Raw genomic sequence first — 243,793 nt, forward strand, 5'->3', positions numbered from 1 at the left:
AGGAGTCAAGTGTCAATATATCCTTGAAGCTCCCCGTATAAAAGCACTGGTTGAGAGCCACTCTTTAGCATAACCCCTAATTTTTACAGATGGGGAAATCAAGTCTCAGAGACATTAGGTACCTGACAAAGGTTCACACAGCCAGACCCAGAGTTGGATCTAGCACCCAGGTCTCCTGCTCCTTGTGTAATAAATTTTCCAACAATGCATTTTAAACCTCCCATGCGTAGAGTGTAGACCAAGCATGCTGCAGATGCTAAAGGAGCACCACCTCTGCTAAAGGACCTCTTCTCTTAATGTTTAAAACCAAAACAAAACCTAATATAACACCTGGCACATAACAGCACTTAATAAATACCTGCTGAATGAAGGAGAATAGCACGTGTTTAATTTTCTCCCCTACCTCACCAGAAACATTAAAATAACATGTTCTAAGGTGCTAACGTGAAATGGGATGACTGTCATATTCGGTCCCTTTCTTAGTGTTTGTTATCTTTGTGTGACTCAACCTATGAGCCTATTATTGAGTAGATTACAGAATTCAAGGGGATTTCTATTAAAGTAATGAAGTAGCAGTTGGCTTTTCAGCTTCAAATTCTTTCCCTTGTTAAAGAAAGTGAAACATTATCTTGAGTAGGGTTGGCTATTTAAGCCCTGCTGAATGGTTTTTCAATAGAAGCGATTGAAAAAACCCATTTTTAAATTTTTTTGGAGGAATTTGTTCCATTCTGTCTTGTGTTTCATTATAAACAGTTTTTTTAAAGAAAAATTATCCTTTGTGCCATAAATGTGTGGTAAATGCCTCCCAACCATATTTCCACACAGACCAGAGGTCTTTGCCAATTTTTTGAATGTAGAGCCCCCACTGATGATGGTTCAGAACTGAAACCTGATCTAATGCTACTAAACTCCTGGATTGAGAAGGCTCTTAAAATCATCTTTGGCCATTTAGACAGAAATTAACCCAGTGCCTCTGGTTTCTCTCCTATACTAAGGATTGTTGGTGATGCAAGACAAAGCTGGCCAACTTCGTATTAGACTATAGGCTTCTGAGGGCAGTGAGCAGGTATTTTTTCCTTTATTTTGATGTCTCTCATACTTAAGTGCTTGAAACCAAGCATTCTCAACAGAAGTCACAATGCTCCAAAGGTGCACAAATGATTCTTGGGGGAGGGGCATGAGACAGAATCTAGAAATGATTTATGGCCCTTCAAAGGACCACACTATATAAATACATATACTGTGTATCTTTGGCATTAAATATTCATGGGGAGATAGAGTGAAAAATCTCTTAAAATTCTCCTAAGGGGAGTCATAATGAAAAAAGTTTGAGAAACACCACTCTAAACATGTTTATTGACTGAAGCAATGGAATATTCCTGGATAATTGATGAGAGATGGTGTTTCTTAAAATTCTTTGGGAACAAGAAAAATACCATGTAGTTCTTTATTCTCACTAGTTGTGCAAGTTTGAGCAACTTATGCAAATTCTTTAAGTCTCCATTTATATGTGTATGAAATTGAGACAATAATAACCACTTTGTCTATTTTTAGAAAAATCAGATATAAGATAGGAGAAGTGGCTAGCTCAGTCCCTGGCATATAGCAGGTCCTCAATAAATACTAACTGTCATGACTATCATTGTTGTCTGTGTTATTGTTATTCTCCACAGTACCTGGTATACTGTGTTGGGCATGTTGACCAACAGTTCAATCCTTAACAATGAGGTTGTTCAATATCCTGTAGTGTCCTTCGTTAGTCTGACTGATTCTGGATGCTTAGTTCAAGGTACAAGAAATCTGTTAAGAGAGAAACAAGAAGACCCAGTAGAAATGCCATATCCAAGCACCGTGGCTGGAGCCAGGTAGAGATGAAAACTTCCCCACTGAATTTCCTGAACTGGCCTGAGGTGTAGCCCTGTACCTTAGCTCAGACTACGTGAGGAGTGTGATAAAACCAGGACTCAGAATAGTGGCTTTCATAAAGCTGCTCAGATAAAAATCTTACCATTCAATTTCTTATTTACAACTTAGAAATTCTAGATCGGTTGACATTGGCTCAATACTTTAAACCAACCGATGAGGAGAAAAGTCTGTCATTGATTTACTGGACTTCTTTTTTTGCCCCCCTCTTTCCTCTGAGCACTGACTAAAACTTTTCCACAAGTGTTGGGGGCCTCAGGGAACTGATGGGAATAAGGGAGGTAAGATACTAGGCGTTTACATCTCATTGCTGGCTTCTAGGGTAGTGTCTCTTCTTCAAACATCCACTTTTTGGCAAACTACTATTCTTTTCCATCCCCAGGGAAGCCCTCATCCAGCAGAGGTTCCTATAAACAAGACTCAGCAAACTTGGATTTTGTTCTGGCTGGGATCCCTCTACAGCCCCTCCCATCAATTATGCACATCTCCTACCTTTGCGATCCCATCTCTAGAAGGGAGAGTCTAGAGGTGGAACGTTCCAAGTAGATAAAGTCACAGGAAAAACGGCTTTAATCCAGCCATATAACCCAGCCCCATAACCTGTCAGGGCTAAATCTGATAGAGGGAACAGAAAAGAAATGATAATTGAATGAGTCATAACTGAGTGCCAGATACAGTGCTAGGTACTCGATGTGTATTATTTTATTTATTTTGCATAACAATCGTGGGTAGTGGAACATATTATCCTGAATAAGTTAGGCTCTGAAAGCCTAAGCAACTTGTCTGATATCATATGGTTGGTGAGTAGTGGATCAGAGCAACTCATTTCCCTGTGCTTCATCATTTCTCTTGTGAAGGTGTTTCTTGGGCTCCCTGGTCTCGTTGGGGACTTCCAGTTCACAACAGAGAATTGTGCTCACAGAAGCTACTGGCCAGAACTGGCGTCTTGAGTGCTGTGCTCTCCTGTGGCACTGCTTGTCCTTTAAAAGGCTGGTCACTCCCACCATATCTTATTTGATAAGTCCTTGCAGAACCAACAAGATTCAAGGGGAGGGGATATGAACTCCCCCTCTCAGTGGGGAATGTGACAATGAATGTGTGGTCATGTTTAATCTGCCACATCAGGTCTCCAGAACAACATATTCCCTGAGAGGTCTGGTGGGCTGACTTTTTTTTTATACTGTATTTCATTTTCATGTTGTACTTTGCGCTTTTCAAAACACTTCAGGAAATATCATTTCATTTGATTTTCTTTTCTAAACACAACAGCTGGAGATTCTTTTGAAACTCAAGTTGGATTATGTCACTCTTCTGCTGGAACCCTCTAGAGGCTCCCACTGTACTGAAAGTCCAAGTCAAAGGCCTTACAAGGCCCTGCCCTGCTTCTCTATACTCCAGCCAACCACCCCGCTGGCCTTGGAGGTCTGTGAAGGTGCTGGCTCACCCTTGTTCGGAGCCTTCGCACATGCCATCCCCATCAGCCGGAATGCTCTTCCACCAAATGTCTTCTGGGCTCCAATCCTTACCCGCTCTGGGTCTAAGTCCAAACAGTACCCTCTTAGAGATGCCCTGCCTGATCACTCCCCAGCTCTCCTTATTCCCCTTTCCTGCTTTACTTTCTACCAACATACTTATCACTATTAAATATTCTGTGTTTTGTTCATTTATTTACCTGTTTCACCCAGTGCAGTTCCAGGGAGAGAGACTTTTGCCTCTTTTGTTTATGAGTGCCTCTGCACACGCCCCCCAACCCCGACCCCGCAAGAATACCTGACATTTAGTGATGATCCATAAATATTTAGAATGAAATTTTTGAATACAGGCATGAGTTCTCATAGCAGTGATATTTATGAGTCAAAATAAGTATTGTTTTCTCAGCTTTACAGATGAAGAAACAGATGCCCAGGAGATTCTGTGACTCGTCTGAGATCATGCTGCCAGTGACAGCTTTAGGACACAGGGGTCATGACCTGCAGGCTTGTCTTTGAGCAACAACTTGCCCAGTTCCCATGCGGCTATTTTCGGGCAGAGACATGAATGGCTCTGATATGGGTTCAGGACAAGCCCAATACATAGACATGCAGGCTTCGCCGCGGTGAGAGGAGGGTTCCACGCTACTGTCATTTCCTGGGCAGAGAAATATGCATCTCTGCCTGCTGGGTTCAGAGCAGTAGTAATTACAAGAGTCTGGAGGGAAGTGAGAAAAAGCATCAGGGACATTTAACAACCTTCACTGACCTGTAAATTAGTATTTACAGTAACACAGAGCATTTCCTCTGGGGAGGCAAAGACATAGAACATAATATACTTCTTTTTTTTTTTTAAATATGCCTGAATCCTCATAGTGCTCTCCGGAAGCAGACAGGGAACAGAAAGAGTGATTGGGCAGGTCAGACGGATTTACCTTTAAGAGATGAAAGGGATGAACTGGCACTGTTCTTTATTAAATTCCTCCCAGAAACTCTATGAAGATGATATTAGACAGTCTGAGAATCACATCATAAACTCCTGAGAGGCGGGGTCGGGTCTTAGTCATCATGCACCTCCTGCTGGTGTAGTGCCCCACTTTTCAATGGCAGGTCTGGAGGGGTGTGTTGGAATCGACTGCCAGGCCTGGGAGGGACTTTGATTCCCATCTCTCCCAAACTTGTCTCCAGGGCATAGCCCTCCTGGCCTGCGAATGCCCAAGCTGTAACACCTGCACTAACAGGGAGCTCATTACCTACCAGAGCAGTCCTTTTTTTTTCTCATCGTCCTGCTTGGGCTGAACTACTATCTGCCTCCTGCAAGTTGCACCCTTCAGTTCTCCTTCTGTGCTCGGGAGTGATAGGGAATAAAGCTACTATGTTAGTATCAGATAAGAACTCTTATACACAGCAAACAAGTTCTCATTGTTTCACTGGCTCTAAAAGGAAGAAATTGGCAGCTAGAAGTTTGTGTGTGTTGTCTGTGTGTCTCTGTTACAGGGTAGGGACTGTGTTTCCTGTGTGGTGGTATAGAACATGACATTAAAGTCAAGCTTCATGGGCTCCTGGTTCTGTCACACAGCTGTGTAACTTGGCTCTTTGTCTCTCTGTGCCTCAGTTGCTCCTTCTGTAAAATGGAAATAGTAATAGTGACATCCCCATAGGGTTTCTGTGAGAATTAAATGAGCCGATATGGATAAAAAACATTAGCACAGCACCTCCCTAGCATAGAGCTGGTACTTGAGCCTGTCAGCTCTTCTGTGCAATTTACTCGGTGTCCTTCGGGAGGAAGTGTTGCGTCTCCCTGGTTATAACAGGCAGAAGAAATCCCGAGGGCTTGTGGAATTGTCCTTAGTGCCTTGTCCTTCGATATGTCTCTGCTTCTTTCTCTCTTTCTTCTCTATCTGTTCCCAGGCGCCTCCTAAGTGGCCTCAGTCCCAAGAGATTATACTCTCAACTGGTCAGTGAGAAAGGGATATTTGCGGGGATAGGGTAAAAATGTTCTTGGGAGCCCCTCCCATCACAGGCTCACATACTCACCTACTTGGAGCACTGGTTGGATGAATCAGTGGAATCACATCTTTCTGCCAAATGTTTTAAACTTGACATTTTCTACCTCCCTAAGTCATGACAAGCCCTTTGATATAGATAGCCAAGGCTGCACATTAGAACCAATTGCCAGATTCGTTTAGTTAGAATCAGCGATAAATCACATAAAATGATAAGAAGAAAACATGACTGACAAATGGTATTATTGTTCCAAATGTTGGATGGGTTAAAAAAGAAATATAAAGCAAGGAAGCTGACGTTTCTTGCGGCAGGCTGTGGTGGGCGATTAGCATGTACTTTCCCCACAGCCCATGGGCGATGGTCGGCCTCCCTATGTTTAGAAGTGAAGAGTCAGCTGCTCGAAGTCCACTGCAATGAATCAGGGATTCCAACCCCAGCTCATCTGTCTGTGAAAGGAGAAGGCTTGGGGAAGTGGGGGAATTTGGAGACAGTGGTCAGAAGACCTGATTTCTACTCACAGGTCTGTGACTGAGGGCTGACTTCCATATCTTCACATATAAAATGGGAATGAGAATATCTACCTTATATTTCTCCCTGGGTTTGTGATGTTGCTTTTTAATTTATTTATTTATAATATTAATTTATGTATTTCTTTATGTGCAGATAAGCAAAAACATTCCCCTCTCCTGAGAAGTATCAAGCGCTATTAGAGAGCAAGTCTCTCCCACATGCTAATAGTTCCCTATATACCTGTTTCTAGAATTTGCCCAAGTTAAACTTCATCCCTTCTCCTTTTGCTACGACAGGGATTTTAGTACCTTTATACTGTTTCTCCTCTTCTGTGGAATTTTGTACATAATATTATTATCTTCAATAATCTTGTGGCTACTTTTATAGTGTTACATAATAGACTTAGACACTCATTTTGTGATTCACCAGCTTTTAGGGGGTATCTGTTTACTTGAGACTAGAACAGAAGCACCACAGAGGTGAGACTGCCTGTCCCTCTGACTCCTGAAGCCTCTGGGGCCCGGGACAGTCCTGTGCAGGGCAAGCTCTTCCTTCTGCCTTGTTACAGGGCAACTAGAAAAGTATTGTCTTTATCTACTACAAACTTAAAAAAAAAGATGACAACTAACCCAAGCAAGGGCATACCTGCACTTCCCCTCCTCCCTTCTCTGAGCCGTAGGATTCACTTGACCTTTTCAAGGTTTAGGAGGTGTGTATTTTAGATCTTCCAAGTTTTGTTTGTAGGTTGTTTTGAAAAACTGAAAAATACGATGCAGGAGGTGCAATATTGTGATTATGAAAATCTTATATGCTGCAGAACCAGGTAGTATCAAAATGACATCACTTAACGGGGGACCTGAGAGAATATTCCAGAAAGCAAGACCCAAAGGGGTTTCATCTTTTCACACAGGCAATGGCACTGTAGCCAACTGCTGTCTGCGGCGGAGAGTTGGTGCCTGTAAAATTCAGAAGGCCTTTAATTAATGACCCTGCAGCCTGCCCTGTTCTTTGGTGCTGAGGCTCTGATCTGGGATTCTCTCCAGGGCTCTCTGCTGGTGGGGGGGGGGTGCCCCCACCTCCGGGCTGCCTCTCTTAGTGTATGTGTTTTTGGGGTAGAGATTTTTTCGCTCAGCTTTGTTTGTCAATACGATCCCATCTTAGTGGTCTAGGCCTTTGTGAAATGTCCTGGGTTGCTGCTGGGACCTTTCTGTGTTTGTTACTGGGGTTTCCTCTTTTGCATTTATATACTGTTAATTTCATGGGCTTTGGGAGGGAAGAGAGGTAAAGTAGGCCCAATCTACCATTTTGAACTTAAGGATTTATTTTGAAAAGTTCAAAATGAACAAATATTCTTTCAATGAACAAATATGAGACTTTATGCTTCACATAAGGGTGATCGTTATTGGTGCAGTTTTGATGGGGTCAGACAACCTGCACTTGCATCCTAAAAAACAACACCATTTCTGTCCTTACAGATAAATGAATACTCTCACTTGGATTAACTCGACAAGTTCATGGTCAATAAGATGAGCATTGAGAAGAAAGTGGAGGAATGAGGTACTGAGCTAAGGGGAAGAATGAAAGAGGTGTTTCATAATTTATTTTTAAGTACCAATAATTGTTATCTGGGGACTCATTCTGTAGGCAAAAAATCAAGACTCTTTGAGGTAAAAAAAGTTGGTTTGGTAATAAACAGGAGGAAGTTTGAAATCTAGGGCCATCTCTTATATGTTCTGTGAAGGAGTTACAATAATATCTACCTGGTATGTGGTAGTGAGGATTAAGCAAAGTAGTACAGGAAAAGCACCCAGCACAGCGTGGGTGTGTGGGGACTCCTGACCCCCATCCCTAGAGACCAGAAGGTGGGATCTGCACAGAAGAAAGATCAAAGGTCTGCTGAATTTACTGCAGTCAGTTTCACATCCTTTATTCTGCCCTTGTGTCTGTTTTTGTCTATTTATCTCCCTGTCTCTTTTTTTCTCCTACCCCAAACCCCAATGCTAGTAAAATCTTTAAGCACACTGTGAAAGAAAATTGCACGGTGTCAGCCACAGGAATGTGCTACCCTTTCACGGTGGCCATCCGCAGCTCTCTCCCAGGACCCCAGATGGAGAATCCCAGCTGCGCCCGAAAGCCTTGCGGGGGTGTTTCCTGGATGCGCTTTCTGCCCCCTCAGCCGTTTCCCTTTACACAAAATGATCTCTTGGTCCAAGATCAGCCTCATCCCTTCGTGGCCAGGGGCTGTGGCAGCATCTACCGAGCTCCTCATCACTGGACTTCTGTAAGTGTGGGCTGGGAAATTACTGTGTCAGGCTCCTATGGAACAATCAGGAATTGGCAGAGGAGGATTTTAAAAGCACTTTGTTTTTCCTACAGCACCACCTTGAGACACACTTAGTCAAATTGTTCTTCACTGACTTGGAACCAGTGACACTTCTCAGATTCCCAGGTCCACACGACCTCCAGGAAAGCTGGTGCATTCCTAGCCCACCATAGTCCCAGGGTGGCCCGGTTTTGTGCCCACCAACCTCTTGTCTTCAGACATTTTTTTCCAGGGGTGAGGCAGATGCCACTGGGAGCTTTCCAAAATCTCCAAGGCCAAGCCCTCTCTCCCACCGAGGGACTGGAAACTCCACCCTCACTGGCTATGTGACTTTGAGTAGGTCACCTAACCTCTCTGTACCCCAGCACCAAAGTAGAGGTGCCAACCCCAGAGTGTTAGAATGGGAATTCAGTGAGTTTATTTATGCCTGAAAAGCCCTTAGGATGGTGGTTGTCAACTTCGGCGCACTCAGCATTACCCCGAGGGCTTGCTTCAGTATCCAGGAAGCCCGCTGATGCTGAATTTATGGAGAAAAAAATGAGACAGGAGCCAGATAAGGCCTGCCTTGCCTCACTCCCCAAGTTTTTGGGCTCCATATAGCAACAGGTGCTATGGGAAGTAATGACACAAATAATTGGACCTCATCTTAAATGATCTCAGTTAAGGAGCAAAGTGTAACACGCACCAAACAAAAAGAAAATATCATAGGCACTTAGGGTTGGACATGGAGCCACTACATACTGTATAGGAGGTGACCTGTGGGTCACAGTGCCGCAGAGGGTGCATCCCACTGCCCAGCGTCCAGAGCTTGCTCCTGGCCTTGGAGAAGATGCTCTGGCTGGCTGAGCTTCGGCTAAGTCGTTGAGAAGAGACAGTACAGACTCCTCCGAGGGGCCCTGTGACGTTATGAAGCACCGTACAGGGCAGGGGAGATGGGCCTGTGAGAGGAGACCAATGGACGATATGGAGAGTCCTCCAGACCTGGAGGGATGGAAGGGATGAGGGAGAGGAGGAAGGAGGGTATTTTGGATGTGGCTGAGGGCATAGGGCAAGGCGGAGAAGTGAGAAAGGAGTGTGATCTGGGGAGGTGAGGAGGCAGGAAGGCTGAGGGATATGACTGCTGGCAGGAGATGGGGAGCTCTGGGGTCTGTGCTTCCGGCAAAAGGCATCCACCTCCCCACCATCCTTCTCACATCCTCTGACACTCACGTCCACATAAGAAAACAAGAGGCAAAGAGCCGGGGCCATAGTTTCTTCCCGTTTCCCTTTGAAGAGACAAATCATTTTGAGAAAGAGAATCAATCTAGGCATGAAGGAATATTCCTTAATGGTCTCAGATCATTTCTTAGTGTCTCAGATCATTTTATGCATAAAAACATAATGTGGGTCCTGGGTGCTCATATCTAACTCACTCTGACATCTCAGATATTAGAAAGATGGCCTCAAAACAAACTGTTCTGTTATTTTATTTAATTCAAATGCTCCTTTATTCTCTAAAGCATAGATGTTTTAAGAGTGGCTTTGTTCTGGACACCCATCTGGTGTTGTATGTATCCTTAGGATGAAGAATCAGAGAACCCAGAAGCTCCTTGCAGGAGCCACACTATGAAAAGCTATTAATGTGCCCAAACCATGGAAAAGAAAGGAGGTTAGACAATGTGCAGAGAAAAGAGGAGGTACGTGTGTCAATGGGACGGCTCTCGGTATCTGAGCAGAGGTACTTTTGACATTCTCTGGTTACTGCCTGCAACCCATCCCCCACCCACACCATCTACCTTCCATACAGCCATAGGAAACCTTTAATAAAATGCATACCTGATTATTCTATCTGCTTTTTACTGCTGGCTTATAAACCTCCCATGTGCCCCTTAGACTATGAGATTGAATAGAGTTTGGTATAGGAGGCTTTTCACAGTGTGGCTCCAATTTAACTTTCCAAGAAGTATTCCCTCTCACTTCTTCCCTCTTCACATACAGAACTATGTTGGTTTCCCAAATTGGAAACTAACTAGAAAACTCCTATTCACCCTTCAGGACCCAGTCAGTGACTTCACTCTCCTCTGAATACGAGGAGGGTCGTTCTGCTGTAGCTCACAGTTCCCCAGCTTCCAGCTTGTGGGGGAGAAACAGAATGCAGCAAAGCTCTCTAGCTTCGGCCCCACCTGAGAGAGTGGACACTCCTCTCCACTCATCAGCCTTCCTTCAAATGCCCCCTCCTCCAGTTTTCCTGCGAGGCCCCAGAAGGTGTCATCTGTGTGTTCCTGCGTGCAGCTCTCATGTCCCTCATGACCTTCGCGGTGCCTTGTCTACTGTGCAGGAGCCCCCACAGTTGCTGTCAGTGTGCTCTGACGTAACCGAGGCACAGTGCGGTCTCCTACTGCTGCCCGCGGGAGGCTGTGCTTTCTGTCCTGCGGTCATGTGTGCGCTGGTCTGGCTCACGGCTCTGTGCTGCAGCTCAACTCCCAAGTGGAGACAAGGAGAGAATAATAACAGGAACAGGCTATGAATAGCTCACACTCACCACACTTTTCCAGTGCACCAGGAATGGGGCTCAATCCTCTGTGGAGTCTACATTTTAATCCTCAGATTTATCCTGGAGGCAACTATTGGTAGTATTCCCATTTTACAAGTGGGGAGCACAACAGTCAGGGAGATTAAGGAGCATGCATAAATTCTCACAGCTGGTAAAAGGTGGCTCTGGGTTTAAACCCTGGTCATTTTGACTCCAGAGTCCAGAACCTTGACCTTTAGGGGTGCTGTCTCCTAGCCCTGCCATGTAAATCAACTCCCATGAGAGGGAGTTATTACTTTCTCAGTGATTGCCAGTTCCCTTGGCAGTCGATCAGCTAGAACTCTCTGTTTTATTCCATAGCAATGACTGGCACATAGTAGAAGCTCAATAAATATTTCATCAGTCCAGGAATACATAAATAAGGAGATCCTCATTCTAATCTGATCCTCTCACCTCTAAATGGGTCTGGGGAGGGTCTCAACATCCTTCCTCTATTGTCAAAATCAGACCAATAATGTTGCTTAGATGAGGATTTTATAAGCCAGGTTGAGATGCTAATGTCCGTGAAAGGGAACTCAAATCTCCCCGGGACTTAATGGCAACAACGCAGTCCTCACTGGGTTTTTTTGCCCCCACCTGCTCACACAGCCTCAGCCCTCTGCACAACCCCATCCAGCCATTTTGGGAGCCCCAGGATGACGTGTCAGGTATGTCAGTGGTGGTCACCACGAGGTATCTCCCCTGCCCCTTCCCCTCCCCCTGCCCCTGCAGGAATGCTGTCGTCCACGTTCAGGTCCATTTCCTCTGAGAGCGGTCAGCCGTTGAGGTGGCAAGCCATGCTGTGTTCTGTTCAGATGTGAAAGGGCCATTGTCCCACTCTGTGTCATACACTTCAGTCACCTGGGTCTTGACATGAGTTATGAGAGCCCTGTGATTTACCAAGTCCTTTAGGAACCCTCTCCTCCAGCTTCACACCACAGCACCTGCCTCCACAGTGCCCAGACACACGTTCGGAACTGGCTGGTGCTGTGTGTGTGTGTGTGTGTGTGTGTGTGTGTGTGTGTGTGTGTGTGTGACTCTGTGCCATCTCCCCTACCCCTTCTTGCTTCCCACACTACACACCAGACTGCTCCTTACTCTCCTTTTCCACAATGCTAATCAACCCATAAACATAAATGTTTGCTAGTCTCAGTTCCTCACACTCCTCTCCACTCATCAGACAAACCCAGCCACATATGGATTAATTTTAAGGATGATCTGGGACATCCCTTTTGTTCCCTGGCCACAGACCTCAGAAGATCAGCTCCTCAGCCTGACACCAGGAGAGCCAGCCTACTGGGGGGAGTGAGCTTTATCAACAGATCTGGCCTTTCCAGATTTAAGGCCTGGATTTACTATGAAGCCTATGAGGCTTAAGTTGCAGGATCGCCCTTCCCCATCTCTCCCACTTGCATGGGAGAGGCTGTAGTGCTCATACTTCTTTGAAAAATTTGCAAAAGTAAGATATTTTAATATAGTCAGTCAGGACACATGTTTTTTCTCCCCCACCTTGCTTCCAATACCTCCCTTCCTATCAGGTGACATTGGATGGGCCATGGGCCTTTGGGGGAGCTGGATAAAACGCAATTATATTCAGCTTTCTTGGGATGTATTCGTGTGGTTTTTCCTCATTTCAATGTGTAGTTAGGTTACTGCAAACCCACCTCGTATAGGAATGGAAGGGATATTCCAGCCACCCACTGGGTAGACCCATCCCACATCATGGAGTAAAGGTGCAGCATCAGCATAATCTCTCATTTGGACTGTGTCCTAAGGCACCGATAATATGAGAGTAGTGGAGAAGATGCAAGATATAAATCTGTGGAGCCAGAAGCTATGCGGTGAAAAGTTCTCCCTGTCATCAGATATCTAAAATTATAAGCAGAAATGAGGGCATCTGAACAATGCCTAATCAGAACTATTACCCAACAATACCAAAAAACATACTAGAAGAGAGACTGAATTGTCTGTCCTCCTTCTATATAGAAAATAATACTTAAAAATCATTACCTAAAGAAGTGATGCATCAAAAAGAATATGCAGACAAAAAAAAATCCCAATAGTATAAAAGTGATTTAGAAAGTTAATTGATAAAAATATAAGTATTTTTTAATTTTGTGATGTTTGTGGTATTTGATGACTTCCTTTTTTAACTTTTGTAATATCTTTTCTCATTCTAAGTAAAAATTCACACTAGTTACATAATTTGCAGCAAAATTTATTTTTTTGTAACATACATTTGTATTTTTGTTTCTTAAAAGCTAATTCTTCTAGGCCTGGCCAGGTGGCTCAGTTGGCTGGAGCATCGTCCCATACACCAAAATGGTGAGGATTTAATCCCCAGTCAGGGTGCATATTGGAGGCAACCAACTGATGTTTCTCTCTCACATCCATGTCTCTCTCTCTCTCCATTTCTCTCTCTCTAAAGTCAATAAATATACTCTCAAGTGAGGATTCAAAAAAAGTCTTATTTCAGCTTCAAGCCCCTATAACCTAGATCTGCCCTTGTCATGGAGTTGGAGTGTTTGGATGATTGCCTCCTTTTCTGCAATGTCTAAAGTGCTGAGTGAGGCTGGGAGAAAAGCCATTGCCCCAATTGCCCTCCCTTCCTCCACCTCCTGTCATATTCAGCCAGGGCATCCATTAAAAGTCTCCAACTTTCTGCACCCCATTGTCTCTGGGTGTCTTTCTAGGCCTTTTTCTTCTCCGATATGCTCGCTCTTTACTAATTCTCTTAGATGTGATGCCTCAGACCTTGCAGCCCAACCCAGTCTCAGATAAGACTCTGAAACCAGTTTCCAGTCCTTACACTATGCAGTCTCCCCTCCTGTACCCAGCCTGACTCATGCAGCCCCATCCACAATGAGCTGTTGGGTCTTTCCCTCCTTTACTCTCCATTCTCTCTGCAGAGGGTTTTGAGATTTGCTTGGGCCAGACAGGAATCCATGACTAAACAAACATCTTGTTCAACATTCTCATTTAACTCAGTTTTGAGCACAGAAATCCAGAAATATTACCCATTGTTTGAGTCTACAAGGAGAAAGTTTACAGGGGTGAGGAAAAAGTGTCTCTGACATGTTTGAATTGGTGATATTTGCACTCAAGATCTTGACACAGATACAAAAAAGCATGAAAACATGACAGCTTTCTAGGTCATTTGTCACCTTCACTCCCACCAGGTGAAAAGATCATTCCATTTGGAGTTAGGAGATATGGTTTACATATTGGCTCTGCTACTCTTGGATTGAAGATGCTTAAGCAGGTCACTTTTCTCTTGGCCTTCATTTCTCACTTATAAAATGAGGTGGTTGGATTATATGATGACCACAGTCCACCAAGCTATAAATTATGCTCTATAAATCACTGTGATTGCAAAATTCTAATTAAACAGAACTTAACTACTCATAATCTTTACAGAAAAAGGATTTATCTTGCCTTAGAAATCATAAGAAAACAGGTACACATTAGGGAAACTGGGAAGGGGAAAAATATCCCAAGTTTTGTTACAGACTTTTGTACCAACTATAGCTATAACTATAATTTTCTATGGTCATCATACATTCAATAATCTTAAAAAGGCTCAGTTATGTTTATTAGACTTCAATGACCAAGGTAGGAAATCAATTATAAAATTTTAGAAAGATTAGCACCTACAAAGTGGATTTATTTGTTATTTTTGTTGTTTTTTTGATTGAAAAAATAAAGTTGACTCTCAGGATGCTCTGCCCTCTCCACCATTCACCATTGCTGTCAGTCAACACATTGTTAGCCCTGGATGTGCACAGACTCTCCTCCCTCCTTGCTTCTCTCTCCCTTCTCTACTGTGGTTAACAATAGCCCTACCCTTCACTTTCTCAAGCTGAATGAACAAAGGAAAGGAGGAAATCCAGAATATCAAAAGATACCAAGGATATCTGGAAGGGGTTGAGGACACGGGCTTTGGAGAGAAGCATATGTGATTTCAAATACTGGCTCCACCATTCATAATCTCCAGCAGATTCAGGAAAAAATGAAAACACAAGGGAAGCTAGCAGCTTGGACCTGTAGAAAGACACAAATTTGCAAGGATCATCCAGGCTTATTCAAGAAAGGACATTTTGGCTGGTTGAAAGGTCCTTTAAGATTATCTTCCTGCCTTTGTTGAGTCAGTGCTCTCTGGAGAGTTGCCTTCAGGTTCTTAAGATGATTTCCCATGTGTCTTGGGAAAAGCATTCCAGGCAGGGACCAAAAGGGATTATCCAGCTTCAGAGATGAGGCCAGCTTCAAAAGAGGGCCAGCCCCATTGTTAGTCACCTAGACTACCTTCTGGTTTATACATCAGCCCCCTACATGTTTGGTTATCAAACACCAATCTGTAAGAAGATGATCTTTTATCTCTGGGTAACATGTGGGCTAAATCTAACTGTTGGACCTCTGGGCTGCGGACCAGTGCATGGACCGTGGAGACTTCCTCATCCCTGGGAGCTGGCCAGCCTGCCCTGATGATACCCTCCCTCTCACCAAGCTTCCTTTCACCTGCAACAAGTCACAGGACATTTTGCAAATGAGTTAAGTGCCATCATTGCAATTAGCCAGTACAAGCAAGTTTTTTTCTTTTTACCAAATTTGGTAGTCTGATTTATCACTCCCTCCTGCCTCTGGCAGTTGCAACATATGCTAGTGGTTTGTTGTGGAGTATTGGTTCTTTGGGGTTGATGATTTGTCGCTGGGGTCTATGTGGCAGAAGAGGTGGATTCCAAAAAACACATGTTTAAGAAATTCAGGAAGGAGCAAGGAAGTGGATATGATCATTGGCTAATTGGTTTGTTAGGCCAAAAATGCCTTTTGGTGCTCACCACAACACCGTTGCCAATTCTTAAGTAGCAGTGACCTCCCTTGAGGTCGTTGTGTGAATAACTATGACAAATGGCTGGTTTTGGAAGGTTAGAGACTTTTCTCTCTTTGCTTGTTTTTTTTTTTTCCTCTTTCTTTGGTTGTTTGGGATCTTATTGAAAATCACAAACCAGAAAGAAAACAGTTGCCAAGATCAGTGGTGAACATTTCAGGAATCAGGTTACTGTGGCCTGTGGCTCTCAGCTCAACTTGAAGAAAATTCAGGTTGCTTTGGTGATCTTTCTCAGTATATTTTCCTTAAAACACCCACTTACCCTTGGTTTACCAGTGAGCGGGAGGTGGAAATGGGCAGAAGGGTCAGGCTAAGTAATGTGGCAGGATATATATATATATTCCTGCTTTTCCTCCCCCACCCAATAAATGTGTCTAAATGAGGCTAACCCTGAGTCAGATGGCTTGGAATAAGAGCAAATCCTAGAGGCTAAGTACATGGTTTTGAGGGAAATTGAACAATTTTGTAGGCCGGCTCCAGTGTACCTTAAACAAGTGGTTGTGTGGCTTCTTGAGGTCACTGTGCTGGGTCAGCCTAAGAGCATTTATGGAAGAACGAGGCTGGCTCCTTTCATGAAGTAAAGACCAGGGGAGTGAGATAGCCTGAACTGAGAGTCAAGAGCTGTGCTTTCTAAGCCTTTTCCACTTCTTGCTACACGAAGGAACCTTGGGCAAATTTGGGCCTTACTAGCCTCATAATCAGATGATTGGATCAATTCTTTGATGACAGGCTTTCCGTCTTTGTTTACCCAAACTCTCCTCAAATATTCTTGCCACCACAAATGCTTTCATCATTGCCCTGGGGTGAGTCATATAAAGCAAATTCACAGTGTAATCAAACACATCACATTTTCCAACATAGTATATTATATAGTAGCAATATTACTAATTTCTATTAAGTTGTGGCACCAGCATACCCAAAGGGAAAAAAGCTACAATTGTAAAATATTTAAAAAATAATGTCCATTGTAAATAGTGTCATAAATAATGGCTAAAAAAGTATTGTGCAAATGCCAGCCTTAGAGATTAACTTCGGATCCTTAGTATTTAGCAATTTTAAAAAATGCAGATCTTTTTCAAATGCACTTAAAAAGTGTCTTTTTAGGCATAGGTAGATACGCTTCACTTCCTTGCACAAGCAAAAGAAAGACAACACCAATTTAAAAACAAAAAACAACCAGAACTGCCAGAAAATCAAATTGTATGAAAATCCAACAACCAAGGAATTAAAGAAGAAACATTCATCCAGACTGGCAGGATGAGCAGCGACGGGCAGTGGGGCAGAGAGGACACACAGCAAGGTGGCGGCTGGCAGATCAGGCAGGCGAGGTGGAAGAAATAAACATTCAACTGGAAAAGAATGAAGAAACAAGAATTCAGAAAAATGAGGAGGAGATTAGGAACCTCTGGGACAACTTTAAAGATTCAAGGAGAAGGAGAAGGGAAAGAGCAAGAAATTGAAAACTTATTGGAAAAAACAATGAATGAAAACTTCCCTGATCTGGTGAAGGAACTAGACGTGTAGGTCTAGGAAGCTCAGAGAGTCCCACAGAAGCTGGACCCAAAGAGGACCACACCAAGACACATCATAATTAAACTACCCAAGATTATAGATAAGGAGATAATCTTAAAAGCAGCAAGAGAAAAAGAGACAGTTACCTACAAAGGAGTTCCCATAAGATTATCAGCTGATTTCTCAAAACAAACCTTGCAGGCAAGAAGGGGCTAAAAAGAAGTATTCAAAATCATGAAAGGCAAGGACCTGAATCTAAGGTTACTCTATCCAGTAAAGCTATCACTTAGAATGGAAGGGCAGATAAAGTGCTTCCCAGATAATGTCAAGTTAAAGGAGTTCATCATCATCAAGCCCTTATTACATGAAATATTAAAGGGACTTATTTAAGAAAAGAAGATGATCAAAACTATGAACAGTAAAATGACAACTCACAACTATCAACAACTGAACCTAAAAAACAAAAACAAAAACAAACTAAGCAAACAACTAGAACAGGAACAGAATCACAGAAATGGAGATCGCATGGAGGGTTATCAGTGGGGAGAGAGAGAGTGAGGATGGGGGAAAAGATACAGAGAATAAGAAGCATATTTGGTAGTTACAAAATAGACAGAGGGTAGGTTAAGAATAGTATAGGAAATGGAGAGGCCAAAGAATTTATATGTATGACCCATGGGCATGAACTGAAGGGGAGGTGAATGCTAGAGGGAAGGGGTTGCAGAGAATAGAAGGTTAAAGGGGAGAAAAAAATGGGACAACTGTAATAGAATAATCAATAATATACACTTAAAAAATTCCTTAAATGTCCTTTATACTACATATTTGCTTAGATTTACCTATGTAAGCCCAAGGTGAATAAATTCTAAGTTAATGAGATGTTATCCTATTTACTCTTGGAAGGTGTTGAACCATTTAATACCTCTTGAATCACCCTAAACTAGAGAAGTTACTCTGATGTGATCTCTGAGATGATGCTGAAGTGGGGATTACTTATCTAACAAATGCTAGAATACACAGAGTTAAATTTAAACCAAAAGAGATTTCCTGAGATCCTGAATGCTAATATGTACCACATTAGCCTTGAGATGGGTCGGGTCCTTCATAATAAATAGAATACTTGCCAAATCTGGTATCTTAAAATATAATGTAGACTTCAGTCTTCTGATTAAATTCTTTAGATATTAAAATTTTGTTTGACCTAGATTCAAAGTGACTAGATATTTTTTCCTTGTAAATTTCAGAGAACTCCACACTGAAGCAGAGGGACTGCATCTAAATCTCTCTTTTTAAAGACATTCATAAAAATGCAGTGAGTGCTAAAAGTTTCCACCCGAGGAAATGAACAAAACAAGTTGGATTCAAATGGCAACAACAGCGCAGAGAGAGAGAGAGAATTCTGTAATTACACCTCAACACGGAAATATGTTCTAAATAATTAAAGCAATTGTGGTCAAATGAACAGAAATGGCAAAGCTTTTTCATTTTTACAGGAGCTAGTTTTTGGTTTCTTTCCCTGTGTTCATCAGCAGTATAAAATGTTAGTTATTGTTAGAAGGGTCATTCTGTTCCAGTGCCCTTTTATGGAAACTGAGGCAATGGAATTGGCCAGTGTCAGGGAGCCAATTAGTACTGGAATGGGGTCTAGAACTCAGCTCTTTCTGAGCTACTGCAGTGTTCTAACAGGCACTTACTAGTTGTTTGTGAGATAGAATGAACTTATCCTTTGAGTTTTGATGGAGAACTAAATCAATCAAAAGTCATCCATTCTTTCTTATATGTGTCCTTTTTCTAGACCCCCTTTTCTAGTCTGATTTCCTGGATTCAAGAAGAGATTTAAGGAGAAAGGACCTGAGTTGGGGCTAAGGAGAGTCCTCCACATTGAAGTTTGGGCTGGGGGAAGAGGAGGAACGATAAACAGAAAAATCACTTAAATGAAGTGATTATTAAATACTCATTTCTCAAACAAGGTCTTTCGTGTTTTAATAGGATTGGCAGCTAAGTCTACAGTCTCATATTTTTAAGGGAGTAAAAAGCTGTCCTTGTTTAGAACAGGTATTGTTGAATGAATGAATAAATATATGAAGGAAAGAGTGCTATGTGTTTCATGGACAGTAGCTCATCAAAATCTTCCCAGCTCCCGGGAGTTATCTATTACTCCTATTCTTTAAAGGAAGAAACTCAGGCTCAGGGAACATAATGGCTGGCCCACAATGTTAAGCAACTTCTTTGCATACTTTATACTTCACTCACCCTGATTCCTAATGAATGAGTTCTAGTCTTCCCATCAACTTCTTGGCTCTTTTATAATTTTTTTTTTTTAATGTTGGGGAAGAAAGGAAAAAGATGGGCTTCTGATGCAGGCCTGAAATTGCATTTGAATAGGAAAAGTCAAAATGGCTTTGGGTTGGCAGATGCCAAATATCACAGAACAAGGAAAGTTGCTGCTCAGTTTGAAGTAGAGGAGGGAGAAAATGAATGACAGCTCAAATGCTTTGTGATCTGAAACTGCCTTGTTTAATCCTGTTTCCAATTTAATAGCTCCCTCTAGGTCAACAGAGTCCTACATTCGAAGAAACCCTAGTGTCTCAAGAATGAGGCTGATTTTGAGTTCCTGGGTTCTCTTTCCTGAAGAACCCAATGTAACTCCATTGGCATGGTCTCTTCCAATTAAAGGAGAATGACAACTTTGTTTATCCCCATTCGCCTAGCCTCTGTCTCAGAGAATGACGTCACCTCTCATCGAGTACTTCAGCTAATGGAGGAGGTCAGGAAGAATGACCAGCCTCATTCTTTTCTGAATTCCACCCCAGCTCCAAAATGAGCTTTTTATGAGGTAAATGATTTGCTTATTAGGTAAAGTAAACAGAGAAATAAAGTCAAGTTAAAATGGAACAAGTTTCGATTCAGAGTGACATGCAGCAAATAGCCAGGCTGGACCTATCAGTCCCTCATGGGACATGGGTGTGCATAGATAAGAATAATTCGAATTAGCTTCAATGGGGAAGGGTTTGCAATGCAATAAATTTGCTCCACTGAAGCCTAAACCTGAAGAGCAGAAAGGCTGAGATGGGGAGCTGGGAAGGCATCTGATTGCAACATGACTCACTTTCTGAAACACTGGAAAGCGTAGACTGTGGTGAACAGCTGAGACTCTCCAGGTGAATTCTGCTTTTCTAACCACAAGGAAACCAAAGCTCAGGGAGGTTTAGAGGCTTGGCCAAGGTCCCAGAATAATTAGCATCTGAGTCCAGTCTTATACCCAGGTTTCCTTATTATCATGAGTGGTGGGTGAATGTCTCTTCCTCCAGGCATTCCAAGCAAAAATCCCTCATGATTGCAAGAAGCATGTCTGTCTTGTTCACCAAAGTGCTGGGTGCATAGCAGATGCTCAAGAAATATTCAAAGAATGAAAAAAAGAAATCCAGTTCTGAATATTGATCCAGGTCCAAGATAGAACCAAACCAGAATGCCAGTTTATAACTGGTGTGAGCCCTGAGCTGGTTCCCAGGATGTAGGTTGGAAATTCTAATCTGAGTCTGAAATATTCATATACCACAGAGAATCTAGAATTTGAATGTTGTGTTGATCAAGTATAAAGGTCAGCCACTTATTTCCAGCTTATGCATGCAGTATTATAGGGATTAAACAAATTCATAACAAGTGCCTAATAGAAAGTGAGTGCTCAATAGTTGTTAGTGGTGATGACGATGATGATAATAATGATGATGAATTTTGTGCCAGCCATACCAGATCCAGGACCTCAACTTGAAGTTCCTTCTAATTTTTAGGAGCTTTTTTGACTCAACCACAGCCTTTGTTTTTCTCCCTGTAACTACAACTAGCACAGATATACTGTTCTTAAAAGTAAATGAAGAAAACAATAAGAAAAACAAGATGTTCAGACTCCATCCCAGCCTTCCTTATTATAATTTATGATGAGTGTGGGTGAATAAGAAGTGAGAAGATTCATGAGATATTTTCCAATTCTGATGAAATTAGAGTATGTGACATGAGCAGTTTCTCCATTGCACATAGCATGACCAATCAGATGAACCCTTCCTAAATATTGTGTTCATCGTATCACTTCCCTGCTCAAAAAACTTCAAAGGCTCCCATCACCTATCCAGAAGAATACAAGGAGTACACGTTCATTAACCTGGTGATCATTGATCTGTTAATTCTGACCTTGACTGGTTTCCATGGTTTGCATGGAATGTGTGCTGTCACCTAGATCCTCTTGCTATTGTCTGAAATCCTTGCAACTTCTCCCTTCACATGTTTGTCTTTACTCCTAAAATTCTTCCCGTTCTTCGATTTCCTGTTTGTCACTAAAACCCTTTCTTCTGAACTTTGAGGGTGTTTTTGTGTGCTGGATAGGGCCATTACATGTACTGCCTTGTTTTGTGATTGTTGAGGTTTTCACACCAAATTGTAAACTCGAGCTTAGGGACTATTTCTTATCCATGTTTTTATTCTCTTTAGTGATTTTTCATGGTAGATGGTTAAAATTTCCTTATCCAAAGAATGATGAATGAATGGTAGATTGACAAGAAGCTCTAGCTTCTCACAGATAGGGGAGAATCCCTGCATGTTGTGTTATCAGCAAGGGTTCCGGAAGCAGTTCCCCCACTTAATTCTGGCAGGAGAAGACTGCTCCTTTGCCAGGGGCTATGTGAATGTGATGTCTTCTCCTGTGCCTCATGCACTAAGGAAGGTGGAATGATCCATGTCCCCGGCTGTTGCACCACTGAGAGAAAGAAGGCAATGCAACATATCTGAAGTTCTGTTTCAGCTCAGTCTGGTATTCCTAGGTGGTGTGCTCCAGCCTTCTAAGTATTTTCCTCAGCTGGCTTTAAAGACTGCAAAGTCTACTCCAGCAAGGTGTTCTTTCTATTCACTGTCAAAAGACTGACCAACCATTGTAATAGCTCTGTGTGTGTCTCTATGTTTGTGTGAGAAGGATTTGGGGAAACTGTGATATTTTAACTGGAAATAGCTACATGATAAGAACTGAGTAATGGCATGAACATGGAGACAAGACTGTATAGACATGTTTAGGCTCAGGGAATAACCCAGTTTGAATGGAGTTTTAAATGGAAGAAGAGTAGAAATCTAAAGTAAAAAAGTGGAGTCACATTAGAGATGACTTAGGTCCAAGGCTTTGAATTCCAGGGAAGAGAAGGCAGGGCACAACAGCAGGAGGGTCTGACAAGGTATAGTAAACATGTTGTAACTCTTGTTCCAGAATTTAACCTCAATTTGTGATGGTTTATTTATAAAGTGAGGATATAGTACTTTATACAATTATCATGAAAATTAAATTATATTATGTGCTTAAAATTACTCTTTGTAAAATAATGGTAAATAAATTTGGCAAATTATTGGTTAATTTTTTTATTTTTTAAAATAATTTTTATTGTATTTTTCATTACCATTTAGTCCCCTCATATCCCCTCCTCCCTGCATTCACCACATTGCTTTCCATGTCTATAAGTCCTTTTTCCTTTTTGCTCAATCCATCCAGCCCCTACCCTCCCGTACCCCACTCCACTGCTTAGCTGTCAATGAGTGTGCCTCTGTTTTCCTTGTTAGTTCAGTTTGTTCCCTGGATTCCATATATGAGTGAAATCATATGGTATTTGTCTTTCTCTGACTGGCTTATTTCACTTAGCATAATGTTCTCTGGGTCCATCATCCACTCTGTTGCAAAGGGGAAAACTTTCTTCTGTTTTACAGCTGAGTAGTATTCCATTGTGTAAATACCCCATAGTTGTTTTATCCACTCATCTACTGATGGACACTTGAGCTGCTTCCATATCTTGGCAGTTTTAAATGAAGTTGCAATGAATGTAAAGGTGCTTCTGTTCTTTTGAATTAGTGTTTTGGGTTCCTTTGGATATATTCCCAAAAGTGGGATCACTGGGTCAAAAGGCAGATAGATCCATTTTTAATTTTCTGAGGTATCTCCATGCTGCTTTCCACAGTGGTGGCACCAATCTGCATTTCTGCCGACAGTGCAAAAGGGCTCCCCTTTCTCCATATCCTCGTGAGCATTTATTTGTTGATTTATTGATGATAGCCATTCTGATAGGTGTGAGATGGTATCTTATTGTGGTTTTAATTTGCATTTCTCTGATGATTAGTGATGTTGAATATCTTTACATATATCTATTGGCAATCTGTATATTCTCTTTGGAGAAGTGCCTATTCAGGTCCTCCATCCATTCTTTAATTGATTGTTTATTTTTTTGGTGTTGAGTTTTGTAAGTTCTTTATAAATTTTGGACATTAACCCCTTATCAGATATATTGGTGAATATGTTCTCCCATTCTGTGGGTTGGCTTTTTATTTTGTTGATGTTTTCCTTTGCTGTGCAAAAACTTTTTAGTTTGGTGCAGTCCCATTTGTTTATTTATTCTTTTGTTCCCCTTTCCTGAGGAAATATATCTGATAAAATATTGCTATGAGCTATGCCTGAGATATTGCTGCCTATGTTTTCTTATGGTTTTCAGTCTAACATTTAAGTTTTTCATCCATTTTGAGTTTATTCTTGGGTGTAGTATAAGAAGGTGGTCTAGTTCTATTTTTCAGAACATATCTGTCCAATTTTCCCAATACCATTTATTGAATAAGCTATTTTTAGTCCATTGTATGTGCTTACTTCCTCTGTTGAATATTAATTGACTATATATAACAGGGTGGGCTTATTTCTGGGCTCTCTATTCTGTTTAATTAACCTATGTGTCTGTTTTTATGCCAATACTGTGCTGTTTTGATTACTATGGCCTTATAGTATAGTTTGATATTAAGTAGCTTGATTCCTCCAACTTTGTTCTTCTTTTCAGGATCTCTGTTGCTATGCGAGGCCTTTTGTGGTTCCACATATATTTTTTTAAATATTTGTTCTGGTTCTATGAAATACATTATTGGAATCTTGATAGGAATTGCGTTGAATGTATAGGTTGCTTTGGATAGAATGGACAATTTAATGATGTTAATTTTCCTATCCATGAACATGGTATGCGCTTCCAATTTGTATCTTATTCAATTTCTGCCTTCAGTGTCTCATAATTTTCTGAGTAAAGGTCATTCACATCCTTAGTTAGATTTCTTCCTAAGCATTTTATACTCTTTGAAGCAATTGTGAATGCAATTGTTTTTTAAATTTCCCTTTCTGGTAGTTCATTATTGGTATATAAAAGTGCAACAGATTTCTGGATATTAATTTTGTGTCCTGCTACTTTGCTGAATGTATTTATCAGTCTTAGTAGTTTCTTGGTTGAATCTTTGGGATTCTGTATGAAGAGTATCATGTCATCTGCAAATAAGGCAGTTTTACTTCTTCCTTTCCAACTTGGATGCCTTTTATTTCTTCTTCCTGTCTGATTGCTGTGGCTAAGACTTCCAGTACTATGTTGAATAAGCGAGGTGAAAGTGGATATCCCTATCTTGTTGCCAGTCTTAAGGGGAATGCTTGTAGTTTTTGCCTGCTGAGTATGATGTTGGCAGTGGGTTTGTCATATACGACCTTTAAAATGTTTAGGTATGTTCCCTCTATTCCCACTTTGCTGAGAGTTTTTATCATAAATGGATGCTGGATCTTATCAAATGCTTTTTCTGCATCGATTGATATGATCATGTGGTTTTTATCCTTCATTTTATATTCTGAATCACATTTATTGATTTGCAAATGTGGTACCAACCTTGCATTCCCAGAATAGATCCCACATGATCATGGTGTGCGATCTTTTTGATGTACTGCTGTATTCAGTTTGTTAATATGTCGTTGAGGATTTTAACATCTATGTTCATTAGAGATAATGGCCTATAATTTTCTTTTTTGTAGTGTCTTTATCTGGTTTTGGAATTAGGATAATGCTGGCATCATAAAATAAGCTTGGGAGCCTTCCCTCCTCTTAAATGTTTTGAAATAGTTTTGAAATAGTTTGAGAAGGGGAGGTGTTAATTTTTCTTGGAATGTTTAGTAAAATTCACCTGTGATGCCATCTAGTCCAGGCCTTTTGTTTGTTGGGAGTTTTTTGATTACTGCTTCAATTTCACTGGGTGTAATCTGTCTATTCAGATTCCCTGATTCTTCCTAATTTGGAAGATTGTACATTTCTAGAAATTTATCCATTTTGTCCAGGTTGTCCAGTTTGTTGGCATATATTTGTTCATAATATTTTCTTACAATCCTTTGTATTTCTTTGGTTTCCATTGTTATTTCTCTCCTTTCATTTCTAATTTTATTTATTTGGGCCTCTCTCTTTTTTTCTTGATAAGTCTGGTTAAAGTTTGTCTACCTTGTTTATTTTTTCAAAGAACCAACTCTTGGATTCATTGATCTTTTGTATTTTTTTATATTCTATTTCATTTATTTCTGCTCTGACTTTATTATTTCCTTCCTTCTACTAACTTCAGTCTTTATTTTTCCCCCCCAAGTTCCTTTAAGTGTAAAGTTAGATTGTTTATTTGAGCTCTTTCTTCCTTTCTCTCTTTCTCTCTTCCTTTCTCTCTTTCTCTCTTTCTTTCTTTCTCTCTCTCTTTCTTTCTTTCTTTCTTTCTTCCTTTCTTTCTCTCTTTCTCTCTTTCTCTCTTTCTCTCTTTCTTTTTCTGAGAAAGGCCTCTAATGCTATCAATTTCCTTCTTAATATGCTTTCCCTGTGTCCCAGAGATTTTTGGGTTTTTGTGTCCTCATTTTCATTTGCTTCAAGGTATCTTTTGATTTCTTCCTTGATCTTCTTGTTGACTCATTCATTGTTTAATAACATATTATTTAGCATCCATGTCTTTGCATGTTTTTCAGTGTTCTTCTCATGATTGATTTCTAATTTCATAGTATTGTGGTCAGAGAAGATGCTTGATATGATTTCAGTCTTCTTAAATTTATTGAGACTTATTTTATGTCCTAGCATGTGATCTAGAAAACAAGTTGAAACGTTCCTAGAAAATATTGTATGTGCACTTGAAAAGTATTTATATTCTGCTGCTTTGGTGTGAAATGCTCTGAAGATATCAATTAAATTAATTTGTATTAATGTGTCATTTAAGGCCACTGTTTCCTTGATGATTTTTTGTCTGGAAGATCTATCCATTGAACTCAATGGGGCATTAAAATCCCTGATTATGACTGTACTTCTGTCAATCTCTCCCTTTATGTCCATTAAGATTTGTTTCACATATTTAGGTGCTCCAGTATTGGTTGTGTAAATGTTTACTAGGGTTATATCCTCTTGTTAGATTGTTCCCTTTATCATTATGTAGTGTCCTCCTTTGTCTCTTACTATAGCCTTGGTTTAAAAGTCTATTTTGTTGAACACAAGTATTGCTACCCGAGCATTTTTTCCCCTTTCAATTTACATGAAATATTTTTTCCATCCCTTTACTTTTAGTCTGTATGTATCTTTCAATCTGAGGTATGTCTTTTAGAGGCAGCATATATATGGGTCTTATTTTCTTAGCTATCCTGTGTCTTTTAGTTGGAGCACTCAAGCCATTTACATTTATGGTGATTATTGATAGATATGTATTTAGTGTCATTTTATTGTTAGACTATTTTCCTGGGTTTTTGTTTGTTTGTTTGTTTTTTGTCTTTGTTCTTTCTCTTAAAGCAAGCCCTTTAGCATTTGTTGCAATACTGGCTTGGTGTTAACAAACTCCTTTAGTTTTTTCTTGTCTGGGAAACTCCTTATTTCTTCTTCAATTTTAAATAATAGCCTTGCTGGATAAAGTAACTTTGGTTGTAGGGCCTTGCTTTTCATCACCTTGAATATTTCATGCTACTCCCTTCTGGACTGAAATATTTCTGTTGAGAAATCAGATGACAGTCTAATTGGTGCTCCTCTGTTCGTAACTACTTGATTTTCTCTTGTGACTCTTAGGATTCTCTCCTTGTCTTTAAGACTTGACATTTTAATTATCATGTGCCAGAGTGTAGGCCTCTTTGGGTCCAACTTGTTTGGGACTCTCTGAGCTTCCTGGGCTTGTGTGTCTTTTCCCCCTCCAGATTATGGAAGTTTTCAGTCATTATTTCTTCAAATAGGTTCTTGATCTTTTGCTTGCTCTCTTCTCCTGGTATTTTCATGATGTGGATGTTATGATTCATGTTGTCCAGAATGTTTCTTAAGCTCTCCTCATTTTCTAAAATTCTTTTTTTCTTTTTGCTGCTCTGCTGCTCTATTATATGTTTTTTTCCTACCTTGTCTTCCAAATTGCTGATTCAATCTTCCTCTTCATCTAACCTCCTGTTTATTCCTTCCAGTGTATTATTTACTTCAGATACTGCCTTCTTTATTTCTGACTTGTCCTTTTTATGGTTTCTTGTCTTTTTACATGCTTTGAGTATCCTTATAATTATTACTCTAAACTCTCTATATGATAAATTTCTTGCTTCCATTTCATCTAGTTCTTCTGGAGAATTCTCTTGTTTTTTCATGTGAGATCTGTTTCTTTGTCTTCCCATTTTGGTTGCTTCTTTGTATTTGTTTCTAGGTATTAGGTAGATCTGCAAGACTCTGGTACACGCCTAAATCAAAGCCTGCCTGTGACTTGCCATGGGCAACATGTTTGGAGCTGTGTGTGCAGAAAGAACCAGGCTGTGCACCAAAGCCAGCTTTTATCAACACCAGGCCCAGGGAGGGGTCAGCTGAAGCCTCAGAATGCCCAGTGATCCGCCTCTGCCTGCAGGCTTTTCTGTAAGGTTAAAGAATGAAAGTCTTTCAGCTGTGTTCCTTAGCAGCAGGGCTTAAGCACCACAGGGTGGGGCAGAGTAATTCCTGTAGGCAAGGCTATTGTTTACCCTTAGGCTGATACCACTTGAAGAAGAGTGCTCTGCCTGAGAATGATGGCTTCTGCAGTGTGGGGAATGACTCAGCACAAGGATCCCAGTGGCTGTTCCTTCATCTCCCCAGAGCCACTGACCTCAGGCTCTCCTCAAACATTTCTAGTTCATTCTGTCCTCCCCATGCTGGAGCCAAGGGTAAATGGCTGTAAACAAAATAGTGTGTGTAGGCCCTTTAAGAGGCTCTCTGAGTCTCCAGTAGTATCTCCCTGTCAGACAGAAATCCTGCTGTTTTCACAGCTGTATGTTATTTGTGTTCCTTTCTTGGTTCTGCTGCTGTAGGCTGGGGAGCCCAGTTTGGGGTTTAGACAACATACTTCTCAGGGGGAACCCCCAGCTGCTGAAATATCCCTCCAGAACTTCAACTGCTACCCGTGAGAACCCAGCCAGCCCCCTTTATCTCCTCTGCACTCCCTACCAGTCACATTGTGGTGATGTGCCTTCTTCTACCTGTGGTTATAAGCGTTAGGGTTAAGGTTTCTTTCTAGCTAGTGTTCAGTTGGTTTTTCAGCATGATTTTTTTTATAATTTAGCTATTGGTCCTGGGAGAAGGTTAGTGTACCTTCTACTTACTCCTCAGCCATCTTGGGCCTCCACTCACCAAAAAAATCGGTTCTGTTTTTAAAAAGGGTAAGAATATGGGTTCTACTAACTACAGAACAATCAATATGATGGGTTCTTGGGTGAGATTCCAGATCAAGCTATTGGGAATTTAGTTTGTGAGCATGACATGAAGAAGTTGTTATCTCTGGGAGTCAGCATGGGTTCCCTAGGAACTCTTCCTATGAGCACAATATTCAGTGATTCACTTTGTTGCAAGGGTTGCCTGACTCTTCCAGAAAAAGCAACAGAAGTAGCATGCCTGGATTTCAGTGAGGCAACTTGCAAGATTCTTATTCCTAACAGGCCAATAAACAAAATAGAAGTGTGTAAGCAGGACAATGCATTTGGCTTCTTTAAAACATGACCCCGATTTGGTAGTGTAAGTTGAAGTTGTTGTCAATCTGCTGATGGTTTCTATGTGGCACATTACCTGCATAGTTCAACACTTTAGGAAAAGAACTTAGAGGAGTATACAGAAGGTCTGCTTATTGAATACTGAAATGGCAAAAGGCCTGGAAGGAAAAAAAATGTTAAGAAATAGGACAAGGATTTTTAAAACTCTATTATTTAGAGATTGCTACAATATTTAGTATTGACAATAAATACTGTTTATTTCATGATGAGTTTTCAGAACATTATTATCCATGCATCCAAATCACAAACACTCTCTCGGCTTCCTAAATGACTATGAATATTCTGTTCCCCTGGCACTGAACCAGCGCCATAGGAATGGAACGAGGACCAAGCCCTCCTTCTAAAAGACCAAGCTATAAAATTAGCAAAGGAATAAAAAACAGCTGGCGAAATATGATAGCTGTTATTCTGAGCCCATGAACCTGAAAAGATAGTTTATTTTAGAAGACAAACAAAATCTGCCTTCCGTTTGATCTGGGACAGCATCCACCGTCAGAAGCCGTCCGTTCGCATTTTGTTACTCTGGAGGTTTGGGACAAGCAGTACAGGCTCTGTAAACAAAGAACAGAAAGGATCAGTTTCCATCTTAATTTGACAGTAAACAGTACTAATTTGACTCTGCAGCTGTTTATCGATACCCAGGGAAAAAAAACAGTTGCAATTCAATAGAGGGAACAGTAGCCAGTGTGCTGGGGCAGAATTGTTCCTAAGATGGCAGGAGCCAGGCTGTCTTGAATATCTCGATGTTAAAAGAACACAATGTAAATTGCCACATGATGTGGTTTTCATTTGGCAGCAGGGCCAGCAATGAGAGCCTATAGTTTTCAGTCTTCAGAGAGAGCTGTCTGTAGTGGCTTCATCCTGACTCGTCTCAGTAACTACCAATGGATTCTCTGCCAATCACTTAATATTTTACAGAAAACAGTTCTAGCTCAAGGCAAAATTCTTTATTCATTCACTCACTCACTCATTTTACAAATGTGTGTTAGGTGCTTATTATATGGTAAATGCTGAGTTGTATATTGTATGTTATTCATACCTCCTTGACCTTCACTTTCTAGCTATAGAGAAATTTGCAAATAAATAATGATAATGCATTAAGGTAAGTATAATCATAGAAGCATACCCTGGGTCATTAAAGAACCTGGTTAGTTGAATTCCTGTGTGTATTGTCCATAAATTGATCACACAGAGCAAGGCTATAATATTGGATTTGAAAGCTATTTCCTATGTAACTTCCTTCCTTCTTTTCTTTCTTCCTTCCTTCCTTCCTTCTTTCTTTCCTTCCTATATTTGGTGATTCTGATAGGACTAATATATCAGACACTTTGGCAAGTTATGTTTCGCACATGGTCTCAGTCAGTCCTCACAACGACATTATAAGGTAGGCACAACTGTCATCCATTTAGCCAATAAAGAAGCTATGGTATAGAAGTTGAACTTCCGGCCTGTGAACATACAACTACTAAATGGAGAAGCCAGGGACAGAATCCCAGTTGGGTGGACTTCCAGCTCCATGCTCTTTATAATAATGCTTCTGTTTAGGGTACTTAGAGGTTGTGAATTTCAGTGCAGTGGCTTATCATGAACATCAATTATCATTGTCAAATATTTTTGAAAAATGTGTAGGCTTTCCAGTGAATACACAGTTATTCTAGTAATTTATTACAATTTACATCTCACACCTGTTCATATAATATTAAACTGCCACCTTTAGGTAATGCTCATGGTCTTTTGCTTAGAATGAACACAGTCCTGTGCTTCAGTGCTTTAAAGTGTATTTGTTGAACACTCATTCTATGCCCAAATGAATGTGAGTTTTGTCACTTCTCAGTCATAAGTCCGATCAAGTCATTGGCCCTGTGACATTATCTTGATTCTTTACCAGGAACAGTTGCCTGCCTTCTCAAAATGAAATTTAAAACAAACACAATCCCCCAATATTTTAAATAATTTTGAAGGCATTTACCATTTGCAGTCAAACTGGTAAGAATAATAAGAGTGAACGGCTATTAGAAGAAAAACAAAATTCTGTCATATATTCAGTTTAGTAAGAACATGCAGTTTTACTCCTTATATTTTAATTTACTTTCCTCTCAAGTGCAATTGAATCTCTTTCATTAGGTCATATCTGGCTTGGCCAAATAAAGCATTCTATTTAGAAAATGTAATACTTGGTACAGCCAGCATCTCTCCATTTCACTTACAAAAAATAACAATGGACTTGTGACTTTCAGGTTGTTTCACACAGTTGGTGTGTCTGTGTTCCTGTTATACAATGATGTGAGCCTTGGAAACATGGATGGCAAAGGAGAGTACAAGTGGATTTAGTAAAGTGGAGGAATTTGCTCCTCTATTATATGCTATTCCTTTAGGACACTCAGCATTTGTTGAATATATGAAAAATAGGAGAGCCCTGGCTGGTGTGGCTCAGTGGATTGAGCACTGGCCTGTGAACTAAGAGTTACCAGTTTGATTCCCAGTCAGGGCACATGCCTGGGCTGCAGGCCAGGTCCCCAGCTGGGGATGTGCAAGAGACAACTGATCGATGTTTCTCTCCCTCTCTTCCTACTTTCCTTTCCCTCTGTCTAAAAGTAAATAAAAATAAACTATTTTTAAAAAATAAAAATAGGAGAGGCATGGTTCTGAATATCATTAAAGGAAAATTAACTGCAAAGCCCAGTTTTGTACCAAATTTCTTTTGGTTCTCACTGATGTATGCCTGTCACCCAAGTGCTACACCCACTTGGGCTTTTCTGGGTAGTTTGTTATTAGTCTCCCATTTATGGAGAGAGTTTGGAGCATTCAATACAAATAATGGTTCCATAGATATGTAAGACAGACTTTACAGTAATACATCACCTGGGATAGATCAGGGTGCTCTCAGTGGCAAGTAGCACAGTGAGTGAATAATATATTTATTATTTCACATGACAATTTCAGAGGTAGGGAATCTTAGGACTGGTTAATTAAGGGGCTCAATGACATAATCAAAGATCCAGATGCTTTCCATCCCTCTGCTCTGCCATCCTCAGAGAGCTCCTGTCCCCTTGTGACAGTAAGACACCTGCAGCAGTAGGACCAGTATCATAATATCATACTCAGATAGGGTCATTGGCAGGGGAAGAAGATACCATTTCTTTATTATGCCTCTTCTTAAGATCAAGAAAACCTTCTCCCCACTCCCCCAATCCCTGCTCCAGGGGACCCAGCCTTGCATCTTAGTGTTCAGAATTGTGTCATATGCCTTCACTTCCATCAGTCACTGGCAGAGAAATGGAAGCTCCCTCCAAACCAATCAGAACACATTCCTTAAAGTACATGACTGTGTAGAAGAGGTAGATATCTGAACAAAGTTGGGGTACATTACCAAGAAGTTAGGTAAGGAACGAGAGTGGTTATGTCTGGCCTGTCTAACCTTCAGACAACTTTGCATAGACATCAAGTCAGATATTACACCCCTCAAACAAGCAAAAGAGAAAACTGATCATTTTTGTCCTTTACTCAAGGCCACCTGGAATTAATGGCAAAGTGAAGATTCCAACTGAAGTCCTCAGTCCCATGTCCATTATTCTTTGCATCACTTGTCTCCTGAGTCTTGGATAGTCAGTGACTGTTCATCCCTCTAGTGCTTACTGTTATCTTCTGTGGTTTCTGAACTCAGTTAAGATTGTCTTCTCTCAATGATGGATACGCAGCCAACACTCAGAGAGCACTTACTAGGTCAGGCACCCTGCTAAAAACTTTACACAATTAGCCCCACAAAACCTCACACAACTGGTGCGAGGAGTTAAGGGTAACCATCACACCACTAGAAAGGGAGTATTTTGTCTGAGCTGGAGAGGGCTAGGGTGAGGTTAATTCCAGGTTATATATATCAACAAGGGCTCTTGGATGAAAACTGATTTAGGAGAGTAAGTTATGTGCCCTTGGAGACCACTGTCACCTGGGGTGGCAGAAGAGCCCTGACATCTAATCTAGTTACCCCCACCTACAGGTTATTAGACTGTGAGGAAAAGATTCCCAACTGACTCTCAGTTTTCTTATCTACAAAATGGGAATAAAAGTAATACCTACTTCACAGCTTTTTTGTTGCCAAGATTAAGAAAGTACCTATGCAGAAATACTCTGTAAATTGTGAAATATTCTACTGATTATCAGATATTAGTATTATTACTATTGACATCACCTGCTTTCAGAGATCAGTGCATTCTTGTTGCTCTCTGTTGGAGCTGCACTCTCTACCTCCCATCCCCCACCCCAAGGACGTGGTCCTTGCCTTTCCTGCTGTTCCCCACATGCCTCACTGCTTGCCTTAAAGGTTGTTTAATATCCCACTTTATCTTCTGGTTTTTCTGTAGGTGGCAGAGAAGGGAAGATTGTACATGACATTAATAAAACCAGGGCTTGCACATAAATCATATTGTAGACTCTGGGTAGAGGGCCTAGGCCCTGTCTGAGCTGAGTGTTTGCTCATTCAAGCTGATTTTATGTTTGCTGCAGCCCATATGAGCCCAAGTGGAGAAAGCCAGCCTCCCTGGAGCAGGATGTGCAGAATATTAGAGTTGGAAGAGGTCCTGGTGATCACCTAAACCTTCAAGTTCCAGATGTTATTGAACTTGACTAAGATAGGGATTCATGCTCAAATGTGTTTCCCAAGCAGAATTAAACACAGTTTAAAAATGTCAGAATGGCTGTCATCAATAAATCAATAAACAAGTGCTGGTGAAGATGTGAAGAAAAGGGAACCCTTCTGCATTGTTGGTGTGAATGCATATTGGAAAGCGGTACGAAGATACCTCAAAAAATTAAAAATGGAATTGCCTTATTACCCAGTGATTCCATTTCTTGGCATACTCTTCTATCAGAAGAAACCTGAAACACTAATTCAAAAGAATATATGCACCCCTATGTTCATTGCAGCGTTATTTACAATAGCCAAGATTTGGGAGCAGCCCAAGTGTCCATCAGTAAATGAGTGGATAAAAAAGCTGTGGTGCCTTTACACAATGAAATACTGCTGGGCCATAAAAAACAAAAAACAAAAAATGAAAAACTTACCTTTGGGATAGCATGGATGACTTTATTTTGCTGTGTATAATGCACACTTTTTTTGACCCAAATTTTTGAGGGAAAAATAAGGATGCACATCATACGTGGGCATAATTATTATATTCTATGGGTATAATAATCCCATGTATAATGTGGACAAAATGTGGTACACATTATACACGGGAGCACATTACACACGGCAAAATATGGTATTGTGCTAAGTGAAATAAGCCAGTCAGAGAAAGACAAGTACCATATCATCTCACTTATATGTGGAATCTAATGAACAATATAAACTGATAAACAAAATAGAAACAGAGGCATGGATATGTGGAACAGACCGACAGCTGTTAGAGGGGAGGGAGGTTGGGGAACTGGACGAAAGAAGGTAAACGGATTAAGCAAAAATAAACACCAAAATCCAAAACATATGTATAACACATAGACACAAACAACAGTATGAGGATAGCCAGAGGAAAAGGGGATGGGGAGGGGTAGATGGAGGAGTGCAAAGAGGGGAAAAATGGGGACAGAAAGAGGCTTTGCTTGGGGTGATGGGTACGCGATGCAGTGCGCAGATGCTGTTTTGTTGAGTTGTATACTTGAAACTTGTATGATTTTGTGAACCAATGTCACCCCAATACATTCAATTTTTAAAACATCTTTTTCACTCATGGTTGGATTGTTGAAGTTTTTAGGATTTCTAAGAAGGGATTCCCCAGAATGATTTGGTTATAAAATGATTTTTTTCCACAGAAGATCTGATGAAACCAGTTTTCCATAAGACACTGATGAAATCACATTATATTATTTTATATTGGGAGAAACTGGAGTTCACAGAAGTGAACTGAGTTGCTTAAGGTTTCAAGCTAGCCAGAGGAGGAAAGAGGTTCCCAGGCCACCATATTCATAGAGCTGGCTCTCTATCGAGGTATCTCAGCGTTCCCTGGAGGGCTTGTTGACACAGAGATTTCTGGGTCCCTCCCCTGGGTATCTGATTCAGCAGGTCTAGGGAGAATTTGCACATGATGCCTGTGCTGCTGGTGTGGTGGGGCCCGCACTTTGAGAACAGCTGTGTTACATCACCCAAGTCCCCTGTTGGGTGCTATGTATCAAGTTTCTAGGCCAAGGAGAGGTGTGACCACCTGGATGCTGAGCAGCTCTAGCCCTCGATAGAGTAAACAGTTGCCCTCACGGTGTCACTGAAGGAATGCTGGGAGACCGGCTTGTCCTTCCATGAAGGCCCCCTCCCTTCCTGCTATTTTCCCTCCCTTTTTCCACACTGTCTAGAACCCTACCAATGCAAATTCATTGTAAATTTTTGTTTATTTTTACTGTGAGTTGCTCTTTTACAACGTAAATTCTCCTGGAAGGGTTGAGAAAGATTGTCAGTCACTCACACATAAAATTTAGTTAAATCAAATTCCCCTCTGTACTTAGCTGAGAATATTCTCACAAGCAAAGGGGATTTTGGATCAGGTTGGAGAAATTACAGGAGGAAGACTGATTTTGAGAGGATGAAGGTGAACTTTGTGATGGGTTGCTGGGTGCCTGGTGAGGGCAGTGCCCAGGAGGTGGGAGGTGGCATGCCACTTTGGGTTGAGCTGCTCCTTCTTGCCCTGAGGAGTGTTGTCCTAAATATCCCTAGTTGCTGAGTAGGGTGGGGCGAGGGAAAAGGGGGAATGCAGATCTTCCTTTTGGATCACCAAGGCTCTTCCTCATTCAAACATGGGAATCTAAGGGGGTAGGGCAGACATGACTGTCTCCCAGGGCCCTTGTTAACTGAGAAAGCTCCTTTGGGTAACAATACACCAGGATCTGGTGCAGAAGTCAGAGTGCTGGGTGGCCTGTGCCCTGTGTTTGTGGGAAGATCTGCTGGCTTCGCTGAATTATGTGCACTAGAGAGCCTCAGGTTTATTCCCTGGGACTGTAACAAAGGCCACGCAGCCTCTGTCTCCAGCTTGTTTGCTCTGTCTCCAACTGGATCCCTTTCTCTCTTTTTCTTCTTGTCAGCCTCTCCATTACTCTCTAGTCTCAGATCTTTCTCTTGATGAGATACAAAGAAACTTTTCTGGAGATTTAAATGGTCAGCAACTGATTGCAGCTTTGCCCGTTTCGGAAGGCACCATTTGCATAGAATGGCACCAACAGGGCACCTTCTCAAAGTCATCATACTTTGGTGGCTGTGGCCAGCATCTTCCATAGTCCCTCATCCTAACTAGTTAGGAAGAGTGGAGATGGGGTAAGAGTAGAGGGGGAACACTGAAGAGTAAAGAACCCCTTCAACAGGGCTAAGACCAGGGAAATTGCACTTGCTTTCACCTTGTCCTTGGCTGCTTTGGGACAATAGGCCGCCGCCCTGAAGCGGATGGGCGGTGGGATGTCAGGCCCCTGGCACACTAGTTGGGGAAACCGCTCGGTCAGAGATTTGGGGCTGCCCAGAGCTTTCAGAGTCCCTGTCTCACACTGTACCTAGGACAGTGGTCTCTGGGGAGCAATTAATATCTACTACCCTAGTAGTGAGTCTTCTGGATCCTTTAAAGGATACTCTTAAAGCCATCTTCTCCCTGCATTCCTGTCTTTGTTCCTGAGACTCGAGGCCATGCATGGCAAGCACCAACAGCCGAGAAGTGTGGAAATCATTTGCTGTAAGTCTCCCGGAGGAATATGGAATTTTGGATCAAAGTTAGAATGGACCCGTCAGGCAGTATTTACCCTCCCCTTTCTGAGTTCTGATGACTGACATTGTTCTGTTTTTATTACTGGCCCTTGGAAGCAATTGTTTTAGAAAAATATTGTCTAGACCTGAAATTGAGTGAATATGACATTAATTACAAGAGCTTTCCTCTGAGTGTCTTTGCCAGCTGTGTTCTGTGCGCGGGAGCCGCTGGGGGCTCCCACAGAGATGCGAATGTGAAATCGTGGAGCCGCCAGCACAAAGGCCTGCTGGGGCCAGGTTCTGGACTATGCCTTTAACACAGTGCTCTTCATTTCACCCTCACGACAACCCTGTGAGGCTGGCGCCCTTTCCCCTGTTTAATGGATAAAGAAGCTAAAGCTTGGAGAAAGTTCAATATCAGGCTCAGGAACACACAGGGCCAAAAAGGTGAGTCTAGCCTCCAGGTGCAGGTCAACTGAGCTCTGAGATTTATGTTCTTTCCATCTCATCCAGGTGATGGTAGCAAGGTAGCTCAGGATGAGACGTGCTCCATTTAGTAATGGATTCACTTAAAATAATAATTGGTTTATATACAACAGAATTTTAGGGAAGCGTTTTGCAAATGTGGGCCCTACTTCATTACTAGGCAAGACATTAACAGTGGGTTATGATGGCCAACATTAAAAAAGAAAATTTGTGTTTCAATAACATATGAGTGTGTACATGTGTATAAGTAGATCAGGTTTTGTGGGCCTAAAGCTTAGGTGATTTGGAGGACCTTATTTATAAAAAAAAGATAGGTAAATTTTTTAGAATTTAGAAAAACATGAGAAATTACTAATTTTAAAAAGCTGATCACAAACATCACAAAAATGCAGAACACAACATATTTTTATTAATGGTTTGACACATTTGTTTGCGGCATACTCTTTGATGACATTTTTTTTCAGTCCCCACCTGAGGCTATGTTTTTATTGATTTGAGAGAGAGGGAGAAAGAGAGAGACAGTAGTGTGAGAGTGAAACATCGATCTGCTGCCTCTCGCATGCGTCCTGACTGGGGACCAACCGCGCAACATTTTGGTGCACAGGAGGACGCTCCAACAAACTGAGCCACCTGGCCGGGGCTGATCACCTTTTTATATCATTGAAAATGTTGTAATATCACTTTCTATAAAAAGAAATAGCAAGATATTTGATCCCTTTTTTAGGGCAGTTGATAGAAAAAAAATTTATTATTGATAAAGTTTTCTTTTTACAGCATCATAACTTAACACTGTCACTGAATACTTTAAGACTATTGTTAGAAAATTATTAAGTTTCTTTCATATGTAAACTATAAGGTTGGATAGAATTTCCCATAGGCTAGCTCCTGGCTTCACACAGTTCAAAACTTTTTCTCCCCCACAACCACACAGTGCAGTGATGTGTCCCATAGGACACGTCCATATAGTGCTAGGACAGCTCTGTCTGCACTTTCATGTCACAGTGTTCATTGCAGTAGGTGGTAGAAGTGTTCCTGCAAGTCATTCCTATCTTGGGAAGACTGGCAATAACTTAGTCATAAAGCAAAGTGGCTGTAAAATAGCTTCTCTCTACGTCTCACTGAACCCAAATTAGATGTATCTCCAACTCAGCTTCTGTTTAATTGGATCCACAAAATTCCCACATTCCTCTACACCACCCAACCCATGGAGAAGACTGGTGGAGGGAAAGCTGCAACAGAAAGAGACAATGGTCTCCACATCTTATTTTTTCAAATGTCACAAAAAAATATAACAATATGAACATATCAAGAGGGCCCCTCCTAATTCCTTGCACAAGTGAGTGATCCTGAAGCTTAAATTTCACTGGCTTCATGGAAAATCCTTTTCTCACATATATGTGTACAGGAATATCTCCACTACAGGAGTTAAGATGGTATTGCTGATGGGACTATGTTTTTTTCTTTTTTTTCTGCTCAGGTGTGCTGGGGTTACAGAAGGGTTAGAGACCACAGCTTTGGAGTTTATAAAATGCCAGTCTCAGTGCTCCATAGTGGGCGCCTTTTTAGTATAAGTGTTCGTAAACTTTTTCTGTAAAGAACCAGATAGTAATTATTCTTATTCTTTGTGAGTCAACTACTCAATTCTGCCATTTCGGAGAAAAAAAGCAACTCTGGACAATATGTAAACAAATAGCATAGCTACAAAAAAAAAAAAAAATAGCATAGCTACGTTCCAATAGAACTTCATTTAGAAAACAGGGGCAGTTTGCTGACCTCTGTGGTTTTATTTTTAATGTGTTTTTTTAAAAGATTTTATTTATTTATTTTTAGACAGAGGTGAAAGGAGGGAGCAAGAGAAGGAGAGAAACATCAATGTGTGATTGCCTCTCACATGCCCCCTACTGGGGAGCTGGCCCACAACCCAGGCATGTGCTCTGACTAGGAATTGAACCAGTGACCCTTTGGTTCACAGGCCAGCACTCAGTCCACTGAGCCACACCAGCTAGGGTGTAACCTGTGTTCTTGTAGCTCTCCTAGAGCTGAAAGTTTCCTCTATTGACCAAGAGTGGCTTCCATGGCTGCTCTGTGAGGCAGAGTCATTACAGGCTTCCACCGTCTTTTAGTGACTTGGGGAAGGAGGGATTTAAAGGAAGAAAGAGGGATAGAAATTTTTTTGATGGGCAAGATCAATGTCTTCTTAGGTACACAGGTATTATTTTCTACTTCCTCCTCCTATTTTAAAGTCAAACATTTTGACATATAGAGGCAGCCATGTAGCTCTTTTAGTCTAACTTGGGTCACTTCACTGGATGTAACTGAAATGCTTGGTCAGTTGCATTTGTTTTATCCATCAGCTTTTGAGAACTCCAGTAAACCTTCAGGCTCTGACCCTTGTCATTCAGATCTACCGCCACTCACTCATCATGTATATTTCTACAGCATATATATTAACATTACCAACATCTTAATTTTCCTGGGTTGAAATATTAGAATGATTAAGGTAAAGTTTCTGTATTATCTTCTTAAAAGAGGACTCACAGAGAAAACACAGAACATTTTTTTTTTAAACTTTGGAAACTTCAAACTGTTTCGCCAAATCACTATGATTATTATATACTTCAGAGTTAAAATTAGGAATAAATTTTAGTATTACTTTCCCTCTCTTCTCTTCCCTCTCATTTTAACTGAGTTAGAAGAAAGGACTTGATTAAATAAAGTGGAAGGCATCATGTTGTAATTTAAAGCATTTTGGAGTTCAGTTTTCCTCATATATACATTCTCTTTATTATATTATATTTCCACTCCCCCAATTAGATGTTTAACATCAGTAACAGATGCATATGTTACATCTAATGTACACTGATGGGATAATGCCCAATATTAGTCCAGGGAGCCAGCTAATGTTGAACATAAATAGTATGAAAATATTTTATTTAACCCTTCAGGTAGGAGCAATTCCATTTACCAGCCCTACCAAGACAAGTAAATGACATTGCATTTGTAGTTTGGTTATAGCAAAAAGAGCAAGACTTGCCTAATGATGGGTTAGTTCATTATAGAGAGTTAGTGGTTACAATTCTTACAATTGCAAAGTATTTAATTTTTGTTTTTTGTAATTGCTTCCCTGGAAATTATTTGAGAAGACTTTATATTGCTCCTATGAATTATACAGGATCTATCAGAAGGGGTGGGTCCAAAGTTGCACTTTTGATAAGTAGTAAGTTTGGGACATTCTGACCCTTTGTATACTGCCTGAAGGGTTTCCCTCATGGTAAGTGAGTTAAGGTTCAGTGTAGGGATTGCAGTGTAGGGGTAGTGCAGGGTAAAGAGCAGAGCTTCTGAGTCACCATGAACTAGTTAGCATCCTGTCTCGCCAATCTGATGGTGTGAATTTGAGCAGTAGATTAATCCCTAGAACCCTTGTTTCCCATACATGATTGGGAACCATAACACTCAATTTTTTAAAAGTTAAACAAAAAAATAAATTAAAATAAAATTTAAAAAAAAGTTAAACGAGCTTATTACGTAAGAGGGTTTGGTAAGCTGTAACTTACTCACTTAGGTTAGATATCTTTTCTCTACCTCATTTCTGTAAATTAGTGGTTATTGACTTTGGATACACATTTGAATCACCTGGATAACTATTGATGCCCTGACAGGAGCAAGATTAATAAAATCAAATAAATAATTGAAAATCTGACTGTTTGTCTCTGAGATCATTTAACTGACTCCACACTGAAAGTGAGCACACTGCACTGGAAGTCTCAGCTCTCAACCTAACACCATTTCATTTGTACGTGGAAATATGATGGGAGGAGGGGGGTCTTGTAACGATAGATTATATTTTCACAGCTCTTTTATATTACATTTTCCAGAGCTCTTTATATATGTTACTGATTTTATTCTCTTGGCAACTTTAAAATTTTTTTCAGCTTCCAAAAGATTACACCACTTAGAAAAGTTCACAGAGTTTTTAAAGGCAGAACCAAGACTTACTCCCAGGTCTTTAAACTCCAACTCATTACCAGTCCCCAAACTTCTTATTAAACTACTGCAGAAGGTGTTCTATCACCTGTTTTGTTAAGTGTTGCTTCCTCTAGGCAGACTAGTGATGGGATGAGGAGAGAAGCTCTCTCGTGTCCTACATGAAGTTACCTGCTCCACCACTGCAAGCCCTGGTGTCAAGAGCTGGTTTTCCAGATAGCCAGTAGTCTCCTTTACTCATGGACATTTTATCTGTAGTCTGAGAGCCCAGGGTAAGTGGTTCTCAGGCGAGTGGCTTTCCAGAGAACAATTTCCCCCAAAATTAGAGAACTAAGATGGGATTGCCAATGTTTTGTTATACTAAATGAAGATAGAAAAAACATAAACAAAAACAAAACAAAAAACTGGTCATGTACTATCAATGTCATCCCAGCAAAGACATTTAACACCACCTCCAAAAAGGCAGAACATACTTTCTGGAAAAAGGGAGAGTCCTTTCATGAAATAAATTTAGCTCTATGAACTATTCCACCCTCCCTGTCTTCCTTCCTCCCTCCCTCCTTATCTCTCTCTTTTTTTCTTCTCAACTCAGTGAAGTTGAGTCCATGAGCAAGACTTTGAGAACCAGATACAAGCTCTCCATTCACTCTGGAAACACACACCCCCTCATTTGGGTAGAGACCCCTGAGTAGGCATAAACTGAACTTTTGTGTGTTTCTTGGAGTCTCTGAAATCTGTGTTTCCAAGAAATGTGAAGGTTAAAAAATGCTAGTGCACCATGATGTGAGACAGCATGCAGCAGAGCAGAGTCAGGCCACCAAAGTGTTGAAATGTGCCCACTGAAAACAAAAAGGACCCACCTCTCCTCATCCCAAAGGAGGTGCAAACAGTCCAACTATAATGGAAAACACTTAGTTTGAGAGCTGTTCACGCACTTGACAGCCTTGGAGGGCTCCTTGGGGAGGAGTCTGGGTGGATCCCATCAGGAGAGGGTGGAGCTGTGTTGCTTGGAGAGGAGTGCTTGGTGCTGGCTGTTTCCCTTTGCAATGGGGAGATTGGGTTTCCCTCTGATTGTATTTAATGCTTGTGCAATCTGAGTTCGGCATGGATCACTTCATTTGCTTCATGTTGCCCCACCCTCCTACCCACACCCCTTCTACTTCCACTTAAACCTCCCCCAATAGTTCTCAGGAACTCCCCACCAAGCCCAGTGATCTTTAAGTCAGGACTGCCTCTTGGGTTGGTTCTACTGTGTCTATATGGGAGCAAAGGATAAGGAGGGGACCCAGATTCATTTAGTCTTTTTGTGAAGACTGTTGGCATTCTGCAGACTCACTGAGTGCTGTCCATGGACTAGCAGAGTCGGCATTCCCTTCCTGGAGGACTGAGGAAGTGCTCCACTCCGAAACTACCGAATCTGAGTCTGCATTTTAACAAAATCCTCAGATATTTTGACTACAGTCTGGATGTTAAAATGCCTCTGATGTTGGCCTCTGCCCATAGCTGACATGTAGCTGATAGTTTTCAAGAAATTAAAATCATAATTCCCATACAACTAGAGAGTGAGCATGATCAAAGATTTATTGAACTCATCAATCAAGAATTCTGCAAGATGCTAACTAAAGCTAGCTTAAAAGAGAATAATAGACTAAGCATATATAGTCAATGAAAGAAATATTGTTGAAGTAAGATAGAAACTTTAAAAATAAAATTAATTATTGTCCTGCAGGACAATGTGACCATAACCTTTGAAGTTATGTTTTATATTATATAGACATTACTTGCATCTCTGTCATATAAAAATTATATGGAGTTTATCTATTTCCCACAAATTAACATCTAACTTTACAAAAGTCTGGGCTCTTAATATTAAGTAATAAGTCAAAAGGCTATATCATATTACTCTTAGGAAGGCTTATGAGATGATGTCTTAGTATACTCTGAAAGGGTACTCAGTAATTTTTTGTGTTATTTCCAAATTTTAGATAATCTTTCTTAACATAGAGTGTGACCAGAAGGGTACTACCAGTTTCTCCCGCCACAAAGCCCCTTCTCCTCCCACCTTCCCAGGACACACATCCCATTCCACTGGGCCTCAGTTTCCCTCATTGGAGTTCCTTCACGATTTAGAAAATAAGACTGAAGCACTACCTCTAGAAAGCAACCATGAAGACGCCTGGGGCTTACCTGGGACAGAAACCAGAAGAATGGCAGTCTTGTCTATTTCCCTTCCTTTAATGTGTTGACAGGGATTTCTTTAACCAGTTGGCTACTGTGTTAGATATTAGAGTCCAACCCTCAGGAGAAAGATGCAAGATGAGCATCCACAATGAGAAGGTGAATTAAAAAAAAAAAATCCAGCCCTGGCTGCTGTGACTCAGTGGGTTGGGTGTCATCCTCCAAACCAAAAGGTTGCCAGTTCAGTTCCTGGTCAGGGCAAGTGCTTGGGTTGTGGGCCAGGTCCTCCAACTGATGTTTCTCTCTCTCATTGATGTTTATCTCCCTCTCTTTCTCCCTCTATCTAAAAATAAATAAATAAAATACTTAAAAAAATCCAATGCTCTACATATTAAATGAATTTTGTAATGGCTAGAGTTACCCCAGATTTAATCGTGTGGTATCTTTAAAAGTTTTTACTAAATTTATTGGGGAGACATTGGTTAATAAAATTATGTAAGCTTCAAGTGTGCAATTCTGCAGTATATTATCTGTATATTCTATTGTGTGTTCACCACCCAAAGTCAGGTCTCCAGTCGCCATATATTGACCCCCTTTACTATTCCCCAACCTCCATTCCCTCCTATAACCACCATAATGTTGTCTGTGTCTGTAAGTTCTTGTTTATTTGTCTTGTTTGTTCATTTTTTGTTTTCCATTTTATATTCTATATGTAAGTGAAATCAATGGATTTTGATTTTTTTCTGTCTGGCTTATTTCCCTTAGCATGATATTCTCAAGATCTATCCAGGTTGTCACAAATGGCAGTATTTCATTTTTTTCATGGCAGAGTAGTATTCCATGGCATCGTCTTTGTCCAATCATCTGTCAAAAGACACTGTAGTTGTTTCCATGTCTTTGCCACTGTGAATAATGCTGCTGTGAAAGTAGGGGTGGATATTTAGAGAAACCACTGAGTTATGGGTTTTACGTTCCATAATATTGCTTTCTGTTTTAACAAGCAAGCAATTTGCAAATGTCGTATGTGAATACAAAAGAACTTTCAAGTGAAAAGAACGTGTTAATTTAAAAGGAAAAAATGAAAAGGACAAGTACCAGGATAGGAGCAGAAACCACAGTGAGCAGGTCTGTTGAGAATCTTCCACATAAGCACCAGGATGAGCAGGTAACTTGAGTCTGTGGCCCAAGGAGGCAGATTAAGGGAAGTCTGGGGGAGGCAACAAATGAGGGAGACACAGAATTGATTTGTATTAATTCAGCCTTTATTGACCAACCACTATGTTCTGGGCATCGAACTAGCAAGATAAGTAAATATCAACCTCTGTCTTAGGAGTGGTTTAGTTAAGCATTTTTTAACCTGGGCTTTAAGAGGGGCACCTGAAATTACACACATAATTTTGTGTTTATTTTCATTTTTCTGGGGAGAGGGTCCATGACCTTAGTCAGAATCCCAAAGTGTTCGTGTCCCCAAACAAAATCCAAAGGCTAAGTAGAAATAAAATTTTAAGAAGAGGGCTCAAACTCCCAAAACTTGCATCATTAGCACTAGAGACCAACAAGTGGCAAATTAGTCAAAATAGAATATAAGTAATGCCTATTTAGAAAGTTTTCTGATGCAAAGCCCGACAAGCCTCCCAGTGCTGAACCAGGGGACAACGGTGACTTGCCTGAGCTGCCCTCACAGTTTACTGCCTCTACCGTCTGGAAAGCCCTCCTCACTCCTCTCCACTCTTCTGGGGCCCCATCTATGGAGCCTTCCTAGAATTCTCCAGCCCTCGGGGGGCCCTTATTCCTCTGAACTCCTGTGTCCCCTGACCTGTCTGGCCTTAGTAATGGCTCATGTCTTCCTTTTCTGGGCATTTAAAGCATTTTTAGAGCAGGGAGTGGAATGTAGATGGGTATTACTCCTCCGAGTCCCAACAGCATTTGGCTCAGTGCCATAAAATATAGCTGTTGAATAGTACGATAATTTCATTTTTTGGCTCTTACGCTCACTGTGTAGGAAAGAGGATTCTTTCTGGGATCCTACTGACAGAAACAGAAAAGAGAGGAGGACACTGATAGAAACCAAAGGTAATGAAGTGGTAACAACTAGAAATCCTGCGTTGTGATTACAGCCGCCATTGCACTCCAGTTCTGACTTGAACCCCTGCTCTTGCAAATTGTTTGGCATGACAACATTTTAATACTGCTTGAGGGAGGTGGAATAGAAGGTAAGTTAAAATAAAATGGAGTTTGAAGAAACAGAAACTGTAAAAAAGAGTACAAACGACAGATTCCAGAGAAAGGCAAAAAGCTGTGCAAATAAACAAAGACAAGGAGAAAGTTCTCCAGACAACATGGGCTCATCATTGTGCATGCATTGCCCACAGCTATGTTTGCACAAATATATCAGGGGTATCAGGAATGTTATAATGATACTCCATCACCCATGGTTCTCATTTTAACCACTGTAATAAGCAAACATACAGAGCACATTGCTGGCTTTAAAGACTATAATTTTCTCTGAGGAGAAATATTGCAAAAAGGGAAAAAAGAGAGAGAGAGAGAAGAAAACATGATATTTTGTTCTGTTCCTAAAAAAAGCATTTTCCCCTTTTCTTTGCTTCTCTTTCCTTTCATTAAACTGTCCTTAAGTGCTTTTAGAGAAAACTAAGTAGGCCACAATTCTGGGCTGCTGACTGAATAATTATAAGTCTGGGAGGCTGCTGGGATGGCCAGAGAGAGGCCTGGGTCTCTTTCCTAAAATCCAGAGACCCATGGGGATTGTGCCAGTTGTGGCTGGACGCCTCACGTTGAAATGATTTCTCATTTTGAAGGAAAATCAGGGACATTCTTATCCTTATTAGTCCTCTGAGAACTTGGGCCACTGCCAGATTTTATTGGAAAATTGCAACAAAAGAAATTAGAGATAGTGAGTTCTGCAAGGGTCTTATATTCAAAGGGTTACACTAGCAGCATATCGAAACCAGATTATTTCCAGATCAGCTCTGTGCTATGAACTAAAACATATTCTTTGCTTTTTAAATATTCACATCTCCTTCAACTGAGATTCTCATTGTTAACTTTGTAAGTTTCTCTGTAAGAAGTTCGTGTAAGATCACCACAGGGAAAGTTACAAAAGAGAGATGGATGAGTACTCTGCCACCAAGGGGTTCAATTCAATGGGACAAACATCTTCATGTCTACTGGGACCCAGGCGATGGCTGGGCATAAAGCCAAGAGGGACACCAGAGAAGAGACCCAACAGGAGTCAAGACATATCCCACTGGAGAACAGGATAGAGATTTACATATTTGAGTAGGAAGTGGACATTGCAAGAGGCCTGAGAAGGACCGCGCTTGATGCTTGAATCTCTCTGTGGTGTGAATGTCGGAGCTTCTCAGGGATGGCCCAGCACAGAGAAAGAATATGGGCTCAAAAGCCAGACATACCTGGTTGGCACTGTATGGTAGGTGTTGCTCCTTGTCTGCGGTGGCCTTGTTTGGTGTTACCAACCCTCTCTTGGTTTCTGAAATGAATGGATTTCCAAGTCCCTTCTTATTTTAAAATTCAGAGATCCCTTATTTTCCAGTAACTTTTCTGCAAATCTCCTGGATTTGCTCCAGGTCCTAACTATAGCTCCAAGTCAGAGTGGGGGAGAGACTTGAAGTAGGTGTGTACCCGCTCTCCATTCCTCTCCCTCCCATGCCACGCTGATGGCTCTCAATGTGGGGCCCTCCTGTTCTAGAAGACGAGCTACTGGGGATGGGGAAATTAATGTTAGAAATGTGAAAGAAAACAAATTATAGTATTATTTAAACTCAACAGAGTACTTTGTGACATGTGTTTTATATGTCTGTTTTCTGACAGTATAATGATCACAAATATTAAAATCAGGAAACTAAAAAAAAAAAAAAAAAAAAAAGGAAAATCATGAATACCATCTCAAGAAAAGACCCACAGCCAAGTTAGACTGTGACTCTCCCTCACCCCAGCACCACCCACCCGCCATTTTTGTTACTCAGCATCTCTGCAAGATGGTAGCATTCCTCTCAAGAGACACCTTGTTCTGCCACTAATAGAGAAACACCTTCTCACCTGATTAGGCCCTGGATTTGCACTGTAATTAGAACTTCAAGGTTTCTCAGTTCTATTGAACTTTCAAATTCTTTCCTCTGAGCCCTTGGGGCTAGATGTCCATTCTAAACCCAATTCTCATGAAGCTCTGAATGCCAGAGGTCCAGCTGTGCATCTTTTAGCATTTCCACCAGCTGCCCCCACAGCATGAAGTGAATGTCAGAGTCCTTGTCCACCAAAGAGAATGGACTAGAGCTTGGGGGGCTGATCTGGGTTAGAGACCAGTTTGGGCACTCTTCATTTGCATAAGGAATTGACATAAGCTGTCATAAATGTGAACAACCAGTATAGGCAAAGTTGAAAAATGAGTGGATGTGGATATTTTGTAGTGTTAAAAAAAATGGTGCTTAAAATAGAACAAGAAATAAGTAGCTCAGTGCAGAGGTTCTCTCCTCTCTTCCTCTACCTGTGATCTTTGGAAAGCACAAAGCAGTTGACTGTGCACAGGACCCTCACCTAAAGACCAGATTCTTTCACCTTCCTGGCCCTGAGTGAGCCTGAAGTCCTGTCCCTGGCCTGGCACTGGGGGACAGGCATCATGCCTCCTGTCAAATAGATGGTTTGTTCATCTATACATCTCAGTTTCTCCCATACCAATGCAAGGCCAGGGAACATGTTAAAATCTCCCAAGGAGCAGTTCCTTCAGCGTTATCGAATGCTGCCTCCAACATTGTCAGCCCCTCTCTTCCTGCTCCCTTTCCAAGAAGCACTTTTCACCTGAGGCTCCCACTTCATAAATGTCAGGCTGGCTTCTCTCATTGTTCTCTCACAAAGAGCTCTGTGAAAGGAGGATTGGGGTTATATTTTATTCTGCTTGGCAGGGTTCCCATGCGAGCTGTAGAATGATCCTCTCCATGTATTACAAGGGGGGCATGGAGTTATCTTGCTGTAGTCCTACAAGTTGCACAGAAGCAAAGGCAGAACCCACATGCTTTGTACAGAGAAGGCATTTAATGAATGCTTGTTGGATGCATAAAATCAAATAATGACCTTCCTTTTATACTTCCTCTTGCATTAATAATGTTTGGAGGTGGGAGGTAGTAGCTAAAGGAGTCCATATTTTACCAAGCACCTTTCTGTGCTTTTTGTTGGCTGACACTTGAGTCCAACCCAGGCAGAATTGTTGGTGAAGAATGTCCCTTTGGTACCCCTGCCTATGCCTTTTAGCACTTTCTGCCCCAGCCCTTCCCAGCCCAGGAGAGTGTCAGTCTGCCACCATGTCTGAGTTTGTGTTTCTACTTACACCTGTTCTGTGAGTGTCAGTCCAAACTTGCTGAAATATAATGTATCACTTGAGTTCTTCCTCCTGGAATAATATATTTGCATTTAATTGGAGATTTTAGAAGATCCTGTGCTCTCAGTCCCAGAGGTGGCTGCAGGATAAGGAATTTGGCAATGGGAATTTAACTGCAGGTATTATAATAATTTACCTCTCCTCATGGACTAAAATCCTCTTGAGGGCCATCCCTTGCTTTATACATCTAGTATAATATAATATACCTCTAGCTGGTCATCAATAATATTTGATAGATAAATAAAGGGCAACTAGCTAATATGATAAAGTTATCTGAGAGATGATGTACATGGATTAATATAATCCTGCCCATGTAATATATTTGTATCTTCAATGATGCTCTTCAATGGTTTCAACCACTTTGGTTGAAGCAGAAAATTCTTAATATGGAGCTTCCCAAATCCCCAAATCCCCAAGTCCTCGTACTCACAGCCTTTGTAATCCCCTTCCCTTGAGTAATTTGCTTCTGGCCAATAAAATACTGCAATGTTGCTTAGGTTATGTGATCATGTCACACTTCCGTGATTAGGTTACAAGAGACTGTCAATTCCTTCTGGTTTTGATGAAGTGAGTGGTCATGTTGGAGCAGCCCATATGGCCAGGAACTAAGAGCAGCCCTTGGCTAATAGCCAACAAGGAACCCAGGTCCTCGATTCAACAACTCTGAAAGAACTTGGCAGCTGCCAACAACCATGTGCACTTGGAAGCAGATTCTCCCCCTGTCGAAACCTGAGATTAGACCTCAGCCCCAGATGACACCATAATTAAAGCCTTGTGAGACATCCTGAGGCAGAGGATCCAGCTGGACTGCGCCCGGGCTCCTGCCCCACAGGAGCTGTGAGATAATAAATGTGTGTTGTTTTAAGCTGCTAAATTGTGGTCATCTGTTTTGCAGCAATAGAAAACGAATACAGGGGTCTTTTATCTCATTTGTCCTCCAAGTTGTCAGCCTTCCCCAATGACATTTTAAATGGAATTAACCCCGGGAAAAATGCCCAAGATTAAGAGCTGAGTGATAGGCCAGGTCTTGGGGAGTTGCTCCTCCCCATCTTGTCTTCCTCCTCAACATGAAACTTCATAGCACTTGCCAAACTTCTCAGTCTCTAAAATCCTGTGGTCCTGACTGAATAACTGAACTAAAGCCAAGAAATCCTTATTCCGTGCCTCCCTGACTGAGTCTACATGTCCCCACAGAGGTACACTTTGGTCTTTAGAGATGTCCTTCTCCCGACACATGGGAGCCTACATCTGAAGGAAATGCCAGTCCCCCCAGCAGTGGGTATCAATGTTTGGTTCATAAATCATCTCAGAAGTTTGTTCAAATAATATATCTGAGGCTTACCCATAGAGAGCCTGATTCAGGGCATCTGAAATGGGGTCCAGGAATCATAGTTTTAATATGTTCCCGGGGTTCTGAAGGTTATGGTGAAGTCCCAAGCTTGAGAAACCCGGACCCAGAGGCCCAAAAACATTTCAAAAAGTTTCCCAAAGAGCACCTTTGACATCAAAATGTCTATATTTCAATGACCTACCAATAGTGTGTAATTGTCCTTGTGACCTTGAAAACACTAGCTTTAAACTCTCTGGACCTCAATTTTCACAAATGCCATATGACCTGCTTGATCTAGACATTCTCAATAACAAAATGAGAGTAAATAAATGGCATTTACTATCTGTCGGACACTCCACTTTAACCCCTTTATCTCTTACAACAATCTTTTGAGGTAAGTGCCATTATTAATCTCATTTTACAGATGGCAGAACTGAAGCCCAGAAACACCAAGACTTGCCCATGGCCACACAGCTGGTAGATAGTATAGTCAGGAATCAAATTCTTTCAGGGTAACATTAGAGTCCCTGCTTTTAACCACCATGCTAGACCACCTCTCTTTCCAATTGTAAGTGTTCTTAGTTTATAAAAAGGAAATATTGGTGTAGACTGAAGTTATTGGGGGTGAATATGAGTTATTATTATTATCTTTTATTGTGGAATAGAATTGTCATGGACAAAATGTATGTGAGAAAGACGTTATAAGGAAAGAGACCAAGAGAAGACATACCAAGGCCTGAGTGAGGTAGTGGGTCAGGTAATGAGGAGACCGGCTGGCCAGACCAAGCAGGGTCTAACAGAGAGCAGTGAGAGGTAGGGGTACAGAAGGCAGGGGGCTATGAGATGGTAGCAGAATAGGGGCTTGAATACTATGTAAAGGAACTGTTGACTACCCTATTGACTTTCCCTCTTCCCTCTTGCTAAGCAGAACTCCAATTTTCTTCTTGCAGTTCCAGGGGATAAATATGATTGTTCTAATTCAGCTATATCTACTCTCTTCCCCATTGTCAATTAAGCCAGTAAGATTAAGTAAAACTCTGCCAGGGGCCTCTGTAATAGATTATTCTCAATAATAATAACGATAGTGATGATGATGATGATGATTATGATTATGATGATGGGGTGTATGAGAAAAAAAGCCTTTCTGCCTTTTTGACCCCTCTGCACCTTCCTCATTGAGATGCTGTGGTATGAAGACCTGATGTTTGGGCCTTGGCAACTATCTTGCAGCAATGAGGAGGACACCAGAGAATCATGGAAATGTCAACACAGCTCCTTGGTGTTCTCATTTCACAGAGCTACTAAATCTACAATTATCTCTTTTTTGTGTTTATGTGAGATAAATTAATGCCTTTATTACTAGGACCATTGATAGGTGAGCATTCTGCTGCATGCAGCCAAATGAATCCTAATTGATAGAGATCATACTAAGAAGCCAGGGTCTTTACTAACATGAGTTACCAACAGAGTTGCACTTCCCTGCACAGTATTTCACTCAATTAAAAGTGAAAGAGCACCAGTGTTGGAGTTAGTGCCTGGGTGTGCCTCCTGGTCCTGACTAGAGGAACTGGGAGAAATCATTCTCCTGAGACTCAGGTTCCTCTCCTATAAAAATGTGAGGATTAAATGAAATATTTTATGGCCTCCAGCTTGGCATCGAGTGCTAACTACACCTAGAAGGTAGATGGATCGACAATGATAATAAAAACAAATAATTACTGAGCTCTTACTCCCTGCCCATTCCTATGTCAAGAACTTTAGTGTATTACTTGAATCCCTCATAACCATCTTAGAAATAGGTATTGTTAAAAGCTCCATTTCCACCTATTCTCCTGAGTCACTAGAGTCCTTTGAGGAGTAGGCAGGGAAGATGTAATCATCATTGATCCCATTCTGAACTGAGAAGGTGCAGTGAGTGGAAGTAGCTTGCTGGGGTTACGTGATGGCAGAACAGAGTATAGCTCAGGTTTTCTCATTCTAAATCCCCAGTCTGAGCCATGGAGTGTCAGCGACCCATCCCACTCTCTCTGTGTCTCATGCCCAAGGATGATGACTTGACTTGCTTTTGCTGGCCTTGCCTGCTAACAAATGTGGCAGCATCTGCGAGTGTTATTAACAATATCCACTACCACACACTCTGACAGAGGAGGAACTGAAGTGCCTTGCATGTCTCAGGAGAGGCCTGTGGCTTCCACCTGATGTGTCCAGAGCATCCATCGAAAGCCCTGGACTGAACAGATTTAATGAGGTTGTTAGCCAGCTCCTGTGGTGGTAACAAGAGGCCTTGTTAGGAGAAGTTTCCCATCCCTGATGAGTTCTGTGCAGGGTGATGGACCAAATTGTTGACAGTGGGAGGTCTGGAGAAAGATCTGGGGCTCTTCTTATGTGGAAAAAATCCTCAGAGCAGGTACACAATCTTTTCCACTTCCCTGCGGGGACCACACACGTGCTGTGTGCAGTAGAGTGGGGAGGGGAAGTGGCCATGTGTTTTTACTTAGGTGTGGGTCGCTCAATTGTGTAAGTGTCACTGCCTACATTGTTTCAGCCTCATGAGGTCCCTGGATTCTGAACAGTGGCTCTAAGTCCTTTGCTCTGTTTTTGATCATGCAAGTTGAAAAAGAATCACAGAAGTTAGAGGAGGACTGAGTCATGAGTGCACCTTCCTTACTGGCCAGAGGGTCGAGTGTGTTTTCCAAGTTCACACAGCTGGTTCATGGCATGGCCAGGCCCAGCAACCTGGAGCTGCTGCAAATCAGAGCAGAAAGAGCTAGGAGTGCCGGTGAGTACCCAGGCCTGGCTTTGGCTTTCTTAGAAAACAGATTATCAGAGGTTCAGGAATATACTCAGCATTATTATTTGCATTATTTCCCCTGATCCTCATGTTGCTCTGCAAGGCACATGCTACTGTTATATCCATTGCACAGATGGGCACAACCTGAGGTCACAGAGCCAGGAGGGGCACAGTTATCTCCACACTGCTCATGATTAGCCACATATTTGAACAGATCCAAGATGTCCTGGGCTGTCCTGGAGTTTGCCCCTTCCCTCCCAGTAGTGGGGCTGGCCATGGTGAGAGTTCTCCTTGTTATTTTTAATTTCAGAGACCTGCAGGATCCAGAAACTACATTGCAGGTGTCCCTGTTATCACCCATTTTCACCCACGCCCTCTTTCTACACACATTTCATATCCACTATTTGGAGGCAGTTCCGTGTAGACATGAAGAGTGGACTATGTTCAGTGCTGTGGTTTGAGGACTGCTACAGACCCCCAGCCCCAACTCCCCTCCCTGATGTCCTGTTGCCGACAGCTAAAACTGGAAGCCCAGCTCTTGGTTCTAGTCCCTTTTGAATGCAGGCCTTCCTGGCAGAGACAGTGCACCCCATAATTCTTGACAGTTTGATTCTCCAATTTGTATCCGGAGTTTTTCTAGCTCCCAGCCTGGAAGACGAACAATATAACATTCGACTCTCGGGGGTAAGGGAGATATTAGACTGTGGGGGGAAAGAGGGGTACATGGTGAGCTGAAGGGTCCCATTGGGCCACATCCGCTCTGTTTGAATCTTCTGAACTCAGAGCTTCCCGGCATCCAGACTGACTGGGCCAAGGCAGGACTCTCAGCCATCAACACTCAGGCAGAAGTGACACAACAGAGCCAAGGGACCTGCTGCACGGCGGGTGTTTGCAGAGGACGCTGGGGAGGGTGCCGGTGGGTGGCACTGGAGTCCAGCTCTGGTATTTCCATCCCTGTCTGATGAGGCCTAGCAAGCCCAGTCTTCCCAGGGCAATTCTAACACAGCTCATTTGTGCATGTTTTACAATGGTGTTGATAAAATCCCCATGGAGCCCTGGAGCATGTGTGAGGAGTTCCCACCAGAAATCTAAACAACGCCCTGGCGTTGCTGACAGCTTAATAATGTGACAAAGTTCAGCTCGTTCAATGACAGGGACAGGAATGCAGCTGGGCTGGTCTGACCTAGAGCTCTAAAAATACCCCCCCAACTCCAACCCAGCTTTTGACAAATAACCTTTTCTTAGCCTTCTTGAAGGCACCAGACAGAATCAAGTGCCACGCAGGGGCCACATGCCACCGTTAAAATGTTAAATGGAGTGGCAAGGGCCACCAGAGTCACTTGGGGCTGACATTTATCTTTATTATTATTATTATTAATAATGCATATATTGCGTTTTGGTGCATTCCAGGGTTTTTTGCACTCCTAAATCATGCGTCCATACATCAGCAGGCCCGATAAATCACCCAATGAACCCAAATTCAATGCAGCTGTCAGGCCAGGTCCGAGAGAGGCTGAGTTTGCTTAATTGAGCTGCGCAGGGAACCGACGGGCGTTGCCCAGAAAATCAGAATAATAGCAATGTTGCTGGTGACATTTCAAGAGCTAGACGTGAACTGCTAGCTTCAGCTTTAATTTTACAAGAGGGGGACGGGTGCAGTGAGAAATTCAGACTTCAACAAATATTTAAACTCTTAGAGTTTTTTTTTCCTGCCTCAAACCCAGTACAGACAATGAGTTCCACATTTAGAAATTTCAGTAGAAGGCATTCCATTTTTTCTTCTTTCTTGAGCTTCTTCTCATTTCTCCTGCCCGCGCCCTCCTCTGCTCCATGCCTCTTCCCAAGAAAAAGAATGCCAAAAGTAAAGGAACAACAGGATTTGAGTTGGAGCCAATTTAATGGGCCAAGAGGTTACATATGGAGCCAACAAATCACAGGACCATGAAGGATATTACTGATTTAAAGTTATGTATGTTAGAGCCCAAATCTTAACAGCATTCATAAAGGTAAAGGTAACTAATGGAGAGATTTAACCGACAGAAAATGGGCTTTCTCGCTGGCTGCCCTGCCTCCCTCTTCAAAATTGCAGGGCACGTCTGCTGGACAAAGGCTTGTGGCCACAGGTTCTCCCCTTATAGCTGATGAGCAGAAGTCCTCAGCCTTACTCACCAAAGAAGGGCGAGCATAGCTGGGTCCTGCATTTATAGGACACCTCAGACCCAGTCAGTTGGTTTATTTTTGTGTGTATGAGTGTGTGTGTATGTTTCTTCTTTAGATGTTTTGGGGTTACTAGAAAAGCCATTTCTCCCCCCCCCCCCCCCATAATTTTGAAAACTGTGTAATTTCAGGGAAATTTGATCCATGTGTTTTAGATTCATTTGCACTTAATCATGAAACTCTCTCTGGAAAGAGCTATTTTCTCTCCCAGAAGACTTTGGTGCCCTTTTTAATAAGCCCTTTAAATGCCCTTCAACCCAGGCCACCCTGTCCAAGTACAGAAGGTTGTGTTTGGCCAAAGGAAAACCGACCTGACCACCGAGGGCATGGGTCTGGTTTGAAACGTCAAACTCATGAATTTGGACTATGTTCTGGCAATGGGGAAATGACTTCCTCTGGCCCCGGTGTGTACATGGTCAGAGAAAGAAGCCTTCCAAGGAAGGAAAGAAAGAAGGAAGGAAGGAAGGAAGGAAGGAAGGAAGGAAGGAAGGAAGGAAGGAAGGAAGGAAGGAGGGAGGGAAGTGGGAGGGAGGGAGGGGGAAAGGAAGGGAGGAAGGAAGGGAAGAAAGGAAGGGAAGAAAGGAAGAAAGAGAGAAAAGTGAAGGTGTACAGATCAGCTTCAGAGCATTACTCCATAGCCATTGGCATGTGAGCATCATCCTCTGGTTCACAGGTTCAGGATGCTTCTTTGAAGTTCTTTCAGAAAATGATTTTACCCAGAGACTCCCAAGTATCCGAAACACCCTGGAACCCTCTCGGACAGCTTCCAAGGGCCGCAGCATGGCTGTGTCCAGGACAAGCATTTCCCCACCCTCCATCCACAACAGTCCAACCACTGCACTGAAGCCACAATGACATTCCTTCAATCCAAAACAAACATGTCATTACCAATCTCAGATTAATTGATGCCATTTGTGTGCCCTGCCTGTTGGGTTTCAACTGGAGCCTGCCCGACAGCAATGACCACCGCCCTTGAAAACCTCAAGACACTCACAACCTTGGCCCTTGGTGGAATGCTCTTAGCTGTTCTTCTTTAAACCTGTGACTCCTAGCCTTCCCTCCTCCCTGCTCCCTTTCTGCGCTGAGGCTTTGGGCAATTTTGAAATGAGTTTCCAGTGGAATGAGGTTATCTGTATAACTGAGTTTTGCTTTGAGTAAATGCCTTTACTGTATTTCATTAATTTTAAGATACACATTTGTTTTTGCTTTAATATCCCTGAAATTAGGATATTCTTTACAACTGATGATGAGAAAGAATTGTGGTGAGGTCATGGAAAGCATTTCCCTTCTTAGAGGTACATGAAATAATGCTTCACCTATTTTATTCCCCAGAGAGATTTTTGGTGACTTCTCAAGACACTGTGATAAGCTTTTACCTCTCTCACTCATTCCTTCACTGTCAATTCTTCAGTGATAGTTGACCACATGCCCAGTCTGTGTGCAGTGAGGAGGAGATTAGAAGAGTGTTGAAATGCACATCCTTTCAGGAAGTTATAATTTAGTTCCAGACATAAGTGCATACATGACCAACCATGCAAAGTGCTAAATTAGTGGTGTGACCAGAAAGTGGTGGAGAAGATCAAGATGGAGCCACCGAGCAGGATGGAGAGAGGCAGGAGGCAGGCAGTCTCACTGCTGGTTGGCTCTGGGCTCTTAGGAAGCCAATTCTCTCCTGTAGGATGAGGGGGTGTAGCAGGGCAGAGTGCCCCTACGCTGTCTTCTGTGGAACTGAGTCCTAGAGAACGCTTGAGAGAACAGGGATCCACAGCAGGGGTGGATCTTTGAGAAATGTCACCCTATACCTTTCTCAGAGATTCCCAACATATATTAGCATATTATGGGCTCTGAGAAGCTCTTCACTGAAGAACGTGCTTAAATTTTTTCAACTCAGTATTGACAAAACAAAAATATATTTATTTTTTGAATCTTCACTTAATAGTTATTGCTGTAAGAACACTTAGCAAAGTTCTAAGTTCTCTTTGAACTCTAACATGACATGGAGCTAGAACATGTGGGCAGAAGAAAGCCTAGGAGAAGTCATGTGAGCTGTGGTCACAGTGTGGTGGGCTCCTGGCAGCGGGGGTGAGGTGTCATTGCTGAAAGGAAGGACGTTATCTGTTGAGCTGTCAAGACACCTTTATTAAATATCTATAGTGTGCTTAATAGAGTTTAATAATATAGTATAATTTAATAATAATAGCATATAGTACAATAAACACAGTATGCTGGTTGCCAGAAACTCAGAAATAAGTAAAACACTGCCCCCAACCCCAAGTGATTCTTGATCAGGAAGACTGGATATTAAATAGGGACAGTGAGATGTGTGTCTGGCTTGTCACTGAGGCAGGAAGCAAGAGCTGGAAGAGACTAAGCACGCCTGCAAGAAAGCGGTGAAGGTTTCCCACCGGAGGACCCATCAGAGCCGGATCTAGAAGGAGGAATGTGAATGCCTATGTGCCTAGCAAAGAAGCAGAAGGAGGGTATTCTAGGCAGGAAAGGAGCATCAATTGAGAGAAAAAGCCATGAGAATGTTTAAGGGGCTTGTAGTGGCTGGAGGGCAAGACACATTGTGATGAAAGGAGAAAACAGGCTGACTAGTTAGGTTGGGACCAGACCATGGAGAGTCTATATCAGCAACTAACAACAACAGCAACAACAAAAAGAAGAGACATAATTATCTCCCATAATAAGGAGCCTGGAGATGCATAATGAGAGGGTCTAGGACTGGCTCAGGAGCTCAGTGATGCCTCCAGGGGCCTAGGCTCCTTCTGCCCCTCTACTCGGCTATTCCTCAGCATGAGGGCTTTTTATCCTGATGCTTGTTACCTCATGTCAACGGATGGCTGCCATAGAACCAGGTGCATTTCTCATGGATGCTATGCCTTATCCTTAAATGGAGGCATGCAGAGGTATCCTAGGCAATGGAAGTCAGGTTTTATTTTTATAGAGAGAAGTGATATGACCAGACATGTGTTTTTATTAGGTGACTGATTGCAATGCAAAGGAAGGAGTGGAAGAAGGGAGTGGAGGCAGGATCCAGGAGAGGATTGAAATTTCTAGGTAAAACGATATTGCATGTTAACACTGGATCTCCTGCAGGATTTGGAAGAAGGACGCAGTAGAACAAGTGCTTTCCTTTATCACAAAAGACAACCTAACCAGCCCCAAAGGCTTCCCTTCCCTCTTGTTGCCTAGAATCTGGTCACATGGCCATCCATAGCACAAAGTAAGCTGAGTTGAGTCTCTGGCAAAGGAGAACCCAATAGCCATGAGACCACTCAGGATTCCATCACTGCAGCTGCGCTGTGACCTGAATGAGAAATCAACTCTTTATTTTGTCCATCCCTAAGATATGGCGGGTTTTGTTTACAGCAGTGAGACTACTTTTTCCTAGCACCCAAGAACTAAGAAAGACAAAAAGCCTCGTGCATGAGGAACAAGACTTCAGGCTGAACTATGGCAATCCGTTTTTGGGAGAGAAGACATAGTGGGGATGAGGTATCTCTCATTCTTTCATCTCTCCAGAGTTTAATTATGATTTGCAACTGCCCAAAATGTGATAAACTGTCAAGAATACATGAAAAATTTTGTGTAGTTCATGAAATGAGTTTTTTAAAGTCCCAACTTTTTCATCAAGAGTGAAAAAAAAAGGCAATTCAACTGAGAGGTCTAATTGAGAGACCCCCTATCCCTCCCTGCCTGCTACCTAACTCAAGGATTACTGCCCCCCTAAATATTTCAGTCATGTTGTGCCCATAATGTCCACAGAAGATCGTCTTCCCCTCACCCCCAAAACAGGTCTGACTGAAAGGAGAGTAGTCTATCCTCCAAAGTGAAAGTGTGCACAAGGTGCTTCCCTGCTGTGAACACAAATCTGACAGAGAAAAGGTGAAAAGCTGGGGAACTACAACCCTCTGGGCATCCTCTGAATCTAATTCCAAACTGAAGGAAGGTTGATGCAAAGGAGGTCACAGAAACCCAGAGAGACAGCATCCCTCTTGTTCTAGAGCTCCTAAAAGCTAAGGTAACAACACTGCTTTTTAAAGATGTCTTCAGTTGACTTTATGAAGGTATGTTCAAGAGGTTCAGAGAAAAATAAAATATGATGCCATGCCAAGAAGCGTCAAATGTGGAAATGACCAAAAGGGGATGAGAGGCCCTCAAAATTCTAAAAACAATAGAAATGTGAGCTTTGTGAGGAAGCATAAGTCCCCATCTAAAGTAACCAATATGGCACAGAAAGTACTCCAGCAGATTTCCATGGGATGAAAGTAGAAGAACATAATTGGAGATGGATGCTCAAGAGTGGGACCAATTGGCTAGAACAGTATCTGAACGATTCAGTGCCAAATGAGCTGAGCTTTTTAACATCCTAAGACTACTACAAGGGGCTCTTTTGGTTCTCTTCAGAATAGGTCCTGAGATATGGTTGGTCTGTTGTCATAGATGGTACCACGTGGCATGAGGAAGCAGAATCCTCAACACCTGTCCAGGTGCTGCCCTCAATCCTGACACTGCCTGGGCTCTTTCCTCAGCATCTGGGTCAGTAACGAAAGGTGAACCACAGAGAAGACACTTGCCTAAACCTCTACCAGTTGGGTGTACTCCGAGCGGCCCCACCCCGAACAAGTGCGTCCTGTCCGTGTCTGCTTCAGTCACACCTGCACAGACCCCTTTCATCAGCCCAGCTTCAAGTGGCAATTTAAACCTTTTAAGGCCACCTGTCGAGCACCCACTTGGTAGATTTCCTTTTATCACCAGCTCAAGGGGAGTGACTGGATAACATAATTATGGGGCAGGAGAACGGGGCGTTTTGATTTGTGTTCTTTGAGGATTAGCCAAGTGTCCCACTGCCAAATCTGTGATCACCTAAAAGGAAATCTGAAGGAAGAATGTGCCAAGTCAGTCCTCCAGGTGCTCTTCAGGCAAACAGCTTTGAAAGTGGGCATCTTCTGCCCTTTCCTCATCACTGCAGAGCTCAAAGGCATTCGGAGTGGACAAAGCTGGCAGTTGCCTCCTTGCATGACGAGGTGGAGGCAACTACCAGCTTTGGAAGACATGTTTTCCAAATGCCTGGAGCCAGGGCAGGAGAGTGGGGAACCCCTTTGGATGAGGGATTATGTGCAAAACAATGATATAGAACCAGACCTCTGATCTCCTGAACATTCCTGGGCTATTACCTGGGCCCCATTCAGTGAAGTAACTCACAAATGCTTATAGGGGATGCCAGGGAGGTGGCATGAGCAAGCCATTTGATTTCAGACTTCAGTATGGAATGCTGCCATCCCAACTCTGGTTCAGCAGACAGTCACTCTGAAGATGCTTGAGTGACCTTCCATTTTGGCTGGGAATATGTGGAAAAGGAACAGAGTGGGGGCAGACGCAGGACATAATTTAGAGATGAGCAAGTATACAGTACGTTAGTTTTTTAGGGCTTCATTAAGAAAGTACCACAATGTGGGTGGCTCAATACAACAGAAATGTGTTCTCTCACAGTTCTATGGAGGCCAGAAGTCCAGCATCAAAGTGTTGGCAGAGCTGTACTTTTTCAAAGCCTCTAGGGCACACCCTCCCTCATCTCTTCCAGTTTCTGGTGGCTCCAGGTGTTCTTTGGCTTGTGGTAGCATGACTCTAATCTCTTCCTCTGTCTTCACATGGCCAACTTTCCTCTGTGTCTGTGTTCAAATTTTCATCTTCTTATGAGGATGTAAGTCCTATTTGATTTGGGCCCACCCTAATCCAGTATGGCCTCCTCTTAACCTGATTACATCTGCAAAGATTCTATTTCCAAATAAGGTCCCATGCACAGGTACCAGGTGTTAGGAGTTCAACATACCTTTTGGGGAGATGTAATTCAATCCATAGCACATAGATACTTGGGAGAGCAAAGTTACCATTCATATGATTTATACTATGAACATCTGGAATGCTGTGGAGTCTTGGATCTATGGTCACCTCAACTTTGAATTTACCCTTTAAAAGAGTCAATGGCTTTTTAATTTTTTGCTCTAATTCTAAAAAGAGATAACCTATATGCTGCAATATGATGTAATATAGTTTACAATAAACTCATGTGTAATAAAATTATAATACAAATATAGAAGGGGGTGTTAGTATGAGGGGCAGGGAAGCCCCTGGGAACCTAGTGGTCACAGAGAAGGCTCCTAAGAGAAAGAGACGGGGGATAAAGCATTAGAAGAAGGGGAAAAAATGATCTATGAAGCTTAATGGATAGAATTTCCCTGATACCTCCTTCTAGGTATAGCATGACTTGTTGGAAGGGGAGCATGGTTCAAGAAAAACTAACAAGACAGAATGGGAATTTAAGTTCCCAGAAGGCCCAAGTGATTGGAGACTGTTGGGTGTTCACAGAAGCAGTTGCTCAGAGAAGAGGACTGATGTGAGAGCAGCTTCATAGGGTTCAGCCTGAGGGACCCCTGGGGCTTGAGGCACCAAGATTGTGTAGTCTGATTTCACACATAAGCCTTTGCATGGACTTTGCAAACCAAGGCTGCCCAGTGATTCTTCACAGGCACATGCTGTCTCCTCCCCTGATGTTGGATCTATGTATGTATGATATGTGGTATTTTCTACTGATCACATTCCTTAATTTAATTCTGTAGGAAGGGTCTGTTAACTGGGGTTTCCAATGTGCCTAGGGTTTCAGGAGAAGGGGATAATTCTAGCAATATAAAATCAACCAACTGGGGAAGAGAATGTATGAAAATTGATGCTGATGGTTGTGCTACAAGCCAGGCAGAAAACCAAGGGATGAATTCGGAAGAGAAGCATTATGGTCATTTATGACTTTGCTTCAAGAACCTTATGATGTTATAATCAGACTATTTAAGAAAATAAGCTCATCTGAACATATCATAAACAGATTTTGACACATATTACATAATTTTTAAAATAGGTATGTAACCCTGTAGCAGATTCACATGATACAAATAATAAAACATAAAAGGATATTCAGAGAAAAATCTTCCTTCCTTGTTCCCTATCATTCAGTTCCCATCCTTCCCAGCAAAAAACATTATTAAATTTTTGTTTATCTTTCCAAAGAATTATTAAAAATTTGCTTTCCTTAATTTTTCTCACAAATGGTAGCATGCTATGTGCATTTTCATGTCTATTCATATAAATGTAAAATAAGGTATGTATACCTTTATTCATTACAGCACTGTTTGCACTAGAAAATATTTAGAAGTAACTTTAGTGTCCATCAAAAGGATAGCTCATTAAGTTATGAAGTATCTACACTATAAAGCAATGTGCAGCTGTTAAAAAAAATGGGGATGAACTCTATGTCCTCACATAGGAAAGATCTGTAAAATACATTAAGCAAAAATTGTAAGATATAGAACAATGTATGCAGTAAGTACTCTAGGGGTAAGAACAGAGGGGATAAAATATATTATTATTTTTGCAACTGAGTAAAGAACAGTCTGGAAGGATTCACAAGAAACTAATAAAATATTTACTGGTGGTGAAGGAAGTATAATGATCAGAGATGGGGTGTGGAGACTTTCTAACATTTTTGTTAAACTGTTTTAATTTTTGAACCATGCAACTGCACTTACTATTTAAAATTAGAATAAAAAATAAAAATTAATTAATTAAATGCATATTCCTGGAATCAGATAATCATACCAGGAACTTATCCCACAAATATTTCCTCACACACATTCAAAACACCTGCAAGAATGGTTTGCTGCAGCAACATTTCTTTTTTTGTTAGTTTATTTTTCATTGTACTTTATATCCCTTTAATTGTGATTGATTAGAAAGCCAATCACAATTTTTTAAATTATGTCTCATTGATTATGCTATTACAGTTGTCCCATTTTTTCTCCCCTTTATCCCCCTCCACCCTGCACTTCCCCTCCCCCCCAGCATCCCTCCCCGCCCTTAGTTCATGTCCGTGGGTCATACATAAAAGTTCTTTGGCTTCTCCATTTCCAATACTATTCTTAACTTCTCCCTGTGTATTTTGTACCTGCCAGTTATGATTCTTATTCTCTGTACATTTTCCCCCATTCTCCCCTCTCCCTCCCCCTAACTGATAACCCTCCATGATCTCCATTTTGGTGATTCTGTTCCTATTCTAGTTGTTTGCTTAGTTTGTTTTTGTTTTTTAGGTTCACTTGTTGATAGTTGTGAGTTTGTTGTCATTTTACTGTTCATAGTTTTGACCTTCTTTTTCTTAGATAAGCCCCTTTAACGTTGTGTATACTAAGGGCTTGGTAATGATGAACTCCTTTAACTTGACATTATCTGGGAAGCACTTTATCTGCCCTTCCATTCTAAAGCATATCTTTGCTGTATAGACTAACCTTGGATGTAGGTCCTTGCCTTTCATGATTTTGAATACTTCTTTCCAGCCCCTTCTTGCCTACAAGGTTTCTTTCGAGAAATCAGCTGATAGTCTTATGGGAACTCCCTTGTAAGTAACTGTCTCCTTTTCTCTTGCTGTTTTAAGATTCTCTCTTTATCGTTAATCTTGGGTAATTTAATTATGATGTGTCTTGGTGTGTTCCTCGTTGGGTCCAATTTCTTTGGGACTCTGAACTTCCTGGACTTCTTGTAAGTCTATTTCCTTTGCCAGATTGGGGAAGTTCTCCTTCATTATTTTTTCAAATAAGTTTTCAATATTTCGTTCTTCTTCTTCTCCTTCTGGCACCCCTGTGATTTGGATGTTGGAATACCTAATGTTGTCCTAGGAGTTCCTACTCCTCTCCTCATTTTTTTGAATTTCTGTTTCTTTATTCTTTTCCAGTTGAATGTTTATTTCTTCCTTCTGTTCCAAATCGTTGATTTGAGTCCTGATTTCCTTCCCTTCACTGTTCATTCGCTCTATCTTTTTCTTCATTTCACTTTGTATAGCCTTTACTTCTTTTATTTTGTGTCTGTACTCATTCATTTGTGTGAGCATCCTGATTACCAGTGTTTTGAACTGTGCATCTGATAGATTGGCTATCTCCTCGTCGCTTAGTTTATTTTGATCTGTTCTTTCATTTGGGCCATATTTCTTTGTCTCAGTGCACCTGTTACATTGTAAGGGATAGAGCCTTAAGTATTCACCCGTGGGGGTAAGGGGTCGACACAACTCATGTCACTGCATTGTGGCCCCATATGTGGGGGAAGGGTCAGAGAGGGAACAATGCCACTTGTATGGCTCTCAGCCAGCTTTCAGTCACTTCCCCTGCTACCCAAAAGCAAACTGGGCCCTTCTGGTGCTGATTCCCAGGTGGGTGGGCTTATGTACATTCTAGGACCCTGTAGGTCTCTCCAATGAACTCTGTCATGAGACTGGGAGTTTTTCCCGCTGCTGCAACCCCCACAGATTTTTACAGCCAGAGGTTTTGAGGCTTTAATTTCTCATGCTGGAACCCTGGGTTTTGTGGTCTGTCTCGCTCACCAGTTGTTCCTCCCTGCTTACCTGCACACAAATGTGGGACCACCTGGTCCTCTAGCTGCTGCCTTGCCATGTATCCTTTCCACCCTGGCTGCCTATCTCCATCCCTCCTACCAGTCTGGATGAATGTTTCTTCTTTAACTCCTTGGCTGTCAGACTTCCATACATTTTCTGGCAGTTCTGGTTGCTTTTCATTTTTAAATTTGTTGTTATCCTTCTTTCAGTTGTGTAAGGAAGCAAAGCATATTTACCTATGCCTCTGTCTTGGCCAGAAGTCCTGCAGCAACATTTCAATAGCATAAGACTGGAAATGACCTAAATGTCTATTAAATATAGACTGGTTGAGTAAATTAAGTTACATTCATACAGTGGAACACTATGCAGATGTTACAAAAAATGTGAAATGTATTCATATGGGAAGCTCTCCAAGATATATTCAGTAAAAAATGCAAGATAAAGAACATTGCCCTTCCATTTTTTATGAAATACATATGACACAGGCATATACACCCATATATCCTATATTCTTACTAAAAAAAATTTATGTGCAATGTGATATGTGCATGTGTACACATGGAAATTTTCGAGAAGTAAATACAAGAAATTGTTACCAGTGGTAGCTTTTGGGAAGAGGGTGAGAATATTTACAGCTGAAAGGCTGCCACCTTTTCGCTGTAGTGCTTTTGAACTGCATGATTTTCTTTTTGTGTGTGCTTGTTTTTTTAATTAAAAATACTTTTAAATAAATTAAATGAAAATTATGCCCCTATAAAATAAACAACCAAGGAAGCTTTTTATGTACTTACAGAAAATAGTCTCTAAGATACATTATTAAGCAATTTGTATTTTTAATTTTAGCTGTTTCAGGGTTTCTCATACTATGTGTTACCTAGTTCACACTTCTATCTGGTGATCAGCTCACAAGGCTTTTCATTACTTTGGGTCTGATTACATTACAGCTCTGCCTTTCAGATTAAAGGAAAATATTTTTTTGTTTCAGTCTGTCTGCCTCACCTGTAAGACTTGATATCAGTTATTTGGGTTGAAATCCTAACTCCTACAGGCTTGTGAACATGAACAATTTACTTACATTCTGTGGGCCTCCGAGTCCCATTCTATAAATGAAAAACAGTATACATTATGGGAATGTTGTAAGAATTTGAGATAATGCCAATTTGTACTTCTTAATCCCTTCACCTTTAATATAATATTGCATGTCAACTGTAAGAGAAAAATTTTTTAAAATTAAGAAGAAAATTTGAGGTAATGCAAATACTTTCCACTTAGCATGAGAGGACCCCAGGAAAGGCAGTCAGCATGGTGACTGTCACCACCATTGGACACAGTAGCCTCAGGCCAGTATCTCAGAGAATCAGTATTCTGTGGGTGCAACTGAGACTGTGTTTTTGCCTGAATGGAGTGTTTTACAGGCTTTCCCAGGGATGCCTATTCCCATCTTTTAAGATTACCCAGTGGTTTTCCCCTCAAGATCCTCATGTTGGCATATGCTGCCCTCAGTTCATTAAGCCTAATTGTGTTTGAGTCCATATTTAAGACAATGTTTTTCAAAAGAGGAAGTGAGGATGGCCACGCTGTCTTTCTTCATTTTTACAGAGTTGAAAAGGAAAAGAACCGCCTCTTCACATTCTCTCCATTTCATCTCCCAGTGTAGCTCTGGGTCAAGTGGTCTCACTGATTATCTCCTTGGCTTTCTGCCTTGATGCATTTATAGGGTCTTTTATTATTGACTTTGGAGCTCTTTGCAAGGTACTCACAAGAAGCATTTAAAAATAGTCTCTCATGGGCAATTTACATTTTAACTGCTCCTTTTATTACCCCCCTCAACACCCTCATATAGTTCCCTTTTCTAGAATTAAATAACCACATGATAGCTTTTGGGCTCCATGTCTCTTTTGAATGTTGAACTTGGCCCTGTTGTGGTCTTTATTATGTAGTGGTTCAGTTAGAGTCTCATACTCTTTCACATTTCTCCTAGCTTTTGTTTTCAGGTTATTTGGCATCTCAGTGAATGAAGGGCCAGATAGCTAGTGCCATCTTGGTTTGATTTTTGAGAACCTCTCTGACAGTCACTGACACAGTAATAAGAAATAGTACTCAAGGAGTGGTGTGCCGTATGAGAATGCAGAGGAGACCAAAGGAAACACTGAAGACCACTATTTCCCAGAAGTCCTTTGGTTCCAGGTGACAAAAAAGTTTCCTTTCCCCCATTAATTAAACTAGCATTTAATACTGAGAATTGCCCTGTCTCTTGAGTCTTATTTTAGAGGCCACCGTACTTTGGAGACCATTACCCTACAAATAGAGATATAGTATTTCAGGTTCTCTTGCTTCCAGGGGTCCCAGTGCAGGGAATGCCAACTTGACATTTCTCTGTCTTCTCTTAATGCACACTCATCTTCCCTAAGGACAGGGCTGACCTTACTCTGATGGCCAAATGATCAGTGAATTGTGAGGGTTTCTAGTAGAAGATAACTCTTCTGAAGTTTGGAAACTAATGTTTCCTAAGCTGTAAGTCAGAAAGTACCCCTATTCCACCACACACATGTACACACCTTCCCATGATATGTGCCTAATACTCTATTTTTAATTCTAATTTATTTTAAAATCATGTTTATTCTATTACAGTTGTCTCAATTTTTCCCTCTTTACCTCCCTCCACCCATCCAACCTGGTCACCTGCTCCCACAGTCAATTCCCACTTTGTCATCTATGTCCATGGGTCATTCAGACATGTTCTTTGTTTAGTCCCCTTCTTTCCACCATTGTCCTCCTTCCCCATCCCCTCTGGTCACTTTCAGTCTGCTCCACGTTTCCATGCCTGTGGTTTATTTTGTTTGTTAGTTTATTTTGTTCAATAGATTCAACTTATAGGTGAGATCAAGTGATATTTGTCTTTCACCGACTGGCTTATTTCACTTAGCATAATATTCTTCAGTTTCATCCATGTTGTCTCAAAAGGTGGGACTTTCTTCTTTCTTTTTTTTTAAATGCAGGTTGATTTTATTTATTTATTTTTTTAAATGTCAAAATCCATTATAAAATATTGAAAAATTTAAATCCATTATAAAATCTCAGCAATTAAAACAACATGACACCAGCACAGAAATAATCAAATAGATCAATGAAATAAAATGAGCATTCTAGAAACAAATGTATATATATGTCTAACAATGTAATATATGATTAAATTGATGTTTCAAATCAATGGGGGAAATAAGGCTTATTCAACAGAGAAAGTACATGGACCACTATTACTTGAAATAGAACAAATATAGAGTCGTATTTCACACATTCTACAAAAAATATTCAGGCAAGTTAAAAATCAATATGTAAAATCTAAGGAGTTTTAGGAGAAAATGCAGACTAATATTTTTCTTACCCTGAAGTTAAATATTCAAACCCAGAAGCTATAAAGTAAAATATTGACAATATGACTATATTAAACATTTAAGACTTATAGCAATATACATATAAACAAAGTTAAAAGACAAGTAATAGAATAGGAAACTATTTGCAACACACCAAAAAAAGGGTTAATAGGTTTTTTTTTTTTTTTTTTTTTTTAGGGAAAAAATTCTACAAACATTTAATAAAAAATTGGATAAGGAATACAAAAAAGTCATTTCAAGCTTTTTTAAAAATAATAGAAATAGGCAAGAAATATACAAAAACAGGTTTAGTTTCAAGAAATAATAAAGCAACAATTAAAATAGCACATCATTGTAACAATCAGATTAATAAATATTAAAAATATTGGTAATACCAACTTTGGTGATGGTGAAAGGAACTGGGTATCCTTTGACTCTTTTTCTTCATCTTCTTAAAGCAATCCCTTTATCATATTTTGCAGTGCTGGTTTGGTGGAGGTGTATTCTTTTAGCCTTCTTTTGTCTTGGAAACTCCTTATTTTGCCTTCCACTTTAATTGAGAGCCTTGCTGGGTAGAGCAGTCTTGGTTTCAGGCCTTTGCTTTTCATGACTTGGAATATTTCTTGCCATTCTCATCTGGCTTGTAGTGTTTTTGGTGAGAAGTCAGCTGCTAGCCGTACCAGGGCTCCCTTATAGGTAACTACCTCTTTCTCCCCTGTTGCCTTTAGGATTCTCAGGTTTGGGTTTTGTTTTGTTTTGTTTTTGTTTTTTTATTTTTTATTTTTGTTATTTGTCATTTTAATGATGATGTGTCTTAGAGTGGGCCTCATTGGGTTCCTCTTGAATGGTGCCCTCTGTGCTTCTTGGACTTGTATGACTTTTTCTCCCTCCAATTAGGGAAGTTTTCCATTACTTTTTCAAACAGGTTCGCTATCCCTTCCTCCTCTTCTCTTGGTATCCCTATTACACAGATATTATTAAGTTTCAGGTTGTCCTGCGTATCCCTAAATGTCTCTTCATTTTTTTTAGCCTTTTTTCATTTTCTTGCTCTTTCTGGGATCATTTTTCCAACCCTATCCTCCAGCTCGCTGATTCATTCCTCTGCTTCATCTAGCCTGCTTTTTATTCTTTCTACTGTGTTCTTCAATTCAGAAATTTTCTTCTTCATTTCCTCTTGTCTCTTATTGATAGTTTCTATGTCCTTTTTCATGCTGATATAGTTTGCAGTAAGTTCCTCATAGTTTCCCTGTAATTTTTTGTAATTCTCTCTGAGCTCACTGAGCTCATTGAGCTTCTTTAGAACCATTGTTTGGAACTCAATATCTGATAGTTGACTTGCCTCTATTTCATTTAGTTCTCTTTCTGGGGATTCCTCCTTTCCCTTCAAGTGGGCGATGTTCCTTTGTCTTCCCGTTATTTGTGAGACTCTTCTTTTTTGCTCTACTTCTTAAGTTTATCTGTCTTGATTTCCTGACTTTGTGGTGTGACTTCTATGGTAGGAGACTGCTGTTTTTTCTTTCTGGATCTGCCTCTGATGATGTCAGATATTGACCCCCTCTGATCTTAGGCAGTCTGCTCAAAACTTCCAGGAATCTACTGTCTGTGGCTCTCTCCCTCAGTTGTTAATTTAGTCACTCTGCACTCAGCAATCAGGTTTAGACACCACAGGGCAGGGCAGAGTCCCTCCTAGGGGCAGGGTTATTGTGTCCTCTCATGGTGCTGCCACTCAGGGGAGTGGTCTGCCTGAGCCAGAAGGCAGCTGCTGTATGGGGAAGGAGTCAGCACCAGGATCCTGCTGGCTACTTACTCTCTCAATTCTCTCCCCAAAACTTCCTTTCCCAGTCTCTCCTCCGACGTCTCTAGCCCACTCTGTCCCTGCCTTTGCCAGAGAGCAGGGTAAGTGGCTACACATAAAAATTTATGCGTTGGGCCTTTAAAAGGCTCTTTGCATCTCCAGTTGCCTGTCCCTGGCAGAGAGCAACCCTGTCACTTTTCGCAGCTGGTTGTTATCTGTGTACTTTTTGGGCTCTGGTGCTGTAGGCTGGCAATTCCTGCTTGTGGTTTAGACCCCACTCTTCTCAGAGGGACCCAACTGGCCATTTCAATATCTGTCTGGTGCTGCCGCCTGTGGGTGCCCTCCCTGCCTTCTTGAGTCTCTACTGCACTCCTTGCCAGGCAGGTTGTGCTAAAGCTTATTCTTCTGTCTGTCTGAGATTATAAGGCTCCTCTCTTCCTGTTGTTCAGTTATTTGTTCCAGGTGATTTCTCTACAATTTAGTTGTAATTCCAGATTTGTCCTGGGAGGAGGTCAGTGTGACTTCCATTCACTCCTCCACCATCTTGATTTTTTTTTTTTTTTTTTTTGTTCCTAATACTCTTGAGACTCTACTGGCAGGATATACTTTGGGTTTGAGCTAAAATGGCAATTCTCATGTGGCCTAAAGTAAAGATATTTGTCTTTTCAATTTTTCTCATACTTTATTCAAAGAAGAAATTCTAAATTCTTTTATTCTTAGAAATATACCAAGAAGCCCAAAGGGAACAGCTGCCACAAGAACGAGTTTATAGTCAACACGTTCCATGATGTGGCAACCTCAGAGACAGGCAGTGTCTAAGCTGCAGAGGAGAAGCTAGCACACTGCCCTCTAAGCAAGACAAAACCTAAAAGGAGTCACGAGAGTGGAATGCAAACGTAGGAGAGATCCTCATCATATGGATAAATAGATAGACATCAGGCATATTTCACTTATCAAACTGAGAAGAACTGAAAAATAATAAAGCCCAGTATCAGCAGTGATCTAAGAAAATAAGCACTCATAGTCCTGTGGTAAGAGAAAGTTGGAATAATCTGGAGGCAAATTTAGCAATGTATTTCAGGGGGCTTAAAATATACATGCCTTTTGATTTAAAAATTTTACCTCCAGAAATCTATTCTCCCCATCAGAGATAATGAATAATTTAGCTTACTGGAACTTCATTATAGCATTGTTGTAAGAGTAAAATATTAGAAATATTCTAATATTAGAAATATTTATAAAATATTAGAAATATCCTAAAATATTAGAAATAATAGGAAACTCATTAAATGGATTATGATACCTAAGAATGATGTTACAGGTGAAAAGGGTAAGGGCCCTAGCTAGTGAGGCACAGTTGGTTGGAGCATTGTCCCATAACTGAAAGGCTGCAGGTTCAATTCCTGGTCAGGGCCCTTATGATTCCGATCAGGGCGGGTACAATTGAGGCAACCAATTGATGCTTCTCTCTCACATCGATGTGATCTCTCTCTCCTTTCCTCTCTCTCTAAAAATGATGACAAAATGTCCTCAGGTGAGGATAACAACAAAAAAAAATTCTGTTTTTCAAGAAAAGGGGTAAGAAAATGTGTTCATAATATATGAATAAAAAAAAAAGCCTAGAAAAACTTGATCAAGAAAAGTGAAGTTTATCTGATTTATTTCAATAAAGACTACCTTCTTGATGAAGTCTTGGTAGTATTTCTGAAGAGCAAAATTGGGGAAGAATATGTAAAGGGTTTCAACGTCACAGCTGAGTGATTACAAGGTGGGTCTTACCACATGGGGAACTGGCTGGGATTGGGCGATTTTGGGCATAGTAGCTTTGGACTGGTGGGAACAGTGAAGTAAGGTCTTAAAGCAAATATTGTTAAACAAGCTGCTGGTCTTCACAAGTAAGCAAGGATTTTCTGAAATAAGTAGCAAGTTATTTTTGTCTGGTCTTTGCATTGTTTGGCACAGAAACAGGAAAATATAATTTACCCATAATTGTTTATCATAGTAGCAAGAAAGCACATTGGTTTCAGTTCTCAACAACAGCTCTTTTTGTTTAAATATTCATATTTTTATTTCTATCTAACTAGAAAAAAACTTAGGAATGTAATTATTTACAAATTAATAGTGGTTCTCTTTGGGGGTAAGGATTACAGGTATTCTCTAATTTCTTATTTTTTGCTTCTCAGCATTTTCTAAATTCTCTCTCTTAAGAACATACATGGGCCAGAGGGGAGGTAAATTTGTTTAACCCTCACTTAGGCAGATAATTCTAGGACTAGAGTCACCCTCATCTCAATGTTTCTAATCCATTTTTAAATAAAACACCCAATCTGGGCAAAATTTTGTGGCCAACCTGGGATACTGGCTAAATCATTACATAATCACAACCATGTGATCCAATAAGCACTGGCAGCTTTTCATCTTTTCAGACAGATAAATGCTGTATGGACTGTTTGAGAATCATCCATTCTTCAGAAGTATATTAGAAACATATTTAACTAACACAAATACCCGGTTTTCTCCTTGACTCTCTGTTATCACTCTGCTTTCAGAAACAAGGTGCAGTGGGTGTCAGGGACGTCAGAGAAATGAAGAGTGAGATCTGAGGTGAACCCAGAAATCTAGAATGCTGTCTCATGACCTTTCTAGCCAACCACTCATAAATATTTTTGAGCATCTAATATTTGCTGAGTGCTAGACAAGGTGAGACCTGGCACAAAATTGGATAACCTACACTCCATCCCTTAAAGGAGCTTAGTTTTTAATTGGGCAGAGGGTGGTGAGGAGTGACTAACACACAGGAATGATTCCAGATGGATGCAAAATGGCATGCAACCAGGCACCGCTCCACAGGAGGAATAGTCTTGATTCCAAGCTGGTCTCTATCACCGTGTTTGTACTATGTACCTTGTGTGGTTTAGACTCCAAGTCCTATGTAAATTCAGAGATGAGAAGGTTTGGGGCATTGAGATATTTTAGTTAAAGAAGGGTTAAACTCAGACTTTAAAAAAACTGTTTCATACTTTTTATTGCAAATCTTTCCAAAAGTTGAGTCTGCTTTACTTTCTACATAAGTAATTGCAGGCTAATGAACTGAACTGCAAGGCCTCAGGGCCATTTTCCTTGCATATAGATGTAGATTTCATTGGTTGTAGACTAGAAAGAAAGGGAACTGGCATGGGTGTGAATTGGCTCCAAGATAGCCTGAAATTTACTTTAAAAGAAAAAAAAAACCAGATTTTAATATTCATGTTATTTTCTGGTGATCATTTACTTTCCATTAAAGGAGACCAGAGTGGAGTAGACTGAAATTCCAACTGGTTGAAATGTCCTTTCCCTTGAAATAATGTTTTATTAGCAATAAGTATTCTTCATCAGGAATCTCATCATCTCATAGGCAAGGGACCTCACTAACCCCCTTGGGGAAATGGAAGCCCAGAAATAGGCCTTATTCAAGGTCCCCTGGTAACTTAATGATGGGCCTCATGATTAGAATTCTGCTCTCTCTGTTTTCAATCCTGAACTTCCTACCTCCCCAGTCTCATACTTCATGCCTTTTTCCGCAAGGTGAAACTCACAGGGGACTCTGAGGAGTTTAGTTACTAGAAATAAAAATAAGAGAGACACAGCTCACAACACTTTTGAGTATAATGAGATGCTTTCATTTCCATGTTCACTCTGTTCTCCTCAATGCAGGAAGAACAGCCTTTGCTGTTTATATGCCCCTAGGTTTCATCATAGCACTGACACAGAGAGATGAAGTCCCCCATGTCCCCAGCCCTGGGTCAGCCTGTAAGGCAGACCCTCTGCATGCAAACAGTGGAAACACGGAACACCTCCTGAGTGAACAATATGATGACCAATAAGTTAGTAACAACAAGAAGAAACTTAGCTAATATATCACTTAGGATGCCTTTGGCCATTCACAATAATAATAAACAAACAACACAAAACCATTTTCAAACAACCTGGGATATATTATATGTAATTAGAACCAGACTTTGCGAATGCAGCAGTTCAGTGGTCCCATCAATGACCTGGGCTCTCTCCATTCCTGCTGCCTTTTGCAGGTGTTGCCTTTGCCTGGAGGCCTGCCTATCATGGTCTCTAGAGGGTACCAGCAGTTGCAGGCCCCACATCCACATCCTGAGGCAGCACCAAAGGCAGTGACTTAAGAGTCACTTTCTTCAGAACAAGGGGATCTTTCTCAGAAGTTCCTGTACAAATATTCCCTCACAATACTAGGTGGAACTTGGTCAAAAGCCTACTCAGAAACCAACCACAGCCAGGTGATGGGCTCAAACCATTCATGATTCACCACTGCAGTGGGGGATTGAAAACACTCTCACCTGAGTCACATAAGGGCAGGGAGAGAGTGGGCAGGTGGGAGTGGGGAGGCCTGGGGAGGTGGATTCCTGACCCAGTCAGAGCTCTGCTAGGGAAGACAGGGCTGGTCAGGACGGAGAGATGACACTGACGACATCTGCTACCCCTGTGCTGAGGTGCTGCACCTACCAGGACCGGCCCTCTGCGTCAGGTGCTTCAATCCACCCAAGGTATTGAGAAGCTGGGTTCTGAGAGAGCATTGAGGGCACAGGGAACTGCCAGAACCTTCGCACCTTCTAGCAGCGTGAATGCTCACAGAGGTCTTTATCAGGTATTATGATGGCTTCGGGTGAAACTAACTGAGGACTCCGGAGTCCTTAACCCAGAGTCAGAGATGTGGTGCAAAGGCTGGGAATCTCAGGCCAGGAGCACTGAGGGGGCTTGGCCACGGATGGCCATGCTTTGGGTGGAGGTAGAACAGTATTTTAAGTGTCTTAAATCACTCCTGGACTGTCTCTGTTGGCTTTCCCCAGGTCCTACAATACAGATAGGAAATTGAAATTAGACACATGAAAGAACTTCAGAATACTTTGTTTATCTAGCCATGTATTATGATAAAATTTTAGCCTTGCTAAAATAAAAGTCAGTTTTGGGATGGCTGGGTCACCAGCTTTTTGCTTTTTCTTCTTGTATTCTGCCTTTGCTTTTTATTTGCTTTTAATTTTTAAGGAGAGTAAACATATTTTCTTTTATAAAAATTTATTTTGTAACTGGAAGTCTGTATTTTCTTTTATAATGGAAAATAAAGTAACCTTTATTTTGGAAAAAAAATAAGTATTTCATAGTTGTCATTTAAAATAGCCCAAGAAATCCCCACCTCAAAGAAGAAGTCTGATGATCACTCTGGTAATATTTGAAAATAAACCAACTTTATTTGAATCAATCAATACCAATCAAGACTGGAGAAGAAATTTATAACTGGTTCAGGAAAACACTCAGCAAGATCTTCATTAAAAGGCATTTTACATTCATTAAGGCTGGAAAGCAAGTCCTGTTATTTTATCACCACAGTTAAAAGGTCTTGAGAAAATCAAGTAACCATTGTTAGGAGTGTCTTTATAAAATGAAATGTTTGTTCTGTCATAAAAGCTAAACATCTTTTGCTAAATTAATTAACTCTCCAGCTTATAAAATGGGACAACCAGGTGCTCAGGAAAGTGAGACAAATTCAAACATCAGCTGGATATTTTATGTTTTAAATATATGTGAAATCTCTAGCTATCAATACATACCTTAGATAACTGGATCCTTAAAACTATGTTTTGCCATAAAACAGATTGCTTTTATAGAAACTCAGATTAGCCCAAACCCTCTAATGAGGCCATCTTTTATTTTATGTTTGGTTAGGGAGGAAAGGATTGGATCTGTTTCCCTAAGTAATATTAAATAAACTTATGCACACTTGAGTCATTCCTAATTATGAACTGAAAGTATGCTGAAACTAAGCTGGGAAAATAATATTGACAAAGGGGGAGAAACATGCACGCATGAGGCAGGCACACGTGGCTGGGTTTGAATGCTGAAGAGCAATGCACAGAAGCCAGTAGTCCCTGTGCGCAAGAAAGGCCCAAGGCCAGTGACGTGACCCCATCGGTTCTCCTGATCTCAGAACCAGGCCGCTTTACATGCACATTTCTTTCCCTAATGCTTAAGGTTCTTTTTAATGTCATATGCAAAAATAAAGAAGTGATCCCTTGGGAATGGTGGTCTTAACTCTTAGAGTTAATTTTAACTCTAAGTTAATGATTCACTTTTCCAAGGAGGGAGACACCATCCTCTTGACTTGCTCTGCTGTTGAAATTGCTCCAGGCCGGTAGGAATCGGGCTGAGACATACCAGTACCACCTGGATATCTGCTGCCTCTGGGCCAACTTAATTTTAGACACAGACTCCCACGGGTTTCTCATGATGAAAAACTCTTACTAGAACACCTGCACCTTCCTGACTCTACCGCCCTTTTAATTTTATTTTTTCCAGATCTTGCTGATTCCTTAGAACTTTAGGCTCTATTTCAGGAGTGATCCATTTTGTGACAATTCTACGGTGCTTTGCATCTTCTGCTGGCAAAGTGGCCAGTGGACACAGGTGTGGTGAAGAGCTTCTGTTGCTTCATTTGACAAATGCTAGAAAACATGTTTGTTTCCTAACGAAAATTCAGGATCCTCACTGGCCGCACCAGCAAGAGAAGTGACCACTCGGGACCTGGGAAGCTGAAGCTGGTATGAAATCCTGTGGCCAAAGAAACTGAGTGTTTTTCACTTTCCAATTCCTTAGTTTGGTGCCAGGTAGCTGTACCCTTTGGTTAAACAAGATCCTCATACGGGTGCCTGTGACTCTGGATTGCCAGACATTTATTTGACTTCCTTTGTCAAGAGATGAAGGCAAACAACAGAAGGAACTATGCTCTGGATCAATCAAGATTTTATTTATTTAGCTCATCTTTTATAGTTATTAAAATTTTATCCAATAGCTTCACTCTGGGCCAGCCTGAGAGGTAGACAGCGCCGAGTAGACGGGCAAATTCAACACAGTCATTCGGAGTTTGGCTCCTGCTTCTGCCTCTGCCTTCCACTATGCTACCCCACAAAAAAATAGTGACATGAAAGTCACAGGAAAGAAATAAGTTAAATACAAAACAGGATTTCAACCCAAATTAATCCCTTTTCTGGGCCACTGAAAAGCTTTCTGAGGGATTAGTATTCACTCAAGACCAATGACAAGGGTCACTTCCTGTCTTAAAACTCTGGAGTGTGGGGTCTAGCTGCAAACCTTCAGTACTCCCTGAGTCGGTTCTGGGAACACCTAAGAACCTACCACACTGTTGTTGGGAGATGATTTGCTGTGTATAAGAAATGGGTGTGGCCAAAGCCCAGGAGGCTGATGAATCTAAAGAAAAACCTCTTTTCAAAAAAAAAAATAATAATAATAATAATTAGAAGGTAATGTTATTATAATTTAAAAATACTCTGATAAATCTGGCCATAAGACCTTAAATCTCTAAGTCAATAGTTGCATTATATGATAATGTACTGTCGAAATAAAAAGATATTCCTGAATTAAGTATCCTTCCATCTCTAACTCCTCTCCCTCTTTTAAATAGTTATAAGTAATCATATATGTGCCCCCCCCAGTGCCTATTAATATTGTTATTTACATAAAATTAAGTCAACCGCAGAAGGAGCATCTAGAAACAACAATATTGATTTGGTTTGCCTGTTTGTTTTTAAAGACTGCTTTTAAAGACTGGCCAGTTATTGGAATTCTGAATATCAAATCGGGGTTGCTAGTGTCTGCCAACCCCTCCGGGGCAGCTGGCCCCCCTGGCATCCTTCTGTTTTCTCTGTTGCCCTGGCTGTGCTGCATGGATGTGCTTCAAGAGCAGGGCCACTGCGGGGCTCAGGGAAGCAGACCGCCTTTCAGGTCCTGGTGCCTGTGCTGTGAAGGTCAGGGAAGGATTTCCCAGGACAAAAGGATTTCACACAAGTTAAAAGGCCTTTGGGATCATCTAAGCTTTCATCCCCCAGGAGGCCAGTTTGGGGCTTTTCTTTATGGTAAAAAAGACTATTTCCTCACCAGTCCTCCATTTTAACTACCTCCAGGGACAAATTTCCAGGGAGTTGTGGGAAGGATCCTTTAGAGGTGGAAATGAATCAACTCATTCTGCCTTTCAAAACTCTCAGGCTTATAAAATGTCCTACTGAGAAATTTCCTCTTCCTCAGTGGGCTGAAGGACGCCCCCTGCTTCCTCCCTTTTCTGCTCTGATCAATGGGCCACTTTTTTCTTTAGAGATCCCTGGAGGCAGGTAGGTCCAGGGATTGCTTGGGTTAGAATTTGTTGATGTTTCTATGGAAAAGACCCATGCTGCCCTGCCCTCCCTGAGCAATGAGCCAAGTCCTGGGGCTTTCCGGCATTTGGGAACCTCACTCTCCGCCGACAGGCAACATAGAGGGGAGGATTGTTGAAGGTGAGGGTCTGTGGCGGGTGGATTTCCTCACAGGGAGCTCCCCGGGAGAGGGAGCTGATGATTAGTTCATTTCTCTTAGTTTCCTTTGCACTGGTCCCCATGCTCAAGGAGGGTAAGAGTCTAAGGAGGTGAAACTCAAGAAGGACATCTAAGGAGAGCAATATTATCTAAAATAAAGTTTCCTTTTCTTCACCTGGTAGTTGAGTCAGATGGGAAGAACATTAACCCAGGTGGACATATTTTTTTTTCAAGTTCCAATCACATGGTTTCCCAGTCAGAAAGGCTCAAGGACTTTCTTCCTAAGGTTCCATGATCATGCCCCCTCCTCACTGTGACTCTCACCCATCAGAGGCTGTGGTGGAATCAATCCAGAGCGGCTGCCTGAGGGCACCCAGATAGCAGGTCCGCATCCAGAAACAACTTGAAGAGCCTGCAAAGTCATTTTTGGCCAATTCCTGGGTTTTTTGCTATAAGGTTGGTAGTTACATGACATCACCAGTTCAAGACTTAGTTAGATCATGAGACTGAAGACCTGTCTTCAAAATTCCCAGGGATCCTTGAGCAGCATAAAGGACTTTTTCATCTTCACCCATCCCTCCACCTCCAATGCGCATCTGCTTTCTCATGGACCAAAATTCACTCATAGAAAAACATAGTCAAACCCAGGCATGTAACCTGCAACAAAGCAACTACCCCTAAGCAAGCAAACCCCGTGGCTGGTAGACCCCTGTGGGCCTTTTGGCATCAACACTGCTCCCTCCCCTCCCTGTCCCAGTCCCCCCGGTTTGGAATACCATGCCAATTTCCTTTCCTGACAAGGCCTGGGTAGCATAAAAACAAAGGTCCGTGTCAGCCAGGTGCACGATAACATTGCAACATTCACAGCACTGTGGTAAACTGAGACTGCGCCCAAAGTGCCCGGTGTGACAGGAGGGCCAGAAAGTAGTGAGTGACTCGAGGTGTATCTGCCAGATGCCAAAATCCACAGCCCGCTCAGCCCCTCTCCATTCACTCTCTCTGTCTCCCCTAAGAGCAGGGGAACTCTTTCTAATAAGAACTAAGATGGCATTTGTCCTTGGCCTTGGAGTTACTGACAAAGAGGAGGACGGAGGAGGACATGGCATTGCATGTTTCTAATGCATCTGAGGAGATATTTTGATATTGGCAGAAGGGGCCAGTGACGATCCCACACATGGGTTCTCCAACACTGACCCCAAATACACTGAACTCAGACCAGGCCCAAAGGCTGAGAGTTTGACTATTTCTAGCATTTCTGCTTGCAGATTCCTGTGTGATCAGATGGGGTTGGCGCTGACCTTCACAAAATACAGCAGGTGGAAGTTCTAATGATGCCAGCAAGTTGCGGCCTGACCAGTAAGGAGTGTCTCAAGGCAATGTGGAAGAGGAGTTGTGAAGCTGGAGTCCTTTGGGAGAAGCTGAGCTCTTCTGCAGCAGTGATGGGGCCAGGTGGCTGTGCTCAGGATCGGTTGAGGCGCTTGGCGACATCGGCATAGGCCAGCTCTATCTCTGAGTCAGCCGCACAGGTGTTGGTGAACTCATCCCGGGCGTAGGCATTCTTGAGGTACCGCCACAGGCCTGTCATCTCAGCTGGGAAGTCATAGTTGCGGTATTTCTTGGCCACAATCTACAACAGGGAGGGCAGGACAGAGACGGTGTGAGGGCATGAAACAAATCACTGAGAAGGTGTATGTTAGCACGTGACCCAGCGAGTGCGCACAGTGAAACGCCCTCCATGCATCGCGACGGGCCAGCAGCAAAACGTCTGTAATGCAAGGGGGCAGTGCCACCTTCTTATTTAGTCTCATTTTATTTTAATTTATTTTGTTTTGTGTTATTTTATTGTATATATCTTTATATAATTTGCCCTTTGCCTTAGTGATTCAGCCTCTACAGATTTTTTCTTAGGAAATAATCATATATGTACACAAAGATTTAGCTAGACGTATATGATCACAGGACTACTTGGAATGGCAAAAAAAAAAACACCCCAAAATGGTACACAACACAAACGTCCAGCTACATATGAATGGAAAAATACATTATCATATGTGATGCAGTGGTATCCTGGAGAGCCATTAAAAATGACACTGCAGAGGGAACTCCAGTAATCTGGAAAATTCTTCAAGCTAGATCATTAAATTTAAAGTACAGTATAACATATTTGGAGACATATGTATGATGGCTAAAAGTATATGTACCAATGTATTACCAATGGTTATGTTTAATTAATAGAGCTAGAGTCAATTTTTTTCTATTTTCCCTTATCCATTCTCTTTTACATAAGCATCCTTATTTATAAAAGGGAATAAAAACATAAAAAGTAAGTTAGAAGTTGGAATGCATATATAGGTTCAGGATATTAAGTGGGACTGAACAAATAGTGATTTCTGTGCTCTCCCCAGTTGCCATATTGGGGGCTGTGGACTTGGGCGCTCTGGGGAAGTGGTATTTGCATTGTGAGAAATGGTAGCATAGTGGTGAAAAGCATGGGCTCTGGATCCCAGCTGCCTGGACCTGCAACCCTGACTCCACTTCTAAACAGCTGTGTGACCTTAGACTAGTTACTTAACCTCTCTGAGCTCCAATTCCTTTATCTCTAAAATGGAGGTAATAATAGGATCAACCTTAGAGTAATAAATTAGTTAACACACATAAACATTTATAGGGGTGGCTGACTCAGACTCAGGTCTGAAGAAACATGACCTATTATTATAATGCATTGAGACCTACCTTTTACCCATTTGCGTGCATTCCTTCATAGAGAGGGGCAGGGTGGTCTCTTTTATAAGGTCTCACTCGCCAGGGAGGACTCCACAGACTTGTGACCTGTGTGGTCACATGGGCCTCACACTCAGAAGGCTCCTGCTCTTGGTTTAATGCTTTGTTGTCAATGTCTAGAAATTCCAAATGCTTTGTTTTCACTGTGTGCACAGGGGCCTGCACATTAGGTGGCCCTTCCTCTAGCCCCCCAGGGGTTGTGGTGGGGATAGCAAAGGGTAGCCTCTTCCCTGAAGCACTGACTTCTGACTCCTTCACTTGCTTTCTTCTTAGAGAGGGCCCCAGACCATTGTCCCCAGGATCCTCCCACTCAGAGAACCCCCAGGTCAGCCAGTCTGGGTTTTCATCCCCCTTTTGTTTCCGGGGCAAACTGCACTGAGTGAAGGACAATGATGACCTACTGCATGGAGAGCTCAGCCTCACAGCTATGATCACGTTTCCAAGGAGGGTGCATTCTCCCCCTCCATTCACCTACATCAGTTTTGAACTTTTATTACAGCACTAAGGTCTATCTATTCTGAATCACAGTTACTGTTTCAGGATCTCTCTCACTTTCCTAGGCGTGAGCAGCCTAAGGTGGGAACCACAGCTTCTTTATTTCTGTACCCCTCGATGATCTAAATAATGCTTTTGATCAGAGTAACCACATAGCAAACATCTATTTACTATGTGCTCTACTCTAGGGGCTGCTGTGAGCACTTTAAAAGCTACTTAAACTGATAAATAACTTGATAAGGCAGAGGGTATTATATTCCCATTCTGCAGATGAGAAAAGCAAATTAAAGAGGTTAAGAAGGGCTTCAATAAGCAATCGTATTTAATCTTTACCATCGTCAGTTATCTTAACATCAAAATGCATTGAGTGTCAACTGTAATAAAATCACCTAATTTTAAAGCCTGAAGATCCTTAGCACTGAGCAAACTGAAGCCACCAGAGATTTAGTGGCTTACACAACATGACACAGGAAAATAATTAATTCAACCAATATTACGGAGTAATCACTAATATTTACTGCAGTGCCTACTTTCTAATCCACAATTCTCTCCACTTGGCCACTCAGCCCTATGTAAGTGATAAAGGAATAGCTCTACATAGAATCCCTCTAGTGCCAGTTTTTCCGGTGTTGGTGCTCATCTCCGAACCTACCCTTGCATGTATTTGCTTCTTTGAGATGCTGGGGCTGAGACAGCTCAAATCACGCTTTGGCCTTGCCTGCGACTCCCTGTTAGACTCTACCAATAGGGGGCAATAGAGAGAAAGCCCTGAGGCTTGAGGAGGGAGGCCGGATGTGCCCCTTCCTGTTGGTTTCTTGCTCCTGTCCATCTTTTTTGCTCCTGTAACAGCAGCTGCATCCAGTTTGCTGTTTTGCCAGTACTCACAGTGTCATCGCACCAGATCAGAAAGGCCAGCGCACAACAGTGACCCCCCTGCAGAGACTGGGTTCCAGTCCCACAGGCTGCCCTCTGAACTTGGCCCCCAGCATCAGCGGAGCGGCGTCTCCCCTCAGAGGTTCAAGGCCCCTCATCTAAGTTTCTAAGTTTTAATAACTCCAACCTCTTCCACTTGCTGCACCGCACCCCATCCTGGGGGTAGTACCTGCCTCCTAAAGGTGGAACTTCAGTGTACATCTTGTCTTCCTATTTCTTCAGTACTTACTACTTTTTTCTATTAAATTCTCTCCATGAAAATGACCTGTCTGGGGTACCCCTCCATGTTTTGTTTAGCTAAGGTGTTGCTAATCACTAAAGGTGAGGGATGAATCAGAGTCCTTCAGCAGGACACCCCCAAGAGGGAATGCTGGGGCCAGCACCCACCACCAGCTCTCCTTGGTCTCCCTACACTCACTGCAAGCTAAGGGCACCCTGGATTTGCCCACAAGCCTTTGGAAGAAGCAGCCTTGGCTAACAAGCAAATTCATGCAGCAGAGGTGGATTGCAAAGTGCTGGGGAGAGCAGCCTCAAGTCTCTCCATGATGGAACTTTAACTTCAAGGTTTTAAAGAATAGAATATGAGCTTGAAAACAGAAGAAATGCAATTTATGAAAACATATCCGTGTTCGTATCTCCCTTCCTTTTGGCTGCAGGGGCTGGACGGATCACAGTGCCAGGTGAAGGCCCAGGGAGGCTACACAAGGCCCACCATGTCCTCCCTGCCTGAATCTGTGCACCCACCTTAATGACAAAACTGGATGTTTCCTTGGGTGTTGGCTTGACCCGGAGAGGGGAGACATAGAAGGGAGCCAGACAACAAAAGTTCAAAGGGGTGAGGGGAGGAGAGGGACGCATGAGTGAAGGGCGACGACTCGCATAGGAAGCTCTGACGTTTGCAGGAACTTCCATGCTCATGTTCTGAATTTGCTCTTTCATATGCAAACACTTAGCTCCCACAGCCCAGATTAAGTTTTGGCATCCTCAGAAGCCGTGCTGGAGGCGTGACTTGGCTCTCTCTTCACTCTCTCTGCGCTTCAGAGGTCTGCCAGGTCTCTGGGATCTGATAAGCTGCATCAGCAGAAATCCAAGGAGACAGGAGGCCAGACCCAGCCTTTGTCCCCTCGCAGGCTATCCCCTCTCGGATCCCCAGCCTCTCCCAGGGAACCACTCGCTGAACTTCATCCTAGGACAGGGCAGTAACTTAGTCTTTTAGGGCTAAAAGGAACTGGAGAAATTGTAAGATGAAGCACAGGGCCTGGGAGATCCATTTGTTTACCTTACTCACCAAGCGTTCTTGAGTGGGTAGCCAGTACATGTTTGAGTGAGAGAGAAGAAAGAAGGAAAAGAGAGAGAGAAAAAACAAGCGAGAGGGAATAGAATCCACATCCCTTCTTTTAGCATGAGAAAAATGAATTCCGAAAAGAGTAAATGACCTGCCTCAGGCTCGTGCTGCCAGCTGGTAGCAGATATAAGACCATAACTTGGGTCTCCTGACTTCTAGAACTGGGGTCTTTCCATTACATCACTATGACACAGTAGGACTGAATTAGAATCGTTTTATCCTTACCAGTACCACTGTTCCTCAGGAAAGGAGAATAAAGTATGTTTTGGGGGTAGAGTCGGGTATACACTAATTAACAACTTCCAAGAGATATAGCTGGACCTACAGCTGACCACTGGCTTGGCCCTTAACCCAAAGTGTCTTCATATTAATAGGTTCTATTTGTTCAGTGCATCAGTACTGGTATGCATGATTCCCTCCCAGTCTCTAACTCAGACCAAGCCCATGGGAACACCAGCACACACCCAGCTGAGTGATTTCAACTCAAGCTGGCGTGTGCTGTGGTTGGAGGGAAGCCTGCATATCTAGCCCAGGACTTCAGCTGGAAAAGACAGGCAGATATCCAGCTGATGAGTGATTGAATCTGATTCCTTGCAGAGAAACATAGAAAGAAACTGGGTATCATAAAGACACAACTAGATGATAAAATGAGTATTTATTAAAGGGCCACCATATGCCCATCGTCATGCTTAGAGAAGGCCCTGTCCTCACAGAGTTTATTGTCTGACTGAGACAATAGCATGTGTATATAAACATGTGCACAAATAGAGAGCAATTGAATTCTATGACCCCATTGTATTTTTCTCTAGGCTGATGAATGTCAGGAAAGGATGTGAGAAGTGTTAGTTTAGAAAGCTTTTGAGGACACAACTGCTGTCTCCAAATGAGATGAAAAGAACAGCCCTGTCCCATGTTGTTGCAGAGAACAAGGGGTAGCAGGGAGCCTGTTTGGAAGGCTGTTTTAATCATCAGTCATCCAAAATGGCAGGTCTGCCTTGTGAGGCAGAGGGCTCTTCATCCTCAGAAATCTGTGGTCACTGCTGCACAAGAGCCTGTCACAGATGCACGGAAAGTGGCCCAGTTTGGGATGACCTCGGAATTCCTTTCCTTACAACTCACAGATCCTAAGATTCATATAGGAAAGGATTATATTGCCTGTGGAAAATGGTCAGAAAGTAAAACAGTAAAAAAATGGTGTCACTTCTTGCAGCCTCCATCTCCTCAGCTGATAGACGAGGAAGAGGCCTGCCCACCCTAGGGGGTTGCCAGAGGGAATGAAGGGGCGGGTCTGTGCACAAAGAAAACGTGCCGATGAGGGCACATTAGTCCAGAAGGGGTGGCCAGTGAAAACCTCTGAGGAAGAGGCGAGGAAGAGGCCTTTGGAGTGATAGGACTATATATATTTGATACGATAATAGTAACCATTATATATTGCGCCCTTACGATATGCCATGCACTTCATGTATATTATTCTCCCAATAACCCTAGAAATAAGCAACCTATGCCAATTTTACAGGTGAGGAATGGCACTCAGATGGCCTGTACAGCTAGCGCACAGTGGAGGCCGCCTTTGGGTCCCCTATTCATGTGATTTCAGAGCCGAGGCTCTGACCAGCAGGTGACCCTGTTCTTGGCTCAACCTCACAGGTGACACCTGTCTATGATGGAATAGGATCTGGCAAGCACTGATGTGGGCAGAGCCCTCTTACTTTGACCACATGAAGCTTGGGCAACAGATTGCAGTCGGCCAGGGTCAGCTCGTCCCCATCCAAGAACTTGCGCCGGGAGCCCTTGTCGTCGTCCCCGCAAGTGCTGGCATCGATCTCCTCTGGCAGAGGGGTGTTCAGGTAGTCATCCAATTTCCTCAGTGCCTTGGTCAGGCCTCTCTCAAGGGCTGGCAGGGAACAGCAAAAGAAGTGTCTTTAGTCAAACTTGCCACCAAATACAGCCTCAGTCTTCACAGTAAAGCGGCCTATCCCAAATCCTGTCCCCTCACCACACTGCCAGCTCACGCCACACTGCCAGCTCACCACACACTACAGAACATCTAGCAGCCATTAGCATGACGCAGTATAAGAGTATCAAATGGCCTGAGAAAGCAAGCCTTAACCAAACAACAGACACTAGCTACGGTAATCTCTTTTTAAAGATAAATAATAGATATATTCATAGATGCAACTATTAGCATACATATCAAAGTTTAGCGCTGCTTATCTTCCGAAGATGCAACAACAGCAGTCTACTTTCATTTTTCTTTTTTGCTTATGTCTATTTTTCCAATATTCCACAATTAACCCACACAATTTTGTATAAAGAAAGGGCTGTTAAATAAGTAAATAACAACTGTATAGCAGTCCCAGGACAGAGATACATCAGATTTTGTGGAAGCATTAAATACAGTTAACCCAACCTGAGAAGGGAGGGGACAAGCCTTCCAGGAGGGCAAGACGATACAGGAAAGTGAGGGGCCCTGTTTACTACCCCCCAGAGAACCAACGGGTGTGAGGGAGACATGCTTGTGTTTAACCTAGAGAAGGCTGTTCTAAAATTCAGGGCTGTTCCAAACAGAAGGGCCAGTGACCCAGGCAGTGCCCCCCCCCCCCCCCCCCGCAGAAATGTGCAGTCGCAGCTGTCAGCGACGCAGCTCCCAGGATGAACATTTACAGGAAGATAATGTGACGGAAGACATTGACAGTCTTGCCCCAATAATTATGCCTTCAGTCATTCATTTAGTCACAAGGGCAGAACGAAATACTCAAGAGAAGAACCCCAGAAACTCACTCTCACTGAGTTATTCCCCCCAGAATCTCATAGACCATTCCAGGCATGGAGTACCAACACAGCAACTGCCCACGTGAGTTCAGGGGACAAAGGTGGCGGAGGCGGCTGGTCATGCCATTCCTTAGCCACTGCACCTGTGTCATCAGCCCCATCTCCAACAGATGTTTCTCCTAGACTCTGGTTTACAATATGACATTGAGGTCATAGGAACCAGTTCTGATGTTAATACCAGCAGATAAAATGGGGTGCTCTCCCTGGAAGAAGAGCTTGGTGGATTGTCTCTTGTTCAGATTTTCCCAAATATGCTTTCTGTTAGCTACTCCTCACACAACCCGCATTTGTCTTTTCATAGAAGGCCTTTTGTTTGGGACAATGAAAGGACACCAGCCCAAGATAAATCAATTGAATGCTTACTGGAATGTTTAAAAACAGGCTGGAGGTTGGACATAGTTTCTCAATACTTCCTTCTCACTGGTGTGGCATTTGAACTTGTACTTCATCATCTGCTTTGTGTTTCCAGTTTGAGAGAACAGAATGAGCAAGGCTGGGAAAAATGCTTGTATTCCCCTTAGTAATTGTCTAGACTGGGATGGGGTTGCAAGCCTATTCAACAGCAATAGCAGAGGGTGGGTATTCAACAATACTTAGTATGCTCCCTCCCCCACTCCAAGTACTTGTGATTTATACTGGGATTGTTTGCTTCCTCAAATCCTTCTACCCTTTTCAGTTTTGGAGATTATGGCAAACTCTTAATTATAATGGAGAAGGAAGAAATCTAATAGAGTACCTGTTGAAATTTGACCAATTGATACCAGCCCAGGGAAAGAGACACATGATGGGAAAAGAGATGTTGCGAGTTCTGATTCCAAATGCCTCTTGGAGACCTGAGAAGGACACCATTCACATGTGTGTCCAAGTTGCCTGGTCTGAGGACTGCCATGACGTTTGGTGAGAGGGGCCTAGGGCAGCAACTGAAGCTCCTTGGGAGGATTGTTCTGGGTTGTTACAGAATAGCCACGGGGATATAAAGTTCAGCACAAGAACTATACTCAATAATATTATAAGAACTATGTATGTTGTTAGACTGGTACTAGTTTTTTCAGGGTGGTCACTTTTGTAAGTTACATAAGTGTCTAATTACTGGTACATAAACCTGAAGCTAATATATCGTATGCCAACTGTGATTGAAAAATTAAAAATTATTTAAAATCTTTTTTAACTGTCTCTCTAGCGATCGCTGGAGATGGAAGGGTAAAATTGACAATGGGCCTGGTTATTGCCTTCTGGCACAACTGCGTCAACACACCGCATCGGCCTGTTCTGAGAATGTCCTCCCTGTGTCAGTTTCATCAGTTACATTTGTGTTTTGGATCAGGAATGTGAAGGTTCAGTTGGTGATAATTATGGTAGAGAAAAGAGGAGACGAGGCAGCAGGGATGGGGCCATATGGCCTAGAGCTAATTCTGTGTTTAAATTTTGACCCCACCCTGGGTGAATTTCATGTGAGGCTGCTAAGACTTTCACTTCAAGGTCCCATAATTGCACGGGCCCCTTCCAAGGCCTTGAAGTTGACTTTTAAAAAATCTCTTATTAGTACTCATTGTATTGGCTTCAGATCCCACAAATCTTGGAAACATCCCTCATCTTGGCACTTCGCTAACTGTGACCTTGGGCAAGTTTCTCTACTCCATTGAGCTTTCATTTTCTCATCTCAGCTAAGGGACTAAAAAAATTCTAACCCTACAAAGCCATTGTGAGGATTAACTCAGATGACCCAGGGTCCATAGGAGGACACCCATTAAAGACAGCTACTGCTCTTGCATCACCAAACGTGACAGTCATCTTGCTTTCAGTCCCTCGCCTCATACCCTTGGTCAGTATGTTCCTAAAAAATCCAAAGTGTGGCAGAGAAAGAGAGATTCTAAGAAGCTCCAAGTATGAGGTCCAATCCCCAGAGGAGGAAATGAACAGCTCAGAGCTGAAGCTTTGCTTCTCTTGCTGACTTCACGTACAGCCACAGCCTGATCCTCATGGTCCCTGAGGATCCTTCTCAGTGACAAGCCGTGTGGAGAGGCACGACCAGAGGGAAATGGACGCCACAGGCCTGTGTGCTAACACGCTGCATATTATCGAATAACAAATGCCAGCGCCAATACATTCCTTGCCAGTTCTTTTCCGTCCTAGCTGCCAACTCACTCCTCTGACCCCGGCTCAATCTGGCATTCATAGAACTTAATTATCTCTCTCGGCTGACGGCACCCAGGTCCTGAAACCGTTGATGTTGAACTTTCTGCTCTGGTGAGCGCGAGGGGGATATGAAAGAAACCAGAGTAACCAGAAGACGTTAATTCCTGCAGTGTTCACATTTAAAACCCTCCCTCCAAGAAACGTTGTCTGAGTAGCAGGACGGGTTACCCTCAGACCGCAGCAAGCAAGCCTGAGGCCAGGGGACCCCGAGGCCCAGGGACACTAACGTCTCAGGCACTTGATGGATACCCAGTCCTCTAACTGCTTTCTTCCCCTCTCCACCCCACCCTTCCCATAAAGATTTATTCTGTACCACACACAAATGCGCTGGGTAAAATATGTGATGAGGAAACAAGGGGGAATAGTTCATAAATATTCTCAGCCATATGCAAACAATCTCAAATTTATTTTTCTCTTTTTAAGGAGGAAAAAAAAATCCACCCATTCCATGATCACTTCCAGATTCATTGAGGTTGATATTACATAAGACCCAATATTGTTTTCTCGTCATAGAGAAATAATGACTTGGAAACGGCAATTTGAGCTAAGAAAATAATATACTCTTACCAGGGCATGGAGGCTGAATGAGGACCCGGGAGCCAAGACTAGCTCAGCCTCCAACAAGCTCTTGCAAGCACAGCTGAGCCCTGGTTCACCGGCATGCTCTCTGCACCAGAGGTACTAGTCAGCACGCAGCCACGCAGCCCCCTGGGGCCCAGGTTCCCTTGCAGCAGAGCAGATGCCACAGGTGGTCTTTGGAAGGGCAGGCGCAGCTCTGTGGGCCCAGGCTGCTGTACTATCATTCTTTCTGGCACGTAAACTTTCCAGAACTCGCTAGATGAGAACTGAGGGTCCCCCTCTGACCGACGTCTACAGCCTGCACAGGGGTCTGTTCAACTCTCCATGGACGAGATTGTGGCTATGGGGCGCTGGCCCCAGGGCAAACATCTTCTGCCCCTCTGGGTCCCTCTAATCTTGTTCCCCAGCGCTAGCAAAAAAATTCACTTACTGAATTTCTGAAGTAGACCAGGATATTTATGTCATCTAGCATTTAAACACACAGTGAAGCTATGGAGATGGGAATCAGCACTCATCTCCATTTAACAGATAAAGAAACGGAGTCTTGGACTCATCCAAGGCACACACACAGGCGCAAGCAAACTGTTCGAACTACTCCTGGCATACAAAGAAAATGTACCTGCTTTTGTTTTTAACTATGTGGTTTTCCTACAAGCTCCCAGCCCTTGGGTGGTGGGAAAACAAGTTCAACTTAGTGCATTCTGGATTATAACCTAGTCTGATGTAATAATCTAATGGTCCCTCCAGAGACCTCTCAGTCACTTTTGCATGAAAATGCTCATTTTCCCAGACAGCCTCCTTGTCTACTCCCCTCCCTGAGTGCATGGGGATGGGAGTTCAGGGGCGGGGAACCCCCTGTGACCTCACGGCACTGAGAGAGCGAGTCCTGGGATCTATGGGGTGGAAGGTTTTGTGTCTCTTCCCAGTTACGCCAAATCTCTACTTCCTCCCAGAGTAACCACGGGATGTTGCCCCGAGAATGATGGTCAGAGGCGGCTGCTGGCCCCCCTCCAAAACCCTGGATGGACGCCCCAGCCGAGGGCCCCATAGGGCTTTAGAGACATGTCTTTAGTTCTTTGACCCCCCTGCCTCTCTTCCCCTTCATCTCCAAGTCCCCTGGGCAGAACAGGCGACCTTTCCTGTTCGTTTTCCTCTGACAAGAAGTCTGTCAACCACAGGGCAGCAAGCCTCCCTGTTAGCTGAGCCCTCCTGGTCTGGCTCTTAATGTGCTAAAATGGAGAAATAAAGGAATTTAGAACATTTTAAGACAACAGCTTGGCTTGCAAGGCTACTGTGTTGCTGAAAAGGCTATTTTGAATATCAGAAGCTAAATATTGAATTATTTTTTCTTTCTTGGAATTCCTCTAAAGAAACCCTCATCTCTCATGGGGCCAATGGATGCCTAAGACAGATTAGAATCATGAACTCAGAAAGGCAAGAGAAAAATATTTTCAAAATAGTAGCCTTACTATAGGAGTTAGGAGAAAAACCAGGATTTAAAAAACAGGCTGTTGGATTCCAAAATGTAAACTTCTTCCACTCTGCAAGGAGTGCCTGGGTGCCAAGGACCACCCCATGGCTCCCTGATGGCCCACTCACCTCTTGTGCCCTGGCTAGGGTGTGGCCGTGAGAACATCTCTCCTCCTGCCCTCCCTTCCAGCTAACCTGATAGCATGTTTGTCTTCCGCTGTGAGTGCCTTGATGTCAGCTGGAATTCTTGGCGCTCTCAGTGGCCATGACTGGGTCTGGAAGGAGAGAGCTACCGGGACCCTTCACATCATTGATCAACAACAAATAGCCACTCTGCCTGGACTCTCGGACCAATGTTCTCACATTGTCTGTGTGACAGCAAAACCTCTGGGTGAAAAGGGAGACACCCATTTGGGTTTTGCCTTTGAAGAAAAAATTATCTAGCTATTGAGAAATACCCAGAGGACTGTACAAAGTTTTTGCTTTTCATCCTCTCATTTGGAATCATGTCGATATAACCAAAGGATGAAAGAAAAACAGAAAGTACAGCTGTGGTTCAAGGGAGACCACAGCCTATATTTCTCTCGCCATCCTATTTTCTTGAAGAGAAACTACAAAGATAACCATACCTATTGACATTTGATCATTTTAAACATGAAAATAATGTCATGGGGGGAAAAAATCAAACTGTTAGAATTTAATATTACCTCTCCCTCACCTTTTGGAGGAAGGAGCCTTTCCTTAGAAGCAGAGAGAGGTCGAATTGCAAGATGCCCAGGGCTGAAAGTCCAGGAGAGAGGAGGGGCTGGAGCAGCCAGGCCCAGGAGAGTTGGGGGTGGTGAGAAGAGGAGCTCAGGCCCATTAGGCAGAAAGGTAGATGCTGCTGTTTTGAGGTGAGACAGGGATGCTCTAAGGTTATATTTAGGACATTTAGCTTTGTGGTGGACAGTGTAATTCCCTGCCCCACATGAAACCTGTAAAGATCTACATTCACTTTCCAGCTTGGGGAATTAAAGTCATATAGCTTTTCTTCCTTTAAGAGACGGTATGGTGACCCAGTTATGGCTGCGCTACATGAGAATGAATGACCACAGAGAGGCAAAATGATCAGGCAGGTGGAAACTGGGGCCCACACCCTCTGATCCTTAGTGACCCTTCTAGAAGACATAGCAAGTAAGGGGTCCCTTTGTCTCTTAAAGAACTGTCCATGCTCGGCCTTACAACACCCTGAGGCAGAAATAACAGCAGGGCTGTTGAAGATGGGAACTGGGCTTTCAGTGTTGGTTGGCCCTCCTCTGCTGTGCTCAGGCCCTCCAGCTATGTCAGCATGTCACAGGTATCATCAGGAAAGGGCCAGAGGGAACCTGGAAGGAGGGTCAGGTAGTCCTGAATTAGGCTCCCCAGAGAGGTAGCAGAGTGGTGCACTCTGGTGTCCAAGAGACTTGGGTTTGAACACTGGTTACCGTTGTTCACAGGTTGTTATTAAAGCGTCTTGTATGGAGTCTGGTGCCTAGTGGGACTTAACAAAAGAGAGCTGTTATTGTTATGGCTGTAGAACTTAAGTTGATGAGAGAATGGGAAGGAAGCAGAGAACTAGTGAAAGTCTAAGAACAAGAGATCAACTTGAGGCAGAAGTTGTGCGAGGTGAAGCTCATCCAAGCACCCCAGAACTTCTGGGTGCAAGGAGAACCCTGGAGCCCAGAGGATGAAGCTCACTCTTATATTTCCCAAGATGTTCAGGATCCCAAGTCTCCTGGAATCATCTTTTTGGGTTTGGTATTTTCCACTTCAGGCTACGTGGGTATGTCCAATTTTCTTGGTCTGATAGTTTGTAGATTTCATGTCCACCTTTGGCATAAGACAAAAGACACTGAACTTGGCCTCACAGCCAGAGAAAAGGATATTGTCAAATTGGCTCTGGCTATGAAAGACCCAGGGGCTCCTATGTGGGAAGCAGTTCCTGGGTCTCCATTTCTAGGCACTGGTGAAAACAGGAAAGGTGGAAAGACAAAGTGGTTTATGAGAAAGCAACGTGCAAGGGCAGCTTCAACAGATTCCCCACTGTTCCCTCATGTCCCTTCCGCTGGGGCCTGAGGAGGGTCGGCAGCTCATGCTGCCATGGCTGTTACTTGTATGTTCTAGAAAGGAGTTTGGCCTTGAATCGGAGGGTAAATTAAATGACGAATTCTGATGGTCCTTTCCTGCAAGAGGCCAGTAAATGATTCTTTACCCCCAAGGCATGATCCAAGTCTTACAACTATGAATTGGGATATAGGACACTGTTGGATGGTCCCACTGCCTTTTAGCAGAGAGACTCACCCAGCCAAATGGGGCACTCTGCTATATTTTTGAGGAATTCAGGAACTTTTCCTTGAGGAAGAGACAGATCTCTGTATAATTTCCTCCCTATGCCCTATAGGGGATCATTGTGAAGAATCACCTTTTTTTTTTTTTTTAAAATACCGCTCCACAAATCAACCTGAGATTTGCTCTATGTCCAGAAGTATTATTCCCAATAACAACAACAAAACATTTTTTAAAAGGCAAGTCTTTGGCTGTGTTTAAAACACCAGCAAGGTAAAGAATTTAAGTCACCTTTGGCATGCCCTGCCTCAGATTTTTATTATTTATTTATTTATTTATTTATTTATTTATTTTTTAGCATAAAGGGAGATAGGGATAGTAAACATAATTCCTGATCCCAATAGTTTTCTGACTCTCTTAAAAGGCCATAATGAATTTGAATACAAAGATAATCACTTAGGTCTTCACATTTAGTTTGTGTGTGTGTGTGTGTGTGTGTGTGTGTGTGTACACAGTCTGTGCCCTATAAGAGCCCCAAATGTTTATTTATCAACAGGAGGAGAAAGAGAGACAGAGAGAGACTGACTCTGAATGGAGCCAACCCACAGAGGAAACTGCAGAAACTCACCAGGGAGGGTTGCTGCTGGAGCCACCAGGAGAGAATGTGTTCCCCATTAGGGAGACTGGCCCAGGCTTCAGCGATGGGGCTGTGGCGACCCCTGCTGGCCAATTCTTAAAAAAACCTTCTGTGTCTTTTACAGCGAGCGAGTATGTGTGTTTTCTATTAGGCTTTCCAGAAACTCATAAATGGTTGTAAAACCCATTGTGCTAATAGAAAGAAGGACATAAATGCTGACTGAAGCTATTAATGCTGGTTGTAGTTTATGTAGCTGACTGAATCAGGCTGAAAACTGTGAGTTTTTTATGGTAACTTTATAACAGGTTATTTTTTAAGTATCAGGCCGTAGATTAGGTTTAGTGCTGATATCCAAACATTTGGAATGAGCTGATCAGGGGAGATTCCAACTTTCTCAGAGGTCATCTGTTCCAGTTTTTAGACCTAGAGGTTTTCTTTCTCCACTCTTCCTCCCCTCCGAACACTCAGGCTAAAGTGATTTAACCACATTTTGTCTTGCCTCATCCTCAAATGCCCACAACTTTTATGTAAGTGCCATTAGCAAATTTGAAAACTGCCACCCTGCCAACCACAGCTCCGAATTTAAATAATTGCTGGATTTAGTCATCCTATGACCATCCTAAATTCTCCTGCAGGTGCCCATTCTCTCATTTGTTAAACAGGTCTCTATGGAGCACCCGCTGTGGGCCAGGTGTGGCGCCCCTCGACCCTCCCGGATTGCCGGATTGCCGAGTCCCATGGGGAAGCGGGGTTGTTGAGTACATTCAGGGAAATACACATGGTAATTCTTCAATCAGCATCTGTTGGTTTATGAACTGGTTTTAGCACGGTTTCCTAAATGACCCACGTATTCTCATCTGAAAACTCAGCACCACGTGCACTGTAAATAACGGATTGTGTTCACTCTGTGATGGGCAGCAATCAAGAGCACAAGCCGTGGGACCAGCAGGCCGGGTCGGGGTCCTGGCTGTGCCACCTACTCGCTGGGGCAGGCTGCTTAGCCTCTTGTGCCTCGGTTTCTGCAGCTGCAAAATGGAAGTCCTAACACAGCACAGCATTAGGGTTACAGTCAGCCATGCCTGCAGAGGGCTTAGAACGGGGCCGGGCTTGCAGCGAGTGGTTCCTCTGTGCAATGAGCGATGATGCCGATGTATGAGGACCCAGGCATGCAAAACAGCTGAGAAGTACTTAGAACGGCAAGAAAATAGTCTGCTCAATAAATGCTGTTCTTGACTCATCCTCTGCCTGAGGACTTACGCTCTTTTTTCTTGTGTTCTCAGCAGGTGCTTTCACTCCGACTCTGCTGCTGCGACCCCAGCCCCAGCAGAGCGAGCCTTCTTCCTAGCAGTCGTGCAAAGGGCAGCCATGGAGGGAGGGCTCAGCGGCGAACGGGGATGGCTGATACTTTTGCAGAATTTCCTAGATGTGCCACAATTATCCCCCTGCACAATGATCAGAGGAGCTCTCTGGGCGCCCTCACTTGCCCCACAGAAATCACAGTCTGCGGGGAGAAGCTCTTCATGGGGGGTTTTAGTTGCACAGCTTCTACTACATGAGCCTTATATCTTCCAAAATTTGAAGTAAGAGTGTAGCAGATTAAAAGAGCAATTTATACTTCTGTTTCCCAAAGTCTAATTGTTGTAATGATACAGATTTGATCAATCCCCAAAGGAGATTTTAAAAGATTTTTTTTTTTTTTTGGTTTGGGTTTTTTTTTGTTTTTTTGTTTTTTTGGCATAGCTAGATCAGATATTTTCACCATAATATTTTTTAAAAATACCTTAAGTTGAAAGTGAATTATATGCAAGAATTCATACTTAGCTTCTTTGTTACTAACAGAACCAGGATTTTTTTCAGAGTAGCAACACGCCTGGTCAATAACATCTGTCTTTCCAAAGTCGCAGTCTTTCAGCTAGAGGAGGCCCAATGACCAAGTTCTGGCCAATGAGATATATGTGGAAATTTATGAATAGGCTTTTGGGAAAGAAAAGACAACACAAAGGTGGCACTGCCTGGAACTCAAATGTAATGTCTGGAAGTAGAGCAACACTTTTGTGATGTGAGGATGACAGTCACACACTAAATATGGGGAATGAGGTGCTCTAAGGAACTGGATCCACAACTTTTTTAAGCAACTATGCTGCCTAGAACTCTTTACTCTCTAGACTTTTCATTATGGGAGAAAGGCAAACTCCAATTAAGAAGTAAACATTTACAAAGAGTGCTAGAGCAGGGCAAGGCACATAATAAAATGATATATAGGTTTTTGCTAAGCGAAATAAATGTTTATCTTCTGTAATCAAGTTTCTGTTACATGCAGCCAAACATAATCTTTGCCAAAACACATAGATATTGCCAATATTTCATCATTACATTATTCTAGAATCTTGCACAGTGCCTGGCACTGAATAACTTTTAAAAAACCCAACAAAAAATGAGCTCTTCAGTGGGATTTGAGAAAAGGTGAGAGGCCCTAAAGTGTGACTCTGTGAGTCTCTATATGCTCATGCAACTGGCTTCGTCTCACTGGAGAACCTACAATGGCTCTCTTTCTTTGCGTAATGATAACACTTGGTCTCTTGGGGATGGATGAAGGGATTTCATTTGTTTGGATTGCTGTGCCCTCCTGTAGGGTCATTAGAGGCAAATGAGCCAAATGAGGAGCCCAGGTTGCTACCAACCTGCACCTTTCTGCCAGCTGACACTGGTGGAACCGAGGTCAGGGCCAGACCTGGGCAAAGTGTTGAGGTTCCCACGATAGATACAAAACATGGTAACTGTCAGTGCACATGTCTACAGGCATGTGACCACCGGAGTTAGAGGTGGATGTGGAGGCCCTGAGAAATCACGTGACTGGACTCCGTTCTCTGGAATATTCAGGAACAAAAGGGGCTCTGGACATGGGAAAAGAGAAACATTTTTCTTACCGTGATCCAGGGGTTCCTAGAAAAATAATTTGACTTCTGGCTTCTGGCTGGATGGAGTAACACTAGAATTTAGTCTCCTGTGATTTCTCTTCTGATTCTTGAAGTTTAACTTTTAACAGTGAATATAATGTTTCTTTACAAGTAGTTATAAAAAATAAAAGCAATATAGGTGTAGTTATAAAAATACCACTTAAGTGAACACCACCACTCACCACTACACTGATGGTCTTCAGGATAATTGTTTAGATTATTATACTCTTTTATTGATTGATCGGTTCTAAGTAAGTTTTTGTGTTCTTGTTTTCCCACAATGAAACTCAATTGAATATAACCAAAGTTATTAAAGTATTGTATGTTCTCAGCTGAGAGATAGTTTTAGTCATAGAACATCGTAAACTTTAACTGAAGACTCAGAAGTTTCCAAGGTAATCAAGAGAATAAAAGTGCCTGAAATGTGACCACAGGGTTAAAGGTGAGAGCTGGGCAGGTAGGAACAGGTAGTGGCTTGGAAGAAGTGCCCCTGATATGGATGAGTCAGGTTAGGCCCTTTCCGCACTCTCAGGGAAACGAGCAGACAGGGTAGGGACATCTTTAAGTGTTTGGGTTATGGTTCATTCATTCACGTAACAGATGGTATTGAGTACCTTCTGAGTCAGATGCTGAGCTGGACTCTTGGACAATAACAATGAACAGTCCCTCATGGAGACCGCTGCCCAGAGCTCTGCTTCCCAAAGCACCCTCCTGGACCACCAGCAGCGGCATCACCCGGGGCGCTCTCAGGCCCACCCGAGACCCGCTGCATCAGTATCTGCACTGTAACAAGACCCCCAGGGGACTCAAATGTACACACAAATTGGAAAATGGTCTGGATAACAAGGCAAGCAAAATGAAGTGTTACTTGACACCTAAGTCCTAAACACATGCGTCTCCTCAGCTAATGAGGCTACTCCCCGATAAATTCATGAGTGTGCTGAGGTGAGTTGAGGTGCCTTCCTAAAAGACAGCTCTAGAGCAGATTTTCAAAGAAGGCTGGGGGTTTTAGAGTCAAAAATCTGCATAGCAACTTCTTTTTTTCAACAAATTATCCTAAGTGGCTGATGCATTTAGAGTATGAGACTGGATTTAACCCTGGTTTCAATTCTTAGTTTGTACTGTTACTTCGTTTGCAGCAAGAGGATTTAAAAGCTGAGAAGTGCCTGGTTTGTCCTGTGTCCCTCACTGGCCCCATCATGTCTTCTGAACATGATGCTTCAGCTTTTCTTGTGTGAAACGGAGAGAATGTTGCCCATCATGGGCAAGTAATGACGAATTTGACAAGGCAAGTTCGTAACTGTGTCTGTAGTTGTTGTTAGAAGGTTCAACACAGCACCTGGATTTCACATCTTGTCATTGTCAGCCCCAGCTCTACCAAAACTGGGGGGACCCATTCTATGGGCAATTTACCCAGTGCCATTCTCCAATGAGTGTCAACAGAGGGAGGGAGGAGTTTGTCTCAAAGCTATGTTCTGATCACAGATGAGAGGTCATGAGCACCATGCTCACCATAAACCAACTACGACGAAATGTAGACCATTGTGCTTAACAGTGAAGCTGGGAGACCCTTGTTGTGTCCTGTCACTAACACAACTTTATGTGCAGGCACATTTTTTTTCAGATCAATTGATTTATAACCCTGTTTATTTAAGGAGATATGCAATGGCCTCTGCGCGTGCACAGAAACTGAAGAACACATAGAAGCTCTGTGTGTGTGTGTCTGTGAGTATGGAGAGAGAAACATTTAGCTCCCACATCTAGAATGCACAAAGACAAGAGGTGTCAGTTGCACAGGATGAGGTAACAGTAGCCAGAGGTGAAAGAGCATTTAGCTCTTGTTCAAATTAGTCATTTAAAGTTCCTTTATTCCCCAGGCCTTGATATGAGTCCAGGCCAGGCCAGGAGAACTCATTCTGGTCAGACTGCGGGAAATTCCACCACATGGAATGGTGTTGGTGGTCTCCGCAATACTCCAGCCGGGGAGCCCACCCCACAGAGCTAACACCCGCTCCTTCCACTAATGAATGCGCCCACCCACGCAGGACCCTCCCCGTTCCCTTTCCGCCCCCTCCCTCCCTGACCTGCCCCCTGCGACAAGCCACGTGGCCACCAACCGCCTTCCTTATGACCGCCCAAGGATTCATTTCAGGAGCAAGATTTGTTAAATTATAAATTGCCGGCATCCGCCTCAATAATGAACCAAATCAAAGACCCTCTGGAGGAGTCCCCTGGGCCAGTTCTGGGAGGTGCCAGAAGGAAATATCCATCCCTTCCCCTCCCTCTTGCTCCCAGCCTCAAGGACCCTCCACGTGTGAGGGTGTGCATCTGTGCAGGACGTGCCAAACCTCAGAGGTGGGTCCCTCCAAGCCTAGGTTATTTGTTTTTCCTTGTAAGAATGCTAATCAAAGCAAAACTTCAACCCAACAAACAAACAAACAAACAAAACACCCCGTGTTGGCTATTTGCACTCAGGGGTGGCCAGGGAAGGCAGCCTGAAGGGTTCCTTTATGGCCAGAGGTGGTTTTTAAAAGGAGACAGCAATGGCCGCTTTATGAGGAAGTGGCAAGACAGTCACCTCGTTATCCTCACCACTGCGGTGGTCCTGGGGGCCACCCGGGAGCCTCCATCCTGATAACAGCCCAGCCTGAGGTCTTCTTTCAGGGAACCAGTTGCCCTGATTTGGGACACAGCCGTCTTCCTCCGAAAGAACGTGTGTTCATGTTTCTGACAGAACAGACCTGAGCCCTTCTGCCACCTCTGTGACTTCTGTTTCTGAGCAGTGTCATTATAACTCACGCTCCCACTACTTTTTACATATCGCCTTAGCTTTCACCTCAGAACACGAGGTTGAACGAGAGGTGGGGGCCGTGCCCATCCCCTCGGAAAGGCCAGGCCTGCAGACTGAGCCCACCCTGCAACACGGGGGCTGAGGGCTGGGAGGGAGGAAGAGGAGGAGGAAATAAGCGCCCTGTGATTGAAGTGGCTTGGAATAATAAATACACACACTCTCTTTTAAACATGGCTCGCCACATCCTGGGGAATCTGGAAAAATGCTCCACCTCGCCTCCCAACACCCTCCTCCCACCCTCACCCCCCGACAGCAGTTTGCTTTCATGCCGCCTGGAGGGAGAGCGCGGGCCCTTTGATAGTCACAGGCTTGTTAGTTCGGGGCTAACAGCCCTCCCAGGCCTCTTTGAATCCTTTCAAACACTTCTATTTTAGGTCAAGGGAGTTCATGGAAGTAAAGACGGGAGGTGGTAGAAGAGTGTGAGGGAAAGGAGAAAGAGGAGGTTGGGACAGCTTGTCATCAGGGAGGCAGCCAGCAACCCCTAGAGGACCCGTCGGCCTGGTGGACATGTCCTAACTTGGTTGTGCGGGACAGATGATGAAGGTGGTTCTGAGCCCCTGAAGGAGACCTGGTCTCTTCTGGAACCCCCAGCCCAACTTAGGCATAACTGAGTCCCTGTACGCAGATGCTTGAAAATCCACAGTCCTCCTTATGCGAAACGTGATTAGCTGTATCTAGCGCTGATTTCTCTACTTGCCAGAAGAGGGCAGCACATGCTTTTACATTGCATTGAAAGCGGTGCTGCTTCGCGCGGCATTCCTGAACTCAACAGCAGCAGCAGCAACAGCCATGACCTATTGGTGCCTAGGGCGTGCCAGGGACTATCCTCGGTGCTCTAATGTATTACTTCATTTCATTAATGTGACAATGCTACAAGAAAGAGCCCTACTGTAATCTCCATACTGGAGATGAGGTGATATAGAAATTAAGAGAACTTGCTATTGCAGCCTGGCACTACCTAAAACAGAGCTCAGCCGATGATATAGTCCAAAGGTCAAAGCCAATCCAGTGCCTGTTTTTGCAGTGTCCTCAAGGTAAGAATTTTTATTTACATTTTTGGATGGTTTCAAAGAAGTTAAAAGAAGATTTCCTGACACCTAAAATGATGTGGAATTCAAATTTCAGTGTCCATAAGTGAAGTTTTCTTGGAACACAGCCACATTTATTGTTTACATATTATCCATGGCTGCTTTATAGTCCCAGGAGCAGAGCCAAGTGGTTGTGACAGCCTGCATAGTTTGCAAAGTCCAAAATATTTACTGTCTGACCATTTACAGAAAAAGTTTGCCAACCCCTGACCTAAGAGGTAAGTGCTACCTCCGGGCGGGAGAGACTGAAGGCAGAGCTGACACTTTGCTGGATGTGGAGTTAGGACAGCTATCCCTGAGCCGTCAGGAAGCAATGTTGACCATGACTCACTTTCTCTCCAAACAGGTAGCTCAAGGTCAGGCAGAAGGGGGGATTTGCCATGTCACTGTATAGCCTACAGGAAGTAACAGAATGTTCAATTCAGAAAGGACTAGGAAAATCAACTACCATATTTTATCAAGACTAAGATGAACATTTTTTTCGCATTTGACACCTTCGAAAGCAAAATCTTTTAAGTGAAAGAATTTTTGTCTGCTTGAAAGTAGTTCTTATTTCTTAATGTTATTTAAAGTAATAGTGTCTTATAATAGATGACACCTTAGATTAGGCAGTTCCCTCCTCCAAGGGCCGCACCTCTTTTTGCAGCCTCCCACTGACGGGACGCTCACTTCTTTAGGTGCAGGCCCATCCCACAGAGCCCCACTATAACTTTCTTAATAGTGAGCTGAAGTCTGGGAGCCTCAATTTTCTATACATCAAATGGGGATGGTCCTGTTCAATGTATATACGTAAAGGGTCTTACAGATTTTATTACAAGAGAAGGGTGTATGCTGGGAGGAAGGCACCTTGGCCACTGGGCTGAGGGGAGAGGGGGCTGCAGGGCCCTGGTGTGTCAGTGTGGTTCCCCCAGGCAGGCTGTGAGGTGGAAAGGCAGGGATGAGCTTATGTGGACACAAACCCTCGATAACACGGCAGGGCAAGAAAGATTGCCAATTCTTCAGGCATTGGTTTTCCCTCAACATGGGCCAGGAACCTGGTGCACCATGGCTTCTTTTAGAAGAGAGAAAACAGGGGCAATTTGAAGATTCAGGCCTGAATGAGAAAGGAGGCAAGGCAGAAAGGATGGATGCAGCCTCAGCTGGTTTGCCTGTACTGCCTTTCACGTGAGCCTTGGGGGATGATGAAGGGAACAGAGAGAGGCAGGATTTGTAACCTGATACTGTGATAAAAACCACAATGCAACCCTTCAATCACAGTTCCATCAAGAAGGATTTCCACTAAGAAGGATTGTCCCCATGATGAGATGAGCTTACTGAGGCTTCTAGAACACGCTGAGGGTCTCTCCTTCAGGATATGTGGCTGTGGTGATCAGTTTTCTCAGAATAAACCCAGGGAGCACACCGCTTTCTTCAAACTCCCAGGAAGTGAGGCCACTGATAGGAGCCTTAGGGAAGAGGAAAACCTGACCTTTATTTGGAAAAAGAAGGACTGCTCAGAGAACCTCGTGGTTAGTGGTGACTCTTCTGTCCTGACAAAGGATCTGGGGCCAGGAGGTGGTGGGGCCTGGGGTACACTCCCCTGCCCCTACTCAGCGGCAGCCAGTTTTGGATTCAGACTGAGAACAAGGGGGAACAGAAGGTTGAGCCTCAACCAGGTGCTTTTCATTTGGGGACATGTGTCCTGGATTTTCTGGGGCAGGACCAGTTTCTTATAATTTGATTATTTTCAATGAAGGCAATTTGTGAGACATCTGATTTTCAATTTGGAATACATGGTCACTGCACTTATAACTAATGAAGGACAAAGCTAGAGAGACAACTGAATCTGAGTACGGGATGTGTCCTGGAGACACATAGCACTATGCCCAGAATATCTTAGGTAAGTACCCAAGGAAGGTTTTTAGGAAGTCAGAAGGATTTCATTAGAAAAAATATATCAGGAGAAGTACATTAAGAAATCACTGTGTCTTCCATACAAAAACAGGGGCACATCTTTGCAAACACAGCAAGGGGACCCGTCAGGAGAGGGGGAGGGGAGAGGGGGAGAGAAAGAGAGGAAGAGGCATAGGCAGGTTGCTCCAGATTTTGGAAAAGATGAAGAGGAGCAGGAAAGTTGGTGATACAGGCCTGAGGCTCCAGGGAGGTCTCATGGGTCTCCAAGAGAAGATGGAAAGAAAAAAGAAGAAAAATGGCTGTCAGAAGTGGAGAGGGCACAGGTGAAGACCAGAAGGATGGGGAGTGGCGGGCACAAGGTGAAGACAGTGCCTGCAGAAGGAAGATGGAGAGAAGTCTCATCAGTGGGAAGTCTACAGCCTGGACTTCCTGGGCAGCCTGGACTCCAGTCGCCTGGAGTCTACAGCCAGCGGGAAGGGAAGGGAAACGGCCCAAAGAAAATGAAAATAACAGCTCCTCCGTGCCTACAACTCAAGGCCCCAAATCAAGAATATTTGTTATTCTTCTGGGAAGTTGGTTTGTTTTTATCTTCTGGGAGAACCAAACTGTAGCTGACAAGGGGTCCCTTCTGCCTGCTAGGTTGGGAGCCAAGCTTGTGGTCGGCCGCTGGTGTCGAGCACCGAGATTCTGGGAGCTGCTTTTCCTGTTTAGCTCACCCTGGGCTCCGTTTTATGGTCCCCCCTTGTTTTTCTTTCTCACCTCCTTCAAGTGTATGTTGCTTTGCTGCATTTTATGTGTCCCTGTGTGTGGTTATAAAGTCTTTCTGGAACAAGTGGAATATAAATTTGAAAACAGAAAGAGGCCCACAAGATAGGAATACAGAGGAGGAAATATGAGAGGAAGCTAGACTTGAAGGGTGAAGAGATGAGGGAATTCCAGGGAAGACTTGAAATTCCCAGAATCATCCAAATTGGGACAAACACCATTTCGTACAGAAATATGTGGTGCCAGCAATTGAAGATGTATATGTGTTAGATGCGTTAAAAAAGGACTACGCAAATGTGAATGAGGAAAAGCCATGAGGCTGCATATGAGGTATGGATTAGATAAGAGGTGGGGTCTGGGCCTTGGCAGACCTTTGAGAAGGGGAAAGAGAGCCCCGCGGAAGTGGGTGTGTGCACCGCGATGACGAAGGGACTATTCAGGAGTGAATAGAGTAGGAGGAATATAAGATTCTTGTCTTAGTCGACATGCACACACGTCCACTCCCTCTCCAACCAAAAAGAAAATGGGAAAAAGTACATAGGAATATGACACTTGTGCCAAACATGGGGTGGTAATGCTGGGCCAGGATGCAGGACGTTAAACTGTATTTGGAGGGATAGGGTTGGAAGAAATTTTAAAAGCTCTTTAGAAATAACGAATAAGAATAGAGAACTAAAGACACCCATTAGATCCATTTGTTAATTGCCTGGAACATGCAACACGTACAAAAAGTGGAATAAACCAGTAGAACTTACAGGATTAAAGTGTACGGAAAAACAGAGATTGTGGAAAATAAAGTAAAATATGGTATTTTATGCCCAGATAAGTGTAAGTGGCTAAAATGAATTTCTTGAAAGCCAAGGGGTTTGGCAGAGATTTTTCAGAGTCTACTCGAACGACACTTTGAGGGTAAGAAATGTAAAATATAAAATGGATATTCAGAGAGAGAAGCCCAGATCCTCTTACGATATGACAGAGAGGGGGATGACATATTGAATTAGGGTGTAAAAGAAACCCCTCAAGGGAAGGGATAAACTGAGGAGTCAAGCTGATGTCCCGAGCAGAGTGACAAGGCCAGTGTGCCATCAGGAGCAAGGAGACGCAGCGCTGCTGAGCCTGGTCTGAGGCCGGCTTCCTGGGCACGGGCTGCCTGGGGCCTGTGGGACCCAGTAGCATCTCAGAGGAAGGTGCAAGGAGCAGTGTCAGGGTGCGAGGGTTTTTAGCAGTGATACTAGCAGAGAGAGAGAGAGAGATGGGAGGATGTTAGAAATGGAGGCCGTCAGTGCTGCAGAAGGTGGAGGGCCAGGCCACTGTGGCTGAGCAGCACGCGTGGAGGCAAGACACAGGATGTGGAGCTGACTGCAGTCTGTCCAGGCCTGGTACCAGATATGCCTGAGGTGAGAGGGATGAGGCTTGTGCCTTTCCCACAATCCTGCTTCAGAACGCTTCGGACCTTCAATACTGAACAAATGACATCACGTTTCCCTGCTAGATCAAACAAGTGACGTGTGGGTGCCCAGGGCAGGGACTCCTGTAGCCAAATCTGAACGCAATGCTGCTCTGTCCTTCCTCAGGGCCATGGTACGCTCTCCGGGCGGGAACAAGTGCCCGACAGGAGGGCGTGCCCACCCCCCATGGTCTCCCCCATGCACCCTCCTTCAGAAGGAGAAGGGCCCTGCTTCCTGGGCCAGCCTGAGCTCTCTCTTGTGGTGCAGGATCTGAGTGGTGGTCTGAGGCAGGAGAGAACGGTCAGGGAAGGACATGGGAGGATACAACCGGCAGAGTCTCCATGGCCTCCTCCTGTACAGTGCTTATACCACAGATCACTATTTTTTTTCTTTTCTTTTTTTAATAAAGAAAAGCGTTTCTTCTCCATCTTCATGATCCCCTCCACCCCACCCCTGCCTTCCTCCTCACTAGCTAGTCCTTCTGAATCTCCTCCCTGACTCCTCTCCCTCTGCCCTCGTATAAGTGTGGGTGATCCTTGAATGCTATCCCTAGTGTTACCTTCAAACTCATAGACTAACATGTAACTACATCCTCGAACTACACTTTTACCCCAGCACTCTCTGCTGGGGTATAACTGTTTGTCCCTAGGTAACAGCTCAGGGCAACAGCTAGCATTTGAACACAATGGTGGGCATTATTGCAAGCATACCTGTGAGGTATGTACAGTTATAACTCTGTTTTTACAGATGGAGAAACCGAGGCACACAGAAGTAATGTAACTTGCCCGATGTCAACAAGAGGTAAATCTAGGATCTGAACCCAGGTAGTCGGGCTCAGAGTCTGTGAGTTCAGCCACCATGCAATGGCCTGCCTCTGAGCCAAGGGACATGCAGCACATCCAGAAACAAAACCCTGGACTCCCCCTTCCAAACCAAGGGCGGTGGTGGGAAATCCCAAGTGACAAGAAAGTGAGCCCTTGTAGCATCTCACTAAATGTGGGGTCCTGAGACTGTCGTGAGAAAATCCATGCTGTTTAAATGAAGTGAAAAGCAAGTTTAAAAAGAGGTGTAGAGGGCAGGGAGGTCGAATCCGGTCACAGCACCAAGGGGACTGGCTTGTGCAGTTTGTGCATTTACAAAAGGAGGAGGCAGCACAATGACAATCACAAAACCATAACCTCAGGGTCACACTGAGCAATATGAGGTATAACTGCCAGGGCCAGGCCACCAGACCTCTTTGCTGCATGCTTTGGAGAGGAGGAAAATGCACCAAGAAACTGGGAGGTGAAGTTAAAAAAAAAAAAATAGAGAAGAGACTAAATGGGCTTGGAAGTACTGGGTAGGGAAAAAGTCAGAGTTGAAGGAGTAGTTTCTGATGCCAATATTCATATTTGTCTCATTTTTGCGACAATAATAATTAAAGTTAACATTTAATGAGCTTTTACTATGTGTCAGGCACTGTGCTAAAGGATGTGTAGGCTCTGACTTGTAAAATGAATGAATCTGCATTACAAACTTTAGCTGTGCTATTAATTGCCTTATGTGTCAGATGAAGAGATTGAAGATATGATTAAGTATGCCTTACAGATGCTCAAAACAGAGGCTCAAAGACAGTGAGTCTCTCAGGCAAAGTTGCATAGCTAGAGCGGCAGACCTGGAATTCAAGCCAGGCCATGCAATCTCTGTTTGTCAAATGAAGGAAGGAATGACTGACTGAACATACAAATGACGATTCTCTTGTGTGCTAGCTGTGGATGGCTGTTCTGGTTGGGGTCTGGGTTTCGGTAGCTGGGCACCTGAGGTTTTGTGGAACAGCAGGGATATTTTCAATGGTATTCCAGTGCCCACCTGGGAGAGGAAAGAGGATCACCCTGCAGACCTCCCCGACACAGTGCTGGGGTTTTCATGCTCTGATGTTGAGAGGGCAGGAAAAGGCCCCACCCATGACCAATGTATGTATGGAGGCTGGGACATTAGGCGGTGAGATGGTGGAAAGGGAGAGAGGGCTCTCCTCAAGAGAAAAAAAGCTGAAAACACAAAAGGAACAATCTGAAGAAACAGACACAGGGCTGAAGATGCAGAGGGGAGACCCAGGCTATGGTGCAGGAAAGCAGGTCAAAGAAAGCCTGCGGCTAATGCTGATGCTGCCGCAGGGATCTGGGAGGGGCTGTCCCCCACCCGGCCTGCAGAGCTCTACAGAGCAGAAGCGGGGACTGGGGGTCTCAGCTGTGTGGGCGGAGCCATGGCGCTGCTCTCTGCAGGGGCCTTGGCCTCTGGCTGCTGGGCCTAAGAACTGTTGGTCCCCGTTGACCATAACCAGGGGAAGCGGGGTCAGGGAAGGAAAGAGGAAGGGGAAATGAAGGGAGTGGGCAAGCTATAGTTACAATGGTTATGACGAAGGAAGAATCCGTGTTATCTTGTTAAAAGGCAGCACAGCACCAGGGACTGCGATCTTGCGGGGATAGATTCTGGGAAAGCAAAAACGCAGCAGCTTTGAAACGTGGAAATGAGTTAGGGGGAGAAGGAGTCACAAGAGCAAAACCCATCACAGAGAAAACCAGGGTGAAACAGAAGAAGCGGAAACAATGAAAGCTGGAGAGTGTTGAGTTTATAAGAAATTGATACGTGATGCTCAGTGGAAACCAGCTTTGGCTTTGGGGATGGGAGAACTGTAAGCATGGATAATATGTAAATACTGTTTATAACTTGAAAAATCTGGAAGGCTCAGATGAGATAAACTTTCTGAGGGTGTTCTGACAAGTATGAAGGAAGATATTTGTGGCCGAGGGAAAGGGCGCTGGATATGGAACCTGAAAACTAGAGTCGAGTGCCCCCTCTGAGGGGTTGGAGGGGAGGTGAGGACAAGCCTCTGGTCCTCTCATGTGCCTCTGAGTCCTCAGGCCGGAAAGTGGCAGTAACTGCCCTTTCACACGGTGGCTCTGAAGGGCTTCATTGGTTTCCCGGGATGGCCACAACAAAGTACCACAAACTGGGTGGCTTAAAACAATAGAAATCTATTTTCTCACAAATTTAGAGGGCAGAAGGCCAAAAGCAAGGTGTCAGCAGGACTGTGCTCCCTCCCCAGGCTCTAGAGGAAAAGCCTTGCTTGCTTCTCTCAGCCTCTGGTGGCCCCATGGGGTCCCTAACTGGTGGATGCAACACTCCAACCTCTGCTCTGTCTTCCCATGGCCTCCTGTCCTATGTTTCTGTGTGTCCTTTCCTCTTTTTCGAAGGAAAGCAGTTGTTGGAATTAGATCACCAGGATGATGTCATCTTGAGACTACTAATTATATATGAAAAGACCCTCTTTCCAAACAAGGCTGCCTTCTGAGGTCCTGGGTGGACACGAATCTGTGGAGGACACTACTCAACCCACCACAGGGTCCAGATGCAACAGAGCAAGAGCACCAAATAGAGCTGAAATATTTTCCACATCTTTCTTCTTCTGGCCCCTAAAAAGCCACTCTCCTGATAGTGCCTCCTCATACACCTCTTATGGTTGCCATTGCCCGCTCAGTAAATCCAGTCTCCCAGGCCGGCACTGCAGTCTCTGGCCACTTTTCCAGTCTCTGCTGCTGGCATTTTCCCACCTTCCCAACATCCACCCAGACAACTGACTCCATTTTAACCTTTATGATCCAGTTGAAATTTTTCAAGAAACTTTCTCAAAAGCCCTGAAGGTAAATTCTCCCTGCTCTGAACACCATTGACAGATACTGTTTCTCCTTTTTCACGGGACCATGAACCAGCTCTTTAGACTCCCTTTGATTAAGCCACCATTTATCTCTTGTCTTATTATTTGACATTTTGTGAATTTAATCCTTTTCTTCTGCATCAACCAGGCCTCAAAGAATGGAAAAGTCTTTTTTGAGAATCTAGTTCCATGTCTGGCACAATCCAGATCCTAAGTAACCGTTACTGAATTATTTACTTCCTACTGTCTGAACCCTGTGCCTGCCAAAATTTCTTCCCTTCCACCCATTCAAGGCTGCCTCTCCTGATTACCTGGGTCTGAAGAGAGGCCTTTTTCCTCTGAGCTCCTGGACCACTTGCTCTGGTCCACCGTGTGTTTATCTGATCGTCATTCATTCGCAGAGGTTCTTCAAGTGGCTACTCTGGCTCTGTGCTGGGTTACATCCAGGCTCCCACCGATAAGGCCATCTCATTCACTCTCCCATCCGGAAGGCAAGCAAACTTTCTCATCCTTCTCCCTTTCTTCTCTAGGGCCTAACAGTTCTTCCAATGTTCTACATGCTCAATTAGACAGTTCTATTCAATTGTTTTAGCTAATTCTGAAAGGGCAATGTCAAAGCAGGGACTAAAAGTACTATGAGCATTTATGAGGCACTCAAAACCCTCTGAGAAGGCAGCACAAGGGAACCAAGTCCTGAGCTCTGTATCCAAGGCCAGAAGGGGAAGAGCCAGGCTTTGAGAAGTGGCTTCCCCAGCACCCTGTGCGCCTGCAGCAGGCAGTAGGGAGAACTCAGCCAGCCGGGCTCTGCCTTCAGCGTTCACAACCTGCACTGTCTCACTATGGTAACGGCGCTGTCTCACTATGGCCTCTGACAACCATCAAGAAATCTTTCAGAGACAAGGAGAAAGCTGTTGTTCCTGGAAGCATAGGCAGGGTCATGAATTTGGGACAACTGGGCCTCCGTACAAGGCAGGACCCTTTGGTGCAGGACACTATGCAATACCTTAAGTCTGACTCAGAACACACGCTGCATCCCTCCGCTGCATCCCTCCGCTGCATCCCTCCCTCCAATTCAGCGATAAGGCCCATTGGCTTTTCTCCTGCACTAGCCATAAAGCAGGAGATACAAGGATGTGTCAACAGGGATGAATAACAAACAACACTGCTCTCAGGTGCTTAGCTGACCTGAGTATCTGAAATGCCCTGGGCAGGGGACAGCACTGCCCAGGGCGGCTTGGTGACAGGGAGTCACTCACCAGCATTGTTTTGCTGCTTCGTGTTTTTGATGTAGGCAGAGAACTTGGAGAAGATGTCGATGCCTGCTGTGTTGGATTCCCGGTGTTTTGCAGCCAGCCTGGGGTACCTGAAAAGAAAGACACGGGGTTCTAAAATCAGTGAGAACTTGGAGCTCTTTTAAGGGAGACTCTGTTCCCATCACAAGCAACACTCCTGTTTCTAGCTGAGTCTGCAGATCTTTTGGGGTTTTATACCCACCCTTTAGGTAGGGTGGTCCTCTCAGTGCTAGTTCACCAATAGACAAAAACAGAGGCCTGTGAGCTGCCTGGGGGGACACAGTCTGGAGGCAGGGAATGAGGATACTCTTCAGAGGGGCTAGGGGCTATCTTCTTCCTGGACCACCAATAATAATGCACCAATGAAAGGCCCTAATCAAAATTCTGAACAAGCTCGCTCTGTATCAAGTGATGCCCCTGACTTTTCCCCAATGCACATTAAAATAACTATGCACTGCCAGGCCTGTGATTATATCTTGGCAGTGTGAGAACGAGGGGCTTTGCTGGGTACCCTGGCACTGAGGCTTTGAAATCATTTCTGAAAAGGAAGGATGCCTATGGTCCTCTACTGAAATATCCTTTGCACATTCCTTATTTATGTGCAGTAATAAGATAAGGACCAGGCTCCATCAGGAGGACAAGTGTTTTCAAATGTCTTATTTCTAGGCGTACATACAGATTTACAATGCTCAGCCCCTCTTTCTTGCACATTCTTTCATTCTGAAGCCAGAAGAATATAAAAAGCAAACTGGGGTTAGGACGGTTTATCATTGAGAAAATAGTCCTTGAGACAGAATGAGATAAACTTGCATGTTTGGGAATCCATGTCTTTGACCTCATTTACAGCGAAAAATTATATCACAAGCATTTTATGTGTATTGCCAGGCAGGGGTGAGAGGAGATCTAAGGCAATTGTTTGGCTACCATTATTATCAGTTATGTGAACCTTTGTGATCCCTGGGTAAATAGCTGTCAACTGTGAGCTGTTTGGTTGCTTTATTATTTAAAATATAATAGATTTTTTGTTTAATGTTTTAAATAATTTGAACCAAAAAGCCTTTAAAAATTATTTGTTGTTCTTTCATTTATTTCTGCTCCTCCACTGACCCACGGGCTAGGACTGTCCACTCTTGGGCCATGTTAGGTAGCTGTTTAATTTCAGATATTGTCATTGGACGAGTCTTAAAGTCCCTGGGTCCAGTCCTCTGCCATCAAGCAGATACAGAAGACACTGTCACCCTTATGTTACAGGGAAAGCAACTGGAGACCAGTGAGGTTACATGGCTGTCTGAGGGCCCATGGACACTAGACAGCGGAGGTGCCATGAGAACTGAGTTCCTGCCACTGGAGCTCTGCTCTTCCCCTCCATCTCACCGCTTCTCTGATATCAGCAGAGGCCAACTTGTACTGAGTGCCTGCTATGTGCCGTGCACTCTACTAACCTCTTCACACGTATTCATCATTTGCTCTTCACAATTCTGTTAGTTCTGTTATTAGTCTCATTTCCCACTTGAGAAAAATGAGGCACAGAGAAGAAATTTCTCTATGCTTACGTGGCCGGGTGGCAGAGCCAAGAGTGCAGTCCACTCAGTTTCACTTTTGAAAGCCCAGCTCTTAAGTTTCATCTCCTGAGCCTCTCTTTGATTCTGCTGTTTTACCCTCAAAGCTCCCAAAGCCCTGCTAGAACTTGGTGGAGCATGATGGATAAATTCTCTCCATACACCAGGAGGGGGCGCTCTGTGTAGGTTCTGCACATACACCTGTCTTCCTGCGTGTCCCAGGGATTGTCAAATTCATCTGCTCTGATTGGGGGCACAAAGCAAGCTTTACTTCAAGATGACAGGTAATCTGCCAGGACATGGGAATTTAGGATAACCCTCCCCTGTTTTGGCTTTCTCACACTGAATCTGGCATGCTTTTGGAATTGATTGCTTTAAGTAATTATACCAGGTGCTTTGTTTTTGCTTGAGGAGGTAATAATGTAAAGAGAGAAGGATCTAGAAAATGCATTTTGATTTGGGTTTGGGTTTGTTAGTTTAGTTTCTTTTTTTTTAAATGCTATTATTTGATTCCACTTCCAGTAACCTGATCATTTCTTCATGATCAGTGTTGGCCAAACACAGGTGGATGAAGGGCCATGTGCTCAAGGAGACCTTGAAGGTGCTGTGTGTTTTCTAGGCACCAGGATTCATTGAGACCTTACTGTAGAGCATAACGTCCCATTTGAAGTCTGTCTTTATAGGAAGGGCATCTTCAAATGTTAATCTCAAGTATTTCAGTAACTAGATTTGGTGAGGTTATTGTACAGGATATTAACACTATTTTAGCTCTATATTTACACTATTTTTAAATATGCAATGAGTGGGCTACAGAGTCCATTCTCTTTCTCCAAAAGGCTTGAGAATATTGTTTTGTTTATAGAAACATCTTTGAAATATGGCTGTGAGGTGGTCTGGTGACAGTCAAGGAAATGGTGAATTTCTCTAACTCAGAGGTCAGCAATCTACGGCTGGTGGGCCAAATCCAGCTCCACATCTCTTTGTGTACCTTCCAGGAGCTAAGAATAGCTTTTACATTTTTGAATGATTAAAACAAAATCAAAAGAGGGATATTATCCTGCAACATAAGAAAAGAATATGAAATTCAAATTTTAATATTCATAAATAAAATTTTATTGGAACACAGCTATATCCACTCATTTACATAATGTCTATAGCTGCTTTCATTTTATAAGAGTGGAGTTGTGACAGACTGTATGGCCCACAAAACCAAATGCACAAGTACTCACTATCTGGCTCTTTATAGAAAAGTTTGCCAATCTCTGCTCTAACTAAGGAAAATTTCTCTCCACTCTGTTTTTAAGATCTCTTATTTCAAATACATTCATCTTAGACATGCACTTAAGCTTCATTCTGGGAAGTAAAACAGTTGACTTCTCATCCAAAAAAAAAAATCTTTCTTTTGTAAATAGTAGCCATGGTTATATCTATATCTATGTATGTATCTATATATCTATATCTATATCCACACTACTACATATACGATTGCAGATGGAGGTGCTCCAATTGGCCTTGAGTCCCAACTGACTTCTCATTAACTAGCCATTGGCCACCACACTACTGAACAACAGGCCCCTGTGCAATTAAATCAACATGCAGGAGGCACCTACAGAGGTCAAGCCGTGACCCTGGCATTGGGGCTACACTGGAGAAAAAGAGGGTCAGGCTTCTGGTCCTCGTGGAGTGACTTTTGCTGATTCCAGGGCCTCCCCTGGCAGCTTAAGTGTTAACCCCTCTTTTTCCTAATTACTTGAAAAGTGGATAGACTGCCCCTCTGTCCATTCTCCATTTTTCCTCCTTCCTAGCCTCACCAAATCCTCACTTACAAAGCAGGTTAATGCTCTTGACTCTTCTGATCTTTTACTGTGTGCTTGCCTTGTCCTGTCTCTGCTACTTAAGCAAATGATCCTTGAAGGTGGACGGAATCTGGCTCTTTCATTAAAAGACACCCATTGGGATCTGTGGTTTTAAAATCTAAGCTCACCAATTGTCCTTACAATTGTATCTTGGAGACAGTCACAAAGAGGCACTGACATCTTTTTCTAACTCTTCAAGCTGCCATTTAATGAGCTCTTAACTCTATGTCAGTCTTTAGGCTAAGTAGCACTATCTTCTATAATAGTCCCTCAAGATCAACATCATGGTCATCATTCTATAGATGTGAAAATTACATATTAGAAAGGTTTTAAGTAATTTACCTGTAGCAGAGACCACTGATGATCAATAAGTATCCATGTGCTTCTCTGCATTTCCCAACTTCTCTCTCTCAGTTAGGTGGGGGTCACATGACTAGATTCTTACCAATGAGATGGGAGGGGAAGTGATATGACCACTCACAGCCCTGGCCCTTAAAAACATTTTGCATGATATTTCTTCTTGCTCTTTCCCTGCTGAAGGAGCCTTGGAGGAAATGTATTCCAGGAACTAAAGATGGAGCCCTGACCAGTGTGGCTCTGTGGGTTGGGCATCATCCTGCAAAGCAAAAGCTCTCAGGTTGATTCCTGGTCAGGGCACATGCCTAGGTTGCAGATTTGGTCCCCAATTGGAGCATGTGCAAGAGACAACTGACCAATATTTCTCTCTCATATCAATGTTTCTTTCCCTCTCTTTCTCCCTCCCTTCCCCTCTTTCTAGAAAATAAATAAATAAAATTTTTTAAAAAAGAAAGAGCTAACGATGGAAGAGGGCCACACCACCCATTCAGGTGTTGCAGGAGTGAGAAATAAACCCATCTTCTTTTAAATCACCGAGATTTTGTGGCTAACTTGTTACTGCAGCACAACCTAGTGGTACAGATTAGAATTTGGTATTCTGGCTCCAAAGCCCATACTCTCAGCCACTGTGCCATTTCTGAGGCTGTTTCTCCACCTCCCAGAGGGTTAAAAAAATATTCTTGTGAGATCTCTGTAAACATTTCTTAAAATAATGAATTTAAAGTGTCTTCCAATTCTGGCAGTGTTCTGAACCCTGTTAACACTCAGTATTTGCTTGAGCTGACTGACGAAATGACGTGCCATGAAACTAGACGGAATCAGCTCGCCCACTCCCCACTGAATTTTTATCACAGCATTTATACACTAGGGTTATTTTAAACAACCACGGGCTCTGGAAAACACTTTTAAAAACTCATGGAATCGTAGAACTTTTATTGAGACCACATAGTTTCACCCCCTCGTTTTAGAGATGAAGAAACTGGGAGGATCTGAGCAGGAGAGAGGTTTGCCCAAGGTCCTAAGACAAACACAGTAGAAGGATGGCCAGACATATGTCTTCTGACTCTTGACCCTGAATCCTATTAATTCTTGCCGTTCCTCAGAGATCAAAGGTAAAGACCAGCAGGTCTCAACGCTAATCCATTCCACAGAGACCAAAGGTAAGGACCAGCACGTCTCAAGGTTCATCCCAGTGCTTCCCTGCTGCACGCCAACTGGGTCAGTGTAAGGAAAGGGATGGAAGTTGGTCTCATTCAGAAAGTACCTGAGACTTCCTGGATTCCTCATTTTGACACCAAATGCTTTGTGGACCCAAATGTGATTTTTTAAAAAAGTGTTGGAGTGTTTGTATGTGAGGGTTTTTTTTTCCCCTTTAAAAAATAAAGCTAAGAGGGAAAAAGCTCCCACAATTACTTGGCTCTCCAGCGGCTTTTACAAACAGCAGAGTGATGAGAAACACATGGCTGGCCAGCGCTCCCCAACCGTTACAGGGGGTTTGCTGCTCCCTAGAGAGCCAGAGGGTCAGGCTGTGCTCCTCCAGGGGCCTCAGGACCCAGGCCACCCGAACTCCTGGGTCAAGTCAGTGGGAAGCCGACAGAGGCTGGTGGCTTGCTTGTGGGCAGAGCGGCACGGCTCCCTGTGTGGGACAGCAGCATCGGCTTGCTGATATTTATCAGGAGGTAATTGTGGCACCTGCCGCAGTCTGACCTGTACCAATGCATCTAAGGGCTCTGGTCTTATCACTCTGGCACATGCATCGGGACAGTTTCACACAGAGAATGGAATCATGCTTATTGAGCTGGAACGGTCGATGGTCTTATCACTCTGGCCCCGCCTTGGTGGCCTTCTGAAGTTGTACATTTTAACAGTTGCAAGTCCTGCTACCTGGGTGTGGTGGATTGTTGGGTCCCTGACGTGGCAGGAAAACCTCCTACACACAGCTGCAGTCCAGAAAAGGACCCAGACCAGAGGAAGCAGAGCTCAGGACAGGCAACGTGGGCAGACAGGGTAGAGGGAAGGGAGCGTCTGCATCCCACTCCACTTAGCTCTACTGGGACTGTGGAAACTTCAGCATCTGATGAAATAGTAATAATAAATCTGATGATGGCCCTCCTCTGGAAGACTATACCTGCACACATGGGGCACACAATTCCGGGGGTCTCAAGGGCGTGGTTGGCCCCTTTGTGGATGCAGACTGGAGGCTTCTGAGTTAGAGAAACAGCTGGGAAAGGTACAGTGGGATTGGGGGCAGAGGGAGCCTGGCGAAGGCGGGTGTGAAGAATCTGAGAGCAGAAAGGGCTCTGGGGTCTCCCTGTCCCAGAGGAGGCTAACTGGGGCCGAGAGCAGAGAAGAGCCTGGTTCGAGGGGTCCCAGCACCTCGCCGGTAGAGCCAGGAGTGGACCCCAGGCCTGCAGGCTCAACCCGGCCCCTGCACACCTCGGCCCATCACCTGGCAAAGGACCAAGTGGGACTGTGCTCCTCATTGCTTCAATTTTCCCTTCCCATCTAAAAAAAAAATGGTGCCAACCTTGAGGTCAAGTCCCAGGGAGAGGGATGGAGCCTGAGCCCCCTCAGGGCCCTTTCAGCGAGTGGCTGTTGTCCTGTTCAGAGATGTGCATGGTGGCTGAGCTGGGTGTTACGGGTGGGGCTGCCCAGCTAATCTGTGTATGCACGTAGTTACAGTCTACACTCAGCTGCTTCCAATAAGCATGATTCCATTCTCTGTGTGAAACTGTCCCGATGTAGGTAACAAAGGATACTTTTTAGGAAGAATGTACACATGTTCAAGTCTTAAGGCAGCTCAGCTGGGAGTTTTAACAATGATTTGCCAGATGAATGATTTTAGACAGGTGATTCAACCTTGCCATGTCTCAGCTTCCCCAGCTCTAAAATGAGAATAGTCTATCTCCTGGGGTACACAAAGTGAGGGCAATATAAGTATTGATAAATAAGTAAAACTTTAGAATAAATGCAACATTGTAGTTTAGTAAAGTCCCACTTACTTTACCTACTCAGTACGTCCTTCCCTGCCCCCAACCTTTAACTGTCACCGCCTTAGCTCAGCCCTGAAGTCCATCTTGCCTGGACTGTCCCCAGTTGGCTCCTTCCAATTGATTGCTCCACCTCTGTCTCTCCTGGCCTCCGCCCTCCTCATCTCTACCCCCAACGCCACCCCGAAAGTAAGCCTAGAAACTCACTCTCTAGCATGTTTGCTTAGGACGTTTTTGTGTACCCTATAGGATAAAATCTGAACTCTGTATGTAATATTATTTTCCTATTAAAAAAAAACACACTTGTGATTGTTTTATCCCCAATTACAATTCAGTATAATGAGCAAGTCTAGTTTCCAGCTCCCTTTACAATTCACCTGCCTTTTTTTTACTCCTATTTTCCACCAGGAGCAGCTTATTTGTTGTACCTGACAGAGACATACAGCTCTCTGGTCTCTCCCCTCCCTCTGCTCATCTTCAGAAGAGATGCTGCTTTCAGTCTGTTTCTTTCATGTTTAATTATGAGCTCATACCAGATCTGGTAGATTTATGACCCTTATTTATACCTTGGTGTAATCTGAAGTCATGGGTTACCTCTCTCCTGGCTTATTTTCATTTCATTAGCCTTTCAGCTCTCGCTCTGAAGCGAAGGAGACTTTGCCCTCACTTGGGTGTCTTCCAGGCAAAGTGAGCTGGACAGGGGACTTCCTCAGGGGCATGAAGGGGTGGAACCCTTCCCAGTGCTCCTGACATCACTCTGTTTAGGAGGAAGTGATCTGTTCCATTTCCTAGGGGCCCTTGGAACTGGACTTTGTGGAGCAGTTTTGAGATTGGCAGCCCTTGGGGGCAGGAGGGGTGTCCCAGACTCTTGAGGGTCCTATGCTCTGAATCAATGAGGCTTCTTAGGAAATCTGCCTCCTCAAAGTTAACACTGTGATTTTTTTTCAATGTCAACATGGACCCCTTCCTGCCCTCTCCCTGTCATTAGCTGAAGAAATAAACAGCTCTTTACTTTTCAGGGGTCAAAGTCTCCTCCAGGAACTCCTCGATCTTATTGACATCCGTCTTCACATCCCCGTTGAAGGTCAGGAAGGGCGGGTGGGTGCCAGGGGCCAGGTTGTGCAGGTCAGCTGGCTTCCTGTAGAGAGAGCAAGGTTCAGGTGGTGGCTCACATGAGGGCACCTCACGTTCGGGCAAACCTGAGACTTACTGTAAATGAGACTCCCTGTGCTGTCCAATGTGCCTGTCAGCAAAAAACAGACTTACAGTGCAGGGCGGGGAGGCTGGAGGAGGGTCTGAAGGGATGTGGTATGGCACAGGAAGTCCCTGAGAGAGGAGCCAGTTAAGAGGAAGGAGTTGAGTACTATTAAAAAACAGAAAGTAATGACAAGTGCCAAGTGTTCAATAACCCAGGGCAGAGGTCGGGCTTTGCTTTCAAATTTCGTTCACCAATTAGCTTAACAAAAAAGTACTATCCAGAATTCCAAACTTCATATGTTACTGGATCCAATCCTCGCACTTTTAGACTAAGAAATACCTTCTGTGTTGTTAGGGGTATATCATCAAGAAGGCTAGTGGCCTTGTGTTTGACAGGGGCCCACTTTACACCCACCAGCTGGTCGGAGTGCAAGAGCAGAGACGGAGCAAAGTCAGGGGAAGCAGGGTTGGCAGATGGGGCAACGGGGGAGGGGGAGGGTTGCACTGAGACAAGAGTAGAAAGAAGAGGAATAAGAGTAGGAAGAGTGGGAAGATGGAGCCTTCCACCGGCAGGACTAGAGCACCAGATTCACCCCAAATGCTCTCTGTGAGATGCAACACTTCTTGTGGGAGTCTGGAGTGGAAAACATTAGATGGAGGAACAGGAAAAAAAGTAAACAATGAGAGAAGAGGAATCTGTAATGAAACAAATTCCTGGAGTAATCAGTTTGGGAGGGGAAGAGAGGAATTTCAGTTATGGTGCTACGCCCCTACCGTTGCCCAGACACTCACGGCGTCCAGCTTCATCCCCGGACTCTGGGAACTCCTTAGGCAATTGAGACTGAAAGCATTTTTAAAATCTAATTTACTTAGTTTGCTTTGTACGTGTCCCTCCTTTCAGACAATAAAAGGACATTCTTTACCTCCCCCTTCTGTTTTTAGAGCTGACACAAGGCGGCAATGCTTGGGTTATCAGCGGGGAGGGGAAATCTACACTGACTCTATTTTTTAGCAATTACCTCTCTGTGGCTTAAAGATACAGAGCTCTATTTATTTTTTTTTTCCTGTGACTGGAGAGAACAATGGCCTCTGGAATCGGACGTCCTGGGAGGTACGGCTCACGGCTGCTGAAGCTCCGCTGGACATTTCCAGTGGATGCTGGGTCATTTGCGACCCCCTCTCTTTGTTGGCCCTCTTCAGCATTTATGGTTGAAATGATATACTTAGCATTTAAGTACATATTACTAAGTTTAATTTCTGGATTAGTGACTGTGTACCAGTCCTCTTTCCCTGACTGATCATCAGCTCCCTGAGGGCAGAGACAGAGCTAAGAACAGTCAACTTATGTGGAGCCCTTGCTCTGAGCCAGGCCAGTGCTGCGTGCAAGGGCTCTGCACGGCCTGCTCACTTACTATCACAGTGACGCTAGATGCCAGGCGTGACATTGCCCAGGTGAGGAAATTGAGGTTCACAAAAGTAAGGTAACTTGTTCAAGGTCACTCAGCCAATAAATGGTGGTGCCAGGATAAGAAATCAGTTTTCTTAGGAATTGCTGAACTTCATTGTATCATATTATATCATACGTTTTAAAAAATTCCTTAACTATTATATATGCATCTTCCTTCCCTTCCTTCCCTTCCTTCCTTCCTTCCTTCCTTCCTTCCTTCCTTCCTTCCTTCCTTCCTTCCTTCCTTCCTTCCTTCCTTCCTTCCTTCCTTCCTTCCTTCCCTCCTTCCTTTCTTCCTTCCTTTCTCTCTTCCTTCCTTCCTTCCTCTCTCTTTTCCTTCCTTCCTTTCTATCTTCCTTCCTTTCTTCCTCCTCCTTCTCTTCTTCAGTAGGAAAGTTTCCTTATCTATAAAATAGGAGTTGTGATACTTGGCTGTCCTACCACAAAGGGTGTTGGCAGAATCGGATGTGATAACAGCTGTGCAGGAACACCACAGGCATCTGAGGAATGCAGGGTGCTCCTTCTCCCACCCTGAGCTCCAGGTAACACACGAGTCCATCCTTATAAATCATAATCCAGGGAACTCCTCTTCTCCATTGAAGGAAGCCCTTCTCTCAAACAGTAAGAAAGTCTACTCTCTTTAGCTGTCACAGATAATAACTTCATGGCGGATGCATGTTCATTTATTTGACAGATATTAGCTGGGGGTCTGAATAAATCACCTGCTATGGCAGATACAGGAAAACTTAAAGCCTCTTCTTGAGGGATCTAAGGTCTCATTCAAAAGATGAAACAAGCTTCATAACTGATGTGTTGTGAACAGCATTGGTATTTGGACCAAGAAGACCAGGTCTTTAGAAGCAGCCCCTCCAATTCTAGACGGGCACCTTGGGCAAGTCATTTAAAGGTCTCCATCTCCGCTTCCTTGTATAAAGTGAAGAAGTAAGACTTTCACAAGGTCATATGTTGTGTGTGTGTGCGTGTGTGTGTGTGTGTGCACGCGCGTGTATGTTTTTAAATGGAAAAACACTTCACAGTTGTAAAGCGCTGGGACTGTGGATGCCATAAGCTGGTGAAGCACTAAATGACAAAGCAAGGCAAAGGTGCTGGGGCAGTTTGGTGGTGGGTTAGAGGGACAGATGTGACTGAGAGTGGTGGGCTAGGAGGGGCTGAGGCTTCAGGGGCGCTGGGACAACCTGTCCATTCAAGAAGGTGGGGACAGCCTCTGCGAGACAGGGAGCATTCTGGCCAAGGGCTGGAGGCTGGAGAGAACAAGGGCAGCAGAAGGCATTCCAACCTGACAGAGCCTGCTCAGCCATAGAGAGATGTTGGGAGAGAATATTGGAAAGAGCCAAGGAAAAACAAAGACAAAGGAAGGCTGCAGATGAGTTATTCCCCAGGCAATGGGCAGTGTCAGAAGGCGTCCTGGGAGTAGGGGGAGCCACAGGATTAGAGGATTGTTTGAGGAAAAATAACCTTATGGAAATACAAGGGGTGAGAGAGAGAGCGAGCTAGAAACAGAGAGAGAGAGAAACCTGGAAGGATCTGGGAGGAGGAAGACCAGTTTGAAGAACAAACATGCAACCCTGCTGGCCACAGAGGGACCTGAGCCACGTGTGTCCTGTGAGAATGAACGAGAGAGCTTGGAGTAAGAGAGAGCACAGTGGGAGGAATGCCTTGGGCTGGACTGACAATGGAGGTGGCAAGAGAAGGGAGCCTATAAAATGGGAGAACAAAGGAATTCAAGAGTGGAACCGAACTCACAGGAACAGTGACAGATAAAATGTTCTGCACGTAGATGTTGAAATGATAATAGAAAATGCAAGTGGACATACCTAGAAAATAGCAGGATTCTGGGTACAGGATAATTTACATAAAGGTGACCAAAAGAAGATGCTAAGATTGTCATGCAAGGAAAATCGAAGCATATGATAAATAATCAGAGAGTGAGCTCTGAGCTATTCCATATTTAAAGGACAGGTGATAGAGAAAAAACAGAAAACAAGATTGAAAAGAGTGTGAGTTAATACAAAAATACAAAAGTTGAACTGAGACAATACTCTGTAATTGAAGATTATAGAATAAAATAAAAAGCATTGACTCCTGATAGTGGGCCACTCCTGGCATTTTTACCAGGCATTAAAACTGCATTTTAGAAAAGGGAATTCCAGTAACATTCCTTCCTGCATGTAATCCAGAGCCCTGGCACTAAAGGATTCTAAAGATGGGGACAGAGCAAGGGAAATGATCCAGATCCCAACTCCCTGGAGACTCAGCTCTCACCTCCGCAGTCCTGCCGGGGTCTCCCAGGATTGGGGCCCTGGTACTACTGGAATGGCTAGCTTGTGGATTTTAAGATGTCCATGCCCGTCTTTGTGCCAGACATTCTCAACTGAAAATCCAATGTCCACTCCCTCCTTTTTCCTTGCTGATTGAACTTGGCTAATCTGGGCAGCAAAGCGCTCAGCCCCAAGTGAGATACTGGCTTTTGCAGCCGCTCTTGTAGCCAGGGATCTGGCCAAGGCATGAGCAGAAGGCTGCCGGGAGCCATGGGAAGGCTTTTTCCCTCCTTCATGGAAGGTTCTCTGTTCCTGCAGCTAAACATGTTCCTCATTAATAGAGCATCTGTTACCTTTTCAGATCCACGGTGGTGACATTGAACACGACTCCTTTCAGCCAGAGGATCATAAACAGACGCTGAGAGAAGGGACAGTTGCCAATGCTTTCCCCATCGATTCCAGCCTAGAAAAAAAGGGAACCAGAGTCCTGAGTTGGCACGTGCATACTAGCAAGAAGGAATAGAGGATTATGACATCCAAACCAAACAACGTTCTGAAGAGAACAGCCTAAAACCGTGTCCCAGCCTAACTTCAAAGGGCAGTTACCCTATACTATTCATCCTTGTCTTCCTAGTGTCTATGCAGGACAATGCCTGGCAAAGGGTAAGGGCTCAATAAATATGTGCTGAACAGAATTTGAGTTTCCAACATGGCAACTATGTAGAGTTACAACTTTCTGAAACCGCAGAACCCAAGCATCTCAGGGAAAAAGAGAACTTCAAAATCCCATAGTCTAACACCAATGATATTGGACCACCAACTGCTAGACCCCAAGTAATCATCTAGTCTGTGCTTGAATATCTCCACTAAGCAGGGCTTTATCTCTGTCAAAGCAGTCCATTCTGAGGACAGGTCTAACAACTAGAAATGTTTTTATTTGGCTGTGCCTAAAAAAATATGTTTACCTGTAGTTTACCCCCTTTGACCCTTTGGTCTTTGTTCCATGAGGATGCTGTAAATGCAAATACCTCAGAATCTGACTCTATCTTTCTATGTCTCACTAGTCAGCAGGCTCAAGACTTTAAATCAATACACTTATTAGTACTTGGCCTTCTGTGTCAATGAACCATTCATTTAAAATTATCCTTTCACTAAACAAATACATATTGACTATCAATTATGTGAAAGGCACTGGAGAAAATTGCATGGGGGATTCAAAGCTGCATTGACTCAAGCAGCATATCGCCTTCCATGGGGGCGGGGGTTAGACGGGAGGGAACACGTCTATCACAACAACAGACAGCATCGCTGCTTGCTTGCCTATTTCTGCTCATCATTACATTTCCCCTTCTCAGTACCCTCCTCAAAAGAGCATGTTTATTTATTTATTTTTTCAATGTCTGCAAGGCAAGTCTAGCTTTACTTCTGAGTGTGTTGCAGAGACATGAATTTTGTAAGAATTTATTTTCAGCACACACACGAACAAACAGAAAGGCAGGAGAAGTGATCTCTACCTAATTGATTTCCACAAAGTGGTTTATTGTCCCCTGACATGGTACTTAGAGGGAGAAATCATCCACTCTCTCTGGTTTGCTGTTGGCTGCCCTGGAAACCATGGCCTCGTCAGGTGGCCCAGGTCCCAGCTCCTCTGACAGGGAAGCCCAGGGAGGGAGGGCCCCAGCCTTCCTCACAAAGCTGCCAACGATTCAACCAACATATTGAAATAGGGACTTGCTTAGATTTTTATTTTTTAAAGAATGGGAGGGAAAAAAATGCATTCCCAAAGCCCAACACATTATTTCCCCCCTGAGGTTTGCTTTGCTGTGGCCTTCCAATGGGGAGGCAATGATGCCTTCTTTCATAGTGAGGGCCTAATTGTGTGTGTATTTCTGCCTTGCAAATCACTCCCAGCAGAGGCTCAGGTTTATAATGGGAAACTGGCGCCTCTGATGGTGTTGGCTGTAGGTAATTGCTATGAGATTAGTTATTTTACCTCTCCCTGAACTCCATCAAGAGCCCCATCCCTATTCAGTTCTCACTTTTCCTCTGTGGTGGAAAGAGACCCACCCCTGAGTAGCTGAGACGCCATGGCTCCGTTATATAAAATCTGAAAGATGGGAGGGCACAGGTGTGCCTGCCCACAGAGCTAAAGTTACCGATAAAGCCACATTCAGACAGGCAACCATTAATTTAATAATAGCTTGGAGCTAACTTGAGTTTATGATGTCAGTTCCCTAAGACCTTCCCAAGAGGTACCCTCAACAGGCACCTGGTTCTTGGCCCTTTAAGACATCAAAATCAAGGGGCCTTCCCCCAGGGCTGGCTATAAAGTAAGGGACAAGTAAAGAATTAAAAAACAAACAAACAAAAAAGCCACATTCACATACTAGCATCTGTTTCACCTCTGGTGGCAAGGTGGTGAGGGGGTGATAAGGGATTTAAGAAGGAACTAGTAAAATATTGAAATTATTATTAGAGGGACAAAAAAATTATATAATAATGATAGCGATAATAACAACTCATGTCAGTGTTGTCAGGGATTATTCTAAGTGTTTTACATATATTATTAATTCATTCATTCCTATGAGAAGTGAAATATTATCACCCTTTTATGAGTGTGGAAACTGAGGCACAGAGAGGGAAAATAACTGGCCTCAGGGTCCCAGGATTGAACCCAAGTGGTCTGACTCTTAACTGCCATGCCCAGAGTTCATCCTGAAGACCCAGGCAGGTAACATGTCCCCTTAAGGTCACAGAGCTGGAAAGTGATGGTGCTATAAGCGTATGCATGCGCCCTAACCTTTAGTCCCCGTGCACACAGCTGGCCACAGGTGTAGAAGGTGGTGGCTGTCATAGCTCCCCACACTTCCATTATTGTCTTAAATTATGACTGGAGGCCTCGTAGACAAGAATTGCCGAAAGACCACTAGAAGTAGTGTGTGAAGATTCCGTCATTAACCTACTGTTTTCACATCCCTCTTTCAGCTTCTTTCATTTTCTTTTCTTTTATTGAGGTAAGAACACTTAACATGAGATCTATGCTGGAACAAATTTTTAAGTGTACAATACACTATTGTTGACTATAGATAGGCACAACGTTGTCCAGCAGACCTCTAGAGCTTATGCACCTGGCCTAACTGAAACGTTATGCCCGTTGATTAGTAACACCTTTTTCCCCGACCCTGCTCCTGGCTACCACCATCCCAGTCTTGGATTCTATGGTTTTGACTGTTTTAGATACTTGGTATAAATGGAATCATGCAGTAGTTGCCTTTCTGTGACTGACTGATTTCACTTGGCTAATATCCTCGGGGTTCATTCATGTTTCATGTATTTCAGAATTTCCCTCGTTTTTTAAGACTGAATGGTATTCCATTTGGTGTATACTACATTTCCTTTGTCCTTCCATCTGTCGATGGACATCTAGGTTGTTACCACATCTTGGCTATTGTGAGTAGTGCTGCAATGAACATGGGGGTGCTAATATCTCTTCGAGATCCTCGTTTCAATTCTTTTGGGTAAATACTCAGAAGCGGAATTAATGGGCCGTATGGTAGTTCCATTTTTAATTTTTTTTAGGAATCTCTACATTGTTTTCCATAGCGCTCTACCAGCTTGCATTCTCACTAGCAGTCTGTAGTGTTGCAATTTCTCTACTTTCTCACCAATACTTGTCATTTGTTTTTTTCAGTAATAGCCACCTCACAAATGTGAGGTGATATCTCATTGTGGTTTTGATTGGCATTTCCCTGATAATTAGCGGTGTTGAGCATTTTTTCATCTATCTGCTAGCCATTGTGTCTTCTTTGGGGAAATGTTTGTTCAAGTCCTTAGCCCATTTTTAACTGGGTCATTTGTTTTTCTACTATTGAGTTGCCCAGCTTTTTCTTTTCCTCCCTTACAATTCACCAGTCCTGTGGCCTGAATAAACCATTTGGTAAGTTCACAGGTTAAATGTGGTGTGCTTGTGGAAGCCACTAGAAACATCAACCAAGAAGAGCCAGATGGGGTTCAACGGGACCCCAGGCTCTGAAAACTGGGAGGGAAAACCCAGACAAACTTTGGTCCAAACAGACTCTGAGCACTGGGAGCTAGAGACAGGCACAAAGTGATGTACACGTTGAATAATGTCCCCTCTCCCAATTCAGGCCCACCCAGAACCTAGAAGTGTGTCCTTAATTGGAAATAGGGCCTTTGCAGATGAAATCGAGTTAAAATGAAGTCATATTGAATTAGACTGGGTCTTAAATATGACTGGTGCCCTTATAAGAAAACGGAGGCAGAGATCCAAGCGATGCATTTACAAAACCAAGAAACACCCAGGATTGCCAGAAAATACCAGAAGCTAAACGAAAAATTCTTCCCTAGAGATTCTGGAGAAAGCATGGCCCTGCTACCACCTTGATTTCAGACTTCTGGACTTCAGAACTTTGAGAGAATACATTTGTGTTGTTCTAAGCCACCCAGTTTATCGCAATTTGTTGTGGCAGCCACAGGAAACTAATGCATGCAGAAAAGTGTGGAAAGCGGAATTGTGTACAGCTAATGGCAAACTTTTATCTTTTGTGTACAGCTAATGGCAAACATCTATCTTTTAGCAGGTAGATCAAAAAATGGCAATTTTTTCCATTTCTGCTTCTCAATCTCAAGTTCACAATTCTGCTTTGCACAGGCCTAGTGGGCATGTTCACAACTGCCAGCCAGCTACAACCCCAAAGTACTTATTCCCTAGATATAGCAATGGATTGACCGTAAGTTATGCTATGTTATACTGTACTATATTACCTACTATGTTATACTATACTATATTATAGATTATAAAGTAAAATAAAACATAAAATAGTATACACTGTGTACTATATACGTGTGATAAGAATAGCATCATGTAATTATTATATAGGTTGTATGATTATACATCATATATTATACGCTGGATAAGTCATTACATGCTATGCAATATTGCCTTTCACGCAGTCTCTCCTTCTATACGATGAGCTTGTCGACCTCCAAAGCATGGGCCATGTCTTATTGATTTTGCCATCAGCAGCAATAAGCAGAGCTGCCTGAAAACCCGTGGATACTCAGTGCCAGTCAGACTGGGTACATGCTGAGGGGAGGACGATACCACTCCCTCTTTACGGCTTGAGTATCTCCAAATTCTGATGTTGGCACTCCGAAGAGTGTTCTGGGAAAATAGCACAAGTTCCTGGTTCTAGACCTGTCTCTGCCTCTAATTCACTGTGTGACCCCGCGTAGGTCAGTCTCCTCCCTCTTCTGGACTCAGTCACTGCACTTATAACTTCCTGCAATTTTGTGAATTCAAGTGGCTAATACAGATTTATTTAGATAGCAATTGTCAAAGATTTTGGTCTCAGAATTCTTATATGCCTTTAAAGAATGTTGAAAATCCCAAAGAACTTCTGTTTATGTGGATTATAGCTATCAATATTTATTATATTACAAATTAAAGCTGAAATATTTCAAATATTTATTTACTTATTCATTTCAATATTATAATAATGAACATATTACATAACATAAATAACACATTTTAATATAAAAAAACTATTTTTAAAAGAACTTTAGTAATAGCCCTGACTGCTGTGGCTTCATTGGTTGGGCATCATCCCGCAAAGCAAAAGGTTGTCCGACCGGTTCCTGGTCCGGGCAAACGCCTGTTGCAGGTTTGGTCCTCTGCTGAGGCACGTGCGATAGGCAACTGATCGCCATTTCTCTCTTATATCAATGTTCTTCTCCCTGTCTTGCTCCCTCCCCCTCTCTAAAATTAAGTGAATACAATCTTTTTTAAAAAAGAAAATTTAGTAATATAGTAAGCAAATTGACTGAAGTGTATGTATATATATGAATAAGTTCTGGTCTTACACAGAGACACAATTGGAAAAGAATAATTTAATAGCCTTTCCAAATAATTGTGGGTATTTTTCTTTAATAACACACCCAAACTCAACAATGGAAGTTTCTTAAAGGTTAGTTGATAGATGGAATTTGAAACTATCAGTGAAATTCTTCTGTTCCACTAGAACCCATTTATCTATCTTGCACTTTGAATGGATCACAGATCGGTTATTTGGAAAATAGTGTTTCACTGAGTTATGCAGATCTTCCAAATGCTGATACAATTCATTACGCAATATCAAAATATCTCATTCAGTAATATCACTACCAAGCTCATCAGGAAAGGTTAAGTAAAAAAACTGTCATGCTCATAGTGGCGGACACATGTTTTCCAATTACCTAATTTCTCTTAAAAGCTTATTATTTCAGCATTGGCAATAAATGAGTTGTTATCCTTGAAATGACAAGTTCATTTCACTGACCTTGCAGGAACTATCAGTCAAATACCAACTCTGAAAACACGCAGTTTGTCTCCCAGTTTCTCTTAAGCAAAACCTGTGTTCTATGAAACAAGCGGCTGGTTCAGCGCCCAACGCAGGCCACGCGTGCTTTTCCTTAGACAACGTTTGTGCTGCAGGATGCAGCCAAAGAGCTTTCTGTCCATTTCCTGCATCATCAGCCAGAATGTGTAAGAGACGTGCACTCGAGGATTGAGACTGAATTCCATTGCATACTTTCACTGCGTCATCAAGGACATTCATAAATGAGACTGGCTCTTCTTTTTCTGCACGTGCATGAGTCCTAGTACCATCAATACCACGATCTCGATTTGTGCTAAGGCATCAGCAGCATTACCTAGGAAGTGTCAACCCCAAGGAGAAATGACATCACTCTGAAAATCACTGTGATCCCCCAGAATGCCTGAGAGGGTCTCAAGGACCCAGGAGTCCATGAAAAACATATGAGAGCTGTTGGTTTAAGACATCCCACAAATGCAGCAATGACAGGGAGCTGAGAATTGTCCAAAAGCCTCTTGAGGGCACCAAGGTCCAGAAGAGGGAAAATTTATTCAGAGAAGATCCCAGAATGCAGATGACATTTAAGCTGGACAGAAGTTGCATCACTTGCCAATTTGTCTCTCAACACTAAATTCACCCTTCAATCAGAGCTCTGTGAGAGGAGGAGAACATTCTTTCCCCGTGAGCATGAAGGCAGCTCCCTCAGAGAGAGCCCTGGAGGGCCACTGCAGGAGGAAGAGGCGCTCCTTCTGCCTCTGGTGTGGGCTGGGTGCTGGCAGTGTGTGAGGACAGCCAGGAGAGCCAACCCTCCCCAGCCCCAGGCTGAGAATGTGAGCCCTCTAGCACCTTGCAGGCTTGGCCTGACAAAACCTTTCTGTAGCCCTCTTGACACAGACACAGAAGCCCCCTGTAGCCTGTATGCAGCCTGTCTATGGCCAGGGTATCTGCTATTTTCTCCGCAAGACTTGTATGGCCTGCAGGCCTCCTGTTCCCGCTAACATCTGGATCCCACTGCACGCCTGTCCACCCCTGCTGATTGCCTAGCCCCCACCTGAACTCTGGAGGGTGGCCTTTTGCTGGCCCAGCAACTCCACCAACTCTGGCCTAACCAAGCCAATGCACTTCTCCAATGAGATTTTAGCTCCAAGTTTGCCTTTACTTAAGTATTCTCCCTCAGCTCTAAGATACCACATAGAGTTTTCTATATGTTATGGTTAAACTTTTACCACAGTTAACAGTTCTTTATGTTTAACTTCTGTTTGAATTGTGTGATTTCTTGCTCCTGATTGGACCCAGGCTACTATAGATGCTTAAATGTCTGCTGTTTCAAAACGCAATTATTTTTTAGACTCTTTGAGTCCCTTAAAAACCTGGCAAGATTAAGTCCTGCTGAAGTACTAGAAGAAAGAAATCTCAATTTTCTGCAGAAAGTTAATGAAACCACCATTTATGTTGCATTCCAACTCTTTGTTGCTTTATGCCATGAACCCTGTCCCTGAAGATTCAAGTGATTAAACATTATATTCAAGTTTACAGGTAAAAATCCTACAACAGTGGGGCTGGAACTGACCTCAGGGATGATATAGTCCAGCTCTTTCTCTTTACTGATAAGGAAATGAGCCCAGAAAAATTCTGACAACTTGCCCATGTTTACACAGCCTGGTCCTGGGGCAGAATCAGGGATATTCTTCCTGATTCCTGATGCATGGTTTCCAACTATACTAGGCTAGTTGTTACCATACAGAAAAGAGTGTAAAAGTGACAAAGGCCACAGGAAGAGCACCTTCTTTGAATATAAAATGACTCATTTATATAGCACTAAATTGACTGATATCTTGTGGAGGAAAAAGAATTTTTCTTTATAATAAAAATATTTGGAGCTGCCCACTTTTTCTTACTAACATAAATCAGATAGCATTCTGTATTATGACCAATTTTAATACTAAATTGTCTGTCCTTCTAATGATTTGATTGGTAAGCCTCATTAGCAGGTGGTCTGTGGTCCACTCGAAGATAAGGAGTTCTTCACTTAAACATTATTTTTCTCAGCAGCCACAAAAGGCTTAATTCACTGGGGTTACTTGGGGATTTTTCATTCAATAAGCAGTCAGGAAACAAGTATACATTTGAGGCATCATAGATTCTCAGCATTTATGTAATGATGACTATAAAGGCTGAATCACAGAACCGATAGCTGCTTATGCACTATAATGTGAAGAATTCCAAGTGTATTAGTCAGGGTTCTCCAGAGAAACAGAACCATCAGGATGTATGTGTGTATATGTGTGCGTGTATCTATACGTGTATATCTATATTTTTTTTCTGTCTGTCTGAATATATCCTCTATCTCTATCTATCTATTGATCGATTGATCAGTCGATCAATTGATTTATTTTAAGGAATGGCTCCCGTACTGTGGAGGCTTGGTGAGTCCTAAACCTGATAGGGTGGGTGAGCAGGTTGGAGACTCAGGGAAGAGGTGAAGTTTGAGTCCAAATACAGTTTTCTGGCAGAATGTTCTCTTCCTCAATTTATCTTATTAAATCCTTTAACTAAATCCATGACACCCATGCACATTATAGAGGATAATCTGCTTTACTCAAAATTTAAATAGTTTGTCCACTCATTTAAATATTAACCTCATCCAACCTCATCCAAAACACACCAGCACAGAAATATCTAGAATAATGTTTGACCAAATAGCTGGACACCAGTCAAGTTGACATACAAGATTAAACGTCACACCAGGTGAATTTAAAAATATAACATGAGACAGGTAGCCCATCAATCCAGTATCTGTCATCAACACCTTAGCCTGCCAAGTGGTTGTATAAATGACTAAATATGTAAATATCCCCTCGCAAAGGAACTGTAGGCCCCATACCCTGAAGTCTACTCAGTTTAACTGTCTGAGTTAGAGAGCAGGGTCCAGTGGTGCATTTCATCCTGAGTAACGCCTGGTTTTATAGTGGCTTTGGGCCCAAAGCCACCTACAACTTTATATGTTGTGAAATATTGCTGTGCTTCAGCCTGTCTTGAGCTTTATGTCAGCCTGCACCGGGTCTGTCTTCACCCTCCTATTCTTCTACAAACTCTGAGAAAGAGCTGCCCTTTCCGTCCCAGCCCCCATGTCCACCCCCCGCCCGTTCTTCCCACTCCCACATGGCTTTTTCCCCCTGCTCTTTCATGCCCAAACTATTTGAAGAAATGAATGGGCCCCTTTTAAATTTCTTGTCAGTCCTGCTTCTACTTAACAGCCTCTTCTAAAATGAGTCTCTTTCAATCACTCTCTAGGTCCAGCTGAATAGAATGTCACCTTGTGTGATTTTTGAGGCCAGGTCATAAAATGTGGTATAGATTTTTCCCTAGCAGTCTGTCCCTTCTTTGGGATCCTTCCCTGGGACACCAACCACCATGTTGTGAAGAAGTCCAGAGCATACCCAGGGGCAGTGTGTAGCTTTCTGGCTGACAGTCCCAGCTGAGAGTCCCCTGACAGGTGGCATCAACCACCATATGGAAGTGAGTGAGACTTCAGATGATTCCAGTGCTCAGCCTTTGAGCTGTCCCTCGTGCCACCTAGTAAAGGGAAATTGGTCATCCTCACCAAGCCTCAGCCAAACTTCAGGTTCATGAGCAAAATGAATGTTGTTGTTGTTTAAAGCCACTAAGTTTTGGAGTAGTTTGTTGCCCAGCAGATAACTCCCAGACACACACACACACACACACACACACACACACACACACACACAGCCTCAGGTAACTTACAGGCAAATTGGATGCAGAAATATCTACCTTGCAGGGATATTTTACAACTGAATGATAATGTCTATAAAATACATGGCATTTGTTTTAAAATTTAGAGCTATTGTCATTATGACCACCGGCGACAAACATTTAGGGAGAGCTAATTAAAACACCCCTCTTTGTGAAATCCTATGTCTTAGGAAAGAGTTAGTAGAGCTCTCTTTGATGGCACAAAAATTCAGTGTTCAAGGTGTTGTGTGTGGAGCAATACATTCAATAGGGAAAACAAACACAGGAGGAACTATGGCCACTTCCCACTGGTCAGGGAAGAGTGTTTCTAAACTAGGGCAGTCTCATGTAGACCATGAAGGGAGGCAGGTATGGGCATGTCTGTTCCCGGCAAGGCCGCTGAATTCTTGTGCAGAACTACATTCTCCAAACAAATATTGTTTACAAGTGATTTAGGATCCCAAGGCAAGAAGGGCTGGAACCCAAAGAAGATTGATGGAATCTGAGGGATCCGGTTTTGTGACAGATTCCTGGCGATTTTCTATTGAAAACCCAGGAAACTTTGCTACAGATATTTATGGAATAAGAGTGCTATTCTTTGGGCATTGTTATGACTCTCAGTGCTTGGACCAGGAAAGCTGCAAGCTGGAATTCTTCCACTTCAGAAATGCACCAAAGCACAGGAAATCAAAGAGCAATACAAATCTACAGTCTCCAATAAACAGAACTCCTTCCCACATGGGTTTAATTTGAAGATGCCTCCTCACTTAATCCTCCCCAGGAGAATACCAGTCCTAATGGAGAAAACATGCCTTCCACTTAATTAGGCCACTGTCAAAAAGTTTTTCTTTGTTTCCTTGACTTATTTTTTATGTGTTATTTATGATGCTACAGAAATTAGTTCCAGCTTTTGATCATAAATCCATTTCCCCTACATTCATGGCATGAGCCTGCAGTTCCTACAATCTTCAAACAAGGGGTATCTTCACATTGAGCTTTGCTTCTTCTACAAAGGTTGGTGTTTGGGATTCTGTGATAGTGGAGATTTCTCAGTTGATACTCATCTTGCCCTCTGCTCTGGTTTTCTGAATGTTGAGTTTAAATATAGCATTTTAATATCACACGCTGGTCTAAAGACCTTAGGGGAATCACAAAATCTGTCATCTTCTCTTTCACTTGGGCTCAGTAAGTTCTCATCTATCCAAACTTCCTAATTATGGCAGATTAAAAGCTACGGCACTAAAATCTGAGTCATGAGATTTATTATAGAGGGTCACTTAAGTCCAGGACCCTCTGGAAAATGTTTTGCAAAATAAGTATTTTGTAATATGTCAACAAAGTGTTAGGTAGAGCTTGAAAAACCTATCCTAATATTCATTTAAAAATGCCAGGCCCCACTCCCAGATATTCTGATTTAATTATTCAAGAATAGGTCTGAGGCAAGGTGTTTTTTTTGTTTTTTGATTTTTTTCCTCAAAACTCTCAAGGGTATTTTGATGTTGAACCAGGTCTGGCCAGCTCTGTCCTTGTGGTGTTCACAATTGGTTGTACACTAGAATCACCTAAGGAGTGTGTTAAAAAATAAAACTAACAAAAATGCTCCCTGAGCCCAATCCAAACACAGAGTCAGAGTTGTTGGGGAGACATCTGAGGTGCTCACTTTGCTCTTTTGTCCCCTATTTTCCTATCTGTACTGGAAACTCCTTCAGATCATGAGCCTCCTTCTACCTCCCACCCACTTCTACTGCTGTTCCTGTCCACGTCAATCCTTGCATGGGCCCTGGAGGAAGCTTTCCAGTTTGAGTCACCCAAGGAATGGAGAGCATGTTCTGGATAAAGCTGTGTGGAGAACCTCAAGTCAATACGACCACAAACAACACCAGGAGCTTCCCTTGCTCTTGAGCTCTGCAGGTGGGTCCTCCCTGAGGGTGACAGAGTGCTGTGTTGTGGCCCAGAAATCTACCCACACAGCCCAAGTTCTCACATGGTCCTATGTGCTCAACCAAAATTCCTTCCCCTCGGCACTACTCTCCAGCCAGCAATAGCTAGAAACTTGGCTTTTTCTACCACGAGGACCCTGTAAGTCCTATGTTGCAATTTCCTTGCCGTATAGAACTGTAGGAGGATTGAACTCACCATCAACTATATGAGGTCACCCAGCCACCCGGGCAAGGTGGGTCCACACAGCAGGACAAGCATCTTCACTGAGGGCCTGCTCAGTGCCAGAGCTTGGGAGTGCAGTGAGGGACGTGACTGCATCTCCTTGAGAAGCTGCCCACATGGAAGCACAAAAGTGACTTCAGGTCACAAGTGCAGCAATGATAAAGTCTGGGTAGAACGGGAGCATGAAGAAGCCCCCCTGAGAGCACTGGGAAAATTTGGGGCAGCAATGATTTTTGAGATGTGATCTAAAGGGTAAGAGGATTTATTCAAGCAAAGCAATGAGCAAGGACATGCATGGGAACAGAAGTAACCACGTTAGCACGGGTCTGGAAGCTTGATTACACAACGTGGGCTGTGTAGGGAACCGCAATGTGGTTTTGTCCTTAGAAACCCATTCAGTCTGTGGAGGCAAGTCCTATCACAGGTAAAGGCACAAAGCAGTCAAAAGCCTATCTTCTTGTGTTCACTGTGTCCCTACATGTGTCTGCTATTCCAACCATCACTGGTCTCTAACCCCTAGGCCACCCTTGGCCAACATGATATCTTCCCCACTTCCATTTCTCAAAGCCACCTCTGAAAACATTCACATTTAAGTGTGATTGTGGATAACTGTTTAACCTTGATCATGGATCGGGTGTAAGCAGCAAGTCTGAAGCTCCCTTGGTAGGGTTTCAGGCAGCTGCCAGAAGGTAAGGAACTGGGAAAGAAGGAAGAAGAACAACAGTAGCTTCCTGGAGTCTTGAAACCAGGCAGGTAGCCCTTTACCTGTTATACCCTTTGTGAAATCCAGTCAAGTCTTACCTCTGCCACTCACAAGGACAGAGCTTCTATAATGCATGCTCAGGCCAAAGGGCATCACCTTTTATCACAAAGCTGCTTTAATTCTCATTTTAAAATCTCTATTTAAAAATTACTTCAAGGTTGGTTGGAAGGCAAGACTTAAAAACACAAACAGCATACTTCTTTTCAGTTAACTTGTAGGTGGGAAACTATAGGAATGTTTAACTTTGCCTGTAATATGAGTGCTATGAATTTAGCACGGTTATGTTTCCTATACACATGCTGTGAGACCTCAGCCAGAATGCTTGGAGAAGCAGGGTATTTGGGTGAACTGAGTTCCCTGGGTAGCTCTGTAAGCAAAAGAAGACAGTGGAATAAAAAGCAGAGGACTGGGAGCCCTGAGTTCCAAAACTAGCTTGGGCACAAAGAACTATGTGATCTTGGGTAAACAATCTCCCCCTTCCTGGGCCTTTGTTTTGTTATTTATAAAGTGTATAAATTAGAAAAGATGATCTTGAAAGACATTCTAAACAATTCCTAAAATGTGGCTGAGAGAAGGTAAATATCACTGCATCTTTTATTTGCATGTAAAAATTCCAATGACTGAATAGAGACTCGGCACGCTAGGCAGCCCCTACGTGCCAGCACTATCATGGGCTCATGGCACGGGCTCAATAAATACTTGTTGAGAAGATGAGAGGACTTGCAGGCTGGCATGCTGCCCTGAAAGGCAGACAGGTGGACCTGTGGGGCAGTGGCCAGCACTGTAAGTTGGAGGAGAAATAGAGACATAAAACAAGGACCTCCTGTAACCACCTTCAAGGCTTTCCTTTATAGCATTTCCACAGTATTCTCAGCATGCTACCTTAAATAGCTATTAAAGAAGCATGCCTTTGGGAGAGCTGCCCTACTCCCACCCGGATCCCTCAAGCTTCACCAAATTCTTATTTTTATCTAGGCCAGTTAAGGGACAGAGAGTTTAGATGACTTGTCCATGACACAGATTATAGGAAGGGATGGAATTTGCAGCCAAATGAAAACGGTTGAAATCTCAGTCAAAATCATAATGTAAATAATTTATATATAATCACAGAAGCTATGGGACCTGAATCATTTCAAAAGACATCTTTGGAGATGCTCTTGTTAGCCCTAGCTTACCTGTGATTTTACTCTCTAAAAGAATGAAATGCTGAAGACATAGTAAGAAAAACTCTTATTATTGCAGGGTACACGTTCTAACGAAGGTTTATTCTGCTTTAAGATGGAGGGTTCACTCAGGGTAAACATGGAAAGCCAGGCTGATTCTGAAGGTCCTAAGCCCCCAGGGGGAGCACAGAAGGGAAGCTGTGTAGCTAAGTCCCTCCTCTCCACACTCCTTCTTCCATCTGGGAGAAAAACAAGTCACTCCGCTCTCAGGACTCCATCCTTCCTTCCTCCCTCCCTCTCAGAGTCCCAACCAGTACACTGAAGGACACAGGGGAAAGTCTTCTGTGTCACTGTGCAATGGGAGTTCTATCGACCAAGTGCCTCTGTCACGTGAGCCCACCCACTAACTGTTTCTGAGCTCCTACAGAATGTAGTGGTCCCAGATGATTATCCACTGTTTTAGAGGGGCTTTATAAAAACAGCCTTATGGCTACAGACATGGAAACTGAGCCAAGTTTTGTGCCAAGAAGACTTGATTTCATTTTCTCCGCCCTGCTCCCCACTGAGTTATACATTCAAGCCCAGGCCCAGCTATAATTGAAAAGGAGCCTGTCTTTGCAATCTGCTAGGTCCAAAGGAGAAATGGAAAGCTTTTCCAAATGGCAGACTAAGGCAGGAAATGTTCTATTTATTGTACTCCCATTAAAAAAAAATGCTAAACTAAACTTACCCCAGTGATTATACCACACACACAATAGTCCAGGCCATCCCCCAGGAAGCCACAACCTGATATAGCGTTCATGTTTTTTTCAGAGAGGAAAATTTTCCAAGACCTACTATATTTTCTTTCAGAAGTCCAACAGTTACAAAGACAGGTTGCCCACCCTGCTCTCTGCCCGGCCAGTGTGAGTCAGAAGACCTTTCTGCTGGTGCAAGATGTTCTGCAAGATAAATGTGTCCTTGAGCAAACTGTTGCCTCAACGTGGCCTTCTGCATCCTTGCTTGAAAAATGAAAGGATGACTGGATAATGTCTAACTTGGAATTCTCTGCTTCTCCCCATGCTCACCTGTTCAGCATTATTAATTGTGTAAAGGAAGTTAGAAATGACCCTTGCTTGTGACGTGCTATAGTGTAAATCCTCCACTTCATGCCTCAAAGGCAAAACTGACGGTGGCCATTAGAAAGATGCAAAATTACCCCTGCTCCCCTGCCAATAAGTCCAAAATAAGCTGACTCCAAAATTAGCGTGGTGCAAAAATCATTCTGCCTTACTGGACCTTTTCTAGAAGTCTCAGAAGGTGGATTGCTGCTTCTGGGGGACTCAGGTTCACACACACCAAAAACCTTGTTTTGGCTTCTGCGTCCTAACACTGAGATGCACAGAGAGGAGCTCCCACGTCAGACATTTCACATCAGAAGATGAGAAGACGTGTTTGCAGCTCGACAGAGATTGCTCCATCCATAGGTTTGGAATAGAAGTTTATGTCACTCAAAACATATCATTTGTATCTCCTTTTCGTTTAAAGGTACCAGATGAAATATTTACACCTGTTTGTTAAAAATTGTCTTATTGCCATGTCCTCTACACCCTGACCCCCAGCAAACCATTTTTACCTTTGTCAGCCAGGATAAGCCAGTCACAATAACTTCCCTTTACTTGTAAAACCTATCTAAGGAAGGAAGCCTGCTATTGTTGGGCTATGTTTAGAAGAGATGATGCTAAGGAACGGCTTAAGGATTAATAGCAGATAGACTTCTAGATCCTATCTAATGTTTAGGATCAACTCCTCCAAAGTATCTTTTGATGGGGGCTCAGGAATACAAAGCTGTTTCAACTGATGCTTCATCTCCCAGCTATTGGAAGGGGCTGCTGGAAGCATGATGTAGAAAATTCTGAGGGCTCAACTAGGATCAGTGGGAAAGAATGGCATTTGGTGATGAGGTGTTTTATTTGTAATGCTAACCTGAGGTGGAATTGTGCAGACACTTCCACACAGAGCAGAGGACTGCTGAAGAGATCAAAGAAATGGGCAAAGCTAAAATGAGAAGTATATTTTTTCCCTCTGTTCTCCCAGTTTGCTCTTACCACACAATTCTTTAACAGGATTTCTTTCTACTAAGTCATAAAACAGACCGTGTTTTATTATTCTTTTTTCAGCCCTGTGATACAGTTGGGGACCAGGTATCTTCATTCTCATTGTTCCAAATGTAGCCTGCAGGCAAAGACCACAGCCTCAGACACACTGTGGAGCTGAAGAGAACCTTAGAGACAAATTTATAGTAAGCAGAGTATGTGATTATTCATTAGTTTTGAGCAAGGCATTTCTTCTATCAATCCTTTTACCCAGAAGGGGGGAGGGGGGAAGATGGTTTAAATTTGGCCTCAGAGCTCTCTCCCTCACCTGTAACTGGGAATAATAGCAGCTGCCCACCTGCGTCACAAGTTCCCTGTGACAGCAAATGAGATAATGTCCAGGCAAGTGCTCTGAGGGGAGGAGGCACAATAAAAACACTACACCCCCCACATCCAGTCCTTCATTCCCAGGGGATTGAAGTTATACCTAGAATACCATGTCCTATAGCTCCATAGTCTTAGAAAAATGAGTATGAGTCCTTCCCTCAACCCAGTACCATCAAGAGCTTCTGTCTCTCCCCCAGAATTCCCAGCCATGGTCCTAAAAGGAACAATCTTTCCTGACTGAAAATCTCAGGTTGTCTGTAGCCCTTTCTACTCAATTAGGATCGGCAGCATCAGCATTCCCTAGGAACTTGGTAATGATGTAGATAGATGCTCAGGTTCTACTCCAGACTCATCAGGAAGGCTGGCCTTCAGAACCTTTGGAAAACAAAGGCCTCATATAGCAACAATGCGAATACCTTCATAACCTATGCATTATGTCAGTGGTGTTCAGTTTATCTTTTTGGTTTTAAAAAGTTCATCTTTGCACATCTAGATTTCACAGTACTCTGACTTAGAAAAAAATCTCTACCCTTGCACATAGTAATCTGGCCTTACTGTGTTTAAAAACAGTCAGTGAATCTCAGCCAAATTTCCATACCTGAGGAGGAGGGGCCTGCTTGCAAACAAGAATGGCAGGCTGGTGCTGAAAGTGAACACTGACGCTGAAACTGGAGCCGGGTTAAATTATTTATTGAAATTCCATGATGTGGCCTATGCATTAGGAGCCAGCAGAGCTTAGAGACATCAAACATACCCATCCTGCGCAGGCCCCGTCCTCCACCCCGTGAAGTCACTTGCCTCGTTGCCTGTGGGAACAGTCAGATGTTGGAACCTCACCTGGGAGGTGAAGTTATGGGAAACTGAGCAGCCTTTCTGAAGGAGCCACCCTGGGAGCTCCCAGTGCCCATCACTGAGCAGTGCAATGGTTTGCCGGTGGCAGTGCCTGCCTGCAGCCCCCAGGTCATAGAAAGCCAGCATAGAAAGTGGGGAAAACAAGAAAGGCAATCTGTTGCAGCTAACTATAGATAGCTAGCTAGCTAGCTAGATAGATAGATAGAGATTTTAGAGGAAGAGAAACAATGAAAGAAAGAAACATCAATGTGAAAGATGTGATTTCTTCCCATATGCGCCCTGACCAGGGATTGAACCCACAACCGAGGTATGTGCCCTGGCTGGGAATCAAATCTAACCATTTGTGTTACAGGATAACACTCCAATCAACTAAGCAACATTTGCCAGAGCTAACTCTTTTTTTTTTTTTAACATTCTCTGCTTCAAGGTTTCTACCAATAAAATGAAGAAAAAAGGTTTCTTTGACAACCAACATGACAATGCACAAAAAATAAAATTAAATTCTATAAATTGTCCTTTTATAATTACTAATGTTTGATCCTTAAAAGAAAAACATTATAAACAGCATGTCCATCAGTCACAGAATGGTTAATTACGGTATGATATAACCATATTATAGACTAGTATACAGCTATTAAAAAAGAATGAGCTGGATCCTTATGTGTTGTTCTGGAGGGAGTGTCATTACAGGAGAAAAAAGCAAGTCACGAAGTAACAAGAATAGCATGATCCCTTTTTAAATTTAAAAACACTATAATTTTATTACATTAAATATGCTCATTGTATTAAATCTTGTTATTCTCAATTTTAATAATCACTCCAGACTCTTTTAAAATGGGTGATAAACATTGTAATGGCTCAGCCCTGAGTTTTCTTAAACAGATAAAAGGCAGATAGTCAGGAAAACAACAACGATAACCATAGCTACAGGGTATTATTGATTGTCTCTAGGGGTGGACCTTATGTGTGTGCTGCATGTATGCAAGGTGCCATATTTGTTTGACTTTTCACTACTGAATGAACAGTGCAGATCTGCCCACAAAGCAGAAGAGGAAATTAATTTCTTTTAGGGCTTTGTCTTTTGCAAATAAGTCATGTTTAATCTAGATGATGATTTAGAATAAATAATATTATATAGTGATTTATAATAAATACATAAATACTTGTGATAAATATTTATTTTACATGAATAGACTAGCTAATTGCTTTCATTCTATTTTTGAATAACAGGGACCATACCAGCTTCTCCATTTTTCATTTTTGGCCCCATGGTCTTTTGGATCTCACATCCCTCTTTCCTGTGACAGCGCTTCAGTCTTCTTGCAGTGAGCTATAAACTTCATTTTTATCAAATGCCACTGCAAGCTTTAATGACAGGCATATTGTAATTATTGTGGCTATATGCCAGTTGGAAAGAATCAAAATGGCTTTGTGATTTCTGGGGAGAGATCATTTCCTTGTTGCCATCCCAGCAAACTCTCCCAGATCTAAAGTCCCGCTGACTTTGCTCTGCCATTTGCAAAATTTAAAATAATGGACAGATATGCTGGAACATCCGAAGTTGTTTCTTTGGCTTTTTGGAGACCATACTCCGAACCATTCAACAACATTTCATTGATAATAGGATAAAACCCAGCCTCCTTGGGCTGCCTCCCAGAGCCCTCCCTCTTTCAGTTTCTCAATATTCTTCTTTCAGGACGTGTCCTTCGCCCCCTGCTTCCCCCACCACACACACACACCTCCAGGAGAACAGCTTGCCCACCACCTCTGTCAGTTCCACTGGGTGTATTTGTACTGTTGTCTGTGCCCTTTCTCTCTTCTGGATTGCATTTTCCTGTCTCTGTTTTCAAATACCAACTCAGATCCCACCCTCATGGCAAACCTTTTTTAGATGTAAGAGCTACCCAGTGAGTGTACGCTTAGCATCCTTCCCTGTGGCTTGCTACGGCACTAATGTAAAAGATACAGAGCATGAAAAGGCAAAATGCAACAGCAGGTAAGCACCTGCACTTTGGAATCTACTGGACTTTGCCACTTACTAGCTTTGTAATCTTAGACAAGTTTCCTGGCCTTGGCTTGCTGATCTGTAAAGTGGGGATGCAATGTAATACACATCTCAGAGCTGTGACCAGTATTAAATGAGATAGTCCACATAAAGCATTTAAGGGTAGTTTGTGGTCCAAAATAAGCTTCACTTATATTATGATCTGTCTGACCTGACATGCCCGTCAGTATGGTCCTTCCTTGAGGTGCCTTCTTTTCTCTCCATGCTTTCCACAGATAGGAACAGTGTTGTCACTGTGTGATAAAACATTCCCCCCTCTGACTGGGGAGAGTTAATAAGGGGTGGTTCCTGAGAAGTCATGGGAAGTTTGCAAATAAAGATATAAATGGGCATTTTTAAATATTTCAAATGTGTTCATGAAAGTCTATGGGTTTTCTAGGATTATTCATTCAACCACATTTATTGCGATCACCTAGAACGGTGGCTCTCAACTGTTAGCATGCCTCAGCGCCACCTGCAAAGCTTGTTCAAACACAGTGGGTCTGGGGTGAAGCCCAAGAATGTGTACTTCTAACGAGTTCCCAGGTGATGCTTCTGGCAGAGGAACCGCACTTTGAGAAGCTTTGCTCTGGAGATCAGGGGCAGGAAATAACAGGAGCCGCCTGTGGGTCAGCCTTCCAAAAGAGCCAGCCTCCTCGGGCTGATGGAAACACGCAGCTGAGTGGGACGAACCATGGGCCGGGGGAGACAGCCCAGTTCTAGCCCTGGCTCCATTCTCCATTGAAATATGACCCTGGGCATGTCATTTACCTCCTCTGAGCCTGGATTTTCTTATCTATAAATTTACGATAGGAGCATTCCCTTCATACCGAAAGTGCTGTGAAGACCCAGGACAAAGGTAAAGCCATATGTATACTTACTGAAGACAAAACTGAAGAGTCAAAGGAGAGGACACATCCTCCCTTTTAAAGTCCAAATAACCCACTAAGCAATCACATAATTCCCAAATTCAGTGAAGTATTATTGAGTATTTTAGGACCCACCTACTACATACAACTTGAATAGATACCCTAGTAACTTAAAACCTTAAAGCAGCTTTGAATGAAGAGCCCTTCTCTGGAAAATGACATTTAGTGACCAAGCATACGCACACACCATCAGCCCTTCTGGGCTCTGTCTCATCTTAAATCATGCTGGGCTACAAGTTACAGCTGTAGCGCCTGTGAAAAATCTCCTCACTGAAGTACATTTTATTATCCTGGCCTTAGTTTTTTACCAACTATCATTAGGAAAAAAAAAAAAAAATCACACTGTTTTCTACTGCATTTGCTGTTTTTAAAAAGTTGGTAGCATTGTTCCTCACAGTCCTCTGTGTTCCCCATGCACTCCACAAAAAACACCTGTGAGAAACGCCTTAGAACTCAGGTCCCATGTAGAAGCTAATGCTACAGATAAAATGTTATGAATAAAGCACAGTGCAAAATGCATAGGCTACCTGATCCTAATATTTTTTAAAAGACTGGGAAAAAGAAACCAAAATACAATCAGAAGTTATTATTGGGAGGTGGATTATGGATGATACTCTTTTTACTTAGCTGTCCCAAGTTTTCTACATAGAGCATGATTTTACTTCCATAAGTAGAAAACAACGTTATTTTTCAAAGTAATTCAGCAGTGGGGAATTTTATTTCCTCCAAGAAATTAGATGGTTTCTTCCGCCCTCAGAAATTCTATAACTGATTGTGCTTTTCCCCCATGCATTTCAAGAAGGTCAAAATCATACTTGAAATATACTCTCAAAAGCCATGTTGACCCTTGTCACAGGCAGGTTCTTAAAGTCCTAATTTTCCTTTTCTACTTTATTGCAATTCCTATTAGATACTATTTCTTACTAGGCAAATGGAACCTTCTCATCTTACGTAATTTCTGAAATTTCTAAGCACTATGACCTTTTCAGAAACTCTCTTGGGGAACACAAATAAGTGACAATTTTAACAAATTAAAAAATGTAGCTTCTAAGCACTTGAAAAAGTAATGTAATTTCTCAAAGGCTTATTATTTATAACCAGGAGGAAGCTGAAGAAGGAGGCAAAAACCACGATGTGTACAACATGGCTTTTGTGTAAGCAGTGAGTACTCAGATGAGATACAGTAAAACCTCCCCTGGCTGTGGGCTCCGTGGGGGTCCAGAAAAACTTCATTTCCCATCATTGTTCAGCATCGGTGGGCAATAGCCAAGGGGACCACTGTGAATGAAGGTTCAGTACCTGATGGAATAGAGAGAGTAGGCAGGGATGACTCTGAGGTTTTGATCTTAGGACACTGGCAGATGGGAAAGCTAATGTGAGAAATGTGAAATGTGAGGGAGCCTGGCTGTAGGGGACAGTGTTGATATGAGGTGTGGTGGCCATCCAACCAGCAGGTTGGCGCACTGACAGAACACAAGACCACAGACTGTGCAGGGCTCATGTTCTTGTTCCAGCCCCAGCCTATCAGGTTGGGTAACTTGGGATAAGCCCCACTCACCCCTGTCTGGGACTCAGTTTCCTTGAGTTGAACTAGTTCACCTCTAAGGCTTTTCCAGTTCTTTCACTGGATGAGTCTATAACAGTATGTGTACATAAGCTCCACAACTCAGGAGAGATTTACACACACGGATCTAAAGACTTGGGTCAACTCTGTTGGTTTCAAGTTGCATGGCTGATAGATGAGTGGTTTTAATAAGGGACATTTAAGAAGTCAATGATTAGCTTTTAGTGCTGACTGACACTTTTATCTGTTGTCTGGGAGTCAGTCTAAATGACACACAACAGGAGTTGGTGAGAACTGAAAAGAATAGCGATAAATCCATAAATGGAATAAGCCTTGGTAAAGGGGAGAAGTGATTGGATCATAAAGGGAATTACTGGGGCTGGTTGCTTATTTTTATGGGCTGCACAGGGGAAAAACCTGCACATTCTGGAAGATTGAAGAAAATGAAACACCAGTAAAACAGAGGAGCTGAGCTTCCTTGTGGCTTATATTCAGTGAGAGCACATAATTCTTAATAAATCTGTTAAGCCCTCAGCCCTCTATGCAGGGACTTCTTTACAGCCTGGTCCTACCTGATCTGAAATCCCTGCAGCATTACAGGGAGGGAGGGATGTCGGGGAATGGCTGGGTAGGGCTTTGTTAGTATGTTTACTAGGAAGCCTTAAAACTCCACAGCTTCTGGGAAGGGGCGTGTGCAATCATGCACAGAGCCACCAAAGGGCCATTGAAAGCATAATGTCCCAATATTCCTGAGTGGGTGTTACAGTTGGGGTAAGAGATGTCAAGGAAGAGGGGTTTTTGCCCATGCCCTTGTGGGTAGCTTGTCTCACAGCCTGCAGAAAGAGGGGAGGCGGCGTTCTGCAGAGTCAGCTCTGGCCTCCACTCCTGCATATCCCAGCCCACCATGGGAGTTAGAGCTGTGTATGTGTGTGTGGGGGGGGGGGGGCACACGCAAATGTTAGGTGGGGGCCAGCTGGTACCAAGAGGTCACAGGTAGGTCAAGGTAGGTTGGGGAATGTCTGGATAAAAAGAGAATACAAATAACCACTCATTTGTTCATTCATTCATTCATTTTAACTTTTACATCTATGCATTCATTCATTCACCCTGATAAGAAAGGGCTAAACCCTGAATTAGAGACTAAAAAATATAGTGACTTTCTCAGGTAAGGCTTTTATTCCCCTGCCCTCTGCTAATTTCCTTCATAGCACTTTTTATAATCTGAAATTACTCTGCTTATTTCTTTGTGTCCTATCTGTCTCACCCACTAGAATACAAGCCTTGTGAAGGCAGGAACCCTCTCTACTTTGTTTACTACTGTACTCGAGCATCTAGAACAGTGTCTACCACATAGTAGGACCACAAAAAAACATTTCTTTGAATGAATGACTCAGAGATGAACAGACCCTGGGTCCTTTGAGCAGCGATTCTAAGAGAGTGTTGGAAGACGCCTAGCGGGACAGTAAGGGAAAGGGAACGCCGGGACAGAAGTTGACCTGGCCCTGCACTCCAAACTGTAAAAAGTACTCAGGATCATAGAACAAGCAGAATATCAGAGCAATCTTCAATGCGCTGGTTCCTTGTGTGTGACATGAGAGGGTTGAGCAGAACTGTTTCGGAAGTGCCTGCCAGCCAGCCTGCACTGATGCGGTTCTGCTGCCTCCAGCCAGACGATGCCGATGCTCTCGCAGGCTGCCTGTGCGGTCCTTAGACTCCCTGTGCTGGAGTGGAAAGGACAGGGGCCACCGGTCAGGAGGCTCAGCCCTACATCCATCTGTAACTGGCTGTGTCACTTCAGGGCAAGACATGTGACTTTGTGAGCTCCTGAGTGATATTTGGGCTGATCGCCCCACAGTTTTGCTCTGAGGCCCAAACTGGCAGCAGTGCATGTGCTCTGTACAGCTGGACCCCACGCGAATTCTCTATGTGGCAGTCCCGGGATGCCTCCTCCCCGGACTCCCTGCAGGGTCCTGCCTTTGCGGGCTTGCTGCCCATGCCTGGGTTGGTTTCTCACAAAATGGAGCTCTGTAAGTGAACTTTAAAAAAAAAACAAACCTTGGTTTATAGCCATCAATCAAAATCATTCATGAGAAGTCACTGAGCTTTCCACGATACTTTGTTTTCAAAGGTGAGAAAACTGCAGCCCAAGAAATCCTTCTTTCTCCCCACAAATGTTCCTGAGAAGCTCGGTGTCAGGCACTGCCTTCGCACCAGGGCAATGAGGTCCATAACCGCCACCTTTGACCCTGTGACTGCCTCAACGCCAGGCCCAGAGCATCTAGCATGCCCTTTAGTAGGAGATGATGGGATGGGACAGGGGGCAAAGTCATTCACAGGTCGTTGGAGGAACACCCAAGGGAGTCCTAAACCAGGAGGGGCAGAGGCGAGGGCTGGAAAGGCTTCCAAGAGCTAAGTCCAGGTGAAAGAGATCAGGGGAAAAGTGCAAGGTAGAGAGAACCATGTGCAGTATCTGGGAGGAGAGAAAGCTTGGCCGCTCTGGGAGCCCTGAGCAGTTTGTCCAGGATTGTTGTCACCTGGGTGATGAGGCGGGGAAGAGGGAGAGATGGGTCTGGAGAGAAGGGCAGGGGGCACATTCTGCAGCAGTTTATTCCACCTAGAGGAGAACCATCAGTATTTAATCTCCCATGTTAATTTGAAGGAGAATCTAAAAGCCATCGCACCATTTTAGTATAGCAGAATAGAAAATATGCATATTTAATCTCCTTGTTAATTTCCCCCCCTAGTTACCTTTCTGCAAACAGCTCACTTTGAAACAGCGTCTCCCTGGGCAGTGCCCCTGTGAAATGACTGCTTCCCAATGAGTTGTGTTGGAGATACCGGTTTGTCCCTCTATATCCACTCTTCGCCCTCTCCATTTGGCCTGAACCCTGGGAGGCTGACAAGGACACAGTATCCGTGGGCACCCTGCCCTCTGGCTGCCCAGGATGGAGCTGGCCCCTGAGCCAGCACAGGAAGATAGGAGCTATGGAGGGGCGTGAAGTCAGGGTACTATGGGACTACTCTAGGTTGGCTGCACCCCTCTATTGAAGGCTATGCTCCTTCCAGTGACTGGGTTTATGTAAAGGTTCTTTCTGGCCAAGGTAAAGGGTCCTTGTTGCTCTCCCAGATATATTTCTCTACTCTCTCCTGATGGTGGCTCTAAACCCTGTTTGTAACTAACCACTTTACTAAACTCTCTTCCCAGTGCCCTGTTTGAGGTACCAGTAATTTCCACTGAGCTCCTGACTGACACACCGTCATTGTCTCCCCTGTGTCACTGGGCTCTTTGGTGTAACTGGAATGCAGGGATATCAGATTCCTCAGTGTTGTTGGACAAGGCCACCTAGAGGGTGAGGAACACTGGCTGGTAGTCGGAAAACCCGAGTTTCAGTCCCATCTTGGCCCCTGTGCAGCTGCATGGCCTCAGGCAAGCAAAAACCCTTCTGGGCATTTATTTGGATGAAAACATGTTGATGCCTAAGAAAAGCGGGCAGTGGTAGGCATGAATTGGGGTTTGGGGACATGGTCCTTGGAGCTCTAGTGTTCTGGGAAAGTGCTCAGGGCCAGATTGGGGTGGGCGAGGTTGGGCCACAGCAACTCCTTTTATCTTTTTTTTTTTTTTTTAATATAGTAAAGGTCCCTGTATGATTGATGAAGCTGTGAGGTCTTTTCTATTTTAAGGGCTGAGGTTTCCTCTCTGCTCATTCATTGGGTAGAGAACCTTGCCAGGATGCAATCTCAACAGCACTCCACAAGAATGGCAGCCAGCAGCCCAAGTGTTCATGGCATCACCGAATTGCTTAGATTAGAAAGAGGCAGTAATTGTGACCTTGCCCAACGAGAGGCTTGTGCAGGGAAGGGCAGCCTGGGGCTATGTTGCTTGTACACAATTCTAGACCAGCATTAACCTGAGTCATTTTCCATGAACTACTCATATGTATCAGTGGCTGTTGTGTCTCACTTGAAAGTCAGTGTGGCTCCTGTATTGCCCATGAAACTGGAGACCTGATACTCTTCCACTGGCAGCCAGTGAAAGATGCTGAGAATAGCAACATGAGTTGATACTGTGGACTTAACCCAAGCTTGTGACCCCATTAACTTAGCTGGTATGTCGGGAGCTCTGCAAAAAAAGTTCACTTTCTAGAGACACTTAGTAACATTACTTCCTACTCTACAAAAACCTTTCTTGGTCACTTCTCAGCCCAAAGCCATTGTTCTTTCCTCCAAGCTCAACATTCAGCACTATCTTCTGCTGCCCTTTGAAGTTAGAAGACTGTTGGTGTGCATGCCCAAGCTTCATCTCATCTGCTAACCTGTAGTCTCCACTGGAGAAAGAAACATGTTTTGCACACCTGTGTAGTCTCTGCAGTGCCTATACATAGATGAAACTAAGAAAACACTTATTGACTTACTGGCTAATGGTAAAAGTTGACCAGAGAGGATGATTTTTTTTTTCTTTTTGTAATCATAACACTAAGATCTTAAAGAGGTATCTTAGCCTGCTGAGGCTGCCATACAAACTACAAGAGGCTAAGTGGCTTAACCAACATTTATTTCTCACAGTTCTGGAGGCCGGGGAGTCCAAGAAGAAGATGCCATCTGATTTGGTTCCTGATGAGGACTCCCCTCCTGACTTGTAGATGACCCCTTTCTCACTGGCTTCTCACATGGTCCAGTAGTATTAGACCTTTTATAAGGCCACCAATACTATTGGACTTGGGCCCCACCCTTATAACCTCATTTAACAGTCTAAGCTCCATTATGTGAATTTTAGGGAAACAGAATTCAGTCCATAGCATTCCACCCCTGGCCCCTCAAAATTCATGCTCTTCTCACATGAAAACTATTTTCATTTCCCACCAATAGCCTCCCACAGTCTTAAGTCTTTCCAGAATCAACTCTAAACTCCAAAGTCTCATCTAAATTCCATCTAAATCATGTGAGTCTCCAGGTACCATTTATCCTGAAGTAAAATGTATCTCTAGCTGTGATTCTGTGAAACAAGACAAGTTATCTATACAGTGGGGGGTGGAGAGGGTAGGCAGGGAATAGATAACATAGGATAGATATTCCCACTCCAAAAGGGAGAAACAAAATGGGAAAGGGTGACGGGTCCCAAGCAGATTCAAAACCAGCAAGGAAAATTTCATTAGATGTTAAAGTCGAAAATAATTCTCTTTAATTCAGTGTCCTGCCTTTGAAACCCACCAGACCAGCAGTCCTGCCACCATGGCTCTGCTGGGTGGGAGTCCTGCCCCAAGGCTCTGGGGAAACCTGCTCCCAAAGCTCTGCAGGGTGCCCTACCGTACTGGTTGGAGGCCCTTCGGACTGTTGAAACCAAGACAATGGCCCCAATTCTATGGAACTGAGGAGGCACCCTGGTGATCTCTGTCTGAATTGCCTTCACTTTTCTTGAAGAACAGTGCCTGTTAGCTCTATGGTCTTGTCCTGTAGGATCTATGAAGTCCGATAGCTTTCCTTTATTTTTACCTTATTTTTTCTGTTCTCCTTAGTCTCAGCAGTCTGCCTACTGATATAATCCCATCTCTATTTTTGGCTTCTGCTGAGATGGCTGATTAAGTCCAGGAGTTGCTCTCATGATCCCTCTATCAAACGGTTGTTGAGACATGCCCTCAGTGTTCTTCTCAGAGCAAACTTTCCCACTTTTTGCAATGTGCATACCCTGAAAATTTTCCAAATCAAAAATTTTCCTTTTTGCCCAAAGATCCCCTCTTTAATTCAACTCTCTCCTCACACATTTTACTACAAGCAGTAAGGAGGATCCAAGCCACACCTTCAATACTTTTTCTAGAAAGCTCCTCTGCTGAATATCTAATTTCACCATTCACAAGTTCTTCCACAAAACGTTGGCCCACAATACAGCCAGGTTATTTGCCACATTATAGTGAGAAATATCTTTCCTCCGATTTCCAATAATCTGCTACTCATTTCCTCCTGCGATCTCACCAGAATCATCTTTAACATTCATATTTTTAGGATATACCTCAAAACTCTTCCGGTGTCTACCCATTACCCAATACTCTTGACTCTCCCAAAACCAGTTACACAATTTTAGGTATTTATTCAGCAGCACCACATTCTCAGTACCCAGATCTATGTTAGTCAGGATTCTCCAAGGAAATAAAACCAGTAGAATCTCCTAGTTCTCTGGAGAACCCCTATAATAGATGGATCATAAGGAATTGGCACATGTGATTGTGGCAGCTGAAAATCCCCACAAACTGCAGTTAGCAAGCTAAACACTCGGGAGAATCAATGGTATAGTTCCAGTTGGAGCCCAAAGGCCTACGAACTATGAGAATCAATTATGTAATTTCCAGATCCAAGAATTGCTGATGTTTCCATCCAAGTCTAAAGACAGGAGAAGACCAATGTCTAAGTTCATGACAGTCAAGCAGGAGTTTTTTCTTTGTTCCATTTAGGTCTTTAATTGATTGGTTGACGCCCACTCACATAAGGGAGGACAATCTGCTTTACTTAGTCAGATGTTAATCTTAAACAGAAACACCCTTCAGGACATACCCTCATAATGTTAGACCAAATGCCTGGGGACCCAGTCAAATTGACACAAAAAATTAATCATCACCACAAAGCCTCAGGAGTTATCTGGTGCAGCCCCTTTGCCAAAGCACAAATCCCTGTGGCTATTGGTCATCAGTAAACCCAGGAAGTTCTTACCATTCTTACATATTATCCTTGTTTTTGTCAGGGTTCCACTAATTTGCCTTCAAAGGAAAATTAAGTATAGATTAAAATCAGAAAGAGTAGGAACTCAGGGTATGGGGTATTGAAAACCAAGACTGCTACTGCCCCACTCACTGTAGTGCTCACTCAGCTTTCAGTGGTGTCCATGGACAGCAGAGCCCTTCTAGGGAAAGACAAATGCAGTCCCCACTCAAACTCTGACCTCTGGTCTCTCAGTGCAGCTGCAGCCACTGGCAGGGGGCGATGACTTGGAGAGAACGCTAAGTGTCTCTCTGGTCTACAGGGCCATGAGTACAGAGTCAGTATGAAGGGCCAGGCTCTCCCTCAGCAGCAGCATGAATCTCACGCCCACGTGGGTAGAACTGGTAGGTGGTCTGGAGGTGCTGATGTGTGGGACTTGTTCTGCCCTTTTAGGCTGCACATGACATTCATTTGAATCTTATTTCACTCTTGCCAAAATGTTGAGGGGAGGAGGGAACACAGTATGACCAGCTCTAACTCTGAGTGCACTCCTGGTCCCCACTGATGTTTCCCAGGTGTCACTTACATGAATTGTGTCCCCCTTCCTGACTGTCATAATGAAGGCCTCAGAGACCCCCTTCCAGCTTCTCCTACTGAAGTTATATTTTCTATAAATATTCTAATTCCTGATACTACCTCTAAAGAAAGAATCATTTTGACTGGCATAGGTCAGGGCTGTTTTGAAATTCTGGAAAAAGCATTAAGGAAAATCCCCAGATTAAGATGTAGGTCAACAGAAGTAGTTTTCTAGATTCACCACCTTTCTGTGCCTTCACAGCATCACATTCACAATGTCAGTAAGTGTGTATGTCAGGTAGGACAGTTTAACCTGAATGGGGAAGTGGGGAAGCCCAGCTTGCTCTTCACAAGCATTCTCTGCCTTGGCTCTGTTTTGTAAATGAAGGCTATTAAACTACACAAAAATTGTCTTGAGCAAGCTGGGCATCCCATAAAGGTACCAAAATCATGCAAGGGGCAGAGTGCAGGGCAAGTCACGTCACCCTTCAGGATGGGAGACAATAGTCCTGGGCTAGTGGTTTGAGGCGTTTCACCAACAGGATGTTAATGGCTGAACTCCTGAGTCAACCCTGGGTGTTTCTGTGGGCCCTTGATGGGATTCATCTGATATAATCTATGAGTTCTCTTCCTGACGTCTCCACCCATGTGCCAATCTTTGCTCCCAAGAGGGGAGAGTAGCGGGGGAGCCGGCAGTAAGTGCCTGTGCTGCAGGCCCAGCCCATCCTCTTCTGCACTGTGCTGCCTTGGGCAAGACACGGAGCCTCTCCCTGAAGCTTTCCCTCCTGTGTAAAGCAGGAAGACGTAAACAGAGCTGTTAGAGCAATCCAATTATATAATTATGAGACTATTCTTTATAGGCTGCAGTGTGTTTTACAAACAGAAGGTATTATTACAATCAAGTAAAACAAGGCAGTTTCTCTACCATCCTCTGAAAACCTCACCCTCTGTTTCACTGGAGGCAGCACAAGCCTCTTGCTATTATTTTTTAAAGTGGTTTCCATTCATGTTTAAGTCACTAGTTTCCATTCTAGCAACAGGTCAGTGAGTTAAAGAGACAGGTAAAGATATATCTGCCTGAAGCAAACAAAAAGAAACCTCTCATCTTTTTCTTTCCTTTTTGTTTTAGGAAATGACTTGAGTTGGCCTACACCGAGTGCCCATTGGAACGAAGTGTGATAGAAAGATGGTGAGTGTCCGCAGTGTGGCGGTACCCTCCTGGAGCCTGCAGCTGGGTTTTCTCCTAGCATGAATTGGGACACCATGCGCACTGCCAGATGGTTACAAGGAAATGTATGCACCCTCCTGCCAGGGTTACATGGTAAGGGTGTCTTTCCTGCCTGACAAAATATATTGCTGCCAAGGCCAAGGTCTTAGATGTGCCCTGAATCTAAGCTCGGGTAGGAACAGAAATAAAGTTGGTTAGCATCCAGGAAGGTGAAAGTAAAACTTTAGTTTCCCATACAGTGGTGCCCTCCGAGTACTTAAGACTATCAGGTTCCTTCAGTGGCACACAGAGTTTTGGTTGATTGGTTTGATGTCAGAGAAGCCTGAATTCAAGGCCATGTTCTGTCCCTACAGGCTGCATGACCTTGGGAAAGGGATTGGATATCTAAACCTCAGTTTCCTTTCCTGTGGAATGGTCCCATATCAATTCCTGCCCCAGGCGGTTGTGATGTTATGAGAAGATGGTGCATACACGGTACTTGGTTATGTTATTGTGTGTAGAGGAAAGTTAGTTAAACCTACCTGTGACAGACAGACCTGAAGGGGACCCCACCATGAGCCCAGTCTTTGGCATTTATGTTCTTGTACAACCCCCTCCCTTGAGTGTGGATGAGATCTATGGCTTGTGTCGAGCCAAGAGAACAGAGAAAAAGTGAAGGAATTTTGCATATGTAATCAAGGCTCCAAATCAGGTGATTTTAAGTTCCTCAGAGAGAGTCTATCCTGAGTGGGCCTGACTTAGTGGGGAGAAAGCTTAGAAAAGAGAGAGTCCCTTGCTGGCCTTGAAGAGACCAGCTGCTATGATGGAAATTGCCTGTCAACCAAGAATGCCACAGAAGGGAACTGATAGTCTTAAGTACTCAAGGGGGCATCACTGTATGGGACAGTAAAGTTTTACTTGCACCTTCCTGGATTCTTACCAATTTTATTTCTATTTCTGCCCAAGCTTAGATTAAGAGCATGTCTATGACTTTGGACTTGGCATTAATATATGCATATTTTCTGAGGGAGGAAGGACACCCTTACCATGTAACCAGGGGGCGTTGCCTACATTCCCTTAGAACCATCCTGCAATGTGCATGTCATCCCATTTCAGCTGTGAGAAAACCCACCTCAGGGAACTGTGAGGGGCCTGGAGGAGCGGAAGGCCTTGGTCCTGTGTCTGCTGACAACCACAAGAGCTTGGGAAAGTACTCTGAGCCCCAGCTGAGATGATGAGAAGGGGACCCAGCTAAGCCATTGTCAGACTCCTAACCTACAGACTCTGAGATTATAAATATATTGATTTTAAACCACTAAATGTGTGGTAAATTGTGACACACCAATAGAAAACAAATGTACCACAGCTCTGAAAATCACTTCCTAGAGACAGGCTTGGATTGAAAGAAGACAGCGTTTCCCTTTATCCCATCTATAGAACGGACGGATGTTGGGATGAGTGAAGGAAAAGGAAGTTTCCCCAGACACAACTCATTCCTTTTCTGAGCACTGTGCCTGGTGCAGCCGCTGGGAAGCTTCCTCATGCAGTGCTCTCGACCCTCACCCGGCCCTGGGCACCCTGGGGAGGGCCAGGCACCCATGTGGCTGTGCAATGGCCACCTAGCTGTGGTTTGCTGACCTGCCCTGTAAAGTTGGGCCAATCTCTTATTCCCAGTTGTGTGGAGGGAGTCTTATTTTTTACTACTACCTCTGCCCAGAATGTCTTCTCTGCTCCCCACACGGTCTACCTGACCATATTCCTACCAGTTCTGAAATACTGAATACTGGTGACTTCACCTCTCTCAGCCTCAGTTTTCCCATCTGTAAAGTAGGGATTCGAAGAGGACCTTCTTTATAAGGTAAGGATTAATCTTATAAACCGACACAGTGGTGGGTGCAGAGAGATAACATGTGGCCCATTTGTATTACCAGTCATGCTCTCTCCCAGGCTTTGCCTCCAGTGCCAGGCATCTGTGAACCCCACCCCCAGCTTGAAGTGGCCACCGCCTCTGATCCCTGTGGTTGCTCCACTGGCCTTCCTCCTGTGCCAGCTCCTGCCTCGCAGTGAGACATGCATGGAAGTGGCATCTCCCGCTCCAGTCTGGTCAAGGGCAGACACCCTGATTCATTCTTGTCATTTCTGAGCCCAGCCTGGCAACAACCTAGGACACTGAAACTACTCAGTGAACTTTTGTTGACATAAGATGAAATTCCAAGACAAGTGTTTGTTGACGGCATAAAGGCCAGAAGCTTTAAGTAAGAAATGCCATAGAGCTTTGTAAACAAGAGAGCAGGACAAGACTGCATACCTGCCAAATAATAATAATAGATGACATCTGTTGAGAACTTACTACATGCCAGGCACTGTTTTAAGCACTTCGCATGCATTAACTCATGTAATCGTCCCGACAGTCTCCTGAGGGAAGCACTGAAATTATCGATTGTCCCTCTGTCTACCTCGCAGGGGGCAAGCTCACTGTGGCAGGGACTGTGGCCTTCACCTCTTGTCCTGGGTCCGACACAGGGGAGCTGCTCACCAAATGTGAAGGGCTTGCAGGCTCACTCAGTTCCACCTCCCTGCTTCCCTCACCCCGCCTTCCCCTGCCTTGTCCTCCTCACCCCCTCCTCATGTCTGACATCGGATGCTTCTCACACTGAAGTAGACTAACCATTTAAGACTCTGAGGGGTAGATATACCACTTGGAAAAACTCGTAGTTTTTCCTTGTGTGCCTGATGTCATGCCTATTTGAGTCATATGTAAAGCTAGTATTGCAAATCCATAATCTGTTAACTGAGATGCAGGATACAAGAGCCAATGGCATGCAGGAGAGTATGTGTGGGTCAATCAGAAAAAAGATTCTTTAAAACAATGAAATCCTGAGCTGGTTGCTAGGAAGGTAAAGGGGAGAGGAGGAGGAGAGCATTGCGAGCCAAGAAAAAGGCGCATCTGGAGGCCAGAGGCTGAAACGCAAAAGTCTGGCGTTTGGGCAAGTACAGATTTCTGTACCCACACCTTGGTTCCTGGGTGGGGCCTATGGGCTTGTATTTTTTGAAGGTCCTGGAAGGTTCTGATATGCTAGAGACCTAATCTATTAAACCAGTGATGCCTAGTTCTGCTTTGAAAAAGCTCAGCTCCACACTCTGCAATGGCTGCTTGGGTAACCTTAGGTCACTCCCTCAGGGAATTGATAGGTTAGGAACACTTGTGTGACCTTGGACAAGCCACTTAACCATTGGTGCCTCAAGTTTCCTCATCTATACAATGGGGATACTAATAATGGTATTTAATACATAGTTGTTGTAGGGATTCAATGATAAGTACATGTAAAGCAGTGAGAAAGCATACAGTCAGCATGTAATAAATGTTAGTTATTACTACTATTATTCTTTTCCCTTGAAGGAGAATCTTGGAAATTACTGTCATTTGTTCTTAGTGAAATGGCTACACTTTGGTGGCACAAAGGGAGTGAGGAGGGAGGAAAAGAACTGCATGTAATCTGCTTTACCCCAGCTTCCCCATGCCACCCAGGAGGGTCAGATGACTCTGTGTTCATCATGAGTCTCACATGTGACCCTGGACCTACGTTCCTGTCAGTTTCTATAAAAAAATCACCCTGGTGAATTTACCGAAGTTATAAAACAAATATTTGGTGTGAAATGTCCTAATAGGACATTCTAAGCACTCAAACTAGGTAATATAATTAATGTCATAGCCTTGCTAAGACTTCAAAGAAGATTCTGTTGCACAATTCTTTTTCTAAGGAAATATTGATAAGGGCTCTTTTGCAAACCACAGAACTTGCTCTGGCTAATTTAAGCAGAAAAGGAATTGGTCTAGAAAATCATTTCCTGGCTTCTGCCTTAAAGAAGCTGAGCCTCTGAGCGTCTTTGAATGGTGCTGGGCAGCAACCAAGTGGGACAAGTGTTCGCTGTCCGTGTCAACATTGAAACCAGGTGGAAATATTCTCCAAAATATAAACATATGAATAATGAGCAACATGCTTTTTATTGTTACTCGTTGGCATAGGAAAGAGCCAATTTCCTCTCGAAACCTTGAGTATGAACAAATTAGGTGTACACATACATACATACTGAAACTGGTTAATGTGAAAGTTAACCAAAGTAAGTCAATAACGGCCAGAGACCTTAAGTGGATTCCATGAATCTGCACAATTTGAATTGAAGCCAGGGTCCAACAGGCTCAGGAATGTAGTTTCATCTACTTCACAGTTGAAAAATTCCCCAGAGAGGTCAAGTGTCTTGATCAGGGGCACAGGAGTCAAGGGCATAAACCAATTCAAATGTTTACCATTAGGAATGTCTGTCTTATAAGACAACATTCTCCTTTCTCAGGAAATCCACCTTCTGGAGCAGTTGTCTGAGGCCTAACAGATTCACTTGCATGTTTGAATTGTTGACCTCTCTCACTTGGTGTGCAAGATGCATTTGGAAATGAGGTCATTGTTGTCTTTTCACCGGATGACGTCCCCGGGCAGACCTCGTTGCAACTCCCCACTGCCAGGTGGCCCCGTCCCAGCACACTGATGTCAGGGCGCTGCCCAGAGAAGCAGCCTATGTCAGCAGCATGTAGCTCGATGGGAGGCAAGCCAAGCAGTAAACGTCAAGGGGATCATTTGACAGAGCAGCATCCCACATGCGGGGGAAGTGAGAGAGGAAGAATGAGGGGGTGGAGACTGGGGATGACTTCTGCCCATGTGCTGCTCTGCACAAGAGAACTTGAGTCTATGACACCTTTTCATGGGTCTGGCAACGAAGTCCAGAGCCTCATCCTCTGTGAATATCTCACCACATGCAGAATAGCATTATTATTAATTTGGATTCACAGAGGAACACTCTTCTAGAAATTTAGGATGCTTCATCATACAACTCAAAACTCAACCCTGGGGTCACTAGATCTCAGGGCTTAGTGGAGTGGACAGGGACGGGTGACAATGGCCAGCTCCACGGAAGACAGCCTGTGCCCCCCCATCATCATTCACAGAGAAGGCCACGGCCACAGCTCTGGGCACCACACCAAATTCAGTTCAATTCCTTGTTACTTGGGCACTAGGTCAGGAGTCAGCCCACTATCTGTTTTTGTAAATAAAGTTTAAATAGAACACGGGCATATCTATCATTTATGTATTGCCCATGGCTGCTTTCACACTACAATGGCAGAGCTGGGTAGCTGGGACAGAGACTGTATGGACCGTGAAGCTGAAATTATTTATTATGTGATCCTTCACAGAAATGTTTGCGGACCCCAGCCTAGGTTACATGAGCTCCAAGACCCTTCCCAAGTAGATGGTAAATTGCCTAAGAAAGTCCTTTTGGGACATCCCACAGGGTTTCACACAGGGCTCAGTACATAGTAGAATCAAAGAATCAAGGACCTCAGATATTTCATGCAATCCCCTTAATTTTAAAGACGAAGAAACCCAAATGACTAATCCAAAATAATAGAATGACAGGAAGCAGAAGCAAAAAGCATTGTTTCTGAGTTTCATCGTACTGCTCTGTTATCCAACAAATATTGCGTGACTATGGATTAAATGCAAAAATATGTGTGGATTTATATAGCAATTTCATTTGTTGAGTATATGGTATATGCTGAACACTATATGGATATAGGCATTTCATTCTTGGATCTCAAACCTCAGGAGAAAAGTACATATATAAAGTATATCTAATTTGTATGTAGAATATATATAGGAATAATAAAATGATGGCACACATGCTGTCTGGTAGGGAACAGCCAGCCTTGAGGAGAGGATCCACCTGATCTGTGACTGTAAGGTGCCCGTTGTCAGCTAGTTACTGTCCTATTAGCTTGAACCCCACTGAAGGAAGTCAGCACCAAGCCTAGGGAGCAGAGCTATGGCACGAACACTCTTTATCTTCCATCCCTGGCCTCTTATTTTCAGCTCCCGTAGAACATCCTTTCCCCACGTCAAACCCTTTGTCAACGAGGTGCATTGATAACCACTCCTTTCCCTCCTTGACTGATGTGCCATTGGGAGGTACGCACTCCTTCACTGCAAAATGTTAACCAGCCAGGCGTTCCCACCGAGAGACGTTTATCTCCAGCTCTGGAATGAAGGGTACCTCACGCAGGATAGCGTAATTCTTGGCACACAAGTAGAAAAATGTTTTCTGAAGAGCGTTAGGCCTAGATGAGCTTCAAATAGCTTTTTTAAGTGACTTGAAGTGGGAGAGGGGTCAGAAGGGGTGGCCCATGGTTTTTCTCTGGTGTTGCCCTTATTCTCCTGGTCAAAAGAAGCTCCTGGGGTCCTGAGAGGGGTAGAGAACCTGGGGTCCCTTCATCACCTACTGCCTCCAGAATCTGCCATGGCAACAGGTCCTGTTGTGGGGAGAGCTGGGTGGCTTTCTCCTCCTTCTTTGCCACAGCTTAGCTGGCTCTCCTTTCATGCCCCACCTCTGAGCTGAACCCCAAGTTCTTTCCTGCCTGTGTTGCAGAGAATGCCATTCAGTGCCTTTTCAGGGCCAGGTCTCATGGATCTGAGCTCCCTTAGTCTCACTTGCGCTTGGGTCACAGCCCTTCTGCATGTCCAGCGGCTGCCCTGTCCCACCCAGCCCGAGGCTGAACCTGCAAGGGGGTCCAGCTGTGTCTGTGCTGTGCACCTTATTCCCTCCAGACTCAGGGCCTGGCACCTGGTAGATCTCAATAAACACCTGCCATACTGAAAAGTATATTTCAAGCAACTTTGGCTTTAATTTTGTTATGTTTAATTATGAACATACATTACAAGATGTGGTTTTAGAATCAGCTAGAACTGAATTTGAACCCCAGTTCTACCAACTTCCACAGGACCCCAAGTAAAGACTTAACCTTTCCAAGCACCAAATTTCTTGTCTATAAAACAGTCGCAATATACCTACTTCATAGCATTGTGGCATTGAGGGTAGTGAATTAAAGAGAGTGGCTAGCACAGTGTCTAGAACACAGCAGATGTTCCAAAAATTGTACTTATTATAATGCTTCCCACAGTCTTGCTATCTTTGACAATGTCACATGGCCTAGCATCAGGGAGGCTGGGACCCCACGGGGTGAATCTCGGCCGATAGTTCTATTCTCCCCTCTGACCTCAGGCTGCTCTGTGGCATTATAATAGCCTAACCTCTCTGGGCTTCAATGCCCTGTGGCAGGCTCCTTGGAAGCTACCAAAATCCCACAAGGATTTAATGGAATCCAGTAAACTCCACAAATAAAATTGTTAAATTTTTCCAATTGATTCTTTTTCACCTTTATAGTGCCCTTGCAAATTGTCTGTATTATTATTATTATTTGTTTTACAGTGGAACTCTCCCTCTGTCTGTAAATGAGCCTAGTTCTTAGTAGTGCAGAAGGACTAACTGGAATAAACACAAGGTTTCTTTCAAGTCAAGGGCTTCACCCTTGCAAAGATGAGCCTCAAAGCCTTCCCTAGAACCCTCAGGCACTTTGGTCAGTGGCCAGCTCTTGGAAAAAAAAGTCTGCCTTTGGTAGCCACCCCCACATCACACAACAGGTCCTATTTTGACTCCCTCCGCTGACAGACATCTAGCATGTTACTTGCAGTACCCCAGCGGCACACCGTGCTCCTGATCTCTCTCCTTCTCCTTCTATTCCTCTTCCTCCAGCCTCCTAATTGGACGAAGCAATCTTAGCTGATGTCGCAACAGGGGCTACAGTGACCATGTGTAGCCTATTCAGAGTAACACATATTTTAAAAAGGACTTCTGGGGGCCATGACCTAATATAAGGGGGTCAATCAATGGGTGGGAATTGATGTTACTGTGGCAGAAAAGCAAAAAGGAGACCTGAGAACAGGTGGGTCTTTCTGTTGCTCTAATTCCCCAACCTGGTCATTGTCTGGTTTGCCCAAGCAAAGAGATTAGACTTGACCTTGGTTTATTCATTGTGACCTAAGGAAAATGAAGAAAAGGCAGAGCCTTGTGCATTTTACTCTAGCGAGCCATGGAAAAAAGTCCCTTGTTTCGGGACTATCTTCTCTTCACACAGCTGGGAGGGTCTGGGTGAACAGAGGCCGTAGGGAGCGTAGATCTGATGCCCTGGGATGGTGTCTGATACCTGCTTCTACCACGTCCTATAGCCCTGTGGCCTTGATCAGAGGGCCTGTCTCTCTGAGCTTCAGTTTCCCTGCCTGTAACTTGGGAGTAATAACAGGACCTACCCATAGAATTCAAGGATTTAATGTAAGTAAGGTGTTCAGAACAGCACATAGCCACAGCTTTCAGCATTCAGTTCCCAAACTCATTCTCTGACTTCCAAAACTGCAGAGGATCACAGGACAAAAAAAGTACTGAGAAATGAGGACTGATCCTTCCGCCTTACATGCCAGTCAGTTTCTCTCTGTCTCTCCTACCCTTTTATCCCCCGCCATCCCCCCAGTCTCTTTCCCCACATTTTCTATTTCAAGCACCTGATATGCGGGGGTGGGGATGAGCAGTTGTGCCCAAAATAGAAAAATTGCCCATGACTGTTTTTATAATTCCACAGGTCATGGAGCAGACTCCATAGTCAAGGGCCAATATTTAAGAAGACTGGAATACTATGTTCATTGGGGTGACCTGAGAGCAACTGGAAGGCCCACTGCCCCTCAAAGTTCTGTCCCATATTTGCATGTCACAAATTCCACCATTAAACACACTTCTCTGGGTTCAGGATATTCACAGGAACCCCTGTTAGGTTATGAGCAATATTCCCATCATGGACTGTGCATCCGAGTCGCTGGGGCACTAGGTCATTACAGATGTCTGGGACCCCCTCCCTGAAGACTCAGATTCATAAGTTTGTGCTGGAATTTGGAAGGTGTCTGATCATGCAAAGCAGGCAAACCTTATTCTGGTGAAGACTGCAAAGGCCTGGGTTCAGGATCTCCAGGTTTCTCCCTCAGCTTGTATGGGGCAACATTGCATATAGGCCCCAGCAAGTTACCTTTTCTATCATGGGGTATAAATCTCTTCCTTCTTCAGAGGGACTGTGAGGATCAAGTCAAGAAGAGACTCAAAGATGCTTCAAAAACTCTGAGCCCACAAGGAACCATTTTAAGATGGTATAGGAAATAAGGCAGGGGGTAGGGGGAAGGCAATGCAGGCCCAGTTAGAATATCTTCAATATCAAAGTGAAACAGTTGAACTTGATATTATCTAGCAGGTAAAGGAGTAGGTGTGATAAAGACAGTATTCTAGGTAGATTAAGCCAGTGGTATCAAACATGGTGGGCAGGCGGTGAGAGAGGCTGTAGGCAGGATGCTATCTTAGGGGATGACGTCGTGATAAAATGGTAGGAACAGGGAAATAAATCATTTCTGTGTTAGAGACAGGTTTGCTGTTCACCAAACCTGCTTCTCCCTTTTTCTGGGAATGTGGCTAGATGGTACTGAGGTCAGGACTACGGAAAGTGGTTGGAAGGGATGCGGCCACTTCCAGGGAGGGACTCTGACAACCTTCCATGTGATCCCCGCCTTGAGTCTTCCACCTGTGCGGCTGAATGCAGAGTCCAGCAGAAGAGTCGAAGCCCTTGGGTGTGGCAGAATACAGAGGGGGAGGAGCCTGAGTAGGGAAGACCATTCATCAAACATGGCATTGGGCTATTACCTGAACAAGTTCACTGGCTGTTGCTTCAGCAGTGGGGCGTATACTGACCAACACAATGCCTTACACTTGAACAGTGAAAACTCTTGTTTACAAAAGGTGTTTGTGTTTCTTATCTTATTTGACACTTACAATAATCCTGCCAGACAGATCAGATCTCTGTTATACTCATGAAGCACGCAAACTGGGAGAGGTCACATAACTTTCCCAAGTGGGTCTCCTCTCCTGGAGTCCTGTGGTCAAAGCCCTTCCCAGAACCCTTTGTCCCCACAGGAACAATCTGAGGCATTTGTAATAAAGAAGCACAGACATATGGCTCCTTAATTTCTAAAATAAATTATGAGGACGCTGTGGATCCTAGATTTTACGACCAGAAAATTCTACAGCCCTCAAATGAGAAAATGAATGAAAGGCAGGTGAGACTGCCACCCCCTCCTGCAGGGCCCCTTGCTCAGGGACAGCATTAGGCAGCAGAGCCTGCACTGAAGGGAGAGGAGCCTTGGGCTGAAGCAAGAAACCTATACCTGTTGCCATGACAACCTCCCGAATTGGATTTTTAAGAGATAGTAAATGGGACATGGTTTTCACTTCCTCTTCATTCTAGACAATGGGTTCCCAGTTGGTCTCCATTCACTACATACTCCCTTTCACCTCCAGTGTTTTTCCTTCAGTCAGACACTTGTTTCTTTGCCACTTACCTCCCAGAGAATGATAAACAGAAGTGGAAAATTATCCTTTTAAGGTTCCTACAGGTTGATGTAGGGTGTAGAGGAACCAGTACCAAACCTTTAAACACCTCAGCGGGTGGCGGGGGGCACGGTGCTGAGACACACTTCGAACTCCCACTTCAGAACATCTCCCCATGAAGGCAACAGCACCAGGCACAGCATTTCAGGTAATGAAGCCCTTTCTCTCTATTAAAATATAATTGCATTGCCCCACAAGCAGGTGGTAGCACATGCCTTCTTCCATTGTACATTATAAATAAAAGGCCCAGATCACTCAGCCTGCCGTCCGATTTGCCTCATGACCTGACCCTCATATCTGTCCTCCTTCCCAACATCCCTTCACACTCTCTTGGCCACAGCCAAGCAGAACGCTTAGTTCTTCCACAACACATCTGCCATTTATTGTTTCTGCATGAGCCGCTGTTCACAGAGTTTCCATCATCTGGGATGTTACATTTATTTTCCGCCTCTTTGCTCACTTTCTTCAACACTTTGACTGACTCAGCTTATGCCTCATTCCTCCCCTCAAAGGGGCATTTTCTAAAGTACAGTCCTTATTGCTTTACTCCTTCTCCATGCTTCCTCCCCCAGGGATGTTATTCCTTCAACTTACTCTGCTCTAAGTAGAAGTTCAAATCCACATTCCTCGCCTTGACTTTCCCCTGACTTTTTGTTCCGATTTTCCAGCACTCTAAAGGACATCTGCACTTACCTGGTCTGCCATCACCCCAAAGAGCACAGCTTGAAACCCTATTAAGCTTATTAATGACAACTTCCTCCCACAGAGCTCCATTTCTATCAGGGAGTCCTAGGGTTTCGTGGTTAAAAGGAACCTGAGAGCTCAAGCTCAATTAGTTTATCTGTATTCTGTCCATTTACAACATCTTCAACAATAATGGTCAAGCCCATCTGTACTGTCACTGTTCCAAATATGGACACCAGTCTTTCCAGAGGCGAATTTACCAGGAAATATATTTGCACACATTTCTTCCAAGGCCTGTGCCCAATTTTGTATTCACGTCACTCTTTCAAAGCACCCCCTTCCGTTCAGCCCTAGTTTGGCTCGTTATCACCTCCTGGCAGGAATACCAAACACTCGCCCTCATTGGCCCCTGCCTCAGGGCTCTCTGCACCCTGTCATCGTCACAGTGAACGCAGTCATCAGAGCAAGGACAAAAACAGCAGCAGCTCACGTTTTATCTCACTTCTTTTCCTAATCCATACAGCATGTATCCCACAGCGTTAATTTTTCTGATAAAAGGAGGCCAGACTAGATGACTTCTTAGAGTCTATCCCAAATCAGAAATTCTATCATATGATTGTTGGCCCCATTTTACAGAAGAGGAAACATGAAGAAAATTCACACAGTGTGTGGCAGAGCCAGACCTGGAATCCAGGTCTTCTTACTTTGAGTTCATCAATCTTCCTATCACATCATTTAACGCAGCATATGGACCTTTCTAAACAGGGACCAAATCAAGCTCCTACCCTGTGTAGAAACTTGGTTACCTACTCCCCATTACAGATAAGGGGGCAAGAACCATTTGCCTGCCATTCAAAACCTTTCCTGTTGCTTTTTAAAAAAATCTGATTTCCAATGTGTGCCTTCCATATACCATTCTCTTCAGCCAACCTTGCATACCCACTGGGCCCTGAGCACCTTCACCTCCACACTAATGCTGGACTTGATATGGTGCTCACTCCAGCCACTCTGTGCATCCTAATAATTTTAAAAGTACAACTCAGGTCTTACCTCCCCACAGAGTAGGCCCGGAGGCCTCATTCAAGCCACACCGGGCCCCTCATTTGAACCCTTCATTTCATGTCCTGCCACTCACGTGGCCCTGAGGCTTCCTTGCATTTTTGCTCCTCAGCTGCAAGCTCATCTACTGCTGGGACCCCATTTTCTTTGATCCTCCCATTCCCCCTTTCAGCTTTTAGTTTCTCAGAGTAGTTGGCTCCATTCACATGTTTGTTAATTGGTTGATTGATTGATGGTTTTCAATCCCTTAACTCCCTAAGTTCTTTATCTCACTAACATTTCCTTCATGCCTAGCTTTTAAAATTACTTGTCATTCCCATGTCATAAAATTAAAATTTACAAAGGAATAAAAGCAAGTTATAAAAGAAAGGTCAAAAGCTTTCCTTTCCTCCCTTTTCTGGTTTATTTGTGGTCAATGTGGGGTGATTCATGCTAACAAGCATTGTTGCCTCAGCCTCTTCCATCCTGTGAAATGTAGGACTACAGTGGGAACTGGACTTCATCTTGCTCTTTGGGTGCCGCACTGGGTATAGTTCAGCCCTACTCACCCATGGCCCGGGCCAGTGGTTCTCAGTCTTTGACAAATCCCAGAATCACCCAGGGAGAGTTTTGTATTGTTTTTTAATCCTCACCTGAGGATATGTTGAGTGATTTTTGGAGAGAGAAGAAGAGAGCAAGAGAAAAACATCAATCAGTTGCTTCCCATGCATGCCCCGGCTGGGGATTAAACCTACAACCTGGGTATGTGCCCTGACCAGGAATTGAACCCACAGAATTATGGTGTGTGGATGATGCTTCAACCAACTGAGCCACCCGGCCAGGACACCTAGAGATAGTTTTTTTTAATGATACAGATGCCTGGGCCTCCCCCAGACCTCCTGAATCTGAATCTCTGTGGACAGGACCTGGGCAGGTCCATGGGAAGAAGCTTGGCAGTGACTTTTTCATAAGGCAAAGGCTGAGCCATTTGCCTCGCCATTGTTCACTATGAGCGCTACAATAAATAAAATTCAAAGACTCTTCCCATGCCAGTGGAGCCAGAGAGTACTTAAGTTAACAGTTCCATTTCTTTTTTCCCCAGAAAAGATTCATTTCAGTTCTGACAGCAGACTATCTTATTTATCTGTAAAGAATTTCACAGTTCAGAGCTAAGATACTCCTTGAGTAAATATATGAGTTTCAAAGTAGATTCTCACTCAGGGGGCTGGCAGAGTTTTCCCAGCAGTTGGAGCTGACGCCTCAGAGAGCCAGGAGGGGCAGGTCTCAGGTGCCCCTGGGCGGGGGGAGCCCCTACCCTGACTCACATCTGCAGGAAACCCGTGCTTCTTCACTATTTCTCACCTTTCAACCTTGATGGCAAAGAAAACTGAGGATGCATCTTTGGTAATGGTTTTAAAAGACAGCAGATATTGAGAATCCGTTATGTTTTCTGTAGTCTAGGTAGATAATACATGTAAGTGTGTGTGCATATTTCTATGAGAGCAAGTATAGTTATGCAGAGCTGGAAGGCTACTGGGGAGGGAGTGGGAAAACCTGCACAGAGAGCTCGGGGTCCTTTGGAAACTAAAGGACCAAGACTCCAGAGCTTTCTTTCTCATCCAAGGGTTACCTCTCAGGTGGGCCTGGGAAAGCCCTGCCCAGAACCCAGTGACAGGACAGGAAAGGGGCCCCTGAAATAGCATCCCCATGCGGCTGAAAGACGAGGGGCCGGTGCAGCACCCCAGTGGTTTGGTCCTGGCCCAGTTCCCAGAGCTCCGTGGGAGCTCCCTTAGATGAACTTGCCTCGAGCTTGAAGGGTCCAATGATTGGTCAGGGATTTGCCTTTGCACTGCAGTCAGGCCAACCACATGACTTCAGACAGTGGCTTCTGGAATCTCTAGATCTCCGAGCAGGAGCCCCATCAGAGGAAATCAGATCCAGTGATGGTTTCACTAAGTTCCAGCTCCAAGTGGTCTGTGTCCTGGCTCGAGCAATGAGGCAGGGGCAGTCAAGACTGAGTCTCTGACTTCTTGGACACATCAAGGGACGGAAGCTCAAGGGCTTAGTTTCTCGCCATTTGGACTATACTTGGGCTGCAGAGGAGGCTTCACTTATACCCCAGATTCATACACAGCTCGTTCAGTATTCACACCAACCCTATGTACTGCTGTTATCAGCAGTGCACAGGTAAGAAAACTGTGGCCCAGAGAAGCCAAGCAGCCTGTCCTCGATCACACAGCAGGTAACCCACAGCCTGATACTCTTCCACTGCACCTCCTACTACTACTAACATAGGCCCAGCCCCTGGTAACTTTAAAGGAACCAAGAATGAAAGCTTTTGACCTGACTGTCTAAATCAATGGACTCTGCCCTGGCTGGAGAGAGTGGACAAACACCCAGATAAACAACACAAGTGAGTAGGAAAGCAGGAGCTGACACCACTGACAGTGAACCTCCACATCTGCAGATGCCCAGTCCTCACTTCCACTACCTGCCAATGGCACCTGAGATGTGCATCAGTCGACATTTGACAAGAGCACTCCCATGCATGTGTTACCAGGAAAAGACACACTCACTGACATACCAGGAAAGATGAATTTGTGTACTGGATTATTAGCTGCAGATCAAAACCTAGAGGCAGTGGGAAAGAAAAGCCATTGCTTAATGTGATGAAGCAAATGTCAAAACCTAGTGAGCCCATGCTTAGGCAAGCTTCCCAAGGTGACCAGGCAGCCAGGGGGCAGAAGGCGTCTGAGATGGAATGCCACAAGCCTGGATCTTGCTTGTTCTGGAAGTCAGATGATCACATAGTGAACCACCATGACTTGACTTGACCCTGCACCACCATCAGAGACTTTTGGATCACTCAGTATATGAAAGAGCTAGTCATTTCCACCAGACAATCAGCAGGACTCCATTCTATTTCCCCCATGCTAAACTGATGATTATTTGACTAGACCGACCCCATGCACTGATTGTTCTGGAGTCCTGTGGATGGCGCTTTATCATCTGTCAGCATCTGTTAACTGAGCACCAATTAGGTGCAAGCGCTCTGTCTACAACACTCCCGATCATGATGCCCCGAGGCTGTTACAAATTCTGGACCTTAACCTACACTAGCCAGCCCACCTATTTCAGCTGCGATAGAAGCTGCCTGCCATCAGACCCACATCTGATTATGATTCAGTGGCCCTCCACTAGAGCTGCATGCAGTGGTAGGGGTAAAAATATTGTTTCTGGGTCCCATCCACAGAAACATTGATATAATTGGCTTGGGTAGCAGCCTAGCATAAGGAGTTTTAAAATCTCCCCAAACAATTTGAATATGTAGCCAAGGTTAAAAACTACTGGTTTCTGTTGAAACCCACCCTTGTGGCTCCAGGGGACATTTGTAGCAAATTGGTCCACCATCACCACTTCACTTTGGGGGCTTTCCACTCTGGGGTCTAGGGCTCGGCTGGAGGTGGAGGATTCAGTACAGATGGGAGAGGTGTCTTGATCTAACCACTCATCACATCCTGTATTTGTCTTTCCAAACCACTTTCTGTTTTGCTTTAACTTCTTGCATTTTTTTTCCTTTCAATAAACCACACTCACTGCCAGCTATCTATCTATTCTCTAACCTGTTGTCCGCCCTTTATGATCAAAGTCCAAGCCACGTATGACCTCATTTATTCTCAAAATAGCCCTGTGAGTGAGGAAGAAGCCAGGCTTTTGTTTCCTAAGACAAATAAGAGACCTTCAGATCAAGAAATGTCCTATGTGCTATGGAATTCATATCATTATTTCACTTCCATGTGTTCACAGCAATTTTCCATATACAAAGTACTTCCGCCTATTTGCTCCTGTGGAATCCTGATAGTAAGTCTGTGGTGACAGTATTTTTATAACCAGGGTAGCTACCCATCCTGACTGGCCCTGAACAATTCCAGGGTACAACTGTTTTTCCAGCCTAATTATTGGCAGCATCCCCTTTCACTCTCAGAAGTGTCTTGGTTTGGACAATTAATTATATGGTCACCTTATTTACAACCATCCTCTTGTTTTAAGAGGGGTCTATTAAGACTCATAGAAGTTAAGTAATTTGTTCAGAGTCACTCAGCTAACTAGAGGCAGAGGCAACACTTGAACTCAGGTTCTATGTCTCCAAACCCCTGGTCCATGCGTGGATATTATGAAACAGTAGAATCAGAGCTTACCTGATTCTACTCAAACGTTTCTTATTATAGATGAAGAAACTAAACACATTGGGAAATGATCTCTCAAAAGTCACCATCAGAATGTTCCCCGGCAGGGAGAGCCTTGGAATGCGGAAGGGGGATGACTAGGATCCTTGACAGTAAACCATGACTATATTAGAATGGATTAGAAATTATCACGAATTGTCATCTTGGATGGCACTTGAGAGCCTCACTTGGCAAAAGAAGGTACAACTCTTGACACATGGGTGTTTAGAAAAGCGTAAGGAATTTAGAGTCTGAACCTCTAGATCTGAGGACTAGAACTGAATGTGCTTGCCCTCTACTCTGAGCATTTCATGTGCCCCCTCTGTGAGCACCTGTGTTATTCAAACATAAAACAGAAGTAATCATCATTCCTACGTACCTAGGTTGTTACAAGGAGAGCAAACTGCAGCTCATCAAGTGCTAAGAGCAGCAGGTCTCACAAAGTCCCTATGACTCATGTTTATTTGTTTTCTTCATTTTTTATATGAATGGACCAAGGCTCACCAACAAGGATACTAAGGATCCAATGAGATAAAACATTTGAATGTGCTTCGTAAGTTCTAAAATGCTGCCTTTTATTATTATTACCAGCAACTACAGTGGCAACAGATAATGATTATGAATTGCTGTGGGACAGAATCACATGTCCTTGAAACTCCCTGGGTGACAGAGAGGTTCTGTATGACACATGCAGTGGACAGGCTGGGTTGAAGGGTTGCTTCAGGGTAGCGCTGAAGATAAGCAACAGCATGACTCTTCCTGGGTGGAGCCAACCTGTCTGGGAGGCTTCCTAGGAAGTGGATTGGCCTTGCCCTGCTCTGCAGAAAGTACCTCAGGTACTTGACACCTTCAATAAGAAAGTCTTTCTTCCTATGGGAACCATAGAGCTAAGAGAAACGTCAAACTTGGAAATGCGTAATTTTGTAAATCAGGACATTGCTTCCCGAGATGGAACTGTGCAAATCATGACCAGTGTCTTATTTCACAATTATTTTCAGCCTTTAGTTGTCCTTGTCCATAATAACTACTAACCAGAAGCTGAAGAGGGAGAGGCTGGGGTAAGGGTCAAAGAGTTTTTCCGACTTTTCGTTCCCTGCATTGATCTGGTTTTTGAGCTAACCATGAAGGCCTGCCTGGCTCTCATGGATTGTTTTACTATAGGGAAAAAAAAAAATGACATCGTGGGCATTTTAGAATTCTTTTGGGGCACTGGGGACTGTGCAGCGAGCTTTTTATATAAATGGAGAAAACCTCCCATGCTGCCAACATGAAATTCCAAAGGTACAGGTAGAATTTGTCTCCACACCTAGTAGTGGGGCAAAGGGTTTCTTTGGCTCTAAGGAGTCAATTTGTGTTTCAAATATCTTTCAGGAACTTGACACTGTGAAACTACCTGCTCCCAGGGAATCTGAGAAAGTCCTAGAATAGCTTTCTTCAAGGAGAGTAGCAAGACTCCTGGCTTTGTTAAAGCCCTCCCTATTCACTCCCAAGACTGCAGGCCTGGAGGCTGAGGTTCAGGTCACCGCTGCCTGCCTCCCGGCGCTGCCCAGCCTCCGAGGGGACAAGACCCCTTTCACTAAGTGGATTTGCGAGAGATTCTGGAAGTCCTATCCAGAGGGGTCCCACGAACTACATGAAGCACCAGGAGCCACATTCGAGGGGAGAGAAGCAGGCTGAGAAAAGCACATGCCATTAAATGACAGGTGTAATTTCTACAGATAATTTAAAAAATAAACACTAAGAATGTAAAACCGAGCGGAGGAAAGTTAACAAACCTTTGGGGCACGCTGAGTCAATCGGCCCAGATCGCGTCCCCTGTTCCAGGGAGTAGGTGTGCCGTTTAAATTCCCAGGACCCTTCCCTTCTCAGGGATCCGCGTATTTCTAGGGAAACTTCGCATTCTAAGGGGGTATTTTTTTTTTCCTCTTTGTGAAAGGTCTCCGCTCCCAGGCAGCCTGCTGACTCCCCCTCCCCCAAGTCCTGGCGACTCTGTCTGCACAGCCCTGGAGGCAACTCTCCTGCCGCCTCAGGTTTCCCGGCTTCTGCGGTGTCGGCACCGAGGACCGATCAAATGTTTCTTTCTTATTACACCAGCGCACCGAGAAAACGCTGCCGGGCCTCCATCCTTCCTCCCACAGGTTGCAAAAGAATCGAGAGGCTTTGACGTTAGACTTTCTGCCTAGGGAGCAAGGCGACTTAATTTATTTTTTCATTGTGCCCCTTCATCCCAGTCTGCCCACGTTAACCGGGACGTTTTCTGAATTGCCGAACCGTTTGCATTTCCTGACAGGACTACTGCAGAATCTTGATTGCGACAACAACAATAATAATAATGTTGAAGAATGGAGTGTTTGTTTTCTGCTTTGCAGGTCACAAAGCAAGGAAACATCTTTGTTTCCTTTTGCTTTTCTTTTAGTCGCTCTGAGTGATAAAGCAAAAGGGGGTTTTAAAAAATGTTATTTGTGCTTTGCCAAAGGTAATTTTATCCCTAATAATGATTTCTTTTATCCCCCCACCCCCACCCCCCAGTTTTAGAAGACAGGGTCGCGGGTCCAGTCAGGTTCTTGCCACCTCCCTTCACCTGGGGATGCCCTTTAGGAAAAGCCAACGTCGCGCGGGGCAGGGCTCTGGACCGCCGCGGTGACTGGCTGTCCTGCGGCGGCTTGGACAAACTGCCGGCCAACTCGCCAAGAAGACAGCCACCTGCCAGATTGCGCCTGACTCCATTCCGCCCCGGGAGCCCTGAAGCCGGGCTCCGGCTTGCAGAAGGGCCACCCAGGGGACTGCACGGGCTGGGCTGCGCTCCCTGGGGAGGGTCCAGCGTCCCAGCGCGATCCGCGCGGGTGCACGTGAGCCGGCGCGGACGCGAGCCCGGCTGCAGGCGCGGCAGGTGCCGCGGCCGCCGAGACGCCAACCTACCTTCACGAAGAGTTCGATTTCGGGGTCTCTGTCGTCCCCGTTAGCTGTCGCCGAGTCCGTCATGCCGTCGGCGCCCGGGGCCACCGTCCCGGGCCGGAGAGGCGCCACCGCTGTGGCTCCCGGGCCAGCGCTCTGCGCTCCTGCCCAGAGGGGCCTCCTTTCAAAGCCGCGTTGTTGTCGTCTTTACCCCTAATCTATATCTCAATCCGGGGACAGCGGTGTCTGAAAATCGGTGTCCCGGGTGATCACGTGAAAAGGAGAGAAACCAGGAGGGGACGAGGGCAAGGGGGAAAGGTAGGTTCAGGGATACCAGCCGGTCCTGGGAGCAACAAGTGCTGGGCTGCGGGGAGGTGTCACCAGATCCGCGTCTGTCAATGATCCCGCGGCCGCCGCCAACGCGCCCAAAATAGCCGGCGGCTGCGGGGCGGGGTCAGTCGGGGCGGGGCGGGAGGGGCGGCCCGCGAGTCAGCGGAGCCGCTGCCCCGACAGCCCCCGGCCAGGCCAACCCGCCGGGCTCGAGGCGCCGACCCCGCCGGCCCAGAAGACGCGAAGGTAAGGCCGGGAGGGGGAGGGAGTCCTAGAGAAGGGGAAGAGGAGAAGGAAGGAAAGAGGAGGGATGTCTTCAAGTCTTAAGTTTCCACGTACTACCAGCGTTAGACACCTGGAAAACCCCTGCCTTAGCAATGCTCAGAAAGGGGAGGAGCTGTGGGGAGCGTGAGAGGGGAGGAAGGACCCCGACAACAGGGCACTGCCATCCTCGTGCTGGGCCTATAATAAAGTAAGGGGATTGGGTTGGGCAGAGGCCGGCAAGGGTGGCTTGTACTAGTGGGTGACCTTACCGGGTTAGGTGCAGCCTAGCTAGCCAGGGCCCCTGTCTTTTAAACTTCTGGACTTGTTCATTCTCTCCTTTCTTTTTCTTTTATTTTTCTTTTTATTCTTTTCTTTCCTTTTTTCCTACTCATTTGTTTTCTGTTTGCTTTTTAGCGAAGCATGACACACGGAGGGGAAAAAATGCACATATCTTAAGAGTTTAAGTCAATGAATTTTCACAGTCTGGACACACCCATGAAAAACCAGCACCAGATTAAAAAAATAAAATGTTTGTTAGGCCCCCAGAAGTTCCCTCTGGTCTCTCCCCACTACCCCTCCTCCCCTCCACCTGGCTCCCTGACCAGGATAACCGTTAGCCTGACTTGTATTAGCACCGGTTACTTTTGCCTCGACTCTTATATTACATTTGTGAGATTCATCCATTCTGCTGTGTGTAATTGTAAATTAACCATTTTTATTGCCACAACATATTTATCCATTCTTCTACTGATGGACATTTGCATAGTTTCCAGTTATTGATTACCATGGATACTGTTGCCAAAAAACATTCTCTTGATCAAACATGCTTTGGTGAATACATGGACACTTTTCTGTGGGTACATACTTAGGAGTGGAATTGCTAGATTATAAAGTATGAAAAAGTGCTTCTTGAGTAAACACTGCCACATGGTTTTCCAAAGTGGTTGTACCAATTTACATTGCCACTCTTCATTTCTCTTCAAAATAAGCACCAAGTCTTTTGCACCTGAAATCTGGCCTAATTCCGTTTGTTTTCTTTGCCTTCTCTTTAGCTAATCCTGTTTGTGTTCTATCTTGCCTAACCTACAAATATAATTTGTTTCACAGCTTTATAAAAAAAATCATTTAATGATAAAAATGAGTAATAGTATTTATTGTGTACCAGGAAAAAGTGCTAAGAACTCTACATGTTTTAACTTGTTTGATCTTTGCAAATTGTATTTTTATCTCAATTTTACAAGTAGGGAAACCAATGTATAGATTATTAAGCAGCTTGCCCCGCAGCCATCCAAGTAGGAAACGGTGAAGTCAGAATTTGAACCCAGGAGGACTGAGTGGGTTCTCTCAACAGCTCTACTAACTGCCTCCCTCAAACTCAGTACCTACAAGGTAAGTCACTTTGGGGAAACAAGACATTGCCCTTGTCTTAATGGAAATTAAAATTCCTTTCAGCATAATGGACCCATGAAAGGAAAACTAAGGCTTCCACATAAACTAGGCAGATGGACGCGCTACAGAAGTCAGCATGTAGAGAGATTATTTACCACAGTTTGAGTGGATAGAGGGGAAGGTCTCACACAGCAGAAGGTGCTTCAGCTGAACCTGCCTGAATGTCAGGTTATCTGGCAGGCAGAGGAGTTGGCAAGGTATCTTAACCACCCTTTATGACAGGCTGTTTGCCCATATACTCCAAGTAAAAATCTCTCCTTCTAACTGAAGAAACCGTCACCCAGCTCAACTTGCAACCCTCATAGTACACTAGAGCTTACTCAAGGTGAGGTTTAATTGCTCTTCTCATCCTTGGTTTTGGGCTTACATCACCAAAGCTCTTAGAGAAACCTTAATGTCTGTACCTCCTGAGCCAATGACTGCATGCTCCAGACAGGACAAGGTTACAGAGGGAGGCTGGTACCTCCACTGCGTGCTGCACAGACTCTTCACTTTCCTGTTCTGGACTGTGGACAGCATTTGCCATAGCAGTGTTGCAGAGGAAAACAAAATTATAAGTATAAAATACCTTGGAGGGTTTTTTTTGTTTGTTTTTTTAATGAAAGGTGCTTTACATATGTGATCACTTTCTTGGCTATCATCTAAACAATGTAGGGCATGACCTCTACTTTTCTTAATCCCAAACCTAGCAGTGTGGGCTTTGATTTCACCTTCTCCAAATATCTACTACTTAGTGGAAAATGGTACAGTTCCCTTTTAATTTCTAGATAATACCTCTCATTTGGACATCTTTACAAATAACTGATAATCTATAAACCTTCATGTTACAAAAAGATACTTTGATCATAAAACATTTTTGAGCATATTTCTAGTTTTAAATTCTGCTTTAGTAGTAAATAAAAAGGCTTCATTTTTCACCCTTTAATGTCAAAGAATAATTGGTTAGAATCAATTCTAGGTTTGTTAAAAAAAACACACAACATGTCCTTGATCATAAAATGTACTTCTAATAATCAGAGTTTCACAGACTTGGTGCAAGTTTTGGATAAATATTTACCAGAAAAGCACTTCAAAAATATATTCAGGGCTTGCTTTGGAACAACACAGAGAAGATTATCATGTCCCAATGAAAGGATGATATGGAAGTCTATGTAATATCCATACTTACATATGATTGTTGAAAGCAAAAATTACAACATGTCTTATGGGTATAATATTCAATATATTTAGATTCAATGATATGATATAAAGGGTTAAGGTAAAGAGATTTATGTAATTGTGTGGTTTCTACACTTCATTTGAAGTGGTACACTAGGGACTCTAAGCACATTGAGAAAAGTTAGGTGTGTGTATAATAACAGCTCCTAAAGCACCAACTATAAAAGTTATACAAAGAGATATAATAAAAAGCCAATAGATAAATGAAAATGTAATGGCAAGAAGCATTCAAATAATCAAAAAGACTTGATAGGTGGGAAAAGAGCAAATGAAAAACAAATAATATAATGGTGCATCTAAATCCAGCTATATTAATGCTTACATGAAATAAAAGCTGTCTAAACACAGCAATTAAAAGCTGGAGCTCTGGCTTGTGTGGCTCAGTGGATTGAATGCCAGTCTGCAAACCAAAGGGTCGCAAGTTTGATTCCTATTCAGGACACATGCCTGGGTTGCTGACCAGGTACCCAGTAGGGGGCACGCAAGAGTCAACCACACATAGATATTTCTCTCCCTCTCCCTCTTTTTCTCTTTCCATTCCCCTCTCTCTAGAAATAAATAAATAAAACCTTTAAAAAAAATAGCTGGAGATTGTTGGAGAATAAAAAAAAAAAATCCAAGACCCAACCATATGTTGTTATAGAATCTCACTTTAAACATAATGATGTAGATAAATTAAAAGTAAAATAATGGAGAAAGAAAGAACATGCAAACACTAATCAAAAAAAAAATTAGTCGCTATATTAATATCAGACAAACTGATTTCAGAACAAGAAAATTATCATAGATAAAGAGGAATATTACATACTGATAAAAGAGTCAACTTATTGAGAAGATATAACAACACTAAATGTGTATATATCTACCCATATTTTGCCATGCATAATGCACACCCATGTTTTTTGCTCAAACTTTCAGGAAAAAATTCTGTTTTAATTTTTGATTCAAATTTTTATTTATTTATATTTAGAAACAAAACCAATTATCATATTCTAGAGTATTATCTTGCCTATGGATATTGTTATTGCTTTCTAGAGTTACACTTTTAATGCATAAGTGTACCTAAGAGAATTAAAAACATTTATATAGATACGGAATTAGTATTACCCATGTATAATGTATATCCTTATTTTTCCCTCAAAAATGTGGTCAAAAAGTGCACAATATACATGAAAAAATATGGTAATAATGGAGCTTCAACATACATGAAGCAAAAGCTGACTAGTGAAAGGAAAAAGAAACAAAAACACAATTACAGTTGGAGACTACAATATTCCTCTCTTAGCAATTGATAGCACAAGTAAATTTAAAAAAAAAAAATCAGCAAGACTACAGAGGACCTAAACAACACTATCAACCAATTTGACCTACTGAGCATTTATGGACTATCTCTCCCAATTAAGAACAGAATATACACTATATCCAAGTACACATGGAACATTCACCAGAATAGACTCTATGTGTCATAAAACAAACATATTTAAAATAATAAAATTGTACAAAGCACATTCTCCAACCATAATAGAATCAATCTGATCCATAAAAAAAATTTTGGGAAAACATCTAAATATTTAGAAATTAATACACTTTAAGAAATTCATTAAAGGAAGAAAGTGTCAAGAAAATATGTTTAGGAAATTTAAAAAATTGGAAACTATTTTGAACTGAATGGAAATGAAAACACAACATATCAAAATTAGTGGGATACAGCTCAGTGAATGCCTAAAAGAAACTTATTTTTGAAATGCTGTTTTGGAAAAAAAATAAAAGTCTTAAGTCAATCTAAGCTTCTACCTTAAGAAACTATAAAAAGAATAGCTAGTAAACTCAAAGCAAAAAGGGATAAAATAAAAAAAGTAAGAAAAGAAGTTAATGAAATTGAAAAAAGAGAAAACAATGAAGAAAATCAGTAAAAACAGAAGCTGGTTATTGTAAAAAATCACTAAGATTAGTAAACCTCTCTATAGATTTATGAAGAGAAAAAGAGTGAAGATATATATTACCAATATGAGTTATGAAAGATGGCATATCACTACAAATTCCACAGACAGAAAAAGGTAATAAAGAAATACTACAGGCAATTAATTCTCTACATACAAATTAGAAACTCGGATAAAAAGGACCAAGTCTTGAAAGGCACAAACTAACAAAATTCACTCAAGAAAAAGTGGATAACCTGAATAGTTCTGTATCTATTAAAGATATGGAGTTCATAGCTGAAAATTCTTCTAAGAAAAACCCCAAAACTTCATGCCCAGATTTCTGCATTAATGAAGAAACTACACATTTAAGAGGAAAAAAGAAAACCAATTCTATACAATCTTCCAGAAATGACAAGAGGAGAAAATAAATGACTTGTATCCAAAGTTTGTAAAGAATTTTTTCAACTCAAAAATTTAAAAAAAAACACATATGTTTTTTAAAAAGAGCTCTAAGATACAAACACTTTGCCCTGACCAGTGTGGCTCAGTTGGTTGGGCATTGTCCCACACAGTGAAAGGTTGTCTGTTCGATACCTGGTTACACCTGGGTTGCAGTTTCAGTCCCCAGTCAGGACCTGTATGAGAGGCAACTGATTGATGTTTCTCTCACATCGATGATTCTCTCCCTTTCTTTCTCCCTCCCTTCATCCTTCTCTAAAAATAAATAAAATATCTTTTAAAAAAGATATGAACACTTTACCAAAAAAGACACACCAATGGCAAATAAGCATATGAAAAGATGAACAACATCATTATTTAGTAGAGAAATGCAAAAGAGAGAAAAGAGAGATACCACAAATACTTATTAGAATGATTAACATATGCACACAGTACAATCTCATATCGTAGCAAGAATGAAGAGCAAGTGGCACCCCCATATATAGTTGGTAGGCAAAATTGTACAATCATTCTAGAAAACAGTTTTTCAATTTCATGTAGAGTCAAATGTACACTTACCACATGAACCCACTTAACCTCTCCTGGGGATTATCCTAGAGAAATGAAAACTTAGGTTCTCGCAAAAACCTGTGAATAAATACTGATGGCAATATAATTCATAATTGACCCAAACTGGAAAGAACCCAAATGTCCCTCAATGGATGAATGAATAAAGAAACTGTGGCACATCCATACAATGGCACCCCACTTAGCAATAAAAAGGAATGGCTAGGTACAAAATATAGTGAACCTCAAATACGCTACACTAAGTGAAAGAAGCCAGTCTCAAAAGGATACACACTGTGTGCGTCCATATATGTGACATTCTGGAAACGCAAAATTACAGGGGAGGAGAGAAAATGAGTGGCTGTCACGTGTTAGGGTAAGAAAGGGTTTGACTGCAAAAGGGTGGCATAAGAAAATTTTTTTCAGGTGATGGAACTACTCTTTATCCTGTTTGTGGGAGTGGTTATAAACATTTCTGTATGTGTTAAAAATATAGAACTGTATAGCAAAAAAGAGAATTTTTAGTATGTAATTTTTTTAATTTATCAAGATGCTTAAAACCTTAAATACAAAGCCACTAGGTTCTATTTCCTCATCCCCCTTTTCAGTCATTCTTTGCTTCAGATCCTAAACATCAAACCTTATCTTACCATTGACTTCACTTCTATTCCACGAGGCCTAGTGCTCCTAATCATAGCCAATCAATAAAATAGAGCACACCTTCACTGAATTAAAATATAAAACAAAACAAAAGACGCATATTTAGACTTAGAGAATGTGTGTATATGTGATAAAAAGATATTTATTATGAAATAATAATTATGTAGAGATTTTCCAGAAATGTTCACCTTACCCAGTACCAGAGTATAGCCATATCATTAATTAAAGCTCCAACTTTCATGTATTTAACGATACTTACTTGAACCCACTCCCTCTGCCCAGAGTAGCAGCTATGAGAGGGGACCAAAATAAAATGGAATTATCTTCTGGAGGACAGGCTCCTTGTAGTACAGGTTTCCCCTGCTAGGTGAGTGCTCTAGGAACCCATCTGTATCAGTGTGCTAACTGGTGGTGTTGTGAGAGGCTGCGTTCAGCTTCAGTGAATTTTTTTGAAGACTCTTTCACACCTTTGCCCATTTCATGATGGGTGATTTACGAGTGCAACTGCCCACACTGAGCTGAGTGTTCAGCAGCTTTTTGACCAAATGTGCCATGACCCCTGCGCCCCACCCTCCCTATTCACCCAATCCCGCCCTGAGAGACATTTTTTTTTGTTTTCCCGGATAAAGGAAGTTCTCAAAGGGAAATGTTTTGCTGATGTGGAAAAGGTGTGACAAAAAACAGCAGAAGCACTAAAAGGTACCAAAATCGATGAATTCAAAAACTCTTGAGCAGTGGAAAAAAAGTCTCAGTAGATGTATTGCATCAAATGGAGAGTACTTTAAAGGTGACTGAAGTTTAAACATGTAAGAATAAATACACAATTTTTTATAAATAAATTCCAGTTGTTTTGGCCCCCCTCCCCATGCATTTCTATGGAAATTGGGTTGTTCCACTCTTATATTCTCTAGATAGGACCTCTTGAACAATCCCAAGAGCTTGAGGTTCAGGTGGAGGGGACTGGTAAATTTTGATGACAGGTGTAAAAGCCCCAGGTATCCAATACATTGTGTCTGGGTGGAAAGACCAAGTGGGTGTGACCAGGAGAGGTGAGTCCTGCAGGGATCACACCCGCATAAGGTCACAGATTGGGCTGTAAGGAGGATTGGGGTGGGTTGTTATTCCAGTCATTCCTTTATAAACGAAAGTGTCCTTTGGTGTGCCCAACATTACCAGTGACCCTTGTCCCCGCAACTGTCCATTTACTTGTTCTTAGCAAAGGTGGGCTGGACTGAAGCCAAGAACCCTTGTCAAAAATTGTGACTCATCCCACTGACTCATTCATTATTCCCTCCTCCGGCCAGTGTTTTGGAGGTGTCTACTGTTACCAGGTACCACTCATGCTCGTTCTAGAACTCTCTGAGAGCATGCAGTGTGCATATCTCTCCCTAGTGATGAATAGTGTTTGCTTCTGCATCATTCCTTCTCAGGCTGAGTCATGTTTTTCCCATGAGATTAAAATCTTGAGGACAGAAATCCAGTTTTTTTGTCTCTTTTGCATGACCCACAGATTGGAACGGTCCCTTGCTATAAACTCGTTAACAAACTGATAACATTCCCAGTACGGTGTACGTGCTCAATAGATAATTGTTGAATAACTATCACCTCTTTAACTCCCAGCGTCCTCCTCCACTAGGGATTCTGCCCTTACATTACTCAAAGGCAGACATCAGTGAAATAGACATTACAATGCAGGGTCTTTAGAAAGAGTCTAATTTTGAATAAAACGTGGGAAAGAGTTATGTAATAATAATAATAGCTAACATTTACAAAGAGCCTATCATGTGCCGGGAGCTCTGCATCCCTTATTAGCTCATTTCATCGCCATAATAACCCAATGAGGCAGGTGCTAGCAGTCCCATTTCCCAAATGAGAAAGCAAAGACTTAAAGAGGCCAAGTAACTCATCCAAGGTCACATGTATAATTATAAGTAACACAGTTGGTAATCTGAGCCAAGTCTCTCCATCGCTAAAGCCCATCTTCTTAACCACTATACTTTATTGTGTATGAGAAGTAGGATGTGGTTTGAGGACACTGGGATGTTTATTGGGTGGTTGGAATCAGTGCATGGCCCCTTTTGGATAAGGGACAGCTGGGTTTGGGGATTCTGGAACCCTTTTTTACTATGCTTAACCTAAAAGACACTCAGGGATGAACCGAAAAGAGAAACAGAGAGGTGGCACATAAAAAATAAAAAATACCCAGCCCCTAGAGACAAAAGCCAGGAGAAAAGGGATCTGAGGTCATATTCTATTGCATCACCATTCATTTTGGGCAGGATTTACTGTGCTGGTGATTATCGTCACTTAATGGCAAAGTTCATACTTTAGTCACAGCAAGATCACATAAAAATACAAGTGTTACACAAATGCATGAAAAACAACTTGGACAGGGCCCAAGATAAATACATGTAATAAAACTTTTTAAAACTGTCGATCCATGTTACTTTTATCTGCACACCTGATTTTTTGGGGGACCAAAAAGGCCTATCTTGCCAATTGACCAGAAGTCTCTCCTTTAATAGATGGATTAAAGGGCAAGGTGTTAAATAGGACCAGGATTTTGGAAAGAAACAAGGAGAGGGACCTTTGAAGTGGAAATGAGCATTTATACAGGTGGAAGCAGAATGCAACATGTTTTGAGAAAAGTGGGCAAATACCATAACCAGATTAAAATTTTAAAAGGAAAAGTGAACGGTTGTTGTAATGGTTGACAACTAAAATTCATTCACACTTTTATTAAAGGACCAGCCCAATATTCCTTGGGAATCTACACACCCATTCATAGACCATTAGGTTCAGGTGGGAATTCTGGTGTGGACAGGTGATTCATATTGGCCAAAGCAATAAATCCCTGAGTATAATGATTGGTTCAAAATGAACACGTGATCAACTTAGATCCAATAAAATTCAAATCTGGGACTTTTGTCAGAAATCTGTTTAAGAGACAATCTTTTTTTCTGCTGGGCTTATGGAGAAAATAGGATATGATTCTGGGGCTGCCTCCACCATCTTGCCACTACTAAGTCTCTAAGAAAAAAGTCAACAGAGATAAAACAAGGGCCAAGAGGTGGAGAGGAAGCCCAAGTTCTGATCTGTTTACTGTTTGAGTGACTAGATCTCTTGGTGCCTGAAATTTGGTACCCCTAGAGTTTCCTGTCCTGATGGTCATTAAAATCACTTTTGGGCTCAGACTAGCTTGAACTGGGATTTGTAATGTTGCAACTGGAGACTTATATCCCAACAGTTAGAACCTACATAGAATAAAGAGAGCCATGGGCAAGAAATGATTCACATGATATAAAATAGATCTCAGGGATATTTTAAGGGGCACATGAGTCAACAATAGTGATGCACTTTAAAAAAGAGGCCATACCCTGATATAAATATGAAGTATTATTTTTAAGGCTCCAGAACCTCATAAAAACAATATAGTCTTTGCAGGCTCATGAACTAAAATATAAACTTAAAGTGAAAAATAAGTTCAGAAATTGACGAAATTGCAGAGAAATGCCCTATGTGTAGATTTAAAGTGATCAGAGATAGCTAGAGAATAAAATGATAAGATCATAAAATGATGTCTCCATGAATTGCTTCCCCCCTCCCCAACAAAGAGAATGTCTAACAGTATAGTGAAAAGAGCACTGGGCTTGGGTCCAGGAGTTCCAAATTCAAGCCTTGGCTCCGGCCTCTTTCTAGCCTCATAACATGGACATCAACCTTCTATGCCTCGATTTCCTTACCTGTTAAATGGAGATAACAGTACCTTCCCTGAAGTTTATGTAAAGTTTAAATAATACTATTTATGAATATACATAATGCAGCCAACATATTGACTGACCCATAAAGAACAAAAGAATTATCCCTGCTCCCTCATCAACTATACAAGGCAACACTGCATTTCAAAGCAGTTTCTTACTTAATCCCCCACTGCAGCCCTGTCTCTAAGGCAGCTACTCTCATTACTCCCTTAGTCAGTAAGCACAACAACCAGAGAGCTCTAGGGCTGGGTTTGAATCCAGGTCTGCTTGACATCCAAGTGTCTGCTTTTCATGAGCACTAGTTAGCATTATTTTATTATTAATGAATTATATGAATGAACAGAAAAGTTAAATGCACACATATATACAGGCCCAGTCTGGGAGTGAAGGCTGAATTGAAGTCTGGAAGTAAAGAAGAACTACGGGAGCATTTAGGTAAGAAATGGTCCCTGGTAAAGAATAAAACACAGACCCTGTCATGGCCCTGACCTTCATCATTTCTCTCTCATAGTTTCAGCTCTTTGAACTACATAAGGAATTATTTCCTGAAAAGAAGCAAATATCATTGGGAAAAATTACAAATTCTATCTTGGAACTGGGCGGAATTGATCTGACTGATTTGTTGTTTTATTTTTAAAATAATCTACACTAAGGTGGGGCAGCAATGTAAGTCTGTTCCTCCCAGAGAATTCTAGGGACATATCTGTATGGGAGTCTTTTTTTTTTCTTCTTTCTTCTTATTTTCTCTCTCTCTGTCCATTTTAGGATCTCAGAGAAACAGAATAATAAAACATTTCTCTGCATTATTAGCGGGTCATAGCTAGGCAGATACAGAGAAACCTAATTCTGCCGCACTGTAATTAGTTGTGTTCTTTAATCTATATTCAGGAAGTCAGCTTTGATTCTATTTTTGTCATATATTTTGTCCAACTGTGCAGTCTTTTATGATCTGCCAGGAAGATTAACCCTATTTCCATAAGACTTGGTGGGCAGAAAATCAGAAAGTATTACCTTGAATTGCTTTAATTTCCTTCTCCTAGGCAAAAGGCAGAAAACACTTTAGGAAATGTACCTTGGTTGGCTGTTCCATGCCAGGCACTGTGCTCAGTGCTAGGGATAAATCTATGAATAAGACCCAGCTCCTGTCTACAAGGAGTTCATAGTGCCTGAAATATGTGTGGGGTCCTCGCACTCCTCACCCCGTTTCTACCTGAATAGAGACAATACGCTTTAGGAAAATACAGGGGAACACAACATGAATTTTACAGTTGTGGGTATGCAAAACACAGAGTTCATTCCTGAATTATTATTTATTAATATTATATCACTTCCCATATGAATGACTATAAATCTACTTTTGCTCCACCCTGTAAGATTGACTGTATTGAGAAAAGATGCTCATTGCCTAAGTTTTTATAACCAGAGAATGAGATAGGACTTGGACCTGTCAGCTGCCTTGCAAATGAGTCCTCTTGTACTGAGACAACAATAGCTAGAGCTAATTTATCATTTTCATTTATCCATTAACCCCCTATTACACACCAAGTACTCTTAGAGACACTGGGTATATCTTGGGGAATAAAACAGCTGTGGATAGCCCTTGCCCGGTGGATCCTGCAATCTATCGTAGGAGAAAGAACAAACAAGTGTACGAAATAAATACAATTACAATTATAAAATGTGATAAATGTCATTACTTATAATTATAAAATGTGATAAGTATTATTTGGAAGTCTGGATTAAAACGATAAAAAAATCACAGTGGAAGTTGAAGGAACCTCCTTTGTAGAGTATTTGTAAGGAGGTGACATTTAATCCCAGACCTGGAAGATAACAAAGGGCTCATTTGAAGTCTAAGGGGAAGAGTGAAGGGAGCAGCCTGCGTGAGGGTCCTGGGGGAGGAGAAAATGTTTTATACTTGAGGAGCTGGAGGCCTAGCCTGAATCCCAGTATCTATAGTATCATAGAGATACTAAATCACAGTGTCTCTATGAGGTCTACATTGGGGTCTCATTTTCACCTTTTCCTGTGAAATTACAGTTGAGCTTTGAACAACGTGGAAGTTAAGGATCCCAAACACACTACAGTTATCCATGTATAACCTTGACTTCACATAAACTTAACTGTTAATAGCTTACTACTATTGACCAATTACAGAAACAGTTGTCTAACACATATTTTGTATGTTATATATGCTGTATTCTTACAATAAAATAAGCTAGAGGAAAGAAAATGTTATTAAGAAAATCATAAGGAAGGGAAAATACATTTACAGTGCTGTATGTACTTACAGAAAGAAAATCTGCGTATCAGTGAGCCCATACAGTTCAAAAGTGTTGTTCAAGGGTCAACTGTACATTATGCAACCTTTGTAATTGCAATAAACCATTGGAGAAAATCTCCCTAGCAGCTTTCATTCAACGAAAAAGTTCTATCATGAAGGAATAGTGATAGGGTCACCGAACATGTGTTGTCTGCAGCAAATGGCTTTCTGCTTTGCTCTGTAACTATTGATAATTTCTTCAATTAAATACACTTTGAAAAGGTTTGCAATGACCCCAGACAAAAGACAGACCTTAGTTCAAGACTCCTTTGCAATATACATTTTCATCTCCAGGGCCCTCACACTTGGTGTGCTCATTGGCTGCACATACAGCAGGCTGGGACATGTGAAGGAAGCAAAACCCACTCACAAAGGCTATTTTTTCTAAGTGACTTTAAGTTTAAAAAATTGCTTTGAATTCCATTTGATTACATCGAAATTCATTCTTTTTTTTTACCTTGCTCTTTCGGTATCTTGTAAACCCAACCATTGCCACTTTTTCCTCTCTCATAAAATTGAGTCCCAAGATGAATAAGGCTGAATGTAGGCCCAGTCATTTATCTCCCATTAACACAGCACAGGGCAATTACATCAGTAGACACCAGACTTAATACTGTTAATGAAGCCTCCTAAGGCTAAGGCCTGAAGGGCGAAACCGCTGACTCAAGTTCTGCCTAATTTACCGCACCCCACTCCCTGCGGGAAGTAATCAAATTAAAGGGCAGAGGGATGCAAAACAGCCACGCCAAAGTGGTCTGGCCAAGTTCAGCAGTCACTATCAACTCCTTCTCTTTGGTCGTGGGGAGGCTGCATGTCACCCATGTGGATGGTGACTGAACAGAACTCTTTGCCCCTGTCCCCGGAGGCCACAGGCAGTTTGCATTTGCACACCTCTGGGTGAGCATTTACCCTGCACCAAATAAAGGATAAGAGGGTCCTGCCTGAACAATAAACTATACTGACCCTCTACATGCAACTGTCACAAATGAAGACAAAATATCAGAACAATAAAAATGGAAAGAACTTGCTCACACCGTGTTTGTGCAGGGCTATACCTCCCATTTATCACTATATGAAGATGTGTTCACATGCTCCTGGCCTCCAGTAAGACATATGCAATCTATTCTCTCTCTCTCTCTCTTTCTCTTCCCCTCCTATTTTTTAAAAACAGACTTTTTTTTGAAGTACAATTTTAGGGTCACAGAAAAATTGAGCAGAAAGTGTCTATATAGCCCTGCCTCCACTTCTGCACAGCCTCCCCCACGATTGCCATCCCACACCAGAGTGGTGCATTTGGTACAATCGGTGAAGCTACGCTGATGAACGTTATCACCCCCAAGTCCATAGTTTACGTTAGGATGCACTTTTGGTGGTGTACATTCTGTGGATCAGGACAAATGTATAATGATGTATTCGTCACTATGGAATCATGTAGAGTAGTCTCATTGCCCTAAGAATACCCTGTGCTCTGCCTATTCACCCATTCCTTCCCCCTAGCACCTGGGAACAACTGATCTGCTTACAGTCTCCATTGCTTTGCTTTTTTTCAGAATATTACATAATTGGAATCATACAGTATATAGCCTTTTCAGATCAGTTTCTTTCCCTTACTAATACGCAGTTAGGATTACTCCATGACTTTTCACGGTGTCCATTCTCTTTTTACCCCTAGTGTCTCACATGGAGTAGACACTCAGTGAGTTCTTGTTGAATAAATGGGTCTAATGAGTGAGCAAATAAACGAGTGTAGTTCGTACACAGTTTGTTTGACAACTGTTTACACTGAAGCCTATTAAGGGCAAGCTCTCTTCCAGGGATCTTCCAACCATGAAAATATTTGCATGGGACTTCCAAAAATATTTCTTGTTTTGTCCTAGCAGCTGTCATGAAAAGTAGGAGAGCAAGTATTTCTCATATTATTCCCACTTCAATAAGATCAGATAAGTCAGATTCAGAGCAATAAAATACTAGTCCAAAGTCCCTGTGCTGGGAAGTAGCCCTACAACACTCGGATGTACTTTGGTGTCTTTAGCCCGTGCACTGTCTCCTCTAAGGTCAAGCTCTGGGTCATTCAAATGGACAAATATTAACCAAGAAGGTAATTCCTGTTGATGTGGTGACAGGCGAGGGCTTAAAAATAGCCCCCTCCCAACCTTGCTTCTCACAAAAAAGAGTGCCCTTGACTTCATGCACCCTATATCAGCAAACCCCAGCCTCCTCCCACCCGCCAGCTCCTGCACCTACCACAGGCGAGCTAGTGCTAGACAGAAGGGTTGATCTCTGGGAAGGAAAGTTCAACAACTGGTAAGTGAGTAGCTCATTCTTATTTGACAGTAAAGAAGGCACTTTGGGCTTCTCCGGCTCTTCTTAAAGGAAAAAGGAGGGCTTTAAGTATCTAGGCCCAAATTCATTTCAGATCTGCAGTTGTGATGAGCCCTTGAAGGGACAATGCACTCACCCTGGGAGTTAAACGTGGTTATGAGTGAGTTATGGGCAATGCTCATGAAGACCTCTGCCTGGAAATCCAGTGCCATCTAGAATTCATTCCCTCATTCTCAGATCTTGACATTTAGCCTTTATCTCTTCTTTGAGAGCCTCAAACTCATGTATAACTATTTGCTGAGTATTTCCCATGGTTGTCCCAGTTTCTTCAAAGTCAACATTTCCAAAATACCACACTAATAATCTTCCCCACATCCTCTTCTGCATTTTCTTTCCCAGTCAGTAACATCATTATCTATCTAGTCACCTAAATCAGTAACCAAGCCTCCATGTTTAATTCCTCCATCATCCCAAATGCAATTAGTCACTGAGTCCCTACTCTCCAATCTCTCCACTTTTCACCCTTGTTAGCACAGCTGCATTGCTTCATCCCTGAATAGTCATTGCACATTCCTATCCACACTTGCTCTTGACCACCCATCTTGCCCCTGAAATCCATCCTCCACCAGGAAAGAGGGAGCCATCTACAGTATACATCAGGTCACGCCAGCCCTTGCTAAAAACCCTTCAGTTTGGACCATGCTATTCACTGTGATGTTATGGGTTATGACTATCTGCTCATCTGGACTCATCTGACCACAGACCCTAAAGATTCTGGAAACCCTAAAATGTTTGCTTTCCTACATTCACACCCTGCTGTTCTACACCTCCTTGTCTTTGCTCTCATTACTTGAAACATTTTCCCCAAGCTTCCTCACCCAGCTCACTGTTTCTCATCCATAAAACTCATGCTTCCATAACACCCTGTGTGAACCTCTATTCTTGGTCTATTACATTGAAGTTATTTATAAATCTATTACCCTTTAGAGCTAAGATCTTCAAGTACAGGACATATCTACATGTATGTGCAAAGATTTCATTGCATCATTGTTTGAAATAAGAAAAAAGTAAATGCAAACTATCCATCCATCAGTAGTTTGATTGGTTACATTTTGGTGTATCCATACAGTAGAGGATATCACAAAAAGGGCACATAGAAAGATGTCCAGGATATATTATTAAATGAAAAAAAATTGTGGAAGAGTGCATGCATTTGTTTCATTATTTTTTAGATTTTATTTATTTATTTTTAGAGAACAAGGGGAAGGGAGGGAGAAAGAGAGGGAGAGAATCACCAATGTGTGGTTGCCTCTCGTGTGCCCACAACCAGGGACCTGGCCCGCAACCCAGACATGTACCCTGACTGGGAATCCAACCAGCAACCCTTTGGTTTGAGGGCCTACACTCAATCCACTGAACCACATCAACCAGGGAAGTTTCATTTTTAAAAAATAATTGTAACTTCATATAATATATATGGTCTGGAATGGTTATTTCAGGATAGTGGAATTGGGAGGAAGAACTTTTCAATTTTTGCTCTTTATAATTTTTACTTTGTACATTGTTAGAAACTTTTGTTTTCATTTCTTTCTTTCTTTCTTTTCTTTTTTTTCTTTTTTTTTTACAAGAAGCAAGTGTTGCTTTCCTAATTAAGTTGTGGGGAAAGGCACAGGCCTGCCAACTAGATGATGCCCAGCCCTCTGAGAGTTCTCTTGGGCTATGTGGGCTGCTCCATGCTGTGAAGTCAACCATGTTTCCCATCTCCGGGAAGCCAATTCCCTCTTTTGCAGAATTGTGCCTAGATTCAAAACCCATGTCCCTTACCAGCACTCTTGTACTAGCAGATCTCACTTTTCTCCAGTTCTTCAATGAACACACATTGAGATATTCCTACAGCCCTTGTCCTCACATCTGCTGCAGAGAGGAACTTAGTGAGTTTCTCTGGCTACAATCACACCTGCATATGAAAAGGGCATCACATACTCACACACGCACACACAGGCACACACACACAAAGGGCATCACAGGAGAAGGGAATGAACACAAAGGCCAGCATTCCAAGAAGGGTGTGGGGCCAGCAGTTTCCTAGGACAGTCTGTACCAGAATCACTTAGGGAACTTCTTAAAAATAGGTTTCACTGAGCCCTTCCCACTAACACTGAATCCAAGGGAAGGACCTGGAAATCTACATTTTTGCCAAGCTGTGAGTGATTCTCATACCCATGGAAGCCCCACAGCCAGGGCGGCAGAGGGAGAGTTGGGGGCTGGACACTCTGCAGCTGTTCACAGCCTTCCTGTCTTTATTCTGCACATTTACCCATCTGGTGTCGCTGACAGTATAAGCCCAGGAAGTTTTTAAGTCTCTTGACCCAGAGTGCCCCGCAAAGACCTCAAACTGAGAAGCAAGAAAAAAATACCAAAAGGAGCAGATGGCCACAAAATGCTATGTTAATGCAAGAGATTATTAATTTTAAAGACAACAGTATATAAGGAGCTAGAGTGGAACTCTAGAATTACTCACCATTTGCTAACCTAACAGAAACAAAACAAACAAATGGTGCTATTTCAGATGATGCCAGAAGTAGCCTCTACCTATTACAGGAGAGTCTGGATCTTAAAACACTGGAAGCTCAAATTTGCCCTGGGGGAGACCCGTCCTCTGTTCTTTAGAATCAGTGACTTTCCAACTTGGGCACATTAAGGGGCTATCAAAATCCTTATTCCTGTCTCCTATCCCCATAGGTTCTGACATTGTTGGTCTGGGGAGTGGGTGTCGCCTGGGCACTGGGGTTATTTTTAAAGCTTCCCAGCTGATTATAACGTGCAGCCAAAGGTGAGCTGGCTGCTTGTTGGAGAGCTCTTTCAGTCCCATGGCTGGAACGCAAGACCTACCCCTCAGGTATCCCTGACCTGGGGAATAATCCCAACATAAGCAGGTCAGGCTGAGATGGCTCACACAACTTTTCTAAAAATAAAAGTGTGGTTGCTGCTCTCGAGGCACTGCACATCCCTGCAATCTGCCACTGTCGTCTGCCTTAGCATCACTGGATGGTTCCACGTCAGCTTGATGCAGGCTTGACATCCCACCTCAGGGACTGAACTTTCAACTTTCTTTCTTTTAAAGAAAATATTTTATTATTTTTTTTTTTTAGAGAAAGAGCAAGGGAAGGAGAAAGAAAGAGAGAGAGAGAAACATTGATGTTTGAGAGAAACATTGGTCATTTGCTTCTTGCATGTGCTCCAACCAGAGACCGAGCTACAACCCAAGCATGTGCCCTGGCCAAGAATCAAACTGGCAAACATTTGCAGGATGATGCTCAAGCAATTGAGCCATGCTGGTCAGTGGTGAACTTTCATCTTTCTGTCTCATATCTTCTTGAAGCAAGACAATTTCAAAGAACTGTAGTTGCAATAGCTTTATGGCCCTGGAAAAATTATTTATCCTCTCCAAGTGATAGGTTGTTTTGTTTGTTTTTTTTCTTAATTGATGAATAGGGCTACTAACACTTAGTGTGAATAGGGCTACTAATACTTAATGTGACATAATAGGTCAGCCTTAAATGACATAAAAAATGTAAAAGTATGTGATTGAAATAGGGCTCAACACATTAAAAAATTTTTATATCTTATTTCACGCCCATGTAAAATAATTAAGGTGAGTGATGTTGCCATCATCTTGTAGGGGAAAATGCAGAGTTAGAAAATTAAGTGACAGGACTCAAGTTTCAAAGAGTATCAATGGCAAAACCAGGCTAGGAACTCAGATTTCTTGGCTTTTAATAGCCACTTCCTTTTCCCTATGTTACATTGTGCTATGACCTTTTGCTCAAAAGGCAACAGAAATTTTCAAGTCATTGACTAATATTAGAAGAAGAAAAAAAAAAGCTAATGGAGAAGAATATATTTTCCTTCAGAAAACACTTGGACTAAGTAACAAATATAGCCATTTGTTTCAGGATGTATTGTTTAAACATATGTGTTGTTTAATAACTACCTCACAATTGTCTGATGCTTCCATGCCTTAACTCCCCTATCAATGCCTCCATCTCTGCTATTCTTTGGGTGTGCTTGCACCTGGATGTTAAATCTCTCAGAATTGTATTTGCAAAACTAGTGTAGAGTTACATCAAGTCTGTGCACAGTCTGCATCTAGCCCAGGCTCTCACTTTGGTCATTTGGGCTGAAGTCACTGGTCATCTTGCACAATTAGTCACCACTCTAATGGCCACTTGCTTGGCTGGGGTGCAGGCTGACTCAGTACCTGTGTCACAGCCAGAGTAGATTTTTAATTCCTCCTCCCTAGTCAGATGGCCTGGCCTGTGTCTCTGCTGTGTTCAAATACCCAAGTCCTTCTCTGTCTCTTCCAGCCTAAGTGATTTATTCATTTTGAAACTTGGGGTCACTTATTGTTTTATTTGGCACTTATTATTGGGCCAATTTATTTATCTTGTGTTCTATTATTAGTTCTTCTTTCACTCTGTAAATGTTATCTGCCAACCAGACTGCAATGTCTTTGAGATTAGGGAAGATGTCTTACACTTCTTTTTATTTCCCCACAGAGCACACACAGAGCTAGAATTGTTCTCAGGAAGTATTTGTTGAATAAATGAATAGATGTTGAATGAATTCAGAAACATTGTGGAATATCAAGCATTTTATTAGTGGAATCCCAAGAGTTCCAGTTTTGTAAACTTCATGTGTTTTCCAACAGAAGAGTGTAATAGCTTGTTTTGAAAAAATAACGGAGAGAAATCTTGTTGCTGACTTATAAATGCTGACAATAAACCACCACGTGGAAAAACACTCAGTCTCAACAACTAACCGAATGTAAACAAAAACCTCTGAAATCCACAGTACATCAATGAAAGTAGCTGCAGGCATCGGCAGTTCAGAGAGTGGGCTTTGGAGTCAGAGATTTAGGCATGGATCCTGGCCCTGCCATTTTTCAGCCATGTCTTTGATCAAGGGTCCTAAGCTCTCAACATTATTTTTCTAATCAATAACATGATGTTATTATATATCTTGAAGGAATATTGTGAAGACAAAATCATTAGTAAGCAAATTTAAATGTACAGGATTTGGCATATATTGAAAGTTCTCATTAATGGCAGGTGGTGGTCGTGGTGATGGAACAGTGATGGCGGTATTGGTGACGGTGTTGGTGGTGGTGAAGGTGATGATGATGATAGGGCGGTGCTGACGATGACGGGGGTGGCACTGTATGATGATGATGTTGTTCATGTTGTTAGCGGAGGCAATGGTGTTGGTGATGCTGGTGTTACTGGTTGTAGAGATGAAGATGATGGTAAGGGTGGTAGATGAGGAAGGGTGACAGCAGAAGTGGTGGTGATGGTAACAGATCATGATGATGGTGGCGGTGAAAATAATGATGGTGGTTTTGTTGATAACGCGTATTGTGACGATGTTTGGTGTTGCGGTGTTTGTGAAAGCAATGGTGGTGGATGATGATGGTAGCGGTGGCGGTACTGATGGTGGTGGTACTTAATAACAGTAATGGTGTTTTTGGTTGGGTTGACCCTGGTGGTGATGATGGTAGTGATTGCAATATTTGAAGTACTGGTGATGGTATGGTAAAAATAGGTTAAAATGATAAATATAGGTCTTGGTGGATAAATCAGAAAAATGGAATATTAAAAATTCAATGCTATTGACCTTGCAATTTATTTTTTAGTCTCCCTCGAAGGCAATCTAGCCATATGTAGCAACAGATACAATATATTATATACTTTGACACATAAATAAAACTCGGGAATATACATCAGAAAAAATCCTCCAAATTAAAAATGGTCTGGAAATGGTATGGCAGTGCTATTTATACCTGGGAACAATCCAAAGTCTCAACAATAGGGAAATCACCAGGCAAATCATGATACATCATGATGATAAAATAATATCGTACAGCTATTTAAAATGAAACATGAGGAAATACGCCTATGAAAAAGCTGTGTTATAACAACAAAGAATTATGCATTTGAGTGTACATCAGTTTGTATTTGGGTATTTTTACCGAAGAACAGAAGAAAATATAAATACGTGTGCATAAAGTTTAATACAGTTTTAATACAAATTAAGCTTTTTCCTTTCATATATACTGCTCAATGGACCCTTACTTTATAAAGTGTCACAACTAAACCTTAAGCCATCCCTCATTTCAAATAATTGGCCCCTAATTGGCCACATCTGAGCTAGGCCACCTCCCATTCTTTCCTTGGAGTCTGTTTACCTCCGATCTTTTAGTCCCCACCCCAGCTCTGTTCCTCATTTTATTCTCACAATGGTTAGGAAGAACTTTCAAAAACAAAAGCATTTTTTGTTTCAAAGTCAAAAAAAAGTGAAGGAATAAGAAATTAGTGTGTTGATTTAAGTATATATCTGTTAAATGGAATGTGAGTTAGATTTTTTGATTGTATATAAAAAACCCACAAGTATTGATAAATTGTGAATTTGGAGGTACTTTGAATTCCCTGTGCCTCCATTTCCCCAGTTGTAAAATGGGAATCGCAACAGGAATGAACTCACTGAACTGTTGCAAAGATTAAATGAGGTGCTCCATGTAAAACGTGGCAGTGTCTGGCACACAGTAAGTTAATGTTTATTATTATTTGCATTGAATGCTATCCTTGTTATTACTATTACAGCTATCCTTCCAGGATGTACCAAGGATTCTGGATTAGAAACAAAAGCATAGGTTACAGTTTCCTCTTATAAACAATGGGAGGATTAGACCAAGTGACTTGTGACATTTATAACTTTGTTATACAGGAGAGAATAATGTTCTCTTTTATTGGTTTTTTTTGCCTCATGTCAGGAAAGAGAATCATAAACAAAAAAAAATATTAATTAAAGTGTACTTTCAAAAAAAGCCTTATTTTTTAAAACTTTAAATGATTGTATTTATAAAATACTAAATTTGCCTTGCTTAAATATTCTAAACATTTTCTTAACTATCTCAATGGAAACACGAAGAAGACTGTATTTCTTCATTAAATGCCAAATTTATCTTTGAAATAAATAATGATAGCTCTCTCCAAGTTGGACTTAATGTTTTTTTAAAAGTAATTTCCTACTTGACGGGTTTCTGTACCTAAAGCTTGGGTTCCAAGCTTTTTTTAGAGTTTTGTATTTGGTGTTTTATTTTTCATTTGGAAATTTTATTTTTTAAAAACTGATTGATTTCAATTCCCATCAGGATAGAAACAACATGTAAGGCCGGCGTAAGAAGCAGGCAGGTTAACTGCCGGCCTTAGGAAGCGGAGAGCCCCGGTGTGCTCACATCCTCAACACAGGTAAGCCTCCGAAAAACCCTAGAGGGCGCTGTTTCCCCGCTTGCTATCACCCCTGCCTCGTCTTCTCAATTGGAAAATAGAAAAGAAAAAAAGAGTGAAGTAGATAGACTGTCCAAGCTGGAGGAAAATGAGAGTATTGAATTGAGGTTCCTATTTGCCTGGTGAGGCTGCAGAAGTCCAGGGAGATGAAGTTTTTGGCCAAGGTCACTCTGCTACTCCTTAGCTGAGACAAGGCTAAAGCCCCAACCTCAGACACTCAGACCTTCTCTGCTCGGCCACCTGCCCCTGAAACAGGTAAAACACAATATCTAGCGAGCAGGGAAGCCTAAACACACTTCTTGGTGCACATCCTTCCTTGCTTGCTTATTCCTGTTTCCAAAGAGCAAGGTTGCTGACTGACAGGCAGGGATATGCTTAGAAGCGTATAATTCACAGAGAATTTCTCCCTTGTGACTCCACCTAGCCTGTCCATAAATCACACCTAAAGACATTACCTTGTTAGCACAGCTGAGTTGGTTGCTGCTACTGGATGTGATAGTGATGATGAGACATTGATGATGTTGATGTTGCTGGTGGCTCACCTTCTGTGTACCAGGTACTGTGCTAGGTCCTTTTCATACAGTGGTTTATTTGCTCCTTATAACAGCTTTGTAAGGCATGCTGCTTTAGCATGAGAGGAATTAGTCTCATTTAGTAGGCAAATTTAGTATTTTATAAATGCAATTATTTAAAGTTTTAAAAAATAAGGCTTTTTTTGAAAGTACACTTTAATTAATATTTTTTTTGTTTATGATTCTCTTTCCTGACATGAGGCAAAAAAAAAAAAAAAATCAGTAAAAGAGAACATTATTCTCTCCTGTATAACAAAGTTATAAATGTCACAAGTCACCTGGTCTAACTCTCCCATTGTTTATAAGAGGAAGCTGTAACCTATAGTGGTTTATTTGCTCCTTCTAACAGCTTTATAAGGCATGCTGCTTTAGCATGAGAGGAATTAGTCTCATTTATCACCATTGTATAGATGAGGAAAGTGAGATTTAGGAGTTTTAGGTAGCTAGCCCAGGATCACACATATGGTAAGCAGGGAATTAGACTGTAAAACCAGATCAATGTCTTCATTTGCTTATCCACCATGTTCTTAAATACCCATGAAGTATGAGATAGGACTGGATCCAAGAGAAAGACTTGAGGTGGTGAAGGTATAGCAATTAAATTAAGTTTCTATTATTGTGTTTCCAAATGAAGTTAGGCAAACTCCTATGTGCTATTTCATGTTCTTTTTAGAAGTCAAGATGGGAGAATTGTTTCAGAGCTGGAGGGTCATTGTAACACTGAGAAGACCTTAAGGACAGCTCAGAAGAAAAGATAAAGATATGAACCATTGAGAGGCAGAAGAGACAAACATCTCTTCTCTTGTGCCTCATTTACTCCCTGATGACAGTTCCCTCAGCTTGCTGTGTCTCCATTTTCTAATGTCAAAAATGCTGGGAAGGATGGCATGTGGCACCAAGTTCAGAAAGAGAAGCTGTCTGTGTTCATCTTGCATAGGGCATCATAATTTGTCACTGCGTCCTTAGAAGGATTGGTACCCCATCATCCAATGTATAGATTCACAATGTGCCAGCTCAGCCTGTTACGGGTAATATCCCATGCAGGATGCCAAGGGGTTGGCAAAGCTAAGGGAGGTGCATTGCTTGCTTCTGTATGTTTGTGTTCTGACTGGGAGAAAAGACATCCCTGACCAAAATACTGGGTGTGAAATAGTGTTTAGTGTCTCTACTGGGTGTTCCTCAAATCCAAAAGAAAGCATAAGGCCAGTCAGTCATCATCCCTGGCATGGTATTCAGGGCTTCCTTCCTTGCAAAATGCAAAATTCAGGGGTTGTTTCCTTGTAAAGCTTGTGGGACCTGAAGTTTTATGAGGGATTCCTTGCTATACGGGAAAGCTAATAGAAAAACCAAGTGTCCTGGTGAAAATAACCACCTCAAACCATATGGATGCCTTGGCATGAGTGCACTTATCAGATTCTCTCCCAAGACCAATGCTCAAAGAGAGAAAGCAAAGAGGGCGTGACAAGGCTGGGACACAGGGAGTAGGTACAGGGAAATTGTGGTTTTGGGAAGACAGCTTTTACCTGCAACATCACTTTGCTTAAGACTAGACCCATAAATGGGGATATTTCATGTCGTGGTTCTGAATTCTCTCGTTTTCAGTGTTGCTATGAAGTCTCAGGGCACAGGTCATATATAAATGGAGAGCTTGTGGTCTTTTACTTCACATCTGGACAGGAACAGACCTTTTGTCAAAGCTAAAATCTAGATTTCTCTGGGTGAGCCTGGATGCAAATATTTTGAGGAACCTGATTCACTTATTAAACAGTCACTAGTTCTCTCACATGGTCTGTCTTTGGGGACCACAGCATTACTAGTTACTAACGGTGTGAAAATGTGTACTCAGGGATTCCTAGAATTACAACACAATGAATAAAAGCTACAATCTAAAGTTTATCTTATTGAAGCCACAGAAAGTGACAGGCCAGCTTTAAATCAAAATGGATCTTAAAAAGTCCTCTGACAATGAAAATCAAATTCAGAACTCTCTTATTAATCATCAAGACTGTGGCAGATTCATCTGCTGTGTTTGCAGACTTCATTCTCAGGCCCTCAGCCTCCCTACATCCCCACTGGCACCTCGCACACTTTCCATAAATAAATAATTCTCAGTTTGCTGACTGGAGCAGCTCGTAAGCAGCAGCCCCCTCTCCTCCCTGACTCTCCTCTGAGAATTAAGTGCCCTCTTGCATTATTAATGCCACTCCCAAGACTCTGTGTCAAGTTTCCACAAAGTTTGCCAGAGGAATTAGTTGCCTCTTTTTTAATTGGCTATTCCAAGATGTCAGAAAATAAACACATTTGACAACAATTTTTGAAAAATCCAACAGCAAAATGAAATTACGATTAATTTGACGTACTGCATTTTACATTTTCAGAAACATTGGCTTCTATAATTTTACCACCTGGCCGGACACACTGAAATTGACTTTAATACAATAACAACCATGTTATTATTATTTTTCTTGCTTCCTTCCCTTCCTTCCGCTTGCACATGTGGGAAGCATGACTCACTCTAGACTGACTCAGAGCAAGTGTGTCTTCATGAAACATTAAGAGTCAGGTCTCTGGCGGGGAACCCATTCTCCACAACACTGGCCACCAAGAAGTCATTGGCCTTCCGGGCATGAAGATAGTTGGTATCTCAATTTTGGGATCTTTTGTAATTTACTTAATGCAATTAAATAAATTTTGTGGAAATTTACTTAATGTAATTGTATCTATGGTTACCCATTTATCAAACAAGGCACTGAATCAAAAGCACTAAGCCAGATAAAAATGTATGCCATTGTTTTTGAAATTCAAGGTAATTTTATTTTCTTTTTTAAAAAAAACTATATTTTTTAAATTTAGTAAGTAATTCATGAATTGTAAATAGTCTAAAAGTATAGAGAGATGCAAAAAAGAAAAAATGACAAGGATTTGTAAGATGATTATACAAATATAACACGTTAACAATTTGGTATGTCACCTCCCTATTTGTGTTCTACAAAAGGTTTTCTTTTTATATCTTACAAAATTGAAATTATTCTGTATTACCAGTTGGTATTTATCAAGGTACATTATTTTTCACATTTTATTCTTTTCTCCTGTTAAATAATGTCCATAAAATTTCTACCAGGCCCTAGTCATTGGGAGCCCTGGATAAGCGATGCACATGGATGTAATACTTTCAACACAAGTCTCAACAATCACCTTGACTGTGCACAGTCAGGTATTGTCACTTTGGGGTAGGTTGTTGAGAATGTCATGAGGGGACAGAGGTTGAAGAGGGGATGCCAGAATTATTTCTTCATTTCCCACTAAGACTTTGAGAAAACACCAGTTTGCATTGAAGGCAAGGGGGGAAAAAAGTGGGCTTGGTTTCCAGAGATGAATCTTGCCTCACTTCCCTCTGTGCACCAATTTCCTTCGCTCCGATATGTAACTTTGCCTGTTGGGGCTTCAGTTCTCTTCGCTGTGCAATGAAGATCATCTCTCAGGCTCCTTACTTCTCTGATAGCCTCTAGTGTTATCTCCCGTGCCTCACTTCTGTGTCTAATTTTATATTCATCATTTTTTACTCATTTGTCAGGGACAGCAGCTTGCACAAGTGTCCAGCCCCACGAACCCTGGATCTGCCACTGTTCCTAACCTGACTATGGCAAGGGAGCATCTCAGGCTCTACCTTTTCTCCATCCTCCCAATTTCAAATGTTTTCTCTGTCTGTTCCTTGGCCACCTATCCAGCTAACATCTCTCATCCCAGACTCTTTGCCTCCTTATTCCAAATCTTACCTTTGCTGCTGTTTGCTTTGTTTACCCAGTTGGCCCCCCAACCCCATTCCCATTCCTGTCTCTGTTCCTCCAGTCTAGCTCCTGGAACCCAAGTTCAGGTCAAGGTCATAGGTGGCTACCTTGCCCAGCAGAGGGGTTCAGGACGGGTGGGGACAGTTCAGAAGAGTTAAACCAATGAGAAGTGGACAACTGGCTCAGCTGCCACTTGTCTCCAGGGGGAAGAACCAGCAGAGAGCAAGAAACACCAGGCCTTGGTGACTGAGCCCTCAGGATTCATGGTCCAGACCATGGCAACCGCAGAGAGAAGGAGCTCTTCTTGGATGGCAAGTGATGCTAAAGGTCATACACTATTTAAATTGAGAATTCAAATTTGAGAATTTAAAAACAAGATTGGGCAGAGACAAAGGAGGAAAACAACAGAGCTCACTGTTGGAAAGCACTTTCCTGAAGCCCTGCAACTTCTAGGGTCATAGATTTGCTACAGATAAGGAGCTGATTACACTAATGCTATTTTGCTTTGCAAATGAAGGCTGAGAAGAGCAGTTGAAGGGCTGCTCCCCAGGAAAATCTTTCCAGAGCAACCCTAGAAGGTCACATTCTCCATCATTTGGTGCCTTCTTTTCCCCTCCTGGGAAGATAAATGGTTTTCATAATAATGATGAAAATAATGATGTTTAAGCAATAGTTTTTTTTAACCTCTGTCCAAGCATAGCATCTCCCAAGGAGTTATGAAAGCCACAGGAAAGTGTGATAAAGAAACAAAGGCTAGAAATGCTCAGAAGTATTCCTGTGGCTAATTCTTACCCATGCTTCCACAAGGACTTAAACTTTCTTCCTCTCTGTCTTCCTTCCTTTTTTTCTTCCTTCTTTTCCTTTCTTCTTCCTTCCTTCCTTCTTTCCTCCCTTCCACTCTCTCTTCCTCTTTTTTCTTTTTTCATTTCTTGAAGAGTTTTTTTGTGTGTGTGGCATATGCCAAGGGACCTGTTTTGGGCATATATCTTCAGAAAGAATCGCCAGTCTTCAGAGATCACGCCATGGCTGTTGCCCATACATGTCCTCAACCACCAACCATTTCTGAACCACATGGAGGACAGCAGGCTGTTTCTTTAGTTAACCATTAAACCCTCTCTGTGTTCCCCTGGGTCCTTGGGAACACACCCTTATGCAGAGCCACCTAAGCTAGTCTAGTCAACTGCAAACATCTGTCCTTGCCCTTGGGACAGAGCACCGCAGGGTGGTATGCCCAGCCTCCATGCTGTGGAGTGCCCTGTTCTTTGGTTCTGGGTCTTTTGTTAAAATGAATTTTCCAACATGAGTTAAAACAAGGAGAGACTTTTTAAAAAGATCTTTAAAGAAATGGAAACCAAGACAATAAGCCATTTGTCCATACACAAAATAAACTTGGCACCCTGAGACAACACTCGGTCACATCATTTCATTACTCCCCCTAATGGCAGACAAAGCCCACTAATGGCTAAGGCTGAGTCATCCCATCTCAGAGCAGAGTTACTGAGAGATGCCAAACCACTTTGCTTCTCTATAAATTTAAAAAATTAAAATACTAAAAAATGCATCAGCCTGCCAAAACCAGGGATAGTACGTCAACACTAAACAAATGTTGTTGACAAGGAAATGGGTGTTTTCTCTTCAACTTTTTGCCCCAAATGGAATGTGGCTTCTGAGGCACTCCACTAGTAGATCCCTTTTTCTCTTGGAGTTTTTAAAGTTAAGAAATTGCCCTTGACATTTACAACAGATTTTTTTTTAAACTTGTATCTGTGAACACCTCAAAGTATTGTAAAGATAACCAAAACGAAGAATTCAGAAAAGTGTCACAGCCTCCCCAAGTCATACTTATTATATGAGGAGATTATATATTTATATAGCTCTACTTGATATGCATATATAAATCTATCTAAATAAAAAGTTGATTTGTCAATTTACATATGTACACAAAATAGAAGTAACTGTATGTGTGTATGTAAATATATGAAATATATAATGTTTCATTAGGAAATCTTTGAGGTGAAGGAAGAGAATCTCTAAAAATGGAAAATAGCAACTACGAAAATTGTTTATCTCAGCCATCAATAATAGCCCATTTTCTGAACCTCTAGAACATTTGCCTGAACAACTCAGCCTTCCATTATCATGAAGGCTATCATCAACGATGCTCTCCTTTCATGTTTGCTATTACTCTCTCCTCTTTCAATGTAGAATCCATGCTCCCACGTATGCGCCACCCAGCCCCTGGGGTAGTGACGAACCGGTACCAGGGCCTCGGTAAATGTTTTGACCTTGGAGGCCTGCTTGCTGGTTCTGCCTCTACCATTACCTCAGTGTGATAGGGGCCAAGGATTGACCCACCCTGGGCCACAATTTCTACACATTGAAAGCAAGCAAGTTGGATCAGATGCCATCTGTGATCCTCTCCAGACCAAAAGACCCCTAAATCTGGTTTTCTACATCAAGTTTTCACTTGCTAAATGAGGATAAAGTCCTGATTTAACTCCAGGAGCAAGCTATATGAATGCTTAGGATTTCTCCCCCTTTTTTCCCCTAAGTATTCTTCCCTGTGACCTGTGGCTCAAGCCATCTCTAAACGTAGGATGACCAGGTAACCAGCCATAGGACACATTGAGAGAATGCTCAAGTGTCTTTCCCTTTCACAATCTAACTCCTGTGACGTGGTAACTGAATTTCACAACAACAAAAATAATTCCTTGTACAAGTGGTTAATTCATTCTGGAACTCATGACAAGTGCCAAAACCGAGGACACCAAATGATGAAGCATTTTCCCTTGGTGGGGGGGGTGATATTGACGTGACTCATTCAAGTTCAAGCCAGCGCAGCAAGTCCCAGGCAAGTGCTGAGTGCCAGAACATTTTTTTCTGGTCAAAATGAGATGAGTACAGAGTTTGACAAGTTCTGAAGACCACGAATACCGAGGTATGACTGTATTTGTTTAGTGTTTTACATTTTATAAAACACTGTCTCATATATTCTATTTTTTGATGCTCATACCTGCCTTACCAAGTAAGAAGAGTGGATAGTGTTCCCGCATCCCAGGTATGGAAGTTGGGGCTAACAGCACCCAGCAGTTATGCTAGTCTGAATTCAACCTGGGCGTTCTTTCCACTGTCCTCACTCTCTGAGCTCAGGCATTGTGGCCACCAGGTAAATCTGTTACTTGTGTGGGATGGGGGTGGTATTTAGGACTCATCCCATCAGCCTCTTTTTATACATGCATTCAGCAAACATTGGTAATGTCTAGTGTATTGTAGTCTCAGGGCTAGCATGATATCAGTAAATTAATCCAGTATTTTCTACAGTATATTTAATGAAACATTAACATGACATGAGATTTCTCTGGGAAAAAAAAAAAAAGGAAAGAAAACCTTGTGGTCAAATAATTGGGAAACGCTCCATCCCCACCCTCTCTTAAATATTTGCAGTATGCATTTGCAAATGAAAACTGTTGAGAAGTCTTGGATAAGGAGCTCTGTTTAAACACTTTTACATTGGGCAGCAGTTCCCCAAGGCCATTTAGAAGGCTTTGTGCACAGACCCTCCCGAGGTCTTGCTGAAATGACAGTGTAGAAGGATGAAAGGAATAATCTCACAAGAATTTTTAAAAAACGAGATGAGGTCACCAATGGACAAGGTATTTAGGCAAACTTCTGGAAAAGAGAAGGCATTTAGGAGCACATGACTGATGAGAGGGGACAGAGAAAACTATAGCCCAGAATAAGTCCCAAGGGGGCTGCACAGGAGGTGGGGACCACATTCCTTGCCAGGACCCCAGAGAAGCTGTGAGCTTGAAATTGGTCAGTGTCATAGTAGGCAGGAGGTGCCACGTGGGGCTCCAGCGGAGGGGCTCACTGAAAGTCTATCTTAGGACAACTGTGCTGGGTGGCAGCTAACTCCCACCCAACAGCTAGAGGAGGCATTTACCTCCAGGCTGCACAGGAAGCCGTCTGATTGGCTGGGGGTGTGGCAGTGCCAGGGTGGACCCTTCCTCCTGCTCGTTTCTGGAGATCCACTCCCTTCCTGTCTCCCCGAAGTGAGGCTGGCTGATTTGGCCTCCTCTGTCTCTCTGCCCTCAGCAGGTAGCATCCCTCCCCACTTTTTCCCCTTTGAAAAAGAAACAATTAGAGAACAAGATGAAAGTTATTAGGAATTAGAATATAATTATCAAAAATTTAAAAAAATTCATAGAAAAGTTGGAAAATAAAGAAAATTTGTTAGTATATAGAGAGAAAAAAGAAAAAGAAATAATAAGGGAGAAATAGTAAGTAGCAGGGGCCAAACCCAGAAGGAACAACATCCAATCAACACGAGTTACAGAGAACAGAGGGCAGGGCCAGGCCTTTGCACAACACACTCTCAGTACAACTTTTCAAGTGTCAGACCCCAAACAGGCCACGGGAGGAATCAAGCCACGTTCATTCAATATTTACTGAATGAATAAAAGGATGAAAGTATATAGGTGGAAGAGTGACATAGTGCTGAGTAAAGCAGGACCTCACTTTTCTAGTCTGTAGACAGAAGAGTGGGGCCTTCAAACTGTTGAGGTCGGGTTAGTGATATCAGGGAACACTTGGGTCTGGGCATATGTTAGGAAACACCAGGGATGCTTTATCACGGTCAGAGTGAACTCTCCTCCTGGGTCTGGGAGCTGGGGTTTTATACTGTGGCTGTTTTTAGTTATCAGCAGTGGCTGCTGGGACTTATTGCCTCAAGAGGCCAAGAGAACTTTACCCTGGGGTGAGGCATTCCATCCTGTAATCGCACCCTGAAGAGCTCTCTAATTGAGATTTGACGATTTACAGCCTCTGACGACCAGATACCTTTACCTCCTTCATGAAATTCCAGATAGCCCGTGTGCTGGGTAGGCAGCAGTCAGCATTTGGTCAGTGACTCAATAATTCCAATGAAGACTTTTTGCTGACATAAAGAGAACGGCTTTGCTTTGGGATTGATGAATGCTTGGAAGTCTTGGCCGAAGGTGGATCAGGAGATAATGCCCCTTCTATTGATTTTTCAAAGGGGCACCCCAGACCCCCCCCCCCCCCGTTCTGCCCTTACCAGTCAAGCAGCAGCTCACTGGCATTCAGGAAGGCATTTGCATTGAAAGGTCTGGTTGGGGATTTGGAGCTAGGTATTTAATCTGCCAATTTGTCCACTTTTCTGCTTTAAGATAGTGGCTGTAAAAGCCTCCACTGCCAAAATCATTCTCCCAAAGCACAGTTCTAACCTTGCAACTTCCCAGGTTAGAACCCTAGACATTCCCTGCTGCAGACACACTATATCCTAAAAAGTCGTGGCTGTTACTGAAGGCCTTTGCAGTCCAGGCCAGTCCTCAGGTGTAACTTTGTTTCTCCACCTTCAGCCCCTTTATGATCCTTTATACTAAATTATATTAGCAAATGTTTTCTATAAAGATTTTTTCCCACCCCCATGCCTATTAAGCACTGAATGTTTGTATTGTCCCAATATTCACACATCGAAGCCCTAAGTCTCAGAGTGGCTTAATTTAGAGATGGGGCCTCTAAGGAAGCAATTAAAGTTAAATGATGTCATAAGGCTGGAGTCCTGATCCCAAGTGTTCTTGTGAGAAGTGACACCAGAGAGCCTACTCCCTCTCCTCCCTGTGAGGATACAGCAAGCGGGCCACCATCCACAAGCCAAGAGAAAAGCTGTTCCCAGACCTGCTGTGCTGGTACCTTAGATTTCTAGTCTCCAGACTGTGAGGACATAAATGACTGTGTTAAGCCTTCCTGTCTGTGGTATTTTGTTATGCAGCCTGAGCTGACTGATACAATGTCCTTGCATGTGTACTCCCTCTTTTCAAAGTGTCCCTGTGGCTATTTCCACCAGACCAAATCCTTCAAAAAAAGGCTTCCTTTTCTGTGAAGCTTTTACTAATCTTTTTAGGTAGGAACAGCTGCCTCTTCTAAATTCCCAAAGAGTATTGTCCATACTTCTCCTTTTGAAAATTTTCACTTTTTGACTTATCATTACTTGTAAATGAAATCCTTCCTACTGAGCTGAAGGTCCTTGAAGGTAGGGGTTATATCTTGTTCATCTTTGTGTGTCTCTCATAACTACCTAGCATAGCATCTTTAACATATTAAAAATGCTTTCTCTGTTTGTTTGGAATCCTCACAATTACCTTAACAAAAAAAGATATTGTTAACTTAGTAAAAAATGATGGAACTTACTGTATGATTCTACTCATGTGCAGTGCCTCGAATAGTCAAATTCACAGAGACAGAAAGTAGAATGGTGCTTGCCAGAAGCTGAGGGGAGGGGAAGGAAGAGTTATTGTTTAATAGGCATAGAGTTTCAGTTTTGCAAGATGATGAGAGTTCTGTGGTTATATGGTGGTGATGTAGCACAACAATGTGAATGTATTTAATGCCACTGAATGATATTAACTTACTTAAAAATGGTTAAGATGTTAAATTTTTTGTTATATGTATTTTACCACAATTCTTAAAAATGGTAAAGCTGAGACCTGGAGTGGTAAAGTAACTTGCCCAAGGTCATCGAGCTAGAAAGGGACAGTGCTTGGAGCTGAGCCCTCTTTGTCCACTCTTATTTTGTTTCATTTTCAAGCATCTTCTTTCCCCAGGTGTCAAGGGGAAGCCCCTCCCTTGGGGAAGATAGATCAGCACTTGTTCTACAGTGTGACCCACTTGTGAGAGTGAGAAGTAAGGAGGGGTTGCTGCCAGCCTCATCCTCACCCCCAATTGACCTCACCCCCGACAGCCAGGCTACAGAACTCTCACCACATGGAAAAATAAAACTCTGCTTCTCAAACATTGTCAGGGTTCCTGTAACAAACAGCCAAACCTCTTCTAACGCATGCAGGGGAGCTAAAATTCACAGGAAATCTTATAAATGCTTTGATGAGTTTCTAATAAGGAATGAACAGGAGTGCCTCCTGCAGGTGAAGCTTGGAAGTTCCCTTCCTCCCTCATCTCAAGCTGTAAAACCATTGACTGAGACCTCGGGCAAGCCTGTCACCTCATCATACATCCTGCTTGACACACTCTCCAGCACCACTGAGGTAACCGCCCACTCACATGTGGGAATGGGGACTCTGGCCAACCGTAATTCAGGTGGAATTCAACGTTTCTTGCCACAGGTGCTGTGTCCTGAGATTGGAAGGTTAATGCAATGCTTCACAAGGTTCCTCTACATTTCCTAGAATATCTTTCCCTTAGGAGACCCAAGGAAGTGGTAGGGTGGTCACATTAGCTCCATGACAGCATGGACTGTGCCTGTCTCGTTCACCATTGAATCCCAGATATCTGGCACTAAGCCAGGCTCAGAGAGGACACTCGCTAAATGTCAGTAGCATTGAGTGGAATTGAATTATGTTACCGGTGGAAGTCAGTAGGAGTTAAGCATCATTAGCCCATTTTGCAAAGGGAAGTCAGTTTAGTTCAGGAGTCATTGACCAATGGGGAGGTGCCACCCACGGTTCAAACGCTGGCTGGGCATCAAGGCCCAGGCCTTGCCCTCCAAGAGTTTGGCAGAATCCTGACGCAGCAGAGAGGCCTTCCGAAACCAAACAGTCTCTCTTATATAATCCAGGTGTTGCCCTGGGAAGTGCATTAAGACCCACCCCTTAAATCTGATGATTAAGTAGATCCTGCCCAGGGTTCTGATGACAGGAGTATTTTGATAAGAAAAACTGAGGCATTCACCAGAGGTAATTCTGCAGGTTGGCTTGACTTAGGATATATTTACCAATCACAAATATTAAAAATCAGTCAAATCAAACTGAGTAAATCATGGAAAGATCACAGAAATACAAGTTGTTGAGACTTCTATTAAAAGAAGAGCTATTCAATATACATACTATAAGTAAAAACAAATAATCCCTTAGAAGGAGAGATTGGAGTAGCACATATTTTGTACCTAAGACTTTTTTATATATGTGTGTGTGTGTGTGTGTGTGTGTGTGTGTGTGTGTGTATCCTCATAATGATCCAGTGAGAAGCTAGTGAATTGGCCAAGACTGCAGACAGGACCAGGATTCAAATCACAAAGGCTAGCTAGCTCCAGGGTTTCAGCTTTAAACCACTATGCTAAACCACCTCCCAAAGTGACATAGGATTGAGAAGGACAATGTAATTGCTGAGGCCTGGAATTCTCCTCCTTGGTTCTATCTCCCTCCCCGATGCCTACATTTCCTTGAGCATTTAAGGCCTGCCTCTTCCACGAAGCCTTCCCTGAGAAGTCCAGTTCTCTTCTATCTCTGAATGTCTTCAGTGCTTATTTGGTAGTATAGTGAATCATACCTTCTAAACTTGATCCTACCACAACTCTTGCATTCATTTCTAAATATTTCATAGTGTTCATCTTTCCTCCTGAGCCAGCCAGCCGGAGCCTCACAGGAAGGGCCCTCATCGTAGACTGCTTTTCTGTCTCTTGCAGCACAGGCACACAAAGTGCAGAGTGCATGCTCAATAAAGATTCATCAGCCCGTTCGAAATGGATTAAGAGATACACAGCAAGGAACAGGCAATTGACCTGAGTTCATTCTTGTATCTATAAAATTTTTATTATGGGATAAGAACTCACCACACTCACAAGACAATTGTCCAACCTTTACCCTTGTATTTTCTCAGTAAACAACCTCCTTTCCCCACACCAGATAGACCTCTCAGCTTTAACTTGGCAAGTTGTTTTGACTGAGGAGAAGGACCCTGATCTCTGGGCCTGGGTTCCAGCCTTACTGCTACATTTGGCCCCAGTGGCTGGAGGGGCAGCTTCTTCAGTCCTCTAAGTTACTGCAGCTTTGATGGATAACATGCCACCATGAGACTCTCATTCAGCCTGGGCTTGGCCAATAGAGAGTGACAACATTATTGAGATTTTCAAAGGCACTATTCATAGTAGAGCTCTGCCTAAACAGTTACCATTTTAAACCATTTGGTTCGTATAAACCTGGAGCATAGATACTGTTTATAGATGTGAATAATTTTCATTGGTAGTTCCTTTAATTTAAGGGCATGAAAACTCTCCTGTGTCTCTAAATCTAGTCACCCATTCTCCCTCTTATTTTTAGACAACGGAATAAAGGCCCAGAAAGGTCCTCATGCCAGATCTGAACCCAGGTCACCCTACAATAGCACTGTCTTATAGGATTTTCTGTGGTGATAGAAATATTCCAATTTGCACCTTCCAATACGATAGCCATTGTTGCCGTTGAGCACGTGAAATGTGGCTAGTGTGACTGAGAAATTGAATTTTCTGTATTTTTTATTTAAATTAATTTATATTTAAATAGCCACTTGCGGCTAATGGCTATCATTTTAAATAGCACACCTCTCGAAGAATCAAGCCAGTTTGTGGATGGTTGCTATTATAAATAGAAAATGAATATCCACCAAATTCTTCCTTTTCTTTCCACCACAGAACTAGACAAAAATATTTGTATAGATGGAAAAACCAGCATGCACTTGCAGTCCAGTTTACAAAAGACACTCCTGTCAGTTATTCATTACCACCTCACATATTTACCATGCAGTTGTTATCTCTGAAACCTCAGAACATTAGTGGTTTCCTAAACCATGAGTTCTCTTATTTATTTCGACTGTTGCCATGTTACAGCTGTGCACCAAGCCCTGGCAATAATGCCAGGCTCACGGCCCCTGACAGCCTGGCACTCCTCCTGGCCCACAGGCTCGGGGAGGGATGCGGGAGGCTCTGCTTATTAAGCATAAAAATGGGGCAAGTCTTAAAGTTCAGGTTCCTAATCTTTGTCTTTTCAAGATTGCACAAAACGCTTGGTGTCAGGGAAAAATTCACACTCCATTGACATGGAAAGTCATCTCATATTTTGAAAGGAGAGTTTTCAGGGAGCAGAGCTGCCTGCCAGAGCATTTTCCTATGAACAATAACACAATTCATACACAAATTTATTTTGGACAATTTTGGCCTGGGTATCAGGAGATATTGGAAGGTATCCATTGAAATGGAGGCTGCAGCTAAGAAATCAAGAGAAGACTGAGGCTCAGAAGTGCAGCAATGGAAGAATTAGGAAAGATCACCAAGAGCAAAGTGTGTCACTACAGAGCAAGGCTAAGATTATCCACACCCTTGTATTCCCAATTATTATGTATGGAAGTGAAAGTTGGACAGTGAAGAAGCCCGATGAAGAAAAACATATTCATTTGGAATATGGTGTTGAAGGAGAGCTGTATGGATACCATGAACTATCAGAAAAATGAACAAGTGGGTTCTAGGGCAATTTAAGCGTGAAACATTGCTGGAGCCAAAGGTGACAGAACTGAAGCTGTCTTGCTTTGGCCACATCATGGGAAGGCAGGGTTGTTTGGAAAAGACAACATTGTGCAAAAAAATAAAAAGCAGCAGGAAAAGAAGAAAACCGAACATGAGATAGATTGGCCTCATAAAAGAAGCCATAAGCGTGAATCTACCGGAGCTGAGAAGGGCTGTTGAAGACGGGACATTAGGAACATCATTCATTCACCGGGTCATCAGGAGATGGTGCCAACAGCCCATAACGGCCACATTAGAAAGTAGCTTGAAAACGGGATTCCTTTTTTGTAGTAGTGAAATCTACTTCTCCCAGGGTTTTCCAAAGGAACTCACAGAATCGCCAGAGGCTTGAATGGTAGGAGCTTGAAAGAGGAGAAGCTGGCACTGTATTTTGACTTGTGTTGGTGAATGGTTAGCTAGGACATCTATCGTCCTGTTTTCTCATCCCTGAGAACTTAAGGTACATAATAAAGACTTTGTAAAAAAAAAAAAAAAAAAACTGTTAAAAAAGAATAGAAGTAAGGAAGATTAGCAAGCAACATTTAGCTAAAAGCCAAATATTTGGTATAGTTGTCTCCCACAAAATTCTTTGAATGTCATTATCATTAGATTTTAGTCCAGTTGAACTTCATGACTATATTCCAAACTGCAATTCAAACTTAAATTCAAAAGGCCAAAATTTGGGATGAAAGGAGAAGCAACTCAAGAGAAATGGGCTCTTAAAGTCCTTTAGGACAAGACAACCTCCACTATTGGCCAGGGTAGAATAAAAGGAACCAGATTTATCCTTGACAGCTAGAACATAACCTTGCACAACTAGTAAGCAGACAAACTATATGAAATAATGGTTTTCAGACATTGAGGACAGGTAGAACCCAAATACAGGTTGAGGAGAAAAGAGTTTGCAGTGAAGTTTGGGGAGGTGGTTGGGGGGAGCAGAGAGAGAGAGAGAGAGAGAGAACCTATGAAAAAATTAACTTAAAATAGATCCGAAATAAATATAAAATGTAAAGCTATAAAAAAGCTAGAAGAAAATATATGATAAAAATCTCTGTGACCTTGGTTTGAACAAACATTCCTTAGAACACAAAAAGCACAAACCATAGGAAAAAAAATTGTAAATGTACTTCATCAAAATAAAAAGCTTGTGTCTTCAAAAGACGCTTACGAAATGAAATATGAAGCCACAGACTTGTAACTATTTGTAAAACACTCATCCTATAAAACATTATCAGATCTTGAATATATAAAGAGCTCTTAAAATTTAATAAGACTTAATGCTAAAATAACAATAATAAGCAAAATATTTAAATAGGTATTTTATCAAAGAAGACTTAATGATGAGTAGTAAGCACATGAAATCATTAATCAGTATTAATCATTAGAAAAATGTAAATCAAAGCTGCAATAAAATACCATTGTACATTTACTTAAAACCTAAAAGATTGACAATACCAAGTGTTGGGAAGGGAGCAGCTAGAGGTTTCATACAAAGTCAGAAAATAATTTGAAAAACATTGTTTTAATAAGGTTAAGCATTCATTGGCCATATAATCCAATAATTCTGCTTCTAAGCACTTGCCCAAGATAAATGAAAACAGAATCCACACACAAGTTTATATGTCACTGTTTCTAACTACTTTATTAATAATAGCTTCAAACTGGGAAAGAACTCAAGTGTCCATCAATTGCTGAATGCATGAACAAATTGTATTATGATTATACAAGGAAATAAAATACCCAGTAATAAAAAGAAACCAACTGCTGGTATATGTACCAACATGCATGGATTAAAAAGCTTTATGCTAAGGAGAAAGAAACCACACACAAAAGATTACACAGAGTTTAATTCCATTTACTTTTAAAAAGCTAAAACTAGTATGATAGAAAGAAGGTCCATTGTGTCTAGGAGTCAAGGGGTGGCTGGAAGTAGACTCAAGGAGACAGATCAAGAGGGAATTTTTTGAAGTGATGAAAATATTCTATGTTATGATTGTGATGGTTGTTACACAACTCTTATACATTTGTTCAAAACTCATTGAAGTGTACACTTAAAATTGCTGAATTTTAATGTATGTAAATTATGTCCCAATAAAATTTATCCCCTTGAAAAGCAAGGTATATAATAGAATATATGGTATAAGATCATCTGTATTAAATAAAAGGGGATAAAAAGAGTCAATTTCGAACACATGAGCATTCATATATTTGCCAGAACAGACCTAAGATGTCTCAGGAATAACTTCAAAACAATCCTAGAAGGAATTGCCTCAGAAAATAAAAATGAATTGTCTGAGGAACTACAGCAAGAGAGAGATTCTTGCTTTTGTACCTTTCAAATTTCTAACCATGAAAACAATTAACCTACTCAACATGGGGGAAAAAAGACAACAGAGATACCCTCACAATCCTATTTATTTGTGGGTATCTCTATCTTTGTAAGGAGGAAATTTTATCTCCTTGCCCTATTTTAAAAATCACAGAGTTACCTAATAGTATATTCACTATATACTTCCGCGAACATGGGAAGAATTTAAATTTAAGATGTCCCCTGTCCCACAGTCCCCATGGGAAGGGGACTGTAAGGGAGAAAAGCTTCCATACATAGCAGGTTAGAACCAGTGGAGGCTCTTGGCCTCAACTCATTCTAACTGTTTGCTTTTATTCATCTACAGGTGAGAAATTTAATGCCCAGAGCATGCAAATGACGTTCCCAAAGTTTCACGGTTAGTCCATGTCAGAATCCAGACAGGGACCTAGCTCTTAATTTTTATTAAAGAGATAATGTCAATAAGGTATGTGACCTAACACCGAGCATGGTTCAAAATGAGCATTCAGTCAGTATGACTCTCCCCATCTCTTTTTTCCTGTCTTCCCACCAACTGGCTTTTATCAGGACTCACCATCTACCCAACCCCGCCTCGAAGGCAAATACAAATGAATACAAGAACATAGGGGCCTTTATTTGAACACTGACCAATTTTTCCATAAAACACTGACATGCTTTCCCTTCAAAAAAAAAAGAACTATTCTTCTCATTACCACATCAGTTTAATTCAATTCAACAAATATTTATGAGCTCCGACTATGGATCAGGCTCTGTGCTGAAGGTGGGTGTACACACACAGGAAGATAAGATGTGACTAGAGAGAGCTTCCCTGTGGAACTTTCAGTGTAGCAAAGAACAAGGTGTTCACTCACCTTTACCTGAATGATTGTAGTGCTAGGTGCTAAGCCCTGAGATGGAGGGAAACACTGATGAAATATCACTCAAAACAACCTGGGGGTTCAGAGATGGCTTCCCAGGGAAAAGAAGTCCAGGGAGAAAAGGACGAGTTGGTCTGATGATGAAGGGGAAGAGATGCTGCAGGCAGAGGGATCCTCAGGGGTAAAGCCGGGTGAGGCAGCACAGCATCCCATTTGTGGGGAGCTCAGCATTCCCGGGGCATAGGGAGCGATGCAGGGAGTGGTGGGAGAAAGGGCCAGAGAGGCTCTTGGGTTGTTAGGGACAGGACCTAAGGCCCTAGTACATGATGTTCAAGGGTGAACTTAATGGCATTGGCTACGGGCAAGGCGTAACACAGGGGAGTTAAGTATCTGATTTGTAATATTGTTCCAAGGGATGATCTTTACTCCAGTAGGTGAGTGAAAATTGTCTGTGTGTTTGGTTTACTTTGACCAACATTGAGAAAGCCCCCTGTGATAAGACCAGCGCCCCACAGGACACTGCGCTGAAGAGATAAAAAATGTGTGGTCCCTTCCCTCACGGAGCTGCCCCACAGGACACTGTGCTGCAGAGATAAGCAATGCGTGGTCCCTTTCCTCATGGAACTAACATTCTGGTGACTTATCATTTGAAAAATGGGAGTCCAGAAAAAGATCTGTCATGTCATTCACTATTCTAACACTGTAGCCCTTCCTCAGTGTTCTGATTGGCAGCCCCAGCCCAGTCAGCTGATGTTCTGTTCCCTCACTTTTTCCTGGTCACTGTGTTTGGCTGACTATATATGATTACTGACAAAACAGTATTTGGTCAATTATACTGATGCAGAGACACATAGGCAGGCCCAGAAACAGGCACATTGAATTAGCTGTGGCAACATTGTCACCACAGGCTGCTCCTTGCACTGTTTAGCACCAACTGCTGGGTGAATTCTCAAGTCCTTTGACTGGAGCACTCCCTCACAGCTCAACAAATCAAATTAAGCATTCAGAATACTGGCTTTCTGCCCAAATTCAGGATGATGCCAGGAACGTGCCTGGCATTCTCACAAATGCCTGAGAACTAATGAAATGAAGATACAGACACTCCACAGAATTCTCACAGAACCCCTTGAACTTGATGGGAAATAAGGAACCAGGAATGGCTGTCCGTGTCTAGAGATTCCTTTGCTTCACCTCAACTCAATGATCCCCAAAGATATGTCCAACCAGAACCTGTCAATATGACTTTATTTTTTTTTAACGGTCTTTTTACACGTAATTGAATCATCCTGTCTTAGGGTGGGTCCTAAACACAGTGACAAGTCTTTACAAGGGAAGAGAAGAGAAACCAGATGCAGAGACACAGAAGGCAGGGCCTTGTGATACGGGAGGCAGAGTGGAGTGATGCAGCCCCCAGCCAAGGAATGCCAGGAGCCACCAGAAGCTGGGAAAGGCAAAGATGTCTCCCCTAGAGCTGTCAGAAGGAGTGTGGCTCTGCCAAAACCTCAACTTCAGACTTTGGGCTTCTAGAACTGCGAGAGAATACATTGCGGTTGTTTTTAGCCATAAATTGTATGGTATTTTGTTACAGCAGCCCAACAAAACTAATACAGGGGACCTGGAGCAGCACTCTCATTACTGCTGCAGGCCAGTGGGACAAGCCTTCCTCCTCCTTCAATACCCTGAGGATCCTGGGGTAACTTATTCCCTCCTCCATCACTCAGTCCTCACTTAAGTAGCCATGGACCAAATAAATGAAAATGGATGAAAGGCGAACCCTCCTTCAAGAGTTCATAACTAGAGAGAGCTATAAAGACACTAAGAGGTTACTATAACATTAAGTGTTATGGATTGAATCGTGTTTTCCCAACATTTACATGTTGAGTCATAATCCCTAGTACCTTAGAAGGCCTTGTAGGAAGAAAACAGGACACAGACACACACAGATGAAGGACCATGTGGAGGCACTAGAGAAGATGGCCACCTATAAACTAAAGAGAGAGGCCTAAAAAGGAACCAGCTCTACCAATAGCTTGATCTTAGACTTCTAGTCTCCAGAATTGTGAGAAAACATCTCTATTGGTTTAGCCGTGCAGTCTGTGGAACTTCTTTATGGCAGCCCTAGCAAACTGATACATTGAGATAAGGCAATTCATGGGCACAGAGGAGACCAGGAGACTAGAGCGTCCAGAAGGGGCTTCCCGAAGAGGTGGCTTCTAGGCTGGATCTGAAAGGACAGTGGGTTATCCCAGGATAGCTGAAAAGAAACAATTCGAACAAAGGCCCAGAGTCACGAAATCAACATGGACGTACAGGCAAGGGATGAGTACCCAGGTAGGGAAAGTTGGAGATATCACAGAGATAGATAACATTGAGGATTCACAGACCTTCCTGGGACCATCTTCTGCACAAAATTTTACATAGAGTTTTGCATAGTCATGAACATCCAGCACCCCAGGCTAGGGATGGCAATATATTCAATTTAAAAAGGGACCCAGATTCAGAGGCTGAAGTCCTGGCTTGTTCTTTAGTCACAGGCAGCCTTGGGCAAGTTCCTTAACCCCTGTTTTCACTTTTCTTGCCACAGCTTTACAATTCTGTGACTTCTTTAATTTACAGCATTGATTCACAGAGTCAACTAGTCCATATGCCTAGAAAATAGTTTTGAGTAAACTTTGGACTCGATGGTGTTCCCGACACCCTAATTAAACAAGAAATTATGACAAGAATAGAAATCTTTATTCAAACCTGTTCCTTGTTCCATTTCTATAAGTTTCTTTGGTTCCAGGAAAGGACAAATGGGCACATGCAACAGGCTTGGACTTGCAGCTGCTCATAAATGTTTCCAAGGACATACTTTGACATGTCCTTATTACTGACTTTCGGACAGGTTGTTCCTAGGGATTATGGAGCAGGAAGAGCCTTTCAGGGCTCCAGCTATTTCCAGACATCTGCATGTGCAACTTCTGGGTGGTCCCACCAGGCTAAGCCAGGCCATACAAACGCTTTTTTATTAGAAACTATACTGAAACAACATCAACTGAAACTTCGTGCTGAATCCATATATCCTCCAGTATAAATAACTAGATATACATGCAGGGGCCAGCAAAAGTAATGTCTGCTTGAATGTGGTTGGTAGGGTAATAATATGGGTACAATAATTTATAGTTTTAATTTGAACATTTCACCTAAAATGCCATATGGTGTGTTTGAGTGTGATATTGTTATGTTACAGCATTACATGCTTATGATTTTGTAATAAGAGATTTTGTAATAAAAAGGGACATTATTTGTGCTGAACCTTGCATAAATAATATACAAATCAATATGATACTTGTTAACTTTTTCCAGAAATTTGTCTGTATGAAGCCAAAGATCTAAATATTTGGACATATCCAGATAGTTAGTGCAATGAAAAAATAACTTTAAAATACATATTCTTTTTATACACAATGTATTTATGTCTAAACACTTGGGTTAATATTAGAAATGAAGTCTGGTGTGTGTCTGTTTGGTCCTGCTCCACAGAGGAGATGCAAATGATTTTGAATTTGTTTGTCCATCCCCTTACACACTGCTTTGCTCATGATATCTTCTTCCCAAACATGCAACACTCTTCAGGATGAAATTCAAGTCCCTAGTTTGCCATGAAAGACTGCCCGTTTAGGTCTCCGACCCCACCGTCAGCTCTGCACCCACGTGGAGCTTCTCTTCACTCCAGCCAAAAAGATCCAGTGCTAACAAGTGTGTGTTTGCTGTGCCTTTGCTTAGTCTGAGCTCCCTGTTGTAATATTCACTGGCTCCCCAACTGAATCACCTCTCAACATCCAAATCCAGCTTCACTTCCCCTCATGCCTTCAATGGGATTGTATAGTTTCTCACCAGCAATGATGAATTTTTGTTTATCTCCAAGGCAAATGGTCTAAATGTGTTGCTTATGAAAACTCCCAGGAAATACCTGGGAGGCAAGGGGACCTGTTCTCAGCAGATCTTGGTCAAGGAAAGAGCCCTGGTCCCACAGACGGTGACATGAAACCTGTGAGTCAGTAAGATTTCTTTTTAAAGATGGAACATCCCTATCAATACAAAACTTATGCATTTACCCACAATATATTTATATTTATTCATTTACAAATTATATTAATGTGTTACTATTAGAATACACTGTGCACATTGTGAAATATATAAAATATTAACATTTAAGAAGACTAGATAAAATTAAATAGAAATAGTGCTTAATTTTTTTAATTCTCACCTGAAAATATACTTATTGACTTTAGAGAGAGGACAGGGGAAGGGAGGAGAGAGAGAGAGAGAGAAACTTCCATGTGAGAGAGAAACCTCCGTCAGTTGCCTCCCACATGTGCCCCGACCAGGGATTAAACCTGCAACCCAGGGATGGGCCCTGACCAAGAATTGAACCCGCAGTCTTCCAGTGGCTGGGATGATGTTCCAACCAACTGAGCTACCTGGCCAGGGTGAAATATTGTAAATTTTAAACTTCTAATTATAATATTCTAACATCCCATGTATTATGTTGAATACCCTGTTTTGACACCATGACCCCCAGAACAGCATCAGGCTCCTGTGCTCCAGCTGTAATAATTATTGACAATTCTGTGACACTTTCCACTATGCTGAGCTAAACTATAGGGATTCACTCCTTTAGAACAAAGATTCCAGGTTATGAGGCTAGGAAACATTCATCAGGGCTGTTACGTTGTCCGACTTTGGAAGGGGGACGTTATTTACATTTCCTGTGAGCGATGCCCCTTGAATTGGTCAGTGCAGAACCTTGGCAGCTCTGTGAGGGGCTCTGTGAGCATCTAACCAGAGACAAGCTTTGCAGATGCTCCCCAGGGCGCAGGCTTCACATGAGCTGATGGTGGAAAGGAGTGTGGGTCTCACGGTAGCCCTTCCAACCAAAACGAGAGCTCATAATTGTTATTGAGCAGCCTCGCAGAGTGGTTAACTGGTGGTGCCGTACATGGGAGACCAGGTGAAGTGAAAGACTATAAGAGTTGAAGAAGGTTGCATTTCAAAGAAATCAAAGATTGTAGACATTGAAAGGGATTGCATTTCAAAGATGAGGAAACTTCGGTCCAGGAAGATTTCATAGCAAATTATCGACAAAGTTGTGTTAGAATTTTCTGACCACTGCTCTTTCCACAATATGACTCTGCTCATATCAGGATCAGTTCCATTATTGATACAATTAGATCAGAATGGAACATGTAGTGAATGTCTACTAACAATTATTGAATGTACTTCAAACAAAAATATTACTTCATGTATGGTTCTAATTCATCACTATCAATAATAATAATTTGGCTCCTACAAATTGAGCATTTACTATACATCAGATACTATACTAAACAATTTACATGAACTATTTTATTTCATCTACATAACAACTCTGGGGAGCATGTCATTACAATATTAATTTTACCAATAAAGACATTGAGGCCGAGAGAAGCTAAACAATTTAACAGAAATTAAATTGCTAAGCCAGGGCTCAAACTCATGCAACCCGACTTCAAAACTTGCTCTGCAACTTATACTGCTTTTCATAGTCAATGATATCAATTATGTGCATGACAAGCAGTGTTGATTTGTACCATTTTTCTTTGAAGTAACCATCATCAGAATACTTTCTTTCCTTTGCAGTAAACAAGATTCCAGACTGTTTATCTCCTCTCCTCTGCTCTCTTCTCTCCTCTCCCCTCCCGTCCCCTCCCCTCCCCTCCTCTCCTCTTTCTTCTCCTCTCCTCTCCTGTCCTCTCCTCTCCTCTCCTTTTCTCTCTCGCTCTCATACACACACATACAAACACAATTAGAAAAATTTCTGCAGGCCCCTCAGTTTTAGCGGAAAGCAGCAGGACAAATCTCATAATCCTATGTGGCAAATTCTGAACCAACTCCTCCTTTCGACATAGATGGACACTTTCAATAAGAGACCTTGTGGTTTCAGCCAATGACCCAGAAGCTATTATTTCTTTCTTTTTGTCTTCAAAAATTGTGTTTCTCTGTCTTCCCTATAGAAAAGTTGGGCCTAAGGTGTGTGGTGTTCATCTCTTACCCAGCACCTTTCATGTAGTAAGTATGTTGTAAATGTTGGATGGGCGGAAAAGACAAAGGAAGGAAAGAAGGAAGGGAGGGAGGAGAGAAGATACATGAATGACTGTATGGGCACGTTTTCTCTCTCATATGTTCCTGGACAAGGGGTCCATAGCTGAACTGAGAAAAATACCTCCCTCCACTCAGTGGCTCTGGTCAAAACCCCTAGAGTGAATCTTGGCTCTTTTCTTTCATCATACTCCACATCAATTCATTGCAGAACTTCTGGACTCTCTCTTCAGAATAATCCCAATCCTACTTCATGCTACCTCCACTGCTATCACCACAGGCCAATCTACCATCATCTCTTACCTAGATTTTAAATTACCTTCAGACTGTTCTCCTTGCTTCTACTTTTTCTCTTTTATCAAAAAGACAGCCAAGACTATTCCTTCCAAAATCCTCTGATGACTTTCCACATCATTCAGAGCAAAAGTGAAAGTTCTTCCAATGGCCCATGAGACCTGCTGTGATCTGTGCCCGCCTCCACCTCTCCAGCCTCATCCACTATCACCGTACCTCCCTCCCTCACCCCAGTCCAGCCCTGTTGCCTTCTCATTCCCTCACTCACCATCACTTGGTCCCGTTGTGGGAAGATGAAGGGCAGCTCCCGAACGTACGGATGTCCTAATTCTCGCAATCTATGAATGTTACTTCGTGTGGCAGAAAGGACTTTCCGGAGGGTATTAAATTAATACCGTTACCATGGAAAGTTTATCCTGGATTATCCTGGTGGGCCCAAGCTAATCACCAGACTCCTTATCAGAGGGACCCAGTCAGGTCAAAAGAAGGCCAAAGAAAGACCGAAGCAGAGGGAGGAAAGGGAAAGCGATGTGAGCAGGAGCGAGGAGTTGGCAGCCCCTAGATGCTAGAGGAGGGCAGGAAGGAGGTTCTCCTCTGGAGCCTCCAGAAGGAGCACAGTCCTGCTGACACTTTGACTTTAGCTCCATAAAACTCACCCAGGTCTGACTTCAGGTACCATGAGAGATTGATTTGTGTTGTTTTGAGACACTGAGTTTGTGGTAATTTGTTACGGCAGCCATAGGAAATGAATCCACTCATTATTCTGTTTTATATTTCTTTACAGCACTATTTCCATTGGATGTGTTTTATATATACTCATTTATTTGTCCCTCAGGTGTTTTTGCCACCAGGACGCAAAGTACATGGACTTTATTTTCTTCATGGTGTAAACCCAGGTCCTGACACAATAACTATCTGCTGAATGAATAAATAAAGGATACATGGTCATTAAGTAATTGGCCAATACCCTGAAATAGCAGAACCTCAATAAAATATTCTTTAGACATAGAATTACAGACTGGTCTAGAACAGGTGGGAATGTACCAAGTGAGAACAGGTGTGAACACAGCCCTCTCTACACTAGAACAGCCCAGGAGAAGGACCCCCAGGACTGTGCCGCAGTAAGTCCCACTAGGAAGATGGTGATCGCACCTGAGCCCCATCGTATCTGGGGCTTCCAACACCTGCTCTGGGTTTCTGGAGGGAGGAGGAGCCTGAGCAAGTCACACTCAGACCCTCTACTCCCGTGCAAGCAGAACAGCCTGTTTTACCCATTTTCATATATTATATTTCTATTCAACATCATAAAAATCTGCAGAGGGAATAGGGGGTCACTTAGAAGCAGGGACTCTAACTGCCCCTCTCTTACCAAGTTCTGCTGAATAGTCTTAAAAAGGAGACCACACATGGGACTCAAGGTCGATGGTATACTCTGTAACATCTTCATTAACACAATTATAATAAAAATAATGTAAGCTTAATAAGTTCATTAAATCCAATATTTGCTTTGTAGTACTACGGATCATAAGTGTTTTAGGACTCACATGGTACTATCCTGCAGTTTTTCCTGTTGCCAGTACCAACTGGAGATGCCAATACCTCTTTCCCCCCAACTTTTGTTTGTGAAGTGAAGGCTAATTTCTGGTGAAATCAACACTTTGCCAAATTCACAAATAATTGTCTCAGTGCCAAGGATGATGATGATTGGGTGTTGCATGAAGTTGCATGGATACTTTTGTCCTGAGAAAAAATACACCTAGTCCTCACTTTTAAAAAATGGGTGTTTCTTAGAAATGATTACAGTGGTGATGTGGATACGGAGGCTGGAAGGCTGCTGGAATGCATCTGCCCCAAGGTCCCCTCTCTCGCCGAACGCCCACAGCACTCTGCTCACTCCTCTACTCACCAAAACTAGCCACGCGTGAGCCTGTCTCCTGCACCACATTGTTTTCTTGAGAATGAGGGCCCGGCCTTTGCGTATTCCCCTCTAATGCTCAGCACATACTGGCAAGCTTTGTTAGGTACCTAAGTATGAGCCACACACTCCGCTAGTTGCTTTTTTAAAAGGCCCTGTGGTAGAATAAAGGAGACACAATTTATACACAAAACCACTCGGGAAAAGTACAGAGTAGAAAACAAAGTACTAAATTAGTAAATAAAGTGTATTTCACTAGAAGAGTTTTTGGAAACCAGGGAAGGGAAAAATGAGTGAACTGGAGCTTTATAGGTAATAGAGTAATCATCTTTATTAGCAAAAAATAACAGTATTACTAATATACTGTGTTCAATTTTAAAAACATGTAAATGTGAATATTGTGGGGGGTGAACATGGGGAAAAATGTTCTGCCATCTTGAATAATTAGGATGATTTTTTTTCAGCCCTGAAATGCTTTTTATGTTTTAATAATATTCATAGCCATAATTTTTATTACATACAAAGATCACCAAAGTTCTTTGCTTAAATACCATAAGCATTAAACATTAACACTGACAGTTAACGTCTTACTACTACTGAAATCATTTTACTTCATCAGATATTTTAGTTATATTGGTACCAAAAGGGCAAGCGTGGTGTCAGAGGTAGCATTTATGGACCATTTACCTGAAGTATCTGTGACTTTAGAAATGCTAAGAAGGAAATTCCAGCACCTGACTGTAGATTCGACTTTCTCTCACAAGCCTTGGTTTTGTTTTTAAAAATCATGCTGATGAAGGAAATTTTACCAGACAGGACAAAATGTACTTAACGTCTGTCACAAGGTAAGGATTTGAGCAGCAATCTCAGCTCATATGTAAGTCAACTCTTAAAAAATGCTTTGCCATTGGCATGTAACAGTCAGTAATGAGACACACACTTTACATGCAGGTTCCAGTTGCTGTAGCTCTGAGCCACCCCGATGAACCCCGGAATGACTGATTGAATCAGCCCCACTCTTGTATACATATTGAGGTCCGAGGACCCTGACACTGGGCATCTTTCCCCGGTCACTCAGAGCAAAATGAAACACCAGCTATGCCATCTGCAGGCGTGCCTGTCAGAGGCAGCCCTTACCTTCACATAGAGGTGGATCTCAGGATTCGTGGAAGTTGATTTGTCTTCTTCCAAACCATCATCCGCAGAATAGCAGGTGGGGGAATATTCACTGCTCTGCTGGACGGTGAAGCTTGAAAAAGAAGGCAGGTTCTCCTCCATCACGCCTCCATTCTCCTGTGGCTCTTCTGGGCTAGTCTCCCGGTCCTGAGTTTCTTCCGTCGAGATGTCCCTGTCCTCCAGGCGCTCACCTTGTTGTGGATCCTGGGACTCGGGACATACCTCATCAGGCAGGAGGTAGCTTCCTCCTTCTGGGTGGGAAAAGGCCAAGCTGTTCTCCTCTCTCCCAACAGCATAAACTGATAGAGAGTCGTATTCATTGGTTCCCAGCTCAGTGGCATATAAATCGTTTTCTGCCCTCAAGTCTTCATGGATGTTATTATAAAGGGCACCTTCATTTTCTGCCGGCTGGTCTAGAACCTCATACGCCATCTCTTTCTGGACTGTGTCGTAAGTGGTGCTGTAGTCCTCGTCATTCATGTTTGTGTATCTGATAGATCCCTTTGCAAGCAGACCTGAGTACATCTGAAGTGAGTAAAGGGACAGAGGATGCAGCACTGCCTCGCAGAGGAATCAGCGGGCTTTTGAAACGCAGAAACCAGCAACAGCTATCAATGACAGGTCTCTTAACAATCATTTACCAGAGACTTTAATCAGCAAACCACAAGTTCACTGGCCACCAGATAAAGCTTACACACTCAGTTAACTCCTTCACTCCTTAGGGTATTTTCAACCAGACTCTGGAGTTTTCATCATTGCCGGTAACTCCAAAGTTCTTTGGATTGACTAAAGGTTGACTTGAATTTCTCCCCAGTCTACACTGAAAATTCTGAATATTTAACTATTTGTCACTAACCAGAGCTCCCTCTTCGTATTGCTCCCCAGTCAAGAAGTCCCTGCACATCAGTTCTTCACAATGTAATGTATATTTATAGCTAAATTCATTACACATAACAATTGAGTATTGATACCCAGTGATAAATGAGTTATATGTACTCCAGTTAAATAATGATCCCTATTTGCCTTTCTTATCTGGAAACAGCACTAGGTGATTAAATGGCAGAAGAGAAAATAAAGATAATGCTCTCACCTGTGGGCACATCAGCACCGACCACCAAAAATAAGGGACCACAAGGTTTACAGCTTTGAGTTTTATTTTTCCTTCCTAAATCTGGGTGTTCACTATAGTCAACAAACATTCGCTAAGATTTTATTATAAACAGGATACTGAACTGAACACTAAACATGAGAGTTAGAAGATACATTCTCTGTTTTCAAGGGACTTTTAAGTATAGTTGGAGAACCAGGAAGAGAAACTAAAACCCTCTTCTGGACACAGAAAGAAATATTCAAGTTTTGCTCAGTATAATTGGCCCAGCTCTGGAATAAGCAGCAAAGAACTTGGTGCATAAATTTGCCTGTAGATGTCATGTATAGAAGCTATGGAAATAGAGGCTTTGTTTTTGAATCTGCTACCTTGATCTGTTAATTCCTACTTCTCATCACCACATCACATACATCTTTCTCTTTGAAGTGGCAATCCAGATAAATTGTAAAGGGACTTTATGTCTAGAAATCATGTGAAAATTGAGACGCAATGCAGCTGTGGTTGACAGGTTTCAGAGCATTTGGCGAACATCTTATTGACAAAACTCTATTGTCCCCTTAGCTCCAATATTCCATCCAGAAAGTTTGTGGGATGAATACCCACAGTATTTTTAGAATTCTGGGTTTTGGGAATTCTAGAATTCTAGCTCAAAGAATAGATAAAATGAAAGAGGTCAGAGGCAGACTTTAAAACCTACTGACACTTACCTCTCATGTTATTGAAAAGTGAGAGTTGAGGAGTCCAAATACCTGACAAATTACCATAGGTGCCAGAATCAAGTATTTATAACCGAATGAAACCCCATTTCAGTTCCTCCTCAGATCTTAGCACTGGAGAAAACCTGAGGGATCATTCAGTCTAGCATTTTATTTTACATTTGAGAAAATCCTGAAATCTTGAAAGGGGAAGCTAGTGGTCCAAGTTCACAGAGTTAATGAGCTGATTTCAGCTGCAGTTTCCTAACCTCGAGCTCAGAGATCTTCCTGCAACTCACTGCATTTTTTAAGTCGTCATTTTCCAACTTTTTCTCATCATCACGCCCTTCCCTCACCTGACCCCCAAAAGATCCTTTGTAGATATTTTCCCCATGCAATTAAAATACTGCAGACAGACTAAATAGCTGTTCACATACCGTAAGTAATCTGTGCTTTAGACATAAAATTTTTGTCCCCCTTTTTAAGGACGTGTGTTTTCATTGCTAAAACACTTCCAGTGTGCAACTCATACTCGGCCACGGGCTTTTGTGCTGTTCTGCATTATTACCAAAGAGCAATATTCTGCAACCTGTGCATATGCACACAGCCTGCTACCAGTCCTCACTGGGATGACCCAGGGAGGCAGCAGGGGCTGATGAAGCTTAGGGCCCAAGAGCACAGAGACATTTTATAAATTCGGTCCCCTTTTGTCCCTTTCAGGACACACCTATCATGATTTAGTTACAGGTTGTAACACGAAACCAGTCATTGTGTTACAATGTAAGTCAGGTCGTACCACTCTCTGCCCAACCTCTTGGGATAGCTCCCTACTTCTCTCAGTAAAAGCCAAATTCTTCACAACGACCCACAAAGCCCTACAAAATGTACACTGGCTCCCCATTCCTGTTTTTCTCCCCCTTGCTTTCCCTGCTTCAGACAACCTGGCCTCTTGGCTATGCCTTGGAACACTCCAGAATGTTCCCACAGTAGGATCTTTATAGTGGCTGTTCCCACTGCCCAGAGTACACTTCCCCGGATACCTGCATAGTCAGTTCCCCAAACTCCTCTAATTTTTCTTACACCCTTTCTTTTCAATGATGCCACTCTGGCTGTTCTGTTTAATATGACGATCTATCTCAACTCCTACCTGTGAACCTCTCCCATTACCAAAAACACCTACCTGAGTTTTTGTTACTTTTTCCATAATACATATCACCTTATACTAAGGCATATACTTTCCTTATTTATTATGTCAAGAGTTGATTTTCTGTCCGCTCCAACTATCATATAAACCCTGAATGGGCACAGTTCTCTGTCTGCTTTTTCATCATGATCTGAAGCACCTAGAACACTGCCTGACCAATATTAGGTACTCAGTGCATGTTTGTTGAATGACTTTCTATAATTATTTGATATCTTTACCCTCCACCAGACATGTAAGTCTCATGAGAACGAAGTCCACAATATTTTGTCCATGGCTATATACCTAAAGTCTAGCAGATATCTGACATAAAATAGGAGCTTATTAAATACTTGTTTTATAAACAACCACACAACCACAATGGGGGAAATGTATTTAGAATTCATGTATTCATGTAAATGTATTTAGACTCCTGGTCTAGTTTCTTTTAGTATTATGTGTATAATCTTATCTCCTTCCTATATTGTAAACTTCTGCAGGAAAATAACTGAGAAGTGGATCTCCCACAGCATTTTGTATAAAGCAAGTTGGCTTGTTTACTTATGAAAGGAACAGTCCACCAACCAATTTATCAGTAAAAATATTTTCAGGGTTCCCTATGTCTGTTGTTTATAACCTAGGAAAGGAAGTAAGACACATATACATTAGCTTGAGAAGTTCTAAGAATGTTTGTGTGCTTTCAGAAATACAAGAGGGAACCCTCCAAAAGCCCAGAATTATCTTCTGGAGGGTGGGCCCCCTTGTAGTACAGGCTTCCCCGCTGGCTGAGTGCTCTAGGAACCCTTCTGTATCCATGTACCAGCCGGTGTTATTGTGAGAAGCTGCATTTGGCTTCAGTGAATTTTTTTGAAGACTCTTTCAGGGCCCTTGCCCATTTCATGATGAGGGATTTACGAGTGCAACTGCCCACACTGAGCTGAATGTTCAGCAGTTTTTGACCAAAAATGGCATGACCCCCATACCCCACCCTCCTTATTCACCCGATTTCACCTCGAGCAACTTTTTTCTTGCTTCCCTGGATGAAAAAAGTCCTCAAAGGGAAACATTTTGTCCATGTGGAAGAGGTGAAACAAAAAAATGGCAGAAGCACTAAAAGGCATAAAAATCAACAAGTTCAAAAACTGTTTGGAGCAGTGGGAAAAAAGTCTCGATAGATGAATTGCATCAAGTGGAGAGAACTTTGAAGGTGGCTGAAGTTTAAACATGTAAAAATAAATACACACGTTTTTATAAATAACGTACAGTTTTTTGGTGTCTCCCTTCATACACATAAGCTATGTCATACCCATGTTTGGAAAACTTCAGTGGACCCCAAGCACACACAGAGAGGTGTCTGTTCCAAGACTTTTCTCAGAACAAAGCCTGTTTGTCCAGACAGCTGTCCCCCAAATGTCCTACTATGTCACCAGATAAATGCTTTTCCCTGAATCCACTATGCCATGTCCCGCCCCTGTGTTCATATCGTTTCCTCTACCGGACAAAATGCTACCCACTCTTCTATATGCAGGATATAAATATGTGTAAGAGGTGATCTTATGTGCACATACAACTGAGGAAATTTGCAAACTAGTAATTCAACAGAAAGGATCCAACTGGGACTTAAGAGCAGACCTGCCCATGATGTGGAACAACTTTGGGGTCGATGTCTAGTCTTCCGCTTTGCATGTGCAAAGACTCAATTTGGTTACTTTACACAGGCTTTTTCATATACTATAGATAGAACTCGGTCACTCTGACTAAACTCAAAAAACATCAGTTTAGCAACTGAAATGCCATTTTATCTATTTAAATCCTCAAGTAAATAACATAACTACCAAATTAACTTGAATACTTGCTTGAGTTAATAAACATAAACTCTTCACAGTAGCAAAGTCTATATAGAAAACCTGTTAAGATATCCTAATAATATGTTTCAGTGATTTTTGTAGAAGCTAGGACAATATTCTCTTTTTTCAAACTCATTATCAGTGATTGGTACTTTTCTTTTTATCTTGATCAGTCTAATTAGGAATTTATCACTTTTATTTATTATTTTAGAGAATCACTGGCTTTATTAATAATCTCTATTGTGCATTTCTTTGCAATTTCATGATTTCTGCTCTTATCTTTATTATTCCTTTTTTTCCTTTCTTTGGTTTTATTGTGCTGTTTTTTTTTTTTTAAACTCAAGAAAATCATGATGGATACTTAGATCACTGGTGGTCAGCCTTTTTTATTTTTTATGTATCTATTTAAATCTATTAAATTTCCTATAAGTATAGCTTCATCTACATCCCACAAGTTTTGATATGTTTTATTTTATCATCCAGTTCAAAATACTTATTTTATGTTCAGGGTTTTTTTTCCCCCCATTTGTTCATGAATTATTTAGAAATGTACTGATTAATTTCCAAATAGTTGAAGATTTTCTAGTTATCTTTTTATTATTAATTTTTAACTTAATTTCACTAAGGTCAGAGAACAGTCTTCTATAAATTTTAATCTATTGCAATTTGTTTTGAGACTTGCTTTATGACCCAGCATGTGGCCAATATGGAAATTGGAAATATTCCTTGTGCACTTGAAAAAACATATGTTGTTCCATTGTTAAGTATTGTGTCTATAGATGATAGTTTGTGTTTGTTAATTTTTGTTATTCAGTTCTTTAATATTCCTATTGATTTTCATCTGCTTGTTATATTTGTTACTGACAAAAGAAAGTTAAAATATTTTCTACAATTATCCAATTCTTATTTCAGTTCTCTCAGTTTTTGTTTTATATATTTTTGAGGCTATATTATTAGATGCACATAGATTCAGAATTATTATATCGTGTTGGTAGAGGGACTGGTTTTCAATAGAAAATGCCACTCTCTCTCTCTAGTAATATTTTTTTGCCTTTTTCTGATATCAGCATTCTTTTGGTTAATAATTAGGTATATATTTCCCCACATCATTACTTTCAACTTTTGTGTCTTTTTGTATAAGCACTAGAAAGTTATATATTTTTCCAGTCTGACAATTTTTGCCTTTTAATTTGACCATTTAGTCTGTTAACCTTTGAAGTAATTGAGATGTATCTAGGCTAAGTGTACTATCTTATAATTTTTATTTTTAAAAATGAGTAAAAACTTGAATAGGCATTTCACCAGAAAATGATATATGAATGACCAATAAGCTCACTAAAGAGAGCTCAACATTAGTAGCCATGAGGGCAATCCAATTAAACGAGATCCTTTTATACTACTAGAATAACTAAAGTTAAAAGGACAAATAATACCAGAGTCCTGGTGAAGATTTAGAGCAAATGAAACTCTCATACATTGATGGTGAGCATGTAAAATGGTACAACCACTTATAAAATTGTTTGGCAGTTTATTATAAAATAAAACATTCAATTACCTTATGACTCAACAATTTCAGCAAATCTTAGAAATATATCCAAGAAAAAAAGTCAATATGAAAGTCATCATAACAAGAGTGTATGAAAATGCTCAGAAAAACTCGATTCTTAATTTCAAAAACTGGCAACTTCCAGCAATAGGTGAACAGATAATCAAACTGAGGTGTATTCACCCCAGTCATGCAACTGCATAACGATGTTCTGGTCAATGACAGACAGCATGGGCAAGGGCGGTCTCATAAGGTTATAAGGGAGCTGAAAAATGCCTGTCTCCTAATGATGTCGTGGCCTTCATAACATTGTACTGCAAAGCATTACTCACATGTCTGTGGTGCTGCCCATGTAAAAAACCAGTGACTGCATTGCCAGCTGTGTACAGTTATAGCATATACCATTAACTACAGTGAAAAAACAGGATAATGATAATAAGTGACTATGTTACTGCTTTATGTACTTACTATCTTATATCTTTTATTTTTATTTCAGAGTGCATTCTTTCTACTTAGAAAAACGGTTGCTGGGAAACACGCTCCATTTTGCCAAGCAGAAGCCTCACACATTTCAAGTTCACCATGTCCATTGATTGCATTGTTCTCTTGTGTGCTACATTTAACCTCCTGTTTGTTTTATAAACGTAGTGTAGCCTAAGTGTGCACTATTTTTAAAGTCTAAAGTAGGATAGAGTAGTAATGTCCTAGGCCTTCGTATTCACTTGCCACTTACTCACTGACTCACCCAGAGGAACTTCCAGTCCTGCAGGTTCCATTCATGGTAAATGCCCTATACAAGTGTACAGTCTTTTATCTTTTATACCATATTTTTACCATACACTTTCTATATTTAGATATATTTAGATATGCAACTACTTACCACTGTGTTGTGATAATTGCCTACAGTATTCAGTGCAGTAATACACTGTGCAGATTTGTAGCCTAGGTGCAATAGGCTGTACCCTACAGTCTAGGTGTGTAGTAGGCTGTACCATCTACGTTTGTGTAAGTGCATGCTATGATGTTCACACAATGGCAAATCACCTAACAACACATTTCTCAGACTGTATCCCCACCATTAAGCAGTGCATGACCGTAATGAATGCTGGTTGGCAATAACAAAAGAATGAACTACTTATACAGACAACAAAATGAATCTCACAGATAGTATGTTGAATGAAAGATGCCAGACATAAGAGTATATAGCAAATAATTTCATATAATTATGTCAACTGAAAAATTTAACAAGGGTTACATGATTTCTAACAATTCTTTTAATGAGTGCTTGAGCAAAAGATTTTAAAGACCATATCTATAGTCCATGGGCAAGGAAGCTCCATGTTGATAGCTGTCTTAGTCTTCCTCCTCTGGGAGCAAAATTTCTTAGGTTACTGTCATTAAGTGATCATTAAACCCACCCTACTACTCCATGGAATACAACCGTCAGGCTGAACAAACCAGGCAGAGGAGTTTGTATTAAGCCCATGATGCCAGCAATGTCCTGGCCACCAGTGCTGGGAGGTGACCATCGATAACATCATTAAGAATTTTTCAGGGTATCTTACATAACTTACTATAACCCAGGCATCAGTGAGGGTCTCCCCAGTCCTTACACGCTTGAGGAAACATGCCTTAAAATCCCCAGTTTCACAATTTTCATCCTCAATTTTTTTTCTCTGAATCTGGGTCCATCCATGTATCATTTAAGCACAAAATGCCATCTTTTCATGTTTCTGTATGAAAAGAAACCTACTCACACCCCCCAAATTTCATAGCTTTAATGGCGATTTTGGGGCCAAAGGAAGCAATGACATTAGGTAGCACCATGTCACGGGCCCCACCCCAAAACCCACTCACCTCCTTTCTGCCTTTCTTTCTCCTCCACTTTCTGAGGAAAGATCAATTCTTCCAGTCTCTCCTACAGAGCATCTTCAGACAAGCTGCACTCACCCTTGGTCTGGGAGAGTGGTCCTCTCACCTTCCTTCCCAAATAGGCTTTCCAAGAACTTCTTCGAACACACATGGTGTCCCGTTTGAAGAGAATTCTAACGGATACAATGTTTTGCATCTTATTGCATTTATGCTGAGATTTGGTAACTCCTGATAAGATGCCGGGGACACTTGAAGACTCAGTGGCCATTCATTTCCAAACAGAGGCAGTGTCTCTGAATTGCTTGATCTTTAAAACACAGAAACGTCTTAGCCCCCAAGAATGCGAGCCCAGCTAGAGCCTCTCAGACTGGGAGCGAGCAATGCACATTGTTTCCCTTGGGTCTCCCTCCACACAGTCCTTAACAGTGGTTTGCAGATGATGAGGAAGGGGAAAGAGGACATGTCAAAAAAGGCTATTTGAAAAGGGCTTGGAATCTGTTCAGCATTTCAAGGTGAAGGGGTTGAGGAAAGTTGAAGACCTAAATTTCCAACAGAGCTCAAATATTTGACCTTCCCTAGAAGTACTCGCTTGAATTTAATATCCGTTCATTCCAGCCAATTTGAAAATCCTCAAAACATAGACTCCTAGCACAGGAAGAGAGTGAGGCTCTGCCCTGAACCAGGTCTTGCAGTAACTGAGTGGGCCCTGCTATTGGTAAACCTGTGATTTAAAACATGACTTTCTATCCTTGGCTCGAGGGAAATCATCAGTAGTGTTCAGCTTCAGAAGAGGAAGAAAAGAGTCACCCAGTGGGGAAAGGCTAGTGAGGTGTTCCAAGGAGGGCAAGTTTCTCGCCAGTGCCGGGACGTCTGTTTGCTTGCCTTCCCTCTCCTCTCTACCTCGCCCCTCCCCTCATCACTACTTTTCTCCTCTGAGGAGCTACTTATTCTCAACAAACTAATGACTTCCCCACTCAGTAATATGTTCATTTCAAAAAAAAAAAATGCAAAAGCTGATCCAAAGGAATGAAAGGCTAATGGTAAAAACTCATTTTCCATTTTTTGAAAAAGACCTATTTCTCACTTCCTGTTTTCTCTGTTAATTCTCAGTTTTTCTACATGTCAAATGAGAATAATACTATGTGTTACTGGAGGATTTACCTGAGTAAAGTAGGTAAGAAGCTTGTTTATCGCAGTGCCTGGCTGGCTTTCAATTGCTACTACAGTACTCCCCACTATTCACACTTTTGCTTTTCTCGGTTTCAGTTGCCTGCAGTCAAACATGGTCTGAAAATGCTAAATGGAAAATCCCCAAAATAAACAATTCACAAGTTTTGAACTGTGCGTCTCTGAATAGCGTGGCGAAACCTCACACAGCCCTGCCCTGTCCTACCCAGGGGTTAATCCTCCCTCTGCCACTGTATCTGTGCTGTGTTCACTGCTGCCCACTAGTTACATCATAGCTGTCTTGGCTCTCCGATCAACGGTGGTGGCATTGCTGTGCTTGTATTAAATAACACTTATTTTACTTGATAACGGCCACAAAATGCAAGAGTAGTGATGCTGGCAATTTGGATACGACAAAGAGAAGCTGTACTGTGTTTCCTTTAAGAGAAAAGGTATGCATTTATAGGAACAAACATGGAGTGTATAGGGTTTGGTGCTATCTGCTATTTCAGGCATCCACTGGAGGTCTTGGAATGTATTTCCCATGAATAAAGGGGTACTACTGTATTACTACCACTGCTATTATTATTTTAAACTTTATCCCTAAGATAACAATATGAAATCTTCTGTTGTCTTATTCTGAGGAATAAGCAAATATTCTGGATCCAGCTAAAAATATGAAATCTGGAAATATAAAGGTTATAAAAAGGGCTATAAGCTATAGCCCATGACATTAAGAGTTTAAATCCGATTAAGATACAATGTTCCAACAAAGAAGCTAACTAACAATGTAAAGTATTGTATTAAGTTTAGTGACAAATAAATGGGGATTTATCTTTGGGCTGTAGTGTTTCAGAAAAGAGAGGGGTCACTCTAGGCTGGCGGAGGGGCAGGGAAAGTGAGGATCGTAGGCGATAGATGAAATCTGGACAAATGAAGCAGAGAAGGGAGGTTAAGGTGTAAATATGATGCAGTTGAGAATTCATAACAATAGAGAGTAGATCATATTGGAGTATGCCAATTACGGAAAAATACAGACAACGAGAATACTGTTGACAGCTTTGAATGCCAAGATCAGAAAACTGACTTTAATGCTCATTGAATGAAACTGAGGTTGAGCAGACACATAGCACAGAAAGAAGTTCAATTCCACAACCATTTAAACTCCATCTGGACTCAATACAGCAAAAGGTGCTCAGAGAAAACCATTTCCAGTAGCTGGTACTGCTTACTGAAGCAGCTGGCCTACTGGCACATCGCAACAGAGACCTCCGCATTCCAATGTGAGCACGGGGAGGGAACGGATGGACGGTTTGCGGAGTCATTTCAGTCATTGTGACTGCGGGCCGCTCCCACACGCCCTCCCGGCCCTCTCCCCCGAGCGCCAGCAAACACCGCTCCCCGCGCCCGCCCCGCCCCGCCCCGCCGCATCGCATAGCTTTTGTTTTCATAACCTTCACAGTTGTTCCAACTTTCTGAATGTCATTCCTCGCGATTCTGACTCTGCCATTATACCCCACCATGGTATCTCTAAATGAATGTTTACTTGCATATCACCCCCCCAATGTACTGCATTTTCTTAGTCTTCAAATTGTAAACAGTCATCCACAGCTTGCCTTGTGACGTGGCTGGCTCACCTCGGTGCCGTCCGGTTAGGGTTATGCTCTCTGGGGGAGGTCCTACAGGTCCTGGAGGAGTCTGGGTCAGAGCCATTTACGGGGTTTTACTACTTAGATAAATAAAGACAATAGGAAAGGGAGGAACACTGAAGACTGGGGGAATGACAGAATCCTTTTCACTGGCAAATCTAACATGAATGGGAAGGGACAACAAGCTTATTTAAATAAGTTTACTGAAGAAATTGAGCACCAAAAACCAACACCTTTTCAAAGAAAAAAGAAAAAAGTATTTTCTCCCAGTTCTGGAGGCGAGAAGTCAAAATCAATGTGTCCGCAGAGTCACTCTCACCCCAAAGGCTCCGGGGGAGAATCTGTCCTGGCCTCTCCCAGCTTGTGGTGGCCCCAGGCATTCCCTGGCTTGTGGCCGCTGTCTCTCCAGTCTCTGCATGTGTGTTCACGTGGCCCTCTTCTGTTCTCCCTGGGGGTCGCTTCTCTGGGTGTTCCTTATGTGCATGTCCAGTGACATGTGCCATTGGATTTTCATTGGAACTATATGCCCTCATGCTCTTAGGCGGGGCCATCCTTCTTTGTCCTCTGCCTGCCCCTGGTGCTCGGCCCTGACTGTCTTCTCACCCAGGCTGGGTTCACAAACCCAGCCCCGGGGCCCGTGCTCTGCGATGCCCTCCAGCCGTCCCCTGTCCTTCCTGCTAATTGAGAGTGGGCCTGGTTTCCTGCCTTCTCTTCCTTCCTATGCATCTCCAACATAACCAAAGCCTCCTTGTCTGGCCCACTTACGGGCTCTGTCACTTCTCTAGAACCTCTATAGAAGAAGAGGAAAAACAACTCTAAGCAGATGAACTTGCAGATGCCCAGAGCCTGAGATGCCCAGATAGCTGACCTCCGGGTGGAGAAGGAAGAGGTGGGGCGGGCCTCCTCCGACCAGGCCCTTGGAGGAGGCGGCCGCATGCGTGCTGAAGGAACTTGCAGGAACACTAAGTTGACTGGGCTGAGTACTTCGCAATCTCCGTTATTCTGCCTAAAGAGAATGTGCTTTCTTCCTGCCATGGACAACTTGACTGCACTGTGCTGTCTTCATCTTTGCACATTTCTCCATTGTTGGAGATGTTATTTTGTGATTTGAAGGGTTTCAGGGTTTTACTGTTTGGGGATTTAGTTTGGTTCTGTATTATAAAAACGAAATTAATCTATCTCAGTAATCTTCTGAGTAATCACTCTGTACATTCTCTACATCTCTATATAACACATATAATACAAATTCTTACTGCGAACCATTCAGGACAGATGGGGAAAAGCCTCTGGGTTTTGTTTTTTTTTTTAAGACTATGTTTTGGACTTTGAAATGCAACTTCATTTCTATAATTCCACTGTCCTTTCACACTTCAGTTCTACATTTTCTAAACTGTATTGCCCAAGGCCAATGACCTTGAGTTATTCCACAACAAACATAGTCTTACACTGAAATAGGTACACAGCTACCATTTTGAGTTCTTGCTGTGACATCAAAGATATATATTTATATTAAGAATATTTCTTTCTGATTATAAAGGTAGTTCATGCTGATTATAGAAAAAGATGGTACAAATCAGCTATAATTCTGCTACCAAAGATAAATATGTTAACATTCTCTTACTCCTTCTCTACCCATATATACATATTTTAATTGGAATCACATTCAACTTTGTATTCTGCTTTTAAAATTTTTGACACTGTGCTTTCTGGGATGGTAGCATTCTCACAAATGTGGTAAATGTTCCTAAACCCCACTGGACTTCCTTTTAGAAGTGTGGCGAATGCCAACACCCCAAAGTAACACAGTACAAAAGGGCAAGGATTCTCTATGTGCAGGGGAAGTGGCAAATCAGACAGGAAGCAGAGTGGCTATGGTGGGCAGACTAAGTTGATTTTCTGCAAGAAAGGCTAAAATGACAAAGAAGATCATGCTGAGGCTTGAATGAGCTGGAGCCCCACTGCAGATCTAAGAGAAGGCTGGCTGTTTGGGGATGTGAGCATTTCGAACTGGGAGGAGATAAGAAGAGAAGGGTCCAAGTGGTCCAGTCCTACGCTTCATATTTTGTCTTATTATGTGACAATAAAATCTTGAGAATGTGTTCACTTCAAAACCAAAACCCTTTTTGACATTATATAGTGTACAGACATGGAATGTAAAAATGTTTGTGTAAGACCAACAAAGTATTTTTCAAATCGTAAACTGAAACATTTAGTTGGTATAATTTGTTGATTTAGAAGATTCAAGGATATTTTTCTTTATTGTAGAGCCAAATGACTTCTTAAAAGGAAAAGGATTTTGTGTAAACAAGGGATTGGTGCAGCCAGCTGGACAATAATATGGGAAACCCATAGTTCTCAGGTCTGTGTGCCTCCCAGGGTGTGACAGTGCCACACGGGAGCAATGGCCCAGCAGAGAGGGGCACGCCGACAGCTTTGCGACGGATCTTAGGACTGCCGATGATCTTTTAAAAAGTGTTTCTGTCTGCAAATGGTGTACTCAATTTATCTATACATATTTAAATTCTATTTTGGTTTCGGTGTACATTTGGGTGCAGAGGGGGCAGATGTGGGGACCAGAGAAGAAAAATTATGGAATTGTGGAAAGGAGAAAAAGCAACTTCAGGTTTATTGAGGTGTTTAACAAAAATTATGAAGATGAAGGGAGAATGAACTGCAAAATGCTTTAGCAACATGCAACACGGGGTAGGAAAACTTTGACTTCAAATGCTCACTCTGCCGCTTACCTTTTCTGAGCTTTGGTTTCCGTATTTGTAAAAAGCAAAAATAACACCTTCCTCAAAGCATTGGTAAAAAGTTTAAATGGAAAAAGTATGTGAAAAACCTCAGAGCCTGGCCTATCACATAGGCGTGTTCACTGTTAGTTTCCAACACTCTCTTACCACCAAGCCACATTGGGGTAAGAGCTAAGGATGAATGGATTATGAAGGGGCAAAAATGTATCAGTAACATAAATAATCAGGACATGTTAGTGTGTTAATTGAACTTAGTTCTACTGTGCGTTGCATTTATTATTATGCATTTTGGAAGTTATTTTCTTTCAATAACCCTGATACCTATAAGTACTCTAAATTGCACCTATAGGGTCCAGCAGAAGTAGCCATTGAGTGTGGTTGGTAGGGTATATTAATGTCTTACAAGAGATGGACCGTAATTTGAACATTTCACCTAAAATGTTAGATGTGCTTCAGTGCGATAATTGTTGTTACAGAATTATAGGTTTATGATTTTGTAATAAAAGATTTTTATGTAATAAAAAAGGGGGTGTTATTTTGCAGTAATGACAAACTTCAAAAGACATTTATAGATAGTATTTTGCATGATTTTTCCAAAAATACAGTAAGACAGGTATTACCTACTGAGTGTTTACAACACTAAGATTAGGGCCTGCATACCCTAATGGCTGACACTGAACTTTCACAGCTAAAGATTGCCGTGATCATTAAGAGAAAACCTTTAAAAGATATGCTCTGCAAAAGTAGATCTGTATGCCCTGGCTGGTGTGGCTCAGTGGATTGAGTGTCGGCCTGTGAACCAAAGGGTCACCGGTTTGATTTCCACTGCAGGGCGCATGCCTGGGTTGCAGGCCAGGTCTGCCGTAGCTGGCACGTGAGATGCAACCACACACTGATGTTTCTCTCCCTCTCTTTCTCCCTCCCTTCCTGTCTCTAAAAATAAATAAATAAAATCAAGTCTAGAGTCAGGGAAAATATCAGATGTCTGGGAAAATAGCAGATGTCTATGATTGAACCAGAGTGATATTTAATGCAATAAAAATGAACATGATTTAACAAAGACAAACACATGTAATATGCAAGAAAAGATAAATCCAAAAATCATCCTCGTGATTTAAAAACTGTGTTGCACTGAAAGGAAAAGAAACCAACAGAGACAAGAGGGAAGGGGGGGCGGGGGAAAAGGTAGGGAAGGGGAAAGTAAAAGAACATATAGCAAGGACTCATGGACAAAACTAAAGGGGAAGAGTGGAGGGAGGGAGGGGGCAAGGGAAAGTGGTGGGGGATAGGCAGAGACAAATGTATTCGAAAAAATTAATTAATTAATTAAAAAAATAAATAGTTACTGGTAAAAAAACAACTCTGTGTTGCACTAATACTCCACCAGGTGGCGCTGTTATCCGCCCTCAGCGCAAACCCCGCGCCGGCTCCGGAGCTGTTCAGGCTAAAGCTCTAGGCGACAGATGCAGTTCACAATATCTGGTTCTGACGGCTTTTTCCATTTCTTAATTATTTCGCTCTGGGGATAAGGTGCCTGAAGTTCAAAACATATGTTTAAGATATTTTATTTGCATGTGTCACATTAAAGCTCAATACCCCCTTTAAAAAAATAGTTCATTTAACAAGTCTTAAATTTTAAAATTAAGGGGGAAATGAGGTCCTAAAGAACATTTGATCTTCACAATGACCCTATAGAGCAATTAGTTTTTCTATTTTACACTGGAGGAAACTGAGTTTCAGGTTAAGTACTGTGTCAAAGGTCAGGCAGATTTTCTAAATGTTGAGATTCTTCCTAATAAAATGTTTAAAAAGATAAAACAGCAGCAGCCAGCAGACACTTCTGCCTACACTTGCAGCCCTAACCCCAGCTGGGGCTGATTCCTCTCATGCACATTTGGGCAGGCTAGGGCAGCACTCTGCTGCTTGCCACCTGTGCAAGTGAAAAACCAAGTGTGCTCAGACAGACTGAAAGCAACCTGGCAAAGGCCTGGAAATATCGGTCTTTGCGGGACCTTCAGTTACTTGCAAACGTTCTCTAAGCCTCCTGAAGAACACGGATGACATGGACTGAGGCTGCCAGTGGCACCTGGTGCGCCTAGGAGAGCAGAGGAGAAAACCTGAAACCTGAATTTCGTCCTTCCAGACTATGGGTGATCCACAGGTACCCTAATGAAATGTCTTGATGGCTAAAATTCAATGTATATTGAGGTAGTTTGCTTAGAAACATCTGCAATTCTATGGGTAATATAAATATAACTCTCTGGTACATTTTTCTGTCATTAACTCTTTTTTTTTCCTGAGGTAATCTAAAATGGCAACCCAACTTGTTCATTGATTGCAGGTGGAACCAGCCTCTGGTTAGTCACTGCCCTAACTGGTACAGGACCATCTGATGAGGTAGACTCGCCTCCGTGGGTGGAATGCTGGGTTAAAACAATGGTGATACAGGCCCGCCCAGGACAACTGACTCTCTGTGAGAGGACGGGTAGGAGGCAGGCCTGGGCACCTGAACGAATTACATATTCAATTTATTTAAACTAAAACAAAAACCAGTTTATAAGTTTCCTCCCCACCACACACTCTGCCTATTGTAACCACCACCAATCTATTCTGTGCATCTATTGATTTGGGGTTTTTTTGGGGGGGGGGGTGGTGTTTGTTTTTTATATTCCACATATAAGTGAGATCATGTACCAGTTGTCTTTCTCTACCTGATTTATTTCACTTAGCATAAAGCCTTGAGGTCCATCCATGTTATCACAAATGGCACTTTTTCATCCTTTTTTATGCTTAATAATATTCCATTATATATATATTTATATATCTCTTTATCTCTCACATCTTTATGCATTCATTCATCAATGGACACTTATGTTGTTTCCATATCTTGGCTATTATAAATAATATGACAATGAACATAGGGATGGATATATCTTTTGAAGTTCGTGCTTTGGATTCCTTTGGACAAACGCCCAGAAGTGAGATTGCTAGGTCTATGGCAGTTCTATTTTTAATTTTTTGAGGAACCACCACAGTGTTTTCCACAGTGGCTGCACCAGTTTACTCTCCCACCAACAGTGCAGGAGGGTTCCCTTTTCTCCACATCCTTGCCAGCACTTGTTACTTCCCGTCTTTTTGATGGCAGCCAGTCTGACAGGTATGATGCGGTATCTCGTTGAGGTTTTGATTTGCATTTCCCTGATGACTGATAATGTTGAACACCTTTCTGTACAGCTGTAATCCATCTATATATCTTCTTTGGAAAAATGTCTATTCAGATCTTCTGCCCATTTTTTAAATTAGATTTTTTTGTTTCTATTCAGCAATATGAGTTCTTTATATGTTTTGAATATTAGCTTTTTATATTCAAATATATATGAATATATTCAAATATACATTTATATATTCAAATATATATATTGCAATTCTTATATATAGACTTGCAACTATTGTCTCCATTCATCTGGTTGCCTTTTCATTTTGTTGATGGTTTCCTTTATCATACAGAAGTTTTTTTTTTTTATATAGTCCTGCTTATTTATTTTTACTTTTGCTGCTTTTGTTTTTGGCATCAGATTAAAGAAATCATCACCAAGACCTATGTCCACTGCTTAATGCTTATGTTTTCTTCTAGAAGTTTGATGGTTTCAGGTGCTATGTTAATTTGCTTTTGAGTTAATTTTTTATATGGTGTGAGATAGTGATCTGTCTTTATTCTTTTGCATGTGGCTTCCAGTTTTACCAACACCATTTATAGAAGAGACTACTGAAGAGGCCTGGGCATCTGTACTTTTTAAATGCTCCCCTGATGATTTTAATATTTATCACATAATTAGACCTAACATTTTTTCAGTTAAAAAACCTTCAAATGGAACTGCAAAAATAAATAACTTTACTTAAATGAATGCTGTTTAAAGATTCTTAAGGTTCGAGGGTGTCTCTTCCAGCTCTTAGACATGTGTATCAACGTGTGACAGGTTGATGAGTTCGCATCAAAATAGAACAGACTTCAGTTTTAGAATCCCAGAAGTATTAAGATCTCATTGGCATAAATTATTTTAATTCTATTGAAGCTGATATCTTTGAGGGTGCTGCTGCTTTCCCTAATTCTGATGCATGCATTTCTGGTCAGCATAGCTGGATTACCCTATAGGCAGGCTAAGCATGTGGTTAGAGCAGGCTCCAAAACATTTGTTTGGAAAAAAAATTTATATTTAATATTTCCAAAGTAGTATTGAAGGAGTTATTATAGCCAAAATAAGTAAAAATTAGAATTGTATTGGCATTCCCTACACTTATCCTATCTATGGGAGGTGGGGAGGTGCTCCAAGACTGGTTGGGGTGTAACCACTGCTTCCCGCCCTCTTACTTACCTCCCACCCCTGTGAACACCTGTCAATTTGAAAGTGAAAGTACAGAGGGAGGGAGCTTGTGCCTGGCTCAGAGGGTTTAACACTGAACTAGATTGAGAACAATGTGCTAACTGTTCTTTGTTTGCTGAGCAAGGTCGGGTGCCAGCACAGAGCTGGCCCTGCGATTCCTTCAGAGCCTGGTGAGCAGGCGCTGGGAACCAGGCTGGCTGCCCTGCTGCCTGCCAGGGAGGCGTTGGTGCTGGTGGGCTCCCAGCCGGTACATAATAGATGGATGAGAAGCTTCACTGAACTTATAGGTCCAGAGTTTTTCTAATTAGAGCAAGGGACAGAAAATGGCTAAGAAGTCAGGCGAGTAACGATCGAGTCAAAATACTAACTTCCAGGAAAAGGCAAAGAGCTTATCCCACTGAACTTTAAACATGCAGACACTCTCCAGAGAAGGAGTCTTGCCCAAATGTCAGAAGTCTTCTTTGCCTTCAGGATGTTTGACCTGCTCTAAGGGAGGCAGGCAGAAAAATGACCAAACTGAGCATTCAGAGACACTGTGGGATAATCCTTTCTACTGCAGGGCAGCCCCAGGATGTGAGTAAGAGAGAGCCTCAGGGAAGCAGCATCCCTCAAAACCAGGACTTTCTGTGCAGGAGAACATAGGATTTTTCTCCTTTATCACTATACATTGAAAGGGTGAAAACTATAGATCTATAATTTTACTGTTGGTCCTTCTGATGTAACAACACAGAAAAATTTATATAACACAAAAGAAATGTGCCTTTCAAAAATACACACACACACACACACACACACAGTTGTCATGAGCAGTTATCTCTGGGTGGTAAGAAGTTTACTCTTTTTTCTCTACTTCCAGGCCACTTTGCTTATTCAATGTATCTATTTATATGCATGTCTAAAACTCAGGAAAACTATGAAGCTAGTTCTATAGTAAGATCAGAATAAAAATTGCAGATGTATGCCGTTGTCCACGCATGTACAATGGCTGTGTGGATAAGCCGGTCTTTGCACTCGCATTCTCTGTGCCGTATCTTTAGGGAGAGAAGAGAAATTTTTCTATATGCATGTTTTCTCATTAAAATGACTGAAAGAATAGTGATATTTTGTTCATGGAGCCTTCTAAAAGCATAGAGGGAGAGACTTACTGTACATCTCAAGAAAAGTCTCCTAATACATTCCTTTGGTCATTTAAAATCCATAAAGCCATCAAAAACAGGGCTAAGACCTCTCTTGTGCAACTCTGACAAAATGTACTGGTTCTCTTTTCTTGGAAATGATAGTTTTTAGGTCCTGTTCTCAGCTCTCCAGAGATGCCAGGCAGCAGAAGGTCATTATGACCATATCAGTTCATTAACTCATTCGAGTTTGGCTCTGGTCTGCCTTTGACTCTTTACCTTGTTTCAGTCTCCAGTCTCTAGGTCACAGCTACAATGCAAAGAAATATCAAGTAGCCAGGGAAAAGCAAAACCAAAAGCAAAGAGAACAAAACAAAACCTAAGCTCTGTGAGTTTGCTGGGACTGATATTATTGCCCCTACTCTCGTTTTAAAGGGGAGAAAACTGAGACGTATAAAGGCTCTGGGATTTACGCTGAGTCAGCTCCCCAGCTTGGCTCTGGTGCGGCCTGCACCTCGGTGATGCAAGGGCTGGCCCATGACGTATTGGCCCGGCAGCAGGAGCTGCCCTACCTGTGTGGCACATTAACAGCCACCACTCCTCGGCTCTGCCTTCCTCAGCCTTCGAGCTCCACTGCATCAAGGACATGGTGGTGGTGATTTATTGGGGCCCAAGTGGACTGAATTCCATTTTATTCTAATTTGTGAAAATCTCTTCATATACTTTTTATTTTCAATTACAGAAGAAATACGTGAATGCAGATATAAGAATTCAAACTGTATAAAAATAGAGAATAAAAAGTGAAAGTCCTTCCTAATCACCTCCTGTGCTCATCTGTCTCCTGCCTCAAGCTACACACTCTCCGTCTCTCTTACCTACTATGAGTTAATCTGACAACGAAGATCTTTGGTGCATATTATCCAGCAAAACAATTGTCAAAACTGTTGCTATGGACCAGTGATTGCTATATGCCTCCTGTTCTCCTGACTATTTGCAGTTTAATGTTTTATAAATATGAGGGCCTAGGCTAGGATAGCTCATAAGTATGACAATTCAAGGTAGGGGAGTAGCAATGGCCGTAGGAATAGCTTTGAAAGTACAGGCATGAATAGACCTTATTCAAGCACAGTATGTCCATGACTACATCATGGCTTGCCTAGTCTTCCATCTCTTTTCTCTTGTTTTACCATAGATGGGCCCTTGAACACCTCCTTCCTCAATTTCTAGAACCAAAGCTGGCCTTAAGAAGGGGGCGGGGTTTAATAACCTTTCTCAGCACTGTGTAATTCAGCTTTTGATCTTGGCCTAACCTTATTGCTGGTTTATACAGCGTGTTTCCAATCCTGATTTTATACCCTAGATCTGATCAGGGGTTCCATCATAAGTCACTTTCTTGGAAACATGCCCATTACATCAGATCCTCTTAATTTGGTGGACTATCCTCTGCCCTTTAATCTCAGTTTGAGAGTGATGCCTAAGGTCTATGGTGGCTCTCACCCATACAGAGCTCTCTCTGCCTGAATGCACTTCCTCCTGGCACCTGCAACTCCACTGATTTCTTTAGCACCTCCCTCCGCATTGCGAAGGGGGCCGATAACTAGTTATGTCCTAAGGCAGGGCAGGTCACGCAAGCAGGAGAGAAATGGAAGGCAAAGACATATGCTGTCAGGTACCTGAGCCACATTAATTGGCACGAGAGGCATAAGCAACAGAGAAGCATGGTTCAGAACACTTGTTTGAGAGCTGGGGAAGGAGTTTGTATCACTGGTAACATCTCAGAGATTTCTGTGCACATGTTCTACAGGCCTGGGCACCAGCCACAGAGGTAGTGCCAGCTGACCAACAGTGTTGCTGGTGGTGTTTTTCTCCTCCACCCACTTGAATCCTGTGGTCCATTGCAGGACATGCTCTGCTAGGACCAGTGTGAGATAGCAGCTGGGGACCACCTTCACAGTGCTTCCATCCTAAACTTTGCCTTAAGGTAAAGAATATATTCTGACAGTGAATAAAACAAGGAAACCTGCCTTTCACTCTCCCAAGATGCCTGAACATTAGTGAGGATCCCCCAAGTGTCTGCTCTCTGGATCACAATGTTGGGTGTATCGGTGCAGTTGCTCCAGAGCACTGAGCTATTGATTAAAGACAGAAGTAGTTATGAGGTTGTGAAGAGAAGAAGAGCGAGCTCAGGACTTGCAGTGAGAACCCAGGTGGAGGTCCCAGATCTGATAATGAGTTTTTATCTTGAGCATGGCCCTTTCTGGGCTTCATCCTCCTTACCTGGACAGCAGGTAAGATGGGCTCACACACCTTTGAGGTACTGTCCAGCTTTCACATGTGATGAGTCTATGTTTTCCTCCATTACTTAAACAGGAGAAACCACTACATTTCATTCTCACCCAAGCTATTCCATGGTGTTATTAAGACCAGGAAATGACTGATTTATAAGTTTAATCAAGATGACGTACCTGGCCACCGCCACCCAAGCATTCGCTGGGTGATATTCTCCTGGTTGGGTTGACAGATAACTAGATTGCAAGGTCTTTGCAGGAGCAAACTCTTGACTATGCTTCTTGCCTGGGTTACCACAGGGTTATGCACACAGTAGGCCCTCAATAATGTATTGAATGAAAAATTTAGATTGAGACATCATACCTTTCCCCCCCAATCCACGATGGAATAAAGAAAAGCCCTGTGGGAAGTTTTGCGGGTGTGAAATGCTTCTTGTAGAAGAGAAAAGTCTCTGTAGTCAACTAATTGCACCAGAGTCGACATGCACTCCATGCCAACCTGCTAAGCAAATAGATCCAGACACACAAATCTGCTCAGATGAAGGAAGTTGAGTTACAAGATTGCTCCACTGCTTAGAAAGCTTCTAAAGTACCCAATAAATGTATAGTAACATGCCTCAGAAACCATATAAAGGATGTAATATAATCTGATGGCTTTATAATGTCCTCAGGAAAGGAATGACTGATGTTTTCTTTTAGAATTAAGCAAGCAATTAAAGCTTCTTACATGTAAAAGACAGGGTTGAGTTCAATTAAAAGGACCTTTTTGTCTTTACCTTTCTTTAGTCGTTGATAAATATCCTTAGAAATAATTTCATACATTCTATATCATTCTTGGGGTTCATTCTAAGCACATTCTAGACATATTGAGAAATTTTAAAAAATGTGTGCATTGGGGGGGAAGGTGAAGGGTGAGTTAATAGAAAAAAACCCTCACACCCCAGGTTGTTTTAATGTTTTCTGCTTCTTTATTTGCAAAATGACTTCAGCCATCTTCAAATTATAGGCTGAAAAGAAATGGCTAATAAAATAAACATCACAGAGTTGAAAGTGTAGCTGATTTTTAAAAATAATTTTTAGAGCATGATTCAAATATGGAAAGGATAAGGGCTGTTTT

At 42.6% G+C, this 243,793-nt stretch overlaps 1 protein-coding gene across 2 annotated transcripts; it reads right to left on the bottom strand.

The window, feature by feature from the left end:
* Window positions 1-74,981: 74,981 nt before the first annotated feature.
* On the bottom strand, window positions 74,982-221,569 carry CLIC5 (chloride intracellular channel 5). Of its 2 annotated transcripts, none has more exons than XM_054569445.1 (6): window positions 221,036-221,569; window positions 121,717-121,826; window positions 117,453-117,578; window positions 109,643-109,749; window positions 85,382-85,566; window positions 74,982-79,745 (listed from the first exon to the last, which is right to left on the bottom strand). In XM_054569445.1, the coding sequence occupies exons 1-6, from the start codon at window positions 221,552-221,554 to the stop codon at window positions 79,578-79,580; spliced, it is 1,215 nt and encodes a 404-aa protein (XP_054425420.1). In that variant the 5' UTR covers window positions 221,555-221,569; the 3' UTR covers window positions 74,982-79,577. The 2 variants fall into 2 exon arrangements, with proteins under 2 accessions (XP_054425420.1, XP_054425421.1); XM_054569446.1 differs by lacking the exon at window positions 221,036-221,569 and adding an exon at window positions 171,133-171,509 and having other exon boundaries at window positions 74,984-79,745.
* Window positions 221,570-243,793: the final 22,224 nt, after the last annotated feature.

The sequence above is a fragment of the Pteronotus mesoamericanus genome, unplaced genomic scaffold, assembly GCF_021234165.1.
Source record: "Pteronotus mesoamericanus isolate MK-2021 breed Mesoamerican mustached bat unplaced genomic scaffold, CSHL_Meso_final contig_20, whole genome shotgun sequence".
Classification (NCBI taxonomy): Eukaryota; Metazoa; Chordata; class Mammalia; order Chiroptera; family Mormoopidae; genus Pteronotus; species Pteronotus mesoamericanus.

Bases quoted from the DNA above. Each gene is read 5' to 3' on its own strand.
- CLIC5 (XM_054569445.1), bottom strand. From the start codon at position 221,554: ATGAATGACGAGGACTACAGCACCACTTACGACACAGTCCAGAAAGAG. The intron at 117,579-121,716 runs GTAACAGATGCT...CTCTCTCTACAG, and splicing joins ACCACCGTGGATCTGAAAAG to GAAGCCAGCTGACCTGCACA. The intron at 85,567-109,642 runs GTGAGTGACTCC...GTTCCCTGCCAG, and splicing joins GAAGCAGCAAAACAATGCTG to CCCTTGAGAGAGGCCTGACC.